At 42.0% G+C, this 288358-nt stretch overlaps 2 protein-coding genes and 1 long non-coding RNA gene across 58 annotated transcripts; 2 read left to right on the top strand and 1 right to left on the bottom strand.

The window, feature by feature from the left end:
• The first annotated feature begins 14272 nt into the window (after positions 1 to 14272).
• ZNF438 (zinc finger protein 438) lies at positions 14273 to 53969 on the top strand. 8 transcript variants are annotated; one of them, XM_085538843.1, is made up of 7 exons: positions 14435 to 14547; positions 16543 to 16596; positions 37184 to 37240; positions 41841 to 41932; positions 44876 to 46046; positions 48600 to 50457; positions 52015 to 53969. In XM_085538843.1, exons 5-7 carry the CDS (start codon positions 46043 to 46045, stop codon positions 52625 to 52627), a joined length of 2475 nt encoding a protein of 824 aa, XP_085394969.1. In that variant the 5' UTR covers positions 14435 to 14547; positions 16543 to 16596; positions 37184 to 37240; positions 41841 to 41932; positions 44876 to 46042; the 3' UTR covers positions 52628 to 53969. The 8 variants fall into 8 exon arrangements, with proteins under 8 accessions (XP_032298941.2, XP_085394969.1, XP_085394972.1 ...); XM_085538845.1 differs by having other exon boundaries at positions 14518 to 14984; XM_085538846.1 differs by lacking the exon at positions 41841 to 41932 and having other exon boundaries at positions 44876 to 45402.
• A 39440-nt stretch (positions 53970 to 93409) lies between these two features.
• SVIL (supervillin) lies at positions 93410 to 222241 on the bottom strand. 49 transcript variants are annotated; one of them, XM_085538805.1, is made up of 41 exons: positions 222104 to 222241; positions 196162 to 196230; positions 159138 to 159204; positions 153599 to 153690; positions 148191 to 148248; positions 147914 to 148065; positions 146898 to 147582; positions 142397 to 142480; positions 139956 to 140831; positions 139458 to 139628; positions 138762 to 138796; positions 137641 to 137702; positions 137119 to 137258; positions 136254 to 136349; positions 134790 to 135039; positions 133381 to 133404; positions 131861 to 132347; positions 130235 to 130454; positions 125127 to 125256; positions 121996 to 122073; positions 116371 to 116518; positions 114495 to 114584; positions 114320 to 114406; positions 113513 to 113690; positions 113008 to 113180; positions 111635 to 111790; positions 108861 to 108997; positions 108227 to 108374; positions 107969 to 108114; positions 107000 to 107175; positions 106757 to 106901; positions 106139 to 106415; positions 104306 to 104457; positions 102981 to 103086; positions 102000 to 102207; positions 101215 to 101348; positions 100408 to 100563; positions 99862 to 100005; positions 95767 to 95888; positions 94816 to 94971; positions 93410 to 94697 (listed from the first exon to the last, which is right to left on the bottom strand). In XM_085538805.1, the coding sequence occupies exons 5-41, from the start codon at positions 148196 to 148198 to the stop codon at positions 94611 to 94613; spliced, it is 6624 nt and encodes a 2207-aa protein (XP_085394931.1). In that variant the 5' UTR covers positions 148199 to 148248; positions 153599 to 153690; positions 159138 to 159204; positions 196162 to 196230; positions 222104 to 222241; the 3' UTR covers positions 93410 to 94610. The 49 variants fall into 49 exon arrangements, 48 of the variants coding, with proteins under 48 accessions (XP_085394931.1, XP_085394930.1, XP_085394936.1 ...); XM_085538804.1 differs by having other exon boundaries at positions 221778 to 222106; XM_085538810.1 differs by lacking the exon at positions 148191 to 148248.
• A 52228-nt stretch (positions 222242 to 274469) lies between these two features.
• LOC107308885 (uncharacterized) lies at positions 274470 to 278836 on the top strand. The gene is made up of 2 exons (XR_001552973.2): positions 274470 to 275037; positions 278368 to 278836. It is a non-coding gene; the product is annotated as an uncharacterized LOC107308885 (long non-coding RNA).
• The last annotated feature ends 9522 nt before the right edge of the window (positions 278837 to 288358 follow it).

Genomic DNA, 288358 nt, shown 5'->3' with positions numbered 1-288358 from the left:
CTGAAACCATAGAGCCCTATAGGTTTGGAGAAGCACAGCTTGGACAGCCAGCACTTGCCCTGCCTTACAGGGACAGCCAAGTAATTCAATTTTTACCCATCTTGTTTACTGTGCTTACTTAAATGTGCTGGGAATGGCCTTGTGGTCACCTATCTGCATTATATCTAATGTTTCTCCCACATGTGCTATTTCTGTTGAACAGAATTAATTGCTTGCATGGAGGTAAAGACCAACAGTTCTAGCTCTTGACACTCAGAACTTCTGGTCAAGTTTTTCTACTGTTTTTCTCAGGTAAAAATACCTCCTATTACCTTAGAACCCTCACCACCATGATGATCACTTTCTGTATTTTCCTATGAAGTACAGCAGGTAACAAACAGAGCCCAAACAGCCATCTGCAGAAATAGTGTCTCCCGAAGGCAGTGCAAAACGTGCACAAACGTTCTGTTTTCCCAAGGACACCTGCCAGAATCATGCCGGTGCATCAAGTGTAGGAAAATATTTGGCACCAGCCATGTCTGCAAAGATTTCTCTTCTTGTAGGTAGTGGAAAATGCTCCTTTCAAAATCTATTTATTCCATTTTTTGTTCTCTCTATGTAAGTGAACCACTCTGACTTTGCCTGCTGTGTCCAACAAGCACAGCCACGCTGGAAGGGCTCCTTGGATCCCTTAGAGCACTTACCCAGTCCCTCCAAGCTCCTGCCTTGAGGTGTGAACTTGCCTTACTGCTGTGCCACACTCTCTTTGGTCTGTCTCGTGCTTCTGAGAGTCTCCTTCTTCCCCATAGGACATTCTCGACCTCTTCTTCAGTTTTTTAAGTGCTTGGGCTTTCTAACAAATGCATCTTCTTAATGGCACTGGGATGTTTCAAACCTGGTGGTGGGTGTTTTCACTGGTGTACCCACAAATTGTGCTGAGGTGGCAGCATGATAGAATACCAAATAAGCTTTCGCTTGCTCATGCAAGATTAGAGGGACTGAGACACACTGCCCTGCATTCATGGGTACATGTGTGTGCTCTGAGATACAGAACATGGAGAAGTCACAGTCTGTGAAGATAAAAAAAGTGCATGAGGGGTTTGACTGCAGGAGTTGTGATGCATGACCTAAGGAACATCTGAGGCTTTTTGTGTGCAAAATGCAGAATCAGCTGAAGAACAGGATTTTGTATTAATGAGGGATGTTTACCAGGTATTCACTGGTGAAAGAATGCTGCAGAATGGTGCCCGTCCAGTGAGTGCTTGGAATTACTGGTAGTGCCTTTATAGAAGTGGGTAAGGAAGCAGAAAACAGGCTTTTCAAAGTTGATGCTAAGCAGTAAAGAATTATGAGAGTGTGAAAGTGAAAGACAGCATGTGTTGGAGTCACCTTGGAGTCAAAGGTATGTGATCTCTGGGAAGGAAATGAAGGAAACAGGGAATGGTAATGGCCTAGAAGTGTGGAGACTTCAATAAACTCCTGGATTTCTGGTAGCTAAGTGAACATAAGCATCAAAGACAGCTGTAAATGCCTCACAGAAATATTTCTAAGTACAGCAGTGTACATCATTTCATATCACAGGAACTGCGGAACATGTAAGAAGAGATCAAACTGAGTAAGCTGTGACCATTTATAATATAAGCTCAAAGGAAGTAAAATGAAACTGTGTCAGATTACTTGGGACACTGACGAAAAGTAGCCTGGTCATGTTGGGCCATAATTTATGTGTTATCTTTTCTTACTCTGTTTTTCTGGGATCCACAATAAGATGCAAAGAATGGGAATGACGAAGCTAGTAAGTTCAAGAGCAGTGATGGTGAATGCAAGGAACATAACAGTTTCTGCTTAAAAATGGACAAGAGCTACAAAGCCAAGAAGGCTTAACTGGATCATTTCGCATCAGTTCTCGTTCAAATGATTGCTCTAACCAACCTTCCAGCGCAATTTTGGCTAAGGATTGTGCGGTGTGTCTTCAGCTTAGAAGAGAAAATAGCCTAAGGAAGTCTTGGACAGGTTAGGTGCTTTCAGACCAGTTGCACCTGCTTCATAAACTTCACCTGTGGTTTCAACTGTAACAGGATGGCACAAAACTTGGTTAGAGAACCGTATCCAAAAATCCGTCACTTACTCTCTGTTACAGCATAGGTATATTTTTGGAAGGATTCCATGGGGATCTGTTCTCACTCACTTTCTCGTTGATCTCTATCCCAGGGACCTGAGTATTTAAAATTTGAGGATGACATGCAACTGGGGGAACTACAGATGGGCTGCACAGCCAGCTTGCTATTCACAGTGTTCTTAAAGGAACGTTTTGAAGAAAGGGTCTGAGAAAAGGCAGAAAGAAAAAGAACAGGGATAAGGCAAAGCACACTTGGGCAGGTGTGATCACCTGGGTCAATACTGGTTGTGGGTGCTGTCAGCTCCTCAAAAAGGAGTCTGCAGGGATAGTGGATCACAAGCTGAGAGAGGCTCAATACTGGCATGCCGTTTCAAAAAGGCAAATTCAACACCGAGCTATGTAAGCAGGAGTATGACTTAGTATTGGATGATTTTATCTTGCTCTCCTCAGCACTGCTGGGGCATCAGCTGGAGCATCATACCGAGTTTTACCAATGGCCTTCAGAAAGCATATAAAATAGCTCAGAGCAATCCAGAGGAGGCCTACAGAAATGATTAGTGGTGTGAAGCACAACCTGGAAGGAAAACCTGAGAAAAATGTGCTTGCACAGCCTAAATAAACAGAGAGAAGATAGAGTGAAAAGGAACGTGATAACTTCTCAAACATGTGAAAGACCACATTAAAGTTTAAATGAATTTAAATATTAGGCAAAACATCCCACTGGTAAAAATAGAGGCAAGCTAGATTCAATTGGTAGAAGATGGGGAAATCACAGTATTTCCATCACTGGGTGATGTGAGGAACAGATGAGACCAAAAAAAAAAAAGAACCCACCTGTCAAAATTCACCAATAAATTGCTCTTCCTAAGTGTGGGTAGAAAGGTGGGCTCCGCAATCTCTTGGTTGTGTTCTCAGCCACATATTCAGTCGTATGGAACTTACAAATCGATCACATCCTCCCTTTGGGTGGAACTCATTACTAAGAGGCCCAAAGCATATCACTTCTTTCTGTTACTTGTGTTAGAATTCATGGTGGTATTCCTCCATCCTCCTTGGAATCCGTGGCTGTTCCATTTGCATTTTATAGTCTCGGATTTTGGATGACAAAATTTTCCACTGATGCTTCACAAAAATCTCCTTGGCTGTTAATGCTTCTATTGCCCTTTTTATCCCTGCTGTGCACACTTCCTTGACTCTTGCAGACTCCTACACAATGATGTAATCTTTTGGTCTTGCACCTCACTCCGTAGATCAGCATTAATTTCCTTATGTTGTCTGCACAGAACACAGCTCCGTGTGCAGTCTTGAGGGGCACTACTTCTTCATACCGGTCCTGACTACGTAAATTCTTTTACACGGTCAAACGCATTCCATCTGTAGTAAATAAAATTAGAAAGGATCAAGTGGATCACAGTTTCTGTTCTTATTAGAGAAATGCTATAGTTCCTACAGGACTGGCTTAAGATTAGATTAATGTTAAGTACATTCAAAATTTTAAGACGACAGGTGCTTGCCCTTTGAAATATAAAGAAGAGAGTGATTAGAAGAATGAAGGGTGGAGGCAGGAGCGCAGGGCCTGAAAGTAAACTCATGCTGCAGTGGTAGATTGTGTTCCCTGTAACATTTTCCCTGGAGTAAATTGCAGGGAACGAATGAGAATCAGGAGAAATGGCGGCTGAGGCCAGTTCCTTCTGCTTTCCTTAACCCCACTCTTCTCAGCGATTCGTTTTTAGAGACTCAGACTTATGCTCAATTTCCCTAGCAGCTGAGTTCATATGTACTTGATTACTTACACAGGAGACAATTTAACCATGAAAACCTCATACGTGAGGGATTAGCTGAGGGCAAAGTAGGGCTCTTAAACTCTTAATGTAAGTATAGTCATGACAGCACAGTTTGATTAAATTGAAACATTTAACTTACAAAAGTATGGATTTAATTCTAATAATTTTAAAGGTGTCAAAAAAGAAGGGGTGCTCATTTCACTCTGTGCACACAAGTGTGTATATGTGCCTCCCAGAGGGAAAAAATGAACAGACCATGCAGGGGAGAAAAATAAACTATCACGTTTCCTGTACATCATTCATCTTCTGGTACTTACTTACAATTGTTACGGACACATCTGCATGATTTCTACATATCCTGTTGCACCTCACAGACAGGAATGAGATTAGTGAATCAGAGTTTTATTTGAAAGGCAGAAAGCACTGTTCATCTGTCCTGAGATAAAATATGCTTATAAAAGTGTTACAAGTTCTTTCTTCTGTTTTCTGCAGATGTAAAAAAAAACTTATAATGTCATGCAAAGTGTTTTTCAAGATACGACTGCCATCATCTTCATACTGGTGCAGTTTCTGACTTCATGCTTAATGTTTATGTTTACCATCAGTCATGCAATTCCAGTTGACATATGATTTGATTTTTCCGCTACATAAACCAATTGTACATTGGTGTAGTTCCAGTAACAGGGGCTACTCACACCATAACAAGAGCACCCAGCCCTTATTTGTTTTCTTTAGGTTCCTTTCCTAAAGTCCTGGGGCCAGATTCTCAGGTGGTTCCATTTTTCTCTGGGGTCTTCAGTCCAGTTCTGCTGATGCTCTGCTGTTGCCAAACTCACCTTTCATCTTTACAAGCCAACTTTTAAATGAGCCATTCGATATTTCTGTTTTACTGAAACCTTTCCTCTGGGTTGAATGCTTTGAGATCTCTTTCTGCCCTCATGGGTATCCAAGTGATTTGCTAAAATAATTTGTGCAAAATTATGAGCCTGACTTTAAAGATTGATGCCTAAAAATAACCACCTCAAAATCAATAGCCAGCTTGAAGAAACCTGGTTTGTACATTTTATGTGCTGTGATAAATGAGTGTTGCGCTGTATTAAGTTTATAGTGAGAGTGACTCAGGTGGATGGCATGAAGTGCTTCATTCACCAGCTACAAATTTGTTCTCTTTTGCCTTGTAGAGAGGGTAAAAGCAAACATGATTTCTGACCAGTGCACAGCAAACAGCCCCACAGGTGTGTGTGGAGATGGATAAAGTGTGTGACTGTCACCATTGTACAATTGCTCACAATTTAAGAGTCAGCCAGCAGCAGGAACAGGAAGAGAGAAGGTCATGGGAGGACAGTGTTCATGGCCAGTGTCAGGTTTCAGAGTGGGGTCCATAGGGGAGAAAATGAAAAACATTTGGACGTAATTAAGGCACTAATCTGGAAAAATGAGGAACAGTTGAAACCTGCAGAGCTGGGACACTGTACAAACTTCTCTCCTTGGTTGCAAAGCAGCCTTGCAGTAGCTTCTGCTACCGAGAATAGGAAAGAAAGACTGGAAGAAACTATGGTTCCCAGCTCAACCCTAAGGCACTGTCATTTGTGGTGCAGTAGCATCAATAAAGGCAGAGAAAGGAATACAATAGGAAAGAGGTCTGGGAGAAAATGGCACGCATTGCTCAAAGCTTTGCTTCTCTAAGGATAGCGCATTCACATCTGAAAATGTGTATTTCTCCTAGAAGTGGCTTTCCAGTTGTCATCTTCGATTTTCTGCTAGAAAGTTCGCCTTGTGCTTATAAAGAGCACGTAAATAGCAGGTAGGATTTGAGTTATATAAAATAACATTGTGGAGAATATGCTCATACATTTGCTGATCTTTATCTGCTGCTTCACTTCACTCCCACCACCAAAACTAACTAAATACATAAATAAAAAACAAAGGAGGGTGAGGATAAATGCACAAAACAAGGCAAAGGAAGGCAGGATGCTGGAGTCCCCTCTACCTTTTGCAGAGTTTATGTACAGTAAAGCTCCAAGCAGCTAAGGGCATGGGTATCCAGCTTAGTTCCAGTGCTCTGCGTTTTGTCACTAGGATGCATAACAACAGAGCTGAAGAACAAAATTAGGGCACTTAGTTACTCTCAGTGGCCTGCCCATGCTTTGGAAGGCACACTAGAAAAGCCATAGTTCTGGGCATCCCAGACAGGCAGACGCTGAAGATGGCCAACTTCAAAGGGTATCTTCAACCACCGTGAACTGGCAGAGTTACCTCTGAGTAAAGCAGTGCTGCTCAGCATGACAGTGTCATAAATCTCCCTGTTAGAAGCCGTATGCACATGTACGAAGTTACTGAACAAACCAGGATTATAGAGAGATGAGGGTCAGAATGGATACTGTATATCCTGTTATCTACTAAGAAAAAGAAGTATGTAATAACTTGATATTATTAAATTTAAAAAAATGAAATATAGCTTAATATTTGATAGAAAGATGTGCTATTCATTAAGTAGATCTAAATGTTCATGGGTTTCACATGAAAGTCACTTTAAAATTTCATTTTGTGGTAATTCTTTCTAAAAATGGCAGTGGCATTCAGCAAGAACTACGGCTGTTGCTTTGAAGGAGTCTGTGTCTGCGGTGGTATGAAAATAAAATCCCACATCAAAGAGTACAGTACGAGTTAGCCCTGACCCACAGACAAGGATATTTATGCAAGGATGTGTGTGCAGTTTTCTCTAAGCTATGCCTTGCTGTTTTGTTCTTCTGACTTACAAATACTTTTTCTGTTCTTGTTTTCCCCTTGCTGGTCATAGTCCATAGCAGAAAAATGCACAGGTGTACCAAGAGCCCCAGACCTGCAGTTTGAGGGATGCTCTTGTGGTTCACCAGAAGCTGGTAGGGCTTATTCTGGTGTCGTCTGAACCAGATTTATGCTGATGGAACACCTTTGGGTGAAATCCAGGTCTTTTGGAACTCAGTGGCAAAGCCTGACTCCAAGGACAGCCAAATGAAATCAGCTTAAAGAGAAAGCCTTGGAAATACCTTTGTTATTTATGCATTTGACTCAAGCCAAGTGATCTAACTGTTGATGAATTCCAGTAACTAAGTCCCAACCGATGCCATTAAAGTAAACTGAGTTAATCTTGTTTAACATACGTGGGACGGAGATCAGAATTTGTCCTAAATAATTTTTCTCATTTCTTTAAGTGGAAAACATGGAACTAAGGGTCCATTTGCAGCTGGATAAGGATTTAAAGACAAGAGAAGATGCAGGGAGAAAGGAGGAATGACAGTAATTTCTCTGAAGCGCTCTGCCTGCCTGGGAGCAGCTGCTGCTGCCACTGCTGCCACCAGCCTGCATGACTACAAAGGCATCCAGATCTTTCTTTCCAGCAGAAACGTTACCTTGCTCACCTAGAATATCACAGCAGGTTTTTAACTCATTCTTGGCTCTTGAATGGACTGGTGACATTTTGGTCCTCATAAGTTGTACCAGTGTGAGAGGGCCACGTGGGAACCCCTTATTTTATCCTCTTCTACTGCCTGAGGTCGGCTGAGCCACAGGTGCTGGGCAGCAGCCATCAGGGCTCTGCCATGCATGGGCATGGGCTGCTGCGGAGATGCTGGGAGCTGCTTGGCTCAGTCCTGCCCTGGTAAGTGGTGTGTTTAATTCCATCTAGGTGTCACTGAACACGGACATCTAGAAGGCACTGTCGGAGCAAATGAAGCAGAAAAGGTGCTCCCCAAAATCAGTGGAGACAAATACCTCCCCCCTGCTTTCTGAAGAGATGCCAGTTCCTCCTGTGTATGCACCTGGATGAGCAGCACCATTCAAAAGAACATCTCAATCTCCCATGGCACCGAGCCCAGAAACTGACCTGCCAGCCTCAGCCTGGTTAAGTGCTAGCAGGCAGCGAGGCCTCCTGAAGGGAGAGAGGAGACGTGCTGTGGACAAGTCTCACATGGTTGCTCTGGAGCTGCATCCCTCTGACCTCTGAGAAAGAGTTCTGGAAAGTGTCCTCTGTCTGACAACCTGCTGTGAACACCAGGCACCTGCGTCCTGCTCCATGCCTGTCCCAGCAGCCTTGAGTCCATGGGCAGGTTTCCTATCATGTGCAGTGATTCCTGAAGACTTTGCCTTCCTGCCCCTTCTTCATCAAACACATGTCCTCAAAAGCCCTATGAACCTACACTGCCAAGTCCACGTGTCTGCACTCCTGCCACTGCCTGTACACTGATGGACATGATTGTGGCCCCCAGCAGCATCCCCTGCAGTGCCTGTCAGTAGATTCCACCACAAAACTGGCAGAACTGTTAGGTGCCTTAAGAAACACGGGAGTTGCTGGTTTTAAGTCTGGTCGCTGAATGACTTCAGTTTCTGGTCGACATCCTAGAATTAACTGTTAGAATGAAGCGTTACAGAATAGCTTCATAGAATACTGAGGGATTTATTGAAATAGAGCAGTGGAGACCCCACTGTGTGTGATTGACTTCAGGGGAAAAAAAGGTGGTATAGGTGCACTTCCATTTGACATAGTGAAATCCTTACACGTTTAATGAATGAATAAAGTAGCCCCATGTAACAACCCCAAGCAGACATTTCCAGGGATTCCCCATCAGTGTCCCCCTGGTGTACCCACTCTTTCCATATTTCCTATCCACTGGCTGTAGCAAGGACTTTCAGTTTTGCATACTTTGCTTTCCAGCCTGTTCCAGTTAGGAGCGTCCCTACAATAACTTTCTTTCTTTCTCTCTTCTGTGGAGATGAACTTTTATGTTAAAAATCAAAACAACCCTTCTCTCATATTCTGGTTTTGTGCTGTGTGTATTCTGGCATCTCAAATTTTACCACTGCAAACCCAGAAGTGATCCCTCTGCACAAAGGAGTTCTGCTGCTGAGTGTGTCCACAAGTGTAACCAATGTAAGAGAACCAAACAAACTGGCAGCCCATGTAGTGCTGCTGGGGAGACTGCTTTCCATTTCAATCACATTGCTCACCTGAAGTTACTTTCCTAAGCTTCCTTTCCTCACTAACCAAAAGGAGGCTTCTGTAAAGCTCCCTGTTGAAATACAGACTGCTAACGCTGAAATACATCAACTTTTAGATCTGCTCAGTATTCCACTGCTGTTCATTTTTCTTACTCCTTATTCTTCTACCAGGAAATTTAGCTATAGTGACAGCTTTTTTATAATAAGTTATGTGCCATTGGGTTTAGACTAACATCTATCTTTAGCCTTACTCTATCTTTAGCTTTACTCCATGAACTGAACTTCTAGCTAGATCGTTTGCACCAAGCAAAATCCCCACTCACTCACTTCTCTCCCTCCCCCCAATGAGGTGGGACACAGGGGTAGATTACAGGTAATGCCTCAGTTCAGAAATGATACTTGTGGCCTGCAGACAGTGGGTCCTGCCAGCAACTCTGATACATCCCTTGTATAGCACCCAGGGTCTGCTCCACTCCTCTGCTGCAATTTATACTGAAGACATCACCAGCTTTCTCAGGGCCAGGCATCTCCTTCCTTCTTTCTTACATCTGCTAAGAAATTCAGTCAGAATATTATATCTCCCCTCATTTGTGTTCTTGTTACCATGCAGATTGTAACTGGTAGGAATTCCCTAGGATATCCTGCATCCTCTTGGTGACATATTTTGCCCTTAACCCAAGTGACAAATTACCACAGTGGTTTCATTTCTTTCCTTTCAGGACACAGATGTCTTGGCACAGGATTCTTACTGAAGAATCCCAGTTCGGAATTACTGTCTTTTCCTTCCTCTCACTGCTACACTCCTCGTGGTCAAGAGCTGGACAGTCACAGGCCCTACTGGCTTCTTTTCTTAATGTGCCAGAACGGTCCTGAGTGTGATGGAGGTGGGAAAGTGCACAGGAAACCAAGGTCTGTGGATTCTGCTCCTGCTGGACGCTCTTTTCCTGCCTCGTGGTATCCTTTTAAGAACACATTATTGTTGATTTTAAAACTAGAATCACGTCTTGGCAGAACTTCGATACTGGAGATCGCAATCTACTATATGAGTATTAGATTATTTTTACATGTGCCTTCTGAAATGTAGCATTGGACTAATTAATAAATAAAACGTAAACATTTGCTTAACTAAGTACAGCTCAGATTTTTTCTTGACGGACCTTACTCAATATGATTGTAATGCACCAGTATTTATATATATGATACATACGAAGGATAAAATGATAGCAAATGTGTTAAGTACGTAAAATGTTCCGATAATGAACTAGGAATATTATTAAGCTTCTTCACCATTGATTAAAAACTAAACCAGTTGGTTTTGCACGTATGTACAACATTAACCTTGAAAAGGGCTACTATAAAGAATAAAATAAATTTTGAATGCTTTCAAACTACAGATTTTAGGAGGGTTCAGAAGACAGACTTCTGTTTAATTGTATTTCTGGGCTGCTGCCAGGCTGTCACTGTTCCCTAGAGCTGAATCTGTGGACATCAGAGCTCCTCATTCTTCATCAGAGCTGCATCTATAGACATTAAAGATACGGAGTCCTTACACACCTTAAGCCGGGAGAGACAGGGGACTAGCTTCTAATTACAGCTTGTACCCACTTAAGGTTATTTAAGCTTAATGCACAGGCCTTGATGTAGATGAAAATCAGCTCCTCAGTCGCTTCAAATGAACTCACAAAAAAAGTTACAATTCTGTTTAACTTCCTCTTCTCACCAAAATCTCAGTAAAAAAGGAGTCTTTTCATAACCACCAAGGCTCTGTGTGTTTTATCTGAAGTCTGCTGTATAAAAAGGTGATTGATTTTTTCACATTAAGGACAAAATAGCAGGAGGTCTGTGACTCACTAACTGTTAAACACGTCCCTGCCCACAACAGAGAAGCTCTCTATTCAAATAGAAATAGGATTCTTGTATTTTAACTACTTGCAGGGCTCAGTTATTTTGGATTTGTATGAAATTAAAAGCCTGAAATCCTTTCCCCATGAATCTTCAAGTCAGATTTTTTCCCAAGGCCACGGGTCACTTCGTTGTGTCCAGAAGTTTACTCCAAACTCTGCTGGTGATGTCCGACATGACGATGTTTCGGTGCATAGTACTTCATAGTGACCAAAGCTGGTTCCCATGTTGTTTTGCATTCAGCTGGGGAGTATAGAATATATCTTCCCCAGGCTTTACTCCATGTTATTGTTTTCCAGAAATACATTTGATGATGATCTTTGATTTCTTCTCTTTGTAGGCTGTAGATGTATTCATGGAAACAACAAAACAAAACTGCCATGTAGAAGCAATGATGTGAAAGATGTTACTAATTAAATGAGGAATGACATATGTGACTCTAACAGAAACTTTTGGTAATATACCTGGCCACTGTGGGACAGAACGTCATGCTCCACGTGCCAGGAATGACAGTGTGATGCCATATGTACTTGAGAATTGATGGTAAGTCAGTTCTCTAGCTCAGCGACCTCGCTTCACTGGGAGCTGTACAAATGCTGCAGGCAACCAAGTAAATGGAGATGAATTTCTAACTCTCCTGTGTAGTAAGGCACACTGAGCCAAGGGATGTAGAAATGCAGAACTGCCAGTAATGCTAAAAGACAACAGCAATAAACATCACTATGCAAATAAGCAGGTTGCACTAAAACTAAGGCCTTGTGTTTGATTCCATGGAAACCACAACAGATACAAAGAGCACAGTAACACTACTTGATAGAGCAAATTCTCAGCTATAAAGCACTACTTTTCAATGCAGTCACCACCACTGTTACGCATATCCACCAGCAAAGAACAGTGCATGTCATCCTGGTAAGTATCTATACTTACTTTGTGGGTTCCATATAGAGAAAGCGCTTGAAAGATTTCTTTAAAATGAAATAAATTACATGTAGGAATACTTCAAGAGGGATTCATTTAAGAGGTATTTTAAATTTCTTGATGTTAAAATGAAAAGAAATACTCTCTGCAAGAACCTGCTCCAGCCGCTGCTTCTCTCCCTGAGCTGTGTCTTCAGCCCAAGCAGTTCATTTTTATGACTTGATGAGGTTTCTCTTCATCATCAATGTGACGGTTTTACGAACTAACACAGAATTCTAAGCAAAAATAATTTAATATTTCTCTAACTACAGAATTATCCACCGGCATTTGTAGAAAAAATATTTATGAAGTATTATTTACTGGATGGCAATTACAAGGCCATTTTCTATGGAAAAAAAAGGCCATAGTTGAGAGGTGTTTTCAGTCTTCCAGTTTTTGTCCCTCATTTCAGGCTTCATTAACAAGTGGTACAAGCAATGTTTTACAAAATACTGCTTGTCCCCTAGGACGCACAGCAGCAGCAGCTGGGCTGGCTGACCAGCTTGCACATTTTTCAAGTATTCTTTTAGCTGCTTTTTAGGAACAACAAGTTTTATAAGCCTTTTGTTAATTGTAATTTGTTCTGCCCTTCTGGAAGCTGTCTTCCAAACGAGCACAAAACATTGCTACTGCTGAATCATTCGTTTCTATCCTTTCCATTTATCTTGTATCTATTTGCAGTTTCCATTTTTCTCCTCTTTATTCTGCTTGCTAAGGCCTGCTTTCCCCACATATCTATTATTTCATTTTTTCTGTCCTACCATTTTTGCTGTTTTTATTTAGTCCATGTACTTATATGTGACTCCTAGTTTGCCATTTCCAAGCAGTGCTGCTTTTTCTCATTTCTTCCCATTGCTGTGGTTCCTTGCAGAGCCTTTTCATTCTGCGGCTGTAGCAAAAAAACCCAAACCAAACTAAAAAACCAAAAAACCAGAAAACCAAAACCAAAACTACAACAAAATCACCCAAAACCTTTAAAAGAAAAAGTGATGCTGAGAGAAGTGAGTTTACTCCTTCCTGCTCACAGGTTTTCTCTCAGTCATTCAGGTTTCCTTGGCTTCTCATTAAGAAAAACAAGAAAAGAGACAAGAACGATGTGTTCTTGGCTTGTCACAGTATTTTATTACCTTGCAGGATAGAGATCAACTTGTTGGGAATGAAATGAACATTTCAGAGCAAGCAGTTTGTGGGTTTTTTTAAACAATTTTTACTTAGCATCATCACTTGAACCTTTCACGTTGCTGAAATCTATTGCTGTCTTGGAAAAATCAGTAATTCTAAGCTGGTACAAAACCAGTTCAAAGACAGATTCTTCTTACTTTACAGTTTCTTAGAAGCTCTTGAAAGTGTCACCTCAAAAGAATAATAAGAAGTACTTAAAATACGTACTTACTCTCTACTATGGATATGAATTCTGGCCTTACTCATATTACAACACAAAAAGTAGCTTGAATGAATATTAGAGGTTGTGAAATCACAGCCTGAGAAGTTAGGAAATGCCAACCAATATTATTTTGACACTTATGCATTATGATACAGTTTTCAGTTATGTTCTGAATGTGTTTTAAGAGAATACATAAGCAAGAAAAGGTTCAGTGAGTCAGTAATTGCCAAGTGCTTACTTCTTTTTTATTGTGGGGACTGTGTGCAAGACTGTTATGCTTCTTATCCCTAAATTTGATGCTTCCTCCTTCTACCTGCTCCTGCAAATCCATCTTATTCCCCTTAAGCAGACTGAAGTCCATGCTGTGTGTAATGTCTGGATCTGTGTTCAGTCCCAGTCTCACTGTGCACTCAGTTTTAAGGTTAGATCAGAATGACTAGCTGAAACCTCCATGTAGCCATCCCGTTGCACTGGGGGTATATGACTGCTGAAGAGGTGGGATTTGTCAATTTGAGCTAGCAGCCTTAGGCTCCTCTTATAGTCAGAGAGAAACAGAAACTTACAGGACATCGCTGATCCACTTGAGGCTTCAGGAGAGAAACTGCAGCTGAATGTATTGGCCTTTGTAGTTGTGTTGATATATGGCAAAAGTATTACTACACAAACACCTTGATTTTATTCTGAAAATATACCACTGCTAAATGCAAGAAAAGTACGTGAGCTTATGTACACCTATTTTTAATCCGTTTCATTATTCTCTACTAATGCTCTTCTAAGTAGTGCAAGTTTACACCGTACATTACTTTCTCATATGTAGAGGGGCTCTTCCACACAAAATACCATCTTCAGCAAGAGCTGCCAGGAAGTCTTTTTCCCAGTATTCTGTTTTAAAACTCGACGTTCCACATTAAAATTCATTACCAGTGCTACGAAGTTTCTATAGCTTATCACAAAGTGTGGTTTGAGGAAAACTAATATACTCTATTAGAAGGAACTGATCGTTTCTGTGAATAGCGAATAGCCTACAGTGGAAGTTTATATTGTCTGAGTGATATCCTCATCAGTTATCTTCTTTCACCAGACAAAGATAAACTCGCTGTAGTATTTCATGGTGTATTTAAATGAAAACTAATAGCTGCTAAAGGCACAAACACATTAGCGCATCAGAACGAATATTTGGTGTCTCTTCAGGTGGCAGGTAAATACATCAACAACCATCGTGCGGTAATTATGTCTCATTTGTGGTTCAAAATCTCAGCGCATACACTGAGTTTGTATGTCATAGGCTTTGTAATTGTGTTCTGTGAGCACAGCCACCACAACAAACACCAGCAGGGCGGCGCACAGCAACCAGCCGCCACAGGCCGAAGCCGCCCCGCGTTCCCGCCACGGCCGCCATTACGCCTGCGCCGGGCGGGCCGTGACGTCACGCCGTGTCGGTGAAGGTAAGTTCCCTTCCCCCGCGCGGTGGGAACCGCGGGACGGGGCGGGTGGAGGCGGGGCTGGGGCCGCTCCGTGTCCCGGCTTCAGGAGCCGGCGGTGCCGGGCGGTTCTGCGGCTGGACAAGGAGCCGGGCGGGGCGGAGGGTTGCGGCGGGGCTGGTGCTTTGGCCGGGCCGGGCTTGGAGCTGCGGCGCGGAAGTGCTGCGCGGGGTGAGATCCCGTGAGCACCGTGCCCGGATCCAGGCCTGGCCGTCGTATCAAACCGTGCCGCCTCCTCCGGGCTGTGCTGCCATCACTAACTCATCCCACGCTCCTTCCGGACCCCGGCAGCGCCCGGCCTTGGAAATGTGGAAATAGATGCGATCGGGGCGGAGGGCTTGTACACGAATGGGGCTGAGGCCTGTCACCTCCACAGCTCCTCGGGGCTTCGTGTTAACGAGGTAATGACCGTATCCCAAGCACTGAGCGATCCTGCGTGCCTAGCGTTGGAAGAGCAAAGAAGGAAGTGCGTGAAGGCTGCCTAGAAGTGTTGTGGGAGGGCTGTAATGCTGCCTTCGGTGAGGCAGATGTGAAAGAAGCGTGAGGAAGGCTGGAGGCTGGCTGCACTTTGTCCTGCTCCATGGTCACGTTTGCTGGAAGGCTGTCCAGTTCTCAGTGCCTGAGCTGGCATCTGTGGGATACACCTTGCCTTCTATTGGCAGTCTTCTCCCCATCAAGTCAGGAGCCAAGCAAAAAGCTGCAGTCCTTTCCTCACTGTAACTCTTTGAAAGGGTTGACAATGGCAGGACACGGGGAAATGGTTTTAAGTTGAAAGAGGGAAGATTTAGGTTGGATGTTAGGGGGAAGTTCTTCACTAGGAGAGTGGTTAGGCCCTGGAACAGGCTGCCCAAGGAGGTTGTGGATGCCCCGTCCTTGGAGGTGTTCAAGACCAGGTTGGACGGGGCCCTGGGCAACCTGATCTAGTAAATGTGTATGTTTGGTGGCCCTGCCAGGCAGGGGGGTTGGAACTACATGATCCTTGAGGTCCCTTCCAACCTGGGTCATTCTATGATCTGTGTGATCTCTTGGGAGCTGTGTTAGGAGCTCAAGTCTCAGTCAGCAGCCTCATAACTGCCGTGCAGCTCACCTGGCTTAGTGTAGAAGTTACAGTCACGGATTTGCTTACACTGATAGATTCGTAACTTGATATGAGCATTGGTATAAGTACTACGTAATAAAATCACAGAGATGGCTAAAGTAGGGTAAATATACAACTCCCCTGGATCACAGGGTTAGCTGAGCGCAGCTTGGTTTGCCAGTCAGAAGCCAAGATACTCAGTTGCTTTTTTGTTTCATTTTAATCTAATTTCACCATATCTACTTATTTTTAGTAGTAGTTCTGGTGGAGTTTCCTATTTTTCTTCCAGTCTGTGAGAATATTGGAACTAGCAATGGCAGTGACAGCATATGATGAGATTTTTGACATTGCCACATATGACTTTGGGTATGGTTAGTAAATGTCATATGTATGTGCTTTTAATGTGCACGTTCAGTGATGTGGCTTAGTGTTTGAAGCGTTTGTGAGAAAATGGTGATAGTTTTGTGTTTGAACCAGTGTTTGAACCTGGTGAGATAGATATCGTCAGGTCAAAGGAAAATGATCAAATAGTGAAAACATTTCTTGTGAAGGAAACTTGCTGGCAGTGTTATTACAGTTACAGGAACTTAGAGTTTTAAAAGGAAATGGTCACATCATGAAGGTGCTTACCTACAGTTATCTCAGCAATGTCAATTCAAGCATTTATTACTGTATCTTGTAACCTAAATTATGGGAAATGTTTGATAAACCTCAAAGGACTTGGGGTTGTGTGGCCCCTACTGAGAACAAACACATTTTAGGAGGAGTCTTGTCTATTTACTGCTTTCTTAAACATGTACCTTTGTTTGTAATTTAATATGATGTCCTGACCTTTGCAAAATACATTTGTTGAGATATTGGGTCTTTCTTCTTTAAAACAGGAATGAAGATGAATGAAATACTTCATTGGTTGTAGCAGGATCAGGATGTGCAAGGTGGGTACTCTGAAAGAATACAGTAAGTATCCTTGCAGAATATTGGAATATTTGGCTCAGTATTTAAGTGTAAATTGATGGTGTTCTGTGAGGTAGCGTTTTAATTTCACAGGCAGAACCAATTTCCAATGATAGATTTCTCTAGCTTACCTCCTTTTGGCTCTGGTAAGCTGCAGTGTCTCTTGCTGGCTTGGTGAAAAGGTTCTTTATTCTCCAAATACCACTTTAAGGAATATGTTGTCTCTTGTTTGGTCTGCATTACCACTGATCTTCATGAAAGCACACGAATAACAGGGTGGAATTCGTCTTGCATCTTATTTGGTGTTTGCTCATTTTAATGCGTTTTTGACTTACCATAGTACAGTACTTGCATGTATTGGTTTGTCCTTAATAAGCTGATTAACTGAGTGTGGGAGATGTTCTACAGTCTATTTTAAAGGATTATTTTCCTGGGTATTTATAGCATAAAGTTAAACATTTTAGGAAATGTTATCACAGTTTGTGGAGCTGGACAGTGAGCTCAGACAGTGTTTGATTCAAGTAGATGCAAGAGATGTGGGGGGAAAAAAAGCACCATGCCTGACACGTTTACCTTCCAGTATCAATAAACTTGGTTTGGGTTACCAGGTAGCTTCAGAGTTCATGGAGTTTTACCTGTTTGATTGAATTGGGCAGGTTAGTCAGAGAAATCTTGCTATACTCAGTATATCACATCAAGTCAGACATTATTGATAACTGAAGATCAAAATATCTGTAGGAATTATTTTAAATGCCTTCTTTTTTTATTTAAAAAAAAAAAAAAGGCAGAAACCAAAGTGAGCTCTGCATTCTCTGGATAATTTGTGTTTGAGAACATCCAAACATCTGGAACACATATTGGTGATGTGAGTAAAAGAATTCAGTTTGTCCCTAGTTTGATTACAGGAGAAAAGGTGGTTGCATCTCACTGTTCAGTGTGTGGCTGTCTCTGCATCAGGTCACAGTGCAGCGGAATCCCCTTTAGGTACCATGGCTTGTTCTCTCAGGAGCGTCCACTGACTGCTTTGATCTTCTCATCAATGGGGACACTGAGAACTTGTAGGCAGTAACATTGAGCCCTTGTCAATTTGAACCACATCAAGAGAGAAGACTGGCATGGTGACAAGTCCAGGGAGTTATATTTGCTTTTGTTTTCTATCAGACTCAAATGCAAACCTAAATGTATGAAAGAATCAAAATCAGCGTTCAGCAGGAAAAGACTACAGAATCAGCTCCTGCTCATTCCCACTGAACTGTTCTTTTTGTTCCATTACTGTTGTTTTCATCCCATTTAATGGAGGCTGCAGTTTTTGCTTTTGAGTGTAGTTAGCAACAGACTGACTGAAACTTACTGCATTTGGCTCTAGAGCAGCAAAGAGCAAATGTCAGGGAGGTGCTGTGACAGCAATAAAAGGGTTCAGAAGGCACGTGGGAATTTGGGGGGAGGTGACGGGGAAATTTTCCTCTTATTTTCCCCTGCTAGTATCTATATTGTAACATTAGAGTTGGTATTCAGTTCAAAACTTACTGTACTGCAAGGGATGGTGCGTTGACACGGGTGTGCTTTCCCACAGCTCAAATAGTGGAGAGTTTATTTATAAAGCAAAATGTACCTCTGAAATTATAATTGATACTGTAATTATGGAGAACTTGCCTTAAAGAGAAGCCTTAGTGGCCTGTGGGACGTTTTCCTGGCTTTGAACAGTCAAGATTTATACTGCAGCATTTTCTCTGTATGAGTCTTAAACAGGAAACTCCCCCCATCAAGACAGAAAAACTTCAGTAATTAAGAGGTACTGTGATGGGGATAAGCCTAAAATAATGGTCAGCTTGAAATGTTCTGTATGGTAGGAACATCTAAATGGTAAGCTTTGCTTTACTTCTTGGAGGTCATCCCTTTTTCTAAAGTATTTGTTCAGAAGCCAGCAGTGCCCAGTGCCAGCCCTTCCATAAACCAACGTGTGCCAGATGTGTGTGGGATCCTGGGGAAGGTGGTTGCATTGGTTTCTCTATTGCACTTTGGTCATGAGCAGAATGCTTCAAAAGCTGCATGGCTTTTTTTTTCTCTTGTTTCAAAAGACTGGCAATATTTTACCTTGGCCTTGGTAAAGAGGCCGGTTCTGAATGTGCTTTGTGTTAATTTGGTACCTGGTGGAACGATTGATTGTCTATCTCAGTTATCTTTGTTTTTTTTTTCTCTGCTTATTGTCTGCCTGTGCTTCAATAGCACCTATTGCCACTGTGCAGTCTAGAGATGATGAGAACACAACTGCGGTCTAATTTGCAGTGATTTTGATCACAGGTTGCTATGTTTGAGAGTTGTGCCAACTCTCCCTTGCCGTGCATGTATAATGATGTACTTAATGCTTAGTGGAGCCTGAGGGATTTGTTCTCCTGTAGTGAAAAAGTGTCATTTATTTGTACAGTAATCTGGAGAGGAGGATAGCAATAAATCTGCAGATATTTCTTGAGATGTTCCTCCTTTATCTTGTGTTTTATAAAGCCATGCTGCCTCCTGCTTTGGGTGTTTGTGGTCTAGTGGTGATTGTAGCAGCCCTTATCATTTTCAGAAGAGATGGGATTGGAAGTAGAGGAATGTATCATTGCATACAATCACAACATACAGAATAAGTCTTGTTTTTTAAAGCAATTATTATAGCAGAATGAGTTGCCAGAAGCATCGTATCTGTAAGATATGTAGTATACTTGCTCTGTTCTCCTCAGGGCTAATAAGATCATGACTGGAGTATGCTGTTCAGATTTAGGAACGAGTCTTGCCATATTTTCTGCTGATGAGCAGAGTAGATATACTGCTGTAAGAAAACAGGGCAAACCAGCTTGACTTTTAGCTGCAGCATTTTGAATGGAAGCTGGGTACAGTTTTTCTTCTGACTTGTGAGGGTGCTGTGCCAAGACCAGAGCTGCAGTTTGATGTCAGAGTTCTGCAGAGCAAGTTGCCCTAATTCTCTGCCTGCAAAGTGTTGCATCTCTTGGGTGTCTCCAGAAGCTTGTTGTGGAATTCCCACTGAGTTTAGAGCAATCTGGGCTCTATCCAGAGCAGATGACTTGTGTTTTGGAAAACAATTCAGTATTTTTGCACTGCAGATAAATAGACAAGGGAAAACTTAGGTATTAAAATCTGTAATACAAAACAACTATATTTTCTTTTGTTTCCAACAAAATGGCAGTAATGAGTTGAAGAACTAAGTTTGACTTCAGCAATGACTATTTGGCCTTAGTTTAGTTCCTCACTGCCCCATTTGTATGGCCATTATTAGACATTTTCATGTGTTTTTTGTATTTTGCTTTTGTATATTTTATGTTCCATAAGCTTTATTTCCTTAGTGGTTCCACTGAATGAGTGACTGCACATAGGTGTTGGTCTTGTAGTAGTTCACTTTGCGTGCAGAGCCAGTGGTGACCATGGATTATCTTAGAAGTGAAAACAAGGAAAAGGAAACAGAATGTAAATCATGTAGAGTAGTTGAGAAAAGAAAGACTTGTAATAACTGAGTCATCATACACAAGGTGTGATGATGGTGGTAGCGCTGTTCTGATCTGTAACTTCAATGATAACCAAGGAAGCATGTGGCGCTTAAGTGATTTATTGTTTAAATTCCTTTTTTGGGGAGATCACTTGTACAACTCCTATGGGCATACAAGTGTTCCCTCCGTACAGGAACTTATTTTTGTATAATGTCATGAGGATACATCCACTGTAATTTTTAATCAACAAATTCATACAAGCACTGATACTTGGCTGCTTTATTGCATCTCTTGTCAGGGTTATTTGCTAATACTTTACAGTATTATCTATCAATAAATATAAGGTAGTACAGTTTTCTTTAGTGTGAGCTTAAAAAAATAGAATCTCTTAAGGTGGAATTTTTTGTGAGTCTATGAAGAATACGTATGTGTGATCATACTCACTTTCCATCATGGCTTGGAGGCTTTGGAACTGGATTGAGCTACTGCCAGACTACTCAAGTTCTCTCTGCGTCTCTAGAGAATAAAGACCTTTACAATCAAGTGCATAGGACAGCTAGAAGCCATCCCGCTGAGCTATAGGATTTACTTCAGGTTTTGGGAGACTCATTTTTGTGAAGTAGATAACTGAGAGAGCTGGTATTCTTGCTTGGATAACGCACTGTTTGTTTTGGAAGCAAGTTTCCTATGACTAAATAAGAACAAGATGTGTGACCACCTTCCAGGGAGGAGACTGTTTGGTCAGCATCAGATTAAAAGGAAAAATGTAGAAGAGGCAATTGCCCATTTTTACATAGTGTTTGAAATGTTTTCATTTTTCTTCTGAGCTTTAATTATACGGTATGTGAATGGCAACAAGAAAGGCCAGAGGTTTTCTTCTGTTCTTGGAAGTACGGCTTTATCACATCGTTGGGAATTTATAGCCTAGTAATATGCAGTGATTTTTCCATTCCTGCGTTTTACAATTGGTTTTGTAGAGCCGCAGAGTTTGGCAGCAGAGAATTCATTTTTTCATGATTTTTTTTTTTTTTTTTTTTTTGGCATGAAAGGGTTACTGTTCACGTTTCCTGTGTAATTCCTTCTGATCTTGCTGGGCTGTAATTACTTTCTTGATGTTAAACATTCCCAGGCTCCTATAACCTTCTAGCCTGTGTGCACTGGCCAAGTTTGTCCCAGGTGATCGTGTGGGCGAACCTCCTGTTTTTAAGGATAAAAATCTCTGCTTCCTGTGTAAGATAGGCCACATACTCGTTCTTTGCTGTGCAAACCCAGGAGAAATCTTTTTAAAAAAAATAAGGTATCACATCAGCCTCACAGATTTAGCAGCTCAATACGTGACAGGCAAAGTGTGTGGGTTTAGAATTTGCTGAATCTTGAACGATTTCTAGTTCACATTAAAGATTCTTCTCTTAATTCATTTAGAAAATAGGTTGGGATATAAGAAAGATCTTGACTGTAGCGTCTCACTTCTGACTGTGTAACTGCCAAATGGTTTTAAGGTGGTTTAAATGTAGAACTACTTAGTCGAGCTTCCAGGATTTCTTTTTCCTTTTCATTTGAATTCTTTGCTGTAGTTGTTTATCTTGCCAAAAAAAAAAATGAGGCTGCTCCTTGATTCTCTCCTCAACGTATAGTTCAGTCATCTCGTGTTTGTTCTAATTTTCAATTTGGTATGTAAGCAGTAAGTAAAGTATTATTTTCCTTTTTAATATAAGTATGTGCATAGAGCAGAAAACTGTTGGCTTCAGTGGTGTGGGAACTGCAGTGTTCTGTTCTGCAAGGCATTGAATTCCTCTAGGTGCTGCATTTAAACTATTCTTCAGCTCTTGTTTGGAGCAACCACCTGTAAGAATGCCTGTGAGATCTGCTCTCCGTGACCTTTATGCCACTTTCTCACAGCATCCAGAAAGATGTGGGGTGGTGATAGTGACAGTGGCTGTCTGAAGTGTGGTGGATGCATAACTGTGTGTCAGCTCAGTGGGGCACAAATTAATAAACGTAATAAGTAGCAACGTTTCTTAGCTTCTCATATGTTTGTATTGTATAAGTTAGGCCAGGGGGTGTACCTGTTAACTGTGCTGATTTGCTAATGAAGGATGAGTGTATTTTAATGAGAACATCTTTTTATCAGGAGATGTTGAAGTTAATGGTGGAATTATAACTGGGATGCAGTAGGTGTCTGGCCCAGTTCTTAAGTGCATTCTTTGTCATGTAATTGATAACATGGCTGCCAGGTATGTGTGTATTTGCTGTTGAATTTGGAGGTTTTTACCAACAGAGCCTAGAATAAAGCATGAACACACTAGAAAAGGAGATGAAGGTGGGAGGGAAAATCCACAAGAATAGAAAAACTAATCAAGAAACCAAAGAGCACTAAATGAATGTGACTGAACAGACAGGAGGTACTGCTGGTGTCTTGAAATTAAACAGTTTGTCAGTTAGTTATCATTACCTTCAAGTGAATTCCATGTGCCTGAGGTTTCGTATGGAACTCCATCTACACGTAGGGCTTACCTAATGCATCAGGTTGGTGTTGTATTCTGAGCTTCCTGTGCAACAAGCACAGCTGGGAAGTGCTTTTGGTTAAAGCTCTTTCCAAACAGCTTCCTTTTGACTTTATATTAGGGAAACACTGACGAACTCAGAGTTAGTTGAAAATATGTGCAACTGTACTGAAGTCATCCATCCTAGGTGATGTTTGTAGCTGTGATGCAGGGAAGAACTGGACCTAAGATTAATGTATTCAGTATGGAGAAAAGGGTGATTGGTTTTAGCAAGCTAACATGAAATTAGGGAATAATCAGAATTAGATGAGTTTCTTGAGCTTTCAGACTATTTACTCAACTGTACTTTTATATTCAGAGTTCTACAAGTTCTCTCCTTGAGGAGACATGTAAATTACTGTTATGACAAGATGCATAAATATTCCCAGGGTTTGATAGTCATTAATCCGTTTAACTTATCTAAGGCACAATTAAGTGGCTCAGTTTGAAGCCAGCTATAAAAAGTAACATGTAAACAAATGTAACACACATCGAGTGTAGTGGTGTGTGTTTTTATAGACCTGCAGACATTTGGGTTTTAGATGCAGTGGTTCCTCGCTTTCCATGTTCACGAACTGAAGTTCAGTTGTGGAGTGCTGCTCAACTAGATCTTTGAGGGCAGGTTTTTTGTTGTTTATTTGAGCGACTTAATACTTTATCATGTATGCTCCAAGTACTGCTAAATTATTAATTAGCATTCTGATAGGGGTATGTTATTTACCACTGGGGCATAAAACAAATAATAGACTTTTTTTTTTTGTTTTCTGGGATTTGCCCTAGTTCAGAAGCAGCTCTATATCCACCAATGGGAAAATCTCAATGCGTACTGCTTGTGATGGAATAAAATCAGAACAAAACTGCCTTTCAGGGTCTCTTTTATAGATAATGTTTTTGCTGAGCTACCTACATGAGTTTGGCATCATGGACTGCAAATTAGGTTGTGCATTTCAGACTGCATTCTATGCTTCTTCCTTGGTTCACTATATTTACACACATCTGTACATATTTATATGTAAATACATTAACACTAGTATTCTTATGTGACTTGACTATAATCATTGTTCTTAAATATAAGCATGCACAAGGTCTTTTTGCAGAGCTCTGCCATAATGTATTATTTACATACCACGTTTTAATTCCACCTATCTGCTTACTGCATTTATTCAGTAATGCTTCCTGACACACTGCAGTTATTTGTGCTGTTCTTTATTTTAATGTACACATACTGAATTAATCACTGTATTTTCTCTCAAAACATTCAGGCCTTTTATGTAATACTTACTATAAAATATTGACAATGTAATGTTGGTTGGAGTATTGTAAAATTGGGCAGTGTGGGTATAGTTCATTGTGGTACGTCTTGCCCTGCATCTTTTCCTGGTAGAAAATAAGAGTTTTATGAATCAAAGTTTAGAAGAAAGAAGTACTCTCCTGTCTGACTGTATTACCTGAAAGAGAAAATATTTGACCTGAAAAGCTTGAAACAAATTTGAGTTTGTCAGAACGTATGCAAGGAAGAAGAGAAGAACAGACCAGCATGTCAGACTGCGGTTAGTTCTTGAGACAACAAACTCTGCAGTTATACTGCCCAGCTGGAATCTCATGGTGTGAGTGCGATTTTATGGAGAGGAAAAACAACAGAAATAAACAACAAAACAAAAAAATCCCCACCAGCTGCCATCTTTCATTTAAAAAATGAAATGGGCATGATTTCTGTATAAACTCTTTTAAAATAAGATAATACACTGACAGAACCAACTGTGCTTTAAAGACCTGGCACTGAAAATAGTAATTTTTCAATCAGATGAGAATGTTTCCTACTCTCATAAGTTGGTTAGTGGAGTATTGTCATATTCACAATAGGCACAAAATCCTGTGTGGTTTTCTTTTGAGATGGACACAAATATACATGGGTACTGGTGATACGCTTCCCACTTCTAATATTTAACAGTTCCAAGGTTTCAAGATTCACAAAACATGAATTCAGTGTGTATTCTCACAGAGTTTTGCTAAACAGAAAATGTGGAGGCACTGATTGGAGGCAAAACAAACTTGTCTGCAATTTATTCATATTTGCAATACTGTAATAAGATTCCAGATAGCTGTTATTTCTGACCATGTAAAGGAAGCACACAAATATATTGATAGCTGATTTGCAGCTATTATTGACTAGTGAAATATTTTCTATTCCTTGTAGATAAATATAGGAATAAGATGCCTGGTAGGCTCAGCTAATACTAAGTGTTACTGCACAGTTGACCGCATTTAGATGCTGCTGTCTTAGCTGAAAAAGAGAAGTGGTTTAAGCATAAGGATAGACCTGTAGGTATTTTGTTCTGTGCCAAGGGAGAATGAAGAGTCATAAAATTTTTAACATTTGGGATGAAATAACCACAGAAGCGCTGTCTGTATTTTAAGGCTTTCTAATTGTATGCTTTTAGATGACCAATTTTGAAAATAAAAATATTTTACAATTTGAAAGGGGTTAGGGAACAGAAATACATTATATCTTCCATGTAGATAGACTTCTATTTTTGCCGTGTGGTCTGATGCTTTAAGTAGTTTTATGCTTTCTATGTTATCTATCAGAATATATATTCTCTAGATTTGTTACTTACTGGTGGCTTCTTTTAAAAAATCCTGTCTAAAGCTCTGCATTTCAGGAACTTAAAGTTCATTTTTCCATCTGTATAAAATGAATTTGGTTTCCATTCTGTGGATTTTCATCATTTTTACATCCAGCAAATGTTACAGCTACTGCAGTGAACAGTGGTGCAAATACTTACAAATTATATATCTATGAAGCCTGAAATACTGAATAAATGAGTTACCTATTCATCTGTGGTCAATGGTAATGCGTATTTTTTTTAGGTTAATCAAAGGAATGTGGTTTTTAGTGGAACTCTTTGTCAGTGCTTTTGCACATTTCTTTTTTTTTTTTTTAAAGTTATTTAAGTCCAGACTTATGGCACGATCACTGACATTTACATGCTATGGATCATGAGGCCTGCATACAATAAAACATGCAGTAAGTAAACTGGCGTATCCAAAAGTCTTGTAGAAGAAAAGTAGAAAATGTCTTTCACAGTTCATCCATTTACTTTCACAGTTAGTACCTTATTAATTTCTTTTTTATATCCCCTACCCCTTCAAAAAACAAAAAATGATGTTTCTTAGGATCATACAATGGCATAGGTTGGAAGGGACCTTTAAAGGCTATTAGTTCTACCCTCCTGCTGTGGACAGAGTTGCCACCCTGTCCAAATCAGGCTGCTTAGGGTCCCTCTGACCTGGCCTTGAACATATGCAGGGATGGGACATCACAATAGTTCTGAGCAACTTATTCTGGTCCCTCACCACACTCTGAGTAAAAAATTCCTTTCTGACACCTAATCTAAACCTCCCTTTTCTTAGCTTAAAGCTATACCCCATTTTCTTGTTGCTAGCAGACCATGTAAAAAGTCAGTCTCCATCTTGTTATAAGCAACTTTTAAGTAATGGAAGGCTGCTGTAAGGTCTCCCTGGAGCCTTCTCCAGGCTGAGCAAGCCCAGCTCCCTATGCCTTTATTTGTAGGAGAGTGCTCCAGCCCTCTGAGCACCTTAACCCTCTTCTGGATTCTGCAGCTCTGTGTATTTGGGCTGGATAAATGAATATTTGATGGAACAAAATAAAGTTGGCACGTAAAAAATACCAAATGTTCAGCACAGATTTTAAGTTATTTCGCTATCAGTGAAAGGTCAGTAAACTTTGTAGAAAGTGAAATTGGTATGTAAGATTTTCTGCTTTGCTGCAAGGGAGACTGTTTGTTTATTCTTTTTTTACAGCAATAAATTCAATAATATTCTTTCCATATTAAAAATCCTTTCTAAATCTTTGCGATACTGTGTATGTTGTCCAGACTTATGTATTTCTGGTACTTACTGCAGGAAAAACAAAATGATAAATGAAACCAAATTGTAGATTCCTAAGTAAAATGGTAGTGGACCCAAGTAATTTGTGTTTTAAAACATTTTTAATGAGCATTTACTTCAGAACCTTTATGAACCCTTAGCCTGATGGTCCAGCCAGTTTTCCATGCATCTGCTTCCTGATATGTTCCTTTCCATTTTGGCTGAGGGGATACTATGGGACACCATCTCAAAAGCATTTCTGTAGCCAGGATGAGCAGTGCCCTCTGCTCTCACTTAGTTCTTTCTGTGACGGGATGATTTACCCTTGAGAAATCTGTGTTGACTGTTCCCAGCCTCTTCCTTGTCACTCACATGGCTGAAAATGGCTCTAAGGAGGGTTTACTCTGTGAACTTGCTGAGGACCAAGACTGGCCTGCAGTTCCCCAGCCTCTTTCTTGCTCATCTTGGAGACAAATATGCTGTGTGCCAGTTTTTACTCTTTGTGAGTGTCCCTTAATGCTATGCTATTATTTCTAAATGTTAGAGAGCATCCTTGCAGTGATATTTTTCTGCTCCCCTAGCACTCTTGGACACATCCTTTATAATCCTATGGTTTTGTTCATGTCCAGTTGTCTGTAGTATTCTCTTACTGAACTGCATCTTTCTCTGTTGTTGGTAACTTTATGTTAATCCCTCAGTCTTTCCTATGCTTTTTGTCACTAGGTCCCTTTTTCCCTTACACATTAGTTGTGCTATGCATCAGAATCGTATTTTGTACAGCCTTTCTTCTGTTGGTGGTATTGTTATAGGAGCTGCTTTTTCCCCCTTGTGATACTGTGGAAGGTGAGCATTGCCTTTCCTAACTCTATTTGTGCATCTTACACAGTGTCTCAAATAATTTAAACTGTACTGAAATTTAGAGGCATTCAATATGACTACTGAGGTTTGCTTTTGGCAATAAAATGGGAGTTAGTCCCACTAGCCAAAAATATATTTACTTCTTTCTGCTGAGCCAATTGAACTTCAGTTTCTGAATTTCAAGGATTGAAATGATTTAAGCACTATGGGTGTCCCATAAATAGTTTTCTGAGGATGGTTGAAAATCTACTGTTTGTCAGACCACAAAAGCCTGGTTGCTTTAAAATCTTGGTCATGCTTAATTGTTTTTACTCTTGAAGTACTAATTTAGTTTGGTCTTGCTTAGATTGAGATCAAACTAGTAAATTAGGAATACAGATATCCTTAGGAACAGAATGCAAAGCTGGAGGCCCAGGGAGAAAGAAGAATGTTCCCAGGGTTAGCATAGTCTGAGCACCACAGCTGGTTGTTGGATGTTATCCAGGAATAATTTTGACTCGTTTATTTCACATATTTTTCTCCATGAACATGTTTGGGGGACACTTCATTAAGTGTATCTAATAGTCTTTGAAGCTCTGTGTATTTAAGCTTTTCTTTTTTGAAAGAGCTAACAGGGTAGTGGATACAAAAATGGAAAAATAATATTAGCAAGGATTATCTACTCAATAAAAAGCACACAGTAGAATTGAATGAAGGCAGTGGAATAGGACAGGTTAGAACTCAATTTATTCTTTACGTGTTTATCTGCATGAAGACTTTCTTTAATAAGGTATGTTTTATTGGTAACATTGTGCAGACATACAATAACTAATCCTACAGAAGATATCATCTAAGTAAATCATAGAATTTGGGTATACAATTTGTCTGCAGATCTTGTCCTGTATACTGTGTGGCCAATGGCTCTCCATTCTGAGCAATAGACACTATTTAGTATTGCTTCTGGTTGCTAACCAATCAAGCAGTATCTTCAAATGTAGACAAGCCTGTGGAATATTTGGGTCTGTCTATGATTGGTATTAGGAAATGTATTTATACCATGTTGACTGAAACAAAAATAATAATACTGTTTCATGATCTGCTTGTTCTTAAAAGAAATAAAGTCTCAGTCCCTTTGGCCCAGCGGTTGATGTCAGTTGCATCATCCTGCTTAGAGCTCACAACCGGGGAATCAGGGCGTTCCATGCAGAAGAACTCAAAGTAATGTGTCCTTTCCTGAAGGAAGAGATGAATGTGACTGTAAGAGCAAAAAGTGTAGACTGAACAGTGGAACCTCTCTGTTAGGATTGAATATAACAGTTTGGGTGTGCAACAGCAGGGAGGGAGTATGCTGCTGCCTGTGCATGTTCTGAGCACACAGCTGCACAATTGCTTCTCTTGGTGCAATCTTTGCAAGGGCTCTGTGGCTGAAGTCCGATTATTCAGCTGTCGAAGTTAATCGAAATTAATTTTGCAATAAAATTTTTGAATACATTGGTTGTATGTTTAGAATTCTTTTCGTCTAAATGAGAAACAAATGATTGTTCATTAACATGTAAGGTGCTACACTGGAGTTGGTTGGGAGGGAGCTAAGTTGCTTCTTAACAGCCTTTGTGGTACTGTGTTTTAAGTTTGTGAGCAAAACAAAGCTGATAACAGCCATGCTCTTTTTGCTAAGTTCCAAATCTCAGTGTTAAGGAGTTCAGTCCCACTTCCTGGTTTATCATGTTTGCAGAACATAGGCTATTATTCTCAAGTAAATAGTGTTGTAAACAATCAAGATAATCAAGAAAACACAACTAAAACCCAGAAAAAAGGCCCTTAGCAATGAAACACTGACAGTCTGGGTTAGCAGTGCTGTAGACATAGTTTGGGGGCAGGATCAGTGTAGCGCAAAAGCAGTGAGAGCAGTCCTTAATACAATGTATGATACGGTTTAGTTTTTGCATCAGGAGGCCTTAGAATCTGTTGTACTTTGATCATAGACATAAAAGCGTATGATAGAGGTAAGTTCTTTTTTAGAATCTTGCACAACCAAACATCTTAAAAGAGATTAGTTGGTAGGCAGTTAGGATTTTAACATACTGGGAGTATATATCACCTTGGCCAAGCTAGTCTGTTAATTGATCAGCCACTTCCAAGTTGGCCATCTCACTTTCTCACTTTTGCCATGTACTGGTTTGCTCCTTTTATTTTTTGCTTTCCAGCTCTTGAATGTTTATTTTGTTTAAGTCTGCAAATAAGACTCTTTGAAGTTACTTATTAAAAATGTACTGTATTTTCTGTGTGGTGGATATAGCTGCACAAATGTGAATGTGTTTATTGGGTAGAGATTGCATCTTTCTGTAGTTATCTGGTTGACTTTCTAAGAAATTTCTTAGCGGAAATCTTACAGAAACAACTGTAAATGATGCTCGCTTTACATCACGTGGCAAGATTTAGTACTATTCAGCTTTGGAGCTGTAAAGACAAAACCGGTACTGTTATTTGAGTCAGATTTACAAAGACAATTCTCCTTGCAAAGTTTGGAGTGGTTTTTTGATTGCTGAATTTTTATCAGGTGTTGGTTATCTGTCTTCTAATGTGAGTGCTAATGACATCTCCAGACTTCATTAAAATAAGAAAAGTCCTGTACAAAATCCTTCCTGAATGGCACAAGAGGTTGTGTCTTTTTTTAGTCTCCCCTGAGGGAATCAGTATCCAAGTAACCTAAAATACTGTAATGCAAATAGAAGTAGTGATTAGGGATTGATTGTTTCTCATTTAGTTTTCATGTAATTTCAAGGCCAGCTATGATTCTGTAAGATTTCGGTGCCATATTTCAGGCTTCATTTGGTGACCTTGTGCAGGTGAATATATTCTTGCCTTAATCGTTAAACTTGTAATAGAATTTTATGGCTGTGTTATATGAGATATTCAAATACATTTTGAGTATGTGTAAGTTCTGAAGTATTGAGTATATCTAAAATATGTTAAGACCTCCATATTAAGGAAACAGAACACTTGATCTTTGCACAGCGCTGCAGTCTTGGTTGGTTATTTCTGTGGTCTAAACTGATAATAAGTTCCTAAAAGTGAATTTTCGCCAGAAAAATGTCACTAAACTACCAGTAATAGCTTATTCCTCAGCTTATTCCTCAAGTTGAAGAAGATGGAGAAAAGGAAGTAGTATGCAAGGAATGTTTTCTTCATCTTTCCTTTAGTAATCTTTAATTATTTCTGTTAGTAACTTTGTCAAACATGTAAGCCTCCTTCTACTCTTTGAAATAACCTGTTTGTCTTTCATGTAAGAATAAACTGGAAAAAAATAAAGGTACATGGTACTCTGTTAGAAAGTATCTTTTCTCACTGCCAGTCATGAAGAATTTGACTTCTTGACTGGCTACTGGTATAGCATGAAATGCAAGAATATCTGTACAGCTATTTCTGAAGTGTGGTGAAAGCACTGGAAAAGGAATTGCTGGAAAACTCTGTCATACAAATGCAGACTCAGTGTTACTGTAATTTTCAGATTATCCATTTGGACAAGTAGTAAACGTAATTTGATTTTTGAAGGGCATTTGTTGAATTGGATGTTTTCAAAACTCATCTGGATAAAGCCTTAAATTCAGGGCAGGTTGAACCTGCCTTGAGCAGGGAAATTGGGCTGGAAGACCTGCCAGGATCCCTGCAGGCCTTAATGTCTATATGAGTACTTGTGTACACAATTATGGTCGTTTTTCTAATGTTGAGTAGGCTGTGCTATAAGTGCAGTGCAGCCACTGTCTAGTATGTGTGATATTGTTTATCTGAAAGGAAAGCTGATACAGACAAATGAATATGTAGTACAAAACTAAATTCTATGTTCTGTGCTTGTATGGCCGAAACAGTTATTAATTATGAACACCAATAAAGTAAAAAAAAGTCTCAATTTAATCAGTCATTACAAACTGCGTTGTAGCTGAGAAGCTTAATGATTCATATTGCTAACAGAACATTAAGATCTATAGGTTCTGTCTCATGGTCCTGCATTACTGAGAACTGCAGCAGAACATATTAGTGACTGTGACCAAACCAATAAATTAGTGCTTAGTTTGGGGCTAGGATAGCACAGGAGAAAACACAACAAGGATGAACTGTGCAGTTTGAACTGAAAAATGAGTTCAGAAGTTCTCATTGCCAAGTAAGAATACTAGATGTCTCTGTTTCATGATTTTTAAAAATTAGAGGTCTATGGGGACAGGAAAAGGGAAAACAGCCATAAACTGGAGCATAGGAAGTTGTGCACCAGTATGCAGAGGAAATTCTTCACAGTCAGGGTGACAGAGCACTGGAACGGGCTGCTCAGGGGCATTGTGGATTCTCCTTCTATGGAGATATTCAAGACCTGCCTGCATGCCTACCTATGCAGCCTGCTGTAGGGAGCCTGGTTTACATGGGGATTGGACTCGATCTCTGGAAGTCCCTTCCAATGCCTAAATTCTGTGATTCTGTGAACCTGTAGAAATGTGGGGAAAATATTTTTGGTGTTCTAATTGTCTGCTGATAGTCGTAATAACAGTTTTTCTGTTCTTAGTTCTTTTTAGTTTTTGAAATGGTGGTGTTTTTACAAATGACAAATAGATAAGTTTACAGTCATAAAAGAAACTGTTCAACTACAGTTTATTCTGTGCACATACATTTGATAAAATGGTGAGTCGATATTTCTCCTTCTTCATTCAGTTAATATTGCTCCCATGCATACTTTTGAGAAACTTTTATATAGTTCTTTTCGAGACCTTGAGCTTACTTTCTTGGTATTGGTTACCATTGTGAAATATGAGTTTCTCTGACTTCTTAAGCTGTCTTCATCAGTAGAAAATTTTTGAGATATCTTCGTTTCTGATTATGTATGTTTTGTTTTTATTTGTGTAAATGAAGAAATTGGTTTCAAGAGATAATATCTCCTGAAGAAAAGCAATCACCTTCAGTTGCTTTCTCTTTTAAGCCAAAAGATGCAGTCAGAAGCTGAACTTGTGCTACGGTGTTTTCTAAGTAAGCTTTCATTATCAACATGATATTACTGGAAATATCATAGAACCTGTTATGTAGGCACAGTTCCACTCTGACAGATGGGCGTAGTGTAGCTATGCCAGAGAACCATTACATAGATCACATAGCAGAGTATGAAGCAAAGAATTTTTGTCCAGGATTGCCACTGAGACATTCAGTGAGCTTGAAGTTCAGGAAATGTACTCTGGCTGGTCCATCACATAGGATGACCAAACATATAAAAATAGCCTGGGTTTTAAGTTCTGATGGGTTTTTACTGGGAGGAAAAAAAAGAGAAGAGACCAATTGCAGCGAGGCTTCTGTTTCTTTTTTTGGCTGTCTGCTGATGTCACCAAATGGTCTCAGCCAAAAGAATTCTGCTGCAGGCACACGTTTCTCCCTGATTAATTACCTAGGTATGGGGACATTAGCAGTATGTAATCTGCCTTGTAAGAAAGTTGTTGTTTTAGTCTGTGTATATCTCTTTGGATACATAGTTGTAGGATAAGGAGCTAGTGATGTAGGGCAATGTACTGGTGTGAAAATAGGATTAAAATAGAAAATTTTCAGCAATAATAAATAAAGCTTCTGACTGAAGATTTGGATAGTGAAAGCACTGCAGGATTTTGGCAGATACTGATACTTGAACAAATGCCTTTGTGTGTTGCACTAGTCGGTCTTTATTTATGTCATTGTCATTTCCTCAGGATTATTACACAGTTTCAGTGTTCTAATCCTTTGTTTCAAGTCTAATCAGCCTTTAAATACATAGATTTTGCTAACTTTCCTGGAAGCTATTGCTAATCTGTACTTTTTTTGGGAGCTTGGTTTCTAAAAAGTTTCAAAATGTTAGGAATAGTGATGGTGTGGGACACAGTATGAGAAAGAACAGCTGTGAAAAATGAAGTGAATAAAATGGCTTTTTAAACATTAATTGATATTTCATGGGCTTCTGTTAGGAGGACATTTTCTTAATTGTGCTAAGTACTTCATTTTTTTCTTTTTGGCTAAATATTTTCCATCTGAAATGAAAGTACGTAATACTATTTAACTAATGCTTTATTGAATGCTTGTTCTAAATTAGAATTTGAAATTAAGCTTAATATGAAATTATAAAATCTGATATAATGCTTTCTTTTAGTACCTGAACTAATATTCACTGCATTAGATGGTATAGTCATCATGAAGAAGCTTTGTTTTTCTAACAAATGTACCAAAAATAGATTCACTTAGGGTCATAGTGGTTTAGTTTAATACTATTAAGATAGTAAGTACTGTAATTACTTTCAGATAGTTCACCTTTCCCAGAGGATGAAATTTTTAGTTTTGATGCTTCTTAAAGCATGAGAATAACAGTAAAATTAATGTCATAACCTTTACAGCCTATTTATCATTTTCTGTGTACTATCCTGAAGCATTTTGTCTAACATCTAAAGTAAACATCCTGGTATGAACAAGCATCAAATTAGGTTAATTGAGTTCACCTCATATTCAGAGCCAACGTGTCTGTCAGGACACCAGTTGAAGAGATTTGTTTAAGAGAATTTACCATGTAGCTTTAAGACTCTTTTTTGTTTTATTTGATTTTTTTTTTTTTTTTTAATTTTTTTCAATTTGGTACTTATCTTTTCATTCTGTTGTAACATAAGGAGTAGTGTAAACATGATAGAGCTTTTTTTGCAGCATTAAGCTGAATTTGACTTTTTAATTCTATCCAACTTTAACTCCACTTGTTTGAAATTCTCCGATCCACTAACAGCAGATTTCAAGGGACTACTCTGTGGTCTGGAGTACTGCATTTTGAGTGTCTTTTTTAACTGTCCTCTCTTAGCATTACAAGATGAACGAAATAGATTTTAAGATTCTATAGAAATGTACAAGTTTTGTCATTTGGTTGAATGACATAAATTTGATTATATTGGTCCATATTCAATGTCATCTTTAGAATCATAGAATCACCAAGGTTGGAAAAGACCCACAGGATCACCCAGTCCAACCACCCACCTATCACCAATAGTTCTCACAAAACCATGTACCTCTACACAACGTCCAAACATTCCTTGAACACCTCCAGGGTCGGTGACTCCACCACCTCCCTGCACCAGTGTTTTGTGTTCGTAAAGACCTGGTATTGGAAGCGTAGGAGTGCTATAAAGTCCATTAATAATAAGAAAGTCTCCAAGAATGTTTTCCACTTCAGTAGTCATTAAAAATTAAAACCAATGGGACATCATAATGTGGCCAACATAACATCTGTCCTGGACATAGGAGTGTGAATTATGTACAAACTGCAGTTAATAATTTTATTTCTAAGATTGGATCTTTCTGAACCTGATGATGTTTTTAGAAGGAAGTAAACACAATGAGTGTTTCATTTGCGCAAATGAAATAAAGACAGAAATGTGGTGAGGGTAAGTTACAGGTAGACGTGTAGATGTTCTATCCTCAAATCCTGTGCATCTATTCAGAATTTCAGAACTTTCTGAACAGACAGCAGCATACATGTTAGGACACCCATCAAATGCGAGTAGCTATTGAGTAGCTGTTAGGCATTTTACAGAGTGGCTGAAAAATGTCACGAATTTTCAGTGAGCAAGGACCATTAATCATTGTGTTTATACAAAAATGCCAGCAGGGCCAGTTCTCAGGGCAGCACCAGGCAGTGATCAAAAGGCAGCATTGCTGTTGATGGAAAACGTGGATATAGTAAACGTGTAAAATCCCTTCTGGTCCCTGGAAGCTGCGGGTCGGGCTGGATGTTGGTTAAGCACCACGGACAGGGCCCTGCCGGCCGGCGTTGTGCTGCTGCTCGTCTTTTGGAGCTCTGTGTCAGTCAGTGGATGGTACCTCTCCAAAGGCTCCAAAATGAGCATCGGGAGGATCTGTGTGACTCCTTTCTTGTTCTTTAACGTGCTGGTTGTGTTCAGCCAAACCAAACTTTCATGCGCCCATTCCAAATGCTGGACCATTTAATGGCAAAGGAAATCTAAGTAGATAACAGCATAATTTTATGTTGTAATTGTGCAATATCTTACATACTTTACTGTTAAATCACGCTGGAAGGAAACAGCCAGTGGCCATGTAGCCACTTCGTGATTTATGTTGAACACTGCATTGAAAATAGTGGTAAGAACTGATGTCAAGCTCAGGAGAGGTGGCAGTGTAATGTTTGCTTCACAAACACATGCTGATGTTTCTCATTGTAACACCCGTGGAAGATTCTGCTTATCAATCAGTTATAGAGAATCCATGCAGTCCAATATTTGAAAGGAAACAGATGTTTAAGCCTAAATTGTCTGTGTGTCTTCAGAATACATTGTCCCATTGGAAATCATGACATACTTTCTTTCTTTGAGATTATCAGGTATTTTGAATTACAAGAAACCTAATTTAGTTGTAGACAGAACTGAAAAATGAATGCATATAAATGATTCACTGAAACATTTGATTTAAAACTCAGGTATGGTTTGCACAAAGTACAAGCATGCTAGGATATATTGTGAAATAATTTTGGAAAACTGTTGCCAGTTTCGTGTTCTTACCAGATCCAGCCTTTTTCAACAGGTGAAAAATATATTTACTTTTTCAGGGACCTTTTTAGTTTTGCTTTTAGTGTGGTGTTTTTTGAATGAACCAGAAGGTTAAAATTTAAAAATGTATTGTCGTTTTCGCTGTGTAATGGTAGTGAGCTATTTAGTTTTGAGAGTGAAGTGTTGGGTAAAAGAGTTATAATGGGCATGTGAATGCAGTCTCAGTTCGTGTATTGACTGAAGTGTGCTTTGAAAATAAAATTGAAGGCTGAATAGATACAGAACTGCTGAATACACTGGTTCTGAGTTTACTTTTGTTCACTTTGATAAATTAAAAGATTAGTGTGGAAAAGATGGTCATTGTTTGTGACCTCTGTACTTCAGCAAAAGCTGCTAATACCCAGAAATTACTACAATTTGTATAAAGTTTCAGTGTTGAGTCTGCAAGGTGAACATTTAGCACAGTAGGGCTTGAAATAACGTGTGAAAACATTTTCATTTTACACAATACTAACAGTAACTAAAAATTTGTCAAGGGATCTTCATGGAAAAAAGAACAGTCGCAGAAAACATGTATGCTCAGTTAACATCATCAAATTACTTTTCAGAGTTATGCAATTGATTCGTGTTTTTCTTCGCTGTTTTCTTTCATTATGCTATGGAAGATTTGCATGTAGTACAACACTGGTATGATGTCAGACATGTCAGTGGATGAGTCAGTGATTAAGTGAACTAAATTATCATTGCAAAGATTGGCCTTTGAGGCCAAGTTCAAAACAGCTTTGCTAGGACATATAAGGAGACTTTTGATTTTGTATTGATCCCAGATTGTACACTTTATCTCAGAATCAGAGTTACTGACTTGTTTTGTGAGGACTAAATTGAGTTATCAGAAAAATTATGATAGCATAAAACCTAGCTGTTAGATTTCATAAAGTTTTGCGTAGTAGTAACTTGTTTACTTCTTTTTACATTGCTTTAAAAATAGTTTGAGGACTCAGCATGAGCACAAGGTTTTCTTTAATTTGAACATTAAAAAGTATATAGAAAAGCACATTAAATGAAATTTTAAGAAATGAATGTACAGAAAGATAAGAAACCTCTTTTCAAGTAATTGCTCCCTCTATATTCAGACTTGAACTAAAAAATATTTTCCTGCAAAATGTGGGAATATTATTCAGAGTCTGTTCATACAACTATACACTACTAGTAACTTCCTTTAGCTTTTTAAAGAAGGTATCAGAACTACTAAGCATCTGTATTTCTTCTTTCCAGGAACGTTGTCATATCTATTAGTGGGCATAATGCAGAATCCTTTAACTTTTTCTGCAGGTACAGTATAATTTCTATACATTTTTTTTTCTTTGAGAAAATAGATATTTGTGATTCAAAATGTGGATTAAATAGTATCCTCATTAACCAAAGCTTAAATAGTAGGCATAACTCGTGCCCTAATTTTTCATTAGTATTTATTTATAATTAATATTTATTATTATTTTTAAATAATAACACCTGGCACATTAAATGACTGTGGAAGATTGTTTTCTTTTTAGGACGTGGCTAATTAATGTTACAAAAACTTTAACATTGTTTGAATTAGATGAGTTAAATATTCAGGGTTTATTACAGTTTTTATCATTATATATTTGGAATTCATTGTTATGTTTGATTCCTGTCTAACCGGGGCTCTGATCTATGTACAAGTTACTCTACAAGTCTAATGCCAACAAGAAAATGTGCATTTTCTAAACGCAGACTTATTTTTAGATTTGCCTTTTCTCCAGCCTTTCTGTCCTTATTAATATTTCTTATGTTCAACTACGTTTCTTCTCTTTTGTCTCTTCAAAATCATCTTTTGATGTAGCTTTTCAGTGGACTGTCTTGAATTTTTGTCTTCATTTTTAGTGAGGATATTTGCACCACAGCTGTATATTCGCAAGTCTCTAAATGTTCACCCGTAACTTATTTCCTTGTTGTTCTGTGTTGTGATACTCGTGTTTAAGTTTTTAGTGGTAGTTCTTAAATGTGAGTGAATGTTTGATGGATATGACATAAAGCCTAATGGACCCTGCTGAATCATTTTATGCTGTCAGTTCATTTTCCATTGTTAGTACTTATGTTAATTAAGAAAAGCAATCTGTATTGCTTGTCTGGAAGTACTGAGCTTTTGCTGTCATATAAGTTTATAGTTTACCTGATAATTTTGAAGAAGCTATTCCAAGAGGACATCGTGTGAATTGGTCTTTGTTGATGTAGTTCTGTCTAATGGAGTGGTTCTTTCAAGGCAGGTAGTACATACCATTGTATAAAGACATCCACCGTGCAATGTGCACTACATCCATGTACTTGAGAGTGAAATACCTGAAATTCCCTTAATTTAAAGAAGATGAATTAAGGGTATTTGACCATCATGTAGTTAAAATGCTATCTTTAACAAAGTTATTTCTGGATAACTGAAGGGGGAGTGTAGACTGTGAAGCTATTTGCAAACTCAAAAAAAAGTTGCTGTTTTTTTTGTTTGTTTGTTTGTTTGTTTTAAGAAAAAGCCCATTGCAGTTTGTATCCCGTTACCAACTTTTATGCAGAGTGAATTATAAGGGCAGTGCTCATGATGGAGCTCATAACCAGATCTTGACCAAGAGCTGTATCAGTGTGAAATCCTGATGCTCTACAAATGTACTGAGCTCAGTATATTTTTGGTATTCTGTGTTGCTCTTTTTTGTCCTTATACCATGTGCAACCTTTGATTCTTGAAATGTTATGGCCCTTTGAAAATATCAAAGTTATTAACAATTTATTATGATTTATGTGCGACTGTAGCATCAGTACATCTCTTACAAATAAAAGGTTTGGAAAGGAATGGGGTTGGAAGTAGAACATATCCATCAGCAATGCTCAGTATGGTATTTTTGTCAGCTTTTCTGTACTGTCAACAGGTTTGTTATTTTTCAGCTGAGTATGGAAGTAATGGTGATTGCAAGTTCTTTGAGTGACAGTGTAAACTGCTCACTGCTGCCATTTGTCAGGTAGTAGCAGGAGTTCAGTAATTTGGAGTATGCTCCTTCTGCACTTATTCACATTAAAATATTATATAAGAAAGGTGATTTTTTTACATATACAGTGGTGTACATGGTGTACAGGTGCACTTCACTGAGCAATGAGAAATAGTTAGCTTCAGAGATTTCAAAATTCCAATGAAAATTATTAAATCGTAATAAAAATATTTTACTCTGTCACTCACATCCATGTAAATATTTGCCTTTGAACAAATGCTGTTTGTTTTGTTTTGTTTTATAGTGCTTGATAATGACACAAAATAACTTTGAACCTTACAGAGTTAAAATCCCCTTGGATGAGTCGCTCTTTCAGATTTATGAAGTGTTTTTGTTAAATGTCTCTAATGTGTAATAACTGTGTATATTGTACAATTGTTATGTAAAATATAAGACTATCATGCTTTTTCTAGGAACTTGTTTAATACTTTCTCATCTTTTAGAAATATTCATTAGAAAAGTGTGCTTGTAGGCTGATATGCTTTTACTCCTTAGTATGTTTGTTTTAATAAACATCAACATATAACTTTAAAAAAATGTATAGTTTAATACAATAGTTTAATACCAATGTTAATATAGTCATTTGGTGCTAGGAGATCTCAGACTTCAATTAACCATGTAAATGTGTTCCGTAGCATCAGCCCTCACTTTGCTGGAACCCCTGCTGCCTTTATATCATTAACATAAATGCAGGTGCAAATAGCATTTATGCACTGTGATAGAAAGCAGTTGGAGACATTTCACTGTGGGACACGACACTTTCAGATTGTGTACATCTGTTCAAATAATGTATCCAAGCCAGTGACATGAATGCAAGGATAAAAACATCTGCCCCTGAGACCATTTGCCATACGGCAGATGCTTACATCTTTATTTATGCAGATGGTTTGTGTGATGAGCTGAGAAATGATGAAAGCAGGAAAGTTTGACAAAGATTTCAGGGCATTGCTTGGGATGGGAAAATATGTCGGCAACAGAACTTAATTTTCAGATGTCTATAAAAAACACTGTTATAGTTACTGATGTTTTTAGTAACGTAGACATATTTGAGATATTAACAACATTTAAAAATTCTCTAAACTGTTTTCTAAATCAGTTTTGTGCAAAAATTGTACTGCAGTTAGAGAATATAAAAGCTTAATGGGAAAGCTTAGCAGATAATAATTTGCTTAATTGCTTTTAACAGGAAGGCTCAACAGCTTTGCTTCAAGATTTTCACATTTTCAAGTTAATTCAAAATACTGAGTTGAGTGAAAGGTTTGCACTAAGAGTATTTTGCAATAGTAATGTAACCTTGGGAAGTGCGTAAAGACTGTATCTTAAGTTTTTGTGTCATTAAAGGTTTTTCAGCAGATGCTCTACTTACTGTTACAAGAAAAATTAGGTTTGTAGGCTAGCCTTTCCATATTTTGAAAATTACTGTAAATTATTTGGCACTTGTTGCTTATCTAAGCTGAGTTGACACTGAATAAATAAAAAGCAAAACAACAATGGCTTAGACCTCAGTGCTTAGGCCGGGGAGCCCAACCCTGGTGTGGATGGATGGGGCTTTGTGCTACACCCGACTCCCTCTGCTGGACTTGCATGACCAGGACCTGCATTGTCTACAGGAGCAGTTGCCTCTCTCAACACAGCGAGTGCTCCAGCTAAACATAAATTTAGTATTAAATTTAATGGTATTTTTGCACGTAGCAAATGAAGGATGTCATCTCTGGACTACATTCTTGCTAATTGTGTTCCTGTTTTAATTCCATTTTATGTTGGTATTCCCTTACAAACATTGGCTAATACATTGTCATTTATCAGCAGCATATTTAATCTTAATTCCTTTACAGTACATCCAGTGCAGTCTTTTGAAAATGAGTGCTGCCTTAGTTAACACAGTAGCTAGCATGGGCAAGTGTAGAACTGAAGATAGTGGGAATTATGCTTGGGGTTGGGGACAGCATTTAGAATACAGATAGCTGTATTCTGGCATAGCAGCAATAACTGTCTGTTCTGAAAACAAATATTTTAGCCAGGCTCTTTCTGTAGATGTTCACTTTCATTTGTTCTATGGGGGCTGTTTCCTTTCAAAAATATCCAGTGTATTTGGAATATTGTGCAGATCCTATGATCTTCATTTTTGTTTTAATTCTTACTGGAACTGATTTCAGGTAGCAGTGTTTTGCGTGTCTCAGACAAAGCTATGTAATTGTCTGTGATAAAAGGAGATGGGGGAATAGTATAAAAAGCATTCCAGAGCAAAAGCCATAGAGATTCCTCATTCATAGAACCATAGAATGAATCATAGTATCATAGAATGGTCTGGGTTGGAAAGGACTATGATGATCATTTAATTTCAACCCCGCTGCCACGGGCAGGGCCACAAGCCACTAGACCAGGCTGTCCAAAGCCTATAATTGGATTAGATATTAATGAAAAGAAATTAACTATTTACAAAATCCATTGAAAAATACTCTTCAAAAATCCATCTAAGTTAAACAGTGTGTTCTATATTCCAGTCTCTTTAGAGAAGAGAAATATAAAAGCTGTTCATATGAGAAGACTCCGAACAAGTCAGGCTCTGTCTAACCATCTTCTGATCCTTTGCTCATCTTCAGTGAGGGAACACTTGTTCAGTGCAAAAATCACCAGATACTTCTAATGTCTAAAGTGATACAAATTTGCTCTACGGAGAATCTGTAAGACAAAGCAGTGAATTAGTCTATTTTCTCTTACAGAGGTCCCTGTTCAGATAGAAGTGCTCTGACTTTAACATGAAATGGGTACCCTATAAAACTATTAACAGTCTGACTATTTTGGTGCTTTGTTTGTGCATCAGCATTGTTTGGAGAGGAAATGTTTGGGGTGTTATGGTCTTAATTTCCTCACCTTAGTAATTGTAGAAGTTTTCCATCCCAGAGAGGGATGGAAGAAAACAAATTCCCAGTGAGGTGAAGATTGATTCTTTTCTCAGCTTATTTGAAAGGTGAGTAAGAATCTAGTTGGAAAGTATTTTATGACTTATTCATAAAATAGTTCTACTTGACCTTTTGTGCTGCTTAGTTTCTGAAGAATTCTACCTTCATTTTTGTAGCAGACTCCGTCATTATTGTCTCCTGCACTTAAGAAAAAAAGAGTCTATTAATTACCACTTACATTAGGTCTATCAGGATTTTGTCCAGGTTGATGTGATCTTGATTGTGCTATTAAAAAGGATTTTATGCTCACATCAACTTCTCAGTGAATGAATTAGTGCTTAGCCTGTATGTTTTTGAAACTCACTTAAAGAAATTTAAACTGGCAGTTTTTCCAGAAAATAAATTTGAAAAATCCACTTGGTCTTTTCTTTTGAAACTAATGTTTGTTCCCACCTCCAAGAGTTCCTAATTCTTATTCACAATGCCACTGAAGATTTATGAATTTATAACCAGTGCTTACATCACCTCCCTTTATCTTTTATGAACAATTAGTTCCTCCAGGTGGTTGCAGCACTGAAGCCTTGCTTTGTAAATCTCTGGGGATGGGATTCTCTGTTGAGTGAAATGACTGGGCAAAAAGGAACAACTGGAACTGCAGTGCTATGAGAATCATTTCTTTTTTTATCAACTGAGCTGTGTCAGAGCAGCATGGTTTCTAGAAAGTATACACTTTACTTTTTACATGCTTGATCTGGTATAGAGATGTATAGAAGCTGGAATGTGCTCTTTTATCATGTATGCATGTAACTGCATCTCTCAGAAGTGTTCTGTTCTTAAACAGAGAAGAACCAGTGTTCTCATATTTGTAAAGATAAAAAGTGGTTTCAGAGGCCACGCAACCCTTAGATTTATTTGCATAAACATTATTCCTAAATTCTATTACTGTGCTAGACAGAAAAAATGTGTGTGATTTCTTCAGCTGTGAATAATAATATTAATTATTGTAGATGCTTTATGTGTAGCTCTTCTTGTGACAGATTTTGTTTCTTGATATGAAAACATTGTAGTCTGTTTAAAGCCTTAATATGAAGTGAGTAGTTGGTAATTCGAAAGATAGTGCATTCAGAAGAAAAAAAAGAACTTTTTTAAAGTTTTCAAACACAGCTGTAAGAAGCTAAGAAGAATCTTTTGGAAACTATTTAAAGAATACAGGATGTGTCCTGCTGTTCAGTGCATTTCTTGAAATGTGCTTTAATCCTGATCCCATAAAATAGTAAACTTGAAGAGTTTAAAGCAGAGGAGGTCTCTAATGGTAAAATGCTTTGTGAACAACTGTCAAATTATATTGATATTAAAATCATTATTAATTAAATATAGCTTTAAAGAGATCAAATTTCCCTTTGTAGTAATTTAACAGGCTGTTTTGATATTGTTCCTCCAATGGTATTACAGAGTATTTGTGCAAATGTTCCGTGGTTTTCCAATCTTGCAATAGAGTACTTTGTTATAAAGTTTGATTTCCCAATCTATTTTAAATTGCACAAAAAGATTCCAATGTAAACATAATTATCAAGCATTGAAAGGTGAGGATTGCAAGATATGAGATTATCCTTGAAGTTTAAATGCTTCTCCACTCCAAATTACACGTCATAGTAATGTTCCTTTCTCATTAAGTGTACTCATAATTCCTTTTTGCCCACCTGACTCTGTCCTAGACACTTTCCAAATCTCATTTCTAACTTTCTTGTCATTTTTTCTGCTTGCCCTCTGTATATTCTAGTTTCTCTTTCATGCTGTGTGAGCCCAGCAATTAAGAGCTAAGGAGAGTGAGGCTGTTTCTTTGTTTCCAATATTGATGTTTGAAACTGAAATCATACTTCTTGGAAAAACCCACCTCAGCCTGAAGCACAAGTACATTCAGTAGAACATACATTGGGTAAAGTTAGGTTCTCAAAGTGTCTCTTCAATGTATGCCAAGAGCTTACAACTTTGACCAAATTGGGGAAGCTTTTCAGGAATACAAGAAATTCTTGTGTCAAATGTCAAGGTCTTCCTCTACTAATTTAATAGATTTTTATAAAAAAAAATTTAAAAAATGCAAACACCTGGGGATGGCTGACATTTTCTGTTTATTTTTTAAAATTATCTGAGGCAAGTAGCTAGCATGGAACATTCCACTTAAACAAATTGTATTTGGCAAAGAGAAATGACTGGACACTGTTTCTTATAGTATGTGGTATTGGACACTCCTGACTTGTACACTTTATTACCAGCTTCACATCTTACAGTTGTGCAGTAAAAGTAGTTTTGAACAGAAAAGGCCAAATTCTGTTTACTAGAATGGCTTCCATTCTGTTAGTTTGTGTAAGATAATGGGAAGTGTCAATTGGCATAGATCTTAACCATCTGTATATAAAAAACCTCTGTAAAGTTATGGAAACTTCATTTTTTTTAGCTTTCGGTTTTAGTACCATTGTCTCTCTACCATGATGCTCAAGCTAAAGATTTACTCCTTTATTGAACTGTTGCCTTGTATTTGGCATAAAATATACTGGATTTTACAACATTTGTGAAGATAGGTAAATGGCAGAGACCAAGAAGCAGTAGCTTTCTTAATGCATTAACTGAAAGATAATGTTTTATGTATTTTTTGGTGCTGGCCTCTATTTGTAACTGACAGGAGCACTTATGCAGGTGGTGTTTTTTTGCATGCTAACCCTGCAGAGAAACACAGTGTTCAACACAGTATGCTGGGTCAGCAAAAACAAGAAACTTGTGCTGGAAAGACATTATCCACAGATATTTGGTGTGTATGGGGATCTGGCAAAATTGGTGATATTTCTTATAGCTTTGACTGAAGTAAGCCTAGTGTTGTGTGTTAGAAAGTTGTTACGCATTTTCTTTCCCAAAGAACTCAGTAGTCTTCTTGAGTTTTGCAGAGGACTGCAGAATAAATGCATGTTAAAGTATCATTAGTCTTTTTTTTATCTATATTTTGCCTTTTCTTTCAGAACTGAGTGGTCCTTCATCTGTGTTCTATTCTGCCATTTGTCCAGTCATACACAAGTTAAGTATATGCCTGCACAAGCAAGGAAGGCTTACAAGAGTTATTTTTAAAAAGAAAAAAGGCATTAATATTCAGTAACTTCAGGAATTCTGAGTTTTCTGTTGTTGTTGTTGTTTTAATTTAATTTAATTCTATTTATTTATTTATTTATTTTAATATTTGAAGGAGATTTGGTGGGAAATATAATTTCTTCTGGTGCTTTCAGTGATGCCTGAGTTCACCAGTATTGCATGCTACATGTGTATGGTGAGAACAAATAGAAAGACATGTTGTATGTCTGTAGAAGGCGAAAAAGATTGGAATAAACTAAATATGAATGACTTGTGAAGGAAAGGGAGCCATGAATGAGTGGCAGCCCAGTGGAAGATACTCTTTCCTCCAGAGGACTCTTCTCAACCTGTCTCTAGTAGAAGTTTGATGCATTGTTGATTTTTATTGGTGTATCACTGGCCAGTCCTATACAATTTTAAGGTAATTTAGAAGCAGGGAAAGCTTATGACATCCTGCAAGTATCAGAGTGATTTGATACTCACATGTGTGGTAACCATTAATCTTTCAACAGAGACTTTTAAAGCAAATGGATTGAATTGCATTTGACTTAACCTTGTACTTAATTATTTAAAAGTGTCTACCTATCACTCCAACTGCACGCCCATTTGTAAGACTGAATACACATCGGTTAAAATTGAGCTGCACATCATTCAGATATTGCACCCAATGCGTTCATTTGTTTCCTTCATTTCTAAGGAAATAGTTTTGGAGAAGGTATAAAAGCTGCTGCCTTGCAATGACAGACCTGTAGACTATGACTTGTAAAAGGATTGTGTTCTAAAACAAGGGCCATCCTTAAGAATGCCATCACAGGGCCTCTCATAACTGCCAATTCCCCTTCTAAGATGCCAGACTTCTTTTGCTCAGCTCACAGCTGGCTAGTCCTTGCCAAAAAAAAGTCCTTCGAACAGGTGGAAGTACTTTGGAAGATGGAGTGGAACAGAAGTGGAATGACCCTGAAAGATTCATATTAAGTATCCAGGTGGCATTCTGAAATGGTGACAGCCAGAACGCATTGAAGTTATTTGACTTCTTCAGTGTCGCGGTGGCAAAGACGTGAATGTGTATGTCCAAAGGTTATTGTTGACACTTTTAGCAAAGTATAAATGAAAAAAAAACCGTTTTGATCATTGATAATACTTGGATGCTCTAGATGGGCTCAGTAGAACCTCCAGATTGTGGATTGACAGGGTCCTTTTTGCTGATCCAAAACACTGAATTGTCTTCCCATTAGTGTTCCCAATCCACAATGCAGTCTTAACTGAGCCTGATAGATCAGCAGAGAGCTACTCTGCATCTAGCCCATCTCTATATTTAGGCACTGGCTAAGCTGCTTAACTGCAGCAGCTGTGTGGAATGAAAAGAAAATACAGAGCTGAGTATCCTTTGCATTCCAGAGGCATGGCAATGAATATTTCTGCACTAAAAGGTCTAATGTAAACTTGGCAAAACAAAACAAAAACAACTTGTACTCAAGGCTGCTACCAAACATGGTTTGCCTGGAAAAAGTATTCATGAGAAAATTACACTAAATGGAAAAGGTACATTTGTATAAAGATCCCTTCTGAAGCAGTTGTATCAATACTTCAGCATTAAATGAGCTGGAGAAGAAGAATGTTGATCTAAGTGGACCTTGTTTCAAACAGCATTTTGTGGTTAACTTTTATGAGAATCTTGGCCTCTTGAATGGTACTTTCTTTGAAATAATGTGAAAATAATGTAGACAGTCATTCTTTGAGTAAAAATGATTTTACATCTTGATTGCAATAGGCAAATCAGTGTTTTTTGAGAAGCATGTACTTCTTTTTATACCCAGCATAATGTGTTATTACTGCAAGCATTTGCTTCTAACCACGAATTGAACACTCTTGATGCTTCAGCTGCCAGTAGATTCACTGAACTGGGGGATGGATGTACAAGAAGATGTATGATAGACTTGGATTTTGATGCTTTAGACGGCAGTAAAGGATCAAAGGACTATGTTCTGTATAGTTGCTCTATAAACATGCTGTAGGTCGAAGGCTTTGAGGAAGCATCAGCCCTACTGTGTATGATCTGTACATTTTCTGTGTGATTGAGCAGTGAATCTAGCGTGTCCTGAAGGCAGTGGATTTATTGCACATGTGCCTACCATGTGTGTGCACGTGCATCTGTCCAGGAGTCTGGGTCATGAAATGCGATAGCTCTGTAACTTCCAGTGCATGTTGCAAAGTGTGTAAAGTCTGGAAAGAACATCCAGTATTAAAATAAACTCACTGGAGTTTCTAGTGTTGGTAGTCACTCACAGTTACCTCTTTAAGTCCGTAACAGTCTGTAACAATGTATAAACACATTCATAATACAAGGTCTAAAAAGGCATAGATACTCCTCTGTGGAATTACCTCATTGCCACTGCAATATTTTAGTGTTCCAGCATTTATTTTTGTATATTTTATTTGTATGTTATTCTTTTCTTAAACCTATTCTTTCTTATGTCCATTGTTGCCTTTTCAAAATAGTTTTTATGTTACCTTATGATTGAATTTTCAGCGATTGAGATTGCTGGGTTATTGTTTCCTTTGTTGTTTGACAAAATCTGTTCCAGTTTCTGTGAACTAGAAGCATCGTTAATTGAATTTACTTGAGAGTGGGTAATGAGGTTGTTATATGAAATGGTAGCAGTGCAATTTAGCTTTATATCAAGCCTTTTTTTATGGAGCATGTGAAAGACCAATATATATCTCTGCAGCTGAATGTGGCTTATATTTTATACATTGTATGTTTTTCACTTTTTAAATTTTCGTTTTCCTTAATTATCCTTAATTATCCTTCTTTTCTCCCTTAAAAACATTTATGACATTTACCAACACAAGTAGAAACAGCAAAGAACTGGAGTATAACTCAGGCAAAATGCATATTTAAGAAAATAATGGAATAACTTACTTCAGCAATACTGTTGATGATACTTCAACAATACAGTGGATGAACAATGTGTGTGATTGGGTTTTTAGCAGCAGTTCTTCCTAAGTCCTCTTTGATTTCTTTTTTTTCCACACATTTGCATGTTTTATTGCAGCTGGCTTTTTGACAGCTTCATTAGGTAAGCTTTAGCCTGTAACCAGTAAAACCCACAAAATCCAAATGCTATGAGAATTTTGAAAGATAGCATGGTACCAAATAAAAGGTATAATCAAGCACGTTCTCAGTAAGCTTCTACACTGTGAAAAGTTTAAATACAATCCATGTCCTGTCAGTTCTTCCAAAAGAATAGAGACCACACTAGTGCAGCTTTTCCAGGTCAGAAGAGGCTTACGCACATACATGTCCTGAAGTGTCATGTTGCTTATATTCTCTAATGAAACATACATTTAAAATTAGGATATTAAATGACCTTCTTCTTGTTCTTTTTCTGTTTTTGTTTTGCATATGCATATGTGCGTTGTTTCAGAGGGTGTTTTTGTTTTGTCTGAGACTTTTGCAGTTCTAAACTTCACTTAGTGCTTATTTAAATAACTAATATTTTTAATAAGCTTGTGTGTAATAGTATCCTTTGCAAGCAGTTTTATTTCTGCTACAGTAATTTTAAAAAAAGAAATACAATACAGTTTACTATTGTCTGTGTTATTTTATTATTACAGATAAACACAAATCTCCTACGGACATAATACAAAGTTTTCAGAAGAAAAGTCAGTTTAGGACCATTGCTCCAAAAATGGTGCCAAAAGTTGTAACATCTGGAATGGTTTCTTGTCTTCAGTCATCTTTGCCTGAACAACATACACCAATTTCAGCAGCTGGTTCTAAACCACTGGTGGTACCAGCTCAAAACTATGCTGTCATGCAGGTTGCTGGTCATGAGGGCACATTTTCTCTTTTGGCCTTGCCGTACGTCACCCCTGCTGTGATTCAGCCAAGCCAGCAAACAAAGATGGCCCATTCTGAAAACTTAAAGTTGCCTATCCCTCGGTACCAATCTGTAAGAAACAAATTGCTTAGTGACAATAAAACAAGCCAAGCCTCTGTTTTGAATACACAGAACAAGGTACCTACCAAAGGACAGATCTCGTTGCAGACTTCCCCCATGACTGCCTTAGCTGAAGACTCTCCAAAAACTCATTCTAGCTCAGACTCATCTGAGCCAGTGACATTAACAGACCATAATTCATCTGAAATGATGGTTGCTACATTACAAAGTAAAAACACTTGTGTGGAATCTGGATCTCCGTCAGTGAACAAAACAAAAACTGCTATCAGTAATGTTTCTGGACCATCTATAGTTAAAGAGTCTTCAAGCAAGCCAGAAAATTCAAGTAATCCTGTGAAATTTAGCCTGGACTCTGTGAAAGCAGCATCTGCAACTGCAGAAGAATCATTCATTATGTCAGAGAATCTAAAGGAAAAACCCACAAATTCTGCAAATTCTGTTTCCGTCCTATCACCAGCAGTTTTTGGCAGTACAGTACAGATGACTCCACCAGCACCAACAGGAAAACTTCCTATTTTGCCTTACTCAAGAATGAAAAATTCAGTGTTTTGTAAATCACGAAGTACTAATGCAAAGGATATGTCTGATATTTCACTAAGACCTGAATGTGAAAAGATGCCAGCTTTGGCAGAAACCTTTCATGCCCCTGCTAAAGCATCTGATAAACTATTATCTGTATCTTTGACTCAAGAGCCCAAACAAACCATTCGCGAAAATACTTTCTCTCCATCCAGTAAAGTGGATGTTGACAGCCTTAAAAAGTTGAATGGTACACCCTCTACAAGGAGAGTCAGGAAGAGAAGAGTCCAAGATGATTTATTGGCTTTTCAGGCCAAGCGAAAGAAATGCATCGTTAATAAATTTCGAGAAGTAAGAGAGAGGGTGAAAGCTGATCTTCAGCCACCTGAAGACAAAAAAGCAGAGGCAGTGAAAAAATACCGTAATATTAGACCCAAACCAGTGGTTGTGCAGGCTGTTGCACCGCTGACTTCTACAGTGCTGGTAGAGGCAAAGTCTCCTGACCATTTAGACAAAGGTGATTTTTTAAACAGTTCACATGCCAGTAAATATTCAGGTTACAAGCATAATGATACCACATCAGCTACATCAATTGATTCGGGTAGAAATGCGTACTCAGCTGTACCCAAGCCATGGCATAGATGCCATGTATGTAACCATAACTTCCAGTTCAAACACCATCTTCAGGACCATATGAATGCACACACAAACAAACGGCCCTACACTTGTCGAATCTGCCGGAAGGCCTACATTCATTCTGGAAGCCTGAGCACGCATATGAAACTTCATCACAATGAAGGCAAACCCAAAAAGTTTGTGTGTTGTGAATTCTGTGCTAAGATTTTTGGCCATGCAAAAGTATACTTTGGTCACCTAAGGGAAGTGCACAGGGTTGTTATTAGCACAGAGCCCTCAGGTAGTGAGCAACAGATGCAAGATGCTTTGAGGAACAGGGACACAAATATAAAAGAGGCAGAAGAAGCAACGGAAAGGTGAGTGTTTTCAGTGCTTAAATGCTAAGGAAAACGGAATTTCATATTATCAATGGAAATTGGTAAACATCACCATTATGAAAATTGTTGATTTTTCTTGGCATGTATTTTCTCTGAAGTAAGACTGGTAATGATTTTAATAATTTTTTTTTTTCCTGTGGAATCTAGTCAATGCATTAAGTTACCTCGTATGTTTTAGTTGATTTATGGAATATAAATTATTACTGACACTGGAACGTCCAAAGTAATTTTGCATGTATTCTAGGAATACCCTACTGCCAGTGGAGGAATTTTGTTCAGTTGAGAGCTTCTGACTAACATTTTTTCTTAATCTTTTGAATCTCTGTATCGTATCCACTTTGTGTATTTTTCCCCAGAAGATAAATGAACCAACTGCAATAAGTGAAAAGCAATTCATATTTCGGTATTAGCTTGTAGTTTGTTTGCACTATTAAATATCATTATCTCATTTCCTTCTCTGGAGTGCTGTGAGCTAATCTGTCTTGTGTGCTGATTACCTCTGCTTTTGCTTTTCCAAGTAAGAAAAGTTAGTATGTACCATGTTAAGATGGATAGAACATTTTTTTATTTCCACTTTATGAGTTTGAGGAGAATTTACTTGGCACAATAAAATCATTAGCTTTTTTGTTAACTCCACTGTGCATTTACTTTTAAGTGTACCTTATTAAGCCCAGTGCTTTATCCTGATGCCTCAGCACTGCAATGTCTGTGTATAGATTTGTGTAGTTCCACTTCCTGGGGTAAAACTTAGAGAATTTTTAAGGTACTGAGACTTAAGACGTACCAGTGCTTTTCAGTCAACCATTAGTAGTCATCATACAATACATCATTTAGTAAATCCATTTTGTTAGGTAATCTGTCAAAAAATGTATTGATAAATGCATATTAATAAATGACAATCTGGTCCTTTTCCTAGACATTGCAAAAAGGATTCTGTTGTGTTTCTTTTGATCCGCTTAACTTAAGCCAGTGGCATGTTAACTCATACATATATCTGTTCTAAATTAGTGGAAGGGGCTGTCCAGTTGTAAATTACCTTTTAAAACTATTTTAATGCTCTTACAAACTTTTAGAAAAAGAGTAAGATTTGAAGTTCCACTGCTTCCAGCTCAGAGTGAGAGTTGGGACCTGTAGTTTTGGCTTCACATCAGTCAGGTGCACACACAACAGTTTCTGTTAGTAAGCAGCTTCTGGAAATGCTCATTTTCACTTTTCTAGCACGGAGCTAGAACGGTTTGAATGGATATCATCAAATCAAGAACTTAAAAAAATGTTATTCACCTTTTATTAAAAGGTTAGTGGCATTAGAAGATTATTTTTACTTTGCTATTATGTGGCAATCAGCCTTATTGTTACTTTATTGTGTTCTTTAGCTACTCCTAATAATCTGGATACTGTTTTAACAGTGTGTGTTCTTATTTAAAAGAGTTTCATAGATGTCACCTTGGAACTTGTGTGGACAGAAACTATCATCTCTTTAGTGCATGGCTGCTTCTGAAATAGTTTCTATTCCTTTTTTTTTTTTTTTTTTAACAGGGGAAATAGATGCGATTTCGAAGACCTATTCCATAATACAGGAGAAGTTAAATTGCAGATCAGATGTGGTCAGTGTCACTTCATTGCGCAATCTTTTGGTGAAATGAAATTTCACTTGTTATGCTCTCATGGAGAAGAGATCCAGGGAAGAGTAAAGGAAGGAGCTCTGCAAGGAAATAGAGGAGCTAGGGGAGAACTGATCAAACATGCAGCTCACTTCTGGAAACAGCGCAATGAAAGAAGACATTTGGCAAAATGCAGTGACAATGAGGAGGAGTTTTGTACTTATCCAAAACTGAAAAGACAAATATACATTCACCATCAAAGTAATGCTGATGCGTTAACTAAAAGTGAAATGACTCATTCAGGAAGCAGTGAAGCAGCCAAGGGGATGCAAAATGCAGGTTGTGGTACACCAAGCAAAAAGATTGAATTTTGGTCTAATGCTGGATATAACTGCATTTTATGCAAGCAGGTATTTGGAAGAAAAGAGGATCTTTGTAATCATTGGCAAAGTCATCATAACTGTGAAGACTCTTCTATTTTATGGACAATTTTTAGTTTCTTCTCAAAACACGGAATTTTTGAACTTTCTAGTGTTGGTGAAAATTGAGGTTCAGTTCTACAGTTGCTGTGTTGATGAACTGACTTGAGATGCATTGCTTCAGAGGTTTGCTTAGTGTGGTGACTTTTTAGTTATCAGTTACAATCTTTGCTCACCTTTGTTTTGCTAAATAGAACTTGTATTAATCCATTATCTTTCCAGATGGTTAAATGCAGGCTTGTTATGAAATACTGTACTTAGTATTCATGTGTGAGGAATTTGCAGCAGCAAAAACTCAATGCTAATGGTTAAAATGAAGAAGATGCTCAAGTTCCATTGCACCCTACACACAGAAATAAGTGAGTTTATATGAAGTAATCCCAGTCGTGAATGAAATGGCAAACCAGACTGAAAGTGTGATTTCAGGCCTGACTGTGCTTCTGCATTTTATGCTAAAACTGTTTCTGTACAGCTCAGTAAGTCATTCTGAAGGTATACGCACACAACCTGCACTCTAGAGCATAGTTATCTATAAAAGCCTTTTACATCTTGTTTTCTGAATTTCAGTCTTTTTGGACACCGAGTTTCATAGCTGTTATGTTCAGTCGTTGTAATAGCAGGGATCTTTGGACTTTAAAATGAAAAATCTACAGGTTTCCTTTTTTTCCTTTTTTTTTTTTTCTCCTGTGGCCCTTTGGATTAAAAACAGGAGTTACTACCTGTGGAGATGGAACCCTCAAAGCTTGACTGTTGTATAAAAGGGAAAAAAAAAAAAAAAAGAGAAAAAAAGGTTGTTTTAAAAATAGTAATTTGAGTTTGTTACTGCAGGGAAATACGCCATTCTGCAGTAGGTCACTTGCTTCACTGTGAACATCAAGCACTTTCCATGTTCCTCCACTACTGCTGTGAACACATCTAGCACTCTGCCCTTGACACTCTCGGTGTATCTCTTTTATTCCTGTGTAGTTGTGCAGACATAGCTGCAAAGGAAAATTTTTCCTTTGTTTCTGAGTCTATGATGCAGGTAATGAGGGTTTTTTCACTTGTATTTCCACATCTACTGTACAGATAGATCCAGAGGCCCTTTCCAGCCATTCTGCATGGTGCTGTGAAGTCACTATATCACTTCAACAAAAATAGGCGCATCAGAAGGCAAACTGAAAAGTACACCAATACTGTTTCTAAACTGCTACTCCATTCATTTCTTCTTGTGGTCAGACTGTAATTGAGGGATTGCAGTGATGAAAGAATCATTCCTAAAATGCCCTGTGTGGCCTCTCACTGTTTTGCAAAAAAACTGTAGTGAAGAGATCTAAAAAACGTTGGGGATTTCAAGGGGAATTCCAGAAGCTGTTGGAATATTTTGTGTATGTGTTTTGTTTTTAAACAGTAAAGGCAGCTTTACGAGCCAGTGGTTTTGAATGTCGTTTCTTGTACGGTGTTTTGCCTGGTGTTGGACTGTGAGACTGAAGCTGAGGAAAAAAAAGAAAAGGCCTCGTTGAAGTGCAGGGTTGCTTGGTGAGGTAGAAGAGTCCCTGTGGATTTTTGCAACTTCTTTCTTACAGTCTGTCCCTCTGAGTACACAACTGGTTTGTTCATTGCTTTAGGATAATACATTGTATGCTGAACTACGGTAAGAACACAGCTCTTATGCTTGTGCAAAACACATGTTTTAATGTATATGATGTCCTGATTATAGCTGAAAGTGCACTGAAACAAGAGCAGTGCTGACACTGAGTTCCCCCTGCACAGGAACAGCACAAACGATGTCTGGGTAGTCCTTCCAAAATACTTTCCAAAAGTACGTTTAAAAATGATGCATCAGAGCCAGTTTGAGGGGTTTGGTGCTATTTTTTTTTTAACCAAGAAGAGTCAACCTCTCATTTCCTTAAAGCAGGGACTTGCTGTGCTGCTGGGGGAGGTTTGGGACACAGGAGCCGGTTGATTATTTTTTTATTTAACTGGGAATTCTCAAGTACAGTCCTTCACTTTCATTATATTCTTGAACTTCTTTTCCTGTCTGTAGTCCAGGCCAAATGGGTAAACAGGACTCAGCTTTCAGCAATTTAAAGCCTAAAAACATGTTTTAAAGCACAGTTCTAAGCTGCTTCTCGGTGTTCTCATAAATGTTTAAAATTAGAAGCCTTTTTTCCTGAGCCTGAAAGCATTCTTACATTTCAGGCTATTAGGATTATGGTAGATCATGAAAGGTTGGGATTTTTGAAAATACATCTGTATTTAATGCAAAGCTATTCTTTGTTTTAGAAACGTGTTTGTTTTGAATTTGTGCTCAGTTTGATAGCATTTGGAAGTATGAAACGAGCGGTACTTACAGTACCATTAGGTAGTGCGTGTTTGCTGTTCAACAGAATGGTTGTCACGAGTGCAGTCTGTTGTTTACCTTCAAGTCGGACAAGCTAACATCTGGTTTTGCACATAAATTACAGTTTTAAATTGTTAAAACGAATGGTATTGCTTTTGTCGCTGTAGATTTTTTTCCCCTCTGATTTTTCATTAAATCTCTGTTTCAGCTTCACTCTTAAACTTGAAAGCGGTTCCTCATATGGAAAATTGTTCCTTCATCATCACACCATAAATAATCGAAGCTGGATGGGTTCCTCTGCTTCTCTGGCTTGCCGAGTATTGCCCTTCTCCAGCTGCAGAGCTACAGTTTCCTATGGCTAACTTGACATAGTTGCTGGCAGTAAATTTTTACTTCATTTATTTATTAGAATTCAGATGTCTGCTGTTTTGCTCCATCAGAGTTTCTGTCATACCTCGTTAGATACTTATTTTATCTTCTATTCACTGAGCTCCTTAGAGTCAGTGTCATAAGAAGGATGAACAGGTATTTAGGAGAGCAGATTTCAACCCTAACTTTGTGCAGCTGATGCTGACGTTTGAGAATCGCCAGCTTATCTAGGCTCAGCCATGTAGTATATTATATTTCTACAACGCACACACCTACATACACATCTGTTTTTGAAAGAAATGTATACTTCAAATTCAGCTCATGTCGGTTATTATTACCAAACCTGTTCAATGTAGGTTTGCCATTATTATGCGTAAAGATTAACACACTATTAACTACAGTAGGTTGACTTGTCAAGTTCCTTATGGCTCTAAGAACGAAAATCTCTTCATGCTGAGTCTGACACAGAAAATAATCTGGTCTCGTGGAGAAAATTCTGATAGCTTAGAAAGAATGGCAAAGTTTGTCCTCATTTGATCGTGTGCTTTTAGAGCTGATCTGTCACCGGTTACGATTTCTTCCACTTTTTCTTAAAGTGTCCTAATTTGCCTTTGCTATTTAGACTGAGGAGGACCCAAGCAGGAAGATGTGTTGATTTCCTCTCCCACTGCAGGCAGACACATCTGTGGATCGATGTGACCTGTCCGGGTGACCTTGCCGTGCAGGCCCGGTGCAGGGCAACACGAAGATCTGGCTTCAGTGCGTGACTTTGTGGCTGACCTTTCTACAGTTCCAAAGTAAAAATTGTGACTTTCAGTGGAAAAAACAGCACAGCTTCCAGACAGGATTGAATTTCTCATTCCTCACTGGCAAACCTTTAAGAAATTATAAAAATGACGGTAACGTAGCTCTACATTTGTGCTTGGTTTGACGCTTTTATTTATGCAGCAGTACTATCAGCATTCCAAAACTTGATAGGTCCGGGGCTGTCAAGAACAAAGGAAGATTTCTCTGCTTTTTTCACATTTTATTAACTTTTCCTAATGTAACCATTAGGAATGATGAGATGAATTATGATTTCTGCTGCTGACAAAAGCATATGCGTTATTCTTCAGTTATTGTGCAGTTTAATCTAGGATAACAGATTAAGTCAGTGACAAGAACATTGTTTCAGAAAGAGATGTGTAAACAAACTGTCCATTGTGGGTTTCCCTGCACGCTGTTGTGGGTGAAATCTGTGGATGACAGACCTGGTGGATGCCAACAGTTTCCTTCTATCCAGAGTTATTAAGATTAGCCAAAGGAAGTCAGAATTAAAAGAAATCCTTGCTGTCTCTGACTTGAATTTGGTTCGCTATTCCTGCTGTGCTGGGACATATCGTGGCCCAAGACATGATATTCAGGCATTTCCTAAGGCACTTGCAGCATGTAGTGTAGTTCAGTATAAGTAAGGAGAAGCAGTGTGCAGAGCAGAGAGTGATGGTGGAGAGCAACACAACCCATTGAATGCAGGATGTGTGACTGGCCCTTGGTGGCCTGTGTGCATGGAAGTTTCTGCCGTAGCCTTCCTCTGAACTTCTCCCTTTGATGCCTGTAGTTATGTGATTCTAGAGTCTGCTGTTGCTTGAGCCTGTAGCATCCCTGGCTTCCTGGACCATAAGGTCATCCAAACAGCAGAGCTGACTGCAAATGCCTCTCCTTTTGGGGCCGCAGTTACAGTCTTGCAGCCAGGTGTGCTCCATCCTGGCTGCTAGACCAGGCCCATCACCTGCCAGTTTACCAGGGAAAGCGTCTTTCAACTGTATTCCAAGAAAGTGAGATCTAATGCTGCATCCTGCAAAGTGGGATCGTGACTCGCTCAGTTTCCTGCAGATGCATGACTGACAGGTAGCAGTAGGAGAAAAAAGCTAACTGTAGCTGTAAGAAACAGAAGCAGTTAAATATCCTTTGAGGGTTTTAAGTGCCATTGGAAAAAGACAGGATGTCCCATCGCTAACACAGAAGTGCCTCACACATGTGTGATAACGTAAAGCAGCAATGCTGAGACACTGACTGATCTTTTTGCCCCTTTTTCCTTTCCTCTCTCCCTTTCTCCTCTTCCTTTTCTCTTCTCCAGAACCATTCTGGCTGAACAGAGTTTTGAAATGACTCAATGAAGTCAAATGGTGCCATATATGATGTCTGTGCTGTGGCCGCAGCAGCTGCGCATGGCTTGGCAAGCTGGGGATGTGTGGGGCTGAGGCAAGGCCCGGCAGCCCCATTGCAGCAACCCTGGCCTGCTTGGCGTCTTGGCAAGGAGTTCTGTCAGCGGCACCGCTGGCCCATCCCCAGCGGTAGGGCTGCCAGCGTTAATGAGGTGTCAGTGTGGGAGCTGGTATTCTAAGCACTGCTACAAGCAATTTTGTGACATTTGTAAAGAAAGAACCGAACTCGGGATAAAAAATCCCCCCAAGACCAAATAAAGTGATGGTTTCAGCTGGTGATGCTTCAGTAGTGAGAACATGTTTTGGCACGAAACCGCATCCTTTCTGTTGTTGTAGAGCCTGGCCAAGGCCTTTGTGTACCTGCACAAAGGGCTGCTACTCAGTGCGCTCCATGCTTTCTGGGTCTTTGGGCTCTTTGCCTTTCATTCACAGTGAATATACTGCTTTTTTCTACAGTTGATTTAGGATGAAAATAAAGCATTTTATTTCCTGTATGCTAAGTAATTTTGTGCAGCTCCGGGTTTAATCTGACTTCTGCACATATACCCAATCAAGGAGATCAATATACCTTCCTACAGCTAGAAGCAATAAATGACACGGCGAGGAAGGAAAGCAATAAATATCCCTTTGACCATACCTTTGAAGCAAAGGAATCGCTTTTCAGTGGAAGTTTAATTTCTTCATGTTTTTAGTTAAAAGCTTTTATTAATTTTAACTGAAGTAAATATGTTACGCCTTGCTTTTCAAATCAATCCTTTTACAGCTCGGAGTCCTTGGAGCTTGAATCCTCTCCAGCCGTATTCTGCTATCTGCCAATTCCTTGCTAAGTGCAAACCTGACACAGCTGCCAATAAATCCACCTTCATGCCATTTAAAGTCATCTGCTGTATTTCTGTGGAGCTAATCAAAGTTTGTGAGAAGACATTTTTTGAAGGGGATGGAATTCTGGTCATTTCAATTAAGTAAGTTAATTAAAGTTAATAGCAGTTAACTATGAAAGAGAGGAGTGGTGCAGTTTGAACGCTCACTTATTTTTATTCCCCGTTGCTGGAGGAGTTCACCAGGGCAGAACAGGTTTTGGTCCTGCTGTTTGTGGTGCTCTCCCCACCTGATTGCAGGGAGCCCCAGCTCTGAGCTGACTGCATACCTGCAAACGCAAAGCACTGCTTTATTTTTACCTGGTGAGACAGCTGGCCTGATAAATGGGTGGGATGCCAGCACTGCAGCAGGCAGCAATGATGTCTGCATGGGTTCATAGTCCACAGTTTCAGAAGCAGAATTTCCAATCCTTTACACGATGCATGAGACACCAAACACAAACTTACAAAGAATTAAGTCTGTGGAACAATGTTTTGGACTCTGTAGAGCCCTGCTGTACACTACGTGCTCCAATTATTTCTCATTTATTAAGAGCGCTAGCAGTATGATTATTATACTACCAATACATTTATGGCTGATCTGATGCCTGAAATACGCCGTGGCCATCTGGGTTCTTCCAGGAAATTGGATTAATTACTGAATTATTTGAACTTCATATAAAAAAACGTGCTGCTCTTGCTGGTTAGCAGTCCACATAGAGTTTAAACAATATTTCTGAGAGTGATTTATTGGTAGAGCGGAAAAGCCTGGTGCTGAATCCATCCACTGGGATTTGCTTACATTAGGAAGCAGTGCAGGTGGCAGCCTGTTTCAGCACTGAATGGATTTTCCCCTTTTCTGTCTGATAAATGAAGTGCTTATATAAGGTGAAGGATTGGAAAAGCAAGCGATGCAGAGCCCCTGGGAAGCCATGCGGGCATGAGGCTGGGGTTGCTGGCCTTGCTGGGGGCTGTGGGGCCTGCCTGGGGCCTGCTGGGGCTGTCAGGGGCCGCTCAGCCAGCAGCACGGGGATGTGGCTTGGGGAGAGCTGCTGAAGCTGATGAATAGCATCACAGAATCATAGAGCAGTTTGTGTTGGAAGGGACTTTTAAGGTCATCACGTTCCAATCCCGCTGAAGTGCTCACCTGCACAGGAGGATGGTTTGACACTGAACTCTTTTTGTCTGTCACTTGATAACAAATGATTCCCATAGCTTTATTGTTGTCGACTTCCTGTAAGCTCTGAGCTTCAGTCTTGTGTTTTCATTGTGAGCATAACGGGTAGGATCTGGTTTTGAATTAGTTCTCAACAAATTGTTCTGAACCCTTATTGTACATGAGACCACTCCTTTTCATTACTGCTAATATACACAATGTTTCTCCCAAATATTTAATTTGGTGTCATTTAACGACCAACATTTGATGGCTCTTACTGTCAAATACTGTACGTAAATTCCTCACGGCATCACATTTATAAATTGTTTCAGAGCCTGATTATATCAGCCCCTTTAAAAAGGATCCAGGCTCACTAGCGGTGTTTCCTGCAATGCACATCTCTAGAGAAAACTGAGATTGGACTTTTACAGCCATGAGCAATTAGGCTCAGCCCTTTCATCCTCTCCACAGCATTTAGATGAGTCCCATTTTTCAGGCACAGCTCAAGCAGCCTGTCAGGTGTCTGGGCTGTGTGCCCCCGGGCACCGCGCTCCCACTGTCAGCCGTGAGAAATAGTGCCCCTTGTGCAGCCGTGTCCGAGGAAAGCACGGTGATGGATCCGCAAGTTGGGGTTAAGGGGAGAAAGTGCAGTAGTGTTTACTCTGCACTGAGTGAGGTTTTGTTCTAGTAGATACATCTGCTGTAATATGGGGAGCTGTCCTGATGTTCGTAGTGATGTAGTTACGAGGATTCACCCTTACTTAAAAGAAAAATGAGGTTCTGCCCTTGGTCCATCTTCTGGGTGTGCCTACAGCGAGGCAGAGGTTTTGAAAAGAAAAAAGGAAAATAAAGTGAGCTGCAGGTACAGCATAGCAAAAAGTAGCTCAAAAAAAAATGGGCAGGAAATCTCTGACAAATGCAGGCAGTCTGATGTGAACATTTCCAGGTAACGTTCCTGATAGATCAGGCTTCCTGCTCAGCAGCTCCGATGACAGTATTTGTTTTCAGTGTTCCTCTCCGACCTCATACGAGAGTGGTGCGTTCACGTGGAGCAGAGATGCTGCAACTTCCATCACCTTTAAGCCTATGAAGCAAGTGAGTTTTCAGTTTACAGCGTCAGAAGCCTTAAAAAACCAAGCCATTATAACAAAGCCTCTTGCCATTCACCTTTTCACCTTTCTGGTTTCCTGCCCCTCATTATATTGGCGTTAGATGTAATTCACATCAGTATCAGTTCAGCCCAGCCATCCAGCAGTCTCACTGTCTGCAGGCAAACCGTGTCGATGTCCTAATAAACCTCTAAATGCATCCAAATCCTTCTAAAGGCTTTCAGACAACACAGCAAATAGCGCTTAGCTCGCTGTCAAATTGAAGTGATTACTTTATTTCTAAGTGCCGGGCTTCTGAGAACTAAAGCAGTGTGGTAAATGCAGCCACCTTCCTTTTTCTCTGGTGAGAAGCGAGAGTTTGTTTGAATTGCAGAGCAAGTGTGTCTCATCTCATTAACTACGAGAAAATTACACATGTAACAGGAAAAGTCCCGTTCCTTGTGCAGATTGCAGTGATCCCAACAACGGGTCAAGAAATCCCTTTGGAGTTCAGTCAGTGAATGTTCTTCCTGGTGGGTTACCCTGCAGCCACAGGTGGAAGAGTGAAGTTCTGTCAGGAAGCCTAAGCTGAGATAAGGGAATCAAGGAGTAGATTGATTTACTCAGAAGGAAGGCAGCTGCTGTGTACAATAACATTCAAACTGGAATAAATTGGTCTGGACTGACCAAACAAATTGCAGCTTGCAGAAAGCACCAAATTAGGGCAATAAATGCTGGAGAGGAGTTGAAAAAGTTCAGAAGTATCTTTTGAGCTGGTTATTTTAGAAGGATGAAGGCACATAAAGATAACCGAAAAGGGATGTAAATGTGTTTATATCCAGCAAAGTCACTGCAGGGGATTAAATGTAAAGACCGTTAGGTTCCTTGCTCTGTGTTAAATCCACTGGGCAGCTTTCCTTGTCCTCCTGTTTGCTCTTTTACACATGGGAGCATCCCATGTGAGCAGCATCACTGCACAGGCACGAAGCACAGCGCCCCGAGCCCAGTGTCTGCCTGGGTGGGCAGAAAGCAGAACATTCCTGTATTGTAATATTATTTATTGTAGCCTTTACAACATCAAATCTCAGCTAGTCTTTGCCAAGGGCAGCAGTGTATCAGTCCAAGTAGAATTTAGGAAGGTCTGGCCATGGGTGCCCAAAGCAGCTTCTTCCTCACAAACTGCAAAGGCAATTAGTTTGCTGTAGATTTTTCTCCCTCGTACACAGTCTCCTCCTGTAGCGTTGGTGGTTGGTTGATGTTTTATAGATGGTCTGGGAAAAGTAATTAAGCAGGTCTGGAAGTATTTTCAGGGATTTCAAAGAGAAAGACTGAAATACTCTTGGAAAAAAATGGCCTTGAAAACTTTAATAGTAGCTTGATTTTCTTATGTGCCATGGCAAATAGCGTTCTTTGTTGCCTTTCCACCCACATCCCCCTCCTGTCTGGGTGCAAGAATCCTTTCCAGCAATTAAAACAAATCAGAAATGAAAAATGACAAACCAGGTGAGGCTGAGCGACTGACATGGGCCATTTCCCCATTTCCCATCCCTGCTGTGTTCATGGGCATGATGTTCGAACCAGGGCAGCTGTTTGCAATCCCCAGCAGCATCACAGCAAGAAAGAAGTGACTTGTCATTGGGAACACAGTACTTTTTATCCCACATAAAATGCTTTGCTGGAGAAATCTGATACAACTTTTATGTTAAAATAATCAATGTACTTTTTGGTTTGCTGCACTTTGATACCTGAATCTTGAGAGTCTTTGCTTCAGCTGCTGAGAATGTGGGGAGCCAACAGCCCTTGGGCCCCTGCAGAGCAAAGGGGAGGAGATCCAGAGCTGAAGGCAGCACAGGTTGCTCATACTTAATGCACTGTGCAAAAAGTCCTTTATCCTGCTAAATGATGATAGTAACTTAACTTGAGTGTAGGTAACTCCTGGGAGTGTGTGCAGGACGTCATGTCTTTAATTGTCTTTGGACTTCAGAAATGTTTCCAAGTGTTAGTTCAGTACTGAGGATGCTATAAAATGCTACAAGTGCTGAGGTTGCTTTTACCCTTTTTGTTCCTGCCTTGCACTGAGTTCCTCAGTCCATTTGATTTCATTCACCTCATTCACTTCTTCCTTGAAGACTGCCATTAGAAACTGAAATCCTGGCTTGAATACTCACTTTCTTGATCTCTTCTTTCAGTCTAAAATAAAATCTTAAGGAGGTGGCATCAGTGTTACCCGTTATAGATGTCAGCCAAGACAGTGCAGCTGAATCCCCTGGTGTTTCTGCACACAGCCAGCCCAGCACCAGGTGGGTGCAGAGATCCCATGGCAGGCAGAGAAACCGCACTGCAGAAGGAAAACATTAAGCACTGTGAAACAGTCATGAGAGCCCCTGCAGAATTTATGGCCTCTTGGGGGCCCATGAGAGGTTTACGAGGCCGGAAGGTTTCTGGGGAACACTTTTGTGTGGGATTTTGCAGGTGGCTCCCTGAGATCACACATCTCCTCTCACTGTAACTTCTGGAGCCGGTGCCAAAAAAGAGCTGCAGCCATCCCACCAGGCTGTGTGTGCTCCTCCTCGGCTGTGCCTTGACTTTCTGAACTGCTGGACTCATCTTCTGGGGAAACGTGCAGGATTTTGCACAGCCATGCTCATGTTTGCATCGCTGAGAGGAGTGGCAGGCTGCATTTCTTCTCTTCCTGGCATCAGAAACAATAACCGGTCAAGTTCAACACTTGAATGCTCTCATGCTCATCAACCACAATGTCTTCATTTGCACACCCAACCTGACAATCTGCCTGGGATGGGTTTTTCCCTCAGAAAATGACACAGGGTGTCTATGTGCCCACCTCCTGGCCAGCACGGCCCCACAGGACATGTCTGCCTCCTGCCCATGGGCACCACTCCGGGTGTGGGGACCTTCTCCTACAGCTTTGGCCAGAAAGGGAAAACAAGGGAGAGGCAGAAACTCCAAATTCCCCACTGGGCACTTGAGTCTTGAGTGAGGATGGTGTCTCACCCAAGCTTTTCTTTATACAAGTGGTGCAAATATCATGGGAAGATTACTGCTACGGGTGGGTGGGGGTCGTACAAAGTGGATTTCAGACAGAACACAGTGGCTGATAATTCAGTTTTATGAGCTGCAAAACTGAGCAATTGAAACTCAAAGAGCTGTGTGGTAATTGCAGGCATAACCTGCTCACCAGATAAACATGTTATCCTCTCACAGAGAGCTTGCTCTGGCTGCGTTTTAAGGGACATACCTGAATGTAGTTATTCCTCCTGGGTTGTTCTCTCCCATAGGGCTGGCAGCTGGAGAGCATGCTTTCTGATCATATTTTGCCCTTATTTTTAATTCATTTTCCCTGCCTTAAAGTATCCATCAGCCACTGCAGCCCGTTGTTTCAGACAGCTGCTAGGGCCCGGCTGATGGAGTTCATTGATTTCTGACCCCGATCTTGCAAGCCTTATTTCAGATGTGCTGCCTGCTGGCTGCATAGCGGCACACTGTGGACAGGGGATGGCAGCCCCATGCCCGCCGCCCCCAGCATCCCCACACTCCTTGCACATGAATTGGGTTCTCGCTGAGAAGCCTGGAAACCTGATCCAGATGCCCACATCTGGTTTCACCTGTGTTTACAGACGGCCTGGAAGCAATAACTCCAGGAGGTATAAACGCTGCCTTTCATCGTAATCAGATGTTAACGGGGGAAAAGCCCCGTTGCTCTCGGCGGTCCCTATTAACGCCATGGCAGCAGCTGGGGGGGCTGCTGGCTGGGTGTCAGCAATGCTCACCGCACACGCAGTCCCGTGCCCAGCTCCAGCCTAGGGGCTGCTGCAAAGCAAACATCTGCACGCCATTGCTTTGGATTGTTTATAACGCTTTGGTGCTCCATTTTATTTTTAAGAGTCTGGTGATCTTCTCAAGCAAAGCATTTTGGAAATGTATCTCGCTCCTGGTTTATGTATTTCAGTGAAGCTGTGAGGGTCACAGAGCAGGCTGCTCACTGATGCAGAACCAACCTGGCCCTTCTTTGATGCAAAATGAAAATCACATCTTTGCTTTTGAATGCAGGCTGCAATTTCTGGTTATGCGGCATGGGATTAGAGGAGCAAAGCCAGCCGGTGCCCTCTTCTGCACGGCTCCCTGGCTGTTTGCTTTTATGTAGCGGAAAGCCCATGCGGAAGTACAGGCACCATGAAGATAACAGGGAATAGAGAGGCAATGTGCTTTCTGCTGGGCACCCTTATCTGCAGCGATGGTGCTGGATTTTCAGCTAAGAGCGACTGTGAAGGATAATTACCATCATGTGTTACCTGAGATTACAGGGTTGCTTTCCAGCTAATGACACCAGGAGAACCAAGCAGTTGTTAATATTTAATCAGACTCTTGGCTTAACAATTGGATAAATGAGGTGTGTAATTACACAATTATAGAAGACATTTCAGATAGGAACTGTGCTGTTATTAATAGTGAAGGTGAAAGCTGGTGTACATACACTGTTCAGACCCATCGAGCGTGTCATTAAAAGCCATCTTCAGCAGGAGAGTCTGACAGTATGTCCTATGAGATGGTAAACAAAGGTTTCAGCTGCTTTTGAGATAAAAATTCTTGCTCAACCAAGAGCTTTCCATGTCAGAAGAATACCCGAGCAGATGTGTAGTTGATGTGGCAAGCTGTTAGCAGGGACAGCTAGGGAACGTATAAATACGTACACAGAGCGTACCTCCCATTTGTCCCTGTGCTGTGTGCATCATTTCTCAGCAGTCGGGATTATTTTCCCAAGGTTATTCATTTTATGTTATCTAGGAAACAGGGAGGTACTTTGTAAATCAGTGCAGTACTTACCTGCCCAGGTGGAACTTCACTTTGAAATAGATGTTTATCTCATAAGGCACACAAGGTTTGTGTGCTTGATCACAAAATATTGGGCAGAATTAACCAGATGGAGGTGCTATCAGAAATAATAATTTAATAGCAATAATCTGTTCTTTTAATCCTGTACTTTGTCCCTATACCTTAAAAAAATACTTCTTTCCATGTGATTTTGATGTGCAGAGATTGCAGCAGTGGCAGTTTGTGTCGTGCCACAGTGAGCTGCAGCTCTTGCAAGAGTCACTTTGTGGGATACTGCGGAGTTAGCATCAAGCCAGAGAAGGAGTTGACCAGCATGACTGCAGTGTAATGAAATGATTCTGAATAATGCAACAAATTGGACCTCAGAAGAGCTTTGCACAGTGCCATGAGGCGGCATTCTGGTGTTAGCGTGGTGTTTACATGAGTGGCTGTAAAGCCAAGCAGAGGTCGTTAGCAGATGCTGAGGGCAGTGGTGTTTCAGTCCCTTCCCCACTTAGCACTCCTGGGAGTCTGAAGGGACCGAAATCTGGGCACACAGATGTTGAGTTTCTTGGGGTCTGTTTCTAAGAGTGATTTCATACCACCACTTTTAGAGTGTGCTTCGAGATGAGGGGAAGAGGCGTCCTGTCCAAGTGACATTAGCATGTTTCTCCTGGAGATATCTCTATTAAGGAATGGTGTGATCAGCAGAGTGGCTCACATTGCCCAGCCACATTGGTTCTGTGCCAGCAAAGCTGTCAGATCCTCCCGGCATGTGCTGAACATGGGCTCATCTTGAGCAATTTGTACGTGGTGTCGAGTTCACGCTGTGAAAAGAGTAGAACCTTTTAATTATAGTGATGCTGAGCCAACAGAGATAATTAGGAAAACAAGCTCTCAGCCCCAATGAGCTTCAGATTTACCTATATGACACAGTGGCTTGGGAATAATGAAGTAAGCAGCATGCCAGGCTTTCTGATCGCGCCCAACACACCTGTGTCAGCCATTCCTCCAAGGACTGGGAGCCCAAGGAATGAAGTGTCTCCTGGCAGCACTTAAGCAGGCAGCAGAGCAGCTGCTGTGTGCTGGTGGGTGTGCGGTGGGGTCAGAAGAGAGCAGCTCTTGGGTCCTGCCTGCAGGGAGCAGAGGCACGGCGACCTGCCCTGTCCTGCCACGGATTACAGCCTACTCCGACGCACTACTTTAAAAGATGGTTTCATTATCTCTAAAGCTTTTTATTGCATCACATCCCGTTAGTCAAGATAAAATCTGTGCCCAGTGCAACTCCAGCAGTTCCGATAAAAGTCTTTTCTGTTGGCATCAGGGGAACAACCATGACTGCCAGAACTTTCCTAGCTACAGCAAGATCTATCTGTTAATTAATGTGTGCGTGACACTTCAAAAAGGGAAAATGCTGTGTGTGCATGTCCTTTCCTCATGCCAAAATGGCTGGCATTTAAAATTTTGAAGCCCTCGTACTTGGCCTGTGAGTTCCTGACCTGCTTTATCTATAAAACTGAAAATAAAACAGGAGGATATTGAATCCTGGTGTCTAAAGAACTCTTCTTCTACGTGTTCCCTCTCACAGCGGTTCGGATAACTGCACAGTCAGTGACCATACAGCTTTCATGGGATGAACGCATAAAACATGGATTTAATTAAAATGCTAAAATACGTAGAATGCTTCAGAGATTCTGCTTTGTAGATCTCTGCAGATAGGGCACATCAGTGCCTGGTTTCACACATTGCATCAGTCTGTTTCTGCCCATCTCCAGGTGCCATGGAGGCCCTTTGGCTCCATGCATACCCTGGTGAGGCTGACCTTTTTCTGAGGGCCAAATGGTGATAAACACAACGTCGCAGACGTTTGAAGTGGTGCACACACAGAGACATGCACAGAAGCAGTTCCTGAAGGAAAACAAAGCACTGTTCTCTTGAAGCTCAGGACTGACTCCGGCTTTCTGCTCAGCTGACACCTCTGTTTTCTCTAGCTGTTATTTCCAGTGGCAGCTCTTGTGGGTTTCATAAAACCCGTTTGTTTTTCTGCTTTTCTCTTTGAAGGAAGTTGGTGTCACCCAGACTTCGCACAGCTCTCAGCTGGATGCACGCGTTGGCCGTACCATTTGGTTACCATTGAGCTCAATGTGTTTGCTTGTATTTCACAGCCTTTGATAAGAGCGAGAGGCCAGCAGCTCATCCTCTCCCTGCGCACCCCAGATGTGCTCTCCCAGGACTGTCCTTCCATCAGCTTCTTCCACTGGGGTACAGACCCCAGGTATGGAGGGGATGGGTGTTTCCAGTCTCCTGGGCAGCTCCGTGGAGCTGTTTGCCATTACTTTGCATGGGGATCTCTGATCTGAAGTTCTTTCTGTAGGGAATATTTCTTTGTGTGCCTTCCCAGGAGATCATCACAGAGGGTGGCCCTCAGGTCAGGCTTTTGTGGTGGCAGCCTGCATCATCACGGTGATGCTGCTATGGGCGCTCCGGGGCATGGGTGGGATGGAACAAAGCTGGCTGCACCCCACGTGGCAGCTTTCAAGAGGCTTATTCAACTTTCTTTGGTGGGAACATGTTGCTTTGGTGCTTCATATTCTGGTCAATAGGTGTGTTAAGTCAAATGCAGGCAGTTATGTGCAGAGAACATGCATGGCTGTGAGTGCCCAGGGATGGTGAAGACAAGTGAAATGAGGCAGCACAGGGCTCTGCAGGCAACTCAGCGACCTGCTTATGTGGAATATGATTTCTGTTTGTAGAAGAATGGATGGATGTTACACAACGTTTACCTAATACTCCAGCTGTGGAAAACAAACCACATCTGGCACATGAAATAACAATGAAATTATCTGAAAGCTGTGCTGCTCTTAAAAGCAGCTACAAGTACATGTCCAAATAACTTGCTGGAAGAGAATACATCCAATTTCTCAGATGTTAATGTATAAGCATAGAAGAAGGAAAAAAAAATAAGCCAAAAGAAATATTGCACATCAGGGAGTTGAAATAAAGAAGAAGTTCACTTCCACCATACTTCCGTGGTCTTGCAAGGCATAAATTACACAAACAGCACTTAAAAACAGGAATGTGAGACTCTAAGAGCAGAATTAAAGGCTCTGTTCGTGTTTCAGCCATGCAGCAAGTGTGTGGCAGAAGTTGGAGGCCAACAGAGGAAAAATGCTGCAGCCTGGGTGCACCCCAACTGCACAAAGCCCTTCCTCCAGTGGGATGGTGCTTCATTTAAGTGTTTGTATCCACCAAACAACAATCATGCATCAGTCAATACCGCACACAGTTCCTAGATGAACGCAAGGCCAAATGCTAATTAAAGGCCTTGCTGACTGCCTCAGTGAGGGGGTGTTTCAGGTGGGTCTGGGGGCTTAAAATTAAGAACTAAATTAATTAAACAAATTCCTGTGATAACAGGCCTGTTTTAACAGTTTTTGCTGTGGGAGCAAAGGGCACAGAGCCTGAGCCAGGAGGGCTGGGGTGGGCAAGGCTCATCCCTGGGGTGCCAGCAACAGGCCTGTGGCAACAGGCCTTGTGGCCCACCCTGTAACAAGACGTGCTGCCACATCCCACAGGTGCTGACAGGGCTTTAAAGGGTTCCTTCGCATACACACTTCCAATTATGTGTTTATTAATAGAAAAGCTATAAAGATCTGGGAGCTCCAACACCACAAAGCGAGGGAAGGTGGTTACAAAACACCCTGCTTCACGTCATTGGCAGCTGCAGGTTCATTTCTGTGGCTGGGTGACAGATGAGAGGAATTTATACTTCTCTCCTCACCCCCCTGGAAGATGTATCCTATAGAATGAGAACAGACGTGCTGAATTATTGAGAACCATCCTCTCTGCATATGAAAATGGTATGGTGTCATGTTAAATACACTGTATTAAGAGGTCAATTAGAGACCTATTTTGAGTTAATGGACTTAGTTCTTTTTTATTTTACATTTTAAATGCTATATTTCAAGTTGTACTAGAGAAGGAAAGAACAGAAAATAGAGGAGATCAGCGAAGGGCAATTAATTACTGCCTACAGAATGCCTGAGAGCACTGCGGGCGCCGGGCAGGCATGATGGGGCCAGGGATCAGCTGACAGCAGCCTGCAATTCCTATCTGCTCTCCTCCCCTGTGTGTGAGTGGGAAATGTTGGGTTCGTAGTTCATCCTCTATGTCTGAAAAGACCTTAAAGCAAGGAACAGTACTTCTGGGGGCTGGCTCCCAGCCATAGCCTTAATTTCACCGTGTCTTACAGCACTTTCTTTAAATCCCATTTGGTTCAGTGGAAGCCCCAGTGTGTCTATTGCAGGCATCACACTGACCTCAGTGAAGCCCTGTTGTGGTTCAGCCCCCAGCAGGCAGCCCAGCTCCTCTGAGTTCACCCTGCCTGCTCACCTTCCAGATTTCCAAACTGCTCCAGACCAAGGATTTCTCTTATTCTAGTAGTTTGCTCTCTGCAGGCCCTATTATCAACACCTAACAAAGAAAAACATTGAAATTCAAGCAATTGCAACACTCGTACAACGGCAATTTGGAAAGTACTTTGGGCATAAGATTAATCATCGTGCAATTCCAGCTGGATGTGCTGTATAACTGGGCTCTGTCTACAGCTGCTGGGGCGGGAGGTGGATGTCAGAGCGAGCATCTGGGGCTCTGAATCTCTGCACCCATGAATCCCATGAGTGCTCTCCTGCACCAGAACGATGCCCAGAGCAAACCACCCCTCCCAATGGGAGATGCAGGTCGCTTGTTTTCCTGTAACCCAGGCCACAGCTCCACTCATTTCCTGGCACGTTCTGTCTCTTGATTGTATCCCACTGATTTTCCTTTACAAACAACATGAGAAAAGCTGGGAAAGCTGTGGAAAACAGAAATAAGAAATAGGTCATGCTAGAAATTCTGAAACCTCAGCAAAGCTCTTGTTTAAAGTGATTAATTCAGTGACCTCTGACTGCAAGGCAGACCTTCAATTTGCCAGTAGAGGATAAAGGAGTCAAGATGTGAACGAGTAAAGCGGGGATGAAGGGTGAGTTAATCCAGTAACTGTGAAAGAACACTGGAAATAAAAATACTGCACAATATATCCTCCTTCTCTTTAGCCCTATTGAATGCGGTTTATTTCTGGATATGCCAGAATATCAGGAACATTTATATTCTTTTTGATCCACACAGTTTGATCTGGGTCCTTCCAGGAGAGCAGACTGAGACTTAATGCTATTAAGTAGCACAGTCTGCTTTTATTTACTTTTTAGAAAGGGAATAAAATAAAATATTTGCAAAATATTACAGAGTTAATAGTAAACGAGGCATTCGAGCAGCTTGTAACATTGCTATACCTATTTGCTGAGGGTTCTCACCCTGAAATACACACTTCTATGATGCACGGAGACAAACCTGTGAGTGACATTACACTCTTTTTACCGAGTTCTCTGTAAAACTCTCATGCAAAATATAATCTCTCATCTATAGTTATAAGCCGTTAAGCTGCTTACACTCTTTTTACTCTAAATTCACCTTTCAACTAGTTAGTCTCCAACAAGTCAAACCAAACTTGCACTTCGGAGTTCCCTATTAATTTCCAGTTAACACCATTTAAAAAGGAGCACTGAAAGCAACAGTGAAATTAATCATCACGGTAATGTACAGGTTTTTATTGCAGGACAATAAAGCAGATACCTAATCTGTAGTATCCTTAGTACCACAGGTCTGATGATGCCATTTTCTCCCAAGTTGAAATTAAGACATGAGGTAAATCAATTTTTAAAATGCCTCCATTCGTCATTACTAATGGCAGGGAAACTCCTCTGTACACTGAATACCTGTTTATTCGAGTAGCACTTCAAAATGAAAGAAAGAGAACCTTGGAGTATTGTAAAACATCAGATCGGTCCATTATTTAGCCAAGGTTCAAGCACTAAAGGTTCACCAGAGCAATTTTCCACGTTCTTGTGTGTTTCAAGTTCCATTATACAGCAAAATATCAGGCTTTTGATGATTATTTGATTTTACTGCAAGGAATAAAGGAAGAAGTGAAGATAAAATGTATAATAAATGTATCTTCACAACATCGTAAGTGTTTTATGATTCAACAAATAGCATCGGTCCAATCCTTTCCTCAAAGAGAAAAATATTCATTTAAAGTGTGTGTTAACTCCTGCTTATGAAGTGCAGCATTTTCTGTATCACTATCAAAAAGGAGTCTAGAGAAAACCAATAATTCTGCTGAGGTCTGCTCTGCAAAGCGACCGTTTGAGTTGCCTTTGATTAAATCATTATCTTCTTTCTGCTACTTTATTCCCCCTGGAGACGCAAGAAGTCATTAGTAGCAGAGATCAAGTTGTTGAGAGTTCAAGAAACAAAAAAGGGAGATTATATATGTTCAGCAGCCTGCTCATAGATTGGAAACCTAAGTAATTTTTTAGATAGAAATCATTACCAAGATGAGCGATGCTATTCTTACCGTTATTCTGCCTTCTTATTCTTGACTTCTTAATTTCTCACTGAGAGGTTAAAAATCAGCTGAAGAACTGGAAGGAAGGTAATTAATATTATAGTAAAGGATGAGGTAAACCATTGGCTTTTGACAAGTATGGTGTGATAAAACTGTAACTGCCTATAATGAATATTTACTGTTGTTATTTACTGTGCGTGCTGAAGTGTGTACTGATCTACAGGGAAATACAAAGATAAAACCTACCAGACAGGAACATTATGTAACAAAATAAATTGTAACCAAACCGATGACAGCAAGGAGGGTCAGTGTGCCTTCTTCTCAAGGAAGAGCCCTACAGCTTCTTGGAGAGCAAAAGTTTCTTGTCTTGTGCTATTTAAGCCCATTGCTGACTCAGTATTTTTTCTGCTAGTCATGGAAAACTGATCACACTTCAGTACTACTGTGCTGTAATTGCAAGGAGTGGCCAGCAGGGACAGGGAGGTGACTGTCCCCCTCTACTCAGCTCTTGTGGGGCCCCAACTGTAGTACTGTGTCCAGGCCTGGGGCACCCAGCACAGGAAGGATGTTGAGCTCTTGGAGAGGGTCCAGAGGAGAATGGCCACTAAGATGATCAGAGGGCTGGAGCATCACTCCTATGGAGCATGGTTGAGGGAACTGGGATTGTTTAGCTTAGGGAAGAGAAGGTGCTGGGGAAACCTCATTGTGGCCTTCCAGTACTTGAAGGGAGCATATAAACAGGAGGGAGAACAGCTGTTTACATGGGTTACTAGTGATAGGACAACAGGGAATGGTTTTAAACTGAGACAAGAAAGATTTAGTTTGCATATTAGGAGGAAGTTTTTCATACAGTGCGTGGTGACACACTGGAACAGGTTGCCCAAGGAGGCTGTGGGTGCCCCATCCCTGGAGGCATTCATTGTCAGGCTGGATGTGGCTCTGGGCAGCCTGGTCTGGTAGTTGGCGACACAGGAGGGATGTTGAAACTTGATTATCATTGTGGTCCTTTTCAACCCAGGCTGTTCTATGATTCTACGATTCTATGATCCTCCAAAGACAGTAGCACTGATTACATCAAACATGCCAGCAATGCAAGTAGCAGCAAAACACTGAGACTATCAATCATGACAGAAACTCAGCAGCAGGTAATATTTATGATGTCAAGCCTATAATATAAAGCTGTTAATGAAAACAGAAGATTGAAAGAATTCTCATTTATTGGGCCAGAAACATGAAGATTTTAATGAGAGCATCTTCCCATTGAATGGCTTCTGGGAGATGCTCCAGTAACACAAGGCTCTCAGCAGCTCGTGTTCTCTCACAAGTTGACCCCTCTACAACTCTAAATTGAATTTTGAACAGTTTAGGTTTGGGGGAAAAAACTTTAAACACTGTGGTCATGAGGCTGCTGATCTTCAAATATTTGCTTTATCTCCTTAATATCACATATAAGAGGTAAAAATTGTCCACAAAGTGCTTAAAATGTGTAGTATTCAGGACAAGCAGTCATGTCCCTGCCTTAAAATCTCTTCCCTTCTTCTCTCAGCCCTGAGCAAATATCCAAGCAGCTGGAAGGCAACTGGGCTTTCCCAAGCAGAAGGTTGACTCCATGCCTTCCTAGCACTGGAGAGTCTCACTCCTCACACAGCCCTGCTGCTCCTCAGCTTGTTGGGGCTGGAGCTGATGTTGTAGCCCAGGCACAGAGGTTTGCTGCCCCAGGGAGCCGAGCTGCCTGCAGGAAGGTCTTGGTACTAAGAAGCAATGATTTTCAAAGATAAAATATACAGTCCATGCCAACACCATTACACTGATTTAAAATGAGAGGAGCTGTGCTTGGCCTCTCCTGCACATTAGTGGGATGAGGAATTGTCTGAAGCCATGGGCCCTGAGTCCAGAGACAAGGAGGAAAGCAGGCCCGCTGCAGCAGCAGGATTCTTCCCCTCTGCTTTGCTGTATCAGTGCTGTATCTCTCAGCCTTGCCTGTGATAGTGTCATGTCTGCCATTGCATGGGTTCCTTGTCCTTTTCCTTAGCCTTGTAGAAGTAACAGAAGTCACTGGAGGCCACAATACCTGAATGTTCATCTTCTTTGAAACCTGTCCATTTGCTTGTGCCTCCAGAAAGACAACAGGTGTGAGGATCAAGGCCCGTCACACCTATCACTTTTCCCTGACAGGCCCTCTTTTCAAAGCCCCATGTGCCTCCTAGTGCAGACAGCACATGAGCCACACCTCACGTGCCCACCTTGGTGTTCCTCCTCTCCTAAGGTAGGTGTGCCTTGTGCTTCCAACCCCCAGTCCCCAGCTCACACCTGACATATTTCTCTGTGACTGCTTTCCTACCTGGAGAAGTGCAATGGTTAAACCATGGTATCTTTTGGGTGTTGGCTGTAACTGTACTGGAAATGTGATGGTAACCTTCTAAACATATGCAACACCATTAATAAATACTCACAGCACTGTATGACTTATAGGAGTCAGTACTATTGCCCACGTTTAACAGCTACAAAGGTCAAAGAAGGGGAAGCTGCAAAGATTTGTGCCAAGCACACAGAGAAACACGTAGCTGGGATTAGACTGTAGGAATTCCTTTTTTACTAGCATTATTATTAACTGTTGGACTCAGCCCTGCTCTCCAACGTGCCTTTTACGTGCTCTATAAACACACAAATTTTCCAGCTGATCATCCAATAATTTGTCCTCCAACATTAGCACGGGGCACAAGTCAGGCCAGCGTGACTTGGGGACTGAGGTGGCCTGAATCCTCTTTGTCAGCGGTATTTACAAAACTCACTTCGGTTTCGAGGCACACACCTAGCAACTGCAAAATCAGAGTATGGCCATGGCAAGAGAGAAGCGTTTGACCTTTCGCCATCACAACTTCTTCTATTTTAGTTATATTATAGCTCAATTTGTTTTTTCAAACTCTCTTTATGCTAATATGAAATGGAATTCAAGCTGAAATAGTTACCATCTGCCTGAAAGAGGACAGGAAAACGTGGTTATAAAAGAATGTCTTAAGTGCGGAGCAAAATACGGCCCTGCTAATGGTAACGTTTCTGTCATTAGCATTAAAGATTAAAGGCTGTAATGTACAGGAAAATATACGGCATGGCTTATCACATTTTTAATAAAGGGTTCAGTGTTATAGCAGGCAAGTGCTGAGAAGAAAAATGGGCCTCTTGGATTTTATTTGCTCCCTTGGGAAACTCCCCTATCATGACTGTAGCCTGTAGGATCAGCCAAATGAACACCAGGCAATAAGTCAGCAGTCCCCAAAAGGTTAACAGAGCTTCTTCCTAATGTTACAGCAATGATTAAAAAAATTAGCTCGCATTAACCTTTCCCCTTTCAGTGGATGGTTCAAATCTAGTGTGGGTTGGTAGTGACTGAAAGTGGTTACTAAATTTAATGTTTTTTTGGTGGCTCACACAGTGTGAGTGGGGGGTCTCATGCTGCCTCCCAGGAGATGTGTATCTGCCCAATTAAAACCCCAAATTGGTGCTAATTGGAAACTTTGCTGGCAGTTCCAATGCAGAGCCCTGTGTGGGCACAGGCACTGAACCAGCTGCTGAGGGCACAGCTGCAAGGCAGGCTGCCCTTAGACATGGCTTGCGGCTTCCCCACAAGCTTTTCAATTGTTAAGGAATGTGGATTTGCCCAGCGTTGTTCCTGAGCCTTCCCAGGATGCCTATCCCAGTGCTGGCACCTTTGCCTTCTTCCTCTCCTGCCCCTCAGGGGTGCCCCCCAGCTCTTTGGTACTAGAAAAAGATCTGAGGCTGTGCATAGCTTTTGCTTCTGGGGTGAGAGAGCAAGCGAGCAGCACGCAGGGCTGTTTCCCTCTTGGGTAAATAGTTCTTGTGGAACCAACCTAAGTAAGGTGATTAGTGGTATGGATTTTTCCCATCTACGTTATTAGAATAAATTCAGTTAGCACATACAATCCCAGTCTCTGGTGGTACATAAATTTAATGCAACACTCAACTCCCCTTCAGTATTTTTGGTGGATACTTGAGTTTTTCTTGGCACAGAGAGAAGTGGCAGGTGGAATGATCTGAGACTTTTTTCCATCAAAGTGAGATTAGGGTTTTTTGGGTCCCTTTTTCTGTAAAAGCCTTGGTGTAATTCTCTTACAGGCTACCGAGAGCTGAGAATGCCATTTCTTTACTAATTTATATGTTTGGTTTAAAGCCGCGCACTGATCTCAGCAGAGTTTCTGTATTTTAAGTGTCCTGCTAAGAATTTTTAACCAAAGGGTTTATGCAGAACAAGGGCAGGCTTTGCTGGGATTTCTTTATTTCTGTGTTATGCTATCAGAGGCGATCCTCTCTCTTACCTCTGATAACTTCTCAGCAAGAGAAAGAGGGACACCCAGGCTGGCTGGAGGCGACAGAACCCACCAGCAGCTGCTCAGGACAGCGCTGGCTGTCTGCAGCCCGGCGGTGTTACAGTTAAAGCCCCTCACTGCGTGTGAGGCAGTCTGCTTGGGAAGGAGAAATAGGAGAAGGAGAAACGGGATCTGCAACGAGCTGTCTTCTCCAGGAACACGCTAAATAGAATTCACCTGGCAAAGACAATCGCAGCACGCATGCAGCTTTCTTGGCAGGTGCAGAGAAGGCCTTTGACATGATTTAATGGTATTTTAAAAGGCAAGCACTCGAAACAAATGGGAGTGTGCTGGGATGAATTAGATGGATTAAGATTCAATGCGATAACCCAACCACCTCAGGAATAACTAATGACCTACACTAACAGAAATGTCTGCTGGGTAGGGAACGGGCAAAGCGGCTCACTTTAATGATTCTGCTGGCACCGAAGCCTCTCATTTGGGATGTTCAGCAAGAGCAGCTTATAAAAAGTATTGGCTGAAGTCTTTGATTTGTGCAAATTGGGTTCCTTTGGCATCAACATGTAGCCCCCTGCCCCATCGGAAATCTGCCAGTTCTGTAATCAAGGCCAAAATCAATGCCAGCCCACACGCACATGGCTGAAATACGTTTGTCTGTATCATCTTAGTAAGAGTAGGCTTGCCTAGAACTTAGCATCCACAGCATTAGGGATTGCCCTAAATGTTGTACGTGTGAAGAAGTGACGGCAATGCTTAAAGCATCCAAAGGGGCACTGAGGTGCTCAGGTGTCAGTTGGACACACAGCAAGAGCCATGTGCACGGGGTGGGTGTTGTCTCAATCCTCGGATGTTTGGAATGAGAAATGAATGACTGTGTACCCAAGAACTGTCCTTAATGTGAGTGATTCACTGCAACCTCTTTTCAGTCTGATAATTATTCACTGCATTGGTTCAAGGGGAAATTTATAGTTATTTTGGCTGAACAAACTGAAAAAAATATTCCTAGCATATAAATTAGCAAATTGTCTAAGGGCATTGCAATTACTTTGTTGAACTGAAGTCTGTATTTCTTAGCAGTGCTGGGCTGATTTAGTGTCCTGGGGTGCACAGAAATGAGCACAATGTGCCAGTCACCAGAATGAAAGTCCCCTTTCTAAAGCTTATGGGAGAAGGACACTGGGAGAAGCATCTATAAATCTCAGCCTGGCCACTGGCTGATGGTCATCATGGCCATCAGGAAGATGGTCAGAGCCACAGAGAGCCAGGCTGAAAGGAGGGTGTTCCTGGTGGTAGGATCACCACAGCCATGCAGTTGCAGGGGCTCTTCATCAAGAGACCTACTGAAAAACTGGAGACAGCCTGGATTGTTAGAAATAAATTTGCAAATGACAGTAGCATGGCTGCTCTAAGACTGAATACATAAGACTGGATATATAAGGTTGGATCTATAAAGAACAGATTTTTCTACAATAAGGGTAGTGAGGCACTGGCACAGAGTGCCCAGAGAGGTGGTGGTTGTCCCGTGCCTGGAAACATTCAAAGTCAGGCTGGATGGGGCTGTGAGCACCTGATCCTGTGTAGGTGTCCCTGTTCATTGCAGGGGGGCTGGACCAGATGGCCTTCAAAGGTCTCTTCCAGCTCAAATGGTTCCGTGATTCTTTGAAATCTGTCCCACAGCCTCCACTGATAGCAGTGGGCAGCAGCACTTGCAAAGAAGCAAGAGTACATTCAAAACTCAGGTGGGATGGAGTCAGCTCAGGCTCAGTTGCTCTCCTTTCCTACATTTTTACTATGTTCTCTACCAGCATGGGCTCATATGGCATTGTATGATGCTGGCTTCTTATTGCAGACATAGGTACTGAGCAGCGCAGAGCTGCAGAGCCACCAAGGTTTTGGTGTGGGAAAACACATGTGTGTGCAGCTGTGGGTGTATGTGGGCAGCTAATTGCAAGCTGTGACAGTATAGGGCATATGCAGTTCAACACAGCTGAAGGCTCAGAGCCTGACCTTCGCAAAGCCACATAAAAACATTTCCCTGTACCAACCTCAGCCCCAGTTCCAGCTGCTCACCCCAGCAGCACTGCTCTGGGTGCGGGAGATGCCCATGTGCTGTGTGGGGCTGGGTGACAGCGCACACCGTCAGCCATCAGCCCCCTTCATATCTCCCAGGTACGTCAGAGAGCAGCAACCTGTCATCAGGCTGGAGTGCAGTTGTAGCGATATCTGATCTGGGAATTTCTTCCAAAGCTTTCCTTTTCCATGATGGTTTTCATTTCCTGTAATTTAGAGCTGGAAGCCTTTATGGAATATCACATGGTTTTAGTTTACACAGGAAATCAGCTGCAGTTGTGGGAAGATACTGACTTCAGGTTTTTAGGTTTTGTTGGGTTTTGTTGTTGTTGTTTTAAGAAAGGAAGATTGCTTCACAGCAAAACATTGCGGAGTTTTACCTCTGTTGTTTGAAGCCTGAGCTCTGCAAAGTGATCTATGATTATATAGGAACAAGCAGTTTATTTCTGTTACCCAGTAATCGCTTAACATGAATGCAGCAATAAATGCCTCTGTTTTTTACAGTGAGGAGATAAACCATGAGCAGGACAAGCTGTGAGGAGACAAGGGGAGGGGATGCCGGGCAGCTGCAGACAATCTCACAGAGCAGGAAGTATCAAGTAGTGTGCGTGAGGAGCCGAGACGACCAAATCAGATTAAAGTGGGAAAAGGTGGTTACCCCTTTTGACTCACAGTCTGCCCTTTTAATCTCTCTGTGTGACTGCTGGGGATGGGCTGTGGCAGGAATAAAGCCCAGCAATGTGTGTGCCTTGAAAACCTTCTTCCCCTGGTGGGGTGAGGGCTGCTTCTCCTGACAGTATGAGCTCCTTTCTGCTTTGGGTTGGAGTGCAAGGCCTTTGGGGGGGACTAAGCTGTAGAACTGTGCTCCCACTGCTTGTCCACAAACTGCTCACCTAAGCTGGCTGCACACTAACAGGCTGTGTGGGGTGGCAGCCAAAAAGCAGTAATGAAAGCTCGTCCCTACCCAAAGGCTCCCTGCCTGCCCTGGGGTCTCTTTGGTACCAGAGGAGGGGGAGATGGCAGGCTGCAGTGAGAGAGATGGAGCAAACAGTGTCTAATGAACCGTGCTGGAAACGCTGTCAAAAGCAAAGAGCTGGGTCTGCAGGGCCGCAGAGCAGGGGAGTGCTGGCTGCTCGCTTTCTGCACACAGAGGTACATTATGATTTTAAATGAATCCAGAGCAGCTGAGGCATTTTTGGACTAAACGCCAACATAACCATGACCATCTTAATCATCCCCTTGTAAAATGAGCAGCCATAAGCGTGAAATCAGCCCATACGTTTTATGGAATATCTGTTGTAGGCTGGACAAGTACTTGGACTGAGGTTTATTTTCTCAGGACTTCAACTCCTGAAATATAAACCTTGTAACCTTTCTCTTAGTAAAACCAGAACATAGAGAGAGGAGGGGGCACTCCCCAAGTGCACACCCCGGTGTGCAGCCTCACGCGGCGCCGCGCTTCACAAGGGCCAGTGCTGTAATGGATGCTATAAACACTGATTGCTTTACAGTTCTGTGTATCGGTCCCGGACTTGTTGGGGATGGAGGTTTAAACAAAGGTGTGATGGCTTATAATATTTGTTAGTGAGATATCAAAATATTTATGCACTGGGTATTCCTTCGTTGCGCTATTCAAAAGCCTGAGGTTAATCAAAGGGAGCCTGTTCCTCATCTTACAGTTCTGTCCCAAGATGCCTGATTCCTGATCCCAGAAAGCAGGGTCACATTTCTGGTTGTTTCTCAGCTAATTGATTCAATATTAGTGGCAGCGCTGGGCTATTTTAGGATTTCTCAGGGCTGGAGAGTCCCTCTCTGGCCATACTTCTGCATGGCTTTTAACCATCTGTGCCACAGCCGGCCAAGGGGCTCTCAGCGCTACTTGTGTGCATCATTACACAAACCCATGAGTCTTTGCAGGTTGCATTTTATGTTGTACCACATCCTGTAATATATCACCTTGTCACTGGCTTATATGTCACAAATGCCTCCAGCTACCTAAACAGAATGCTAGAGGCACGGGAGTTTGTAATGGCCATGGAGCACTCCTTGCCCTCATGGTCTCACCTTGGCCTTTCCCACTTGCTTCTCTTTCATCACGTTCCAATCCAATCCCTGAAAAGTTTCTGATGATGTATCTGAAGACATTCCTCTGCAGGAGGAATATTTGGGTGGGACAGTGTCTTCTTCCTGGTTTTGGCTCATGAGCCAGAGGACTCCCCGCTTCTCCCACTTCCCTGTCCAGCTTCTGGAGCATGTGAAACTCTGCTTCCAGCCGTGTGAGGCCACAGCCAGTAGGGGTACTGAACTGGGATGGAGTTTTCCAGCCATCTCCTCAATCTGGTTGCTGGGAGAAGCAGGGTCTTTCCCCTGTGTGAGAGATGGCAGATATGGCCATCAGAAGCAGACTGTGCCACCACAGGAAGATACCGTGCAGCACAGTGAGGAGGTGCTGAGTCCCCAAAGCAGCGCTCACTGTCCCTCGCTCCTGGGGACTCCCACCCAGACACATGCAGGGTGTGTTGGAGAACAGGACAAGGATCCTGGAATGAAGACCACTTTCTCTTCTCGATGCTTGATCTCAGTTGTTTTGTCTTGATTTGTCAGAGGGATCACTCCGGGATGCTGCAAACTAAAGCAGCCAAGCAAGAAGCTTCTCACAGCTCTTCAGTGTGGCACAGCAGGAACTTAGCAGCCCCCCATTTTCCCCACCCCTAGGCACCCAGGCAGGACCCCTGCACCCCACATTCTTCTCCAAGCCTCGGCAAAGCGCCCTGTCTTTAAGGAGTCTTTGTGCAGACAGTGTATGTTGGAACACTCTGGGTTTGTGCAGATGTATTTACCAGCCTGAACTAGGTTTTAAACAAATTGACATTTTAATATGCATTTATTCCTGTCACATTAAAAAAACCTGCTGGTATTATGCCAGAATGTGATATATAATGATGTTGTTTAGCGGCAACTCTGTCATTTGGTGTTGTTGACAGTAAAATAAATTAACATAATAAACATAATTTGTTCAAAAACAGCTAAGTAAAAACAGATGGTTACAATATTTTGGCAGGACCCGTTAGCCCAGGTTTACATGTGTGTTTAGACATTAGTTCTGTTTGCAACATATGCTACATATTTTCTCCATCCATTTAATATGCAAATACACACCCTCTTGTACTGCTGTATAAATGGGTCCTCCAAGGAGCAGGTGACAGGGTGGGTGGAAGCAGCAGGGGTGTTTCTCATTCTTCTGAGTTGGGATCAGTTCTCAGCTGCATAAATGGGAAAGTAGTCATAGTACCGCCAGAAACAAACAGGGTAGAAGGTGGAACATAGCAACATAGTTGTGCACTGACACAAGGGCTGTCACTGGCTGCTCGCACCTCCCTGTAATGCACTAATCTGCTGTTTGCCCCGCTGAATGTCCTGTCCCATCCATCAGTAACTCCCTGAGCCCCAGCAGGAGGAGCCCAGGCCCAGCCACTCACCTCTCTTCTCCTTTCTGGGGGCTGATGTGAAAAGAGAGGGAACTTCACTTGAGAAGGGAGCACGGTGGGACTACGTCCTACCTTTTAACCGTGTCTGAGCAGTGATTGGACTGATACAGGCATGTGAATGTCTGGGGATTGTTGCTGGTGCCTAAAGGTTGAACGTCAGACACTTACAAGGTACAGCAGCTCAAAGTAGGCTTTGTGCTGCGAGAGAAACCAAGGGCATCATAACTGGCCATATATTTTACGTAAAACATATACATGTCTGGCATATACATTGCTGGCTCTTAGCACAGCACTGCTTCTGCGGGGGTTTGGGACAGAAGGCAAAGGGACCTGCAGTGCCCTACCAGGAGGAACTAGGACATGACCATTCCACACTGTGCCATCAGCATGAGCCGAGGTTTGCTCAGACGTGGACTAGAGAAGCTCAGTTACAACTGCAAGGTCAGCAGGGAGGGTGGCACGGTGGTGTGAGCTCTTTTCTCTGAGTCAACAGGGCATAGTGCATGTGCACCATGGTGGCCTCATGCTGCCCCTCTGCCCAGCTTGAGAATCTCCAGGTGCCCCATGCCTGGAGGTGCTCAGGGCTGGTTGGATGGGGCCCTGGGCAGCCTGAGCTGCTGGGTGGCAGCCCTGCCTGCAGCAGGAGGTTGGAACTGGCTGATCTTTGACGTCCCATCCAGCCCAAGCCATTTTATGATGCCTCTATGACTCTTCCTCAGCTGCCTTCTACCTGCAGCCCTGCTTGGCCTGCAGGAAGGGCTCAGGAAGGGAGCTGCTCTGCAGGGAAACATGCATTGCATTGCTACAGATGTGTGTGAAACGAGGGAGTACTTCAAAGGTTCCTCAAAATGTCATTGTTCCTTCCTCATGTGGCTCTGTGACATACCAAGTATAAAACGTTATTTGTGAAGCTTCCTTTTAATTGCTGTTTAATGGCTCCTAATATATTTCAAATAGGCATCTGCAAGTTCGTTTTGACATTTATTAGAAGCCATTAGGTACCAATCTAACGGCGATTTTATGACAAATGTCTGACATTGTTAAAAATGTGATGGTTGATAAATTAAAATGTGATGTGCTTTTGAGTGTCAGGAAATTAGGCTGTTTCCAAATGTGACTGTTTTTGATGTTGCAAATTAACTTTTATTTCAACTGATTTATGTCTGCAGGCTCTCAAAGTGAAGAGTGTCAGTGGCTGAGGAGTCAATGATGGTGATGAGGGTAAAGGCAGTCAAACCGACCAGCGCTGGTCCTGATAGCCTGGTCTGAGTGAAGGAAGACAAGTGGAATAACTTACTTTTTAGAGGAATTTCTTGATTTCTTCTACCAGTACTTCAATAAGTACCTTCCCCAGCATTGCTCTTAGCACTTGCTCACTTCTTTAATTGCAGTCTTGTGCAGCGTGACTCATAGTGGACCATCCCCTCCTGGTGCAGTGCAGAGGACAGACATGACACTGGTCCTACACAGGCAGTGTACAGTACAGGTCCAGGGCCAAGGGACTGTGGGGAATATCAGCCTCATTAATCCCAAACATTGGTCTTTAGAAAGCTTTTCATAGCCATCATAGTAGAAGAGATTTTTAGAGAAACAGGCAAATGTTTACAGGAAGTTCCTATAGAGCATGAGGGGAGAGAGCTGTGCAAACTAAGAGTGGGGGCTGGAGGCTGCCAAAGGACCCTCAGTGACAGGGTTCAAGCAGGTCACAAATGTGGTCACCAAAGCAACTCCGTCTCAAGTTGCATGGAAATCCCACAGTCACTAATGTTAACATGTGCAGAAAGCAACGGAGCCAACCATAAGTGTATCTCAGATTTCAAAGTGACTGCAAGACCTGCAGATGTGGGAAAAGATGCTTTCTCACAGAGGGACCCCAGCTTTAAGGACAATAAACTGTTCAGTCCATTGTGTATCCCTGGAAGGAAAACAGGACTTTGTGGAGACAATGGTACAAGCCTAAGTACAGCAGGGTCACCTCAGCCTCCAGAGGTAGTAAAGGAGATGTAGCTGAGGAGAGGATGCCTTTGGGATAGGTGGTGTGTGGGATGAAAGGGCTGAAGCATCCCTGGGCTTTGATGCTGTGGGCTCTGCTGGCTTCCCCCATCTCCAGACATGGAAGCAGACACCCACAGCCCTGAGCTGCTGCTTACCACAGGAACACTGAAGGGCTCTCTAGAAAAAAGCCTGGAAAGCAGGCAATTGCACTCCCCTATCTGTGTTAGGGAGGAACACCCAGATGAGCTGCTCCTTTGAGTATGGACTTTGTGGAGAACTTTCTGTCTCTGCTGCAGTACAGCAGCCCGGCAGGCTGGCAGGACAGGCACAGGCCTGAGTGTGTGACAGTGCTGGAAGCACAGCAGCACCTGGTTGGGCAGAAGGGTCTGCAGCCCATTGAGGTTGGATATATGGATCTAAGGAGCTCGGCCTCATTAACATCCACAGTACATCTCCACTGAGGCCTGTATCCCTGACAGTGAGCCACGTGGCTTTTTATAAACCAAGAATTTTTCTCAAATAAGTTGCTGTTTTATGTTGGTTGCAAGTGTAAACTGGAAAAGACCCGTACTGTAATTACATAGTGTCCAAAGCTCTGATAGAGACTTTTTTTTATAACCCATCTGGGAAGTGCTTTGCTAGGAAACTAAAAAGGTGGTTTTGGTCCCATTAACCTGTTTTCTTGTCTATTTTTCAAGACTTCCCTTTGCATAAATGTTATTTTACGATTGCACAGTGAAGTGCATGGGTTACTTGAGACATGCTGGAACAATAAAGGCTTGAAAAAAAGAACACACTGCATTTCTATCACCACCATGTATCAGGGCCTTCAGAGTTCATGAAGCTGAGCTTTGGTTTCCTTGACTAAGGGCTCGTCTCTGCCAGGATGGCTGTACAGCACACGTGTAGGACACACACGTCTGGCACACTTTCTCCTTGCACCCTGCAACACTTTCACTTGGCAGAGAAGCCCAGCAATATTAAGACGTTGTTGCAGGGCAGCAGAGCAGAGCATGAGCCGATCCCAAGCCCTGAGCCCAGCCCCTTGCAGGCACTTTGCATCCTCACAGCTGCCCCTTGCCTTGTGCAGTGATACTCTGCCCAACAAGATTTGTTTGCACTGCGCTTCTCTGGCCTTTTTTCCTTCTTATTCTCTCTGCCTGACTTTCCAGTGAGGGAGATGTGCTGGCCAGAGCCAAGCACACCATTCCAGGAGAGGAAATGCCATTATACTGGCATCATGAGTGCAAAGGATCCTAGTGTATTTAAAGCAGGAGCCCTTGGTACATCTGGGCTCTGTTCTCAGCCATTATACAAGTCTTCTCTCATTTGCCCTGTTTACTCAGTCTCTGTGCTGCATTCCCTCTCCCTGTAACACCACAGCTGTAGTATTTTTTCTTCACCTTAGTAATGCTGGGGTTGTGAGAGACTTGGATACTTGAATGGAGATGTAATTAAAAGTGTAAGATAGGGTGGATTAATTATATCCCAGGTAACAGCAGCCAAATTCCCCATTCTGCCAGCTTACAAGGAAGAAATGCATGTTTGGGGCATGCTGTGCCATCAGTTCCTGCTGCCTGAGGCTACATTTGGGCTGAAGGTAGAGCGGGGGGCTCAGACAGCCCTGGTCTGTACAAGGCTACGGACAGCCACGGTGCTGCCTCCCTCCTCTCCTGGTGTAGATAGGTATGTGTATGACTACAACATACATGCCAGAGGGGGATGCCTCTCTGTACACATTATGGTGTTAGCTGGGAAAGAAGCAGCCAGGTATCTTTAGCCCCTTAACAACCACACACCTCCTGGTGTCCCAGCTGTGAGCAGAGCCATGTGTGTGCTTTCCCTTGCAGGCTTCCCATTTCCAAGCTCAGTGCCTCTGCTGCCAGCACCAGGCTACTCTGAGCCTTCATTCCAATCCTCTGCACACCCTTTTGCATACCAGTTAGCACACAGCAGGACCCCAACCCACCAGTACTGCCACCAGCAGCAATACTGGCACTGGTAACCAGCCACAGGAGATTGCACCTTCATGCCTATGTGCATTAGTCTGGATTTGATTTTATCCAAGCCTTTATGTGATGATGTGGCCCAACCCCACCGTATGTACACAAATCTATTAATTAAAAAAATAAAAGGAAAAGAAAAAAGAAGATGAGATACTTGAAAGTAGAGCTGGGCTTTGAAAAGGGCTGCTAAACATGTGAGAAGTATGGACTGTCTGCTGGGGATTTTCATATTCAGGTGAAAATTGAAATCCTCTTACAGGAGCTGCTCCATTACAGAGAAATTATAAGCATCCACAGTTAAATAATGAAAAAAACAGCGTTGCTGGTCCTCAGATCGCGAGCTGTCAAGAAAAAAGCCCACAGACCGTGCCAGGTTATGAGCACTGAATCAGAACTGCTGGGGGAGTGAGCAGCTGAGGAGTCCCTCCTGCAGGACCCCAGAGCTCACAGAATGGAGACAAGAGCAGGAGCAGGGCTTGCTCACAGGCTGTGTAGGAGCTGGCTGGGCAGCACAGCCCTTATTTTCTCTGGATAATTTTTTCCTAAGTGAGCAAATGCCTGCTATAGAAATGTCAAACATTTTCCAAGCAAGATTCCAGGTATAGAGCGTTGCTTCACGTATCTGAGAAATCACTTAAGCTGCAAACCTCTCGAGCACACGTGGGTGTTTGGGGTGCGTGTGGCATTATGAAGGTGGAGGTGGCACGGTGGCACACTGGAACCACTGAGTCAGTGCTCAACTGAAAGGAATGATCTGGTGTGTAGGGCGAGAAGGTCTGAGAAGGCAGAATTTGTTACCCTGGCTGGAAGCAGTGCTGCCAGAGACAGAGACAGCTTCATGAGTGTAATTTACAAAGAAATGTTGTAGCACTGTCTTGCAGCTGGCATGAAACAGGAGACTCACACTACCTCTGGGCATCACCGCTGGCAATGGTTTGTGAACCAAATGTCAAGCAATGTCTTGGCAATATAGTGATTCAGCATGGAAGACCGTAACAAATAGTGGGTGGGGTAAAACAGGAACCTTGTAGAATGTGCCAGACCTGCTCAGTAGTGGGGCTGCTCCTATTCAACATATTTATCAGTTATCTTGACAAAGGGATTGAGTGCACCCTCAGTAAGTTTGAAGACAACACCGAGTTGGGAGGGAGTGTTGATCTGCCACAGGGTAGAAAGGCACTACAGAGGGACCTGGATAAACTGGATCGATGGGCCAAGGTAAATTGTATGAGTTTCAATAGGGCCAAGTGTCAGATCCTACATTTTGGTCACAACAACCCCAGGCAACCCTACAAGCTTGGGGAGGAGTGGCTGGAAAGCCACCTGATGGAAAGGGACCTTGGTGTGCTGATGGACAGTCAGCTGAACGAGGGGAAATGGCCTCAAGTTGTGCCAGGGTAAGTTTGGGTTGGATATCAGGAAAATCTTCTTTACAGAAAGGGTTGTTAAGCACTGGAATAGGCTCCCCAGGGAGGTGGTTGAGTCACCATCCCTGGATTTTTCAGGTATTATTTTCAGGTACAGCACCGTTTCTGCACACAGAAACTTGTTATACACGCTAAGAAATAGGTTAGCTAAAGATTGGAAGTACAAGGAGCCCAGCTGCAAGTGGAAAAGCAGAGTTTGTAGTAGATGCTGAGTCCATTCTGTAGGCCAAATACAAATGAGGGAAGGGTTTTTGTCCCTGGGGAGGGACTTCTTATAATGGGCTTGCAGTGACAGGACAAGGGGTTTTAAACTGGAAGAGGGTAGATTTAGACTAGATATCAGAAAGAAATTCTTCAATGGAACAAGTTGCTCGGTGAGGTTGTGAATGGCTACACAGTATGAGGGTATCTTATACTATCAGTACAGTTCTGTAGGATCTTCCTCTCAACAGAGCAGTATATGTGCATTCCACCTCTGCTCCCCTTCATCTCCTCATTTCCCAGCAGGCAATCAGCTGCTGTGGGACAGGAGAAATATTTTGCTGCGATCACCCAGATTTGAGTTTCATTTCCAGGAGGAATGCAGTAGGATGAAACCACCTTGCCACTGCTGAGACACTGCCAGTAGTGCAGGTGATAGCAGATTGCAGCCAGCTGCCCCTGCCATGTCCTCCTGGCTGTACCCAGCAAAGCCCTCCTTCACAGTACAAGCAAAATGCAGGGAGAGTTCCAGGTAATGACAAACATTCTTTTTACACCCGGAACATTTCTGTGTATGCCAAGGGGATTTCCACGCTGCTTTGGGAAACACTGCTATCTCCCAATACCATTCAGAACATTGTGTCCTCACACAAAATACATTTTTCCTGCCAATAAATTCACTCCATTACACCTAATCTTATCCTAAGTGAGCCACCCTTGGTGTTCACCCTTGTGGAGGGCTATCACATCCTCTGCCCTTACTCATCATTTGGACACACTGTTTGTGCAGAACTGCCTTCTCTCACTGAGCCATTCCCTCCCACCTCTGGTCTGTAGTGGTGTTCTCTGAACAATCCCCACTCCACTGCATCACCGTGGGCCAGAGGTGCACAGAAATGCTCACATCAGCACAGGTGCAGCTCTGACACAGCCCTATGCACATCCCCACCTGCGATGTGACACCTCTGCACACACCCCATATCACAGCACCTTGCCTTCTGCACTGCAGCAGGGATGCTCATCGATGTGCCTGCAGCTGGCCGCCTGCTTTCCAGGTTTCCCTGCTCTATAGACTAGCAGCAGTTTGGATTATTTCCCCCCAGATGTATGTACTTCAGTTTTCCCAGGTGCAGTCTTATTTTGTTATTTCCTGCTTGTATTCCCAACCTCTCCAGTTTCCCCCTGTCTGGCTACATCACCCTTCCTTTGCTTTAGCCCATTTGGGCCAAACTAGAGAGAACTGTGAGAGGAGCCCAGATGCACACCCAGAACTGACACCACTTCACAAAGAGTTTACTCAGTCCATGATACCCCACCTCTCCAGGCACACTGACACACTGTGTGTTAACAAACATCCCTCCCCCTTGCATCCCACCATTACCCAAGCAGGAGCTGTCACCCACTGACCCGATTGCTGTGCAGTAAGAAGTTTCCAGGCTTCTCGCAACAGCTTGGATCGTCTCACACCTCCTGCTCTCCAGGAGGTGACTGGCCTTCCCATCTAATCAAAGCAGGCTTTAATTTTTAGTTCTTTCTGTAGAGTTACTCCTGGTTCATGAACATTTTCAGCAGCTGCTCAAGGACTTTCATCATTGCAGCTCTCACTTCCCCGGGGCTTTTTCCCACTCAACAACTGAGGCATCGTGTCTGCTGACACACAGTGCACGTTCTTAATTTCCCCGCCTTGAGCCTTTAGACGAGCGTCTCTTTAGCAGGAAATGGCTTACATTTCACTAGGCTGCAAATGATGCTGGAAACTAAGTCTGACCTAATCTGGGGCAGGTTCCCAGCACCCAGCTGTCTGACAGGCAGGGCCGGCTCCAAGGAGTGTGGTGTGAGCCCAGCCCTGGGGCCTGGTCAATGCACAGAGGAGTCACACACTTGAACCCCCCATGCACTAACCTGGCTCCTCAGCTCTCCCCTTCCTGCTCCCCCAGCATGTGGGGTACAGTGGCCATCAGATGGCCATCATCAGGTGGTCAGGAAGATAACCTGGAAAGCAAAGGCTCCGCACTGGACACTAAAGTGTTAATGGATAAAGGCACATTAGTGCTGTCTCCACCAGTTACTGCTGTCTCCATCAGCTCTGCTTCATCATGAGAGGAGTTGGGGCTGGTGTGCTCTGTGCAGAACTCATTAGTGAAGCATCCTGGGTCCTTCAAGAAGAGAAGGAGGATGCTGAGCTCCTGTACAGCTTTAGATAGAGGTGAGGAGCCCTGATGCAATGGCAGGGGTTTGTGGCAGACCTCACAAAGCCCTGAGAAAACTTGGGTACCTGCAGACCTCAGCAGTGGGATTGCTCTCTCTTCACTCAGACCTCCATAGAGGTGCCATATACACTGAGCTTCTTTACAGTCAGTGGTGAGAGAGAAAAATCATTTGGGTACAATTCACCTGAGTGTCCTGTTTCCTTTTGGATCATTCAGAATCCTAGAATCAAGCAGTGGCAGTGAATGGAGCTCTGCTACAGGCTACCTGCTGGCTGCAGGTCCCTTCCCAGCCTCAGTACAGAGTAATGAGCTGGACTCATATGAAAAGCATCTCTGCCAATCTGAAGGCTGAAAACAGACAAAAGTAAGAGTGGGTAGGCAGTGAAAAGCTGCTTAGAGCTGGTCCTATGCTCTCCCTTAGCTTACCCCTTTCTCTCTGTCTCCTCCTCTGTAGGCAAGAGCAAAAGCTGAGGAGCTATTTCACCTTTCTGAAGTGCTACAGAAAGCGAGGAAGGCAGATTGAATGAAGCAGTTACCCTGGCCTGAGTCTGTGCTTACCTAGTACCAGGATCAGGGGAAACAGCCCAGAGGCATCCACGCTGCTGGGCTGGGAGCCAGCACAAGCCCCTGATGTCAGTGCAGCACACTGCCCAAGCTAACACAGCCTGGGGTATATTAGCTCAGGTGGCAGCAGCCGCATTAGTCTTGCCATCACGGCCATGCTGCCATGTCTATGCAGCACCGGGCCACAACTCACAGTGTAACCAGCCCTCTGTGCAGGGGCAGCTCTGGGCTGATGGTGTTAAGAGCATGTAGCTTACAGCCACTGCTGGCTTCAGGTTAAATACACGAGGCCCACCTCCCTCCCACATCTATTTACACAGTAATAAATCCTATAAGTAAGTCATAGCAAGTGAGAGACAAGAAAGTCCAAGCCTGGGTTTGGTCACCCACTTGGATCTATGTCTGATGACCGAGCAAACAGCAGAGGAGGAAGCGCTTCACTCAGCACCTTCCCCCGCCCGGCCCGGACCCCGCAGCCGAGCGGGGCTGGGCGGGTTGGAGGTGCCACCTGCCGGCGGTCGGGCTCCACGGCAGCGGCCCGCGGGCTGCGCTGCCTCCCGGGCACGTCCCGGGCCTTTAACGACCACTTGCCGTGTGCGTTAGGCGCTGCCCGGGGCTGGCAGTTGTGTGCACAAGAGGCTTCTGGATGAGGTCAAAGCCTGAGGCTGTTTGTGTTCGTTTTCCTTTGGTCAGTGTGCTGAATGGCCCGGGTTTGTTCCCGTGCTGTAGCGCAGCATTGCTCCCTCAGCATCACGGTCTTTTCTGAGCTGGAGAACTTGGGCTGTGGAAACAAGCCCTGTGTGCTGTGTGCTGAGCTACCGGCAGTTAATAAGGACATGAGTAAACAGCCACCGGTTTGCAGAGTAAATATCCAAATGAAAGGGATTAGATACGAGTGCTGCCACGAGGCTGCAGGGCTGGGTGAGCACAACCGCTCAGTGAGTGCGATACGGAGCTGAACAGCTTCGGCTCCAAGTCGATCCACTGGGTATCAGTGAGCTGGGTGGGCAGTGGGGATGTCACAGGCTGCTTCCTGCTCTCTCCCCTTGCTCTCCCAGCAGTGCATTTGTCTAGGACTCGCCCTTGGCTCATGGACACAGTGGTTGCTCCCAAGGACAGGTCCTGGAAGAGAACAGAAGCGTGGGGTTGTTCAGGTGATGCTTGTGGCCCTGGTGTGGGCAGCCAGGCTGGGTAGCCCTCAGGTCCCCTTCCTTGCTAACTGTGAGGAGAGAAAAGAATGCAGATCTGTTCTTGCTACATAAATATTATGTTTTTTAGCAATGGGATGTAAGAAATTCATCCTCAGCCTGGTCCTTGCTGTGGAAATAGGTTCCTACTGCAGACTAACAGGTGGCACAGAGCAGGAAAGTTACAAAGCTTTACATCAGCTGCAGTCCGGGGTCCTGCTGAGAGCAACTGGTCTGTGAGGCAGGGCTGCATGTGAACCTCTGGCTGTAGGGCTGTGCTCCATGAGAACTGCGGCTTTAGGAGCAGGACGGGCCAGCATCTTCACCCCTTGGCTACACAAGATCAGGGGGAGGAGTGTGAAGGTGTAGATATAGAATGGTTTGGCTTCAAGGGACATTATTTACCCATGGCAGCATCTTGGACTCATAGGATCAGCCACACATCTCTTGAAGGGTAAAGATCAGTAGTTCTTTTGCCCCTTCTCTTCTGGCTGAGTACTATGGGCTACAGTTTTTTCCATTTTATTTGCTGATTTTTCATACTAATAAGAAGTCAAATGTCCATCCCATTTCACTGCTAACAAACCCTTACACGTGCAGGAATGTTTGTGTAATCAAATATTTTTAAGTGTCAGGACTGAGGAGTTTTAAACCATAGGAGGGAGATAAGACTGAATCCTGGCTCAAGGCCTGGAAGCTGTGAGCCAGACCGAATGGAAAATGCAGAAGGTCGTGTTCAAGGTATTGCTTTTTTCCAAGCACAGAGTGCCAGGTGCTTGGCCTTTCAACTCACCCTCGACATTGTGCTTTAGGGAGCTTATCTGAAACCAGCGAACAGCATTAAGCAAACAAGCAAACAAACAGACTCCCTTCCTCCCCCCACACTCAGACTAGGCCTATTTCAGCTCTATTTCCTACACAGGGCTGTAAAAACAATTGAAGATGTGAATGGCCTTTTCCAATTTCTAGCCATAAATAGCATCCCTGCAGTGGAGAGGAATGCTAGCAAAAAGTTAAAGTGTAACTCCACCGTCCTGTCCAAGGCCTGACACTGACTTACTTCCCATTGTCAGCTCTGCATTTCAGGAAGGCAATGTTGATAAATAACAGGAATATTAAGGACAGTACAAACGTTTTCATTCTTTCCACACCTTCAAGCTGCTTTTGAAGCTTTGCTATACAAAGTCAGGAACAAAGCACTTCAGGAAGCTGGGTTCTATCCCTGTTCCATAAGGTGCTGTAAGATACCACATCATGTAGGCACTGTGGGGACTCCAAAAGCTGACAACACTGAATGACATTCCTCTGCCTGCAGGTCTCTGTTCCTGCTTGCCTCCTCTTTTAGCTGAGCTTCTAAAGGCTTCAGAGGTGGATGTTGCCCTTCAGCGGCACTTGGAGGGCTGGTAGTGTTTTCAAAAACCAAAAGCAAACGATGGTGCCCTGACAGAGGGAAGAACAAGGTCAATCATGCTATGCAAATCAGCTGTTAGAGAAATCAAAACAGAGGAACCTGGCAGCCCCACAGCACAAGCAGAACATGAATAAACAGAACTTGATTCCTGCTTGATTTTATCATCGGGGAAGGTGAAAGAGGAAAATACATAAGTGCAAAAATACTTAGATAATGCCATGAATACAGCAGTGACTTTGGAAACAAAGCAGATTGAACAATACTCTTGTTGCTATAAAGCCCTGACTGTTCAAGCTAAGTGTGCATCCTGTCCAGAAGACAAGACATAGCTGAGGACGTCTGAGGATCTGACAGACATTTAAATGCTATGAGGGAAGGACCCTGGCTCTGAATATCATTGCTCTCCTTTTATTAGGTTTGTGGTTTTTAGTTCTTGACAGAAGCCTTCATAAAAAAGTCCAACCAGTTCTGACAGTTCACCTGTAATATCTCACAGCAGCTGAACACAACTTGTGTATCTCAAGACTTCCGTCACAGAAATGCCAGGTGCTTGTAAAACATCTCAAACTGTAACGATTTCCCCCCCAGTTACTCTATTCAGTATCGTAAGTAGCCGAATGAAAGTGATTTTGACCCCAGAGCTTATGGAAAGAATGGACACGATGCCATACTCTTTTTCAATTCAAGTTTTACTCCCAATTGCACAAAGATTGAAAAGGTTTTCAGAGGTCGAAATTCATCATAATAATTTTGGTTTCATGTAAAAAACCGCAACCAGAAGGATACAGGAATGGTGTGATGGTTCCAACATGCAGCATGGAAGTGTCATACAACCTAATTTTATCTTATACAATGGTTTTTTGTCTACATTCTCTGCTTCTCCGATGGTAACTGTACAACACCTGCAGATCCGTAAGGTTAAAATCTTTTGGTAAGATACCACGTTATGGAAGAGTCCAATGAATCTGTACAGTTTACAGTACAAAATAATGACAAGTCAGAGCATTGCTAAGAGTTTATTCGGAAGCTTTTACTTTCAGTTCTTATATCACAAAAGACATGTTTAATGTTTACAACAAGTATTAGAAACTGAGATGTTTTTATTTCTACTATTATAAAAGTAACAGAGGAGACCATTCTAAGCCATCTTCAAAATGCAGACCAATCGTTTGGTTTTTTTCTTTTTTTTGTATATAAACTGTACACAAAAAACAAGGCACTATACATTTTTGGATATTAAAGTATAAAGGTTGATTCGCATAGTTTCTCAAGAAATCCATGCTATAAATACAAACGCTTTGTTCAGTTTAGCACCTGAAGCAGCACTGAGAACAATTCATCGCCTATTGCAAAGAGAAACTTTTCAGAATGCGCAGGAGATACATACTGGTGGTATAGCTAATTCAGTACAAGCAACTGCCATCCAGCTACTGTTCTGTAGTTCTGACGTTAAAGTCTTGAAAGTGAATATATATTGCATTGTTAAATACATACTTGTTCTATGTGTTTATATAAATATAAATTCTTTGTAATCCACAAACTAACAAAATAACACTTTACAAAGAGAACTTCTTCAAAAACAAAAATGGCAAGTATTGGAGATAGCCAAAGGACAGCTACGGCAGTAGCTCAAGAAACTACTGTTTAAGTGCATAGGAGAGCTGAGCTTAAACGTTACCTTCAAAGTCAAAACTGAATTCCATTTCCAAAGTGTTCTCTTGGCCTTTCATAATATTACACGCCTCCAGATAGGTAGTCACTAATAACTTCAGATTATTTCTATTTATTTTGTAAATGTGGAGCACAGTTTTGCTAAAGGGTATAGAAAGTGAAAACAGACATCCCTTTGGTGCTCAATCCAATAGATGCAGCTTAAAAAAGTCCTTTTGCCTTCTTCAGATTAACCTGCTTCCAAGATGGCAGCGTGTTGTACTCTTCTCTTGTCATCTCTAATGCAACCTGCGTTGAAAACAAGAGGATACACCACCAGTAAGGCACGTAGCAAAACTGCCAAATGGCCTAACAGCAAGGCTGGACAGATACACACAGAGTACCAGTGTACCCGTTCTCTCCTTACCTCAAAGTCCGCATCTGAAAGATAAATTTCGAGCTTCAGAGGATCAACTCCCTCGGGCAAAGGCCTGGCTAAGAGATCAGCTAAGGGATACACAGTTTTACACAGCTTGGCCAGCACATCTTCTACAAGGATTATCTGATTAGAAACATCAGCATCCTGTGGGGTGAGAAAGAAAACACTTAAGTTTAGGATTGCAGAGCTGGAACCATCAGCTGCTTGTGCCGTTCAGCATGGGATCAACCTGTGCTGCCTGGCCCTCAAAGCACAGAGCTGTACCTGTAGGTCCGCACACTGCCTACCAGCCTTTGCCTACAACTATTTCACAGCCACACGAACGTCTGCACTTTGCAGAAGGAATTTCTGTACTTGAAGAATTTCAGCTTAAGGTCAACTTCTGTGTTTAGCCACAAATCCAGCAGTTTCCTCTATGGATCACTGCAGAAGACTTACAAAGAAGCAAATGTGATTTGCCTTGAGATTGCCCTTCACTGAAGGCTTTCAAAACAGTTGTGCAATTCAGCCATGACATTGCTTCCCAGGTGGGGAAGTTCATGCTGGAGCTCTCTGTGGGGCATGTTGCTCCCCAGCTCCTGCTTGGAGGACTGACCAAGCTGAAGGTTGCTGCCTGTTTCCCAAAGTTGAAACAGTTCTGCTAAATGCTAACAACTGTTTCTATGAGATGATTCAGACAGCACTTCACTCCAGCCCTGTTTTTAACAAAAAACGTTATGAGAAATTACATAAAAAACAACTGGGAATGCCTCAGATAGCCACACTTGCAGTCAAAATCTGGCTATACTGTTGCTTTTTTTTCTGTGTAGACTCTTAAACCACACTTTGATAGGCTCACTCTTGGAGTTTTGGGGCTTGACATCACAAAACAGCAACGTTACTGGCAACACGAGACAATTACTAGCAAAAGGTAACAGCGCACACTGTGAAAGTATTTACCATCTCTGTGATCTCTGCAATGTCCTCCCTGTGCTCCCAACTTGGGAACATATTGGTGAAGGTCAGGGGCTCCAGGCCGGCATGAATGAGATAGGACTTGGGGGGCTTCTTTACATTTTTTCCTAAAAACAGTCAAAACACACAAAAAAGGGAAATTAGAAGAGGGACCACACTTCCTGGTATCATCTGTTAAAAAGAACTACCTTGTAGGTAGGTTTTAAGTAATTTCAGACATTAGGAATACATTTCACCATGATTTCTTTTAAAGATAGTGTGGCATCTTCTAACGTGGGGTTGTTGGGGTTTATTTGTTTGGTGTTCTGACATGTGCTTTTTATTGTACCTGACCACAAAGACTGAAGTGTGTACACTGACAAAAACTTTACAGTTAATTCCTAAGTCAGCGTACATCTTATCTTACAAAACAAAATTAGTGAGAATAGCGTAAGCAGAATGTGATCATCTGAAATCAGCCAAATTCAGGTAAGTAAAACCTCCTCATATGCCCAGCAGAAGTGTCCAGCAGCAGGTAGCACTGAAGCTTGAAGGGCTGTAAGAGTCCTTAACTTGAGATCCTGACGTTTGACACACTCATTTTGTCAGAACAAACTCAAAAGAACAGGATCTGGGAGTTAAAAGAAGTACTGCAATAGCGAGGTGGCAAATTCTGATGATGTTTAAACTCCTATAAAACATGTGGGTGAACGTAGCAATATATATATGGCAATAAACCCTGTCTAGGAGTGATACCATGTAAGAGAAAGGGTTGAAGTCATTACACCAAGAATAGCTGAATAAAGGCCCTGTTGCTTGAATGAATGCATACCACAAAGATTCTAAAAGCACCAATAAACAAAAGATGCCCTTGGAAAGAGGCAGGCAGGCAGTCAGGGCTGGGAGGAGCTATTGTTCTTCACTTTAGTTGGATTAAAACAAATCACGCTAATCAGATTGTTCTTCCAGACAGGAGATGGAAAAGCTGAACATGTTACCAAGTCCAGAATGAGGAGAAACGAACAGAGCAGCGTCACACCACCTCGCTTCTGAAAGCTGTACCTTCCTGCAAAATTTTATATGTAATTCCAGAGCTTCTTTAACAAATCAGGATTTACTCAAGAAAATATAAATCTGCTACAGATGACTTTGCTGAGTCTCCACCATGTGGTCTTCATTTGTGTGGGAAGATCTAGAAGAATGTGGCTACCTCCCCTCTGCTAGGGAGCACCCCACAGCACTGATACAACACCTGTGCTGAATGAAAATGGAGAGCATGGCTGGACATCGTTGTTCCAGTAAGCAACATTACAGGTCTGGCTTAACATCAGGAATTGGGAGCAAGCCGATAGAGAGAGCATGTTGGCATGAAGATGAACAGTAGAGATAAAACCTCTATGGAGCAGTCAAACAAACATATTAGAATGTGAATGCTTTAACTACACAATTTATACAGGAGGTTTATTATCTGAATACTTGATGTTAAGTCCTCTCTTCCACATGTTTGCACTGTGGTTTATTTGTTCACTCTACCATGAATGATTCAACAAGTACTTACAGATTCAACAGGTACTTTAAAACTCTGTGTTTAAAAAAAAAAAAAAAAAAAAAGCCAATTTGCTGTGGTTGTATTGATCCAGCCTCAGTAATTCAGCCAAGAGACAATAGAAGAGCTGCATTTGATGATGGGCCAGTGTAGGAATAACCATCTGGTAAGAATGGTTAGGACTTCCTGTAAGCAGATAAATGATTTCACTGCATGAACTGCTCTGGTCACAAGCTCAGTCAGTCACTGATGGTCAGACCAGTTTTTCTTCTCTCTCCCGGCTGTCTGCAGTTCAGTACTCCAGACTACTGACTTAATGGATGGAACCACAGAAAATATTTTCATGACGTTCCGACAAATTAAATCAAAGTTTATGCACCAGGAGAACTGACAGGTACATTCAAGGGCTATTCAGAGGAGGTAATCAATCTTTTTCATAACATTGTGTGGTTAAACATCGCGAGCCAGGAAAGAGGGGAGCAAGAGGGAAATAGAAGATGAAAGAAATGGAGAAAGAAAAACAGAAGAGTCTTTTCATGCTTCTGATCACTTGACTTATATAACGATCAGAATATTTCCTACATTTTATCTCTTTGTTTTTAATCTCACTCCCTTAATAAGTAATGACACATAAGCCCTACTCAGCCCTGGTAAATTTTGAACTGGTTGACAGAACAGCCCAAGAACAGCAAAGAAGGTCCCATTCTACAGTTCTGTGACCTCAGCTTCAGCACAGAAATAGTACAAGTAGTATCGATCATTAAGGGTAGTAAAGGTGCACTGTACCCATCCAACCAAAGGGGAAAAAGCTCTTATTGCTGCAAAGCTATAGTCAGGGGCTAAAAGGTTAGCACCCAGCAAAAGACCTATGATATGTATGCTGTTCTTCAGACCCACGAGGAGTCACTGAAGAGCTTTTAACTGTGCAAACTGAGATGCAGCAAACTTTACCCCCTTTTCCCATCACCTAACTCAGTGACGTTCAAGAAATCTAGAAAAGTATCCAAACCTCAACATGTGTATCAGATTCCATCTTTTGCTGGGGCCAGAAAACATGATTTTTATTACCACAAGATTACAGCACTGCATAAGGAACACAGCCTGGGGGGATCTTATTTCCATCCCTCTCACTGCCTGCTGAGCAGCTCTGAGCAATTCACTGTATGGGCTCTGTTCCTCTATGCTGACATTCACTTCTGCTGGGAAGTATGAAATGATCTCAGAGGTGCATGTAATTATTCATTCTGACTGGCAAAAAACCCCAACAACCTGGGGGTATGTAGTGGGAGAAGGAAGTGTCTGGCCTCTTTAGGAATTCAGCAGTCCCTACTAAAGACTTTTCCATCTACTGCCTTGACTGCAGCATCTTGTTCCTAAGCACATGCTGTTGTTTGGCAGGGCAGTGACAGGGACACCAGAACATAAACTACACAGAGCAGTAACACAGTCTCATAAAGGTCACATTTCAGTGTCTCTAACACTGGTTTTCAGCTGTGTCCTGCCAGGTGTTACCAGCTCCCCTTAGTGACACCAGGCAACTGAATAGAAACATAGCAATTGCCCTGTTGGGCCTGCAGACTGGGAAGGAGACTGCTTTTATCCTTATAAGGATGGAATTCAACATAGATTTTGCTCTTCAAACATACAACTGCTCATGGGAGAAGATGACAGTTGTCACCAGTCCCATCACAAGTTGTAAAGATTATTTGTTACAGACAAAAATAAATAAATCAGTGTATGAGATAGGCCTTTCCTTGCATGAGGATATAGTTTGCACCAGTTAGTAACGTGGCTAACTGGTTTCAGTGGGAATTTCTCTGAGCTGAACAAACATGGCTGTTGCCATGTCTTCCTCTCCCTCCACCTTTCTTTATTCATCTTCTGTTGGAAGATGCAAGGCCTGTTTCCAGTCTCACATAACCTTAGATGAAAAGAGATGAAAGCACTACAATGTTTCAAAGAAACTCTACTAGTGCAGAAATGAATCTGGCCAGATGACTCTACACGATGATCAATTACAGCTTGAATCACTGCACGCTGAGCAGCAGTAACTCTGCCTTGTAGAAAAGAGTCTAGGAATCTACCGAGCAAGAGCCTCAGCTCTGTGTTCCAGCTTTACTAATAGCCACCTGTTTCCATGTGAGAATTGTTCTTGATCTTCAGTCTTTCCATCTCCCCCAATAAATCAAAACCCGGTTATATCAGCAAAATGTATTTTCATTCAGTCTTTTGACACACATAAGCTTATGAAATCTGAGAGGAACTAGAGAGAAAGCAAGTTAAAGAGGATCTGTTCTCAGAATTCCCTTTTAGAAACCTGATGTCTGAACTATGCTCCCACAATGAGAACACGGGGGAAAAAAAAGGCCTTTTCTCTGAGAAATGGGTCACCAGGGAAATGTGGCAACTTAGCAATAAAGGTATTACTTGGCAAATTATTTGCTATATCTTCACATATATTGATGTTTACCAGGGGAGCACCTGACTGAGCAGCCACTAGCTTGGGACAGAAGAGCAAGGCACACACAGAACAGCCAGGCACAGCCATCTGTTACCTTTGCAGTACTGGAGCACTGTCTCCATGGCGCATTTCCTGTCTGTAGCCCACCTGATTCGAGCTGATCCAGCGATTTTGTTTTCCACAGGCCACCAGCCTTGCCACAAGTACACTTCATGGTGATTGTCAACAAGGAACAGTGCTATGCAGACCAAAAACAAAGCAAACCCGCCATTACCACTCATTAGTTCTTGGAATTCCCTGAACAACATCAGCTTTACATGCTTGTCAGCATCAGAACAGGATCATTTTGAAGCTTTTCAATCCCTTCTGTTATTCATCCAGCTGAACCTCAGCTGAACTGATCTTCTGATATAAACAAGGTATTTTTATAGTAAGCTTCTGGGATACAAATATATTTGATTGATTCTCAACATATTCATCATGGAGAAATTACTCTTATTGCTTAATGCTGTATAAACATCACATACACACATCTTTCTGCTATAAATCAAGTTAGAAGTGATTAGGGTAACTGAATTGCTGCCCAAGGTGTGATACAGTTATCTATTTTTCACTTACAGAAGTATATTAAAGCAGATACCTGGCTGTGGGGCAGTGTAAAGATCCTCTTGCAAGAAGGGCATAGAATTGATGACAGCAGGGTCTCTTGATGGGTAAACGAACTCGGTGGCTGAGAATTCTCCTGAAGAACTACTGAGGCTGAACAGGCGGGGGGTAAAATTAAACTTTCCTGGATCTTGAAAGAATAAAAACAACAACAAAAGATTTTCAGTAGGAAACGATGGAGATGAATATACTAAATAAATGAATAAAATCAATATTTAGAGTGACTGTAAATGCTCTGTTTTTTCAAAAATCAAGAAAGACAAGCCAGATGTCTTGGGGGACTGGCAGCAGCTGTGATGAAATTGAGCTAAAAGGCTGGCTGCCATCAGTTTGAATGTGACCCTGGCTAGTTACTGTCAGCTGTTTCATAACTGGCTGTTTCACAGCTTAAGTGAAACAAGCCCTTCTCAAAGCCTGCTTTCCACTTTGTAAATCAATTCCCCTGCTACCTTTGCTGGCAGTTTGTAAGCAAAGACTGGACAAGAATGTGTGCAGAACAGCTCCCTAATCCCTTCAGAACTGGAGTAAACTGTATTGGTAACACCATTAGCTGTTGCTCCATGCTGCATAAGCAGAGAGGTGCTGCAGGAGGGGGAGAGAAGAAAATGAAACACTTGTTTTCCAGCACTTTCCTTCTAGAAAAGTAATGCTTAACTCGATAGAGGTTGGGATTTTTTTTGTTAGCAACTCATTGAAGAGAACAAGTTCTTCAAAACCTGTACATTAAATCTGACAATATTACAGTAAACTGGAAGTGCAAAATTCAGGAATGCAGGCCTACCTTGCAACATGCAATCATAGGCCTTTCGATCTCGCCTTCCTAATGCATCCCAGAATCCCAAAGGCTCTGACCCTTCATCACATTCATGTATTGTCACCTTGCTGCTGCTGTGCAGCCCTGCTTCCAGTGGACATCTGCAAAATACAAACAGTGAATCCAACTTTTCCCTGCCTCAGTCACCACCACACAAACTTGCTTGCTCAGGTTTTACTAGAACCCCAAACCGCCTTATAGACTCGTACACTGTGTCATCATGATCTTCTGGAAAATGATGACAAAAGTTATCAGTAAACAACACACAGAATTTCAGCAGTCATTCTCATAGCATCACATGCCCAAGGAGGAGGAGAAGATGCTCACGGGAGCTCACTGTTTGAGTTTTGAGTTTGTAAATACTGCTGTCCCTTCCTTGCACGCTTTCTTAAATTCATTTCCAATCAGTTATTCACAAGGCACATCTTCCCCTTGGTTCTAATCCTATCCACTGGGATTTAGTTTGGTACTCAAATATGGAGATTCTCCCTCCACATGGAAAGAGATGTTTTTTTGCAGCTATAATTAGTACAGCAGGAGGAATAAGTGCATTCAACCTGAAGTGATCACAGAACATGTTTTCCCCACTCCAGTGGATCATTTACCTGCCATTCCTCCTCCTCATCAAGCATGCACATACCGCAATTGTACTCAGGACAGCTTTATTTATTTCAATTGTTAAATGAGGCAGACTATTTTAAGTAAATTGGTAATCTGTATAAACATCTCCAAAATGTAGGTCAGACACTCACTGTTCTTTTATTTTATTGGCTGCTGTTCTTCCTACGTCCTTGGTGTGAGATTGTGCTTTGCAGCCATGCCAAAGGTAGATAAGAGCTTTATTTATATTGAGGACAATCATGGATGTCCGGGAACGCAGGCTGCTGCAGTGACATGCTACTTCAAGTAAGTTTCCTTCGTTGGGAACTTCTCCACGCACGCAATATAGTCTCCAGTCACCTGGAACAGGAACAGCACAGCAGTATTAGACAGTCACATGGAATTGAAAATTCAAGACCTCTGCTCTGGAACAGCTGTTTTCACACTAGATGAATTTCACATATTGTGTTCCTCTATTGTTACGGAATAAAAGCATCAGGTTTGGCTAACATTACTTGAGAAACTGCTGCAGAAAAAAGTGCCTTATGAAACCTTGCTATGAGAGAGACTTCAAGAGTCACGTCTGCTCTGTTAAGAGAAGAGCCAAGCTTCTGTTCCTCTTTTCCTCACAGGAACAAAAAGGGAAACAAACTGAGTAGTCTTTCTATTCAGTGTCTCTTTTTCTGTGCACCTTAGGCACAGCAGGTTGCATTCAGAAGTGAACTGGAACAATTCCAAGCTACATCAAGGAATATGCTGTAAAGTGCAATGAATGGGTAACAAAAGCTTAATTTTGCATTAGTCACAGGAGAACTGCTCATAAAAATGCTCTTTTTCCTAGACTATGTAGAAAAGAATATTTTAATGCAAAGAGGCACTTTGCTTAATTAAAAACCAACTAGAACAATTTATGCATGCATCGATACAACGAAGTAGGCTTGTTCTTGGCTGAGAAAATTCACTCTAAGCTCAGGGAAGATATAAACTACATTGACAGCAAAGCAGTCTCATGGTTTCTATTGCATTCATAGCTCTTTTCTACAGAGCATGGTAGTTGAGACTGAACTCAAAGTCCTTCACAATAGGTTAAGAAAAGACTGTGGGGCAGAAACCCACAACGAACAGTAATTTACTTTGTGCATTTTCTTCTTCCTCTTCCCTTCTTCCAGCATGCACAATCATCCCTCCTTGGAAGCACTGCAGGAAGCATGGCGGCTCTTTCCCTTGAAGCACTTGTACCTGGAAATTGGAAAGCATCAGTATCCATTAAAAAAAAGAAAAGAAGCAACTATATAGACTTGGGAGAACTATTGCCTGTGGTTTATTAATAATTATATAGTTACGGCCACCCACAAAGGTGGATTTCCTTGCACTTTGCTGACTACCACTGAAATTACCATATGCATCAACATGCAGTGGGTTAATATGCAGGTCACATATGAAAAAGAAACCTCTATCTGAAATCCAACAATCAAGAGTTTCAAATGATAAAAAAAACCAAACAAACAAACAAAAAAAACCCCTCAAACTTTATATTAGTTTAATTTAATTATTAGTTTAATTTGAATTCTTTACAAGACTGGGCCATCTTGACGGATATTCTTTGAAACTGAGAAATACTGTAGGGACTCAGGTAGGCTTAGAATTTGCTGTAAAACTGGTTTGTGTGACAACATGCACATTCTTTGTTAAGTTCTGATTATGAAACTGAGATAGCGGACTGTTAAATCAGCTCGGTTGCACAGCATCCCACACGCTGGGTCAAGTGGTGTTTGCAAATCTTGTCTTTGAACTCACAGCTTAATAGTCATGTTTACACTGCTGCTCAAGATTTAATTACAGCTTTATCAAGGTACAGAGATTAACTTCAAATCTCCTAATTTTGTGTGCTCTTACCAGCAATGCTGAACTCAGCCTACCAACAAAATCTATCCTCTTTTAAATTAGCTGTATGTACACTTGCTAGAATTTTTGCAAAATAAGGCAATCTCCTCCATAATTACAGTAAACAAATAGAAAATTTCACTTCAGATGTATTTTCATGTTTTAGCCTTGCAGAAAATGCTTCTGACAGAGTTCAACAAAACAGAGCTTCTCCTGTTCCCAGTGCTAAGAATACATTCTGTTATCTGGATACATGGAAAGGGAAGGCACAAATTTCTTTTGCTGTGCTTCACTTATCTCTAAGAGGGAGGAGGAAAGATGCCTTTCCTCAGCCATTCTCAGAAATACAGTCTTTGTAAGTGAGAGTGGGAAATTAAAATCCATAAAGAAAGCTGATGCATCTCTGGAAGCTGGACTAAAGTCAAAAGTAATTTTGAAGGCTAGCTAACTTCACCTGCAAGGTTATCATTACAGAAAGAGAGGAGGCAAAAAAGATCACCCAAGGTTTTTTTCAGTGACTTTGTGGGCTGGCAGCTCTTGCCAGGACTCCTACCTAGATTGGCAGGAAGCTCACCTGTGCTCCTCGCTCCTCATCAAGTTCCACTGTCATCAGTGCCGATGTCCCTTTCTCACTCACTGTGGAGTGCCTTCCTTGCCAAAAGAAATACACGCATTTCTCTTTTCCAACAGCTCTTACTTGTTGCTCTCCTTTTTGTCTGCTTCCAACTGCAAAACAGAAAGCACATGCTGAAGAGAGTACACTGGCTATAGGTTTAAGCAGCACATGGTTTAATCTCATCTGCCAGCTCAGCACTATCCTGGCCAGAACAGGAAAGATGAAACAACCAATTCGAGGAACATCGGGCCACCAAGATAGCATGCTCTTATGCAAAGCTAGTATTGCCTCATTGGGTGGATGTGAGCATAAATGCAGAGATGCTCATGAAAGCCAAAAAGAGAGAGCATATAGAAAGAAGTAGTAGTACCTGGAGCAAAATCACTAACAATCACTTGAGCAAATTAGCATGTGAAATGGTACGTCCCATCAAGTTACCAGAAGAGTGCTTTATGGCTCATATTCCACATTACACACTGTTCTTTGGCAGCAAAAGAGCTGGCTGCTGAGCAATATTGGAAATAGCAACAGTTGAGAAAGCTACAGGCATATAAAAAAAAAATCTTCCCTGGTAAAGGAAAACTACAGAACAAAAGGAACTAAAGAAATATTTTGCAGTCATAAAAGAGACTATTTGGTAAGCTTTTAAAAATGATGTTTAGAGTAACTGAAGTGAACAATAAAACCAGTTATGGAATATTTTACTGGTGAATACTGGATAACAGATAAAATTAATTGAGGATTTTCAAAACCAAGGGCTTTCAACCAGGTTCCTAAAAATGTTCTGTCGAGAATCCAAGTGAAATATTTAAGACAGTGTACTGCTTTTATTTTTTTAAATAGAGAATATTCAAGCTACCAGTCATTTCTAAAGTGTATGGTTTCACTCTTAACTGTGCATTTGATCCATAAAAGTACTGCCTCCTACAGAAAAATGTATTCTTTTTTGGAGTGATGGAATATATTTTCAGCACTATGGATTAAGAGACTGTTTACAGTTCAGTATTAGTGTTATCCACTTCCCCCACAGCTTACAAATTTTTGTATTTTTCTTGGATTCACCAGTATCAGAACTCTATAATCCTGAAAAAGACCTTCCTACATTTTTTGGCTAAAAGCCTGAGGCTGTACAGCTGTTTTACTGCTTTCAATAGCTTTGATACTTTCCTACTCAGAGCAATCGTTTTTTAGATTATATCTATTTTGCTGATCACAGATGCCACTTCTTCCTATTTTAGTGCCAGAAGGGAGAGTTCCAATGAGCACACTGAGCAGATTCTCAACGTTTACCTGCTGCTGTCAGGCACTTTGTCAGAACACAGTCAAAACTGTTTGTTTGAGACTGAAACCCACAGAACAGGGTTTCCAGAAACAGCAAAAAGGACAGTAAGGGTACTGAGTTGGCAAGGATTTTTCCTGTCATTGTTACTGTTCTCCATTATCCAACAAAGGCTTTCCTGGTTGCTAAGCCTACCTCTCTTGTATCCAGATGCCTAGTTAATTTGGTGTTAAGCTGTGGGCACAATTCTGGCTTAATAAGCTGTCTTGTGAATGTGTACAACACCACTGTTGGGTAAAAGCAGAAATGGACAGTATCGCATTTGAGGTATGAAAAGTAACTATTGTTTTTGTGTTGTTTTTTCTTACTGCTTCAAGGACTAGAAAGACTAAATTAGTATTTCTAATCTTTACACATACATCCATTCTATGTCTGGATCTCAGCACTAAGAGGAACTGTTTTATCTGCACTTATCTAAGTTTCAGCAGGATGAAATGGAACTGTTCACTAACCTGTAGTGCTCACCATGTACTTCCACTTCACCACGTATGTGTCTCCCTCATGGAACTGTCCTATGCTTTGTTTAGGCAGCCTACTATAATCAAACTCCAGGATGTGCCAGACATCCACAGACGCAGTGATAATTTCAAACTGCCTCCCATCTTCTCCTTCTACAAGTCCATAGCCCCGGCCAATATTCATTCCATCCAGAACTGTGCCTACAGCAGTTTGGGGCACAGGTACCATTAGCATGACATCATATGGTTTAGTATCAGATTTGGATTCTTCCTGTGACAAAACACAAAACACATTTCTTTGAGCACAGCCTTTCCCCCCTTCCCATACCACACAGCTCTACTTGAATATTTTGACTCCTGCATATTTCAGTACTTTCTATCTTGTCATCACCTGATGCCTTGTCAAAGCCACCTTGTCAGTCTTCACTGACTTGCTCAGCACTAATAAAAAACACTTCTGTGGCTTCACACTACAGGTGGTGATGTTCTGACCCTCGGGTCAAAGCCCGCAAGATAAAGAAAGTGCTCTGCATCCTTAAGAACAAGCTTCCCTGACTTCCATCCCAGCTAGGTCATCTAGTTTGAAATACCTAGCATGCTTATTAAATGCACCTTCTGGTGAAGGGATTCACTAGAATTCTTCTCATTGAGTTTCTTCAGCTCTGTCCAATCAAGGAATTTTTCTTTGAACAGTATGGTCTCATTATGTTCTGTGAGCCTGCCAAACACAGCCCAATCTGGACGTCCTTGTCCCTTTCTGTACAAGGCAATATAAGAAAAAGAATCAAATTTAACACTGAAAGATGGGAAAGAAACCAATGTTTCTGAAGTAAGACTAAACTTGAATTCTGGTACCTGGGTATGAGGGGATTGCATTCTCCTGGGTCCAGAGGATTTATGTCACAATTTGAGTAGTCGAAGGTGCCATTCCACAAGTGTTTTGCCAGCTGGAATGCCACTTTTCTTTGTGCTAAAGTAACTTCCTTTCCATGCCACACATACACTTCACTGCCAAAATCAAATACGAGCACCTGAAAAACAATTAAAAAAAAAACCAAACAAACCCAAAAAATCATTTCAGTAACACACCATCAGGTGAGGTAATGCCCTGATCCAGTTTCCTGGTGCCACAAGCTGACAGTGTGTTTAACTCAAGCTCCTCCAAATATCACAGTACCAACAGTAATAGATATAGCTAGCACTACAATGAAAGTAAGGCCAGGGTGGTGGTATGCACCATGGCAGTTAGAAACTGAGAGTGACTGCAAGTATTGGGGGTGCTATGAGGTATATCTTTACGTGGTAGCTAAGTTGCTAGCAGATCAGAGCGATGTGGCTACGCAAGAACTGACTCTATTCTATGACCAAATGCCATCTGACTACAGCAACTTTTCCTGAGGTTTACACCTCTACTTTTCCTGCAACAGGGGAATGCTGACAGAACATACAGCCTGGGTAACTGGCTCAGAAAACAGGCAGCAACGTCATCACATTCAATAGAATGCATCTTGTCTTTATTTTTGGACATCTGCTCTAATTTGTACTTAGATGAATGCTACCTAAGTGCTGCTTGTTTTGTACTTTATGACTTCAGAGTGAAAGGAACTACTGTTGACAAAAAGATTAACATTTCCTAGAACAGTATTTCACTTTAAAGATACGATCGAATTTTTGAAGACCTGCAGCACACTGTAGACAACAATATATTCAGAAGCTTTTCCCAAACAGAGGAGCCCATTTTCAGCAAACATCTCCATGAGCATTTGCAGTCATATCAGCTGTCTGTTCCTGCACTTACTACAGGAGCAGTAAGTGGCACAATACCTCTTTTGGTTGTAACAAGGTACATTTTGGCATCTTTCCCCAGTAGTCATCTTCAGGAATGAGCTTATCCTCTACAAGACGGTAAATGCAATTAGTTTCTATTATGGCAGCTTCATACATTTCATCCTCTTCAGGTCTTCCAGCAGCTTAAGGAAAGGATTGTCCAAAATAATAATAATTATTTTTTTTGTAGAGAGAACCAGCTCAATTATTTTACTGTGACAAAACATGAGATAATGTAAACATGAGAATGCTTACACTGGTAATTTCCTTGGCCACCAAGGAGTTTCCAGAAGTCTTTGGCTGCATGGGTATGGGTGTTTATTCCTTCTTCTATAGTCTGTATATAAGAAGCTCTACAGCCAAGTTCCCTCTTTGTCTGAATCAAGGTTGCAAGTTCTGAAGCCTAAGAGATTAACAGTTATCTGGACAGGGTTGCATAAGTCTTAGGCATACTTGTGAATATGGCATTCAGAGAGAAGGCAGAAGTAGATATTTGGTTGCAACAAATAAGAGATACACCAAATAAACAGATAGTAGAGAAAAAGTTACAGAAATAAATTCATTCCTTCATTCGCCTTAAAACAAGGCTTGATCTTAACAAGAATAGGAACAAAAAGGACATCCTGCAATTCAGACTATTTTTTGTTTGCGTGCAAATCCATTTCCTGAGGACATCCTCTTCTCTCTCACAGCTTTGCAACCTACACAAGTCTATGTCAGCTTTCATTATTATTCAAACATATTTACAGGAAACTTGCATATCTACCTGTTGCTGACTCTCAGCTGCATACAACTTTACAAGACAAGTGGCACCAAGGCTCAGTTACATCAAAGGTTTATGCTGTGACAGTTCTAAAAATAAACAATAAATAAATGAACTAGTACTAACCTTTGCTTTTTCTATGACATTTGCAAACTCTCCTACCCATAAGAAACAGAGATGTGGAGTTAGTAATAGGAAACAGTCTCCACTGTTCAGTGATGAGGCCCTCGGTTCAACTAATCTTGTTTGAACATGTCTTCTTCCTAAAGATAAACCAAAGCTAATTATATTCCCATGAATACCACCATCGAATGCCAAGATCTAATCATCTTAAATGAAAGACAAACAATCCCAGCACAGTTAGGAAAATACATGGAAAAAGTCTGCTAAATAAGAATAAAAGAATATAATGGTGAAAGTAGAATTTACCCACAGGAAGCAAAATTTGTTGCCTCCTCAACTGATATTTCTATTATTTCCCATTCTTGCTTTAACAACGTTATGTCCCCCTGGAAAGAAATCAATTAAGTAAATGGCAGAGAAACAGCCAAATTCTAGAATCACTTATATGCACTCAGGATGGTGTGGCACAGCCTGTAGTCAGTAAAAAGTTGTAATAGATTTTGCTGAAGTAGCTATTATTTTGAAGAATCAGATACATTACTATGGCATAGAATCATAGAATGGCCTGGGTTGAAAAGGACCACGATGATCATCTCCTTTCAACCCCCTGTTATGTGCGGGGTCACCAACCACCAGCCCAGGCTGCCCAGAGCCACATCCAGCCTGGCCCTGAATGCCTCCAGCAATGGGGCATCCACAACCTCCTTGGGCAACCTGTTCCAGTGCGTCACCTCCTTCTGTATAAAAAATTCCTCCTAATATCTAACCTAAACCTCCCCTGTCTTAGTTTAAAACCATTCCTCCTTGTTCTGTCACTATCAAGCCATGAAAAGTCATTCCCCCTCCTGTTTATATGCTCACTTTGAGTACCGGAAGGCCACAATGAGGTCACCCCAGAGCCTTCTCTTCTCCAAGATAAACAATCCCAGTTACCCCAACCACTCCTCACAGGAGAGGTGTTCCAGCCCTCTGATCATCTTAGTGGCCATTCTCCTCTGGACCCACTCCAAGAGCTCCATGGTCTTCTTTTACTGGGGGCCCCAGACCTGACTGCAGTACTCCAGATGCGGCCTCACAAGACCTGAGAAGAGGGAGACAATCACCTCCTTCTCCCTGCTGGCCACCCCTTTTTTAATGCCACCCAGAACACAATTCGCATTCCGGGCTGAAAGTGCACACTGCTGGCTCATGTTCAGCTTCTCATCCACCAGGACCCCCAAGTCCTTCTCTGCAGGGCTGCTCTCAAGGAGTTCTTCCCCCAGTTTGTATAAATACCTGGGACTGCCCCAGACGAAGTGCAAGACCCTGCACTTGGCCTTGTTGAACCTCATTATAAGTTCACATGGGCCCACTTCTCCAGCCTGTCCAAATCCCTCTGGATGGCTTCCCTTCCTTCCAGTGTATGGACTACACTGCTTAGCTTGGCATCGTCTGCAAACTTGCTGAGGGTGCACTGCATGCCATTGTCTGTGTCACTGACAAAGATGCTGAAGAGCACCAGTCCCAAGACTGACCCCTGGGGAGCACCACTCATGACCGGCCTCCACCCAGACACAGAAACATTGATCACAACCCTTTGGTTGTGACCAGCCAACCAGTTCTTAATCCATCAAACAGTCCATATTTCAAATCCATTCCTCTGCAATGTAGAGAGAAGGATGTGAGAGAGACCATGTCAAAGGCTTTGCAGAAGTCCAGGTAGATGACATCCTTCCCCTGTCCACCAATGCTTTCACTCCATCTTATAAGGCCACCAGACTGGTTAGGCAAGATCTGCTTTTGGTGAAGCCCTGCTGGCCATCTCGAATCACCTTTTCATCTTCTGTGTTCTTTAACATGGTAACAATGAGGATCCATGATCTTCCAGGCACAGAAGTGAGGCTCACTGGCCCGTAGTTTCCCAGCTCTTCCTTACTTCCATTTTTAAGAAAGGGAGAAGTGTTTCCCTTTTTCCAGTCACTGAGGATTTCACCCAACGGCCTTGATTTTTCAAATATGTTGGAGAGTGGCTCAGCAACCACATCAGCCATCTCTCTCAAAACCCTGGGATGCATATCATCTGGCCCCATGGACTTACGTTCATTCACAGAAACACAGAATCACAGGGGTTGGAAGGGATCTCCAGAGATCATCGAGTCTAACCCCCCTGCCAAAGCAGGTTCCCTACACCATGTCACACAGGTCAGCATCCAGGTGGGTCTTGAATATCTCCAGAGAAGGAGACTCCACAACCCCCCTGGGCAGCCTGTTCCAGTGCTCCGTCACCCTCACCGTACAGAAGTTCTTGCTCACATTCGTGCGGAACTTCTTATGCTCCAGTTTCTGCCCGTTTCCCTTTGTCCTGTCTCCACACACTGCTGAAAAGAGTCTGGCCTCACCACTTTGCCCCCCACACCTCAGATATTTATAGACCTGGATCAGGTCTCAGTCTTCTTTTCTCAAGGCTAAACAGACCCAGTTCACTCAGCCTTTCTTCACAGGGGAGATGCTCCAGTCCCTTCACCATCTCTGTGGCCCTCCACTGGACTCTTTCCAAGAGATCCCTGTCTTTTTTGTACTGGGGAGCTCAGAACTGGACACAGTACTTCAGATGAGGCCTTACCAGGGCAGAGTAGAGGGGGAGGATCACCTCCCTTGACCTGCTGGCCATGCTCTTTTTAATGTACTCCATCTTGAACTGTGCACCTCCTAGAAACTAAGCTTTCAGCCATAGTAGCAACTCCCTCCTACTGCAATCAGCTTAATATATACAGACAATAAATACAGCTCTAGCATACCTTTAATTTGCAGCAGCATCAATTTCTTGTATGGCACAGCACTGTTGTTAGAATTTTGCTCTGTTAGGTTAACACTCCGCAGACTAACGTTGCTGAAGTTCTCCTTGCTTGCCAAACCAGCAAGTGCTACTTCTGAGAAATTTGAGTTTGCAGACACTTGTATGTTAAAAAACAAACAAAACAAAACAAACTTGAATAAAACACACACACACAAATGAGGATAAATTATATTCAAATAGCTTCATCTGTTGCATTTAAAAAATGTTTTCCCAAATATTTGCAATTTTCCCCTTCTCAGTTGTAACAGCAAAAACAGGCTGAACTTAGATTAACTGCTACCTTAAAATCTACACGGGTTTACTAGTGCCTAAGTTTTGAGATATCATCACAGACTAAATTGCTTGCATTGGAATTACAAACTTTGGTGGAAAAACCAGCGTTAGTACTACCTGGTGTTTTATGAAGTACTGTGTACATCTTCAATGCCATACACATGATTAATTATGAAAGAGACCCAAGAAGTCAATGCTAATGAACTGAAATTCACTTCAGATTTGTCTCAGCCAGACTGATACAACAGCAATCTGCATTTCAAAGTACTATTCATTTTTTACTGTAATCTTCAAGCCTTAAACGCTTGGCTGCTTTAGCTTATTACTCTACTAAAGACAAAGCAGTTTATGAATTTGTAATTCATGGAAATGCTTCTCAGCAAATGCAATAAAATATTAGTCATACAATTAGTCTTCCATCAGCACAGGCAATACTTAAGAGATGACCTCCCTTTATTCAAACATAATAAAGAAAACTTGTATGCCAAATGTTAGAAGTGGCTTGACTAATCTTTGAGCAAATTTTACAATTTGTCTTGCTGTCAAATCTGGTTATCAGGAGGAAGTAATATCATAAGCAAAACACAAAGCCCTGCTACAGAGCACAGATCGTTTACACATACTAACCCAGCTAGTTCCAGGCTGAAAAAAACCAAAGACCCAAACCTAAAGCTAGTATTCCTGAACATTTATCTACTCTTCCCAGCTCCTTCCAGCCCCTCTAGCATATTGCTAGATTTGCTTTGCTTGATCTCCTGTCCTCACCTGCAAGTACAACTGCTTTACCTCTGCACTAGATGAGTGCTAACAATAAATACACACAGGAAGAGGCTCCAGGTAGCTTTCGCTGAGGAAGGCAAGCAAGCCCTTTTTTTCCAGGCCTCCTAGGTCAATCTATATTCAGTCTTATACATTAAACAATTTGTGGCCTCTTAGAGAATATATACTATTCCTTCAGTTGTGGTTTTTGCTTTTTGATTAATTTTGGTTTTAATTAAATTAGCAAGACAGTGGCTTCCGCAAACCACCTTGTTAGCTTACTTTTTTCTACTTTCATTCGCTTTGACTCCATGAAGGCAACATTCAGTCTCTGCTCAGTGTACTCATGAAGAATATCTTCTCTTGCTGCCAGCATTTTCAGAGGATTTCTGGAGGACTGAACCCTGCGCATAGGCCTCACTGCACGTTTGTGCTCTGCTACAGAGGATGTTAACCTGAAAAAGCAAGCAGTGTTTTAAATTATCAGTTGAATATTGATAAATCAGAATCACAGAATCACAGAATTACCCGGGTTGGAAGGGACCTCAAGGATCATGTAGTTCCAACCCCCCTGAGCTTAATGACAAGAGATTTGTTTGATTTGGGGTGTGACATTTGTAAGGAAACCAGAATTAGTTCACTGATCCAGGCAGAAGGCTGGATTTAGAAAAATGTAGTAGAAACAGACATGCCACGTAGAACAACATCTACAAGGTAACTTAAAGCTGAACATTTTGACCACCCTTCCTATTTCTGCATTCAAAGCAGTGAAAAGAATAATTCTTACTTTGGTGCATAAGGATCAAAGATGGCATCAAAGTCCTCATCAAGGTCCAAAGGCACAGAGGAGGAAGGGAAATCCACATGGCGGTAAAATTTGGAAAATGTTTCATCATCATCCAGCTTCATCACCTCTTTCACAGACTTTCCTGTAACTGTCAGCACTGTCTCTTGCATTCCAGCAACTGTAGGGGAAAAAAAAAAAAAAAGAAAATAAACCAGACCACCCAATAAATAATCACATTAGATTCTAACTTGATAAGAGGTAAATATGGCTTGCTGTGGTTTTGGTTTGATTCTCATTGACTAGTGGAAGTTGAAGGAAACACAGTAGAAGCGCCTCTTGGAAAATAAGTGATAAAAAAGGAGCGTAACTACTACTCATATACAATAATCCCTGTTAAAAAAAATGGTTGGGAAACATGGCCAAATACAAAATTAGGCACTATTAAAAATGAGTTATTTTGGTAGGATGATATGTGTGTTTATGGTCTTTTACAACCTGTCTTGCCTCCAGCCAAATAACTCCTTCACTTCCAAAGACCTACTGGGGCCACAAGTATAAAATCACTCCTTGAGATTATTGGGTATGAAGCAATCATTACACTGTGCTACTGCCTCTGCTGTTAAAATGGGAATACATTTATTTTTTGTATTTGCAAACTTGTTGGTTTGTTGTTGTTTTTTTGTTGTTGCTTTTTGCAGTTGTGATTTATTTTGTATATATATAACACAACAGCATAAGGACTAGAAGTACTTTAAGTGATTCAGTGAAGTTAGAATGAACACACTGCTTTCTTTGGTATCTACTGACCTTTGTTATTCAGCCTTCCCAAGAATGACTCCAGCCTATCGAGCTTCATATCTGATTCCAATTGCATATCAGGTCTAGCTTCAATTTCTAAACAAAACAGAAAGCAAAACTTGTTTAGTGACAGGAAGTTAAAGAAAACAATCCTAAACTTATTTCAGCCATGTTTATTTCTTACCTTCCAAGGGCTTTGTAACTGGAGTGGTAGACTTTTGCCTGTTACCATAAGGGGATGCTACTGGTGTTAGTGCACTTGGAGAAGCCAGGCCTGCATAAGAACAGAGAACGTCAAAAAAACCATCCCATGTCAGCCCACATCTCCTAAAGTGATGACAGGGGTGAGCTACTTAGGGAAAGCAGATGGGCCTTGCCATTTCCTTCAGTCCCTCATCCTACTACAGCCTCCACAACTGCTGTATCAGGGATGTTAGTATTTTTGATTAGCTGGAAAAGCATAGTGTATCAAATAATTCTGCCTGTTAACCATTGCTGCCTAGATTTTCAGTCTAAACACCAAGACAGATTTATTATATAACCCAGTAGCTTCTCCACAAACACTGTTCTCCCCTTCTACCTAGGAGATTCAGTTTCCCAGCAGGTCAGTTTGGAATGCCTTCAGGAAGACATATTTGAGAGGACATAGTTTTTAAGCAGTTCTCCCAGGACTTAATCCACAAGACCACAAGGTCTACTTCATGTGCTAGTCAAGAATCACCTTCCAATGAAGGAATTACAAATTTCAAGCTGTAAGAATCAATTAAAATACAGCATCTGTGCACATGTATATAACAAGGATCTAATTTTGCAGCACCTTCTCATCATCCCTTAAATTAAAAACCCATCATGATAATTTCTTCTTCTAGGCAACAAAAATAGCACACATCTGCATAAAATCTCATTTGGGCTACTTTTATTGATGTCACTATCACAAGAATGCCTTTCTTCTCCACAAGACAGATCACAGCACCTAAAGAGATCCTTTCTGGGTATTTTTCACTTCCCATTAAGGGTGAATGTTATCACCTTCTCTTCCTTTCCAAAGATCTTTATTATTATTTTTTTTTTAAGTAAAATAAAATTTCAGCCAGCAGTCTGTGAGCAACTGAACATGTTTTCTTTGTGACCCTCCAAAATAGGTTATTCTTGAAACACAGACAGCTGGCGATTGTCAAAGCAAAACAATGTAAGCAGCAGCTAAAATGCTCTGCTAATAAATGCAATTCCTAATACAATGTTTGTTTGCCAACAGAATATGGTCTGGATTGCAAATAGAGTTGCTCCCTCTTGCAGTACTGCCTCCACCATGAATTTTGCCATCTTCTTGTCACAGAACAGATTTTAGTGTTCTCTGACTACATGAGATCACTTCAGGCACCTTCTTCTAAAACTATCACCTTCCCAGGCCCACTTCATGAACAGCTGTATTTCTACCGTGGATAACCCTCACATATTTCTTTCCACTTCTGGAGAATGACTGCATCTGGAAACAGCGTCTGGCTGAATTCGAGATCCCAAAAATGTCAACATTGCTCCCATGTCATTTCTACTCCCAGATTCTATGCAAAAATATGTTCACCGGTTTCTTCAGCCAAACACAACACTTAAGTTGTTGTCGACAACAGCAGCCATAAAAATAACACGTTTCCTACAAATTCCCAGTGACCCTTGGAGTGAGGAAGGCGCCAGCAACACCAAGATTTCACAACTTTTCTACAGAAACGGCACCTGGGTTTTTAAACAAGAAGTAAATAAGAAAGGATAATCCAAGTGTGTCCTTTGGATTGCATCAGACTGAAAGATGTAGCACATAAATGTTGAAGTGACTGATGATCAACGGTCAGGCAGATCCCCATTATAACTGGATGGAAGTGAGACATTGCAGAACAAAATGGATCAGTATTGAGAGCTACAAGAAGCTCAAGAGAATGGCTTTACGACAGGATGTTCAGTTGAATACAGTCTTCCTCTTGCTAAACATGGATACAGTTTCTGCTTAGTTTTAGCCTGACTTTATTTTGACTATACAGATAAGCAGTGGCTTGTTTATCACTGACCTTTCTTTACCATTCGACCAGCTACAGTGAACTGTGTGGAGTCATTTGCTGCGCCTTTACCCCTGGACTTCCAGGCTTCTTCTCGAGCTGTGATGAGGTGTTTTCTTTCTTCTATAGTCATTTGACTCTCCTGATTATCTGCTAGCCTCTGTTTTTTCAGGGGGTAGAGAGAAAAAAGATGTTTAAAAATAAGTAAACTGATCAGGCTATAGCAAAGGACTGGGTGTACATTTCCCCTGCCCTCTGTAGAAGCAGGAGGATTAACAAGCTACTGAAGGAAAAGTCACAGATTGAGCTTAGTGACCCTGGACCTGACAAGCCTCACTGTTTTGCTGCTTCGTTACACCAAGAAGAAAAGGTTTCAGTCTATGCATTTTGACCTTTTATTGAAACTACCAGCCAAGGGAAAGGCATCCTCCTAAGCAAACCAAACCATTTACTCTGGATATAATTTTCCAGATCTTGTTCTCTTCAAATGCTACTTGCTACACTGCTGAGATCACAAAATGAACTTTCAACAGATGTTTTCAAGTGTAAATTTGCAGGTGGCACTGGGAATAACAATTAAGAAATGTAACATCAGTTTGTCATTTCTGAATCATTCACTTAAAAGTAACTCAATTTTCCAGGCAGGATTAGCAGTCTTATCACTCCAGAGGCTGCTCATTGGAGGCCCAATGTCAGCTTGCTCCTCACAGTATTTTTCCAATGACTGTGATCATTCCTCCCTCTGCCACCCCCCAAACTTATTTTGTAGAGGTCACCTTTAGCTTTCCTTGCCTTGCTTAAGAGAACAGCACCCAACAGCTTGAGTGACTGAAAGCAGCCAGGAGCACTAAGCATCTTAGTGCCCTCCTAATACAAAGGACTGATGAAGTCACATTGAATTGGAAGGAATTTACATAATCAGCTACAACCAGGTTGGGCTAAAGAAATATTACTTCAATGCAATAAACTTAAAAAGGTAGCAACATTTCAGGATTATTCTGCATGGAAATCAAGTACTAAAGTATTTTTAGTGCATGGGCTGTCAGTACTAGAATTACTTCCAAGCTGTTTGACATTTTTCTTCACAAGTTAACTGAAGAACTGAAAACGGCATGAAAATTAAAAGCCATTGCTTTAGCACAGCACAATTCTAACAACATGGAAGTTTAAATTAAAAAGAATCCAAAAGCTTGTGAATATGAAGTAAGCTCTCTTCTTGGGGTCCAGATGGAAGAAAGGGATATAAACCCAGATTATCTTATTTATTTTCTTTAAATCAACAACACTGAAGAAATCGGTCCAGGGTTACTACTTTGTATAGAACTATATAAGAACTATTCTGACTACAGGAGATGCAGTGAAATAAGATTTTCTTACACCTTTCTGCATGTACTATAAACAACATCTATCAGTCAGAGGAGTAAAGACAAATGCATTGGCTGTACAAGACTCTCCAGTCCTTCCTCTAGACCCATGTAACTTTGCAGCCTTCTGCAGTAATGTTTGCTCCTAATTTATCAAGGAAACACAGTCAGACTATGACTGCAGGTCATGATAACCAGAGTAAAACACAATGAACCTCCAAAACATTCTGCAGAAATGACAAAATGGAAGTCTACTCAAGTATTTCCTCCTCTTCTGTAAAAGCCTCTAAATACTTTCAGTAGAAAAAGTGCAAGCAATCTCTATTTGTTTTCCTGAATCTCTTCCCATTCCAATGCTGGAAGCGCAGCCACCTCTGGGATGAGCAGCTAGTAGAAGAAAATGACAGCAACACACTACCAGAGATCTGGGCAGGAAATTAATATATACCAAATGAAACCACAAGTGAAATTTCATACTCAAAACAAGTACTTTTAACTTAGTGCATATGGATAAATCTTTGATTACTACATGAGGGGAAGCGACGGAGAGGCAAGAAGATTTAATCACACTGATTACTTTATATGCTGGGCTTTTCCTCAACCTCTAACAATAGGAGGCTTAATTTTACATTTCATCTCCAGCGAATACTTAAGTTTCAAAGCATGCAGAGCCAGTGGACATTCGGAAGGCACAAACCCAGAATGCGTTTGCATTAATCACTACACATACAAATTGTAAGGAAGATCATGACCAACTCTGGAGCAATGTCAAAGAACAAAAGAGCACGTAGCTATAACAACATAAACGAACTTTCTTACAATAGATTTCAGGTTATTCCTTTGGGCAAAACATCCTTGGATTTCCTAGAAATTGGACAGGCTGTGTATTATACAGTATTCAGAGTAATTTTGCATCAGGTCTCCCCCTAATGCAAAAAACCCCTATGTTCCTTTATTAATGAACTGAAAACAAATGGTAAGCTGGACAGACAGTCTGCATTCCCTAATCCACGTAACTTGCCATAACAATCGCGGTGAAAAACAAAAGCATACGCGGTGTTTACAAGGATGAACAATTTTCCCTAGCTGGAAAACTAGAATGAGTCAATAGAATTGTCCATAGAAATTTCATAACACACACACAGTAATTAGTAGTAATTTAAAAAGCTTTCACAGTTGCCAAAGGGCAGCATTCCTGGAGAAGTGAGTTGTCTAAACCACATCCTGCCTGGGGGAAAATATTGTGAGAAATATGAAACTTGTCAGTCTTTCAAGTGCAAGTTTTATTTCCAAGCAGGGAAATACATAATTAAATGTAGATATAAAATAAAGATCTCAAATGCATAATTGTGACCTTTTGGTAAAGTAAAGTAAAGAGCCCATTCTAATTTGTACTGAAATTTGTACATCTCTGTTTTCACTGATGTCTTTTCTTTCACAGAAATGACAGAATCATAAAATCAGGTGAAAATACAAAAAGGTCAGAAGAACTAGAATCCAAAACCAAGAAATAACCGGGACAGGAGATGCTCCAAGAATAAGCACTGATATTTCTAATTTAAAAAACAAAATCCAACCAACCAACCAGCTCTGAAAATGGACAATTGCACAGGACTGATAAAACCTCAGATGGGGACAACATTCAGAAGAAGCAGAACTGAAGCACATAAGCACAGGTCACATAAGCTGTGTTTTGTTCCAGACAATCACTGAAAGACTGCTGTAAGACAATCAATAAAGAATCAAAACACAGTCGCATAATTAATGCCATTCCACGTGGCATTATGGAAAACAGGTTTAATCAAAATGGTAAGTTTGATGAGATCAAGTATGATTAAATACGTTAACAGTTACTTCTGATTTCTTTAACATATTTGACTTAATCACAGATGACATTCTGGGCTTATATTTTGGGAGCTATAAAAATGCAGCTCACTATTTAACTGACCGAAAAATATTTCGAAACAGAGAACAGCCACGCAGCGACCTGATCCACCCCAACCCTGACTGAGATTAGTTCATGCAGGTGGAAAAAAACACAGTTCTGCTGAGAACCACCTCAGAATAAAGAGAAGGGAAGGGTGGGTAATCATGAAAAGAATTAATCATGTACATTTTTAAAAGGCTAAGAGCTGGTATAATCTGTCATTACTTGTATAAACGAGAAGCTGAAGAGAGGAGGAAGATGATGATATTGGAATCTTTATAGAAATAGCTCATCCATTTCTAGCATCTACATGTCTACACAGGACGTTGAGAGCCTGGGAAGCTTTTCTTGTCCATTGTTTGCCTAGGCTGGCTAATGATACCACTCTCTTTTAGCAAGGCAACACATTTCTTGAGAGCATGCACTGGCACTCCACTGCACTTGCAACATCAATTTGGGCTAGGGAAGGGATCACATCCAGGCAATGTTCTGTTTTGTATCCTGTAGGAGTCTAATACCAAGAATGGATGCTAAAAATGTATTTTTCAAAGTGAGGATCCACTTAAAACCAGTGTCATGAGATATTTAAAGAGCTATTCCAAAAAGTATCTGCCTTGTAATACAAATAATTTCTCTGGTTTGGGGGCAACTGTTCCTCTTTTAGGGCAGCTGAGATAAACAGCCATTGAAGGACCTCCTCTCTCCCCTGATGACTGCAGGGATATCAGTGTTATTAAGTTAAAAGATAAATTTACCTTCTCAATATATAGAGTGAGTGAACTCTCACAACAGAATGAATTGGTTATCTTACGTCAAACAGTAATAAAACTGTACTAAACCCAGAACTTACAGAAAGGAGCCAACCCCAGTGAGTTTCAGTTGATAACCCCAAACCTACTTTTTATTAAAGAAGTTCAGAGTCAGAGTTTCTCAGAAAGTGGCCTGAAAGTGAACATGGGAATGATACATGTTGGTAGTCAAAATATTTTTACATAGTTACAGTAATCTCTACCATAATCATAATCCTCTGCAGTAGCAGTGAACCACCATCCCATGCATTGACTACCATTATTCATTCTAGTCAGAATGCTTCTGACACGTCCCATGTGTTGTGTTCAGAGGGGAATGGAGAACACAGTGCATTGCTTGTAGTACTACAGCCACACATCTGTGCTGTGAGGCAAGGCAATAAAGCAGAAGTAGGCTTGCAGATCTATCACGATCTATCTTGGTAGATCTATCAAGACTTTCCACTCAGTTCTCCTTGTTTTCTTGTGTTCAGCTTGTTTCTTTGCCCACTCCTGCCTTTATTGTTTTCACCTCTAATTGCATGAAACAAGTCCTGTTTGCTCAAATAGAGATCTGGTATTCTACTTCTGTTCCAAGCTAACTTCATTATGTAGTTCTAACTGAATAAAGCAAGCTGTTTCACATTTCTTGTTATCTATTAATTCTTCCTAAATAAATTCTTCCAATCATTTCTGATGAGTTTGCAAAAGTGTACGCATGATTTGAGGAAGACTTCACAGGAAGTTTTACTGTTTACTGTTGCAGTAGCAGATGTCTATTCCCAAGCAAACACAGTTAACTCTGTTACCACAAGTTGCTCTGGGAATGTGCATCTTAGATCTGAATGTAATTTTCTGTCTTACTTCTCACTTCGTTAATTAATTAGGAAGTTTGTACAGCATTTCACCTTCAATCTCCAAGGATGCCGTTCACCAGAGAGCTTGATTCTTTCAAGCTAGTACTACAGACCTTAAGAAAGAGAGAAAAGCAAGGAGATGGGACAGTCAGAGAATAGAGGCAGTAGTGCCAAGGTAAAAATCCTTCAGACATGGAATAGGAGAAAAAAAGCATTAGAAGAAGTCACCTCTAAACAGAAGCAGCTTGCTCTGCACAGTTAATGAATTAGACTATTTTAGACCTTTACAGTTGTATATGCACATTTCTCACAGAGAAGACAGGGCACGTGGCATTTTATTCTGAAATAATTGCTGTACAGTTGCATGCTGTTCATTTTGTATGTTTTGTGTTGTTTTTTTTCCTGTATTGTAATTAATGCAATAGCACCTCCTTCATTTCATTTCTTATTCATGTAGTCTACCAGATAATGAATTTTTAGAAAACTAGTCGTAAGAGAAACAACAGCAGAATGTGTCAGTAGCAGAAATACTGAAGAAGGGTATGCAGTGCAGTGGTATAATGCTGTGTTACTTTAAAGCAGCCTTTGTTAGGTTGGTTAATCAATTAAGAGGACAGCTAATTCCCTATATTTAAAAGGAACGGTCAGAATGAGTCTAATGGACATTGTTGAGCATTTGAACTGTGCAGACTTTTGCTCACCTGATTAAAAGGTAGAAAAGGATGAAATTTATGGACAGCAGGTATAACAGGAGAGTAAGTAGAAGCATATACAGGTTCCTATGACAAGGACAGAAGCAAAGTGAAGGAATTAGAAAAGAACCGAAGTATCAGAGATTGAAATGGGGGAATGTGCTCCTTTTCCCCCAAGTTCCTGAAGTAAATTAAATCTCAAACTTCTAATTTTCTAGAAGCATCCTCCCTACTGGAAAGCCAGAGATCAAAAAACATTTCCATAATACAACAGCAGGTTTACCAGAGCCAGACCATGCAAGAATTAAACAAGTTAGTAACAACATCACTACAACTCAACACAAAACTAAACAGCAGAGCCAGGAGAGAAAAAATGACCTAGTATGAAAAGCGTATATCTCTGTTCCATGCACCATTAAAATGATAAACCACGTCAACCATGATGGGAATCATTCTACGGCAAGTTTAATCATACCCTGTTAAATAACAAACCGCTTACTTTAAGGACAGAGGAAGGAATACTTAGTGAAACTAAGATACTCAAAAACCATCTGGAGGGAACTGCTAAGCCCATGGCACTTAGCAAAGGTGGGTTCACCATTCCAAGCAAAGCCTACAGAGCTGGTCTTACTCAAAGCTGATTAGGTACAGCTTTACTGTCAATGATTATTCTTTCTTTCAGTAGGCTAAAGCAAATACAGAACAGTGCACAGAATGCAGGCAATCGTAGCTCATTAGAGTGGCCTGAAATGAAGCCTAAACACAAGAGCCTCAGCTTTGATTAGCACTGGGTGCAAGTACTTGGATTCCACATCTGAAAAAGAGAAAACTCTTACCACAGTAGAAGACCAATAGTTTGTCTAAAGGTCACTTTTTAGCTACCTTCCCCTGTAAGATTTTTATACTCCTTATCTGTTCAGTCTGAGCCTTTAACACCAGTACCAAGATGCAATATGATGCAAGATGCCATAAGAATTAAGTGCATTTGAAATATCATTCACTGCTTTAAGGTTACTGCAATACAGCTGGTAATCACATTAATCAGGATCTCCGTTAAAACCAACTGACAACAGAACAGGAATTTTCATTCCAGTAAATCTCACTGTTTTGATACTAAGGAAAGATCGTAAAGTGAGTTAATTTTTCTATACTAGCGCAAAACACAGTCAATTCAATATCTGCACCTTTATCATAAATTCAGCAACAGAAAGCAGTAAGATCCTTAAGTACACTGCAGTCTCAAAGCTCTTCCACAAATAGAGACTTCAGTGGCATTTTGCTTCATGGTCCTCACAGAGCAATAGCACCACACTGAAGAAATATAATATTTCCAGATTTAAGGGCATCTGACAGCGATGCGTTATAACCAGTGTGGTCAGCTTGGACAAAGCTTTACATTATTTGTCATGTATATAATAAATCAGCATCACAAATATCAGTATTGCTGTGTGTCTGATCAGACACACAAAAATTACATAGTCAAGATTATACTGACATTTTGGCAGAACTAAAAATGCTTGGCTTTAGTATCTACGTAGCCGAGAGCTAACATGAACCAACACAGTGGGTGACCTTATGTCACAGAAACTTGCACTGCTAGCACTACCACATCAAAGCTCACAGCCTTCAAGCACTTCATGCTGTCTTATTTGCTTCAAAAGCCTAACTTGTGCTATGCTGAGTGAAGCCGATAGCACAGCTGGGAGGATATGGGTGCTGGAGAGCAAAAAACCGCCAAAGAACAAAGGTTTTGTCTCTGCCTAAATCTTGGCAGCTGCTTAAAGCTTTTTCCCTGCCCCATTGTCTTTAGCTGGAGTACGTCTGTAATCTGACCTCAACAGTTGTCATTATGGAGACTAGGCTGTTAAAAACGTGACCACAGTTTTGCTTTCCTCAGTCAAACTATTTGTGCTTTAGGACTTCTTCTATCTAGCAACTAGTAACCTGTTTTTTCAGCAAGATCGGCTTTCTTGCCTTTCTGTACAGTTAACACACAACCACTGAAGAGCTCAGGCAGAGTTATCCTTAATAATGACAGACCGTAACAACTGCTTGTCACACACTGATGGAACAATGAGACATTTTGTTATTGTTTGCTTACCTATACTACTTAATCAAAACGGTATGTCACAACTAAATAATAAGAACTAAGGAGTGCTGTTCCTTGTGGTAAAACTGCTATTACAAATCTCATCTGTGGAAATATTCCTTCAAAAATTAGAGGCTTTTGGAACAGCTATTTTATCTTAATGACAGTGTCATTTTCAAATATATTAAATGCAGTACAGAAGCAAATCTCTAGTAGTTTGAATCAGGATTCCATTCTTGAAGTAAATCTCTCAGTAATCCTCTTTCTTTTTTTTTTTTTTTTTTTCCTCCCTGTGCTTTGGATCATGTAGCAGAATGCACAGACATTGGGATGAAACTAAGCCCCGAAGCATACCCCTGGGCTCCCATTTAACACCACAGCTGCTAACAGGCAGTCAGGCCATAGGAACAGACTAAATCTAAAACCCATCAAGTATGACATAGATATCTGTCCTCATCAGTAATCTTGTGCTTTACAGATCCACTCCTGATGGCCAACACAACCAAAAAGACATTGCTACAGTGAGCTAATGGTGTGAACTTACCTTTCCTCCACACCTTTCTACCACCTCCTACTCTATTCACTGACAAAGTACTTGCCCAAGAGGTTCTGGCTATCTACAAACAAAAAGATCACTCAAGACAACCAAAGGCTGACTCAGTGACACAGGAACGCTCTGGTATCAGCTCTTCCTTATTGTTTCTATCATTGCACATAATTGCTCAATTAAAAAAAGAAGAAAAAAAAGTGTATATATAGAGACAACACAGCCTTAGCATATTTTGGTGAATGTGGCAGAAAACTTGTAAATATTCCAGAAGCTATTGAGGCCTGCTTACTTATTGCTAGCATGACAGTGAAAAACATACTTGTTTAAAAAGTTCCTACATTGAGAGAATCACTTTTTAAACAAGCCTGACAATGAGAGGAATAGCAGAAGCTAGTAGCTGCTATTAGGCATGCCTGTCTCATGGGATGCATCTTCAAAGCTGAAGCATTTCAAGCAAGATGTTTTTTCCAAACAAGGTTTTCCAAACAGGGATAGAGTTACCTTCTTCAACAGCTGCTCAACTTCTTGCATCTGTGCGCTACGATCAGTGGCAGACACTTTCGCATACTCCTGCTTTTTACTTAGCCTGCTCTTCCAGTCTTCTTCACCACTCTTCTTCAGCAATGCCAACCTAGAAGAAAAACCATGTCAGAAGATCAGCTTTAAATACTACACCTCCCATTTTCCTTATGAGCTACCTCTATTGCCTCAGTAATGACACATTCAAGAAAATCTGAAATTAAGTTTTCTGATTGTAATTATTTACATTTCATACACGTGTACAAAGCTCATAAATGAACAACAAGCCTTTACTGAACGGGTCAAACAAAAAATATCTGACAAAACACAGACATCTAGATTTGAGAAAGGCACTCCAGTTACTTTGTATAGCCAGTGGAAACTGCCAATACAATCAAGAGAGGCCAGGGTACAGTGCAGACCATCCTGAAGCAGACATACAAACAGGTCAGATGAATCACTCCTATCTTTCCTCTTCTTGTCGATAATACACAGAGATTGACTAACTCAGCTATGGATGCTTATGCTATAGATGATCAGAGTTAATGAGATGAATCCTATCACTGGTACTTATTGTATTCATTAAAAAGAGATTTAAAAATTTATTTTCTTTAAAACCCAAGAAAGGAGAGGTGTATTCAGCAGGCAGCCATCGATAAAGTCTCATCAGGCATGTGAACTGATAACTCTGCAATTAGTGGCTGGACTGCAGTTCCAATGACTGAAGTTACAGTCAGACTGCTAGAGAACATCTAGCATCTCCTTGCTCATCTAAGGTATTGCTGCCATAAATCAGTAGTTACAACGCATGAATAACTTGGTGCTATTGTGCTACAGCTGTGAACACTATCTGCAAGATTCAAGTGGTTTAAAGGATGCCTTAAGCTTAAAATGTAGATTACCGCTAATCTCAGGTAAGCAGGATCTTGAAGAAATGCTATTTTCTAGTCCTAATCTTAATCAATATTCTGAATGTAGCACAGAGGGATAATGATCATCCAAGTGGGCAAGCATATATGTTTTGCTGGATTAGAACCTGTTTGTCCATACAAACCTTAGAGTGACAAGCTTTGGGCACAGAATTTAAAAACCTGTATGAATTTTCTAGCTTTCAGAAATCATTCTTAGTATTCCATAAAATGTATATTTGTAATACCAGTTTCAAACAAATGCACTGTTCCACTGAGGCATTTTATTTCAGTTGAATAGTTGGATTATGCTACATAACTTTTTAAAATCTAAAGCATTTCAGCAAGAATTACACCAAGACCCTTAACCCTATTTGCATTTGCATAGATTCTGTAGGTTGGCGACCTATTTCAATCACAGGAGATGGAGATGTACTTTCAGAGATGTGAATACTATAACCGCCAGAGTAAGCATGTGAGGGTTGTCCTGAACCTACAAGGAGGAGGGAGGGGTAGGACTGAATAGGTTTAGGCAGAAGCCAAGTTTCAGGCAGTTGCTTCCTGCAGAAGTCCAGGGAGTGTACCCACACTACTGACCTCTACAAGGACACCCAATTGGTCCTAAGGCAGTCAGCTGAGGAAAACTGAGGATTCAGTAGACAGTAAATCTACAGCATACAATGGCAGTAAGAATGTTAGCATTCAATAAAGCAGTTATTTCCTCTGTTCCTGCCCAGGCAGGCAGTGCTGGCAGGCCTCACTGCCTGGCTGCTTCATACCTCACTGCACGGCATGAATAAGGGTGAAGAGGACTCACAGTAAGGAGCCAAGACCACGGTCATTGCTTCCAGAATGCATACAAGACTTCACTGTCCAGTACTAATCTTCTAGAGTGCATTCACACATGTGTGAAACTGCACAGGAGACCAAGATCATATAGAACTGCCAACACTGTTGATTCAATACTTATGTTCTCTCAGGTCAGCTTTGCTTAGAAATTATCTTCAGCCTAGGCCTACAATCAGTTTGTTTCTAAAAATATCTATTAGCTGCACAGCACAGGAGGAAAGATCTCTCTTCCTGTTTTGTTGTTTTTTAAGCCAACCTCACTGCAATGTTTTTGCCAAGACCTTTGTTCCGAACAGCTTTGCTGATCAGGAAGAGAAAATTTCTGATTCTAACACTGTTTCCGTGTCTAGAGACTGTTCTTTTCTCTTTTGAACAGATTATTCACTCTCATCTTCCACTTCTACACGTAATAAAACAACGCACTCCTAGAGTAAGGCTACATCTGTCTGCCCCAGATGATGAAATCACCCCTTAAAAGAAATTGGTATGCTCAGCATGCCATTGAAAACTTCACTGCTGTGCAAAACCTAAAGCCATGCGTATGTTTTGAACCGTTAAAAGAGCAATAAATTCACAAATTTACTGTATATGTGGACTAGCCTATATAAGAATCTAGCTGTGGTATCCAAACATCAATGAAGACTGAAAATAAAGCCTAGCCTTGGCTTGCCTTAACAAAGACTGAATGAAAGTTGGACATCCACCAGCTACTTATCTGTGGTTTTTAAAAATGGTGATCATGGCATATAGCAGACTTCTACAGAAGAGCAGACCAGGTGGCCTTCTACCAACTTCAGTCTCTGTAAACGTACAGATACAGGCTACATGCAACTGACACCGTGTTCAAAGTCCTATCTCTGAAATCATAATTATCAGTCTTTGACATAATACCGGTAATTTTAAAGACGCCAGGTATTCATGCAACCCACAGGGATAATACTACTTCAGTGAAATAAATCTTTGTGGAAAATCACTTTCATCCAGATGAACAAGCATGCATCCTGCCCAAATATCATTACATCTGTGGAAAAGCTGTTCTTCCATAAGGTGAAGGAATGTCTGACACAGCCAGAAGAACCCCACTGGATAGGAAGATGAGTTTCATAAATTTAAAATAAACAAAACAAAACAAAACAAACCCCCAGCAAATTAAAAAACAACACCTAAAACACACTGTGTAAAAGGTCATTTTTAGCAGAAATGCTCTTTGAGGTTCATAGTGGGCACCAGCTATGGACAAGCAAAAGAAAAAGATACAACCAGTCATTAATATTATTTTATTTATTTTTAATTCTGGATCAGGAAGAAGACTACTGTGCTACTTTGAAAGGCTAAAATATTTTGATACCAGCTCCATCATTTACAGACATTTGCAGAGTCAGAATAAAAAAATTCCTGACAAGAAAACAGGTATTTTATGGTGTCAGTTCTGGGATTGAGTAGACAGCTACAGAGGCTTAACAAAAGCAATTTCAGATTGTGAGTGTGACTGACAGTCTGACAGGAATATCAGTTCCTCATGAGTCCAACTCAACTGAAGCATTAAATTTAGGACCAAAACAGCTGCTAACACTTGGATCTTCCCCCCCCTTCCAATCTTTGTTTCCCCATCATACTCAGGGAAGCAGATCATTTACTACCCAAAAATCAGAAGTTACTGGACTTAAATCTTATCTGAACAGACAGATTACATATTTATAAAAGGATGGGGGGGGGGGGGGGGGGGGGGTAAGAGGGGGAAGACAGCATTAAAATGAACAAAGAAAAACCCAGTAAACTGAAGTTGGTAAATACATAATCATCCAGTCCAACCATCCACCTATCACCAATAGTTCTCACTAGAACATGTCCCTCAACACAACGTCCAAACATTCCTTGAACACCTCCATGGTCAGTAACTCCACCACCTCCCTGGGCAGCCCATTCCAACTGCCTAGCCACTCAGAGAAGTAGTATTTCCTAATGTCCGGACTGAACCTCCCCTGGCACAGCTTGAAGCCATTCCCTCTAGTTCTATCACCAGTTACACAAGAGAAGAGGCCGACCCCCAGCTCACTACAACCTCCCTTCAGGTAGTTACGGAGAGCAATGAGGTTTACCCTGAGTCTTCTCCAGACTGAACAATCCCAGCTCCTTCAGCGGCTCCTCATAAGGCCTGTGCTCCAGATCCCTCACCAGCTTTGTTGCCCTTCTTTTAACATACTCCAGGGCCTTGATGTCTTTCTTGCAGTGAGGGGCCCAAAACTGGACACAGTACTTAAGGTGTGGCCCCACCATGGCTTAGTACAGGGGGACAATCACTGCCCTATTCCTGATAGTAACACTGTTTTTGATGCAAGCCAGCATGCCCTTAGCCTTCTTGGCCACCTGGGCACACTGCTGGCTTACGTTCAGCTGAGCATCAACCAGTACCCCCAGGTCCATTTCCTCTATAGTCTTCCAGACACACTGCTCCAAGCCTGTAGTGCTGCCTGGGGTTGTTGTGGCCAAAGTGCAGGACCCGGCATTTGGTCTTGCTGAACCTCATCCCATTGGCTTCAGCCAAGCTATCCAGCTGGTCCAGATCCCTCTGTAGGGCCATGCTACCTCCAGGCAGATACATGCTCCCAGCCAACTTGGTGTCATCTGCATCTGCATCTTTCATGCTCAAAATTTTAACTAAATTAGAATGGGTTTTGTAAGTGCTACAAGCAGCTATTGTAGCTCTGGCTAGAACTATAAGCACACAGTAATTATTGTTTAATTTCAGATTAGAATGGTCTTAGGTAGGAAAAAGTCTTTCTAAAACTCCCACAAACCTGTGAAGTTCATCATTCTTAAAAATCTCTGAGCAAATCTCAGAAGTCAAAATGGCAACCATGTATTTCTGAAGCGGGAAGAATCACAAGGTTATCTCCGATTTCCTGTACTCAGCTTACTAAGAAGAGACCATTTCCATAGAGCAACAAAGAAACACTCATTTAAAAAAATAGCACATTGTAACTATTCTAACTGAAGAATCTGAGGAAGCACATCGAGTACATCAACATAAACGTAACTGGAATATGTATTTTTACTACTTTCGTTTTCTGATCTTCTTATTGATCATTCACACAGCTTTCAAAATCAGATTATCACGATCTCTCAAACAGTAATTCTCATTCATTGTCTGCCTTACAGGTGTGTCAAGCAGATTAGCTGCATATTTCTACTGTTAGCATTTGACATCTAATAAAGCCCTATAATCACTGTTTAGCTTTCTGAGAAACAGGTTTAAAGCTTCTCTCCTATATCTCTCTAATAACTTTATTTGTGGAGACCATTAAAAAAAAACAAAAAGTGAAATTCAAGTACCTTTCCTTAATTGACATCGTTTTGCTGGAACTATCGAGGCCATCCTCCGCTGTCTGCATTTTGTTGTCTCCAGCAGAAAACATCTCACAGGAATTCTTGTAGAGTTTTCCCTCCAATTGTTCAGACAGCTCCTGTAGCCTACAGGATGCCACAGCCGCAGCCTGTGAAAGCGTCCTCGTTGCTGGCGTGCTGGTGAGTTCAGAAGTAGGCTCAACATGGTCTGCCCGGTCAAAAGAAAAGCACTGAATTACACTTATCACTATTCTCAAACCTTTCTTTTACATTACTGACACTAAAGCAGCAGATCTGCTTTTTGATATTCAAATCACACGCTGTCCTAAGAGAGAAAAAAAATTCTGTCTGAGCTAGCATAGAAAGATTAATTGCTTGGTATTATCTGTTGCACAGACTGGTCCCTTCTGACTGACATTCACATGAAGCTGCAGAGTATCACATTCAGTGCTCAGCTCTGAACTTCATACGGCTGAGGCACAAACTACTGCTCCTGTCACACCAACAGGAGAAAAAAAACAGACCGATGAAAGAGAGGGGAACAAAGATCAGGGCAAAAAAAAGGAAAAATTAATGAAGTTAATATATAGGTAAAGTGTTTTAATGTGAAGGTAGCCTACTAGGAGAATATTTAATAATTTAATAAAGATCTTGTTTTTGAGGCAGATCTTAGGGATGTTTTTTCCTGAGCTGCAACTAAACCACAGGAAAAACTGCCCTGAAAAAAATAAATAAATGTGTGTTATCTTCGGTTTTCTTTTTGAACTTCTGCCAGCACAACAGCCCCTGTTACAGGTCTGCTCCTGTTCTATCCATTCTGTCTCCCCTGGAGTCAGAGAAATTTAATTAGAATGGACACTGATTTGAGGAATACAAGCAGCACCATATCTTCCTCCCTGCATCCGATTGGAAACCTTTTAACTTTAAAATTAATTAACTTCACAGGTCAATGACAAAACTGTTTCTAGCACCACAGAGCACTTTTGACCTGTACCCCAACTTAGTAAAAAAAGAAAATTCCTCTGAGAATTACTTGATTTACATTTTGTCACAACACTGACAGGAAAATAATACCACTGTTTCAAAAACCATCCACAACTAGCTATGTATCTACATAGGCAGTTGATTCAAAAACAGTGGCTCAGAGCAGACTGCACAGTTTGCAGCAGACACTTGACCCAGAGCAGATGGTTCAGTGTGTCCAGGGTTTCAGAGGATGGGGCAAATGCAATGGAGGAAAGAATACATCTTAACTTCAGTATGTACTACCACTTCTTTCAAGGTAAGAAACATCAGTGAAAATGAGCCATCTTTAAGGCCTAAAGAGTTGTAAGAATAACTACGAAAACTGCACTTCTAGAACTTAAAGGCTGAGAAATACATGTGACCTGTTATCTACTGCTTTCACTGGTTTAAATAGCATTAAAAAACAAAAACAAAACAGTCTCAGTAATACTTGAAAAGAAGTTGTAAAACAGAAACACTGCTGTTTGCTGAACTAAACTACACCAACAAGCACATATACTGCACCTCTGTGCAAAGTCTTGCTTTTCATACCACCTTCCAAAACCATTTTGTCTTCAAAGGAGTGGCTTTCTGCGACTTCCCATTTACCTTGCATGATGGTATCAATTTCCTTCCTTTCAGGAGTCTGAAAAAGTGGTTGTGAACTAAACAGTTCCATGCTGCCTTTCCTCAGGAAGCTGTAGGCTGCCTCTTTATGGTAGTCTCCTGTTTTTTCAGGAACAGGATGTATGGTTTCATCCTCAAAGGAGCTGTACTTTCTAATTTCATTAGTTTCATGTGCTAGAAACCTCTTTCCTTCTTCCTCATACTTCTTTGATGCTCTTTTGCTTTCTAGCACTTCCATTGAGGGCTGCCACTGTTCTGACTTCTGTGTGCGTTTCCCTGATGAGTCTGAGCTTTCTGCTGAAGCATGGAATCTCAAATCATCTTTTGTGGCAGCGCTCACACTTCCATCACTACGTGGCTTCGCATGCATGTCTCCAGCAAACAGTGCAGAAAGGGCAGAAGCCATTGCTGAAACTGATGTTGAAACTGAACTTGACAGGGGAGTAAGTTTTCCACTTTCATTTTGCACCTATGAGCAAAAAAAATAACAGAAATAAATTAGGACCAGAGAGCTTCAAAACCATCCATTCCCAAAAAAAACTGTATCACATTAAGTTCCTCAGAGCAGAAGGTGTGCTTCCAGATGAATATACTGCTCTACAAAAAGACAGGATGAGCAATAATGCCCCCATAATTTGGCTGCAAACGGGTGATTCCACCCAGGGTAAAAATGACTGCACATAAACAGCAGCAACGTTAGCAGTAAAGGGTATATGCGTAGCATGCAATATGACATGTCAGAGCTCCATGAAAAGAGCTGTACTGACCTGGTGCTGCACAGCACTGGGAAAATAAATTAGTTCAGGTTCCAGACGCCGGATGACATGCCATGTGCCCAGGCTAATCAACTCTGTGTCTCAGCAGGGCTAATTAGCTTTGGCACAGATCTGCTTTGATACGGTCATGCAGCTTCCAGCTCCAGAGCCAGCACAGCACCAGAGAGAGCATTCTGTGCTGACAGCGGGCACACATTCCTGACACCTTTGCTACTTAAATCACCTTCACAGAGGACTGTTAGTATGAGACTTTCAGATACCAAACATTTGCTGTCCCATACATCTCAGAGAAAAATATTTTAAAAAGTCCAAATTCGCTTTGGTGGCCTCTGCATTAAACAATGAAATTTGCTACACAAACACAACACTTTCTCTGAAGTTTTCCTAGACAATTGAGATGAAAAATTTCCCTGAAATGCAGAGCTTGGCATTTTCTTCTCCAAAGAGGACAAAGGCAGCGAGAGTATTCGTATGCCTTCAAACAGATCAAGAGATGGCTTCTGTTTGATTTATTTGCTGTTTTCTTAAACTTTAGGGCTTGTGGACAGCACTCAAAAGGTGTTGAGAAAAATCACACCATCAGGAGGCAAACAACTGAAAACTTAAAATGCACATGCAAATTCCACACAAAATGTGGACAACACACTCATAAACACATCAGAAAGCAGAGCAAAGACTACTACACTAGCTCAAAAATTCCAACAAAAACATTACAAAAATAGTTACCGGTTTACTCTTTTTCCACTGCATCTATCAGAATCAGAAATTTAGAGGAGATCAGCAAAGAGATTTCAGCTTTAATTACAAGATATTTACATTTGCATTTATGTGTTTTGAAAAAGAAACCTCCAATTGCCTATTCTGTCACTGCATTTATATTTCTTCCTACAAAAGCTACAACTGTCTCTCCAAACTCCAAATGCACAGCATGCTACATGAAGTCCTTTTGTCAACACACTCCCATTGCGCCCTGGTTCAGAGGCCAGCCTGGTTTCTTTTACTAGGTTCAGAAAGAGATGACAGAACATGCTTCCTCTGCATTTCCTTGCCTGAAATCTAAGTTCATCTGTAAAAGCCTGACAAATTGAAGTGATTGTCACTGGCTTCTTTCTTGTCTGCTTCAGCGCAGATCTGTTGATCACATTCCTGGCCCCCAAACACGTTAGTGACACAATCATTAAGGCTTCCAGGCTTTGACAGTAGTTAGCATTAGAAAATGAATGCAAACAGTACTCTGTAATGACTGGAAATATTTATGCCAAACATTTACTACTACTTCAAACCTAAGAAAATTAAGCGTAATGTACAGTTACATACTCATACAGCTTTGCACCAATATGGTTAAAGAATTCTACCTTCTCACAATTCTATTATTATATGGAAAAATGCATAAACATGAATGAGAATATGGAAAGAGAAGTATAGGAACTTTCTCACACTCAGACTGATCCAAATTTGTAGAAGCACAACATGCAGAACTGTTGTCCCTAAGGAATGGATGCTTCTGTTGTGAACATCAGCTCTGAAATACCGGCCACTCTGCTCTCAAACTTCACTAAAAATACATTCATTTCCAGTTTCAACTACACAAAGAATTCTGTAAGGGGAAGCGCAATCCCACTCCACAAATTAAATCACTTCATTTTGACTACAAATTTCAGAAATCTTCTGCTTTGGAGGGGAAGAAAATAAAAACTAGAATCAGTGCCCCCTCCTATAGGAAAACAACAGAGCGGAGCCCTAATCATGGAAATAAATAATGCCTTCAGGAAAGGATTGGAAAGATGCACATCACAGACTTCAATAATGAGATGCGTCAGAGCTTTCAGCCCTTTGGTCAGGAATTTACTTTCAGAAGACATACAGTATTGCACTGGAAAAGACAGATGCTATGCAAGATACAGCGTGCACTCATCAGGAAGATGACATATTCTAAAATTACTAAAAAAAGAAAAGCATATCAATGAACTCAAACATTTTGGAGGATGCTGTTCCGCAGTGTCTGATTTTTGACAAGCTTTTTCCTGTGAATATGTCATGACCCCTGTGCGTAGCTGTGAGCAAAGAAAAGGCCAGCTGTCATGGCATTCTATGTGATGAAAACACAATCGAGAAACAGCTAAGACTGCACTTACCTGCTCAACTTCTCCAAGAGTGACTGGCTGGGTCTGGTAACGAGCATTCATCCTCCTGTGCCTATCTCCTCGACTCCTTGTGGATATAGCCCTGGATACTGGCTGAGACAGTTTGTTAAACAAAGCCATCTTTTCTGCCAAGCTTAATGTGGAAGAATCTGGTTCATCGGATTGATCTTGCCCCATTGCCTCTTTGGCTGCTCTTATCTCCTCTTTAGCTAATATTTTTTGGTGTGCTGATGCCTGTAAGCTGAAGAAACAGAACTAGAAATGAGTTTTAAAGACGCTGTCTCAAAGTTTTAAAATCTTAACCTGAGAGAAGCAGAAGAACTTGCATATGAAGCATAATAGCCAATGTAACGTAGCAGCCTAAGTGATTATGCAGTGGTTCAACATTGGCATGAAGAGTTCCAATTAAACAGCTGAAGATTTAAAGAAATGTTAATTTTTCAATCACAGATTCATTTGGTTATTTTACCACAATTTCTGGGAAGGGAAACGCAAGGTTGAAGACAAGCTTTTGAGATCTATCAATTTATACAGAATACAGATCTATGGAGAGACATTTAAGATGCTGCTGTAGAACAAACATTTGTCCTACATTGTAATTTATGTAAAATTCAGCTACATTAGACATAATTTGTGGAGCGCATTTGATAAAACACATAAAAGATGGATTTAAACTCCAAGTTAGTGCGGCTTTTAGGTTAGCATAAATCGTAATGTCTCTTTCGATTTGAAGGAGAATAGAATTTGTGTTTATTTTTTGTTTGAGTTATATGGGGTGACTCAGTAATAAAGGACAGTTTTGTAATTTACTTCATTAATTTTTAAGATGGTATGACCAATGCTGAAGTCAGACACACTCATTCATAAAAGCTGTAACTGCATTTGTCTCTACAATAACGCTTTCTTCACCTCTAGATAAATTCAGCCACATTTATGGAATTAGTGTATACACTTTCTGTCGTGCTCTTTGCTGAAATGCCCTTGTTCAGAACAGGCAAACAGTATATTCTGCAACGTTACCTATAGGTGGTGCAATTTCTTATCTTTCCTTAAATTTTGCAAGCTAAAAAATATATGTAGAGACAGACAAAGAGGGTAAGTCCTGCTCGTGAAGTCAAGCACCCAGCTTCAGTTTTTCATGTCAGGATGACATTATTGTATAAAAACGTAACAGAGCGAAGAGGCTTCTTGCCAGGTCTGCTCACATGCAATTTCATGTCTTTCACATATAAGAACAGGTGAGTGTGGTTAGAAATGTCCTAAAAACAGATGCTTGACAAAAAAAGCTGCAACGTTTCATCATGCAAACATAAATGAATTTGACAAGTGTTTTAGATACTCTTGAAACGAATATTCACTTGACACATTGAAAAAGGCATTCAAGATTTTAAAGATGCATCTGCTATTGAGGAATCTTGTGCTCCATGTAACATGCATGTTTATCCCCCCCAGTACCTGGTAGGTTGTACTGTGCTCTTAACTACAGTGGGACTAGGTACTCTTGTCACTACTGAGTGGGTATTCACAGAACGTGAAGCATGGGTAGTTTCACTTTAAAGAATTGCCAAGGAAGGAAAATTCACAAGGAGAGAGAAGAAAAAAGCATTAAGAAAAGCAATACATTAAGTGTTAACTACAGAAAAGACCAAAAACAAAACAAAACAGAAAAAAACAAACAGCGATGATTTTTAATTAACAGAGTTACCTGCTATGAACTTTGCAAAACAACATCAGATATTTTGGAGAAACTAAAAGCTTAGAGGAGAAAACAGGCTGTCTCTTGAAGTTGCTGTTACCCATAATGTTATCTTTTAGCAGATTGTTAGATGGATGTCAGTCGCCTTTCTCTTTTTTTTTTTTCCTCCTATTCCCTCCCCCCCCCCCGAATATTTTCCTTCTTTTAGGAAAGCTTCACGATGAGCAGAGCGCAAAAAATGTTTTCAAGACATACACTTGAAATTCCAGACTCTAAAAGGTTTACCCCAATACAAATACATTACATGAGAAATTGTGCAGACTTCCCTCAGTGCAAAATATCCTTTTCATTTGAATTACAAACCAGTGCTATGATTAATCCCTTTTTCCTAATCCACAGCTTCATAAACCTGCGAAATTACACTTCACGCAGTTCATACTTTACTATTCCCTTTATTTCAAAAAGGGAATTTCAATGTAGCTTCCCCTGTGGTTCTCAAGGAAGTTGGCCCTTAAGAAAAAATATTCTTTGTGCTACAAAGTTGTAAACACCACATATATGGAACTTGTTCCCAGATTTAAAAGCAGGAACCAAGGTTAGAGCCAATGCATGCACAAGACTTACGTGGCTGCAATGACCACTTCCTCACTGGTAATTGGCTGCGTGTGTGATCTGTCCTGCAAACGCCGCATTCTTCTCTCCACTGCTGAGCTTCTCGTAGGTGGTTTAGGAATATTCTTCATTTCAAAAGATTTTTCCATTTCCTAAGAGGACAGAATTCAAAACTGTGGAAGAAAAGTTCTAAACACTTCTTTCTTTTCAGCCTTTTTGGATGCAAAGTAAATTGAACTGAATTAGAAGCACAGTAGGCATCACATGGTTAAAATTAACCACACATCTCTTTAAATAACATTCTCAAATAAGGCTTTAAAGCAACAGGTCTGCCGTGTAAGTAGATGGGACAAAGTAAAAAAAAGAGAATTTAAAAAGTTTGTACTTGGACTTGGTTAACTGCATGACACTTTATTAACTTAGCGAACATCAGCATCTTGAATATGAAATGTTTAGCTATGAACTCTGCAACCTTCTGCACCTTGAACATGAAATGTTTACCTCTATTTTCTATTTAGAAGGTTTAATACTTACTCTGAAAAGCAGTCGCTTTGCAGCTACACTCAGTTTGGCTCGGTCATCTAATTTTTCCTCATCTACAGAAAGCAGAAAACAAGCTCACATTAAGTGAAAGTTTTTCTAAGTGATTTCTGAACTCACTCTAAATAGTGTTTAGCTGATGAAAAAATATCTGTAATCAAGAGTTGACTGTACCCCTTTCAGTTGAAGATATATCATGAAGCAAATTGTATAAACTATTACTTGTATTTACCCAGACAGCATCAGAGAAAAATTCTGGACAGGATTTCTTGAGCTTAAGAATTTTCTGCAAGACAGCTCATGTCCTTTCACATTAACTTGAGAAACTCTTATGAATGATCATGTATATTATGGTAGTCTCTGATAACACAGAGACAAAGAAAACACTTAGACTGAGATAGACCATTCTTTTAAGGCTCATTATTCATCCTGCTGCACAGAGCATCTATTTTCTCTCAGTCAGCCAGACATGCTGGTCTTTCTGATTACAACCTTGCTTCCCCATTTTTCAGAGGTTCAGCTTGTATCCTGAGGAGCTGAAATCAGCATCCTCCAGATCCAACAGACAGCATCTCAAAGCTGCAGAGTATCAGCTTTCAAATAGCACAAGGCATTACATCTAAATTTAGCTACTCATGAGATTAGCTTCTTAATTTGCGCCAGACTTGCAGAGAGCAACAAGAGGAAGAGAGGCAAGATGGCAGACAATTATATAATTTAATAACCAGCATCTTCCAACATCCTTAGCTAGAAATACCAATATCATTTTTTCATTATAATAAAGGCTTTTAGTTATGAGACCTCAAATGCTGCTCAAAACAAGTTTGCTTCTTTTTTTTTCCCAGACAGACAAATGTAATTATGTTGAAAAAAATCAAGTCGCTCCATCCTCTACCCCCCATATACACTTAGATATCTACTGACTTTCAAGTTTAAATGAATTTAAAATCAAGACTGCAGCAGACAAGGACCAAGGAAAAGTGGTCCTTCAAATATATCATAGATACTGATGCTTATTTTCAGATGGATTTGTTTTTTGCATCATCAAACACCACTTCAGTAAAGAAAGCACATTCGTTCCCATTTCTTCCTTTGAAAACAGCGTAATGACGTACCGTCAGCAGTTGGTATTTCTGCACACATAATGGACCTGGTGAAAAATAATTGAACAGAAGTAAGTTATCTTGACAGAAGGCATCAAGGATTAGATTCAAACTCCATCCAAAGCAGCAAGACCTCAAAATTCTTAAGAACAGAGGAACCATGCCTATCTTTCAAGTGTCAACAGCTTTCAACAAATTCCACTCATAACATCCTTTAATAAAGCAGAAAGGCAAGCAATCATTTCCAAACTTTAGTAAAGGAAAATTATTCCCTGTTTATCTCGCAGAATATAAAGGTCTAAGATTTGCTGCCAGGTCTATTAACATCAGATACATAGATTTGATTGTTTGGAATCAATGAAACAGAGCAGGATGGACTCCCTAGTGTATATAAAAGCCTTCAATAGTAACAAGCAAAATCATTGATCATCAGACAGAACCAGACAGCTTCAATAGTTCATGACTGACCACCACTTCACGTACAGAGATTTGCAGCAAATTGCTTTCTGCTGGTTTTTATTTTGTAAGAAACTTCACACCAAAGTCAATCGGAACTTCTTCTATAACAAATGCTTGACTTTGTAAAGTGTTTTAAAGAAAATGATAACCTTTTGAAATATTGATGTTAACAAAGGAACAAATTTTCTTGACAAGTTCGTTCACATCTACCTGCACCAGAATGCTATGCAGAGCTACATACATGCCTACCTATCCGTCTCCTTTCGTTCTGCTGACGTTATAGGTTGGGTTTTAAATCGCTCAGAAGTCTTTCTGTTTTCACCAGGAGTGAAATAGCGCCTTGGCCTTCGCGGCCCTCTTTCACGGTCACCACTGGCAGACAAAGCGCTGCCTGACGTTGACATCTCAAACCGAGATTCACTTTTAAACCACATGATAGAAAGTGCATAGAAAAGAAAATAGAAGAGAGAAGTAAAGCATAGATGTAAGCATCTCAACAGTTCACCAGACATCACTCTGCATGCTCCTCCAGTAACATGCATGGATGGACACATTCCAGCTCCCCACACAACTCGCACTAGCAAGCAGAAGCATGGAAGCAGGATTCAAACCATCTCAGCCTCCAGTACACACTGGTGAGAGCTAAGCCGTGTGCTGTAAGTGCCGAACACAACTGATGTTGAGTGTGTGTCATTTTGTCAAAGACGTGCAACTGTCACACAAAAACATGTCTGAAATGTCACCTACAGGTCCGTTTTCTTGTTGGCATGAGCAGTTTCCAGAAAGACATTACGGAGCTGGGCAACAGAGACCTTTGTGTCAACCATGCCGATCTCACCATTTGCTCCGTTTGCTTCCATGCTCTTACTATGAAAAGCTTCTAGCTTAGGAGGCACAGTATAGTCAGACATTGAGCGCGTCAGGACTTTATGCTTGGACACCTTCCAAACAGGGCCCTTTGCCTGAGCCGGCTGTGATACAGACCCGCTCTGTATGTACATGACAGCTTCGCTCCTCTCCATGTTCTCAGGTGTCTTCAGCTGCTGCTCAGGCGCCTGCTTCTTTTTGCACTCCTGCTCCTGCTGAACATCTGAGCTGACCTTTGGCTTGCTTGCAGGTGAGGTGCTCCCTGCACCGGTATCCAGTTCTTCTCCAAAGAGGCCTTCGTGGCTCTTCCCTTGCTTACGAATCTCAGATGGCAAAATTGGTCTTCTGCCTTTGGAAGCCTGCTCACTTTCTGGGGATTCTTCTTCACCAGGCTTTGCTCCATATGCCAGCACCTCTTTCTTTTCACTCTCTGGTACAGTGGCTGCTGCTGATTTCGTTAAGGGGCTGACACTGTCTGAAAGGAGGCGGCTGCCAGTGAAGATGTTTTCTGGTTCTTCTGTTGCCATCAGCTGAGCTGTGTGCGCAACGCCAGCAGGCTGAATATAGCCATGTATTGGTTGGCGGACCGCGCTGACAGGCTGATTGAGAACCCTGTCAAAGGCAGATGTTTCTGTCTGAAGAGGCATGTAGTGGGCTGGCACTGGCTGGGATTTTCTCTGAGATACACTGTCTGTGACAGGTTCAGGGCTTCCACGTGCACTTTCCTCTTTCACCAGTTTCTCTCTAACTTTTACTCTTTAAGAAAGAAAAAGGATTAAAGCCGTGAACAGTAATACCCAACAAGGGAAGGAACACAGACTCCTACTGTGGGTACAGACTGCAGTATCATATTAAAATAAAAAACAAATGGTATTTATAAGGCAACCCCTTCCTACCTCCCAAGTATTAGAAGTGATATTGCTTAAGAACATTCAGGAGATTCACAGGTTCTTAAACATGCACGGCTCCTGAGAAGGAACTGAGCAAGCCCTGAAAATGGCCATCACAGTCCTATTAGGCCACTAGTGTGGCCAAGAGACAAACGCAGTCTCAGACAGACAAAAAAGGGTGATGAAAGCTCATCATATTATCAAAGTGCCTTCAGCCTGAAATTGCAGATTCCACTGGCAGCACTGTATTCAAAGTTTAAAAGGTATCCAAACATTGGGCAGCTTACTTCATATCAAGAGACTGTTGTACAGTGCTAGAGGGGATGGAAACACATGCTGGTTATTCCACCTACACCTTCCAGTGTTGTTAGGCATTCATTTACTTCTCTGCACCATTCAAGACATTTAAAATGTTACAGGTAGCATCACTTCCTATAGTGAAGAAGAAAAATGTTATAAGTGTGAGCCTCAGCGCCCTAGGTGAAACTCTGAGATGGCTACCACTGTTTGGAAGGCTTGTGGGGGATGAAAAGAAAAAAAGAGACAAATATTGGTTTGAAAGCAAGCAATCCAGCTCTAAGTATGTGCAATTCCAGGCTTGCCACCATCAGACTTTAGAATGTTTCTGTTGCTAAGAAAAAAAAAAAATAGTACTACTTAGAAGAAGGGAAAAATATTGAGAGAATAATTCAGGGTATCCAAAGTTATCCAAAACACTCACCTTTCTTGTGGTTATTTTTTTTTTCTCTTCAAGAACTGGTGCACTTGTTAGTGAAACTTCCAGGTTTACTCAAACACAAAGTTTATTCAGTCTGATAAAGTGATTCTTTAAACTATAATGCACATATCAAGCATTTTCCAGAACATCCACAATGATGTTAGTACTGGGTTATAAGAATTATTCTAACTAGGAATGTGGAAGAGTCTTCCTGCAGTGCTTTGCACAGGGGGTGGGGGGCTAAAGTTACGTGTTACTGAGAGGAAGCAGCTGCTTACAGCTCTGATCAAGAGCTTGATGTATTTTTCAATATTACGTTTTTGCTTTTCTTGAACCATCAACTTTGGAATTCAAGGAATTAATTGTAAGGAAGTCTAACATGTATTGGATTGAGGTGGGAAAATCTGTTGAAATGTGGAGTGTAAAATGAGATAAAATAAGTAGTCATAAAAAATAGCAGAAGCTGGTATGATAACAGTTATGGAAGAAGTGAGGGGCATTTGTATTTCTTCAACAGAATATCAATTGTTCGCAAGTCACAATAAAAGCAGATGCTTCAGAAAAGTTTCAACAGCTCTTTATCTGCAAGGAACAACACTTTCTAACTCACTGCTGTTAAGGGAAAATAAAGGGTAGATGTTAAATCATGACAGAGTAAAGGGGAAGAGGGGGAGTTTCACAGTCCACTTGTTAGCCACACAGCTCGGTGATACCTGGAGGGCCAGCTGATAAGAGATGGTGTGTCCCCTTCTGAATCTTTCTGAAGGAACCATTCAGGTTTTGCTTTCCCTGCACTACTACAGAAAACAGAACTTCAGGTAGTTTTGGAGAAGGTTGCAGTGCATGTTCACCCTCAGATCCCACTCTTCCCTCCCCCATCTTCATCTCAAAACCTTTTTTTTTTTTTTAAAAAAAAAAGTGATTACTTTGTTACTGAATATGGTCAAGGAAAAGGAAAGTACAGCAAGGTGACAACCCTTGAAGCAGACTATCACATTTCCACAAATGACTATGTTGCCTTCTGAGTGTTGGTTTTTTTGCAAAGGTAAGTTTGCCAAGTGTACGCTGTTCAGAATTTGAGAAGTGAAAGCCACTGCACAGCTCTATTTCTGCCACTGCAGGTTTGAAGGGAATATGCAAGGATACCTCTACAGTTTGCTGAAATTATTCCTTTAGTGGTAAAAACCTGTCACAGCCTGCACGTTCCAAAGGAAAGTAATATGAGTTTAATGAAATTAGAAACTCAAGCGGCATATTGTACTTCATAAGAAACTCTCTGGAGCAGCAGGAATCCACCACCCTCCCAATGCTCCAATATAGCAGCTTCAGCAGTGCAAACCCTGCGAGCCCTCAGAGCCACCAGGTGAGGGTGTGCTCGGTCACTGCACGACTGGAAACAGAAAGCTCAAGGAGCAGTAAAAGCAACCTGACTTCCTTCTGCTTCTGTGTTGGAGTTAAAGGCATATAAAGACAAAAATCCTTGCAAGCTTAAAAGCCCTACAGGGAACGGTGTTTGCAGGCTTCCCCCCCCCCCACGTTCCCCAAGCACTTGTCCACTTCAATGCACAAGAGATTACATGGGGCTCTCTGGCCACACTGGTGCTTCCTCCCAGAGGGTGACAACACATGCTGCTTTCCATTATGTTCAGCTGGTTCTGAAAGAACTCCTCACCTCACACTACAGTCATTTGAGATTAGAAATCCCACCAAGCTCTAGGTCTTCTGCTTCAATTTTTCTTATCTAGTCATTTAATAAGAACAGTTGGAAAAGGACAAATCAAAGATTGTTCTTAAGATAAATTTACTGGCAGTAAATACACCGGCAAATCTGAGAACTCACCAACAGCTGTCACCTCATCCAAATCTAGCTTAGAACAAAGCCAAACACCAACTGCTGAAATAACTTTTGCATTCTTTTTCCAAATGCTTCTGAATTCCTTGAGGAACTGACCAAAGAGGAGGCATTCATGGGAGCTTTAACAGGAGCTGACCCAGTAGCTGAAATGGCTCTGAAGAAAGTAAACTTCCCTCTTGTCTCCTGGTATGTACTTTGGCTCATTTTATAGTGGGCAGGGCACAAGCAACATTTATTTGTACTTGATCATTCATCCTTTGAAGAGGGCTGTCAGAAGAATACAGGTCATATTTTGAATGTGGAGTTAATCAGCAACTTCAGCAGCAGAACACATACAATGTCAAACAATACCTTCTCAGCACTTTGTTGTCTTCTCAGTGATGGATTATAGGATTGATCATTAATTCACTTAAGACTAAAGGCACAGAGCTTCCATACCTAGTCCAAACTAAGCTGAATTTATTTTCCAGTTTGAACTCAGCAAACTAAAATTTAACAAAACAGTTTAACAACATATATGATGGGAAGTTGCTTTCAGACTGGTAGTGACCTGGAAATTGGGATTTAGGCACTATTTTATTTGAGTAAACCTCTGGAGCTATTCCTATATCAGATTCCACATGAAAATGGATTTTGGTACTTTATTATCTGGTAACAGATAACAACCAACTCTCAAAAAACAGGAGGATCTTTGAGTTGGACCCTGTCTCCAGTTACTGCCAAACACAACCGATCCCATACTGGCATTAAATCTCAGAGAGCCATACAGTTTCTCTTTTATCATAGAAAGAGGTAATGGCCAAAGTGGCAGATTTAAAGTGAAGCAGCTGGATCGTATTGATTTGATATGCCTTCATCCCAGTCAGCCTGAGCACGCGGCTGTTTTGTATACACACACTTGTTAGTTCTGACTTCATTAAGACAGATTTTGGTAAACTATTTTTATGAGAACTGATCCTTGATCTTGAAAAAGCCGAATTTAAAAATGAAAAGAGATTTATAAGAAGGCTGGACTTGTCCACATCAAAAGCTCATCTTTGAACAAGCCCGCATGGAGCTCTCTTCAACAAGAGCTGCCAGAACAACTGGGAGGGCTGCATGTAGCCTGCCTAATCTGGAGCTGAAAGAGAACATTTTCTAGAAAGCCTTTCACTGTCTCATAGGTTTTCCATTACAGAAAAGCAGATTGTGGTTGCTTTAAGAGAATAAAGTTCCTTTTTCACCGCAGCTGACACATTCTTGGCTATGATATGCTATTCTCTTTACTTTTCCAAGGTTGAAAACTTGATCCCTTCCTTCACCTTATAAAGCAAAGAAAATAACTTAGAAAATAAAGGATGAACCTGCCAAATTACTTCCTTCCAATTGCTCAGTATCCTTTCCTATCAGTAATTGGATTAGCCAAGAGATTTATCTCAAATTGACCATCTGCAGCAAAGGGATAATATTTTGTAGCATTTGAGTTGAGACTGCTTCTGAGATTTGTGGAGTTTGGAATAACGTAGTCAGCTCAAAGCTTCAATACAATTCTCCTCTAGATTCTATGGGTGACCTTACGATGATTGCTTTCCTTGCTCCAGTTGCAGAATTGTAAGATTACAACAAACCACAGTAACTTCCCTAGCATGCTGACTACCTTCTGATGGCTTCTTATTTTCTTTTTTTTAAATGACATTATTCCTTTAAAGTCTAGTGTGAATTGGAAGAATCCAGTGATAGTGCATGTACCCACCTATCCATGTGGAAGAAGTTGAGCAGGATTAGAAGTCAAGTGAATAATGAATGGAGATTAAAAAAAAATACCAAAAACCACCGCCCATTCAATAAATCAATAAATAGAACTGAAACAAAAAGTAATTAAACCTGCCTTCCAGCAGTTTTCAGGCAGTGTACATAGGTGGTACAATCAAATCAACCCAACAGGCTGTAAACTTTTGACATTGAAGACTGACTCATCATTCAAACTTCAAGGTACAGTTATGCAAGTTAGTAAGAAAGGCTGTAACCATTTAACCACTTCTGAGTAAGAATCAAGTTTTGTGATTTTGATGGAAAGAATAAAAAAGTCCAATCAAGGTACCTTGTTTCTGAATTCATTGCTTCCATGGTCACAATGGCCAAATTTCAGCTTAAGCAATTCACCAACAGTCAGCAAGGCTCTATGTATTTAGAGTGCAGTTCTCACTCTAATTTCTAACACTTTTAACTGCAGCACTCTAACATAACTTCTGCTAAAAGTTATTATTTTTCATACATGCACCTATCTAGAAATTAAGAAAATAATAGCATTTAAAAATACTTATTCACTTGTTTTCAGTTACCACAATACCTCAATAGTCTGTTTTTAAATTACATTGTGAAACTATGATGTGGAATTTGTGAAAAATACTTTTTATTCCTGTTGGGAAAATCTGGTAATCCTTCTTATACACTACATTTGTCAAATCTGAAGTAATTCAGAACATCAAGAGGGAGGCTGTATTCTCCCAATTCATCATGGAATTTTTACTCCCTCTCTGCCCCATCATACATACCCTTTTACTATCTAAGTTATCAGCTATCACAGTTCAAAAGGGGTTTTACACTTTCACAGCAGGAATACAAATCAACTATCCTCTCAGCTAGCCCAAGACACTTTTCGTTCTTTCACTCTGAGTCCTATTTTTTCTTGGCAGAAGCTGTCAAGAAGCTATTCAAATCTTCACTGATAAACCATTCGTATTTGCTTGGAAACTGCATCCAAACAATTACAGGATATAGAGGGAAAAAGTTAAAGACTTGCTTTAACAGGTAATATTAAAAAGTCAGATTTAAAATCATATCTACTTCTGTTTCTAGTTTGCGTAAATAAAGATATTTAAGAAAATAACAATGATTCCACTCCCCCAGGAGGAGCATAAATTCTGTAAGCACAAAGGTAAACCAAGCGCATACCTAATCTAAGAAACACAGATATCTACACTGTAAAATCACAAACACATCACAATTCAAGAAACCCAACCAATCCAGTCTGCAAGTGGATTGGTAAGGGGACTGAGGGATACAGCGTATCTCCCAAGACAAGCTGGGAGAGCTGAGGATTGTTCAGCCTAGATAAGATCAGAATTTGACAAGACTTTGTAGCTGCCTTCCAGTAACTAAAGGAGGTCTACAGGAAAGCTATAAAAGGGGAGGGGATTTGGATTAGACATTAGGAAGAAATTCTTTACACAGATAAACACTTCACCCAGAAAAAGCTGTAAATAGCCCATCCCTGGAGGTGTTCGAGGCCACTCTGAATGGGGCTGCGGGAAAACTGATCTGGTGGGTGAATAAGTTAAACAAACAAACTGTATGAACAAGCAAAAAATTCCTGTTACCTTTGTCTGATGTTACTGTGCAAGGGCTGATCATTCTGCAAGTGGATTGGTGAGGCTGCCCGCTTTGGTGATGAAAGAGAATCTCGGGGGGTCTGCTTTGGTGATATTGGCACTTCATTACAGGAGGAAGACTCTCGTCCAGAAAGTGTAAGTGAGACAGAACTATCCAATGTTGCTGAATGGTCAGAAGCCTGTCTAATGGCACTGTCATCACCTGCTCTTTTATCATGCTTTTCATTTGAAAACTCTTCTTTAGCTGGAATACCATCTTTTTCACGGCTAGAGTACTCCTTGGATTCAGAAATCGCACTCTTTGACTCCTTCATCTCAGTCCGGGACAAATACAAGGAGCCAGAGTCCTTGTTTTCATCATCATGCCTTTCACTTCTCAATCCCTTTCTTTCCACACTGTCAGGATCTTTCCTTGCCCGGGAATATCTGGATGAGTAGTCAGAATCCAAATCAGTATCAAGAGTTAATCCATACTTTTCTGCCAGCTGGCGCCGTCTCTCTGCCTTGTACCTAGCTATTCTTTCTGCTTTAGACTCTAGTTCATGGGTATCCATGTTTCCTGTAGTGTACAAAGACTCTGTATTTCCTCCTGTGGTTTCTGCACGGTATCTGGATGATCTGGGTTGTTTCTCTACAGAAGAATCTGAAGTTTCCTCCTCTTCATGTGATCTTCCTGTCAAAAGTACAGCACATATGGACAAATCCACCCAAAACTCCACCAACTACCCTGGCCAAATTACTCTGAATGGTGGGTAAACACTTTCCATTTTCTTACAAATCAAAATGTACTACTGACTGCATAGACATACCACAATTTTGCACTACAGACTTCAAAGGTACATAAAAATGATTAATAAGCTTACAGTAATTGTAACTCTCTAAGAGTTTCATATCTAATAATAACAAATTATGTTTATATCAGCAGGTTAAAAAAAAAATCCTGATCACAGCATGTGATGGGGTAGAAAACATGAAGTAATTCAGCAAAGGAATATACTACTTACCTAAGTGATGACTGTATGGATCAGTTGCACGCATATATCTTGGTGTATCTTCTTCTAGTAAACGGTGTGTGACTGACCCCGGGCAGTTCTGTAGAAGCAGAGGTTGCGTATCATTTTCAATTCCCTCTAAGCGTCTAGCTATTCTCTCCTTTCTGGAAAAGATGCAGAACACCTGAAGTCAAACATCCTTGAGGATTTGAAGGGAGAGTTTCTAAGAGGAGGTAACAAAACAAACTGTATGTTTTGTTTTACAGGCCAAAGACTTTTTCTTTTTTACCTTTTCATTTCCAAAAAATCTTGGTTGTTTGGTTCAAACAGTTTTCTTAACTCTGAAACTGAGACAACAAAAGATTATATATACAGTTTATAAGCTACTAAGTTTCAGAAACTCAAAGAAACTTTCTAAAATGCTTCAGAATAAAGAAGGAACAGTCAAAATATTAAAGAGATTTTACATAGTTTTCATCTGGAAACAAACAATTACCTTTTGTTTTCCTAGTTTACTAGCTTGCTCTGTCAAAAGTGCATTAAGCCAACAGATGTAAACACCAAGGAGTTCTCCAAGTGCTTCCAGGCTATGCTAGTTTTTAAGATCCAGTGTAAACTGGGCAAGTTATATTTTCATTAGCTTACATGCTATATTAACTACTTCAAAACCAGGCTGTACATAGTTACTATTTACGCTGTCTACACCATGGTTGGTGACCATGCTTAAAGAGAAAAAGTGCCTTTTATTCCTTAGTTCTCACTGCTGTATGTGGTTCAAGTTTGGAGAAAATCTGTACAAAACACCACATATTCTCACAGTATTCCTGCATGGTTAATCACTTCACTTGTAGTTCTAACTGGACACATTCTCCTGCTCTTGCCCTAAACTGTTTGGTGGTGCTATGTGCTAGCAGACAGCTGTCACAGATCACAAAACAGCAGAGAACCAACAAGAGGCATGATAGATGAAGTAATGCCTATATATACACATATGTGTGCTGTTATCAGCAGTGTTTGCAAACCACACTGGAGCAGTGAGTGCTACACAATCAAGTGTGGTGTCATTTCTTACCACCAAGAAGAGAAGTCATTTGGGCTGTCAATGGACACAGTGGGTTAGAAAGACTGTGGATGTCATAAGTCCCAATCTTAGCCATTGCCTTGGCTAAGACATGGTGCTAAAAGCTTTGTGGATCTATTCTGGGGTAATGTGTCTCTACCCTTCTGATCCTGTCCACAGGAATCAAAAGCTGAAGCAAACTAAAATACTCAGCCTGTTAAATCACTCTGAGATTGCCATCAGAAACACCTGATGACTCAGAAGAATCTAGAAGACACTGCCCTACACCACTGCAGAAGTGACTTCACCAGCTTTATTCATTATTGGACTTCACAGATCTAGATATCTCTAAGTTAAATATTGTTGAAACACCACCCTTTTAAAGGTCAGGTGCACATCCTCGCCCTTTCCTTCTTAACTATTAGAATTGATGAGCAAATCTATGTCAGCATTTCAACTGACGCATACCCCAGATGGTTTCTGTAGTCACTATCAGTGCTTGCACATCACATCACAGCTAGGAAACGATAGATGCTATTAACATTGGCTCTCATATCACGTTTACATGATGAAAAGCCACCAGGTCTCCAGGTAGAAGGCCATTGACCAGTAAGACTGAATACATTCTTGTTATACTACTCAGAAATGCAAATGACTGAGGTATTGAAATAGTGTCTGAGGCTTAAGATGGATGCCTACAAGAATATAATACATAGTGGGGAAAAAATCATCCAGGACACTTTGAAAAAGCCCCAGTCTTACAGAATGCAGACTTCATCTTCAATTTTTTAAAGCAGGTTACATCAAACTGCTTGCCATCATACCATAAAAATCTAAGGTGTTCCACCCTATCTAACAGGGCCAACCCCCTCCCACACCTTGCTTAAGCATCTGCAGCAAAACAGGGAGAAGCCTTCATTGTTGACCAAGTTGACCACACATGGAGAAAGTCTCTGAAAGCCAGCAAGCTCCAGGCAGAGATCTCTACAGACAGGTAAGAACTGCATGCGGCCAATGGAAAACCTGCATCCCAAACCATGATTAAAGGAAGATGTGTTCTTACACCGTGTTTTCATAGGTTTGTTTTTTTTTCCTCTCAATTCATGAGCAATTCCCACACTGCTCTACCCACTCAGTACCGTTCAGTGAACTGTGTTTAAGATCATATCCAGGTGAAACAAGCTATTCCACATTGACACCAAAGGAAATGATTTCTCAAATACTTTGCTTTCCAACTCTACCAAATCTATTTCTACTTAAGTTTGTTCCCCTGGGTATTAGGGTTTTTCTCTTGCACCTGTTGACAATACATACGAGAAATGGTCAAAACAAAAGCCATAATTGTTCTGCTACTTCAGACAGGTAAAAGGCCTCCATCACTCACAGTTAATAAGACCACTTTCCAATCAAATCCTGATCGTTTTCTTTCCCCAGTCACCAATTTATTCAGCCCTTTAAAACATCAGAAAACAGGTCTTTTAGAGTGTTTTAGTCAGGCTCTGAAGCACAGCTTCATATATTAAAATATACAATAAATTTGGAACATCCAAAGAACTCCCAGCAGCATTAGCTCAGCACCCTCCCTATATGCGTTAGCTGAAGTTCCAGAGATTCTACTACCACTCTGCAGTCCTAAAAAGAGCACTGGACTCACAAAGCATTGCTCCAACACCTTCCCAAACAACATGGGACAAAAATAGCATGAGACTGCTCTACACTGCCTTATACTTTTTCCACACTTGAGATTCCAGACATCTATTTCAGCTAGGTTGACCAATACCTGCAGAGTTCTTTTACAAAAATAGTTTCAGTCATACTCTTCTTCAGCAATAGTCTATAAGATGAAAACTATAAAAATAACAAAGTTACACAATAAAATAAAAACAGTAAAGAAAAAGAAGAGAAAATGCAGGAAGTCTTCTATTACCATAATATTTTTTTTTTTTACTAACTAGAATACAGCACTTAAAATTATGAAAATTAGTAGGAAAAATTTCTATCCCAAGGACCTTGGCTGGCCTTTGCATGCTTAGGTGATCACATTTCTCTTTTTTGGTTTGCAGTCTGGATACGCTGGTGCCAATTTCCCATCTGTTCATGAATGTTTTTCCACATAACCAACATAAACAACATCATCTCAAAGGTATCCATGACAAAGTTAAAGAGTAATAACACCTCTTCCTAAAAGATTCAGCAAACAAGACTCTGATTCAGCACATGAGAAAAGACTAAAATTCATTGCACAATAAAAGCTCCTTATCTAAGTTAATTCATGTTAACAGTTCATAAGCACTGTTAGTAAATGTAGTTAAGAAAAAGGAGAAAGAGCAACAGTTCAGGAACTGTCTTGTGCTTCGGGAGGTTCAGCATATGTTCAGGATGCCTCATTTTAGGATGCTGAGCAAGATGCTACGGTAAGATATTCTCTAAGGCAGACAGTTGAGGAGGCATCTTAATTTCGGCAACTAGACATTCTGAGCAGAATTTACCCTCTAAGACCAGGTATCTAGCAAAAGCAATACTGTTCCATGTCTCATCCCAGTGTAGTTTTTAAAAGCATATTTGGAGTTCACATTACAAGAATTTTAAAAAGCAAGCAAACAAAAAGGGCAGCACTTCAAATTTGAGTGAGATTCTTTAGAGGCTTCAGAAATATTTCAGAAAAATCACTTACAAAATATAAACGTTTTTTGCTGGAAGACCTCTTTAATAGTAGCACAGCAGAAACATGTTGGTAAAGTTGAAGGCACATGATAATATTATTCTTAAAATACAGAAGCTGTAAAAATTAAATCTAGTCTTTGGAAAGTCTCCAGAAGAAGGTAGGGATGTATATTTAAAAAGCTTGCACAGAGGTACAGGTATATAAAGCCTGTGTAGAGATGGGTTAAAATTTACCTGCCATGGGCATGATTTCTTAGAAACTGTAAATATTCACTGCAACACAATTTTTCCTCAAAATGCTTAACACAGTAGTGTAGCCAGCCCACCTTCTGCTCATGCTAGCAGGGGCGCACTAATATACTTAATGCTTAATCACAAGCAACAATATGTGAGACTTCAGCTAGACTCTGATCATTAGTTCTGTCCCTACCTGTTGAAAATTAGGTATGTTCCTACCCATTTTCCAACACATGCAAATGTGGGCCAAAGACAACCCCTAGATGGGGAAAATAGCCTCAAGTAACGCAGCCTCAGAATGTAAGAATCAGCTCCAGTACACACCAAATCTGGTGTCTTTATTACAAAAATCAGTTCTTCAGACAAAAGGAGACACATTAGAACAGAAACTAGCTCACTGAGAAGTAACTTGCAGAGATGGTTTCCCAAGGGAAGGCTCTCACAATTAACTTACTGCCCATTTCGGCCAGCGTGCCTGCAAAGCTAAGTATCTGGAGTAATGAGGGACTGTTTATTCACAGTAGTCTGCACTGTATAAGTGCATGTTTTTTATTCTATCATTGTGCCAATGAAATCTCTTTCTAAACATTTGCACTGCAAGAGCAAGCACATCACTTAAACATTATGTTGGAAGAAGAAAGCTGCAGTAAATTACATCAAAGATAAAGCCAGTTAGTCCCATTTTCCTGGAATTAGTGCATGTGGCCTTGTAGACTTTTGTCTGAAAAGGGTAAAATACCACCAGTTTTAAGAGAATACAAACAACATTTTAATCAAAGCTCTGAGCTCTACAACATGCCTGAAACAAAGGAAACATCTTTATGCTAATTACATCAAGCTCTTCATTCAAATGTAATATTTCAACCTAGTTCCTAAAAGACTGTGCCTTCGTCTAACAAACACAGGTGAATTTCAGTCCTGTATCTCAACTGTGTTGAAATATAAAGATAGCACTGAAGTCTTCTTCAGTTGTTCAAGGTAAGATAACAAAACCAAACAAAAAGTATCCCCCAATGCACAAAAAAACCTGCTAGGTCTCTTTGAATACCTCACTCCTTAAAATACTATGGACAAACAGGATATTAGAGTCGTTTTTCTTACTTGAAAAAGACATTAAGCCAGAGCCTCTTGTTCTTGACTAATTTGGCTACAGTGAGATTTACTATCTACTGGAAACAAAATTTCTTATATCAGTCAAGTCATAGAACTAGCCACAGCCCACCTGCTGAACTGCTTAACAGTGATAGAGCCAAGAGCATTGGGAGTACTGCTGTTCTGCTTTGCTACAAAGTGGTATCATCCACTATAAATTATACCTTATGTAGTACACATACTTTAATGTGCAAGATCAAAGTTCTGTGTGTAGTCAGTCATTCACATGAACATGGTAATTCTACTAAGAGTGACTGGAAAGAGCTATAACTATAAGCCAAGTTAATACCTTTCAATTCAGTACTCATCTACTTGCACAAATAAATGTTTCAGAAGTTTTAAATATCAGATACTTTTTAAACTACTCAAAACAAGGTAAGTGAAACTGAGCTTTATGAAGCAGGGACTGAATGTCCTGTAAAAGATCATTGTGATTCATCCCATTTCATCCCATTTTCATACTTCATGGGGAAAAGAAAACTCATTTACAGAACAGCTGTGCCTAAGTGAATTTAACTGCGCTGTGCAGTTTTCATTTCATACTCTATTACCATTTGTGTTCATAATATGTCTCCTTTACCTACCTTTTGGAAGTACTGCTAAGAGGTTAGCATCAATATCCTTTGTACTGTTCGCAAGTTCTTCTTTATCTTCAAGTGAGAACTCCTTCTGAAAACTAAAAGCAACATCTGGCTTACAGAACTGTGACTGTTTTTGCTACAAATCAAATACAGTCAAGATGTAACCAATTTCTGCAAGATAGCCCAACAGAGATACCAAAGAAAATACTTTCCATAAGAATGAAATTAAGAAATAACCCCAATAAACTCCCGAAGCCAAACCTAACATCATTTGAAACTTATTTGGAACTGACTATGACACATTTTTGCATTAAATTGCTTACCGGAGACTGCCTTCAAAACTAGTAATTGCATTTGAAATCTATATAGAATGACTTGCCACAAATACTAAAACATACTTCATCAAAAGCAGTACTGACTGTACTCTCCACCCAGAAGCCTTCTGCATGACCACCTAGTTGTTGTTCCTGCTGTGATCTCTGGATAACACACAGTTCATAATACATTTAATAGTTACAGGTCATTCAGTCACTTCATAACAGCAAAATGCCCAATTAGATGAGAAAGAATCTCTTAAATATGTACATTAAACATACAATTTTTCACTCTGAAATGGAAGTATCATAACTGACTATAGGGACTTTTTCAGAAAAAGTGTTCATCCCTGTGGGATCTATTCTATTAAAAATGGACGGAAACCTGTTGCATTAGAATCATAGAATCATAGAATATCTCAGGTTGGAAAAGACCCTAGATATCATCAAGTCCAACCACGATCCAACCACACTACCATAATTAACAACCCTCTGCTAAATCAAGTACTTGAGCACCACATCCAAATGGTTTTTAAACACATTCAGGGATGTTCACCCAACCACCTCCCTGGGGAGCCTATTCCAGTACTTAGCAACCCTTTCTGTAAAGAAGTTTCTCCTGATATCCAACCTAAACTTACCCCGGTGCAACTTGAGGCCATTTCCCCTCCTCCTGCCACCAGTGAGAAGAGACCAACCCTGCTCTCACTCCAATGACCTTTCAGGTATCTGTAGAGAGTAATAAGGTCTCCCCTCAGCCCTCTCTTCCCCAGTCTAAACAGCCCCAATTCCTTCAGTCACTCCTCATAGAATATATTCTAGTAGGCCTTCACAAGCCTTATTGCTAATCTATTCCAAACAAGCATAAGCTTGTACTGGTCGTAAGATCTTTAGTAAATTATGTAGGTAGGTGTAACAGATGCAAATCCCCACAGTGATCCTGGGACCATCATTTTGCCATAGAATAGACGTGCTGTACAAATTGCTGACATTCTGATAAAACAAATTGCACAGCCTTACCACTGGAAAATCTTTTCTTTGGACAGTTTTTAAATGGCTTTTTGAAGAGCCAAATATCCTTCCACCAAGGGTATTTGGCAAGGAAGAAAAAAGAAACTGTCCTTTTTTGTACTAATTAATCCAAATGAACATTTTTCACTGAAAACACTGAAATATAATGTCTAAATAATATCTTACATGAACTGCAAGAAATATTTGCTTCTTAATCATTTACAAATAATTTTCCTTTGTATGAAGACAGTGTAGGGAAAATTGAACTCTTGAAATGATTATCAGGAATTGTGTGTCATATCCAGGCACCGTGCCACCTGCTGCAAACCGTCTTCACAACTGCACTTAAAGTAATTGTTCAAGGTGCTGCCAAGAGCAGGAATGCTAGTCCACAGAAAAGCAATAGCAAATGGAAGATTAACAGCAGTAAGCTGCTTGTTACAGAAAATCATGCATCCTTACAGGGTGAAAACACTCAGAACTAAAAAAAAAGTAATTCCATAGCAGCCACAAGCAAATGGGTGCGTATGTCATCTGAGATCTGAGACTGGGCAGGGACTCAGCCAATTAATAGCACGTTTCCAATTGCTTAACCCCACACTCAAGCACTCATGGGTTTAATTAGCTTCACAATATGCTGTTTTCTTACAGACAGCTTCTGCAGAAACCCCAGGGTTAAGGGACTCAGTTTCAATTTGAAAGCAGTTCTACTCCTTTTGGCTGAGGTTGGAAACTTCAACTAAATCAAAACCAAAATACATTTTGCCAAAACATTTTTTTTTTTACTTAAGATTTGTCTCAAAGTGATGAGGGACCCAGTTTATGACTTTTGAATATCTGGGGTTTGTTTGATAGCATCTCCAATAGCTTCTGTAATGCTGATATCAGTGCAGTACCCTATGTTTCCAGTAATCTAGGGCTCTCAATGTTCATTTATGCAGCAATATCCTTGTTTAAATTAACTGCACGCTAATATCCCACTGTCCCTGACTCACATATCAATTTCCAAGGGAAAATCCATATAGAATCATGACCAGCACTAGCACATTGGTCATAAAAAGAATGGCATTATTGGATGGCCTGTGGATTTTCAACAAACTTTCAAGTACTGTAAACTAGTTCAGCTGACCTTTGCCCCTTCATCCAAACTGTTTCAAAGACTGTAAAGCTAGAGATCCTTTAATTGTAGCCTAAGCATCCCTTGCTGGGTTTACATGAATTTGTTCTCTCACCAGCACAGTTACATTACTCCTTAACAGAAGTTTCCATGTTTACTCAGTTTTTTCAGTACAGTCTTTTCTAATTTCACTGACCATCATTAAAAAATATTCTCTACCTGTTTCAGATTTAAGTCACCTTTTTTGTATAATGGTGACCGGAACTGGAACATTTTGACTCTAGGCCCAGCTCTGCTAATGTCCTGTAAAAACAGGACTTCTAATGGAGAAAGCATGATTATGTGACCAGCTGGATGAATGAAGTGCCCTACATGTTTGTCTTTTTAGAACCACACTATGTTAATTGCTCAATCCCACAAGAGAAACTAATATGCCAAGGCTTTGATTTCATCAGTTGCAAATGACAGAAAAATTTATTAGCCCCCAGTGTACAACCATGCACTTAGTATTATTACATTACGTCCCTTTTTTCATTCCTTTTCAAGGTCACCCAGTTCCTCCTGCACATGAACTCCTTTCTCCTTTGTACTGAGGGTGGCTTCCAGCCTCCGATCATTGGTAGATTCCATTACAATTCTTGTAATAATCACAAATTTCTTAAGCTTAACCTTGCTGGGCTACGTGACATCATAGGATACCTGCTTCTTGTGTCCCTTCACAGTTTCACCCATGCCCTCATTTACCCTTTCCCTGGAGACAGATGGTCAACATCTATTTATTTATTTTAACCATTAACTGTTTTCATCTAGTGACTATACTATCCACTGAGGAGAATTTTTGCTTCTCCTCTTTGCAGGCAGTTTTGTGACATGCTCTCTCACACTGCTGCAGGTAGAACTGCTTGTTTGAAATATTTACACATTAGAAACAAAATGTTTTCAACCAATTATATTGCTTTTATTTGATCAGAGAATTCAGAGACAGCCTACTGTTCTAAAGATGATGGCCTGTCCAAATAATTGGCTATTTATAGGTACGTATATAAAAATTGTTCTAAAAATGAATGTAGACATATTTAGGACATGTCACAGTATTCGCTAAGAACATTCATTAGGTATCTAAATTGAGTCAGAATGATGTTAAAGCAATTCTAAGTAGTTTTAAAAGTAGCAATTTTAGGAAGTTATTCATTAGGGTTTAAAAAATATAAGCAATTCCACATCAAGACTTCTTTTTTTCCCTCAAGGGAATCTATCTAGATGTTGCCTTGTTTTGTTAGTTTATCCATTAAAGGAGCAGGTGCATCATCAATTTAGTTGCTTGCATAGGGTCAGACAGCCCAATTTAGATTGTCAGATATACTGTGCTTTCAAAATCATCCACTGCCCTTTTTCCTTTCTGTTAAATTTGGTATCACAGAATCACAGTTGTAGGGGGTGGAGGGAACCTCCAAAAATCAAGTCCAGCCCTCCTCAAAGCACACTCCCTATAGCAGGCTGCACAGGTAGATGTCCAGGCAGGTCTCTCCCGAGAAGGAGACTCCACAACCTCCGTGGGCAGCCTGTTGCAGTGCTCCATCGCCCTTACTGTGGAGAAGTTCCTTTGCATATTGGTGCAGAACATCCTATACTCCAGTTTATGGCCATTTCCCCTTATCTTGTCCCTGCAGACCACTGTAAAGTGGTTGGCCATAAAAGGTTGTACCAAAAAAGGAACTCCTCCTCATTTGCTTGCTTGGCATATAGCCTGTGTTTACAGTTCATGTAATAGAATCAACATCATGAGTTCCCACAAGTTCTCTTCATGGAGGATTTACATGTAGTTTGGCCTCAGGTTGCCAAGGAACTCATGCTATACAATTTCCAGGAGTTCATACAATTCCTATAAAACACAGACAGTGTTTCAGAACCTCAGTAGTTTTTCTTTAAAAATGTAGAATTGGCATTAATAAAGCATCTGACAACCTCGGTAGGTACACTGCTCCTGCAGGTTCCAAAGTACAGGCTCCTCCTATACATCAGGGATTCCAGTTTGAAAACTTCACCTGCTGCAGTAGCAGCATATGGTTTCTAAATAGCTGTCCCACTAACCTAGTTACAGGCCCAGAAGCAAGCAGAAGTTTGATCCAAATGCCACTGGTAACACTGCTCTGGCATCTGGATTAAAACTGCAGGACATAATGAGATCTTCTGATTGAAAGACATACGTGAAAATTCACTTGTGTACCTGACAGATGTGGGCTTGGCAATCATTATTCTTCTCTTTCTTTACTTCCACAATTTCTCTGGATTCCTTTATAAAAGATCTGTCCCATGATTGCATCTTCCTCTTATCCCAGATTTCCCCTACCTGCACCCCCTAGGACCATGCATCTCATATACCCGTTCCCTGTTTCTCAACAATACAGCAGGCAACCAGAAATGCTCAAGAAGTATGTACTGATGGGAGGGGGTCCCACAGATGAAGTGGGGAAGGAAACAAAGAGGGAATCGGACCTGCCACATTGCTTACCTAAGCTCTACAACACCTTACCTAGACCAGGCCTTAAGTCTGCGAGCATGAGGAAGCAGTGCCCTGCAAGTAATCAGCCACCTTACCACTCTGTTTGCTTGCAAGATTCCCTTTTATATGTTGACAATGCTGTCTGCATAACTGTACCAGTAATTCCCTTACCTTGACCACCTCAATTTTCAGACAGATCAGTTTTGCGTACTGGCCCACTAGATGCCTGTGCTGTGTCCGTGCCTTTCAGGAAAGTGGGACTTTGAGCAACCTGGTCTAAAGGGAGGTAGCCCTGCCTATCGAAGGGGGGTCAGAACCCTCAACCAACTCAAACCATTCTATGGTTCTATGATTCACTGCAGCAGCACAAGACGTTGCACAGAGTGGGCCTCTTTCCTTAGCAGTACCAGTTGTAAATTTACACCATTATTTAGCAGGTAGTTCTCAATAACTGTTCAGACCAAAGCTTGGTCCTGTGAGAGGACCAAGAATCATTTTTTTCCCAGCAAAAGAACAAATGGAGATTCATGCCGTGACTGAAGAAACAATCATGGAATGAATCAACTTCACCAGGCAAGAAGACAGTCTTGGCCTTACCTTAACGCTCTTTTCCTGTGGAGCAATCGTGAAGGTTTAAATCTAACCGAGTTTCCTTTGTCAAAATCTGTGAAATTAAAAAAAAAAAAATAAGAAGAAGAATGAAAAAAAGAGAAAAAACCAAACCCAACATTAAAAAGAAATGCTCTAATAAACTGGGAACTTATATGAAACTGCTATGTAACTTCCAGCCACACTCCTCTTCCACTAGAAAAAAAGCTGTACAAAGGTCTTTCTTCTAGTCCAAGGAGCATAGGCTGCCATGCCCAACGTGGTGATAAACCAAAGCCTTGCAAAAGTTAAGTACAGACAGTAAAACATATGCCAGTTTCATCAAGTATCGAAGCTTTTGATATTCTAATCCCAGTATTCAGAGTAGCGCTGGAGACTGGGGGTGTCATTTAAACTGCTTGACTTGGTTTCCCTGCTTACAAAATGCACACACAGTAGATACGTTTATAAAGCACTTTGATAATGAAAAATGCAGCAACAGCCTTTATGGCTGCAGCCAGAAAATACTCTAAAAACTGCATAATCACTGCAGAAATCAGATACCCAGCTGAGGGTTTGCTGTAGCAACATTATTACACCATCCATGACAAAAGAATTTCTGAAGGTTGACCACTGTTGGGAAACTCCTATTTTTTTTCTGAGTAACCTTAGGACTTGTTCTGTGTTCCATTCTGATAATAAATATGTCTACATGAGAGCAAAATCGCATGAGATGCAGCCTTAAATTCAAGAAGTACATATGACAAAGCCATTGGTGTCCAAACCTGTCTCTGAACCACAGCAAGCAACAGGCAATCTCCCCCTATCTCCCCACAGATGTAACTTCCTCATTTCTGCACTGAAGAACATCACTGTAAGTCTATAAATGATGACTTGTAGCAAGGGAGGGGAGGGGTGGGCAGTGCACCAAATATCAGCTGCCTCCATTCAGCAGTGAAGATGCTGAGGATGCTATTAGGAGACCTTACAGAACAGAGAGCCAGGAAGCAGAGCAGCCTGGTCTGTTACTGCCTGGTCTGTTACTGCTGCTGAAGAAAACATGAAGCTACTAAAAGTGTATTCCCAGTGAGAAAATGGCTTTAAATCTCCATTTGAATTAAGTCAGCTACCCCAAGACTCAAAATCAGTACACCATTTTTCACCTTATTCTTCAGACAAAAACCTCAAAACAATTCAAAAGCAGCAACAACCCTTTATACTCCAGAATGCAGAACTCAGATTTAAGTACTTCAAGGAAAAGCTAACCAGCCAGGATATTGTATGTTGTTGTATTAGTTAAAAAAACAAGTTGTTTTGCAAGCAAAGATACTCCTGTATTTTAAAATCTAGGTGTGATGATTATTAGTTTTGCAGAAAGGCTTTTTAAAAAGCTTATTATAGCTGACAACATCAGTCTGAATTTAGAAAATGCACATTTTCTTAATGGCTTTCAAAAGTTTTTCTCCTTCCATTGCTCTTCCATGTCCTTCCTTCAGTCACCTTTCCAGATCCACTGATTTCAAAAATAATAATAATAATAAAATAAGTTTAACACTTTATACATAAAGAGGCTTAAAATGTGCTAAAGGGCATTTTTTGGCATTTGCTGCAAGTGACTGTAAATTTCAAGCAATTGTGCTACCAGCATTCCTCAGTGTCAATAAGCAACTTTTTCCTGTTTTTCTTAGTGTTTGCTTTTTTCTCCCCAAGTAAATGGAGAATAAAGCACAGAGATTACACAGAATCAGCTTGCCAGACCAAACAGAGTAGTTTTGGGAACAGCGGTATTAATGGTATATAAATCACTGCATTTTACACACAAACATTAGAAAGAAAATAATAGTGCATACTGTAAGTATCTCTAAAATGGCCAGATTTACATCACTGTGAGAACAGTATGCCACAGCTTAACAAGGCCAGCTCAGCATCAGTTCAGTTAATCAGAACCAGGCATATCTTAAACACACAGTCATTCCAACAGGATAACCACCCATCCTATAGTTTCTGGCACTAAACAGCTGTCGGCCACAGAGCCCTCAAGCAGACCACAGAGAAATGCTCCCTTATCCTGGCCAAAAATAAAGAGGGGACGTGAGAGGGGAAGAAGGCAGCTTTCATTGCTGCAGCAGGAGAGGAGCTGCTCAGATGGACACGAGTTTTTCTGACTCTTGCTCCCTATTAAACACACACAGTAATATTCATATATACCATATTTATAGTGCCCCCAAAACCTATTGAAACTGCTGTAATTTGTAGGGCAAGCTCCTCTCTTCCCCCACACAAATGAACAGAGAACTACGTGCTGTTACACAGTTCTGATATTTGATGAATTTCCTCCTGCTCAAATTAAACCCCCTGTGGGAGGATTAAAGTCCAGCCTAACTTACTGACTGTAATATGGAAGCTTTACAATTAGATCCAAGCACAGACAAAAATGTAAAAATACTTGTGCTTCAAAAGGAAATAAAGAAGCACACAAAATGAACATCAGTCTTGTTTTAATGGTTAATTTAAAGGAACCCTCGTAATACCTGCTACACAGAATGAAAATCATTGCAACATCATTTTGTCCCCTCTTTCACTGAAGAGTAAACATCCACATAACCCTATTAACACAATTTTAAATATTTGTATTTAAAATTGAGGGTATATTTACTGAAGTGTAAATCCAACTTGCTCACAAGTTTAACCATTTGCTCAGTCTTCCCTCTTCCCCCCCCCTCCCCCCAGGTACAAACTACCCTACAAAACCACTGCTCCCAGTTTAATACATAGGAAATTAAAAATGCTGAATTACAAGCAAAATCCAGATGCAAGCTTGCACTGCTGTTTGCTATATTTAAAGGCCCTAAGTCGGTGGCAAGCTAAGCTAATTAGAAGATCCATCTAATCGGATCTTTCAAAAGTGTCCTTTAGGAAATAATGAAACAGCCGAAGTGACTAACTGCATACTGATCACTAAAGTAGCTAATGTAGCTGAAGAGATCCAGTCAAACAATATTTACACATACGACCATACAAGAGATTAAAAGCACACAAACTGCATTTTCCCCTATCTACTTGGAACTCTTACCTTGCTCCTCTGAGTGTTTAACATTTCCCAAATAGCTGGAGATCCAAGGATTTCGGAACATGGTTGTACAAACAAAGGATTCAGCAAAAAGAAACTACAACAGCAGCTAATTCCCGAGCAGCCACAGCCTTAGGCCTGTCTGAGCAATATCATGTAGAGATTTTTTCATAGCACAGGACTGGAGCTGTCAGGCTACCGCGTCCCGGGGAGTACAGTAAATGCATAGCAATAGGCTGCAAGCTGGAGCAGCTCAAGCCAGTAATCAGATTACAAACAGAAATTAGGCACATGAATGCTAAAACAGATTGGGCAACGGTGATTGGAAGATTTATAATATCACCATTTCAAAGATGCAGCCAAATCACACGTTATGTTCCTGCAAAATGAATGCAGACCATCTAAATCCTCATATAAAAAGAAAGAATTCTGCAAGAAGAGGAATAAAGCCTCTCCATCTCTGATCAGGATAAACTGCAGTGCTTGCTGAAGAAAAACTGCATTCAGGCTGCCAAAAAAATGGACTCTGTTAATCATATCATTATGCTAAACGTTTTGCCCAACTATTAGTTGGAACGTTTAAAACAGAAAAGATTTATGGATAACATGTGAGCAAAACTACTGGTGGGGGTGGGGATTTAAGAACAGACACTGCAGCCCAAAATATTTAATCCAAGAGGGGAGTCAGAATCCTTTATGGTTCTTTGTGGAAGTCTGGAGATGTTTGTTCAAAATGGGGCAAGAGCTCTGGCTCAGCCTTCCACAGCTCTACCTGATCATTCCAGCCAACCACCCTGCACATAAATACCTGACTGAGACAGACTCACACACTGAACCCCATCCAACTGGAGGCAGAAGCTGCCTGCTGGCTTCCCTGTCCCAAACACACTTGTTATCTTCAAAAAGATTTCAGCCAGCAGCAGCAAACTCAGTGCAAAGATGAGGTTGTGAGGACACTGAAAAACTCCTAGAGACAGAAGTTCTTAACTTTGCTTACCCGTTTTTATGATATCTGTTATATCAGAACCCTTATCCATGCTTGAAATCTCCACATACCAGCAAAGCCATAAGCACCAATGCTGTGAAAATGACTCCAGAACTACAAGTGAAAAATATAATCTATGAAAAAACTAAGTGTTAACTGGCTCACTGTGAAGCTGTTGTTAACCTCTCTATGTCATCAAAACTACAGCTTTTCATGTTAACAGGTTCTGGTAATGTATATAAGAATATGCACTACATATTGGCATTACTTCCATTTTATTTTTAATTATGTCTCATCTTGAGTGGCTTCAACAGAAACATGAAAAAAGCATGATTATTGGTTGATCTTTCAACTGTATAGAGTTCTCTTGAGCAAGAGTAGTCCAACACTTAGGACATGTCAGCGAAGCCCTCTATTCTCCCAAGTATGCTACTAATGTTAAGGCCTTAAAGTCATGAGGACGTTGAGCCCTAAGACAGTACAGAACGGTCCCTGTTCTGTATGGTAGTGCTGTGATGGTTAGAATTAAATGCAAGAGCTAGTAAGCTTACAAGCAAAGAAAAAAACAGTGTGTGTACCATCAGATAATTTTGGTCAGAGTGTATGTTACATATATTACTGTAAGAGGTGCTATGAGATGTGGTTTAGTAGCTTAACGAGTAGTAATGGTGATAAGAGGACAGTTGGAATAGATGATCTTGTAGGTCTTTTCCAACCTTGTGATTCTATGATTCTAATAGGTAATTATAATTTAATAAATCTCATGGCCATGCTCTTTAGAAGAACTAGATAAGAAGTTAGACTTGACAGCTCAGCCTTAGGGATCCACTGGTATAACTACAATGATAGTAAACGTTTCCTTCTAATTTTTGTGTATGCTTCTCTGAAGGTACCAGAGCAGTCTGTAGCTATTGAAGGAGACCAGCTCAACTCAACCATCACCCCCATGCAGATGCTGCCCCATAAGGCAGAAGAGATGGGTGCATGGTTGCATTTGCAGTGGGAAGGGCAGGCTTCCACACCTCTCTGCTGTATGACATCTCCAGCATTTTGTCCCCAGCACCATTCTGGTGAACAAGGCACAGAAGGTAAAGCATACAGAAGTACAGAAAGATGGGACATCTCCTGACACTGAGCACAGTCTGCAACTACATGGTCACATCAGCTTCCCCTCAAGACAAGGCTGTGTGCCAATGCTGCTACTAATGTTAAGGCCTTAAAGTCACGAGGACCTGGAACCCTAAGATAGTTTACCAAGGCTATGCACTTCACACAGGTCAGCGGAAGCATACAACTGTTTGCTTACTCCTGTCTTTCCATTAGCAAGGGGGTGTCTCCAAGGGTCGCTTGTTGGAAGAGAGATCTCTGTGCTGCCCCTGAATCAGCTTTAGGAGCAGAGAAGACACCTTGGTAAAAACAGCAATTCAGCAGGGTCAAACAGTTGTATGAAGGAAGTCTTGGATTTAGGTTTTTGCTGCCTGACTGGAAACAGTAGGTTTGAGAAGACATCTTCCCCAGAAGAAAAGAAATCCACCTTCAAGTACTTGAGGAAGGAAGGATGAAGAGTCTTTTCTCCTTTAAAGCAGTTCAGTCTCCAAGACCTAGAAGTATGGTAATCCAAACTACCTTATCAAGGCTGTTGCATATCAGTAGTAATGTTCTTGTCCTCCCCTGCCATCATTAATTCCTGAGCTTTTGTAGCTTCCAACATAAGCAAACAGAAAGAGAACAACAGTTCAGCTGTTGGGAAGGGGGGGCAAACCCAGCTGGAAGTAAAGTTTGCAGTCATCTGGGCAAAGAACTGGAGGTTAAGCACGCATACATTTCCAGTCTGAGACCACTCATGAAAGACCAGCTGGCAGTTAAATGCTGTTACGAAGCTTCCCACAGGAAGAAAAGGAAAATATCTTCCTTTTGTCTGGCAAAACTAATCATTGTAATCAAAGTTGGAGTTTAAATGGTTTGCAAAGCTGTTCCCAACTTACAGGGCTGCCAGCCCCAAAGCACTGGAGAGTTATGAATCAGGTCCCAGTAAGAACAAGCCTTTTTATTTCTAAATTTTGATCACGTAGGAATTTATATTTAGATGCATTTCTCTGCAATAAGGAGAACCAGATACTTTGTTGTGACTTGCAGTTATGATAAAAACAAAAATCAAAGAAGCCCATGACAGCTGTTTGAAGAAAGTCTAAAAATAAAAAATCAAGAATGCTGAGGGGAAAAAGCCCAAAAACAAACCACAGCAGTGACTGCAAGGAAACTTTCAGCAAATATGCTGGTTAGGTAAACATGAGAGCGAGCAGCATGGAAAACTGAGATGATCTGTATAAACAAGATGATGAAATAATATTTGCATCTACACTTCATGGGATGAGGTCTAAAGGAGTTCATGAATTTTATTCCACTGTTTTGCTCCTGGATAGGGGGAGAGTGCACTTGGAATAACAAGTCCAAGCAAGCAGGGCTGAGATCTGAGAGGTGGTGGATGATCTCAGGAATGATGGTTAGAACAGAGGGATAAACCAAACCACTTTTTTTCCATCTGACCCTTCCCAGCCTCCAGGTCACACACACACACCTAAGCACACAACATGGTTTTCAGCCTGCAGGTATGTTTTTCTAAAGGTAAGCACCAGCACATAAAGAAAAACATCCCTTGTCTTACCCTTCCCTCCTTTCTGCCATTCTCCAGCAAGTTCTGCCAAGGTTTTTATGAAATAATTTAACCTAAGGCTCAAAACACTTCAAAAATCTAACAGAAGATGACCTACATGGTATAATCACTTAGCAACAAGTTATGGTCTTGATTCATGTTCAAGCATCCTTGCTTGCAAATACAATGTATCCGGGATTGGCAGTGCCAGTGGGTTTTGTCATCTCCACCCAAAGCCCCTGTACACAGACAAGTGAAATTCTTATTTCCTAAATGAAGTCATTTATAAGGACTTAAGCCAGGATAACGTTTCTTCACATGGTACCATCCCTCCAGCAGAAATCAAGTTTAATCCTTTTCACTTTTTGTTTTTGCACTTCCTCAGTGCAATAGTTTTCAAACAATGATTCTCTCAAGATATCCGTTGTTTGGCTACTGACTGCTGCATTTTGGACAAGTCTTCAAATACATGTCAGCATCATATCAACTGTGTGACAATTTAACGTAGGTACCACAGCAAGATCAGAAAAGCTGGTTAGTGAGGGCCATAAAGAGAACTAAGCTTTTTTAACTAAGGCAACAGATGTATTAAAAAATGTGGATCATGTGTTCATTATACGCTATGTGGAGACTACAGCATATATAAATACCTTCAAGGTTTTCCTCTTCAGCAACAGGCTCAGCCTAGACTAGCTCCTGAGAGGATGCTTAAATACCACACACTCTTCTCACTTGTGGTAATCAGACACACCAGAGAGGCATATCCAAACTGAATCAGACCTGGTATCTGTGATCCCAAAGCTCAAAGAGAGCACGTCAAGTGCACACCATTAGGGATGGACTGAGCAAACTGCTGGAAACAAGGGATAAAGGAGGAGCTCCTGTCTCAGCAGGATGTGCAATTTGTATGACCAAGCTGCCCAAGGACTCTGAGGAAGAAGAGTTTTTGCCTAGCAAAATAATGGCTAAGCACCGGAGCCTGATGTACAGCAGCTGCAGTTCAGATTGTAGAGGCGTGGGGTCAGCCTCTGCAAACACCCTATATCAACAACATCAACATCATGCCATAGGCAGCAGCCTCTTGTTTACTAGCGTGGTGGATGACAGCTTTGCTGTTGCAATGACCAAAGGTACAAAAAGGGGACTGTTTGCAGGTCTGCTGTTCTCCTAACAAGTTGTTTAGGACAGTCACTTCCATTTCCCAAAAGTTTCACCAGATTGCAACACAACCAGCACAGGGCTGTCTCCTTGCCTGCAGCAACAAGTGGTCCTGGGCAGTAAAGTGACATTAAAAGCACAGCCATGCTACCCAGATTCCTCCTGGCTGCTCCATCCGCTCGCATTTAACGCCCAAAAAGGGAGCAGAGAGCTGTGCATACCACAAGAAAGAATTTATAACAAAGTTCTTTGGCTCTTCTCGATAGTCATCTAAGGAAGGCATTGATTTTGTTTACCACAGTGATATGACATTTCACAGGCCACTTCATAGTCCTGCATACTTACCTTGAAATATAACTCACTTTTAAGCCTCGGGCAGAAAGCAATCTTGCAGACAAGGAAACTAGATCCAGTTCCCATCCTGTTTATAGCATGTTGCAATGCTTCCCCCAGAAAATTAAATATTCAATAAAACAAACAGAAAATCCCCATATGCTCTATTCTACTGCAGATGGTCAAGGTGACACAGCTCAAGTACAAACTCTGCCACCGAAAATAATGTCAACTCTGCATAGGCACACACACGAGGTTTAATTTGCATCCAGCACTGCTAAGCACAAATTCATGAAGGAAGGAAAGCTGTTTAGCACAGTGATGCTGCAGTTCTGGAGCAACTTCTCTGGAGAACAGCTTTAAATTCAAAGCAGCCAAGACCTTTTCTCTCTATCGCCCTCACATGCTCCCAAGCTCCTACAAAGACCCCAGGTGTGCGCAGTGCTCAGCAGGGTGCTGATCACTAATAGCAGGCAATCAGCGTACAACCCAAAGAGCTTTAGTAGAGCCGCACAGCACCCGGCTGTACTGAATCTGTCTTAGACTAGGGGGATTTCACTGAAGAAATAACACAGTGTTGTGCTTTTTTTAAGCCTTCATCCACAATAAAAGTCAGCTTGTATGAGGAGAATATGCTGAAGCCTAGTCGAAACCTGATCTGTACATATGCTAAAAGTGCCAGCACTCCCACCCTCTTGGGAACAGGACCATCGCTTTAGGCAAAAAAACACAGCCCTCCAATAAAGGGCAGAAACTGCACAAGAAGAGAGCAGAAACAGTTCTGAAGTGACAAAAACAAAACAAAACACCCCTCAGTTCAGGTGTGTTCCTAAAATCACACAGGAAACAGAGCTGCTACTGCACACTTTTACAGAGGAGGCTTTTCTGAGCCATCTCTAGCACGATGCAGCTCCTCCAGGCACAGCACATGGCAGTACTGGGACATGTCTCCCAGGGCCTGGGCTGGATCTGTTCCGGGCTGCATGTTCCTTACCGCCCTGCAGCACATCCTGTCCCCAGACACCATCACCACAGCCTAATAAGGCCAGGCTGAGCTCCCTGCTCCCTTGAGGCCGCCCAGTGCTTACCTTGTAGCTGTCTGCCCACCCCAGCCCTCCACAGCACAGGGTGGGAGAGGCAGCAACCATAGTAAGCCACAAGCAGCATGAGCCCATGGCTGGCTGTGGGGCGGCTTTCTGCACAGCACCATTTAGGATCAGTTGCTGCAGAAATAATGGGGTTTCTCACTACACGGATTGCTCAAAAGTAGGCCAGCAGCACGAGTGCAGCCAGCCACCAGGCAGGTACTTGTCAAGCACAAAAACCAAATGAAGAAGATAAAAGCAAAGCGCAGACACTCATCTGAACGCTACTATTGAATTATTTAACGCTGTTGATCAGTTGTGGTGAGGATTTGCTGCAATTCAAACAGATGGCTTCAAAAGTAATGATCTGCTCTCCCCAAAATAACTACCTAGCAAAAAAATCTGCTTCTGCTGCTTGGTACCTCACTTGTAATGCTGGCTAGCTCCTCCCTCACACCTCTCCCAAGGCAAATTCAAGAGGCTAGATCTGGATATCTCTCCTCTTCCACAGAGCAGAGGCTGTGCAGGAAGCACAGAGCCTGCCCCACGCCTGGCCAGGCCACAGAGCGTGGGTCACCTCCACCCACCACTGCCAGCATCCACTGTCAGCAGGCAGCACTTCAGTGCAGACACAGCTCCACGCCCTGTCTGGCACTGAGCGGTAAAATACAGAGGCCGTTCAAATGCTGTTTGTACCCTGATATTTCTAAAATTGGCATCCAATCTTCTAAGTGCTCTGCTGACTTGAATGAAGCATCACTGGTCAGAGTGCCGCCGAGGCCACAGTCTGGCCATCCCATCAGTACACATCTGCAGGGCACATAGGAGGCAGTGCAGGGGATGCTGCAGGGAACAGAGGATGCTGAAATTTGGAGCTCAGTCCCACAGCTATCACAGCCTGAAGAAACACTGCCCTGTCAGAGCTCAATGCCTACCAAACACTGGATGTATGTAAGAATGCATTTAAGGAACATGCTTCTCACAGCTAGAAAGACCTCCAACACAGTGATTAAAACTGAGCCATGATTATCACCCTGGTGAAAGAAATCAAACTGCGACAGGTATGCCCAGTTCCCACAACAACCAACAGGGTTCATACTGTTAGATCGAAAGTGAGAGCATATTTGGCAACCTGCGCTTTCAATAGTGTGCATTAAGCAGTACAGCTGTGAATCATGCTGGCAGTATGTAAGCTCAGCCATTATCATCTCAGGTTGAAGCCGTGCCCAGATGCACTCACAGACCCTGGCTCAGAACTGCTGATTTTCAGCTAAAATATGCCTCACTAATCCAAAGAAGTGGGGCACATTCAAAAAAGGGTCAGAAATGATTACATGCCAGTAGTCCTAAAAATAAGCTAACTCACTTTGTGTCCAATTTGCTTAGATCAGCAGCACAGTATGTTCTCATTACTATTTAATATTAATAACAAAAGCTGCACAAAAGTAAATAACTCACAGGGAATGAGATGGATTGGTGTGTGTGTGTGCATTCGACAGATCTATCAACAGTCTTACAAAGCACAGCACTGGCCTATGGAAGTCACTCACAGTTAACACAAAACCTACCAGGCTTGCTCCACTTTCTGACAGAAATGGGTTTCGAGACTTCAAGATTTTTCTGGTCTCTCAGAATACACACTAACAAACCCCAGGTACCAGGGGGAACCACTTTTTGATTAAAAAGGAGAATCTCCATCAATTCAGACACATCCAGAAAGCCACTGTGGCACTCAGAGGTGATTATTTGGCACCTGTTAATTTAGGGCCATTTGTACAACAGCACACTAGAAAATGCTTTCAAAAGGCTTTTATGTTTTTGCAGTTTTGATTTCAAACTGAGGTAAAGCAGTAGCTGATGTTCTTCCCTTCTAACATTCCCACTGGCCATCTTTGCTTACAGGCATTAAGAATTTCAAAAATCACACTTCAGGTAGAAATCTGGGGGACAGGTTTGAAATACGGGGGTATCTTCTTCATTGTAAGACAGAAAAGAGAAAAAAAAAAAGGAAAAAAGCACCATTAACATTTTTAACATTTTTGTGACTGCATGGTTATTAACTTAAATGCAAAAGGACACCTGCTGGGCACAGAAGCCACCCCCACTAGGAAGCATGGCTTTTTCATCGCTCAGGACAAAGCACAGCTTTTTGATTCGCTACCTGTTATTGCTAGGAGTGAGAACTCTGTCCTTTCAAGAACAAAGTTGGAAGGCAATTTCAGCAAAATTTATGCATATCAAAGGTTACACTTAAAGAACAGAGTAACGAATGACTCATGCAAGTCTGCTGCTTTAAATCAAGGCTTAATAGGTGTGGTGTTGGTTTTTTCCCCCACAATCCCCCACCAAGCCAGGCCACTTCCTCCAATGATCTTACAAGAGTAAACTCCCACCCCAGGCCACATGAGGGGAAATATATCTGCCATGTAACCAACAGCTATGTGTTGCAGGTACATCTTTGGACTGAAGACAAATGGGAGCTCAGTGTGATATTGGGGAGGTTCTTCCCTTGATTTAAAGATGCTCCAAGATTAAATGCAGAATATCATTGCTTTGTTCAAATGAAACGTAGTGAGCAGAGAAAACTGAGATCCTACAAATGAAGGAATGCAGACAGATATATGGGAAGTTGAGAGGTTCATTATGCTTTCCCCAAAAGACTCCCCAGAACACCTAGAGAACATAAAGTGGACTTCTCTAAGACTGCTCTGCTGCTGCACTGCTCATCCCACACAGAGAAGTTCAGCTGCCCCAGACTGAAAAAGTCTTCCTAGGATTAAAAACTGCCATTCCCAGACACACTCCCCTTTCACTCCTCTAGTTCTTGCCCTTGCCAGTCCCTCTCTTCTGATTTTATTCTTGCTGCTTTCTTTATAGCTCCACCTTCCTCCTGCACCCCCATCCTATTAGTAATCCCACTACATCTGTTTTCATTAGCACCTTCCAAATTATTTCCCCTTCTCCCCCATCTCTTCTCCAGCTCCTACTGCAGAGTCCCCCATCACACCCAGTCCCACCTTCATGGCTCTCTTCACCTCTGCTTCAAACCAGGCCACCTTCTCAAGCAGGGTTTTGCTTTCCTTCTCTAGGTCCAGACCAGTATGCTCAATTCTTACCCTCCCCTTCAGAAGGTGAGATCTGCATGAGGGAAACTGAAGGTATGCTGAGCTACAGCGTTTGAGAGAGCCAAACCAACTTGGAGCATACAGCTTCAGCAGCAGGCTGCAGAGCATGCCAACAACTGCAGGTCATGGTGTGAGAATGCAGATAATCTTAGACACTTGTTTTTTGCAGGTAAATTCCCTTCGTCAGTCAACTTGTTTGTCCCATGAGTAGCTCCAAAGGAATGCTGTGCTGATGGAAGAGAGGCACTAAGCATGTGTAATGGAAAAAGAGACATCCCTTAGAGGGGAGTGAAGAGCCAGCTTGAATAAATTAGAGTTGGAAAGAATGAAGGACTCTCTGGACGTCTTGATGGCCACCAGTTTATTACAGTAATACAGTAATAACCAGTTATAGAAAGAATTCTGTACTGATGAGTCTAGACTAGGTCCTTGTGAAGGCAGACCTACAACATTACTTGTCCCAAAGAGAGGAAAAACATTCTGGAGAAGCAGAACATTATCAGGTAAATCACAAACACACTCAGCACAGTGCTGCTTTGCTTTTGCTGCCCTGGACCAGGTGATGCTGCAAACCTGCACACAGCAGGGCACATCACGTGTGGCTTCAGTTTGCTGCTGAACAAAGTGTTCCAGCAGCTCAGGCAAGGCAGCAGCAAGGTGCAGCTACCATGGGACAGAGCTCAGCATGGGCTGTAAAACCCAGTAGGAAAACAGCAAGTTTGCTGCAGCAAGACTTCTCACCCACATCTGCCCCAAATCAGAGTCCTGGCAGTCTTGGGGAACAATCATAGAATCGTAAAATCACTAAGGTTGGAAAAGAGCTCTAAGATCATCCATTCCAGTTATCCACCTATCACCAATATTTCCCACTAAACCATGTCCCTCTGTATGACATCTAAATGTTTCTTGAACACATCCAGGGACGGTGACTTCACTACCAAATTCTGTTGTTAAAATGCCCATCATCCATCAAACCATCACAGCCACAGCTGACTGTATCCTCTGTTTCCAATCCAAGCACTGCAGCATAGTCTTATACCAACTTTTAACAGAACACGTATGGGGCAGCCACACAAGAAATTCACAGAAACCCACCTTTATTGGTGGTGCCCTGCTCACAAGGCCTGCTGCACAAGGTTGTCTTACTGCATGAGAACAGCCCTCCTTCCCACAGGAGGGAGCTGCCAGGAGCCATTTGGAAACACTATTTCAGCACCAGCAGTACTGGCACAGTTTTCTACTGAATTGATATATCAGGACTCCACACAAAGGATCTGGAGGCTCAAGCAAGATATTTGTTTTCTTCACTGTCTTTCTGTGCCTGGCCTGATTCTTATATGTGCTAATGGAAAAACCGAGTAAGAGAAAGCAGCAGAAAAGCTAGAGAACCCAGCAGTTTCTCCAAATAATTAATTGAAGAATCTGTATCATCCTTCACTTGAACATCCACATCTTGCTTGGACTTCAAGTTCACAAATAGTCAAGTAGACAGAAGAAAAGCTCAGTCAAGGCTACAATTCAAGACACTGACGCTATCTTTTAAGTCTATTGCTTGCCAATGGCTTCAAGTCAAACTACAGTAGTACTTTAAACTCCTATGGAAAGTATGTCTGCATTAAAACTTAGTGCAAGAAATTTAAACATCCTGACAGCGTGTGGCCATGCATGAGATCACTGTGAAAAGCTGCAGCATTTTCTTCGGCTCTTTATATTTTCGTTTCCTGGGAAGTCTGAAACCATAATCAGCAGCTTATAGACCAAGTCTATATTTCAGACAGCACAGACTGGAGAAAGTCCAGGAGTTGCATTAGCTCACAATATGCAGTAAAGTAACACAACCCTATCCAAAAAGATCCAGAGAACTTGAACGCTTTTTGATGTAGGCTGAACAAAACTAGACAACTGCTCTTAGAGAGGACACTATTTAGGGATTTCACTTGGAAAGCATAATTTCATTTTCATAGTCAAATTCACACTTCTATCCCTCGAGAAAAGAAAAAAACATCATATTAAAGACTTTGGCATATGTAAGTTCTCAATTTCTCAGCTAGTCCTATTTTTTAGAGCTTCTTTGATTGTCAAGAATTATCTTTATTTCTTGCAAGTCATCATGAGAAATAGTATGAGAGCATTCACAGTTTCTGATATTTCAAGGTGGGACTTTGTTTCAGCTACAGATGGTAGGAAAACATTCTGTTAGAACAAACACAAAACTTGTGATGGGAAACATCCTATTAACCCATTCTGTCTTCTCATCCTGTAATCGGGAAGCAAAGAGAAACAGAAGGCAGACAGCTTGGTAAGTAACATTGAAAAATGACTTCCAAACATAGAAAGGCAGGGAAGAGAAAGGAGGAGACTGAAGGATGCCAAGGTGAATCAGCACCAGGAATGCCAGAAATCTCCATTGGTGTACACCACTGCCTGTTTGATGTAAAAAGTCAAGCAGCTGTTTCTTTGTGTTAGTGATACACCGGCAGTCACTGTACTTTTTGTTCCAAAGGGTGAAAGTATGTCACTGAGGGCATTCCAGGTTCACTACTTTGTGGCAAGTACCTTAAAAGGAACACCCAGTAACTTGCATTGTCAAATGATGTAACAAAATTTAACCTCTCCTCCCAAAAATAAAACTTACATTTTGTTTTTCTTTCCATACCTGAACTACTCCTGTATAACAACGAATTATTATTTCTATTATCATTATTTGCCTCATTATCTTATACAGTGAGGAAAATAAACTAGTATAGACTCCATGCACGATACTAATATTTTCAAGTTCAAAGCCTGCAGCAGGAATTTGGCTGCGTTTAAGTTATCCTTACTAAGGGGTAGGGTTTGGAAAATACGATAGTGAGAAAGAGAGCTCAGAACCCCTTTTGGGTTCTGTTATGTAAGAACAATAGATAGATATATCTATCACCATCTACTAGTGCTACAAATATAGAATATCACAAGTTGGAAGGGACCCATAAAGATCATCGAGTCCAACTCATGGCTGGATTTGATATTTAAACTGCTCCTATTTTTAATTCCTCTTATTCTGACTTAACAGAGCATGCTGGTTACCTCTGTCATAAATAAAAGCCACTTATATGATGCACAGCCAATCTACAAACAAAGCTCTTATCTTTCTTAGAACTGAGCCATTACACTCTGTTAAGCTCCAATTAGATTATAGTTTTTCCTGTGTCTTCTTCCACATCAAAAGCTTTCTGAATGTGTATTGCTGCTACTCTGTTTTGGTCAAATATTAAAATGATATATTATTTGAAACTTTTAATATTAACTTGTGAACTTGTGGCACAGGGGGCACACTCAGTCTGTCTCTATCCGATGCCTCAAGACCAGACTTTGTGTCCACCTTAGGTTTTCAGAACATTGCTCAATAAGACAGGTTAGAAAAGCAGGCAGAAGCAGTGGTGGAAGGACTTTACTAATAGTCACTGGTATTGAAAAAATTGAGAGCAGGACACAAAACCCTGCTTCCAGTTCCACCCACATGACTGAAGACAATATGGAATCAAAGTGCCATGTGAAAGGGATGCTTTAACATACTTTTAACTTTCACTGTTTCTGAAGAACTGGCGTCAAGGAAGCTCAGACACAGATAAGCTGAACCTACAACATCAATGACCATGGAAGATGATGCTGTTGCTCTTTCAATATATCCTATTTGTTGCTGACCTGTCCCCAGCTTGGAGACTGCTGGCTTGTAACACATAAAGACAAATGCTAGCACAACAACACCCCCTTTCCTAGCATGCAGTTTATCCAAATTAGCTCTTCCGATCTCCTCCACCTAGACAGAGCTCGAGTTGAGGGCCATGGTTGGCTCTGCAACCCCGTCAGCACTGGCAGACTGCAGGCACAGCCCAGCCCTCCTGGCACACAGCCCTGGCTGCAGGAAGGGGAGCAGGCTGCTTCCAGACCCCTCGCCACACCAGTGGCCTCCACCATTTTGAATACTGTAACTGATATGCAAAGTCAGTTTTCATGAGAAGGCTGGCTGTCTTAACTTTAAAATCGACAGCTATAATGAGTTAATTTGTACAGACAGCCCAATAAAAGGAATCGAAAAGTCAGACAAGCAAGTCAGAAGGTACTGACCTCTCCTGTAACATCTTTAATCTGACATTGCTTTGACTATACATTAATCACTTCCAGGTACAGCACCTAAGAAAAAAAATAGTGAAAAGCTTCAAAAAAAAAGCACTGAGAGCTTTGCTCTGCTCTCCTGTGCAGCCCAATACACACTGACAGTGCATCATCAGGTGTGTGCTGAAACCACCACCTTGTTAAAACAGCCTAATTCAAAGCCTAAAAAAGCCTGTTTCCAACTCTGCTAGCAGCTCAAGTAAAGCATCATCCACTCTGCAAAGCCTTGAAATTGTTTCTTCATGTTTTAACTCTGGGTTTTGTTCCGGGTAAGGAAAAAAAAAAAAAAAAGAAAGAAAAAAAAAGGAAAAAACTAAAAAGAATCAACTCCCAGTTTTCCTTAGAGTAGATTTGATCTGATTTCAGAAGTAACTAATTAGGGCTTTTTTAAAAAAGAGAAACAGTGGGTTTTTTCTCTTTACTATTTCACTTTCACTTGCCACTGAGTGCAGGTAGCTTTGTAAGCTAACACCACAGGCTCAGGATGGAAGCCAGCTGACAAAGAATGCCTGAAGCTGCATTTGCCCGATTAAGTTCCTTTAAATAAAGCTGATTCTATTTGTGTGCAAACGAATCTGATCTTGAAATCTCAGTGCTCAAAGAAAAACTATAAAAATAAAACCTCTCAAAGAGAAGTCAGAGAACTGCTTGACACCTAGAACAGCCATGGGCTCACTGGGTAACAGGTTTATAACCCCCCCAGCCTATAAACTCCTGATTTCTTTCCCTGTTTAATCAATTACCTCCTCCTCCTCCCCCTCTGCTGCAGGAACACCATACCAGCAAGCTCCTCTCCAGCACTTCAGCACATATCTGATTGAACAGAATAGTTTTTCATAACTTCTGTTTAACCTTGAAATCTGCTGCTTCTATTTCAGACTGATGAAGTGCTGCTGTGCCTGAAAGCTTGTCTCATTCCCCCCCCCTCCCCCCCCCGTACCAGCTGGTCTAATAAATTACCTATTCCTGTGTGAGCTATGTCCTTAGATCATACAGCAAAAACACTATCATGCCACTTCAAACTTACATTAAACCCTAATTCTAAACCTTCTGACTTAGTTAAAAACAAGTCACCCAAACTACTGCCTGGCATTACAAAGGTACTTGTTCATATTCTCCACTCATCACACAGATGAGGGTATATAGACAAGCAAAGGCTCATTTATTAAATAACTTTCAAAATATTCCTTTCAACAGAAATATTTCCTGTCCAAATTGCTCTAAATATTTAAAACAAACACACTGATTGCAGACTGTAGTTCAGTCTGGGGTGACTGCAAGGCTAATGGTGAGGCTCTTTGCAGCAGAGCACCAGCATATAACCAGTTTGCATGATTTAAATGTAAAACAACTTTCTTGTTTCGTTTGAGAAAGGGAAGGGGGCTGGGGAAGGAAAGTTTTGCTGCAGATATATCATCTCTTTTCAGTCCATGGGGAAAGGCTCTTTTTTTCCCTCAAGGTCCGGCAGCTGGAGGCTCAGCTCCCACTCAGACATGCCTTTATTTGGAAACAATGCCGGAGCTCGCAGGGCCGGGCTTCTTCAGACACGGTGCCCGGAGAGCTCACAACAACTGGGCAAACTGAGTGGCAGCTCTGCTCAGTCAATGCAGCCACATGCTGCTCTAAACATCCCTGCACGCAAACAATGCAGAGTTTATAGTCTGAAAAAACAATTAAACAGAAGCCCCTTGTAATTGCTTATTAATCATTAAGGAAAGAGAAGAATTGCAGTCTCTGCTTGTCGGCAGAGGCCAGTACTCCTTAAAAATCCTATGAGCTTTAAGCTCACACAGCTATACTCTTTAAGATGCTTGTTTCCTGTATCACAGTGCTACCCTCAGTAATGCAACAATATTTGCTCCTGAGAGCAAATAAGAGACACTTAGTCCAGTAAGTGCGCAGCCACATAAGCAGCACTGATTGTAAATGCAAGAGTTGGGCAGCTAAATGAAATGCTGCCAAATGACTGAGAATCGAATCATTAAGGCTGGAAAAGACCACTGAGATCGTCTAATCAGAGCCCACCACCATGCCCACTATGTCCCTCAGTGCCACATCTTCACGGCACCCAAACACCTCCCGGGACAGTGACTCCACCTCCTCCCAGCTCAGCCTGTGCCAATGCAGCACCACTTATCACCACTTTCTGAGAACTTTTTGCTAACATCTGATGTGAGCCTCTCCTACTGCTACTTAAGTCCACTACCTCTCATCCCAGCTTCAAAGTGGGTACCATCAATGTACCAAATTGGAGGAATCAGCTCACATGTTGGCACTGCACTCACCATGTCACTGTAACTTCTGCAAGACGATTCCATGGGATCACATCCCCCCTTCTTTCCCACAGACAGAGAAGAGATACTATTTTTACACACCTGCTGTTTATTTTCATCAAAGTGGGCCAGCCAGAACTGGAACTCAAGGCCAGCCATCTTCCTTACACCATTGTCTGCCATGGGTCGCAGGGACATGGGCAGCAAAGGAGCCCAAGTGACAAGAGGAGACCGTGAGAATTCAAAGCTGTTCAACTGATGCTCACCTGACATCTGAATGTCCTTTCTTCACCCTACTTTCTCTCCTACCAAGGAATGCCATCAGCTAGGAGGCTTATCATCTCTTCAACAATTTTTATTTTTTTGAAAGAAACACAACCGTGTTTCATTCAGGTTCCCCTCAGCCTCCATCTCCTCCCTCTCATATGCTGCCAAGGTCACACACAGGAATCTTTTAAAAATAGATAAATAAAAGTGTTTAAAAGGCACTGAAGCAAAACAGAACTAGGAGATACCTATTTAAATGCACTTTCAACTTTCACAGAAAATGAACTTTTTTTTCCTGAAGTCAGAGCTCTCAGTCTGTTGTCTTCAGCTTGGATTATACCCACGCTGCTCCTGGAGCACTGGCTCAGCATTATTGAGCTGAGGGAAGATTATCCCCTATGACATTGCTGTCTACTTGTGCTGGGTGGGTCACCAGCACCAAGCCGGTCTCCTTGCTTCCCACATTTCTAGACCACGGTGTTCACAGAAACGCCTGCTTGCCATGACAGGCACAGCATCCCAAGAAACCACTTGCATGCATCCCTTGGCAGACATCTGACCTGATGACACCAGGCCCTGTGCCTGTGGGTACTGTTCACCTCAGGAGGGCAACCAAAGAATCTCTTCATCCAGACATGATTCACATCTTCCTAAAAATGCCAGATCCCCATCTGAAAAGCCTAAACACTTCAGCCAAGAAAACCGAGTACAACAGCAACACAACAACGAGCCTGTGGTAGAATGAAGAGGAAATACCTACTTAAAAACTTAATTTGCTAAGGAAAAGCCTGGACTTCAAACAAACAGCTTTTCTTCCCAGGGGACAGCCTTATGCTGATGGTTTGGCACCTGTTCAGTTCCTCCTCCCTGACAGCACAGACACAATCAGCAGTGTTTTGCCTGCCTGCAAGTTACGTTTTTCAAGGCTCACCCAGCAGAGCCTTGAAGTTTGTTTCCCATCATGAAATACATCTTGCAAATGTGTACTTTTATTTTCCCCGATTTCACAAAGAGAGGCCATGCAGTGTCTTGCAAAGTAAAGCAGGAGGAGGAGGACTGGAAGAAAGACCATCTCTGTTACTAACTTTTCAGCATGGGACCAGAGCTGAAGAAGAAGTATGGAAGGATTCATGCTGATTTAGTCATGCAAACTGCAAAGTTACATATGTGGTAAATAATTTCTCCTTGCAGAAGATTCTGAAGGCTGTTGTAACAAAAAGGCAGACATTGCCTCTATAGTCATCCCACAGCGAGGGCTGTAGAAGGCAGAGGTAAGAGGTGATGTTCCTTCTCTCAAAACTGAAGCGAGTCTCAGTAGACACAGTGATTTCCTTTTGCACTCCCCCAGTCTGCAAGCACTCTCATGAGCATTATTTCTCATACAGGATATTTCAAAATTTGAGGCTTCTTGCAACTTTATGGCTATAATGGCATCTCTCTTAGACTCGCTCACTGCTGAAGGGTTTCCTCTTAAGTAAGATTTCAGCTTCAAAACAAGTCAGAACGATTTCCTAAGCCCTCCCAAACATTCCACATCCTATTTAGCATGTTTTTAGATGTCCAGTTGTTCTCAGACTTTTTGCTGGCATTTACGAAGTGCTTCATCTATGTTTACAGTGTTTGCAGCTCCTTGCTCTGGCAGAAGGCAGGGGATGGTCAACTGTTCCAATGCCTTGACCCAAACAAATTACTAGTTTAGTTCAGTTTAGATTGTAGCTTTACAACATATAAAAAATTTAAGTATTATATCTGTTTCTCTTCCTCCTACCAGCTGTAGGTTCTTGTGTCACAGATCTTGATTCAAGAAGCACAATAGCATGTTCTTTCATAGCATTCCCTCTACTTAAGAAAGGATAATTGTATTTCACTTTAGGCAGAATAGTGGCATTAATTTCAGGAGGATCCTAAAATTCAAGATCTGATTACCCTGATTCCAAGTAGTTCAACACTTTTGCTCATCATACCAATGTAGGATCGCATGGGATTTACTTCAGCATTTCTACAGTTTCAACCAATACGATGGGGAAATGCAGTAGGAAAAATAAGAGCACACAGACCATCAACAACAGCTAGAGATCTTTTAAATTGTTTCAGCCGAGCGAGACTAGAACTATGATCTCTGTAGGTCTCTCCAACCCCCAGCAATTCTGAAAGCAAAATAAACTACTGATAACATACAAAACAGAAACGAGGTGTTTTTCACAGCTCTTTCAGGAGGCACAGAATCTCTTAAAGCAATAATCCTTATAAGTGAGTTACTGCAGTATTAGTATCCCCTGTAATAAGTCTAGTGCATGCTCCAGATAAAACACTGCATCTGACAACAAATGGCAATTTTCGAGAGAGCCACTCCATGCTTCCCTGCCCAGCAGGGTACTTCATAGCAAGCAAGCCAGAAATCAAGACCAACTCAGTAACAAAAGACACAATCAGCTGCTGTACTACTTGAAGATGATTTATTTACACAGTAGCTAGATGTAAATACTTCTTCTTTAAAGCAGTAGACCTCTAGCTCAGGGAATATATTAAGAGATTTGGAACCTACATCCAAGGCTGTGGCTCCCTCTGATTGCCATACTGTGTAAAAACTGCTGTGTTCAGCCTACTTAGCCAAGAATTTTACCATCTCTATAATTAACTCTGGAGTCTGACATCATCACCCCCTCAAGGTTCTCTTAAAACTTTAATAACCTGGTTTATGAATATTCATTTGCCAGCATTACACTTCCAGGGATTTATGAAAACCCAATGGCATGTCAGTTCACAAATAGGTTCCATTATTCCTGCTGCTTCCTTTGTGTATTTATTACAAACCAATTTCATGCTGTCAGAAAGTGCATCAAGCCTGCAGTTGGTCCAACCATCGAGGTCATTTCATAGAGATTAACAGGCAAAGCAGATGTTGGAGCGCTCCTGCTAAGGATGACTTTTAATCCCCCACTGGACACGATGCTTCTTCACAGGCCTCATTGGTTCTAGCCTTTAAACCCTGCTCCTCCTTTATCTCCTCCTGTTCCTCTCCTCCCACATTCCACTGCAATGAGAAGCCAGGCACGCAGCAGCCAGTCTTTCAAAGTCTGCTGCTGTGTAAGAGCAGCCATTGACTCCCAAAGTCCAACAAGGGCTTTATGAGTTTGGGAGAGACAGTTACTTTATGCAGTCAGCTTGCTTCAGCAAATGCTTAAAGTCAGATGAAACTGGCATACTGCAAACAGCTAAATAAAGTTTGTGACACATCGTTCCATTACCGAGAGACGTAAACACTTCTTATGTACTGAAATACATCATTCGCTTGATAATTGCTCTTCTTTTTGTTTCCCTCCCTCAGAACTGTGGCAGTGCTGCAGTGTAAAACCATTGGCTTGGACATTATTGCATTTCACAGATGTGTGGCTCAACCATCCCCAGATGCAAAGCTGCTCCTTGTTCTGAGAGATCAGTGAAAGCTCACGGAGCAGGTTTATCAAAAGCTCTTCTGGATTTGAATCATACAACAAATGTTTAGAGCATCATTTTAAAAGGAATGTGGAATTTAAGGCTACTTTAAATATATTTAAGTAAGGTGTATTTTCACTCAATTATTTAGAAGCTTTCTGATAATATTCATGCAAACTGGTAAACAAAACCAGTCAGATTCGTCATTTCTCTCATCTGTTCCTCAGCTGCACTTCTCCTTTGTCAGCAAAAAAGCAGCTTGAGAGTCTCAGAACTACTTTTGCCATTCCCTAGCAAAATGAATTTAAAGAGAACTTTCTGAAGTCCCTGTCAAACCTTACCTTAGAACAGTTTATGCAGTTATGTGGTTTTCCCCTCACTGTTACCACTACAGAACAAGTTCATGAAAGGTTTTGATTTGTCATAAGCAAGCATTCAGAGTTTCTGCTTTGTTTGTGTTTCTGCTCCAAATATTTAAAAAGCAATGGAAAGATCTCTGTTTCAAAGAGTCATTTCCATTAGTACCGTACAGCAAATGTAGTATGTAAAAGTGCCTCCAAATGGAACCTGCAGGCCATTGAAAGCTAGCAAGGGAAAAGAGGGTCAGAAACACAGCTAAAGAATAACTTAAGTAATAAAAGGATATAGTCCTTGGAGGGGAAGGAAGGGGAAATCAGAGACCAGCTACTCAAAGGCAGTTGAGAAGAAAGGTCAGAAAGTCTTGAGGGATGTAATCATGATCTGGTTTTAAAACGGGAAAGGCTAAAATTGCAACTGATACAATGGCCTATTGGCCAGTCCTGAAACTTAGAAGTACCATGAATAAAATGATTTACAGAGCATCACTTGAGATTTTTCTCTTGATGCTTCCTAGCTTCTAGGCCATAGCCTTGGAAGTTGGAACAGAGCTGTAAATTCTTCCCAAAACCTGGTGAAAAGCTCCAAGACTACAGGCAGTCCCTGCACTGGCCAGAGTACAGCAGGCACAGCACCACTGTGATTCAGCTACACTATTTCTGGTTGCTTCTGCAGAGAAACCGGGCTATCTGGCCAAATTTTTGTTTTCATTCTGAGAGCTCTTTGGGGAGGGAATAATTTAAGCTATGTCTGCAGAACACAAAGCCCTGTTGTCAGTCACCAGCAGCTTGTTTGTCCCAACAGGGAACACCGATAGATCCTTTGTGGTGGAGGGGGAAGGGGAACCTTTTGCTTCTAAGAGATCTCCTTGAGAAGTAAAATGTTGTTATCATTGCTTTTAAACAACAGCAACAACAAAAACCAGTTACAATAAAACATTTCAAGAATTCTTGTGTTACATTTTTGCTTTTTTTATGAAATCTTAAAGGAAGAAAAAAAAAACAAACAAGAAGATCGCTCTGCTCTTCCCTTGTTTATTTTTATGGACTTGCAAGCTAAATCCTTAGCCCACAACAAAACCTCATTTGGGTTGCTGTCAGCCCTTAAAGCTGAAAAGCTACACCACTTGGCAGCTGGTTGTAGGAAGGAACTTAAGCTACATGGAAAAAAAAGATAGGCAGGGCAAAGCTGGATGCCCAGGGTTTTTTTGGCATCCAGTTCTCTCATACGACATAGAACTACATTGGCCAGGGTTAGGGTCTTGCGTTATGTAAATACTTCCTGGTGCTTACAGCTTGTCTGCCTTACTGGACCACCCAGACAGTACAGCCTGGTGGCAATAGGAACATACAGCCAACTGCATTGTGCCTTACTGTATTGTACTTATAACCCCAGGGAACTTACAGAAGACTCCTCTGTGTCAGAAGAGCCACGTGCCTGCACAGCATGGTGCAGCAGAGCATCACTGTGCAGGCAGAAGCACTGCCTGTCATGTTCAAGCTTCAGCCTACCAATCTCATAATGTGCAAGGGCCATTCAAAAGTTTTGCTCCTCTGCCAATGGGAATCTTTTGTTCAGCAAAAAAATAAATAAGTAAATAAATAAATTAAAGATTAAAAAGGAAAAAGAAATCTAGGTTTGCAGAAGCAACACAAACACCAGAAAACTACTTTGTGATTGAACCAATCGTTGCATGCTGCAAGAGAGAAGCAATTCAGGAGTGTTAATCAACCTGGAGCCAATTAAACTTGAGCTACCTGTTGCTTTCTTCAGGTTGCACTTCAATAGCCACTGAATAAAGTAAAGTATCCCAAGATGCTGAACACTGTCAGGTACATGATACATGAAGTCATGTCAAGCAACAGCCAGTTACACCTCCTAGGGTGTAATCTAATGATGCAATACTTAGATTAAATCTTAGACTATTATCCCAGCATATCAACTCTGTCTGCTTCCAGCAGAGAGGCAACCCAAAGATCCTGTTTAAACCAGACCATTTATCCAATCAAGACAGTAAAAACAAAAGCATGTGAGAGCTCCTCTTTAAGTAGTTCCCTTGGTTCTCCTTGGAATCATCTCTAGGTTTCAGCCTCAAAGCCTGGTCCCCTATTCTCAGTCACACTCAAACTCTGCTCTCACTTCCCTCTCTCCATCTCCCTCAAGTTTTAAACAGTGACTAAGTGGCCCACTGTGACAGGCTGCTTGCTGAGCTTGGAAGACAAGCCAAAGAAACCAGGCCTACCAGTGCTTGCTCTATCCCTAGTGTCTGCTTAGAGCAATGTGCACAGAGTCACTTTCTTTCCTGGCATTTACTTTCACAGATCCACGCTGTCATGACATACCATTGTCTGCATACAGTCACAAATCACAGACAATTGCAAGTCAGTCATAGAAGTCTATGCAACTACTGGCCCCATGTTTAACTCAGAAATACACATCCATTTAGCGCTTCAGTGCAAACTAGCAACTTCTGTGCTGGCTTCAATAAAGTAGTAAAGCTCCCAGGATATCAAATTTATTTCTCATTGCTGCTTCAAAATGACGCCCTCGCTTTACTAACACTTCATTTAATTAAGTTCAAAGAAATGGGCATAGGTAGCATGTAAGCCTCTGTAATTCAGACAAAAATGTGTTTAAACCTCACATGAAAGGCACAGAGGTGGCTAACTTTAAGCAGAAGAGTGTTCAGACCTTACTCCCCACTATGCTTTTTCAGAGGGGCAAAGCAGAAGCAAGGAGACAGATGGGTGACATGCACACGGAGCTAGAAGGAACAGCAATAGGCTTAGCCCAAGAATCAAACGTAAAATGAGAGAGAAGCTCTTTTTGGCATAAGAATATTAAGGATATAGAGTAAGACTAAGAGTATTAGAACAACAGCACAACACTCACACAGCACTGTGCAGCCAGATGGTGAACTGCAGCAGATGGAGAGAACAGTTCAGGAGCAATATGGGGAGTGGCAACAACCTGGGTGGATTCCTAAAACAGTATTTTAAAGCAAGGCTGCCATTTCCACCATTCTCATTTGCAAATCCAAACCATCAGCTGCCTAAAGCAGTCGGAAAAAAAGCAACCACCTTTTATGCCTAGCCTTAAACATTGGCAGGGACATGACCCAGTAGGTGTGCTTGAATATACCTAACATACGTGGGCAGCAACCAAGGTTGCTTTTATTAACTCAGCTGACAGTAGGAAAGAATGTTGCTGGCTTCACCAAATGGTGTTCAAACTGTCTAGGCATCTCCACAGTAAATCGGGAGACCTGAATTTGAAACTTATGAGCCAGAAATCTGAACCTCCACGGCAAGAGATAGCCCTAAACGTGAGTCTACAAGAATGTGAGCTGCAAGGCAACTCTGGAGCTCCTTTGCTTCAAGCAGGGCAGCTGAGATGAGCACAGAAAGTCTTATTGACTATTTTATGTTTTTCCACAATTAGCAATCACTATCAACTCTCCTAGTTAACGTTTGACACATGACTCGCTCAGAGAACAGAATGTTGGACTGAAGGGTGCTGGGCAACCTGATGCTATGTTTTCACCTTTGACTCAACCATTATGCAGCATTATATCCAGCATATATACATAATCCTAATATCCCAGAACATGATTAACACTGGAAAAACTAAGCCTTTATGACTCTGAGTGCCAGGACGGATTCTTTTTCCTTTGCTCACCTAAATGGGACCTTTACACATAAAGCACTGTGACTTTGTCTAACGACCGATGAGAACAAAAATGCCAACCACTTACATATATGTGAGCTTTCTAAACTTCACAACTATTAAGTTACCGGAATTCTCAGTTGAATGTTTCTCTCTTTATCTGGCATCCAGAATGCTACGCATGAGTTTATGGTCAAAGCTCTTCTACTGACCTCTGAGATACTTCAAAACAACTAATTCTTTGCTGCTGCTTCAAAGAACCTAACTAACCACACTCTCCACATCACCAATATCCTGTTTGTCCTAATACTGCTGTGAGATCTCTGGCTGGACGCCTCACTTGAAATGCAGAGGACAGCAAGTAGCTCAATGAAGACTCAGCTCCTCCTCTACTTCAGCAGGCACCAGCATCACTGGTCTGCCTGGCTCTTCACTGCATCACTTGCATCTGCAGACATAGCCTAAACTGTTTTTGTGGCAAGTGACATCACAAGCATTTTTTACCATCAGTTACCCAACATATTCTTATCTGCTTAAGGCAGATTCCAACTAGGACACACTTTACTCTTTAAAAACTAGAGACCTTCCAGTGCGTCAGTTAACTCTAAACCAGCTAGAAGGGAAAGTAGTAAAAACAGTAAATTCGTAAGGGGAGAAAGTTTTGCCTTCTGTTCCCCTTGACAGCATAGCACTTCCCTCCACAGTGCCAAATGGAGGTTTCTGTGTGGAGAAACAGAAGCCTACATCTTCTGGAAGAAACAGCAGAGCCTCTGACAAGTGAACAATCTCAGGCCACCCTCATCCTGCAAACTGTTTCACAGCTTTGGCTTGTTTGAAGTTGTAATGAAACTACTATGCACAAGAACCAACAAATTGGAGGGCAAAAAAACACTGTAGCAATGGCAATTTAAACTAAATGAGCTCGTGCAGTTTTCACTTATGTCCATGATACGCAAGGCTTCACACATAACAGCATGTCTTGTCAATCCACTGTAAGCAAGGAAAATGACAACGTTGCATACGTTTTATACAAACATACCAAATTCTACACACTACAGAGAGTGGTTTGCATAAACAAAAGTACTAAGACTACAAAAAGCTTTCAAACCACTTCATCAGCATAACTCCAAAAGAAGACAGAAACCTCACTTCAGAGTGTTATGATGTATGCATGGTAACACACATGGCCACACAGGGAACCAACCGTAGGCTCCTCCAGCCTCTGGCAATGTCTTTGTCACCAATGGCTCAGCTCCACCACCTCCAGCTCTGCTTGGACTCACTGTGAAGAAGAAATGAGTAAACCACAGTTTCACTTTTCCTCCCCCTCTCTGGGCTCTACATACGGATTATGTTTATACTGTAATCTCTCTTCTGTGTACAAAAGGCAAAGATGGAACTGCTGGATTAGAGCTCCTTGCCTGCCCCCCACTACCTCCATCCCACTGACACTATCAAATATAAGGAATTTGGCAAAGAGATGTCAAATACAACGCTGTAGTCCTTCAGAATAAGCCCTTAGAGATCTGAAAATCTCCTTCACATTGAAGACTTCTGCCAAGAATGTCATTTAGTAATACAACCAAGATAAAACAGCATTGGAAGAGGTAGAATTAATGCTTAAATTGACTAACTAATCTCCTCTGAGATAGACACCAAGGAAGAAAAGTTTACCTGTTCCAGCAGTTTAAACATCTGCTGCACAAAGAGGAGCTGATATTATTACTTCTCATCAGTTCCTGCACTACACCCTTGGTGCTCTTCAGGCTGAAACCCAAGTTAGAGACTTGTGCTCTTGTGCAGACCCAGGAGTAGCCAACTTTCATGTCTGCTGTCTTTGCAGCCTGCTTTAAGGCTTATAAGGCACTGACACTTTCTAGCACACCTACAGCAGCACAACTTTTGCATGCTAAAATAATGAAGTTACGCCAACTTGCTTCTTAAAAATGCAAGCAGCAAAACAAAACAGTCATCTCTTAAAAAGGGTAATTACTAAAAATACTAATTTAACTGGAAGCAATGTAAATGGTAAATTATATATTTGTTAATCCGAGAGAAAAAATTAACAGATAATCAGAATATTCTTTTTTTTTCCCCATTGCCTCTGCAATCTATAAAACCTACAAATAGAGGTGAGTATTTAAATGGGTATCTGCTAAGGCTCATGTAAGAAAGGTTAACAATATACATCTATTTTTTTCCAAATAAATAATCCTTGCACTAAACTGCTAAAAGTACTTCTCAAACATTTTAACACATTTTATCTTCTGGTGTTCTCTGGGCTAAAACATTTTTATACAGTTCAGAACAAAAATTTTAGAGCCATCTGACAGACAAATGCAGATTCACAATCCAAAGAAAATGGAAGATGGCCCTGAATTGCCAGCTCCTGAAAGGGAAACAGGGGCAGTGAGTAGAGCTATGTCTAAAACTTATTTCCTTGGTAAAGAGAAAATTGTTACATTTCTGAATACCAAAATATAACACCTGGAACACCCTTGAGGTGAGGAACCTCCTCTTCCCCCCAGCCCTCACTGTGCTCCCCGTTAGCAGCTGATCTGCAGCACAAGTGGATAGAAAGGCAGTGCCAGTAACTTTCACCTGTTGTGTCCTAGTAACATTTAAAAATAAGGGAATGGAAAGTTGGAGGAAGCTTTCTTCAGAATACTCCAGGTGTCACTGCACAACAGTTACCTAACGCAACAGGATCCTCTGTGTATACAGAATCTCTCAGACAAGATAGCTACTGAAAAATGTTGTTTTTAAGAGAGTTCTTAGAGTTGCTTGTAGCTGTGCCTAAGGTTAATGCATTAAAACTAAAAAAGATTCACCTCACACACGAACCAACCAGCAATGGGACCTTCCATTCATAGCAGAATGAACTCATCCTCCAAACAAAACCACAAGAATAAAAACACAAAATGCCTTAAGGACGGCTGAATGAGTGGCATGCACAGGCTGGAATAAACCCACTTGCATTTCAGCCTGATGAAGCCTCAGACAACTGGCCCACGCGGCCACACGCACGCTCAGCGAAGGACATACGACTTACTTCAGAATCCCGCAAAAACCCCTTTTGCAAAGGAGGAAAGAAAGAAGGTACAGACGCAGCAGAAGGGGTCAGACTTCTCAAAATACTTACTGATAACTCCTGCAGTGTTCGTGAGCCAAGAATTTCATGATTCTTGTTTTAGAGAAGTTTCTCCCTTCAGCTAAGGTTCCTTTCCAAAGGACTAATGCTCACCGCTAATAAAACGGAAAAGTGACTTCACAAAGTTACCAGATATCAACATGCAAGGCTGGCGAGTACATGTGCAGTCAAGATGATTCAGATAAGTCAGATAAATTTAGAACAACGCTTTCCTAAAAGCACGCGTTCACCAAATGCAGTGCACACGCAGGAGCTATATTCCAAGCGCTGATTCCAAACATCAGAACAAAAAATTTATTAGTGAAAATCTCCTTTTAAGAGTTCGCTGCCATCTGAAGTCCTCGACAATGTTACTCCTCGATCTGCCTTTAGTACTTCCATCCATCACTGGATTTATCCACATAAAAAGCTATAGGCTCTCCAACCTCGGAGGACTAAGCCAAATGCAGTGTGGCAACTTCGCATAGGACCGGCCTTTTATGGTTGGAACAGTAGAGCTTTGATACAGCTAATCTACCATAAATAGCTCTTGAAACTCAGAAGGATCAAATCAGCTGTTGCAACAGTCCCAGCCTGTAGCTGCTTCAAATCCAATTATACTGTCAGCTCTGTCTTGCAGCTTTCCTTTTTATTCCCCCCATCCACAACTTTTAAAGTCCCGCTCCTACAAGAAATTAAATGCTGCAGGGACAAATGTGACAGAATAAAACATGTTTCATAAAAACAGAAACAAACCAGCATGTATTTTTATAGTCCTCTTAAGGAGAAAAGGTTTTGCTGTATTAGAAACATCTTCAGCATTTATTGCCAGTAATTTTTTTAAATCAGCCCCAACTCGTAATGCAAACATACAGTCTGAAGTAAGCAAACAGTACCAAGAACAGTCGGCTCAGCCTTAAAGGTGGGTAAAAATAAGCAGATAAAACTTCATGGCGCCCTATCCATGGCCCAGATTAAGGTACTGAATTGCTTGCATATTTTTATCGTAACTTAAACACAACTGCAAAGCACCAGAAGTCACTGCTAAACCCTTATGTTACAGTGTTTCCTTTCTAGTATTTTGAACCATTTTCCCACCAAGAAGCTCAGGACTATAATTTCAGAACTCTTCAACATCTGGGAGCTTCCAAAATGAGTTCTTGCTAACAATGCAAGTCAAGAGAACCATGAAAAGCACCCCGAGGGCTGCCAGAGCCCTGCGACCCCGAGCACTCGGTGCAGTGGCACTGCACTGAAAGGAGACACCCTTTGGATCCGGGGGAGGGCAGATGAGCAGTGTTATCTTTATGGTTCACTTCACGGTGCAAAGCAGCAGCACACAAGTACGTAAGGATACATAAACAACAGATGTATTTTTAACTGTGTATTATTAACATCTCCTCAGTCTTTCCAAAACAAAGAGTTAAATTACTCCAGTACAGTGCAAGAACTCCAGGACTCCAAAGATGATGATGTACCCTGTGCACAAAGTCTGAATCTGTTATTTGCTGGGAGCTCTTTCAACCTGCACATTGCCTCCTGTAATAGCAGGAGCAACATCTAGCACAGACATTGGTTTTTCTTGCTCAAGGCAGAGAGAAGAGCATTACTAACTCCCAGTGCTCGAATTGCTTTAGGAAGGGCCAGAAATATGGATCCTCTAGAAGCTAATCAAAGTGACCAAATAAAACATAAAAAATAGGTCCATCGTGGAAAATTCTGTACCCCTTTGTCAGCTATATGCTACCTCACTCCTCACTGAGTTTCTGTTTATCGTATTATCTCAATTAAAGGGCTTGGGCTTTGCAAAGTATGCAACATACGTCGAAGACAGGAGTCACTGCCTTCAATACTGTCTGCAGTGACAGTGGATGACGAAGTAACTTCAATTAAGTGTGAGTGGGTTAAATGAAGAGGTTTGTTATTTCCTTCAAACAGTGCATGGAGAGCCCAGCTTTGTCACTTTGAGCAAGTCTCAGAAAAGTCAGAGTTGGATGTGGGCGCAGTTTCCCTTTAGGCCCTAGCAAGTGCCCAAACAAATTAATTCAGACGTACAGGGGACAGAGAGCTTTTCATTAGCATGGACTAAACTGAGCATGTGACAAGTAGATTGAACAGACCTGCAAGATATGCCTGAATAAGTTCATCACTCTGAATGCGGCCTGTAGGACTTGTCACATTGTGCTGCTTCTGCACACTGCTGGAAAAGTAGCTGAACCAATTGCTGACAAAAGTTCGACAGAGCTCTTAGAATGCAGCAAGCATGCTTGCAACTGGTAAGAGAAAGAGCAATCGTCAGCACACTGCCAGAACACAAGTGCTGGCACTTTATGCCCTACCCATAACCATTTAACATCTTAGGACTTTTTTTTGCTGAGGAATTTAAAGGATGCGAGCTATGATATGGAAACACAGCCCCCTCCTCAAGGAGCACAACTGGGATTCCTTGTTTCTTTTAGACATACCACCCTATATCTTACTGCTGGCATTCATCCTCCCTATCACACAGGGTATTATGTTAAAGATTTCACTTCCATGGTAAATTAAAAAATAATAATAAAAATCCTGCATGTGCTCTTTTCACACATATTTCCTGAGCTATAAACATACAAAACAGAACTGATCGTCATGAGAATGCTGCACTTTCTTCCCCTTCCTCCCCAGCACAAGATTTCTGTAAGCACAAAGTAAAACAAGCTACTGACAGCACATTAGTTTGTCTCTAGCTCTTTACAGAAAGTGTAAAATCTGACTTGTATCATACAAAAATGATACTACTCCACAGGCCACAATGAAGACAGATGGAGGAGTGAATAAACACAACTTTGGTACCATGGTCTTGGGGTTATGTGCTTCTGTGACTAACAGTCAAGAAAAACCACACAGTAGAGTGCACACAGCTTAAAGTAGGCACGTCTTTATTTAACATTCAGCTTCCTAATTTACAACTGTCTTTTTTGCAGCTGGGGACAAGAGGGAAAGGCGAGATTTCCCAGAAAAATCAAAGACAAATTTAATAACAAGTGACTTACCAGCATCCATTGTTAGAATCATGACCCCACTTCTGCGTCCCAGGAAGCAGGAAGCCTTACCCATCCAGTGCATGCGAATGACTCAGAAGGACTGCATGGCTTTGTTTCAGCTTATATCTTCCAGCTCATTCACCCCTCCTCCCCAGTGTGGGATAAAAGTGATGCCTGTGCCTGACCACCCCCATTGGCTCAGTTCAGAAGCCACTCATTCAGCACATTCAAATTGCCGTGAGAGCCTAAAATGACCCACTGAGAAATTCTTATTTATCTTTTTTCAACCCAACCCACTTTTTGTTCCTCTGAGAGAACAAGCCATTCATTGTTTCACTATCAGACACATGCCGCAGTTGGCGTGATTGTCACGGGGCCAAACAAGTGCCTGCGCTCTGAACTGGGAGCGGTGGGCAGCAGGGAGGCATCCCCCAGCCCCAGTTCCGTGGCTCTGGCTGGCTGTGGAAATAAGGACATACGTTTTATGCCACAGCCTATGCCCTCCAGGCAGTTTCTCTTCAATGCAAACTACATACACCCGCAGTCTGAGGATCCCTGGTTTGCCAGGGAGGATTTACTCATCCATTTTATTTTTAAATAGGAGGATAGCTGTGTTACCAAAGGTGCACACCCAAACTCTATAGGTTAAACTCTGCAGTAAGGAAAGGGTTTTTTATGTTTGTTTTTTGTGTTTTTTTTGTTTGTTTGATTGTTCGTTTTTTAATCTGTAGGGCTTCTTAAATATAATAGCTGGTATGAGCTCAGCTCTGCCCAAAGAATTTAGAAAGCTGTTACAATCTATCTGTTAACCACCACCCCAGTTAGATAATATAGTCTTAAAAAAAAACAAACCATAACACAACATAAATGCAATTCTATCTGACTAAGAGACATCTCCGTCCTTTGTTAACTTTGATTGTACAATAAGAGAGACTAAAAAACACACACATGGAAGGAGAGAAAGTGGAGGACATTTGTCTCTATGCCACACAATCCTCAAGAACTTACTGTGCAGCTGTGAAAGGCGAGTTCCTGCATCTCACAGTATGAGGTGTTGACAGACACGGTATCTGCACTTAGAGATTCAACAAACACAGTGAATGAAACACTGGTGTTCTTCATCTTTTGATAAGAACTACGTTTTCCAAATAAAGCATGGACATATTAGGCTGCCATTTCATCACGCTGCTCACCACTAGATAACCTCAGATTCATAACTATGATACAACCACAAGTGTATTTTGGAAGTGTTGCTTGTGCTTGTTGAAATAAACACAGCTCCCTCTCCTCCCCTCCTGTTTTTAGAACAGGTATCAGTTGCAAGTCTCACACACTAATGTTTGCAAGGCAGCAGTGAATTTAGAATCCACAGTTCAAAGGAATTAGCAAAAGCACAATAATTGAGTCATCACTTCCCACATTTCTTGACCTTCCCTTGCTCTGCACAGCTCCACACCAACAGTCTGGGGGAAACAAAATACTCCTAAACATGAAGATTTCTGATGTTTTCAGTGGGACACTGCAAGAAAAGTTTTGAAAAGAGACATGGGTAATCCAGATCATAGAAAACAAGCCCTAAACCTTTGCTTCTTGATCTCTATTCACTGAATTTCTCAGGTAGACAGACTGCTCCTCAAAAACATTCTACGGGTTTCTGTTTTCAGAAGGAATGTTTGAGTAGCAAACCAGTGGTTCCATCCAAAGTTCACAGCTCTCAAATTGTTCTTTTGTTGACCATAATCAATAACCAAGGACATGTGGCAACAATCCGTGCCACGTGCAGAGATGCATGCTGAACTTCTGGGAATGGCATAAGGCATAGCTTCCTTTCTTACCTATAATGATTACTTTGAAGAGGGGTGCAGCAGTGTGGAAGATGCTTTTGCACTTTCCACCTACTCCATCATTTTTACTTGGCAAAATTCCTGTTAAAACATCACAATGATCTGGACAAACCAACAACAACAAAAATCTAAAGTTTTGAGTATTGCACTTCTAACACTGCAATCCCAAAGCTGGAGAGAAACTCTATGGAGAAAATAACCAGAGACCAGTTCATACCTAAAAAGTGCAAAGCGAACAGTGAGAGCCCTCACACCTTGCACCTAAACAGGCTAACCCAATGCTAACACAGCCATCTTCAGGCAAAGCAAGCATGAAAATACTCTAATCACAACAGGTACCACACCAAATGCACACATTTCAACAAACCACTCTCAAGAGGATTAGATTTTCTATACGCTCAGTTTTTGCAAGAAGCCCAGTATGACTGTTCTACAGCAGTAAAACACAAAAATTCAGACAAAGTATTCTTAAAAAAAGGGAAAAAGTTTCCCATCAGAAAGAAATTGTGAAATACTGCCTGGTATTATTGCTCAAACAACCTACTTCTGCTTACTTTCAGAAAGCACACAGTTAAGAAATGTGTAGTGAATTTGCTTGCACCAAATATTTTCCGAGGAAGTTTTACACAATTACTTATATTCAGAATTGTCAAGATTTGATTCAGTTTTCATGACCATGCATATCTAATCTTTTGGGAGTCATGGTCAAGTTTCACTTTCCTACTGCAAGTCTTTCCAACTGAGTGTACACACTGTCCTCAGACCTCCTTTATTCCAACCTCTACTCAAACTTCCACTCTTTACAGCATGTTCTCACTGCCTTCAGAAGCTATGGCAAGTTGCAAGAAAAGAGTTCTCCCATAATTTTGGAGTAACATCTAAAACAGCTCCCAAAGTACTTCTGAGAAAAAACAGAGACTATCTGTTGTGAGAGAAATAGTAGGACCACAGCTCTTACTAGCCATTATAGCCAGAATTTTACATCAGTTCTGTTTTAGAAAGCTTAAGAAATCATGAAAGGATTTTCTACCTATTATTTTGCTGATACGAAATAGTGAGATCCTCTTGATCATCTCCAAGAAACTGTGTCTCTCTACTCACAGTAACTATAATTCTCAAAGAGCATTCTAATCCCATGCTGTACACACACAAACACACACACATGCAAAAGGTTCCTTTTGTTCTTCGTTTGTATGGGGAAATGTTTTCCAGTTTTCTCCAGGAAATACAACCACAGCATGTATGAAAGATCTGGCTGGATTAAACACCACTTCAAGCTTTCAAATAACAGAGAGTTGAAGTGTTTTTAGAATGATACGTATCAATAGCTTTATACTTCCAGAGTGTTTTGCAAACAAAAGCCATTTTCTTTGTTGGTTTTTATCTGAGTTTCAAGAACATCTGTCCTCTATGACAGATAGATTAGGCGCTACAAGTGAAGAGCTCATTTCTCTTCAGTAAAGGGGAAATGACAGATGAAGGTGAAGGAGAAAGATTCTCTCACCCCACAGTTTGTTTTCAAACAGTGACAGCACAGGGCAAACCATGGGCCTATTTATAATTTTAGCTTTCAATAAAGAATCATTTGCTCAGTATTGAAAAGCATGGATGACTCTGAAGCATAATGCTGAGCACAACTAAAGGAGGCTGGCAACAAAGTACCCTGTTAGACACTTTCATAGAGCAGATCTTTAATACCTTAACACCATATATCGAAATCACACAGCTGCAGCCTGCTCTGTGATGGCTGGAGAACTTGTACCACACCTTACTCATTACAGAATAATCTATTAAGTTATTTAGATTCAAGAAGACAACATAAAGCCATAAAAATCCACATGGCAGGACCAGATTCAAGCACCTTAGTAGCCAAGACCCAAAATGACTGAATTAATTTGTAAAAGTATCACAAAACTGTAGGGGTTGGATGGGACCTCCAGAGATCAAGTCCAAACCCCCTGCTAAAGCAGATTCCCTACAATATACAACATAAAGGGCAGGCTACAGATCTGCAATTAAAATGTTGGATTTGATATAAATACCATTATAATGGTTCAAATCATTTTAACACACAATTGGAAGAGGGAACGACAGGAGAGATGGAAGAAGGGATCCATCTCAGCTGCCTGCAGCCTATTCATTGAAGTGAAGTTTTGGGAACACCTACTGTCACATTCACACTGAATTACATTTCACCTTAAAGTAGCAGCAGCATTTACTAGGTATTTAGATACCATTTGTCTTTCCTGAAGGTCACAAAGGCTACTCAGGGATCTGAACTGTTACACCACTGCAATTTATTTATGCTATACCTTACACATGTATTAGGAGGCATATGTGGATCCTTCTTTAAGTGTTTGCTACGAACTCTATGAAAAAATTAAAAATTAAAAAACCAATCACCACTACCACCATGAACAAAAAAGACACATTTTTTGGTTCAGATCAACACACTTTTTTCAGCGCAGACTTACCTTAAATCCCAGTCATCCAGGCCTTACTCTCCAGATAGATCTGCATCACCATGACCAAAGCAGCTCCTCCTACAAGAAATAAACACAAACAAGTGTGGGTAAGAACCCCAAATGTACATCCTGGGGTGCAAAAACAACTCTAGAGCTCCTAGGCAGTTGTACAAAAGGCTAAATACAGGAGTGAGAGCAGTTTACCTTGTTGCCTCATTCATTCATATGGGCAAGATCATCAGCACAAGCAAAGGCACTTTTCAAAGTTTATCTGCTGACACACTGCAGCTATGTTCATATGGAAAGAGAGGTTTTGCATGCTTACCAGGAACCCTGAGGAACCTGACCCCTCAGTTCAGGTCTGAGCCTTTAACACAAGACACATCCTTGAACCATCAATTTCTCCAGAAACTGAGCTTTTACTTCACCACCTCACAGAAAGCAGCCTGTGTTACATCCTTCAGTAAGGTCAAGCAGCACTGAAAACAACACAAACATCATCTACCACAAGACTGTTATCCTCACAGTCTTCAATTTTAACATCAACAGATGCGACTGGAACAGCCAGTTCTCCTCCCAGAGCCATGGTGACTGGGATACAGACCTGCAGCCTCTGTCAGAGGAAAGCACAGGCCCAGCCAATGGGCCTGGCCTGCCCGCAGTGCTCACCACAGGGCTTGCCTCCTTGTCCCCACATCTTCAAACACAGCTGCTTGTGTTTGCTCTGATAAATATAAATCATCTCCAGCTCTGCATGTAATGCAAACTGCTATCCTACCCAGTGACTGCTCATGTGGAGATTTGCGTTGATGCAGCATCTGAGTTGGGTTGTTTCAAGCTAGTTGAATTATCCTGGCACTGAACTGTCCTCAAGGATGCCAGTCCTTGAACTCATTTAAAAGCCCACAACAATCAACTGCTCCACACTTGCTACTCTATTTTCTACCACAAAAGTGGCAGTTTCTTCCCAAAAAGAAGAGCCCTCTAACACAAACACCTGACCTCCGTCAGGCAGAACACAGAGTGTTGCCTCCCTTCTTGTAGCAATGGATCAAAAAAGCATATTTTCACTCCTGCGGGGTGAGGCTCAGCTTGTCCACATGTTATTCTTAGCTGGCAAATACACTGCTCAAGTCCTTCACTTTCACAGCCACTTCATTACACTTTCTGTTTTAATCAAATAAAAGGCACAAAATGAAGCCTTGATACTCTGAGCAACCAGAGGAACAACTGCTCGGAGCAGTCAGATCACTGTTCTGCGTCCACCACAGCTGCTGAGCACGTCAGCCACTAATAACAGCATCTAGAGAAGAGGTCAAAGCAAAAATAATTCACTGAAAAGGCAGAAAGACAGACAAGACAGGGATTTTGCTTGAGTTCAGAAAAATTCTCATTTTCGAAAGCAAACAAAAGCCCCAATATAGGCTTCTTCAGAGTCCATAGGAATAGGAAAGGGAGCAATTCAACTTGCTCCAAATGTTATGCAGCTGTTAACATATTTTAATTAACTCCCTTTTCACCATCAACTCACATTTACGCTTTTATTTTGGAATAAAGTACTCCAAAATTCCTTGAATATGGCAAACCACATACTATTCCCACTTCCAACTTTCCAAGGAACACTCATTCACTGAAGTGAATGAATTATAGAGGCTTTCCGTCCTTAAACAGAAAAGCCAAGGATCTGAAGTGCAGCCATAAGTTTGGCCATCTACTTCATGGGTTTCTTGGAAGTCACTGTGAAGTGGGAAGAGACAACATCCATAGTGCACTGAACCTACTGTGTGCTGCCACTGTTCCCATGGCACATTTCCTTCTTTCTTCTGATTTGGAAAATGCTACATTTGTGTACTGAAATGAAACAGAGAAAATCGCAGCACTGCAGTTTTGAAGGTTTGTTACTTCAAAACCTGTCAAAGTCAGTCCTTGCAAAGGGGCCCTAGTATCTGTTGTGTGGGGATCTTGACAAATTTGTTTGTTGGTCGCTTTTTTTGGTTGGTTGTTTTATGGATATTTGCCTATGTCACTATATTCTATTCATTCTTCTTAGAGACAGAAGTCTTACAAGAAGTTTTGGCTCAAATGTATGATGAGACAAACACAAGGCCCAAGAAATACAGAGCAGCTATCAGCGAACATTTGCGATTGCAATTAACGTGTGAGAGCTAGCAATTCAATTTCAACCTTTTAAAGGCTGACCTTGGCTGCAGTTTTTTTGTGCTCTCTTCAGTTTGTCTGAGAAGCGTCTGGCAGGTCATTTGAATCATTTATCTGACAACTCACACATTGTGAGAGCTTAGAACAAAAGCAGGAAAAGGCACTCCAGCTACTAATTTTGCCTTTTTGATGGATTCTGCTTTGTTACATAACAGGTGGCTCCTGGGATCACATAGTATGTTGTAAAAAGGAAGACAAACACCAACATACTATTTGGCTGCTTGATATTATGATTCAGAAAGAGTGGCTGGGGTGTAACTGCTTCCACTCAGCCACAAAGATGCATCATTTTTGACTGAAAAAACAGTCAAACTTCCAATTTTTCTAGACAAAGATTGTCCTGGATGTGGAACATCAGTGCATCACTATCTGCAATGATTTATAACTTGAAAGTCAAACCAGGTAAGACTGTCACTTAGTGTGCAGCAGAGAGAGCTATAGCTGCTTTGTGAGAGTCTGCACCAACTCTGGGTTGTATGCAGAGAGGCTACACAACAGATTAGCTACTTCTTTAAAGAGTCCTGTAGTTCTGCAGTTCTTACACTTGAAAGTGTTCCACTTAAACAAATTAAGGTAAGAAATATCAGTTAACTATCTGAAGCAGAAGTCAGGAACCCCAGTAAGTTGGGATCGCCCCACAAATGTAGCACCCAAATCTCTGACATTCATTTTAAAATGTATGTTTCATGTGTTAAAGTTGCAACTTTTTCTTTTTCAGCAGGTTCTGTATATTTCTTATAAGAAAGAAATAATTCTAGCAAGTTGAAGAAAGGTGACTTGAATCACTACCTATTTTATGAGCCAAACTCCAGTATTAAGTTTTCTATAATAAAAACGTGACTGAAGTGTTATGTCTAGGAAGGAAATGCATACCTGGCATTGGGAAAGTTTTTGCTGGCCAATTTAGTTTGCTTCAATCATCTCTTTCTCTCGGGTATGATTTCTTTGTGCATTCATTCCTCTGTCTGTTTACAGGTATGTAGTGGTGTTTTCTATTTTGCTTTTGAATGCTGGTTAAAAAATCAAGCATTTTTTAAGTAAACATTCAGTTTGCTCCTATCTTCATAAAATTTAGAAGCTCACCAGTGTATGTAGTATGAAAGTGACCTTGTGGGATGATTGTGAGGCCTATCCACAACAACTGTATTTCTGTCATTCTTGCATTGCATTCCAGTCAACAAGACTACAAAAGAGAGCTGTGCCTCAAAATTACTTCATGTGTCATTTCCAAATAGGAAAGGGAGCCAAACATTAAGTAAAGTCATACAGAACACTGTGAGAACAGCTTTCAAGCATTTAGTGCAGCAAGTCAAAAGAGTTTTGGTTACTACATTGAAAATTTCTTCTCATTTTAAGATGCAGAATGAACTGGTATCCGCATAAAGCCTCTGTAATAGCAAGAACAATGCTGTAAGTCACTGCAGCACAAGTTAATGTTTTGCATGCATAAATCATCTCCAGTCAGCAGAATACTCCTTCAGCTAATTTCTCTTCCATTTGACTTAAGATAGCACTGCTGCAGTTTGTCCATCTGTTTCAGTCCCCCAGCCCTATGACTTTTTCAGAAACAATCTGCTTCTGCTCATTCTAGATGTTAAAAAGGATCGCTTTTCTTAAGTACTGAAAACAACCTGCTAAGGAGCCAACCTCTGCAAGTCTCATGGTAGAATCATGCATGACTCTGCTTCCCTCAACATCCTGAAGTGAAACCATCCACCTGAAAGGTTATCACCTGGCACCCTGGAGAGCTACACAAAGCATAGTAGGTGCAGACACAATTCTCTCACCACATCAGTAATAAGTTTATACAGAACGTGAGATGAAGATGACTCCTAAAGCAAGCATTGCATATAGAAATACGTCTGAAACAAAAGTCCTGTTATTGCAACACAGTGTGAATGTTTCACATGCATGCTGGAACAATCGAGTGCATACATTATCCTTACCACATTAAAGCACTTTTATCGATACGTGCCAAATACTCAAGCAAGGAAAATTAAAAGCAGGAAGCTCAAAAAAGCCCTTTTGCCAAGAAAGTCATAAGACATGTTAGCATGAAGTTTTTTTTTCCAAAGTAGCAGGCTACGGTTTCTCTTAGAATCTGGTTTCAAATTTGATGAAATAGGATTCTGCAAGAAACTCTACACCACCTCACAAGCTCCCGTCATACACTGACCTCTAGTGTAACAAAGACTCAAGACATCAGGAGTCTTTGCAAAGCCTTAGAAAATATTTTCATGTTATTTTCCCAATACTCTAAAAGGCATTTCCATGCAATAGAGCATACTTCAGTCAAATGGTCCTGCAAAATCACTCTTCATAGGCAAATAAAGGTAAAAAATAGTTACGAAACTTAAGTTCTTCTATGGATACAAAACTACTGCCACGCTTACATAATGTACTTTGCATCAAAGCTACATACAGGTACTCTGAATCCCAGCTTAATTTAACTTCTAAATACTCTGGATGTGTAGAATGGTTTCGTAAATAGAGCTTTATAAAGCTTAGTTATAAAGGCATCCAAAAGAGAAACAACTGGCTTGGAAAAACTGTACCCGACAGACACAGATCAGCCCAGGATCTGCCCTAGAGCATCAGAGGGCATGCAGAAAGGGGCCTGACTGCAGCCAGCACTCCGAACAAGCAGTCTGCTGGAAGCAGAGGGAATTCCCTCAAACAGGATGCACAAACCCCCAGAACTCCTCACACCCAAGGTAGCAGGCCAGGCAGATGAGATAGGGCGAGCAGCTGCCTGGTTTTGACCACTAGCTTTTGAAAAAGATGTTAAGCTGGTATCTAAAGTGCCAACTCAAAACCTAAAAATCCATTGTTTCCATCCAGCTTTGATGATTAAAAGTTTGCAATTGTTATGAGCTGACTACAGTTTTATTATAAAGTCTACCTAGAAGATGTGGAGGAAATTCTAAGACAGTGTTGCTGAGCACAATTAAAATGGAAGCTCAAATTATTTAGGGCTTTAATATCATTACTTAAGCACCAGTCCAGACTACACTCAGTTTGTCTCAAAGTCCCATAAGAGGAGGGAGTCATTCAGAAACAATTTCTGAGTGAAGTGACATTCCCAAAGTGACCAAGTTATGTGTTTAAACCTAAACATGTAATGCTAAGTGCCACTTCTGAAATGCATGCAAGTCGTGATGAAGACAACTGTTGGCATCTACCACATTTGTGTTCCACACAACATGGAGCTTCTTGCTGCCCCAGCAATGAATTCCGTGTTAACAAATTTGCCAGCTACATCCCAAAGCATCCCAGATTCTGCTTTTTGGACTCGCTGTATCCTGCAGTCTAAATTCTGCGGACCTAAGACATAACACCAAATATACAAATCGTAATGAACCATGGAAGCCTTCATGTAGTTCACTAAACATTCTAGAAGGGATGGGATTCCTGCCTACTGGTCCAGAACTACAGAAAACAAATCTCACCTATAAGAATTGTTTTTCTTTTTTATGCTGTAGCCCTTCTATAGCCAAAAACTCACACCCTATCTGTATGTAGCACCGAGTCAAAATAGCAGCAATCAGGACTTCCAATGATAGTGGTCACTAAGTAAGGTTATTTTATGCTGAATTTCTTATAAGATGATGCTTTAATATGAAAGATACTAGTCTAAGCAACTCAGCCACATTTCACATCTAATTCAAGTGTGCCAATTTGGCCAACTACTTCCTTCACACACGTCACTCAGGGAAGGAACAACATTAAGCTAAGCTACCACTCCTGTTCACCAAATACTTCACCATGACTAGGAAAACACAGTGCTGCTCCTCCCTGTCCAAAGGGGGCACAGCTAACACACTGAGTGCATCCAATAATGCACCGAGAAAAAATTGTGTGGAAAAGTGCAGAATGAATTCTGATGGCTTGGACAACAAACCCCTGCCATTGTATTTGACAGAATGTATTCTTCCAACTATTTTTGTCCCAAATTCTTGTATTTAATTCAATACATGTGGTAGTGGGATTGACTTTTAGAACAGTGGTGTGCATCAGTACACAGATGTTCCACATTTGTCATGTCACACGAACCTTGTGGCTAACACCCAACCATTACAGGCTAAAAATCCTCCTACATAAAAATCCACACATGATGCATTTGTTCCTAGATGAACAATATATTAGATTGCTGAAGACAGGCTTCTCCAACATTACTTTTTTTCTTCTTTTTCTTTTTCTTTTTCTTTTTTTCTTTTTTTTTTTTTAAGCTAGAACAAGATTTCTTTGGCTTCCATAACTAGCATTAAAATATGTACAGAGACCTTAAGTCAAATGGTACCTTGACGAAATCTGATAGAGTTAGAGAAAGTTCTTCAGACTGAACTGACTGCAGTGTTAAGAAGCACATGCATTTACTACATATGTTCATGTCCAGAACTGTTATCTGGCCAGCCATTTTCTAAGGGAAACATAAAAACACAAGACAGTAGCAGACAACTTCATAGCCAGCAAGGAGTTCTAAACTCTTCCTTCAAGTTTCCTAGATTCTTCCTTCCTAAACAAAACCAATTCCAAACCACATTACCTGATTTCTGTCCTCAGACACTTATGTTTAGCGCTGTGATCATCATAAGGAACACAGCTTGTGGGTGGTATCTGTTAAGACACTTTTATCTTCAGGATTAATGAATAAATGTTAAAATGTTTAAAGCCTTTGACACTATGCCCCACAACATCCTTGTGGAGAAGCTGGTTGCCTATTGTTTGGATGCTCCGCTGGGTAAAACACTGGCTGGATGGCTGGGCCCAAAGAGTTGTGGTCAATGGAGTTAAATACAGTTGGTGCCTGGTCATGAGCGGTGTAACCCCAGGCTCAGTACTAGGGCAGCTTCTATTTAGCATCTTTACTAATGATCTTGATGAGGAGATTGAATGTACCCTCAGTAAGTATGCAGACAACACCAAGTTGGGAGGGAGTGTTGATCTGCCTGAGGGTAGAAAGGCACTACAGAGGGACCTGGGAAGACTGGATTGATGGGCCAAGGTAAATTGCATGAGTTTTGATCGGGCCAATTGTTGGGCCCTGCATTTTGGTCACAACAACCCCAAGCAACCCTACAAGCCTGAGGAGGAGTGGCTGGAAAGCTGCATGATGGAAAGGGACCTTGGTGTGCTGATGGACAGTCAGCTGAATATGAGCCAGTAGTGTGCCCAGGTGGCCAAGAGGGCCAATGGCATCTGACTTGTATCAGGAATGGTGTGGTGAGCAGGTCTAGGGAAGTCATCCTGCCCCCGTACTCGGCATTGGTGAGGCCTCACCTCGAGTACTATGTTCAGTTTTGGGCATTTCAGTACAGAAAGGAGATTGAGGTGATGGAGCAGGTCCAAAGAATGGTAACAAGACTTGTGAAGGGCTTGGAGAACATGCCCTATGAGGAGAGAATGAAGGAATTGGGGTTGTTTAGTCAGGAGAAAATGAGGCTTAGAGGAGACCTTATTGCTCTCTTCAAATATCTGAAAGGTGCTTACAACAAGAGCAGGGTTGGTCTCTTCTCACTGGTGACAGGACAAGGAGAAATGGCCTCAAGTTGTGCCACAGTAAGTTTAGGTTGGATATCAGGAAAAACTTCTTTACCAAATGGGTTGATAAGCACTGGAATAGGCTCCCCAGGGAGGTGGCTGAGTCACCATCCCTGGATGTGTTTAAAAACCATTTGGATGTGGTGCTCAGGGACATGAATTACTGGTGGGTTGTTAGTTAGGGTAGTATGATTAGGTTGTGGTTGGACTCAATGATGTTTTGGGTCTTTTCCAACCTGAGCAATTCTATGATACTATGTTTTATTAGGCAACTGATGAAGTGCATGCTGCATGAGTTATAAGCAATTGTATGTGGACCCAATTTTTACCACTCCAACAAACAAACCAGTATCTGTGCTATCTTTGGGTAGCAGCCTTTAAACACAAGTAGGCTGTGTTTGACAGATGGCTGTCCATCCAACAGCCACATTTCCAAGGGAAAGTTACCTGTAATTGACCATGCATTCTTCATCAAACACATACAGCTCACAGAAACCTAAATGACCCTCTCCTACATTTGGATTTTGGCATACACTAGACAACATCTCTTAATTCAAACATCAGTACCTGCAATAAATTCAAGTGGGAAAAAAAAAAAATCTTAAGTCATTTTCTACCAGTTACTGCAAGTGACCAACCAACAGTCCATTATGTCATGGTTTCATTTTCTTACTGGCAGAAGCCTGTGTGACCTTTCAGGAGTCCATAGGGTTGATCAATGGCTCTGCAGAAACCTCAACCTTTGCCAGCTGCCAGATTCCCACTCCCCTTCCTGGCTGCAGGAGCATCCTGTCCCTGCCCCACAAGTTGTTTGGCCCCGCAGTGACTCATTTCAGACCAGTGACCACAAAAATAATTCCACTGCATCCTTGCATGTTAAACACATGGATGACTCAGTTCAGGGTCAGAAATGCAGAGCCAACACACAGAAAAAAATCTGGGACATGGGAGTTTCCCCCTGTATTCCAGCTCCCACTTCATCACCTGAAAGGAGTGCTGGTGAGGACGAATAACTAGAGCTTAAAAGGCACTGAGATTCACATCAACTCTGGAATAAAATTTTAGAGGATATCTCTAAGGAAGGGAATTTCTTAGCAGAATGTCCATCTCAGAGAAACCCATGGTCAATGTCATCCAAAGTCGAAGCAAAGACTTCTTGAAATGAAATAAAGTTTTCATAGGATTTCTTGTTGAGGCAGGAGACTCCAGACCAAGCCTGAAGAACAAGAGAGTTGGAGGGGAGCAGGCACAGGATAGACATTCTCTTCAAGTCTGTATACTCAATATGACCATCATTTCCTGCTGTTTCTTTTTGTATTTGGCTAGGGGACATCACACAGCACATCTACCCAAACAAGTGCACACTTCAGCTTTATCTTGATTAGGTAAGATTTGACCATAAAAAGGGAAAAGGCAAGACAAGCTCATCAGGATGTTCTCTATATAAAATGTCCTCCAAAGGCAGAATGTCAATTCTCCTCCCTCAACAAAAGGAAGAGGTCCAATCCATTCATAAAGCATCCCAAAGGAAAGCTACAATTTCCTATGATCTCCAGTGTGATGCCTGTTCCTCTGCCAGCCGAATAAATAGTGAAAATCCAACTCAATATTTAAAGGTTAGGGTAGACAGAAGCTGAGAAATGTGGCCTTTAGGAAACAGCTATACCAATAAAGAAATTCAGCACATGCATAATGATGAGTTTCTCTCTTAGACGTTCTTTCTATGGCTGCAACGTATCCCCTTACATACACTTCAAACAATTAAGCAGTAGCCATTAACCCATCTGCAGAGCCTTAAGTAGCCTCCAGAGCTTTTAGTTTCCTTGTTTATTTTATGAAATCACAAAACAAATAAACTAGTCTTATTCACGAGCTAAGCTTTGGAAATTTTACTCACTTAGCTGATTCCATTATTATAGTAGAGACTGCCCAGTCCCGTGGGATTTGCTCAGTTCCGTGCTAGCTGCCTCCGGTATTAAAAAGTTCATGGTGCTCACAGTTTATTTATGGACTTTGCTTCTTACGTTTTGAACTTTGAGACAAATACCTTAATCTGAGATCAGAGCAATCTTACTGTATACTCCCTTCTAGCCAAAACAGCCTTGTTAGTTGCAGTCACAAGTACACAGAAGACAACATCCTGAATGTTATTGCCATTCTATTTGCCCTTTTGCATGTATCTGTTCAGAACATATCTTTATTGTATGGCAGGCTATTCAATGAACTAAACAAAACAAAAACAAAACACGTGCAGTTCTTGTTATAAAGGAAAGTTACATGAGTTATGTGTGTTTATCACAACACAACAAACACTTGTGTTGAGATTTTCACATTTTCAGAATGAAGTAGTCTGTCTGTGCTGACAAATTCTGTTTTGAAAACAAGAGCAAATGCCATAAGCAAGAACGCCAGTAACGCTGGAAGAGCCATAGTCTGATTAGTTGCATGTTATGTAGCTGCTGGAGGCAAGAAGCTCCCAGCTGTACTGACAACAGAAGCACCTCCTTGCTCACTCAGCTCCTGGGAAAGCGGGGCTGTGATTCTCAGAACATGATTTCTGTGCTCAGCACCTGGAGCCCTTATCATTCCTGGCAAGCAGTTAGCTCTGCTCTCCTCCCACCGCATGCTGGGGAAGGCATCTATCTGAACCAGAGCAAACCTCCCTGTTGCAGCTCTTGAGAAACTGCAGCTCAGTCGTGCCCTGCACAGGAGCGTGCTCTCTTGTTTCTCCCCAACCTCATGCAAATTCATGATGTACATTCTTAGGGCAGACCATCAGTTTTCTAGTTAGCCAGGAATGGACAAATGAATTTTCTGAAACATATACAGAAGTATGACATAAAAATCGAAGTTCAGTTTAGACTTTAATTGAATTTTATACATGGTCTTGCTTCACTTGAAATGCCTGTGAGGTAGGTTATTTTTAGGCTGGAATCAAGCTTTCAAAAACCTGGATGTACTGCAGAAAAGCCATTCCCTTCCAGCTAGGTCACGCTCTAGGCTAGATGAAGGGCAAGAACCTCAATGAAAACAAAAATTAACTTTTTGCATAATCTCTGAATTTGATCTAAGTTCAAGGGAGTTTCCCTACCTCAAGGCTAAACACAACAGTGCAATGCAAACAGAAGTATTAAAATTAAGTTTCCAGCAAGCCTAGGAATCAACCACTGCTTTCACCCTGAACTATAAGCAAGAGTTTATATGCTATAGAGCACTCACTATATGCATTAGCCAGCCAGCAGACCTGGGACCCAACATACATTACGCAGTTTGATCTCCCCCAGGCACACCTACTCCTTAACCTTCAAGTTGAATTCCTTCCTCATCCTTTCTGTATCAAGTAAATAGACCAAAACAAAACCCAAATGGCAGCTGCATGAACTTTCTCATCCCCAAAGTCCAATTTCAAAGAAGCGAAGCACAGCAACTGCCACATGTTCAGGACAGCACAAGTGTGGGTATCCTGGTGACAAAGAAGTCTGAGGCCTTTACAAAGTGCAAGAGTACAGGTTTCACTGATGTGTTCAATGCCTCCAACAGCTTCGTCCAAAAAACACCTGGCAATCAGAAGTTTCCTTTTATGTTTGTAGATTAACAGCCAGCGATTCAAGTTGCACAGTGGTCCATCTCGACCTCAGTGCCTAACAAAAGCAAACACTGATGGCTATTGACACTTGTGGTAAATTGCAGTGCTCGGCAGTGTGTTTGTGCAAGAACATTTTCAACTTTCACAAATTTCTCACAGAAACCCTGAGACTAGAGCAAGCCTGCAATGAAATAAATGCCACTCTTAGCCAAAAATAAGCAAGCTTAGATTTAAAGGAGGCTTCATGACTTAAAAAGCTCCTCCACAACTGAAATGGGACATCCAAAGTGGTTCCATTGCACTCCCTTTTAGCTCCTTAGGCAGCAACATCAATTATTTAGGACACCTTCTGAAAGGGTTGCAAAACTGAATTATTAAGCTCTTAGACTTGTTGAGTTGCAGCACTTATGAAAAAGATACTTTATCAGCATATTAGCCAATGATTTCTGCCAACCTAATTAGTACTATGGAACAGACTGCCACATAAGCTTATCAGACTGTTTTCCAAGTCTTCCAAATGAATTTTCAGAAGCATTTGTTCAGGCTCAGAGATATCTGCATGTTCTGATTTCATAAGAGCAGCAGTTTTTTCCTTCAGAAGACAAATCTGGTTATGTTGCAGGTTACAGCACTCAAAGAAACCCCACAACTGCAAAACAAACAATACGTAAATAAATAAATTCACATTCAAACCTTTGTTACCACACGGAAACTTTAGTTTGATTTACCTTATTTCTCTTACTCCTAATCAATTTGCAGCTGTATTATCTCCCACACTCTGTGGCACTCAAAGTACCCTGAAGTTTCAGTGTTAATACCCAGCACTGAGTATTGTCATTCCTCTCTCTCTAATGCGGTAATTGCCCAATTTGGGGCAACTGATCAATTTTTTTTTCAAAGTAGCCTGGCAGAGCCTTTTTAGTTTGTCTTGGATTTGATCCTCCTTGGTTCTTACCTATGGAAAAGAAACTTGGGGAAATTCTGCCCCTTCTGGACTCTGAAATGTTGGGGCTGATGGTCTCAAATGCATGTTGGGGAGCAAAGGCTTTTAAATGATTATTCTCCTCACTCCATACAAAACAAACAAACAAACAAACAAGAACACCAAACAACCACCAGTGGAATTGGTGAGTATAGGTGATCCCAAAGAGTACTGCACAAATTAACCTCAGACCCCCACCTACCAGAAAAGGGGAAATTCATGCTTCAGTTACCACAGCCCATCCCAAAAGTCATTCTTTGCTGGATAATACAGGCAGGCAGCTGCAGAGCAGGGCAGGAGATCAGGCAGTGTTGGCTGCAGCCCTCTCAGCACTCCCATTTAGCTGGCAGCAGGAAGGGAGATGCTATTCCCCAGAACACAGCATTTCGACACACACTGCTGCCCCAGCCTGGCACAAGAGAGTTGACTGGAGCATAAATCAGGCCAAAGAGATGTGCTTCTTTTGGCCAGAAGAGAAAATCTTGCAGACACAGCTAAAGGAGAGGCTGAGAGGCTTTAGTGGAAGGCAGGCAGAAGTAGAGGTGCTAGGATGGTTGGCAGCTCCAAGTGCTCAGTCAGCCAGCATGGAAGTGGGAAGTCCAGGAATGTTATTTGAATAAAAAGAGGGAAAGGGAAGGCAGTACAAACCACGTTCTAAGTCTCTGCTATAGAGACTTCTTCCTTAAATTGGGCAGATGGTGTCAATTTCAGGCAGAGAGTAGTAGATTCTCAGCATTAAGATAGACCAAGTTTCCATTAAACTGGTCTGCATGTGATCTATCGCATATCACCCACTACAGAACCAAGAAGGTAGCCCTGATCTTCAGTTACAGTCAGCTATTTTGCAAGACCTGCTCATACAGAAGCCTCAGCACATGCTCCTTTTACATCTCTACAAAGCAGGAATCAAATTTGGGTTTGGCAGAGACAGATCAGCATTTCCTGCCCCAGTTAAACTAGCAATTACTACAGTTCTGCACCAAAGCAGCACCATTCACAGGGTAAGTACAGAAACAGCAGCACTGCCCTGTGTATCTGAATAAAACCAGGAATAAGTAATCCAAAAAGAGAGAATTAAAGCTGTGCTGACCCATAAAACAAAAGCAGCTCCTTAAGAGTACCTGCTTTCCAGGAACTCTTCTAAAGCTACCAAGAAAACACCTAATTCAGAAAGCTTCTCTTCAACAGATGACCATTCCTGGACAGGCTGTTGTGCATCATCCTAAAATGCACAAGGACACCATCCAAGCTCAACAGAACATGAGGCTCCGTCAGTGCTGAGACAATGTGTATCAACTGGACATTGCCTGAGCAGCTTGCAAGGACATCTTCGTAGCTTCAACCTCAGTAGTGAAATGCCATTAGTTATAAATTCAACAAATGTAACGATCCTTTCAGTTTAAAAGCAATGTATTTTTCAAAGAATATTTTGTTTTATAACCTGAAATGACAGCACTCAGTGCAGAATCTATTAAAATGATTCAAAGGAACAAAACAAAATACTGGGGTTTCCATGAATGACCAAGTAACGTTAGGTCTTGTGACTGAAGATGAAAACAAGTTTGCTTTCTTCCCCCTCTATTAATTAGAACACACCAAACAGAATGAATCAAGTAGACGCTGTAATTTAATCTGGAGAAAATATCAAGTCATATTTGTGAGCAAACACTCCTCAGTACGTTTGAGCAGCAGATCTGAGGATAAGGGTTTTTCATGTAATAGTTATTAAATCAAACATGTCAGTGCTGCAGGACATGAGGAACAGCACCTGAACACCTGACGTGCTCCAGGCAGTGCCCAGTTACCAAACCTTACAGCCTCAGGCAGAAGAATCCTGTTAACAATTAACTGGAACATGGACTTTGCCATGGAGGAATAACCTTTGAGTCTAAATCTCAGATTCCACCTAAAATACTTCAATTTATTCTATAGAGAGCAGAAGTTTTGTTAAGATGTGAAAGAAGATGGAGTTTGTGGTCACATAAGAACTGATGGCATGATGAGGTAGTGCCAGAAAGGGGGTGGAATCAGACTTGCTGGGAACGTGTCCAGCCAGGCACTTGTGCTAGGCAGCGCCAGCAAGACCCTCATCTCCCTCTGTGCCAAAGCAAACCCTGAGTTGCAAAGCTAGTAAAAAAGCAGCTATTTGCTCATGATCACAAGCCAAAGCCATCAGGTTGACAGCACATATTACTCCATACTAAATTTATTTAAGTACTCAGTCTGAGTTTCAGAAAGCTTCCCAAACCCTCTAACCTGTAGGTACTGGCCTGAGCATAGCTCTCCTGCATCTCCTTCCTCCCAAGTACTTCTTCCCCATTCTTCTTAATTTACTCCAAGCACAGAAGAGACACACTGTCACCATGAATACTGTAACTCCAAAGCACATCTCCTGCTCTCTTTAAGATGATCACATAGCATCTTTACAGTCTGATGCGCAAGCAAAGGATCTGCAGTTTGGGGAGAAGACAAGTTCTGCTCGCCATACACAGTCCAGCAGAGCCCAACCACACTGCAATAGCTTTTGGTCTTTCCCAGCTAAAGACATAATGCTTTCTTTAAACAAACAACATTTTAAAATAGCTTGGGGAAGGAGCCACAAGCACAAAGAAAAAGAACATCCATTCTAGCATTTTAAGCAAGAAAGAAACACTGCTCAGAGTTCTGTTTGAAAGCTGTTAAGGTGCAAAGGGAAAAAGCATGTTTGTGCTGTAGTTAGATCAAACGCAGCTAACAGGGCAGTTCAAAGAGAGGACAGAGCCACCCCACAATAATCAGTGCAGGCACATGGCTAAGAGCAGGAAGGAAGAGGGATGGGAAGAGCAGGGAGCCGCTAGGCTCATGAAACTTCATCCCCAGAACTGTTATTGCAAAGCCACACACACATATTCCAGTCTCAGAACTGTACTGCGGGTTTCAACGCTCATTAAAATGCCTCCAAAACAATGTTTTCAGAGTAGGGTTTCAATGAGAGAGGGGAAATCATTTCTTTGGATTGCTCTGTAAAGTCTGCCTCTTCCAGAAATGAATGCTGAGGCTCCCTCACTCTCCTGCTATGTTCCATAATACCAGAATTCAGCAGCCAGTGCCAAGCCTGGGAGGAGCCCAGAGCAGCCCCTGTGCAAGGCATGGGAGCAGAAACTCAGGGTGAAGGCTGTGCACAACCTCCCAGCACAGAAAGTTAAGCCTGACCAGAAAGGAAAGGAAATTCAGTCTAGTTTTGCAAATTTTTAATACTAAAAGCTCTGCCAAAGTATTGCCCAGACTACACCAGGTACAGCTACTGGTGGGTTCCTGCTCTCAGAAATCACAGATTTTCCAAGAGTTGTATAACCTCACTGCAGCAGCATAGGTAGAGTATAAAAGCAAGAACTGTTCTGGCTTGGGGAAATCAGACTTTAGACACACCATGACAGATGTCCTGCCGCAAACAGAAGCAATAATATTCCTGTACTTGAGAGCCCAGCTAACATAAAAATAGTAGAAAGCATAAAATAAATAGAGTCATAGAATGGTTTGGGTTGGAAGGGATCTTTAAGATCATCTGGTTCCAACCCCCTACTATAGGAAGGGATGCCTCCACATAGACCAGGTTGCTCACAGCCCCATCCAGCCTGGCCTTGAATGCTTCCAAGGAGGGGGCATTAATGAACATTAACGAAGATGATGTAATAAATCAGTTTCAAACAAGCAGCACACCCTGCAAAGCAAATAAAACAAAAGAAAAAAATCACTACTTATCACCACAGGATTAGTCAATCTGCTGCATCCCTACCCACTGTTCTTTCATTAAAAGAAAGAAAATAAAGGGATGAGTAATTCAAGTTATACCCTTGACAGCGCATGTGAAAGAAACAAAGTAAGGATCCAGCTCTCATCTCAGATAACAGAAAGCTTTACATTAGATCAAGTCTGAAAAATTAATCCTTGGAAATCCAGAAGAAGGATTAAAACAAACAGCAAATAGAACATGAGGACATCGAGATCAGGATATACTTCAAGACGAAAGAAGGAATGCTGAAAACCCAAAAGTGACCCATGGAAAACATAAATATGGAAGCTTGGTATAGCCCCAGGGAATTGATGAAGCCAGTAATTTTTCAAGTGAGCAGAACTCAAAGCTCCCAGCCTGCAGCACACACACACATTGCGCACTGATGGGTTGCACACCACACTGACACTGCACACACGCACTGGCCAAGTGCAGCCAAAGAGTGGGTACATGCACACAAGTGTGTGAGCCCACCTGTAAGCCCACATGCACACACACTGAATGCCCTGACCCAGGAGTGACCGAACCACATGGGCACTTTCTGAGTGCACAGAAGCCCTAACAAAGCAGCTCATCAGACACCAGGCTGTATTTAAGACTGAGATCACGTTCTTTTGCCACAACTGTCATCTCTAGAGACTTGAGGGGGTACAAATAACTGAGGAACACAGACTGTCAGCCTTGCAGGTATCTGACAAGCATCCAAGCCCTAGTAACTCACACAAATGGACACAAGACTACAAACATTTGAGCAAGCAATCTTCTGCTTATCAAAACAGCAGGGTTTCTCATGGCAGCTCTACAGCCCACATCAAAAACACCCGAACATTCTGAACAACCTTAAAACATGAATCTAGTGACTATTTTACAGGAGTTAGAAGTTTTCCACAATAAGAATTTGTGGTTTCCTGTGCAAGAACAGATGCCAATTCATACCAACATGTTCATGGAAAAAGTTTTTTTGGGGCTTCCTTGAAAAACTGAGTTCTGTAACATCACTTGTTTTGTTTCAGACTGGCACAATGGTAAGTTCTTATGCCAGTCTTTGCATAAGAACCATTTCCTGAAGCAGTACTTGCTTCATTGGAAGGATGTTGTCTAATATTACCCCACAAATGTACACATGTATGTTGTTCTAGGAATTTCACAAGTAATCATAATTCCTGAAGGCGGCAGTTAAAGTGTTGCCTCTCCAGACTGAATTTGAAGAGATCTTTAGGCCAGGCTGAAGTTCAACACAAACCACGCAGACCCAGGGCTTACTTCATACACACATCCCTGCCTTTTGGGGTCAGCAGTTTGTTGCCAGCAAGCGTCACCTGGCAGCCCACACAGAGCATGTCCAACCCAACACTGCTCTAAGGATCTCTTCTAAAAGGCTCCTAGGGTCACATGAAACTAAGTGGCAGCTCCCCATGGGAAGTCAGATTAGGTTTCCAAAATAAGGAAGGGAAATTCTCACTTGGAATCTGCCACCTCCTGTCCACACAGACCCCTTCAAGTTGTCTGTGTCCGTGCTGGCCCAGCAGGGCACAATGCACTGTGCATTTCAGACATCATATTTAATACAGAAGTCATAGCCAGGCATTTCCCTTTTAAACCACAAGTTTTAAGAACCTGAAATGCACGCCCAGCAGCCGTTACTTATGCTACAGTTAGCTTTTATTAGCCTAAGTCCTAGGAAGTTGTTTATCTGGGTTCGCTGCCACTTTAAGTTAATTTTATTCAAAGTAACTTTATTTCAAGCTGGAAGAATTAAACTTGCATTCCATACCAAGAATCCATAAAAACAACTTTCCATTCTCCAGGCTTTTGCTTGGAGTAGGAAGCCACAAGAGCTTTGTTGCCAACCCACAAAAACAATACAAAATTGGTATTTGCATGCAAGTTGTAAAGTCAGGCATGCACCAAATATTACAAGAGACAAGATAAACAAGTGTATTTAAAATAACCAAGTCTTTTATCTGCAAGCTCCTGGCCTGTGCAATATGACAGGAAGGAAGAGGGCAGGCACAGCACACCACGTGCTCCGGCCTGCATTGGGGCTCCCCAGTATGGAACACTGGGGAGAGATTCGCCCTAAGCCTAGGTCAGAATGTTTCTGGAGCTCAGATGTATCTTTACTTTATGCCTTGCAAGGATCGGGTTTGGTACAAACTCCTTTGAAGTAGCATTTGTTACAGTATACACTTGAAACCACAAATGACACAATATCCTAACATAATTTAAGCCTAAAGCCAACAGCGTAATGCAACCAGGAACAGACAGCTTGAGTATTCTGGAGTATGGTGGGAGAGGCAGCTACATTTTAGCATGTAACACCTCAGTGCATACTACAAAAGAGAATAAAGCCTCACAGCTGCTCATAAACAAGGTGCAGCATCCAGAACTCAAGTAACTACAACAGGAAACCCTCAAAAAAGGAAAACAGTAAAGCCACATCTGTACTGATAGACATTGCCTCAGCAAATACACTTTCTTTTTATACATATTTCTGTTCACTACTGCAACTTTTGCTGAAGTCAGCTTCCAAACTCTTGAATCTTTCCATAACCATATTTAACAGCTCCATGGTACCATGTGTGTGGCCGATCCGTGGTTACAGTGCAGGCTCAGGAACCACACAGCCCATCAGATAACACACACCTGAGCACACCAGCGTGCTGGACAGCCCACAGCAAGAGCTGCAGTGACCAACCTGGAGAGGAACCAAGCACAGCATCTGTAAATAGCTCTCAGCAAACATCAGCCTGCGGCTTGGGAAAGCAGCTCTGCCTGACACTGCTCTGCTGCTCTTTTTAAATTAATCCATTCTATAGTTTTGTTTTTAGTTCCAGAGAGCAATGGAAGAAGCAGGGCAGCGAGGCAGGCAGAGCAGCACTTACCACTGACTGTGCAAAGGAAATCATTAACAACAGCAAAAGGAAGCAAAGGTTGAAGGGATGAATTCAAGTTGCAGTTCAGGACAGGAATTTCCCTGCTGCTGGAAATGCTGCTCTCCTGTGCAGCCCAAGGTCTCTTCCTCTGCTGAGCCGCAGAGCTGCCAGCTTTCCTGGAGCTGGAAGGCTTGACATGGACAGACATGTCTTTAAATTGGCAGGGAAGCCAATTTAAATCTACAGGAAACTTTAAAATAAATATTTTCCCCTTTAGGGGATGGAGCAAATAAAAGCCAACTTCACAACACTGGCAGAACCTCTCGTTTAAAAGAAACAACAAGAAGCTTTCTCTGATGCTCTTTTTTTATGCATCTCCAGAACTTCCACCAATTTCAATTAGGAACAGTTTTGGAGGCAAGTGAGAAGGGCACATCCTTCTTTATACTCCATGCCCTCGAACACGTTTAATGTCACATCATTCAGCTTCCCATCGCCTTTCAATGAAAATAAGTATTTGTTTTTCTTAAAGCCTTTAATAGGAGCTGTTAAAATTATTCATCAGGTATTGTCTACTTTCACTGCTCAGCTGAGGACAGATACCCCCTTATTTTTATACTTCTCAAATTCCACTCCTCCATGTCCATTCCCTCAAATCACTCCAAAGAGTGGGGGAGGTGTAATAAATTAAACAACAGTACTTTAACAACAAAAAAGTAAGAAGCTCCCTAACCTTCTCTGTGACATACATTTCTCCTCCAGTCCTCAGTCACTCCTACCTGCCCTCACTGGTCTCCATTTTTGAGACATGGCCTCTCTGCCATCCATGCACAACACTTTTAATCCCAGAACATGCATTTTTACTTTTTTTTTCCCCTGCACTAACTACATATTTAAAGCTAATAACCATGACTCTGCCCAGCTGTGTACCTAATAAGATCATTCTAAACTAATGGCCTGTATGTCTGCTCTGATTTCAGAGATACACTGTTCTAATTGTTCAACACAGAGTCTGAAAGAGTAATTTTCCAGAGGATGAGAGCAAATATCCAGCCAAAGACAGTGTGTTAAGAGTTAAGAGTGTCTCCTAAGACACTCACTAGCACTAGGAAGGAAGGGTTTAAAATCTCAAAATCTCAAAATCTTAAAATTTGGAAATAAGAACAGATCCCGAAATATACCACCTTAAATCAAGGCATTTCTTTTTGTGTTTTTGCTTTGTTTTTATCAGGCAATGCTTTACTACCAAGCCAAAGTCATCATCCTATTAAGCACAAATAATATTGAAATCATTTTAAGGCAAGCAGGGCAGCTATGACCAGGTATGATGGGGTAGGGCCAGTGAAAGAAAAACAGGCCAGAGGAAAAACAATACACACACACACACACACATATACATACAGTCACCTGAAAATTTCCTGTCTGAGTAAGAGGGGTTTCAGATCAGTTAAAATGGGTGACTAAGAGCCCAGTGCAGAGGGATTGTTCTGTTCTCTGCAGCAAGAACACACATGTTCCCTTCCAGTCTGCTTCACCATGCAGTGATTCTCACAGCCAGGAAAATGCAAGTTTTCATCCTTAAACTGCAAATCGCATTAAATGTTTTCAAGAAAATGCCTGACCCATCCCCTGGTGGAGCAGTACGGCCCTCCTCGACTGCTTGTGAAACACAACTCAGAGCTGGGAAATGAGAGCCTTGGCTGACAACCATCAGAAGGTGCCTTGTTCAGCTGGAGGCAGGTCAGAGAAGTGGAGGAACAAAAGAGCTGTTGACAAAGTTGTAAGGGGAGCTTCTCTTACACAAGTTACTACCACAGCCTGTGGATTTACAGCAATAGGTAAATAATATCGCATTTCATTCTTGTGCCAAATCTATAGGAAAATAAGGGGGTTTTTATGCAATTGATGCAACAAGTGACCAAAAAAAAAGAGGAAAAAAAAAAAAAAAAGCATTTCCTGGCAACCCTGGTGTTATAAGAACAGCCTGCTTAAGTCCCACATGGCTTAAGTCCATTAGAAGCAGCACAGGGGCTCCCAGCATTTAGCAAGAAGTCCATTTTATCTCTGCTAATACTTAACACCACAGAAGCAAATGTAGCTACAGTTGCCTGTATTAAGCAGCTGGCAAGCCGGGAGATGGAAAAGTTGCAGAACAGCTGGGGAATGCAAGACCCTTTTGAACAGGCTGCTATGTGATCCAAAATAATGGCGGGCGTTTACACACAACACAATGGCAGCAACAGCCAAATGCAGGCCTGGCGGACGCACCACAGCTGCTCCTGCCTTCAGACCAAGCACAGCCAGCAGATACAAAAGAGTTCATATTAGCAAAAATATGGCTTTCATCTTAAAAAGCAGCAGCTTGGTTTCCAAAATAAGCAGCTGGCCTTCCAACTGGGCTAAACCCTATGATATTCTGCACTGGAAGTTACCCTGTAGAACAGCTCTGGATTAGGGTCAGACTGCTGCTACTCTACCACCGGCAGCTACCAAAAATGCAGTATTCAGACCAACAGGCTGCCATGCAACAAGGGCTCTCATTACAGTGCTTTCCAGCTAGCACAAGGAAGACAGCAACACAGAAACAATACAGACACTAAGTACACAGACCTTAGCCATCCAGTGAGCTAGAATGCAGCATTTAACTGATCATGGGCCATTTTGCTGCTTTTTTACACCAGTTTTGTGCATTAGTGTAAAGGTAAGTTGGTATCTGAAGACAAGACATCTCACTGCTTGCACCTAGAGAGATGGCCTTTGTTGTCTGCTGGTTTTGCAATGACTGATTGCAGCTGCAACGAGCGCTGGCTTGTTTTGCAACTGCCATCTAAGTACCACACAGCTTTGTAGGTGGCTGTGCACAAAGGTTGCATCACATCTTCCCAAGTTTTCACATCTCAGAAGCACAGTATCACTGGTCCCATCTTTCTTACTCAAGACAAGCCATGATTAAACGGTGCTAACAACCTGGTTACTGCTTTGTATCATAACTGTACCACTTCCGATTACGCTGGGCACCAAAACACAGTAAAGGAATGTTTCAACCATCAGCATCTTGATTAAAACCAGTACAACTCAAAAGAAACTGGTTTTGAGTGAGAGAAGGAGACAGAAGAGAGGAATCTTTCAATGCTACTTACTCTATACATAACTATTAATGTTAAAATCCAAGTTAAGAGCTATTCAACGTACGGTGGCTAAAACTGGACAAAGACAGCTGTCATAGCAACTGAAACAGATGCAAACACAATATTTGATCTTCATTTTTAAGCGCTACTAATAGTGAACACAGAAAGGATTTAGAAACAGGGGTTGTAAGACTGTCAGTGGTTAACAGGAAGTGTTTGACTTTGCACACCTACCCAACTAAATGTTACATCCACACACTTCAGTCTCAGATTTCTTATACAGGCTTTCTAGCAAAATTCCTCCATTAAATAAGCCATATTTCTAAGACTTTCCCAATAGAATGTGTATGCAATTAAGAAAGAAATAAGCAGAGCCTGGAATCACAAGCTCAGAGAACTTACTTCTTGCAACAAAATACGACTGCACTGCAGCATGGTGCCCTTCCTGGAGGTAAAGCAGTGACAGGCATGCTACCTTACAATCCTACTATTTGTAAAGATAAGAACATAGATTTACTCTTCCAGCTGTACTGGCACTAGGAACAGCAGCTGGCATGCCATGTTGGGAGTCATGCCTTATGTCCTCAAGTCCTGGACAGGCACAAGAAAACCTCAGGAAGTTCAACAGGGCCAAGTGTGAAACCCCGCAGCCAGCTCAGGGTAATTCCAAGCACAAACATAAGCTGGGTGGAAAGCAGGTTGGGAGCAGCCCTTAGGAGAAAGACTTGGGGCTTCTGGTGGATGAAATGCTGGTCATGAGCCAGCAGTGTGTGACTGCAGCCCAGAAGGCCAACTGTATTAAGGGCTGCATCAAAAGCAGCATGACAAGCAGGCAGAGAGAGGTGACTGTTCCTCTGCTCTGCCCTCATGAGTCCCCACCTGAAGTACTGCACCAAGGGTCGCCCACACAGGAAAGATACGGAGCTGTAGGAGCAGGTTTAGATCACAAGGATGCTCAGAGGGCTGCAGCACTTCCCCTACAAGAAAGGCTGGAGGAACAAAGGCTCTGGGGAAACCTCACTGTGGCTGTATGTATAGGGGCACTACAGCAAAGCTGGAGGACTATTTATCAGGGAGTATAGTGATAAAGCAAGGGGTAAAGACTTTAAACTGGAAAGAAGGGAGATTTAGGCTAGGTGCTGTGAGGAAATTCTTCACTGCTGCCCAGAGAAGCTGTAGGTGCCCCATCCCTGGAGGTGTTGAATGCAGAGCTGGATGGGGCCCTGGGCAGCCTGTGCTGGTAGGTGGCAGCCCTGCCCATGGCAGCAGCTTGGATCGAGATGGTCTTTAAAGTCCAGTTCAACCCAAACCATTCTGTAACTCCTCAGAGTAAACAACCTCAGTAGGAGCATTTCAGCCCAATCTATACCAGAAGGTTTTTCCCAGTTTTGACTCAGGCTTGCTGCTCAGATCTATCCAGCTCTGAATGCACTAGCGTCTCTGAAGTCTTGTTCTGAAAATGAAAAAGGATTAACAGAAGCAAGAGCAGGATATTGGAATGAGCTAAGACATCCGTGAAGCTTAGCACAGTTCAGCAAACAGCTGATCGTTAACAGTTACATGTAATGTACTGACAGTCAATACGAGCAAATGAGATGTAAGTGATCTGCACTAGGGTGCACTTGTAGCTGGAAATCACTTTTTTAACCACCCCCCCACTTCTTTGTAGTCGAGTTATACATTAAAAGACCTTCTGGTCTCTTTGTGTACACACGTGTATCAGTAGCAGGACAAGTTTCTCAGTTCTCTTTAACATCTTACACATGGATGCAAATTGAACTCTTTCACAAAGTAACTACAGTTGTTATTTACTAAGGAAGAACTAAGAAAACAATTCGGCTGATAACTTATTCTGGGTTTTATTATAATTACACAGATATTACTTAATAAAAATTATTAGGAGGTACAACTACACCGAAGGTTACTTGCAGTAACAGAGATTTCCCTACCATGTAGATCTCTCGACAGCCATGTCCCAACAGGCTCTAAATCGCTTATACACATACCGAGTACTGTTCAAAGCAGACTTGCTTTCAGCAAGATTAAATACCTGTTCAGTTTGAACTGTCCCGGTGCCAGGACAAACTACAGCTCAACCAGTTCAGACAGCCATCCCACTGGGCACCAATGGCCTCTGCAACTCCCAGCACCCCAAATCTGCTGCTTCTGGGAATCCTGCCAGGAGCTGTGGGATAGCTCTGCGCTGAGGACATTGCAAATTGAATATCTTAGAAGTGTGCTTGTGTTTTCGTGGAGCAAGGCTGCCACGGCTCAGAATATGAGTCAGCACGGCTTACAGCTACAGAACTGAGCAGCGCAGTTAGAAACAGTGCACTTTTGAAGAAGCAGGGGGTGTGAAACGATCCCCCCAGGGGAACAGTCAGGCTGCACCTGGCAGGAGCCAGCACTCACCTAGAGAAAGGAATTTGCTCCAGTACCTCCCTGCTCCAGAGCCCATGATTTTCCCATAGTAATGTCAGAAGTTTCTGCACAGGACGGGCACTTTGCTTCTGCCTGTATCAGGGAGGCTAACCACAGTGCAGCCAGACAGGCATGCACACCCATGATGTGGCTCTGAGCCTTATTTTTTTTGCCTTGCTTAAAGTGGAAGCTGAAATACAGTCTGGATCAAAACAGCAAAGAAAAAAAAAATAAAAGCATCTCGATTAGTTAACACTATAGCATCCAGTGAAGCCCTCGGACAGAAAAGCAGAGCAGAACTGAAGTAAAGCAGTCTGGCCCCATACATCTCACCACACCGGTACCTGTGGCCAGGTGTGTTTTAAGGCCAGCACACCTTCATTTCATCAAGACACGGAACAGCGTGCCCTCCCAGGAGCCCTTCTGGCAGCTGTTGGAGTACACAACCACCGAGCACACCAGAGGAGCACCTCTGTCTCTCAGGGATCCAATGCAGGATGGTTCCTCTGCAAACACAGCTGGAGCCCCTGGCTGCCCCGTGCAGCTGCGGGACGGCACATCTCAGCTCCAGCCATGAGCCAGCTCCCAGGGCACAGCACCCCACACAAAAAGCTACGTACAGCACTGTTGTCACAGACCTTAGCCATGCAAACCTGTTGAGACGTTCCCATTCTGAAGTGGCTTCTGTTTTCATTTTGAACAGAAAAGATTCAGATAACCGCAAGCTGAGAACACTTTTCAGTATGATACAGTTCTCTTGGTTTCTCAGTTAGCACGCGATCCAAGCAGGGCAGCTCACACTCTCAGAGCACACACCAGTTCGGGACTCTGACAGCTCTCGAACACCCCCAAAAGCATCGCAGCGCTTCCCATTCGCTCCCCCAGCTCCGGGCTGCTGCCCCCTGCCAAGCAATAAACCTGAGTGTAGCTGATCTGCGCGACAGCGCTTAAATCTCTCTTAAGAGAGCCATAATCCACCGTCACGTGCAGCATTAAGGAGCATTACGAGTAAAACAGATCCCGAGGTGTCAGTAAGCAGCCGGCTGCCGCGCCGGGCACCGCGCTCACCGCTACCAGCGCGCCCTGCCCAGCGAACACGAACCTCAGCGCCGCGATAAAGGCTGTTCCTTCGGGCCACACGTGCGAGCCGCTGCCGCTTTTCTCCAGCTGAAAGCGGGGACACAACTCCGGGCCGGTCCAACCCCGCAGCACGGCGAGGGGCGAACGGCGCTGACCCCGAGCCGGGAGCCGTCGGGGCGGCAGGTGCGGGGCGGGAGCGGGCTGACAACGGGCTGACAACGGGCTGACAACGGGGCTGCGCGATTCGCCCGGAGGTGGAGAAAGAGACGGGGAAGTTTCCCGCAGCTCAGCGGCGCGCCCCCGGCCCCGGCCGCCCCGCACCGCCCCGCACCACCCGCCGCCGCTCACCTCGGGGCAGCCGCAGCCTCGGGCATCCGCGCCTCCGGCCGGAGCGGGGCGGGACGGGGCGGAGCGGGGGAAGCGGGGCGGCCGTGCGGACCCCGAGGCAGGGGCCGCCGCCTCCTCCTTCCCCTCCTCCTCGGGGGGCGGGGCGGGGAAGCGCCCGTAGCCTCAGCCCCCAGCGGGGAATGGAGAGACTCGAGCTCGGCGGGGAGCGTGAGGAGCAACCGCCGGCAGCGGCCCCACGCGGGACGGGACGGCAGCGGGCGGGATGCGCCTCCACTCGGCCCGACCCGCCCCGCGCCCCTCAAACCGCCCGGCCCCGCTTCCGTGCGCCTCCTGCGGCCGCTGCTCCGCTCCTTAAAGGGGCCGCGCCCGGCCCGGCACAGGGCGCGGGGTGAGGGGCCGCCTGTCACGCGGGACGGCCCTCCCCATCACACCGAGACCCTCGTTGGTGCCTTTCAGATAAACCACGAGTGGTTCTTTGGGCCACCGAGAAAGAGGTCAGGTCCCCACCTCAGCGTGACGGTGGCCATCCCTGACGCAGCCCCCAGCAGTACTGAGGTGAGGGGACGTGGGAATACGTTCACGTTCTCTGATATTAAACAGCCCAGAAGACAGAATCACCTTTGAAGTCCATGGAACCCAATAGAACGGCTGGTTCCTTTCTGCTCCGTGCACAGAAGAAGGGAATCTCCAAGTGCAGAAACATGCTCAGATGAGGCAAACCATAAATCCTTCAAATCAACGCCCCAAATGAGCTCTGCAGAGCCTGCTACAAAATAGTGTGCCCTTGCTGTGCCCTAGGTGAGCTCCAACTGAACGCTGGGGGCTTGAAGCACTGCTGGGCTTTATAGCTCTGTGCAGGCAGATGTTTGTTAATTGCCGGCTAATGATGTGGTGTGGGCACTGCCTTTTGCCCAGTGGTTATGAATTACTTTGTGCAGATACACAAAACCCACATCAAACAGAAAGCACAGGCAGGTCATTCCTGACAGACCGAGGGAGGGAAGGAGTGAGGCTGGCACAGAAAGGAGGACAGAAATAAACCCTACCAAAGATATAGATCCCGGAGTGGACAAAGATCTTCACAGTGTGCTTCCTCCTGCTGCCTTTCAACGCAGCTCCTGTCATCCTGATGGGAACTATCAAACGTGTTCCCTCTCCCTACAGATAAAAAAGGCAGCAGCTTCTCACTGGAACCATCAGTGGATTTTGATCCTGTAAGAAATGCCCTATTAAACGGGCCTGAGAGAGCTGTCTGAGTGGGGGAAAGCGCAATTGGATGTTACATCTGCTTTTGTTGTGATTGACGTGACACCGTCCTGATTTACTATCGAATATCAGAATGGGTTCTGGATGGAACTCTTACAACCCAAACCCGCAGTCCTCTTGCCAAGGACTGTTTTTACTCCAGCTGAGAACCGATTCATCTGGATTTTGCCTTAGGCACAGTCCTTGCCATCTTCTGCCAGAGATTTTTTTCCCCCTGCAGACTTAATCCAGGATCCAGATACACCATTGTTTAGAATTTACATTTAAAAAGGAGTAAAAGATTGATTGGAATTCCAGGGGAGGAGAGGGAGGCATGATGATATATTGGAATCTTTTGTTCCCAGAAGAGCCAGGAAAGAATTAAGATTATTAAAGAAACATAATTTGGGTCAGACCAAGCATCTCAATCCACATCAGTCAAAAAGATGATTTTCCCTACTTTTTTAATGTGTTTGACACAAGCGTGTTTGATTTACGATGGGAGTCAAAACCATCTGTATTTGGGGAACAAGCACATGCTTATTTAAACAATGGGGCTGCCTGGGGGGAGACATAGGGAAGAAATGACATTCTTTTGCAAAGAATTCAGTGTTTTTCACTCCATGAAGTGACTGGCACTGTTTTGAAAAGTGCTCTGCAGAAGACACAGTAGCTCAGGCTATTTTAAAGGAGCCTGACAGTTCACATATATGCAATTGGTGTGATAGTGAACAAGGCTATCACTGATAAAGCTCTGCTAATCTCCACTTTCCTTTGAGAGACCCTGTGAAGAGAATTAGTCTCATTGGCAGCATGTAAGTATTTGCATCTTGAAAACATTTGAAGCCCATTTGTAGTCTGAGTTCCACACTGCACTCGGGATTAGTTCTGATTTCAGCAGGTTTTGTAGCTCCTGGTCCAAACACACCATAGATACTACATGTTATGATCTTTGTCCATTGTCCTGTTGCTGGACGCTGCTGAAAAGAGCCTGACCCCATCCATTTGACTCCCTCCCTTCAGATACGAGGGACTTGTTTTAGCTGAAGATGAGGCTGAAGCAAAAGAACCATTTTCTGAACAAGTCCTCAGCTCTCATCTTGTGCTGAAATAGTTTATTTGAAGTTTCTCAGGGGAAAAGTGCTATCAGGAGGGCTATCAGGATGTCATCTGCAGCGTTAAGTTCTAGTCTGTGCTGGGTGGAGATTCCATTCTGTAACCAGATGCTGCGCTCCATATGGATTGATATGATTAGAAACAGGCTTGGAAATAACATTTAATTTTACCAGCCAGCTTCCCAGAGTTCCGTAAGCCGTGTGAGTGGATGTTGTGCCTTCTGCTTCCTTTAAATCCATAACCTTGAATCCCTGCGCTTAGGGGACCTTCTTGGCAATCTGTGGGACTGATCTCCAAAGCTCAACACAGTCAATATCCCATGACAAAGATGTGCATCACTGTAAAGCCCAGCGTAAACTATGAACATCAACAAAAGGTTCAGAGGGGAGAGAGAAGTATGTCTGTCCCTGCAAGGTTTCCACATACAGAGAAAGCAGAAAGGAACAATCTGCATTTCAGCTGCTTTTCTAAATGAATGCATTCAACAATGTGGCGGGCCGGTAGCTCTCTCTTCCTGTGTAAGGCTATGCCAAACTCCAGTGAGGAAGCCTGGGGTCTTTTAAAAGTAGGTGAGAAAAACTCGAGGGCAAGTGTAGAATTTTAGGATAGAGCCAAAACCTCTGTCCACCCTCAGAAGAGCAGAACGACAGAGCTCTGGCAGCCATTGCAGCCACCACCGATTTATTTACGAGTTCCTGGAGTCAATCCAGTGTAATTATGGGCCTGAACTCCAGATCAGATTCACTTGACATTTGAGAAAGTCTGTGGAAAAACAGTAATAATAAACTGATAATAACCATCCGTCTCTTAAGCAATGAGAAATAAAGGGAAGAGAAAGGTCAGGTGGGGAGAGGGGAAGGCAGCATAATCCCACAAAGATCTCCTGTTTGTCAGGAGATACTCTCGGTGTATAACCCTGTGTATTTTCTAGAAGGAGCTGCAGAGAATGTTGGAGTGAGTCCTGAATCATGTCAGTGCTTTTGCTATTACTGCACTGGAAAAAATGAAAACGGTGGGTGCAGAGGAAGCTGGGATAAGTTGGGACGGCAGTTTCTCTTGGTGGAGCGGATAGTTTGTGGCCCACACAGCATTTATCCAAGCGTGCTCATCGCCTCAATTACGTTACTATGAAACCACTGGCTTTGGAAAAAGATGTTTGAAGGAACTATGCTTCAGCATGTGATTTATTTTCAAATTCATGTACCGAGTAGAAACAGGCTTATTGTACTTTATTGCAAGTCCCTCATTCTGCCACTTCATATCATTGGTATAACAGGGATGAGTATTAGGGTTAAAAATATTTGCATTTAAAACATCTGCAGTCTTATATCAGGATTTATATCCCATTGTTTGATCCTTCCCATCGGAATCAGCCCATATTGTTTTCTATTGAATTGCTGGGAGATGGCTTCACAAAGTGAACTTGCTGGGAGGTTTCCAGAAAAGAATATTTTTCAAGTAAGATAAGTTGATTGATTCTGCTGAACGGAAAAGTCTGCTCTAACAAGAAAGAGGCCTGACATTTAGTTTACAGTTGTCTCAAGTATTTTATTTCAGGTGATGGAATTGAATTGCAAGTTATGAGTGAATGTTTAATGAAGCAAGAAGAGTTACATTTGTGCTACGCCCAAAAAACATTTGGTGAGTTTTCCTTACGTAGGGTTTCAGGGCGTATTAACAACGTATGCAAAGACACAATAGAGCCCATATATGTCAATAGGTTTTATCAGAGGGAGCATTCCAGTTAGTTGCCCTCATCAGACAACAACCAAATGTTGAGCACCCTGGCAATCAACACCAAGCGCAGTAACACTAGACAGTGTCTGAAGGAAAAAGAATCCTGGCTGGATGAATGGGGTTAGTGGCTCAGAACATGTCATCTTCAAGTGACCTGCTTTGCCAAACTCACATAACCTCTCAGGAACACCTCTCCCACAACACGGGAGATGTAGCTCCAATTCTGAAGGAGAAAGAATATTGAATAGGCAACAGCCGCAGCTGTATGCAGAGCAATGAATACACACTTCTTTGAGCTCAGTCTCTGTGAACTGCACACATGGGTTATTCAGCCCATTCTTCCTGATCTGACAATGGTATCAATTTTTTTTTTCTGTTTAGGAATAATTTGTTGAATTGTAGTTCTATGTTATTTAAAGCTTTCGTTTCATTTAGTTTTAATTTTACATTGACTTTTTCTTTAACTTCAATCGACATTTACTTAACACTTCAGGTTACTGTGTTATTTCTATATGCATTAATATTCTACAAATATACATCTCACAGGTCTTGAGGAGGAGACTTAGAAGTCTGGAGCTGTGGTGTGAGGTTAGTAACAAAATCTAATATATGGGAATGCAGTTTTTTTCTTCTTCTTCTAACCTACTATGCATCTGGTTTTCACCAGACAGGCCCTTTTCTTCATCCTGGTATTTCATAGCAGTAGAATGCTGACAGTTGTCTGGGACAGCCTGACCAGAATAGCAGCTCAGCCTGAGCTGCTGGATACCTAGAGATCCCAGACACATTCACCACACGCAGCAGATCAGCCCCACAAAATGAGCAGTACTTACACAGAGTTAGGCCTTTGGAGCATGTGTTGCCCAGATGAACTGCACAACGCAAAGTAAACTCACTTACTGTGTGAAGTCAGACTAACCATAGAATTTATGCACTGTACATGTGATACATTGACATGCTGGGCTCACAGTTATCTTCTATTCTGCATATGCATATGACTTCCACTGGGTATTTCCTGGGCATGAATTGACTGTCCTTTTATTTCCTTGCTTGTGTATATTCCATTAGGAAACTGCTACTTGGAAATAACTAATTTTTGAGGGGGATCAGTTCACGAAATTCTGCAAGACTTTGTTGTAGATGGTCAGCTGTGTTTGCATCCAAACCACTGAACTCAGTGGAATGTTGGAGCACAGAAGTATTGGAGGCGCGCTGAATAAAGCTTTCAACTACTGACAGCATCTGAAGAACATCAGGAAAATGCTGAAAGCCTGGGTAAATATCCATCAGAAACCAGCTGGCATGGCTGTACGGGTTTCAGCACAGGGCCTGTCTGCCGCAGAATTTTCTTCATGTTATTTGGTGTAACAGTCCTCACATGGTGCTCATAGTTATTAAAATAAACAGTGCTTTTAGAATAGCATGCAGGATTTTGAACACCATTCCTCCGTTGGCTTCCAGTGCCATGTAACAGTCTCATGGCAGGAGTAATCAAAATAATTCCATGACAAGAAAAATCACCTAATTTTAACAATCCAGTTTGCTGTTCATAACTATTGCATGACTTGTTGGCACAAATATGGGCAGTAGACGGTGTCTAAAAGGAGCTCAATGTAGGTCTTCCAGAGGTACTGCCTTCCCTGGACAATATCAGACTGCACCCATGTGTACCCTAGAGACCTCAGGAAGAACAGATTATCTTTGCACATTGATACCATCATTTACTCGTCCTGTGACTGAGGCACAATGAAGGCTATCATCTGTAATGTTAATGGCTTTAATATACAGGCTTATGCAAGGCACATAAAATAAATTCCTCAGGCTTCTCCACCTCATCTGCCTATGGAGCCATGGCATGAATCTGTAGTCTGGTTCTGCCTTCTGGAATGACACATGAAAAGGGAGACTCTTCCCTCTTGGAAAGCCGTAGAGGTTCCAGCTCCTTGCATTTGTGTAACTGGGCTAACCCAGTTATCTGTACTTCCGAATTCTGTTCCACAGAAGTATTGTTCTGCGTGGCTGTGTTTGTGTTTGTGACATTGTGAAGGAGCATTCAAATTTTAAACAGCAACATAAATAAAAATAAAACATGAAAGCCAGGTGTTTACCTGAAAACTCCTACAATTAGAACTGCTAATGTTTCAATATGTGCAACATGCGATTGCTTATGTGGGACAGCATGAGAGTGGACTGCCCACTGGGAGCCCTTTTGGCTCTCAGTTTTGCAGAATATCTTGGCTGCAGAGGAAGGATTGCTTTGCACTGCTTCGAAGGAACACGATTTTTATTCTAAATAGTAAATTCTCTGAACAAGTCAGGGGAGCAAGAGTACATGGGAACTTCAAATGAATTTCCTTAACTGTTTCATCTGGAAAAGCTAAGAGGGAAGGAATCAAAGATTAAAAGCTTAATCTTGATATTTTCATGCTAAACACTTTGATTTTGGATTTGGCAGTGGCACATCAGTTTTACATTTATCTTCATTTTGAAGAGTTGTGAAACAGGCAAATAAATCTATGAAACAGAACACCTTGAAAATTCACAACTGTGAAGGTTTTCACATTTCAGGGATCTGTGACCTATGTGGCTCCGTAGGCAGCTGGGCTCTGGCCACTACTCAGAGATCCAGTAATATTCAAAGATTCCAGTGATATTCCAGCATGAAGCCACGTCCTGCCTGGGGCTGGAACTGGTGAGTAATAGAGCCTGACAATGGAAGTGGATGGTCCTGAATGATCTGCTAGCAGTAATGATTTATCCATACAACTCTCGTGCAACTTAAATACGGGCTTCCCCTGAGACCCACAATGACAAATATTTAAAGATATGTGAGAACAACAAACTGTTAAAAGAACCCCTCCTAAGTCTCATAGCTGCCAATATTATGCAAGCTTATGGTATGAATCATATTAGTCTTCCCTGGAAAAGCCTGAGTTTCTTGCAGTCTTCACTAGGATCCTGCAGTGTAATGCTTCATTCATTATTTATATTCTTTTTTCTTCCACTGATGTGTTAGCAACAGGTATGAGAGGATTTAGGAAAAAAAAAGAAAACAGAAACCAGTGAAGTGGAGATATTTCTTACTATCAGTCCATATCAAAGGACACGTAGAATGCAAAACTGGAGCCCCAAGTCTATAGTAGGAGTGAAATACTTGCAGTCTCATCATGTTCACAGCCAGAAAAGCTATATGGAATCTGCCTTCCAAGCCAGCTTGTTCACATCTCATCTGTGTGAAATAAAGATCCCACTTCTGATTTACTTAAAGCAACTTCTCAGAGAAATAGTATAAGGCTATGGAATAGGGAAGCTGTGCTTCAAACGAGCATCACTCTGTACATCTCAGAGCTTTTTCTGCCAGTTTTTAGGGCTACATAAAACTATCACAGCAGGAATTTACTAGGAAGATGCATCTTATGAAGCAAGCATTTGTTTACTACCAAGTGATGCAGTGAGTCATTTGGCAGCCCAGTGGTTTCCTTATTGCATGGCTGTACTGTGAAATTCCACATGAAGAGTATGAACAGCCTCAATGTGTTGCATTATAGAAGTGCTGTCTTTAGTATAAAATGATTTTGCTGTTGCTCTTAGTTGTTCACTGTTTGTCTGCAGTGTTACTTAGTGAGACGAAATTGCAGACATAGCATATGGTATCACCTATATCTCAGGGTACAAAAATGGTGGTTGCGGTGGGGCTGAGATGGAAACTTGGTCTCGGGATACATGGTTTGCATACAAACCACTGCACGTATTTCTGAAGTGATCCAGAATATTACCACTATGCTGTAGGCAGTAAAGCACAAAGTAGAAAGAAGATCTTAAAGGACAAGCTTGCAAATCCGTTTGCAATGTCAATACAATTTCAGACACATTTTCCCCAGCCTCAAAGATATTGTTGCCAAAGATTTGCTACAGATTAAAATCATTGGGAAAACATAAACATCTCAGCTGTGACACTGTGTCAACAAGCAATTTCCATAGTGTTTTGCAAAGATCAGAAATTATTCAGTGATAAAATGCATTATCCTAAACAACAGTGAAAACACTCCAGTCAAGGACACATTCCTCTCTGCCTTATATCTTATTTACTTGTTTCTTTAGGCACCAGTTAAATGTATCAGTGAAGCACTTCAGAATACTTCCTAGCATACAATAGTAACACTTGAAGGTTTTAAGATAAACTTACTGCTCACCGATTTGCCCCAGTTAGGCTTTTCAGATCTGAGAGATGAGCTTAACGTCCAGGACAAGCTGCTGTTGATACAGGCTTGTGGCAAAGGATGCTGGTACATTGAGCTGTATTTTTGCATCTTCTTTTCGACAGCCTAGCAAGTAATAGAATAGCTGGAGGGAAAGGAAAAGAAGGAGTGTAATACAGCATGGCAACAAATCTATCTTTGCTAATACGTTTCAAAGAATGGCTGCTGAAGCTGGGGATGACCAAGGGAGCACTGGGCACTGAGGAGAATCTCTGCAGAGTAGTTGCATTGCTGTGAGCTCCATCATGCTGCTGGAATAGAAAGGAAGAGCCAGATCAGAAGCAGTCACACTGGAGAAGGTTTCTAAAAGCCCAGTGGGCTTCATGTCATGGGAAGGCCACGAGCAGTGAGCTGCCAAACTGTGCATTGAGACCTTTCTGTAAAGTTATGGCTATGTTACTGTACCAGGTAGTGGAAAATCAGTCTCAACAGTTATTCTTCATTAAATGTAAAATGTTTGCATTTTAGCCAATTAAAATATCTCCGTGTGTTCAAATAATCTGTAAATCCATGATTCTGGAACCTGCCCAGAACCAATTTAAAAACTCAGTACCTGTAACACAGGCATCACAAGTCAAAGAAAATTAAAAGTGCCTGACTGTTCTGTAAAATGAGCACAGTTGGGTGAGATTACTTATAGGTCAGCAGGGTTGGCCTTGCTCGAGCAGGCTTAGCTGGCTTTAACTGCGCCCTCTTACCTTAGGGTTGCGTCTTCTACCTTTTCTTCTCTGGTTTTCCAGTGTATCCCTAGTGCTGGGCTGATGCTTTGTAAATATATACTTTCCATTTTGAAAATGCCAGTTCAACAGTGGGAACTGATATCAGTTTGTGTGTTCCAAACTGGAAGCACTCGTTCTTAGTAAAAGAGAATCTGTTTAAAGCTCATTGCAAAGATTTTGGAATTTAATGCTTTCTATTTACGATGCCTCTTCCAGAAAAACTCTTTTAAAAAATAAAAACACTTTAATAAAATGGTGTATTTCTATTGACAAGGCTTTAGGGGAATGTTTCATTATATGGGAATTCACAGATTCTCTGATCTTTTTCCCCCTCCAAACATGGACATATTTCAGAATGTCAGAACTTCCTGTGAAATGGAATGTTCAGTTCTCCCATAGCCCTGACTGCTGAGCCTTTAGAATGAAGAACAGCCATTAATGTTGGTAACCAGCCAACAAACCCAAACTTGCAGGAGAGACAAAAAAGGTTAAGAGCGAGAGAGAGAGGGAGAAGGTAGAAATACCATATGAAGATTTTTGTACTCAGAATGTCCTCAGTAACTCAATCATACATGAGATTGTCTCTCTAACAGAACTTAGATATGGGAGCTTTTAAGCCCTGAACCTCTGGTGCTGTTGTACAAAGGATACATCAGTGGTACGGTATAACCCATTCTTCAAGTCATTTTTTTCATCAAGCTGGAAAAAGATGATAGGCTTTGTTTAAATCTGTAGCAAAAATAATCACTCATAAAATCATGGAATGTGGCTGCAAGCATTTGGGGCCTTTTAAAGCTGCCTCGCTTTGCTCAGCTGTACTACTTCAACTGCTCATTGCTGGCGTACTTAAATCTCCATCTACAGACTTGGAAATCTCAATTCTCCATCTGACTCAAAAGTCTATAATTTGTGTACACAAAGCCTTCTATTTTTTTTTTCAAGAAAATTTATCAAGTGGTTTCTCTGTTTCAGATCTTCTTTCTGAAAATTAGAAGAGGGAATATCTAAAGAGGATATAATATCCTGTGGCATTCAGCTACTCAGTGAGATTGATTCTGCCTAAGAATGGATAATTCACACTCTTGGACCAATTTGCTTTTAATTCCTAAAAATGTTTCCATCAGATCCTGTACATCAATGTAGACAAAGAGAGAGATATGTGGAGAGATAAGCAGACATCAGTAAACACAGCCAGTTAACTTTTGGTAAACTGAGGACCAGAGAAAGAACAGCTAATGATTTGGAAGGAGGTTCTGTGCTACCATTGCTTTTAAAAGAAATAATTTTAAAACAGAACAAAAAAAAAATATTCAGGACTTTGTTTATTACAAAAATGTATGAATTTGGTTGCACAAAGACTGAGTGCACTGTCTACATAAAACACTTCAGTTTGCTGGCTCCTCCTACTCGGATTTACTGGATTATAGCCAAAGAGTTGCAACTGCCAGATTTTTCTCTAACAGAAAACCCATCTGAGCGGAATTTAGTATTGGCAGATGATGTTTGGAGACATGTGTGAAAAATTACGAACCCTTTAAGGGAAGAAGTCACCCAATTAAAAGCGTGCAGAAAATAATCCATCATAAATTCCCATCAAGTCCCTTTTGCTTTCAAGTACCAAAATAATGACTGGACGAGACCCCAGTTGAGTCTAGAGCTGGCTTAACTCTCTATTGTGGATTTAACATTATTTCTGAAAAGAGAAAATTCTGCAATGAGCTTTTTAATGCTATTAGTCTTGTTTTTTAAGTCCTTTCTTTGTGAAATATCTTTGCATCAATAATATTCAGTCCTTCGGCTGTTTGAATGAACTTTCTTAGAGCATTTCAATGTATCTGCACATGCGATGTGTTTGTACTTTCAAGTAGTGTTTTCCCTGTCTGGATGACATATATGTTTTAAATAGGATCTCAAATCAGTGAATTAAAACATCAAACTGTCACATACTGAGTTTCGAGAGGATAATCACTTTCTTAAAATGTACGAAATATTTGTAATCACAGGCATTTGGACAAGATGCTCAGTGATTTTCTAAAAGGCAACATAGTAATAATACTAATTAACAGATCATGTTCTGCAGCCTCTGACCAACCATATTTTCTACTTAAGAGGCTTTTTGTTTTGCTTTGTAAATACTGACTCAACCCCTACCATAATGCCTGTGGCACAGGACCTATAGAACATAAAACATCAAGTTACCTTTTCTGTGTTGAAAAAACTAAAGAACTGCAAAGGAAAAAAAGATCCATGTTGGTTATTTTTTTTCTATATATTCTTCTTCAAAATAATAGCACCACTTCTTTAGAAAAAGTATAAAAAATAATAATTTCCTTATTTCCATAGTTGAACATTTACTTTTCAACATTATGAAACCTTTGAGTGGCATTCATTTTGTCAGCTATAAGAATCACAGTTTCAAATGCATACCCTTGAACAAAATAAATTGACCTCCAGACATGCCTGTTTCTGTACATTGACCATAACTTTGGGGTTAGACAAAATGCTTAACTTACTCTTGGCTACAGATAAGTATTTCCCCAAAAGAAACTCTCCCCAGGCCTGTCTTTTTTGGAGTAGGTTTGAAATTGCTTCACATATTGAGCTCTTAAATATGTGATTACTTGTCAGTTCAAACTTGAGTTACTCCACATATTTGGTTCGGCTTCACTTCTGAAGAATGCCCCAGAGAGAGAAATGATCATATAGCCTTTACTTCTCTACAGAGTTTAAGTTCCTCTATTTTTTCCCATTTTATCTCTTTTATCATAGCTGCGGGGTATGTTACAGAGTCATCCTTTACTCTGCTAATCAAGAAGAATGTGTCTATTATTCTCTACATTTATTTCATAGAAGACATCACTGTTCCAGGGCATATGCAGGCAAACTGTTCACATCACCAGACATCACTGGAAGTCTGAACAGCACACTGAATTTCCAGCCTTGTGGCTTCTATGATTGATTAAACAGACACTCACAACATGTGAAGATAAAATACCCTTATAATAACAATGAAATACATTTTGTATTTTTATACTGACGAAACTACATTTGGAAATAAAAGTATTCAACAGTACTTCTGTTTCTTGTGCAAGTTGTGGTCTACCTATCACCATATGTCTTATTAGACATCTAGTTACAACATTTTTTCATAGAATCAATGCAAAATTCAAGGAAAATCATAAGAAAGGGAAGTCTAGACTTCTGCTCAAAACAGTACTAACTTCAGTAATAGGTCAGGTTGCTCTGGGTTTTGTCCAGTTGAGCTATGAGCACTTGCCAGAATGGTCTCCACAAGTTCTTTGGACGACTTGTTTTGGTGTTTGGCCACCTTCACTGTGAGGATTTTTTTCCTAATCAGAATTTCCTTCTTGTGATTCATTTCTCTTGCATCTTTTGCTGTTGACTTCCCAGAAAGTGTCTCCATTTTCCCAGTAACTACCCAGCAGGTAGTTATGACAGCAGTTAGATGCCCCCTTTTAGTCTTCTCTTCTGCAGGCCAAGTTACAGAGGTAAGTCATGCACTCCAGACCCCCAGCCATTTTAGTGACCCTCTGCTAATGTATAATTTTCCCATTTTCTGCATTTTCTTAGAATTTCTACCTTAAAAAATCCCAAGCCCTTGAAGTTAAAGTAAATCTTTATTTGTATAATTGCTGATAAATTTGCTGTAACTTGATCATCCCAAAAGAGAACTGCTTGAAAAATATAACCAGCCTTTTTAGTCATCTGGACTGTAGAAGGGTGGATTACTCTGTCAAGGCAGCCAAATTTAACAGGGAAAAGAACCAGATTTAGTAACCATATCAAAAGCAGACACTGTCTCAAGAGACATAAGACTCATACTCCATCTAGATATAAACCTAGGCGAGTAGCAAAAACAAGTTCCTAACCCCCTGTTTAAAGGTGGATGAAAAGTGTATTTCTTATCTAAAATTGTTCAAACTCCAAAATTAGTGATGATTATGCATACAGGGTTAAAAATTACACACACGTTTATGGAGCTGTGCTGTAGCAGTGAAATGAGAGCGTCATCAAAACTGATGCGCTGAGCCCCTTCTCAGCATAAAATATTAAGCTAACATAAAGTACAGAAACACAGAATCACACAGAATCAAGCTGTATTGTGCCCAGTCCAGCTTGACCTTGAACGTCTCCAGCGATGGAGCATGACAAAGGGGCATGAAAACTATCACATATACTAGTAGAGAACCTCTAAGATGATCGAGAAGCTGGAAGGCATGACTGGAATTGAGAAGGCAGTTCTTCCTTGACTTCAGTAACACCACTGTAGACTGGCAGATTACTTCTCCATTAACTTCACCTTCATATAACATCCTCTGAGCTCAGCCCTACTTTGATGTTCACGGGATCTGTTTTAAATACCATAGGAGAAACTGGATCTGTACTCCTGGCCCCTGTGTGTGGAAGCCCCAGAGTTAGCATCACATGCAGAACGAAACCAGTTAGGAACTGAAGTGAGGAGTCAGCTGAGAAGGGACACATGTGCCATCCTGAGCGCGAGCTGAGCGCCTGCTGCTGCTGCTGGCCCCTCTGCAAGTAGGTCAGCGGCCTATTTGTGGTGTCCGTATGGCTGCGGGCTGCCAGCAGGGAGTGAGTCAGCTGGGCTGCAGAAACCCAGTACAAGGCAGCAGCCATAGGGAGCCTCTGCTGTTTTCCTTCCCAGAGCACTTCGCCCCCTCCCTGCAGTGTGGAGAAATTTAATCCCACATTCAGGAGAGACAAACGATAAGTGCTGGTTTTGCTGGACAGCTGGGGGCTGGCGGTCTCGGCTGCCTGATGGCTGCTGTTTTGCTTCTGGGACAGTGAGCTGAAAGACTTCCCCTGATCCCAAAAACTCCAGCTATGGTCCGAGGCTGAGGTGGAGCCAATGCCTTTCCTGTAGCAAGGCTGATATATTTTTATCTCATCTTTGTAAGCAACACCACCAACAGCAACACCAGGTGCAGGGGAGAAGTAAACCTCTGCCAGGTATGGAGTTGTTTTTATAGGTAGCAGGTTTTGACCTGCTTGTTGAAGGAACTTGGAACCATTTGTTGTGTCAAGGTGTGGTTTAACCAGACACACGGCCCTCCTGTCCACTGGGTGACCATTGGGAAAGAATCCCTTCATTCCTTTCAGACCAAACACAACTACTGGGGTGATGGACACAAGGAGAAAATCAACAGCCTTTTAACCAACCTGGCTTCTGAATTGGTAATTCTTTCTGTTGTGTCTCAGCTGTGAGATTCTCTCCTCCATGTCAAAGCAGAATTTGTGATCTTTACACATTTTTCCACTATTTCTGGACCTATGCCTAGAAGACAAAGCCAGTGTATAATATAAAGGATCAAGATAAATAGTATTATAATTTAATATATTACAGCAATTAAAATAATATCTATTACTGTATGTTAGAAGATAATGTAGAGGCAAATATATGTAGCTAGCTAGACTGCTGGTGTCCAGAAATTCCTCCCATGTGCACTGTGCAAAGGCAGACCTTTTCTCTTGCTTTGGTGCATGTTCAGTAAGCTTAGTTATAGTATCTGCCCTGCAAGGTATGCATTGTGCTATTAAAGAGCACATGTGCAAAACGTCCATTATATCCCAAATATTTCAGATTTACGTGACCCACAGAGGCAAACAGCGACGTCTCCAGAGACTAACTTATTAGTAAAAGAGCTTCAGAATTTTTCCCACTTGATTCTGTTCGTTGCTTGCTGTTGAGCTTGTAACATTTCCCTCCATAGTCCTGACACTTTGCCTGTTTTGTTTTAAAAAGGAGTTACTGTAGAAGTTTCCAAAGGATAATTATCTGGGGAAATACTTGCATTCTCTGGAAGTCAGCATCATGAAATACCTGTGGATTTACTTCAAAGAGGAGGAAAGTTTAAATTCAGAAACACTGGCACTTTAGCTCATTTCTATTTTTTATCTGCCTATTTTAGATTTGTAGCTGCAGGCAAACCTTAATGTAGGGTAAACTTTGGCTTAAGGAGGCACCATTGTTTGCCATGAGATGAGGGTCAGAAATAAGGTCTGGAAACCATTTGTCAAAAAAAAACTCTTATAAAACTAGGAAGCTATTCATGTGGTTTGTGTTCACACCAAGCCTTGGAAAGCACCATTTATCATGGTGGCAGCCACCAAATAAATCTCATAAAGGGACACTGCTAAACAGTTTCAAAATGAAAATTCTGGGTTGAAGCATCAGACACTCAGCTGAGCCATGTGCAGGGAAGAAGTTGGAACTGTCTCATGGGCGCTGAACAAAGGTGATTGTAGCTAGGAAACCATATGGACTCACGTAAATGAACTTTACTGTGTAAAAGTGATGTGCAGAGAAAAATACCACACGTTGCTTGCCACCTGTTTGGGATGAAAGGATACCTTGAAATCCTAGAGGAGAAAGGGAATCAGATGCAAAGAATACTTCACAAGATGGTTTGCAGTGGATCGTTGTCCCTGGAGAAAGATTGATATGTCTTACTCTACACACACATACGCACATACAAAAAACCCCAAACAGTTGGAATGTATGACTTCCTTGGTACTTTAAAAACATCAGGCAGTTCAGCAGTTAGTTGGTCATGGAAGAAAAATGCCAGCAGCACTTGTGGCTTTGGGACAACAGAAGCTCTGGGGCCTGGAAAGCAAACAGCAAGTTATGAGATGGGCAGTTAATGAAGTGGGTAGAAAGACTTCAGCTCTCTGGGTCTCCCTCCCTCCCTCTCTCTCTATTTTTTCTTCTTCTTTTTTTCCTTCTCTTTTTCTTTTTTTCCCCAATAGACAGTTTTACTGATGCTAGCTTGGCTTCTGGGTTTGGAAAAGCTTGGCTGCTCTGCCCAGAAACAATGAGATTCCTTAATTTTCTGCAAAGGTTTTCACCAAAAGATTCTGCACCAGCTACAATGGTGTTTTGAGCACTATTGAGCACTACAATAGAGCAGCCTGGCTCAGGGCTCTGTGATGGCTGCTTGGAGGAGGCAAGCTGCGCATTTCCCTGGCTGTCCCTTTTCCCAGGCCAGTAAAAGAGCCAACACTGGTTCCTTCTAGCAACTAAGCAATAAAGAAATTTGAAAAGCTGGTGCTTTGTTTTAAGTAAAGAGTTCTTAGCAGAAGTAGTCTTTGTTTTCCTGCTCTGTTCGTGTTGCATGAATTAGCTCAGCTTTTCCTCTTTCTTATCTTTTGCTCCTTTGTTTCTCATCAGTCCACATCTGAGCTAGGATTCTGAGTGCACCATCATGCCCTAATTGCCCCCACTTTCACTCGTATTCCAACAGTCCCTCTTGTCTCCTATTTCAATACTATTTTCCTCCAATGTCCCGAATCCAGGTTCATGTAATATAAGTAAAGCAAATGAGTTAGAAAGAAATTGAGCTAACAAGCCATGCATCTCTCATCACTCCCTTCTTTGATTTGTCTCTGCTGTTATACCCCACAAATGTGACCACTGTTTGTCCTTTTATCTTGCAAGTAATTAAGGCCAGAAACTGCATCTTTGTATGCATTTGTGCAGCACACCATTCAGTGGGGACCTAATTTCTGCTTGGAGCATTATCATAATATTAATTACGATAGTTGAGAGTCTCAGGTGTGCTTTGAGTGCAATTGAACCAGAACAAAAAGCAAGCCTGCAGACTATAAGCAAAACAGATGCTTACTCAGTCCTGATAATGGAGTTTCTCCCTTTTGCCAAACATGGAGTAATAGTTTATATTTTTTTCTTTCTTAGAACAACAAATGAGATGTCCTGTAGGAAAACATGGGTGTTCTAGCCCATGCCAGAGCTGGGCAAAGGGCACAGTAGTGCCCTAGGGACATCCGTATGACCCTTCTGCTACAGCTCAATGAAGGACATCCTCCAAGAACACCCTAACATGACCTCCCGCTTGATCCAGCCCTACTCAAAGCTTTTTTAGGTTTTCTGTGGTGTGCAAGAGGCATCCTGGGCTTCACTCTCCAGCTCTTCTGTATGTACATGCACAGTCCAGGCAGATTCTCTGAAGAGCTTGTAACCCCAACAGGGGTCTTGTGATTCCCTCATATTTGTACTATTAATCTAGGTATGGCTGGAATTCCTGCTGGTTTTAAGAGCCTTACCTCCAAGGCAATTAGGCAGTCTGGCATTAGCTTTTAGACAAATAAATTCTTTCCTCAGAACACATGCATATATTTTGTCAGGAGGTGCCCCTATTTTCTGCTAGGCAGCTATCTCAGGTCTGCACCTTGTTGGCTGAAATGAGTTATGTGATATTTACGTTGGTCATTTGTATCCATGTATATGGCAGAACTGCCCAAGCAGCAAGTGGCAGCTCCCTTTTTGTGCAATGACAGGGAAACATTTTAAGATTTGTCTGATGCTAACAACCACAGGCTTCATTTGGTTTCCAGCTTCAAGACTGAGTCTGTCAAGCTGTCAAGCTGTTTTAACACAGCTGAAAGTATCAAGATAGAGAGCTAAGGCGACAGGAATGCACAAACAGCTATCTGGTTCATTAACTTGCAGACACTTTCTGGAAATCTGGAAATAGGGCTGAGGACTAACCTTGAGTTCAGAAGACCTGGCTTGTTCCCATCTCTTTGCCTCAGCCACAGTACATCAGCCTAGGCAAGAGGTTTCCACTCTGTGCTTTACATCCTACCTGTGTTTTTTCTGTAAATAACCAGGCCTCATTATTCAATCCCCATAAAATTCCTGTAGGGTTAAACATATTTTTCATGGGGAGTCTGTGAAAAGGAGAGGCGAAATGGAAATACCAGCTTCACTCTTAGCAGCCTGATGCAGATGAGTACATCTCCCTAAAGAATGTTACAAGACCACATGACAAATTGAGTCCGAGTCAAGAACGGAAAGACTTCAGTTTGTAGACTGTTTACAGAAGATCAGCTCCCTGTTCTCATTCGTTCATCGCAGCTGAAATTTCTGTGCCTGAGGAACATGGTGGACAGAGACCCAGAGATGGGAGAAAAAGAGATGGCCTTCTTAGCATGGCACAAGATGGCTCTGGCACAAGTTTTGGCCTTGTCTGCATCCCTTTTGGAAAAGGGAGGGAGCTTTGAACAGCCCGAGAGAATATTTCAATATGAAACACGCTGTCACAGAACTGAGCTAGCAGGAGAAACATTTTTACCTTAATCACATTGTATTCTCCACATTTGATGAATGACCCATCATATTTAGTTTCTGCTCAGGCAGTGGTAAATACCAGATGCTTCAGAAAAATGTGTAAGCAGTCTGGTAAGTTTTAGGTTTAGCCTGCCCAAGGCACGTTCCCTCCAAAGCCAGGTAGCTGGCTTATGGCCTGGGCCTTGGAGGCTTATTTCCCCATAGTCGTTCAGAGATACAATGGCACATCGGTTCCATAGGTTACCTAATCACCACACAGAACTATTTGTTATTCCAAAGTACAATTTATTAGAAACAGAACTGGAAGGAATGTTTTGAACTATCTTGGCTTCTAACCTACCCAGATGAACCAGAGCTCTCCAGAGTTATTCTGAGTGTTCTTCAAATAGGATGGTAAAATAATTTGAGGCTTGAGAGGAGTATCAGTTACATACATTCCAGGGGGCATGTGTCTTTTTTCTACCTTCCAAAAGAAAAGGAATAGTTAGAAGAAAATTTGACAGCTCTTCATAATTTTCAGAGTCCCAATCTCTTGATGCTGCAATAGCTATTAGAGGATCGTGTGTGAGGACACCGTAAAGCCTGAAATACCTGCTGCTCACTAGTATAGCTGGGGCACTCTTTCTCATATGCTTGCTCTTGAAGTACAACCATATCACTTCTTGGTTCTTTGTGACATTTGCTATACCTCACCACTGTGGCAAGCTCCCCTTTGTGCTCTATATGTTCACTGTACGTTATTTCATGGACTACACCTTGAGTCACAGTCTGCATGCTATTTTGCTCTCACAAGGTAGTGCGAAGTCAGACTTAGTCAAGTTGGACAAATAACTGATCTAGGACATTAACAGAAATACTCCTCTCCCTTATGTACAGTGCCTTCATGAAAAGATTAATAACTTCACAGGGGACACCAGAATATTTATAATGGTCAGATCAGAAACTAGTTTCAAAAGTGAACTTAAATCCACCCAGGATGGAAGTGCATGTGGAAAAGCAGCGTGTTATCTTAGCGCTGTCAGATCTTCCACCAATAGATCATTTCTTTGAGAGGAGATATTTTTATCACCTACTGATTCACTGGTTGGAGCAGGAGTGGAAAAGACTGCAAATTACAAGCAAGGTGACAGGAATTCACCTGCACTCCACCTTCTGATTAACTGCCTTTGGTTTCTCCTTCATCAAACATTTTGAAGTCTCAACCACCAGATGGGAATTGGGCAGGGTCAGAATGAAGTCTGCACAAAAATGAAAGAGATGCTGACCTGGGGGGCTGATGTCCCCTGTTTAGGTAAGGAAGAGAACAGCTCTTAGTATCACCTTAGGATTTTTTAGTGTTACACAGCCTTTGGGATCTGTAACTCAGGCTGCTTGGGATAATGTTTTTCTTACACCATAACAATCTCCTGGTGCGGCAGAATGACAAAGAGGGCAGAGCACGATGTATGCATTCGTGTTTTCTGGGCCAATTAAACAACCTCTCATTCATTTTAGAAGGAATCTGTTCAAACTTTTGGAGAGCAAATCAATAATTGTATCTCTCCTTTATTCCTTGCACTGAGTACCCACTCCGGTCACACCCAGCAGTGGTAGAGGCAGAGGAAGGAAAGGAACTGCTGGGAAGTGAAGTGATTCCCACCTGTACTGAAGCAAAACAGTCTCATTTTCATGCACTGCTTTCCACAACGAAATTGATGTTGTACTTTACCCAGTGACACCAAAATAGAGATACCATCACTCACCTTGCTCTAGACCAAACTTTGTCTCTTCTCTGAGCTCTCATTAACCCACCCTACCCAGACAGACTTTCAAGCTGTGGGCCCTACAGCCATCTTCTACAAGGCCTGATCCAGATTTCCGGCCTTAGTGCTCCTGCCTTTGGCTTCAGTTCAATCCCCAGCACATTTTGGGTGTCTCTGCCATCCAGCTGTGCACTGCAGATGCTGCTAATTTGTTTCAGTGCTTGCACCAGCAGCTAATTGGAGCTCTGCCCCATTAGCAGCACACCAAGACACCAGCTTCTAGCACCATTTAACTGCAATGAGCTAAGTCCTGAAGAGATGAAGCAAGGCGCTTAGAGTAGAATGCAAAACAGTGGCTGTATTTATACAAACCTACTGGTAGCTTCCATTTGGTATTAGATGAAAGGAGGTGAAAGATATGTTCCTGGGGAATACAAACTGGGAAATATGGGAGGTTGCTGTAGGACTTTCAAAAAAGAGGAGAGGAGAGGAGAGGAGAGGAGAGGAGAGGAGAGGAGAGGAGAGGAGAGGAGAGGAGAGGAGAGGAGAGGAGAGGAGAGGAGAGGAGAGGAGAGGAGAGGAGAGGAGAGGAGAGGAGAGGAGAGGAGAGGAGAGGAGAGGAGAGGAGAGGAGAGGAGAGGAGAGGAGAGGAGAGGACAACAAAAAGTTGTACAGTATCAGTTCTCTCTTAAGTGAGATCTCTTTCAGGTTTGATCCTCGGTCCATCTCCTTTGTCTGTTTTATCCTTCAGCTCTTCATTTCACATCATTTTTCTCCTAGAGCTTATTCCATGTGACTCACAGTGCTGGAATGCCAATAAATATGGCTGTAACCATGTCCCAGTTTGTTGCTGCAGATCATTTTGGCACAAAATTGGCCTGTTCTTATCTTTAGTTGTGCAACTCTTTTAAAAAAAAAATTTAAAAAAGCTTCAGGCTGTGGTCTTTGGGTGCAAAACCAGGAGAGAGATTTCAAAACAAGAGAAATTGTTTGTACTGTTGAAACTGTCTATGGACAGAGACAGGGAGATGTGTTTCCAAGCATCTGAGATGTGCCACTCATACAGATGGGAGGTCCATGCCTCCTTCTCTGAGGGTTTTCCATCTAAGTCAAAGATAATTTTGCTGCTTGTTAATTGTGACGGGATCAGAAGAGGTCTCAAACAGTGACTTAAATTAGTAGCTCTGTTTTCATCATCAATGACACCTGTGTACTTAAATTTGTTGTTCATCAACTGCATATGGAAATGAAAGGTGAGTACTTACCAATGCTCCTCCCTTCCTTCCTTGCTCACTCTCTCTTTCAAATTCTCTCACTTTTAGCACATCTTAAAACTTATTTTTCTTATGATTATTCCTCAAGAATCAGTTGTCATAAAGTCCCTGATCTCAAGAGAAATGATGAGGAGGCCCACGACAATTACCTTTCCTAACAAGGATGTCCATATAGGCTGGGTAATGAGATCCATGTCCCGGAATGCAGTGCAGTAATGTAGGCAACTATTTATAAGCTAGTTCAGAGAGAATTGTGTTTATCTAATATTGAATCATTTGTGTGCAGTCTTACAAATAAACCAGCCTCTTGGATATTATCCTAGTATGAAAAACTCCTACCCACAAATACAAAGCAAGAAACCACAGGCAGTGCAAAACACAGTCAAAACGAGCACTGTGCAGACCCCCTGGAAAATCACTTTGTTTTTGTGTTACATTAAAAAAGCAACAGAGTTATTCAGGGTTCCTTAGGCCTGTCTAATACTGCATCCTTCAAAATGCAGAGGCTGAGCCATGCCCCTGCTCTACCTGGTTGGAAGCACGCAGTGGCATGGGGACACCTTGTTCCCCACCAAACACACCCAGACACAGGGGCTCCCATTCCCACAGATCACTGCTGCTGTTGAGCAAGACTTCTTGCTGAATGAGCCATTATCTCAAAATTGCTTCAGAGCAAGCAAGCCTCTTTGGCTGGAAGCCAGCGTGCTTTCCTCTTCTTGTTGAAGGGTGTTATTTTAGGTGTGAACATCGTTGTTGTTTTTTAATGGCACCACCTTCTTATTTCTAACTGAAGCAGCATGCAGTTCCTTGGCCAGTTTTTGAACCTGGGTCTCTCAACCTGACTATTTTTCTTAACCTCATCTGGTCATCTCACTATGGAGAGGTCTAACGAGTGGCATTCAAAAATGCTTCCCAGACGGGTCCAGTTACACAGCAGCGTTGTTTTCCTACTGCTTTCTGATAGCGGGTGGTCAGCTGCATGGCAAAGCCATCCCAAAATAAAGGAGGATGTGGGCTTTCATTTGTTTGTGTTCTGGGAGAAGAGAATTTCTTCATCCAAGATTTCTATATTGAGTGGTCATTATCTTCAGTGCAGATTGCAAACTCCTTGAGAAGAGCTAGGTAAATAGATTGTACTTGTATTTACAACACATGTTTAGGAGTCATGCATGTATGGATATGATGTTGTAAATAATGTGATGGCAACAGAATTTCTGTCCTGCATAAGGAAAATCTTTCTCTTTTGAACTTACCCTAAAAAATCTGCCCCTAAAGTGAAGCATTCCTTGTGGGTCAGCTTGTTACCAGGCTTGGCTCCAGGAAGAGCAACCACTGTCTGCCTCCTAACTGACAGCAGGAGCCCACAGGGATCTATAATTCACTGACAAGAAACAATTTAATTACCTTAACTGTCGTAACTCACAAATCAATCAGCGCAGAGCCCTGAGATAAGCTCTATTCTGAGTGTACCTGAGCCTTCTGACTCAGGTGCAGTGCCCAGATGACAGCAGGGAGCTGTGATGTGGAGCCAGGCTCCCTGTGCTCAAAGCCCACACTGAGGCTGAAGGCCCATCCTGTGAGGATCAGTGACAGCAGCCTGCTGAAGACCAAGAGCTTTCTTCAGGACCACTTTTGTTTGATCTGTCCAGGGTATGAAATTCCTCCTGGTGCATATCTTGAGTGGCCCTAGAAACGCAGTCCTTCCCACCTGTCATGCAGCATATGGAATCACTGCAACCTACGTTCATCATCAGAGGAATGTTTTCAGGCATCGGGGCATTGATCTGCACTTGGATAATGCAGATGTTCCAAAATCAGCCTAAATGTAACACCAAACATTTAAGAACATGACTTTTTGTTAGTCCTTTTTGCTCCTTCCTTTGTCTGAGATACACAGGTTACTGGGTGTGGTGGTACATTGATGGCAGGACTAGATGATCTCAGCTGCCTTTTCCTACCTTAAAGATTCTGTGATTCCTGGAGCCTCCTGGGGAAAATACCCAGGCCTGATCAAAGGTTCTTAGAGTACACAAGGATCCATTGTTCCAGAACTGCTGCAAATTAGCAGTTAAAATAAAGGATGGAGGTCTTTTTCTTAACCTTGTTTAAAACTGTTTGGGGTAATTATCCAAAATTACATTGATAAAAGTCCCTTAGGGATTGCTATTCTCCTGCGATCCCACCAGGTGCCTGATGCTGTCAGACATCTGATCAGGATGTGATTATGTGTTCAAAGCAGAGTGGAGCTTGACTGCTTCAGCTACTCACTGTAACTCTACTTGTGTGCTTCTGGCAGCTTTAATGAATGTGCTGCCTGTGTTATCCTCTGTAAGATGGTATGGCTTCTTCTGTTATGGATAACAGCACAGAGAGAAGACGTGCAGACTGGGAAGGTTCAGCTCCATGGAGCTCTTATGGCTGTGACCTCTTTGCTGCCCTGGATGTCTTGAGCAATGCAACAGGGAGGGGATGCTCCTTCGGAGCAAAACCTGGGCTGTCACTCAAACTGGCCCTCAGACCTTTGTGTTCCTATTTTGTAGTAAACATGGGTGTTTAAGGATGAGAATTCTGAGGAAGGATAATAACAGCTACTTTGAAAACTAGCTGTAGAAGGAGAAGACAGAAGAAATCTATCTAAAAAATGTCATTTATAAATTTACTGAAATAGAATTTGAAAACAAATCTTATTTTACTCTCCCTCACATTTTGTTACTGCTTCATTACCTTAGGGGAGGTAAATAGTAGCACATAATACTGTTATATTTGTTTCTGAGTTAGTGTGCACAAGACTTCAGTGCTCTAATTTCACTCCTTTAGAAGAAAGTCTCCCAGATTCAGACCTGAAGGCACCCAGAGCACTGCTAGCCTTTATTCATGGTGACAAGCAGTTTCATTCCAATCTTTGATACACTTCCCCACTCATTAATTAAAGTGTTGTTTTACTGTAAAGAATGACTGTATAAAATTGGCATCAGCTTCCTTTGCAGATATATTCCATGTGTGAAATCAGAATCAGCTCTAGTTACTTAGATGGCAAGGATTTATATCATGTGGCCCCTCCCTGTGTTGGCAGTGCAGAGGTTGGGTTGGGTTGGGCTGTCCCATCCCAAGCAGCAGCAGTACCACTCTCCCATTTTAACCTGAGCCTTTTAGCCAAATGAAGGAATTGTGAATTATGTCCTTTAAAAGGAGAAAGGGTGATGAAGAGGGTATTTCTTTTGATATACCTCTGAATTCAGTGAGGATGGGTACCAGTCACAAATCAGAAGAAAATCAGATGAGGGGAGATAGATAGATAGATAGATAGATAGATAGATAGATAGATAGATAGATAGATAGATAGATAGACAGACAGAGAGATAGATAGACAGAGAGATAGATAGGTAGGTAGATAGATAGATAGATAGATAGATAGATAGATAGATAGATAGATAGATAGATAGATAGGTAGGTAGGTAGATAGATAGATAGATAGATAGATAGATAGATAGATAGATAGATAGATAGATAGATAGATAGATAGATAGATAGATAGATAATCCCTTTTCTTACAGCCCTCGCCCAGTCATGTGCCCTTTCTTTCTCATACAGCTTTTTTTGGGGTGTTTTTGCTTTAAGTGCTTCTCTTACATTTTCTCTGCTAGCTCCCCTTGGCTGCCTCTTTCTCAAACACATGAGCCTTTGTAAAAGGATAGGCAGTAAAAGCTCTCCCCCCTTCCATGCCTTGTGTGTACTTTCATCTTTGGCAGTGACACATTCTTGTGTTTGATGTGGAGGTTTCTGTAGGTTTAATTATATGGTTTCTTGTGGAATGTAATAGTTTCTTCAGCTATCAAGCGGTGGTCGCTGTGGCTGGCCAAAGGCAGTATTAAACCTCATTAATACCTGCTCAGTTGGGTTCTGTGCTCATTCATCACTCTGCAATTCCAGGGAAGACAAAGGAGGTCCCTGGAGTGTCAGGATGGAGCACATTGGCACACATGGCCCACCGGGTCTGCAGGTTGTTTGGGGCCAGGAATGGGACACAAGCAGGGGAACCCCAGTTTGTCTTTCAAAACTGAAGTGAATCTTTTTGCTTGACAAATCAGAAAGTGAGTGCTGCTTGAGAAAGAGCTTTTCCAAAGATTTTAGTGTAATGATATTGGATAACTCAGAAGTTTTGACACATTTCCCAGAGAAATCCAACCTGGCACAGTGCAAATTTTGTGAAATTAGAGCAAAGCTGCTGCCTGTGGGAAGGTTTGCTGGGGGCAAGCAGGGTTCCAGGAGGGGAAGGTGGTGAGCTCTTGTGCTGCTGGGCGCCTGCTGTGCCTCTGCCTCATGCTTGCTCAGCGCTGGGTGTTGACCAGAGACTCAAGCTGGTCATACACATTGCAAAGCATCCTCAAACCTTACCTAAAACCAAACCACCAGCAGAAATCACTTGAAAAATACAATAAATTCTGTTTAGAGACTTGAAGACCTGACTATTAGGAACCTGAGTTCAGACCCATATCTGGGTCCCTCCATGTTGTAGAAGAGCATCTAAGGATGTGGCTTCTGCAAGGTCACCTCCTCCCACAGTCCTGGAAGTAGAATAGATGCCCTTGCCTAGAGTAACCTCTGCACACTGAGCCATCAGCATCCATGACGTGGGGCTTAAAGCAGATTGGGCTCTAATGTCATCTGCACTAGTAGTCCCTTCCACATTATGGCAGACTTTACTACTGCAGCTGTGCACTGGCCTCATGGTTTCAATGATTTTTCCATAATACTCTCAATCCCTTTCCTGCTCATTGCTCTGAATGATTGGTTTCTTGCCCTCATATTAAATTATGGTACTTTTTTTTTTTTTTTTTTTTTCCACAGCAAACTGCATTATACTGTATTTCAAGCTGGTATTTACCATCTGGCCCAATCACAGTAACAAGCTGAGCACTTCTGAATAAAAGACATTTTTCCTCAGAATTTATACTGCCTCCAGTGCCTGTACTCTCTGTGGACCCTGAGCTCATAATTATTTCATGGGGTATCCTGCAAATAGATCCAAACAGATGCTGGGACATCCTGCAGAAGTACCTGCAGAAGGTTTAGCCTTTCCAAGGCATGCAGGTAAGACTTGCTGTCTTGTTATTGCTGCCTCCTTGCTTCCTGCCTGAAGTAATTAAAATCTCCTCTCACAGGTGCACTTTTTATCCTGATCCTTGTCTGCTCTTTGATACTGCTTCCAGTTTGATCAGTTTTATAAATCCATTAGCCACGGGCTTCCCCCCAGAGGGCCATTAATTGCTGACTACCTCAGAACCGACGGACCATGACTGTATTTATTTCGATTTCTAAAAGATGTTCAGTCCCACCCTCCAACAATTTGTGACATCTGAGCCTGCTGGAGTCCACAGAACCATAAAAGCCCCAAACCCAAGAGCCCCCCCCACCTCTCCCACTCTCTCTGGCAATTGTGTCTTTTAGTCTTACTACTTTTATTGGTCTCTGTCTGAAATTGAAATGGGTATAAAAAGAATGAACTTCCAGCTCAGTCCTTGGAAACAGTGTGGGGGGAGGGAAGAAAAGAATGTGATGATGCTCAGAAATGACCCTGAGAATTCAGGAAGCATCTCATTATCCCTGGCTGAAATGAGGTTGCTATGAACTGGGGCTTTGGGAGTAAATTAAGAAAGGGTAAAGGTGGCCCCAGGCCAGTGGGATACTGAGAAGGTCAGAGTGGAGTGGGGACCTCAGGCTTTGTCATGAATTTGCATACACAAACCCTATAGCAAGACACCTTATTTTAAAAGGTGATGGCCGAAGCCAGCAGCCCAGAGAATCTGTGTCTGGATCTGGCTGGAGGTTGTTTCCTTATGTTAACAAATGTGCCTTTTCTCCCATACATGGGAATGCAAAACCTTCCAGCCTCACTTCACAGCTCCTTTACCAAAAAGGATACCTCTAAGTCATAACAGCACCTATGTACAGAAACATCTGTGTGAGCCCCAGACTTGGCTGCGTTCTTCTCGTCCTAATTTCTGCTCTGTTCTACACCTCTGGACTGTGATTGCACAGTGGATTTTTAAATGACTTGAAGTGTTATTAAAACAGGGTTTGTAAGGAAAGAAACAGCTTCTGCAGGCTTAGGAATACAGCGTCAGCAAAAGAAAACTATGTCTATCAGCAGCAGAACTGTACGTGCGAAGTGATTTCTTGTAAATATGTTCCTGCCACAAGACAAAGCGCTTCCATTTGGTACATTTGATATACTTCAGCTTTTTTAGGGCTTCTGGGTTCTTGTCCAGTGTTTCTCCTGGCTGGCTTAAAAGGATAAACATACTTATTTAAATATAAAAGCATACTATTGTGGATATTAATAAAACAAATCTAAAATATTATTATATTATTATAATCGTGCATTATAAGATTGCTACGGTATATAATATGATTATAAAATTGGTTGAAGCGTGGGCATGCTTTGAATAACTCTGCCTACTTCTGTCCAAGAACACAGGCCCAGCCTTTCCTCTTCTGCTCTAAAGAATGTACACAGTCAAAAAGTAAGCACAACTTTTCTGCTCATCTGAGTCCCTATACCTGAGCATGAATGACCTGAGGGATAAAGAATGTGGGGGAAGAGCCTGAGTCAAACTGAAGAGTTCAGTTCAAACTCACCTTCAAACTGAAGGTAAGATGCTTTCTAGAGGCTCGGGCAATGCTTTGGGAAGTTTGCAAGGAAGCAGTGGTTTTGTATTAAAGACGATTCTCTTTTGGGCTCAGGAAGATTGATTATTTTGGGGAAAACCACTTACAAAACTAGATGACCCACTCAGCTGTTGTAACTACTTGTCTAAAACAAAGGCCACTCTTCAGTCCCTTTCATGTTGAGTTAGGTTCAGCTTCTGTTATGACAGCTGTGGTTACTTCAAACATGCATTCGTGAGCTCCATGGTCGCATCCTCCTTGCCCATCTTCTCTGAGCCTTCTTCCACTAGAGAGATCCCCTTTCCACCCACAGAAGTCCCCGTGCTGTGAAACAGGCAGAGGTTCCTCATGTTCGGTGGGCAATTAAATCCACATGGAAATCACTCCTGTTGGAAAACAGGCAGTACCCAGAGCTGTGTGTTTGAGAGGCTGGATGAAGCACTGCTCAGCTCGCCAGCTCTGCTTCTGTAAACGGTGTTGTACATGGCATGGCTGAAGTCCCTGCCATCCCAGTAATGGTGCCTAGCATTTCTGTTATGGCTGGTCATCCCTCTGGGGTTTGTAAGCCATTTACCCAGCTAGAGACCATACATGGCTAAGATTTATGCATACTTATTGCCGATGGGCCTATTCGCTAGCTCTGCAGGACTGTGCACGCAATATGGGGCACCCAGAGCTCATTTATCCCAGGACGGGGAGGAGCAGAGAGAAAAAAATGAAGATTAAACAAGTGAGACCATTATTAACAATCGCTTTTTACAGCACTCTTTTGAATGAATACCTTTTTACAACATATTTTTCTCCTAAATGATGTGTTCAGGCAGAGGCCCAGTGTTGTAAAAAGACACATAATTGGCACTCGGACAGGTCTGAGTTATTGCCTGGTTGGTGTAATTTTACACCTGTCACTGCCCATATATTTAGAAGCAGTGAAAACAGCAGGCTCAGGGTCGTTTCCCTGCTGGTTGTGCTCAGGCTAATGTGCTCACTGAGCCCATAGCAGGCCTTTGTGCAGAAACATGCACAGGGAAATGAGGTCTGAGAAACAAGCTGTGTGTGTATCCTCCATGAAAGTGCTCAGGGTTGGGTTGGATGGGGCCCTGGGCATCCTGAGCTGGTGAGTGGCAGCCCTGCCATGACAGGGGGCTGAAAATAGATGACCTTTAAGTTCCCCTTCAACCCAAGTCATTCTATGCTTCTATGAATACTGGGCTCAGGTAGGTTTATGAATGCCCCAAGAGAACCTGATGCTGCTTTCCCTTTGCCTCTCGCCACAATAGTCAAACCAGTGGCTGGAGGTGATGCCACTGTGTACCTTTTCACATTGGGATTGGTACCTTCTACAGGAACATTTGTAGGCAGTGTTGTTTTTATTTTCCTGGGATTTTCTAAGGAGATTCATACAACAGCAACCAGACTGGGTGCATTACTGGGGGGCAACAGTTATTGCAGTGCTGGAAGAACACCGGCCCTTCTGGCTATAGGAGAGACACACCCCTGGTCAATCAGACCTAATGACTCTGATTTAATGTCGTGACATTTGGTACAATGATTTACTTCACATACTTTTTCCTTTCCATTTCTGTGAGTCATTAATACTATTTATTATGATCTCTAGAGGTCCCTTCCAACCCCCACAATTCTGTGATTCTATGATTCACTTTGTATTTTCCAGGGTATTTTTGTTTCTGCAGAGCTGAGAGCAAGTAAATCATCTTGTGAACTGACATTTGTATTTCTTATGTATCCAGAATGCAGATCTCTCAGGGCAGCTGAAGCGGCAGACCCTCATGGCAGCAAAGGCTGGCAGCTGGTCCTTGCAGCCCAGGAACCTCAGTGCTCAATGGGAACAGCTCTGCACATTGCATATGGGTCCCTCCTCTGCTTAAACTCTTTAATTTCCTGTGGCCATAAGCACCATAAAGAAAGGCCTCACTGCCCCAGGCTGGACACCATCACCTTTACGTTAAATTATATTCACACCTGTGATAAATATTAACAACACAGTTCTGGTTTTTAGTTTCTATCTGCAATCTCTGGCCTCGAAAGTCATGAGAGCTGCGTGCCCAACCCACCCGAAATCAAGAGGGAGCCTTTGAAAGGGAGAGGTTTTCCAGAACAAGCTTTCTTATTGTGAAAGGCTGAAACTATTGCTCTCATGTGATTTATAGTGCAAAAGTGTTCAGTCTTGTACAGCACCTGCAGTCCTCAGCAATAATTCAAGAACAGAGCAGCCTGTTGTTGATACAGGGTATCGCTGGAGAATATACAGAATGCCTGTGCATGCTTTTCACACAGTGAAATCACCCTGAATATGCTACTAACGTGTGTAAATATATTTGCTATTGTTGGCATAATCCACAAGCCCCGCATGAACGTGGCTACAGCAGACCCCTCTGGCTGCTCCATCAATTACTGCTCCTTTTCCAGCTGTGACCTGTACCTGCTCACATCTTCCTAGAAACGATGAATGATGAGAGATGGGAATGATTTAATTTATAGCTTCACCATAAATTAAGCCCTGGGTCACAAGTATGTAATCTTTAGCATTGTGAATGAGCTACTAATACAGTGAGGCTCCTTTCAAGACAGAGAGAAACAGTGTTTGCTGCTGAGAGCCTGCAGCACTGTTCCCTGCAGAGCTGGGGCTGAGGACTTCTGTTTCACCTTTGGTCCTGGGCAGCAAGGGGAATCTCTTGTTATCCATCATCTGTATTTCGGCTCCTTCTTTTTATTCCTGTTCTTTGCTGCTAAATGAGGAAATCCATTTCACCCCAGACACAGCCACACCACAGTCCTGGGGCGATGAACCTGATGCAATGCTGGTAGAGGCCAAGGAAGGTTTGGGGTTAGGTCTGTGTTTTCCTAACAATACAGTGTAGTATCTAAGCATCACTAGTAAACACCCCATGCTCTTGTGAGGATTCAGCACTCGAGGCTCTGAGAGATGCCCTGGAGCCAGCCCAGGGCTCAGGCTGCTCATCCTGCTGTGCTCCCCAACCCAGGTCTGCAGGGACATCCTTGAGAGCCAAACCACGGAGCTGGAGGAATGTACACAAGGGAGAAATGGCAAAACAGTAGTGCATTTCAGGACAGCTCCCAACTGAGGCACACTGCAAACATGATCATGACCCAGGCCACTCTGCCAGCACGGGTGGTGGCTGGGACAAGCAGTCAGACTCATTTTTTTCTATCACCAAAAGAAGGCATAGAGCTCTGTGCAGAATAATATTAAGGGTTGATTGATTGCAGATTAAAAGCCCGAGTAGAAGCTTAGTGACGTCAATGGAAAGATTCTCTTAGGCTTGAGCCAGCCCCAAGACACTGTTAGACCGACAGAATGAGATTTTCTTTTTTAAATGCAATTGTTATAATGTAAAAGCTTCTGTTGGATAGGAATATCTCATAGAAACAAAATTAAAAAGAGGCCTCGAACAAAAGAACAGATTTAGCCACCCAAGACTGCTACTTCATCAAGGATTCATGTTTGTGTACTATGATGTTCTACAATCACCTGCTTTGCACTTTGCTTTGTATGGAGGAAAAGCTCAGGTGCCCCAGCAGAGGGTTAATGCTGTGAATTGGGTCGTCACTTCCTCATGTCAGCTAGAAAAGACCTCTCCCATACAGTAAATGAAATGTGTTTTTTCACAAGGTATTTCTATGCCTCTAAGGATCAGTGTGATATTGGGGAGATCTTCACCAGCCCAGAGTGGTTCAGCCTCACTGCTCATAGGAACGTGTCGTGCTTGGCACAGGTGTACAGGTGTCGTTTGCCAGATAGACAGGGCCCTGGCTCCTCTTACCTGTAATGTATATCACCCATAAGAAAAACACTTACAAATATAATCCAACTTTGTATCACAGGTTATTGTCCTCTTTCAAAGCTAAGGAATTTTCATGAAGTGTGTCAACATCTGGTATCGGATCAATTCAAGATTACAATAAAAAGATTATTTATATCCCTGCATTGACATTTATTTATTGTATAGATGATATCATCACACCAGACAGTTGCTTTAACTCAACATTTCCCACTTTTATAGCATTTGTGATCCCGTATATGGCCACAGAACAAATCATTAAAGAGGATTGCGTGAAGGATAATGAGTACCATAATACTTCTAAGCCTCACATATACTCTTTAGCTGGACTCAAATTCTTTTGATCTGCTGAGCAAAGTTGCAAGAAACAGAATACAATGGATGTCGAATGACACATTTGCTTGTAATCTCAGATTTTCCAAGTCCCTCTGGTGTACCTGTGCTCCCCTTTCCCTCACTAATGGACTCTGACACTGAAACAGATGTTGCCCTGTAAATTCTCATACATTATTTCCCAGCAACGCTGCTGCACCAAATTCATTTGCTATGAGGCAAATGCTCAAATACGCTGACCCCTTTGTCAAGTGTCTTCTCTTCCCCTCCCCTCACTGTTTGCCAGATTGTGGTGGACTCTGCCCTGCATCAAGCAACAGTGACACGGGGTCAGCAGTTTTCCCTGTAAGGAGGTGCCCTATTTCTATAATGGCTGCAGATACAGCCCCTGCTGCACTACTCTGTCACTGCACAAGCAAAAAAACAGTGCACCTCCCATCCTGCTGCTGTGGCTGGAGCGTTGTTTTATATGACTTTACAGTTTTGCTTGTAAAACACCTTATTTTGCATCGCTGCAGAAAGCAGCCTTTCTACCAAGGGACCCATTCTAGCCAGTTTTTCTTTCCATGTTCTGAATTTCATGGAAAAGAGAGGTTTGTTTTGTGCTAAGCAGGAAATGGATTGCACTGACTCTGAAATGTTTATACAAGGGGTTTCACGGGCTCGATCTCACACTAATTGACCAAGTCCCCTCCTCAGACTTCCTCCAAGTTTGGCATGAAGAACATTTGCAATTAAGGCAGCCGCTTTGTGGCACAAAACCATTCTCTGCCTCAGAATGGAAGATCCACCCATGGAGTCAGAGGGACGAGTCTGTGGCTGTGTGTGGCTGCACAGACTCAATTGGGGGGCTCTGTTTCTCATTCAGTCTGTCCAAATTTCTGAGAAAAGGCCCAATTTCCAGATCAGAATTGTTTTACCTTTATTTTTTAAAAGGAAACGGGTAACTCCTGTTCTTCTCCCTCATCTTTGTATTTCCCAGGAGGGGAGTAAACTCTTGGAAAGGGCTGATAATAGCAGGACTAGGGGAAATGGTTTTAAGTTGAAGGAGGGAAGATTTAGGTTGGATGTTAGGGGAAAGTTCTTTACTAGAAGGGTGGTTAGGTCCTGGAACAGGCTGCCCAGTGAGGTTGTGGATGCCCCGTCCTTGGAGGTGTTCAAGACCAGGTTGGACAGGGCCCTGGGCAACCTGATCTAGTAAAGGCGTATGTTTGGTGGCCCTGCCAGGCAGGGGGGTTGGAACTACATGATCCTTGAGGTCCCTTCCAACCCGGGTAATTCTGTGATTCTGTGATTCTGTGATCTTTGTATTTCTTTTCATTTTCCTTCTGCTGCTCTCTACATTTTCAGAACTCCCTCGTTTTTACAATGTCTTGAAAACTTTGGGTAACAAAAGGAAACATGAAAAAGTAGGGAAAAGTGCTACCCTGTGGCCACAGCTTTGTTACTTTTGGCAGCAAAGAAGCTCAAAGCAAAACCATCACAAAGTTGAAACACTTGAAAAATCTTCCACAAATTGTGAAAAGTGCAAAACTGTTCATCTCCGATTCCGCAAAATGAAATTTTCTATTGATTTTGGTTACTTTTCATTTCACTCCGGTTTCTTACTGCATTCATCAGGCATTGTAGCTGGTGGGCTTTGAACTGTCCCTCTTGGTGTGGGCTGCAAGAGACAAGTCTAAAGTATCCCCATGGGTTTGGTAGCTGGCTGTGAGCTGGGAGGAGAGACATGGCCATGTGTCTCTCCCTGCCATGGGATGGGCCTTGGTGACCAACTCTGGCGGTTTCCCAGGAAAAAGCTTGAGTTCAGAGGGAATCCTTAGAGGCTGCCTCCTCCCTCCTGACTAGCTCGGAGTTCAAGTCCCTCTGCACCACATTAGGTGGCTTTTGGCAGTGCTGGATTGTTGGTGCCGCCCACTGTTCAGGGACATGCACCTCCTGGAGCCCAGGGCAGTATGTGTGCCTGTTACAAGCATCTCTGGAGGTACAACTGAGGGGCTTTCCTCAGAGGGTCTTCTGGATTCACAGTCATCTGCCTCTAAGCACTGGAAATCCAAGCCCCAAATTCTTCACCTTCCTAAAATTGGTGAGAGCTTTACCTGCCTAAAGGATTGCGATACAAACTGAACCAGCACTTCAGGGTCTGCTGTTCTTGTATCTTTGCATTGTGACTTGGCTGCAGATGACATATTCTCTAGGGATACCTTCAGAGCCCAGCTTTTGCTGTGTTTGGCTGCTGGTTGCTAGCTTTCCAGACTAAGATCATATGTGATTTGGCTTAGGGACACATCACATGCAGCTTTACGTCACAAATGGCAGTTTGCCAATGTAGGTATAATTAACAGACAGGAAAAAAAAATCCAAACAATATCTTCAAGTAGCCTCAAGCCAAGTTGTGGGTAGAATATTAAATAGAAGAGTATGTAGAAAGAAGTAATTCTGTGGCTGGGGAATGGCTCCAGACAACCCGAGGCGAGCTTTGGAGGGCTCATTAGCTTGTGATGCCGAGATCCAAACTTTGGCTTTGTTAGGCTGTTCAAGACCCCGGCGTATTTTTGGGGCTTACACAATTTAGACTCAGCCTGATTGCTCCTGTACCCACTCACCTTGAGAAAAAGAGCAAATGGCAGTTGCTCAATTGAGGCCCCTCAGCGGTAGCTGACACCCCATTGTGCCCTCAGGATTAATAGGGCAGTTGCGCACATAAGATGATCTTTGGGGATCTGGGACATCTGAGTTCATTTATCAACTTTGCTATGGTTTCTATGGAGTCTGGCTTCTCTGTCTTTCAGTCTCTAGTCTGCAAAGTGGGGATAATAACAATTCCATCTCCATGTCTTGTTTTACTGAATGTAATAACTTTAAAGAACAGAGAAACTTCTCATGCAAAATTGGCTGTCAGATCTCTGTGCCACTGAGGACTAAGAAACACCATAAAATTCAACAGGCACTGTGAAAATTGCATATCAATCAGACAAGGCAAAGCAGTGTGGGATTCAGGGCAGGACACGGACAGAATGGAACACCAGGCAATAATAATCATTTAAAAACATAAAAAGTCGCAGCATCGTAGAAAAATAGATGGGAAGAGACCCCCAAAAATCCCCATCCTTTTCTACTTCTCCACTTTTTTTCCATTCACCATGGATATTTGTCTAGCCTGCTCTGAGAGAAGCCCTGTCCTCCTTCCATCGTCATGTTTGACATCTGGTTGCTGCAAAGACTAACACAAAAATGTATGAGAAATTTAAGTGTATTCCCAAGAGCTGCATCCCTGCTGTGCTGCAAACCCAGGCTTCCTTTGGCCTTTTTTGTGTGACAGTATCTGTTGAACAACTTCTTCAAGATGTCTCCTGGCAGCTTCTACTTGATGCACGCTATTATCTTCTGCGCTGTCCCCTTGGGAAGGACCTCTGCATCCAACAGGTCATGCATTCTGTCAGTCATATCAGCTTGCCTAAGAAAGATCCCACCTCTCCATGGAAACTTGCTCTCCTGAACGCTGTAAACCCCCAGCACTCACAAAGGCACAAATGTCACGCACATTTCTGAGATGTTCCTGTCTCACTCCAGGCTTGCCTCTCTCTTTCAGTCTTCATGCTTCCTTCACACAACAAGGTTTTCACTTTCTTTCTGTTTCCCTTTAGTGCTCAGAGCCACTCTTTTAGCCAAGTTATTCTTTGCCTTCTCATCTTCTCCTAACTGACACATTTGTCCATGTGCTCAAACTATCACTTCTTTGAGGAAATGCCAGTTCTTTCCTTAGCTCCTTTCTTCTCTCCCATAGTATCTGTCAAGAGTAGTTTTCTCCATTCATTTATCCTTCAATACTCAGTCCTTGTTGTACGTCTTAGGGGCATACTTTTTCGTGGTTATTTTCATAAACAGAAAGAAAAGATAATCCAGACCCAAGTTAAAAAACATAAATCTTTTGCATGTCTTTATCAGAGATTCCACATAGACTGAGGAGACCTTCAGCCTGAGCCTCAGGAATGAACAAATAAAAAAATCAAATATAAATTCAATAAATAATAGAATGAGCTCTTCAAACCTCCTGGAAAAGCTGAATAAATCCGAGGGACTTCGACACATGTTTATCATAGAACTATTTGTCGGAACATGGTGCGTATCAAAAGAGTAAAATGGACTTGCATTCCTGTACAGACAGATTGTAAGGTGTGAGACGATTTTCCCAGTCAACAAATGTCCTTTGCTTTCAAGGGCTGAATTATTTCCTCACATAAATAAAAGGACAAGCCAATAAGTGAAGGTTATTTCAGTGGAGAAAAGTAACAGCTAATCCCGGAGTTACATTTTTCATCATAGGCTGCATTTTACAGCTTTGAAGTTCCTTCTGTTTCAGACCGAATATTGCAAATTAATCCTAATTGTGAAAAAAAACATAAGATGGTTAAAACATCCTGTGTTAACAAAAATGAAGAAATTGATTGGAATAAGCTTTTGGAAAGAGACTGTTGTTTATAATACAAAGAAAAAGAAGATTATACCCCAAAAGAAAAATGTTCAATGTTAGTAAAATTATATTTCCAATTTCTTTCCTTCCGTTGATTTTTTCTTTTTTTTTTTACTTGAAGGGCCAAAATATCCTCCAGACAGTGAGCTGCAGTCAGCATTCTGAAAGAAGAATCTTTCCATTGGAGGACTTCCAACCAGGTCTCCATTTCCATTCCATGCAGAACATATAATTGATTTTTCCATATAGTTCTAGTCTATTAGATGCATTTAAATCTTTACAATGCTGCCTGTTTGATGTGGGTGACATATTTTATCCACGGTAAATGGTAATTTCTTCTTTCCTGTTTTCTAGGTGGAATTCTGCAGCTACTATCCACAAGCTGAGGTTCAGACTTTGATGCTGGAATTCTTGCTCTTTCACTGTGGCATAACCTACCTGCTGCTTGCAGCTGCACATCTGTTGAGGTGGCAGCATGCACACAAACATCTACTCTGGATGAGAACACCAGGCATAGCAACACAAGAGTCTATGTGGTATCCAATGCATGCCCATCCTCTAGGAACTCTTGGTGACTGCCTACAAAAGGCAAAATCTGGCTATATATTCCAGGTGGAACTCAGCCCCCAGAGCCATACAGCAGAAAGCAAGGCTCTGCAGGGGAATGAGTTGTCGGAGCTCCTGCTGCTGTCAAGGGTGATGTGCTCAGTGCAGCAAAGGATTTTGGAGAGCCTTTGGTGATTACTCATTGTCAAAATGAAGTTAAGGACAATATGGAGGCCTTGGCTTCTTGCTCATCTATAGGAACAAGTGAACTGACACCACATTCAGTTTCTCACTAGATGAACTGTATCTAGGAATTACGGGTCTGCTCTACGGTGAACTTCCCTCCACACCACAATGAAAAATCCCAAATCTTTCTGAGGTTCTAAAAAGGATTTTAAAAAAACACTTCCAGTTCATTGTTGGATATGTTAACCAGCATCAGAGCTGTTCCCATGAAGATACAGATGAGAAGTGAAGACTGAAGAGCTACAGCTGTTTCAAGGTAAGTTTCAGGGAAGTATCAACTTTTCAGTGGGTTATTACTGTTGAAGTTTCCAATCTTTGAAGGCTTGAGGGTCATTACACTTACATCATGCCACCACTTTAGATAGAAAGTATGCTAGATTAAAAGTATCATCAACAAAGGACACTACTGTGCATACTGCATTCTGCGTACTTCAGGAGATGCAGAACAGTGTATTTCTCACTTCTTGTTCTCCCTGGTTCGAGTTTATCTCCCCTGGCAGCAGTGTAATTATTTTACTGTGTTCCAGTGGTGGAATTAAGATGGCAGCATCAAAACACCACACTTTACACATGTACAAATAACTCCTCAGACTGCTTCCACTGTGTCCCCGCAGTTTTAAATGGCACAGGCTGAGCGCGGATCTGATGTTTCTTTAGTCTGGAGATGGACACAGGAAAACTGATATATGATTTGCAGTGTTTGTTAGAAGTTATAGAAGGTTACAAAGATGGCACAAAAAAAAACAACAGGGGAATCTTTCATTGTTGTTTCACTGCAATTGTTGAATTCAAGTGTGAACAATCTTTCCAAGCAGCCTGAGATTTTTCAAGAAATATCAGTGCCAGCTCTACAACCCTTGGCAACAAAAGCCGCACTACTCATCTGCCTGGACCAGCTCCACACTTGGTCTGGGTAGCTGAGCAGTCATTCCAACAGTATCTTCAATACATGTGCTTATCCTATTCCTGAGAGAAGAAGACTTTCCCTGCACACACAACTTGCTGGAGAATTCCCAGACACCCAACTCAGTGACAGTAGTCAGACAGGAGTGACAGGGAATTGCTCTTGCATGACCTTGCACTGGCAAACTCCTTTCTAAGACAATGTTAATGGTAGAAATTATGGAAATAAACCAAAAGACTTAGGGCACATACAGGCTGGAAAAATTAATTAATGTTATTTTCTGATCTCTGGGGTAAAGCTTTGAATGGCTACCTGGCTATTAAGAAGGCTAGCACTTCTTTTTAGAGAATTTGGGATCTGAACACGATAGGATGTTGAAAACTGAGGAAAGCAGAGCCTATAAAAAAATAAATCCATGCCTTACTGTAAAACAACTATTTCCAGAAGAAACTCCTATCCCCAGTTAAAAGATACACAAGGAACAACTCCATTTGTTTAAATAGGAGGAAAACTGGAACGTGGATGCATTGTGCTGAGCGCCATGTCAACCCACAAAGCGTTTGAGGAGTTCTTGCTTTGTACTATCTGGATGTAGTCCCGTGGGACAAATGTCCCTGCTCTGCTGGGTACATGACTGGAGTATATCCATGTTCTGCTGGAAAGAACCCAGTTCACAACCTCCAAAGATCCCCTGTGATCCCACTCAAAGCATTGTATGTGGGGATGTTGCCTTCGAAAGCCTCATTAGCACTGAGGTGCTAATGGAGGCACAGCCAACATATGCTGAAGCTCAGGGGTCTCATTCCATCTCTTCATCTGGCATCACAGAGGCATTCAGGCTGAGGGAGACTCTGACTCCCCACTTTTATAACTTGTCTGGCAACACTTCCACAGCTTCTGACAGTTGCAATACTGATGGCCTAATTCTGCAGCTCTAACAGGAGGGATGGATGATGGCATCCAGATCCATGAAGTCTGGATCTTTTTATCCCTTGAGCCCTAAAAGCAAGCAGTGACACTGCAGCATACAGTTTAAAGTTATTCTGCATTCTACAACCATGTAAGGACTTTCATCATGATGTCTTCCCTCATAGAAATCAAGGGATATCGGCACAGGCCCTGAGCAGAGCCAGCTGCTGGCTTTGCCACACCTCGAGGCCCACCACGTCCTGCTACGTACTCAAGCCATGCAGCTTCAACTAGACAGAATTAGCACTTAAGTGGTGACTGATTAAACAGGGGTTACGGAGTATCTGAGGAGGTTGCCAAAACGCCTCATGATTAATCAAAATCTTAAAAAAATGCAGGGAATTTGAGTGCTGCAGAGTCTCGCTCTGTTTTTCATCTCCCGGGAAGGTAAACAATTTCTGCAGCAGAAATTAATGGGCTTGAGAGACCCTGGCGTCAACAAACCTCTCAGCTTTTCCTGAAGCAAATCCCTGTCCCTTTCCCAGTAACTGGATTTTAACGACTGCCCCCTCTCCTGGAGCATCTTCCTTAGGCTGGTCCCTCAGTCTCTGCTCCCTATGGCCATCACCCACCACCTCTGCACAACACATGGTGGTTGATAGAGAGACTTGGAAATATGGTGCCTCTTGGACAGGGAGAAGGTCTGTCCAGCTGCAGAAATGAGGGTAGCTGAGTCAGGCTGCAACCTGCTGACGGTGCCTGCCTGTTTTCTCCCTGCTTAGTGCTGTCAGACACAGGATGCAAACAGCTGGGAAAGCACTGTAGATGCCAGCAGTCACCATGGTGCCCCACAGCTCGGTGGAATGCCCTGCACTGGGGTGCAGAAAGATGCCAAAAAAGCTCTGATACATGCAGGCTGTGTTTCCTGCTTAGACAAACTGGATAAATAAACACCAAGACAGAATAAAGCATTTTTCTTTTAATCATTTAAGTTTGCACGTCAGTACTTTGAAGTTTAAAACAAACATTGAAGGGAGATCATTTTCTGCATGGCAACACACATGTTGGGAAAAACTGTGAGTCTGTGAGTCAATTACATGCTTATCTGACCAAAGCAATTGACACACACCTGCAAAATGTGGCCTTGGTTGGGTCTGGAGCTGTAGATATCAGAGCTGTCCCAGTACCACAAGGGCTCTGTGTCTTTGTCCTATGGCACATCCCCTCAGCCACTGCTTTTGCAACCATTCTGCTCAGGGAGCCTCCTCTTCCCACAGAAACAGGAAAAAGAAATATAATGAAAGTATATTCTTTGCCGGAGTTTTGCTAATCTGCAGAGGGAGCCAGACAGGAAATTTGTGCATGGGTCCTCACTGACACTGCAAATAATATAAACTCCTTATTTCCTCCACAGCTGGCTGGAAGTTTGGCTTCCTTGACACAATGAGGGGAAATCTAATTTTCTGTTTGTTCTGTTGTTGAAGGTTCTCGTTTTCACAGCCGCTATGTGAATCCCCCCACTTTTTTAAGAGGTTCTTATTTCTCCTGGAGGCTGATGACCTCCCAAAAAACCAAACCTCTGGAGGATGTACATCTGGAGGTAGCTCCCCCTGCCCGAAGCATCCCTGCTCCACCAGCAGCATCCCATGTGGTGGGGACTCAACCTTGGAGTGGCTTTCCCAGAAGTGTCATCTACTTGGAGCCAAGTGGCAGCCCCGCAGCACAGACAAAACCCTCCGCCATGCCCTGCCCTCACTGCCCGCAGCCTGCTGAGCCCATTCATAGACTCACAGAATCACAGAAAGGGACTCTATGAAGGGCCCTGAAATTCTTCAAAGGGCCCTAATGATCATTGAACTCCAACCCACTGTGGTGGGCAGGGCTGTCACCCACCGCATCAGGCTGCACAGGGCACCATCCAGCCTGGTTTTGAGCACTTCCAGGGATAGTGCATTCCTTCCTTCCTTTCAGGACATGACAAGGTCTCGTTACCAAATCACTTCCCACACAGGGGAGCTAGATCCAGCTTTCCTAATTATCACACGGATCCTGTAGACTGTTAACGGCAGCCCACACTAGCATGGAGCCAAGTCCTTAGTGTGCTGTGATAATAACACTCTTTAATAGAATTAGGGGAAGTACATAATCAGAATAAAGCTGCTGTGTGTACACAAAGGAGGCAAGATTAATACACAACCAGTGAGCCAGGGCTAAGTCGATAAAATGGAATTCACTGGGAGCCAAGATAGCAGACAGGTAAACATTAATCTCTGTGTGTGATGTGGAGTATAGAGATCAGATGTTACTTGAAACCCGTGCAGATGCATGGGGTATATGGAGGGCACCACAGCTTCTGTTACCTTACACTCCTCATGCGGAGCAGGAAGAGCTGCATTCTTTGTGATTAACCCAGCTTGAACTTTGAAATGTGACTCCCAAATATTTGCAAGAATACTGCAACTAAGACAAAGGAGAGGGGTTTTAAAGGGCCTGTGGTTCTGCACTGCGCAGCGAGCTTCCTGCAGGGCTTAGGGCAAGTCCCTGCACCTCCTGGGACCTCACTTGCCCATGAATTTCCTCCAAATAGATTTCCTTTGCACGTCTTATTTTCATGGGGAATCAGTATGTAAGTTTCAGAAGGGGGAAAAAAATAAAGAAGGCTAAACAAGAAATGCCAACACCAAAACTGAAGCTGTAGGGGAAGTTTTTCTTATTTCAAAGAAGAGCACAGTTGGTCACAAAACTAGCAAACATTTCTAACTTTGAAAGATGCCTCTGCCTAAATACCTGGGTACTGCTCTGTTACAGATCTCATACCCACAAGTGCCAGTATTTCACCACATTCAATTGCCTGATTGGCCACCTGAAGGTACCAGAAGGCATAATCTTTCCAGGGATCATTGATGGATAGTTGAAACATTTCTTAGGTCAAGAAAGAAAGCTTTGTATTCTGAGTACTTTAATACAGACACTTTGCCCAGCTTTGGCTGGCCATTAAATTAATCCATTTCTTTCCAGAAGCAATCACAAGGGATCCCAATTGATAAGCAGAGTGAGGAGAGCCCCAGGGATCCCATCACCCACGGATGCAGTGTCCCACATATAGAGCAGGAGTGGGGAAGGTCTTAGTTCCTGCAGCCCAGGACACTGCACTTGAATGAGCCCCAGCCAGCACAACCTACTTATTTTACCCTTGTGAAAGTGCTTTAACTTCAGAATAAAATATTGTTTTACCCTCTGCCCTGTTGCTCTGTGTAACTCTAGCATCAGCTTCCAAAACTATCACAAACCTCCTAAACAAACAGATTTTGAGCTCTGCCTCCAAAGCAGGCTGGATAAGGAGCAGTCAAGCTGAATTAGATAAAGGGGCTGATTCATCATCCCTTCCTCTGCCTCCCGGTCCCCCTGGAAGTTTGGGCATTCCCAGCTGTGTCACCTGCATGACAAACAAGGCTGAAGGAGTTGTTTTTGCAATGTGCCAGTGGGCAGACCGCCTCTTTGCAAGGTGAGAGTGAGCTGCCAGCCATCTCCTCAAGGAGCACAGCAGAGCAGGAGGAGAGGGAGGGCATGGAAACTTCCCAGGGGAGGATTGCTGCAGAGACTGAACAGGCTCTGCTCTATCCAAGCACAAGGAAATGTATTAATGTCAGGCCCAAGTGCCCTGCTTTGTCTCATGACAGCACCTTTGCAAACATCTCAAACATTTGTTTCCTTTTGCACAGCCTCACATGCCGCCACCCAGCACCAACAAATAGAAGCTCCATACTTTTTAAGCATAGCCTTATGAGGCAATATTGTTACAATGAGCCGCAGCTCTGTCCTGGCATGGAGATAAAAATGCCGGCAGGGGCAGCAGGCTGAGCATGTGCAGAGAAGCAGCTGAGAGAAGAGGGGCCTGCAGCAATTGCAATGGCTCCCAGGAGCCAGGGGGGAGAATGGGCCATACAGAGAAATTCAGGAGACTTCCTAGGAATGACTTGCTATGGGGCTAGTTAAAGCTGTTTTACGACTCTCTGGATTGGAAAAGAAACAAGCAAGTCCTGTTTTTGTGAGGTACAGTGAGCTGTGTCACTGATGTGATAGCAGAAGGAGTTGCCTCCCTGCAAGATGGCCTGTCCAGTGGGCAGGGGCCTCTCTAAGCTCCATGCAGTGTGGGGCTGGCAGTCTGGGTGTGCAGCTGTTCTGCTCGGTGCCCAGCTCATGGCAGAGGGGTTGAGACACCGACGCCTGCTCTCCTGGAGACCTCCCGCTGCCCCAGGCCTCTCGCGGCTGCAGACTTGGCAGCTGGCATTAGCTGGCTCCACCACGCACATCGTTCTCTAAATATTATGCTTTTCAGGGTGTTGGTTTTAGCTGTTGTAATTGGCAGGTTTCCTTCATTGCCTTTAGGAGCAATGACTTACTGATAGGAGGTAAAAATCTGAGGACATAAGCAGCTTATTCCAGCCACTACTTTGCCTCCTGCGTAACACATGCCACCCTATTACTATCATGCCCCAAAATGGATGATTATTGGTGCACAAGGCAGAATATGTCCGTATTGGCCTTGAAGAATTTTTCCAGAATTAGATTTTCTCTCCTTTCTATATTATTTTTTTTGTTAATGTTCAACAGCTCCTTGATAGGATGAGTTGTGGGGCAGGTCAAGAAGCTCAGATCTTCAAGTGTCCACATTACATTGTCTTCTTAACAGTGCAGGCTGGCATTTGGAAATTCCCTCTGAAATGCCACAGAAGTATCCACTATCTCATCAGAGTTCGGATCCTGTATGCTGCAGGTCTGTAAGGATCTCAATGGATATACTGCCCACTCCTTGCAGAACTTCTGTCTGAGGCTACTTTAAGTTTCTCAGCCACACAAATACCTGGTTGGAAGAAAGAGAGCTGGGAGGTGGTAGGAAGAGATTGAGAGGCATGATATATCTCTTCTTCCTAAACGCTGGCTGTTACCACAGCTTTGTGGCTGATGGCAGAGATGTGTGAGTCCCCTGCCCTATTCTGAGCAAAGCACACGTAAGTGGAAATAAATACATAAATATTCAGCTGAGGCGTCAGGCTCTTACCAAGGCCACCTAGTGAGCTGGCTCACTATTCTGGACAGTCTTTCTGTTCTTCATTTTGGGATGTCTTACACCACAGGGTGCACAGCTCCAAGGGGGAGCAGGACCTACCACTGCTGTGCCAACAGCAGCAGGGGGCTGCCGGCTGCATGCAAAGCTCTGAGTCTCCTCCAGGAACTGCCAGGAAGCTCCTCAGGGTGGGATGTGTAGGGGAGGAAAACTCTTTGACAGGGCTGATTTCTCAACACGGTGAAGGGCTGTATCTTGCCTAAAGCTTGTTGTTGGAACCGATTAATAACTAGTTCTTCTCAAGTATTCCTATTCCTGTTGGAGCAAGTGCAGAAAAATGGGCACTTCTGAAGATGATTCACTCTCTTATCTTCTCAGGAGAGGTGGATGATTCCTTGAATCCTCTCTCTATTTCTTTCCCCGCAGAGGCAGTTTGGACCATCAACACTGGATCTTCATGACCTGGAGCCTCCTGGGAGGCAGAAGGAATCTGGCTCAGAGGGGCTTTGAAGGCTTCAGTCCAGTTTGCCAAAGGCAGGAAGGGCAGCACCCAGCCCTCCTCCCTTAGTTTGTTCTACAGACCCTGGCTTGCCTTCTGGGAGCTCCCACTGTAGCCAAAAACAACAGCACCTCTGGAGTTGAGCCACAAAGACATTCAGCTCCCCTTTTTATGCTGTAGCTGCCTCCTAGGCACCATCTGAGTATCCAGTTGAGATGAGCACTTCTTGTACTGCATGCAATATATACAAGTTACAGGACAATTTCTGTCTCCGGGAACTCAGTCTAAATTAAGACAGGATTGCAGCGAGAGATGTCACGAGAACTGGCAGCAGGGAAGAAGGAGGATGGGAAATAGGAACCTTGCTACAGTCTCATCCTTCTTTTAGCACACTGCCTTTTTGTTTAAAGCAAACTTTCTTGGCTTCTGGAATGATCTCCCAGCACACCTCACGTCCCTTCAGTTTATCTCTGTCCGTATCTGGTGCTTACATTGCATCTCTAGATACGTGCTGCATCAGCTTCACATGTGGTATTAATAAGCAGTGGGTATCTGCACAGGATGGTTGCAAAGAGCATCTGACTGATTGCATTACAGAAGGATGCCTCGAACTGGAGTTGCTTTCCCAGATGAACACAGGACAGATCTGAGAACCTTTTTCTTCATTCCTTCTCATCACATACATATTTTCGTGGCTCACAGTCTGGACAAGCAGAACATCACGATGTCAACCAAGGGAAGATGTAAATCTCTTTAAGTAATTTTTAATGAAAAAAAATATTGAGTTACTCTGAGTGCCATAGTTTCTGGGTGGCTGGTTTTAACTTTAGCAATCCATACTTAAAGGGAAATTTTACAGTCCTAATACATTCCAGATGTTCTCCTATTCCCAGATGAAAGCTCTGTCATCGTTTACTGTTAATATTTTTGTCAGCAGTAGAATTCTATTGTAATACCCCATCTTATTTGACGCACTATTAGTCATGAGAGAAACTTCTTCCAAAAGTAATCCTTGGGTCACTCCGTGAGTGCCTCACTCCATTTAATTAAAAACCATTAACTGTTTGTTGTGTCCAAAACTTGTCTGTATAATGCATGTATACAATGACTTTTTACCTGATGAAAGCCATTTGCCTCAAACAGTTAGACTAAAAAAATATAGTTATATTCTACGGTAACAATACTTGGCTTTGTAACAGCTCTCCGGTGGAACAAAAACAAGAGATTTGCTTTGAAAATAAACCTCCATGAACTTGGATCGACAACAAGGGACATGAAGGTTTACTGCAAAAACAAGAAATGCATTTCATGCTGTTAAGCTTTGATCATATGTTAGTTTCTCACAAGGAGAACAGTATTTAAATGTGGCAATTTTGATCCTTTGTAGTGACCGATGGTCTGATTACAGAGGGAAGGGGAGATGGGGAGAGCACAGCAGAGCCGATTATCAAAGCACAAGTCCACAGGTTGGACCTCTGAGGATTCTCCTTGTTCATTGAAGAGCAAATTGAGTCAAAAAGCTGGCTCTTCACAGCAGTACCTATATAACATTCAGTTAGTAAACAAGTTGGAAGTTGCTGTTATATTTTTCTCACTGATATCTCTGAAGATCAAGCTGGATTTTGAAAAAGGAGCCCTCCTTTGCCTCATCACCTTTCTCTTAGGGCTCTGGAGCTGCTGAGAGGAGATGCAGGGACACATACATATGCTCCAAGTGGGTTGGCCAGCTCTTGGGACAGCTCTTCAGCACCAGCTCCAGGGCTCTGCCTTCTGGAAAATAATAATAATAATAATAATAATAATAATAATAATAATAATAATAATAATAATAATAATAATATCAAGTCTTCTCTGGCTATAGTGGTGGTAGAGACTGGGTTTGCTGCGTCCTAAGGTGATGCATAGGGTTTTGGCACGGGTGAAGCAAACCTTTAATCCTGGGCTGTGTTATCAAATATGAATGTAATGGGCTATGAGTAGCACTAACAGTGACATCTCCAACATGAGACATTCTCATGCTGGATTCTAGGAGGGAAGCATTTTACAGCATGATAAGACTCTGGACAACCATGCTAAAACAAGATAAAAGTGCTCTGTCAAACAAGGCTTGACCACATGGCTCAAATTGGGCTGGAACTCTGCCCTCTGTGTCTTGTGCTTCTAATTTCAGTGCCGGGACACACATGCTACTGTAAAGACCCAGGAATATGAGTAGAAACATAACCCTAGGAGCCAAAATCTTTTCCAAAGCCCTTGTTTGTACTGTCTGAACAAATTTGAGCAAGTACAGATTCCTAAGGAGATGTGAAGGTATGTAATAAAAGCCCTAGGCCTCTTGTCTTTGGGTGCCTCATCTTCCTGTGCAGCCTGTTGGCACCTTAGAGTGTAATCAGAGATTTGTTACCCTTTTCAAAAATCCTCTTTTAAGTTTACAAATAGGCTTAAAGCAAGATTTCAAATGAGAGTTAAAAAGATGTTAGAGAGATAATTATTATCCAGAGGCAGCGTTCAGATTACAGCAATAATGAGATAAAAGTTTCTTAGGTTTCTTCTGTCCTGCATCTGCAGCTGCGGTTGTGTCTTTGGGAGGTGGCTAGAGGAAAAGCATTTTAGCTGAGCTCTTCACTGTATGAAGTTATTCAGAAGAACATAATGGAGTCACAGGAAAAGAATGGAAGAGGGGAATATTCTGTTCTGCAGCTATGGAGTGTGAATAATGAGCCTTCATACCATAGAGGCTTAAAGAGGTCACAGCTCACATGAATGTCACTCAGACACTGCTGCACTGTTTCTGAAACTTCTTTTGTAGAGCAGTACTGTACACTGCTAGTAGTATCGGTGAGCCACACTAACCATGTGTAACCATACTAAGTCATGGAAGGCTACTGGGTGAATTTCAGAACGAAGGCAACAACCCCTACTGAAAGGACTAGGCCTTATACTTACGGCTTCCTTTCAGTTTGGCACCAGCTTTGTCTTTCAGGTGTTGCTGTCCCATGTGAGCTCAGAATCTACTGCATCATCTGCACAGTGATGACTGGCAATGAAGAACAACTGCAATTTCTGGAGGCAACCTGCACAGTTTCCTGATGTTTGTGGTTAAGATGGCCATTGGAAAGCATCATCTCTGGCTACATGGTAATTGCACATCAGTGATTGCTGCTCATATCTGGCACTGAAGCAATTGGTACCACAGCCTCTATGTTTGGTTGGATGCAAGGCACAAATGGGGAACAGTTCTTGCAGGGGCTGTCGAAAGCATGGCATTTCCCTTAGAGACAATGCATTTTGCTCTTAGGCATGCATTTCTTCTACCTTTCAATAAGTAATTCAGGTCTTCTTGTAGTTATAGACAGGTTTTAGTACTTTTTTTTTCCCCTGATCAATTAATAAAACTCACTGTGTGCAGAGCTCCATCTATTTAGATAAGGAAAATGTTCCATCTATTCTTGCATGTGAAGAAGAAAGTACCTGATAAACTTAATGCAATTTAACAGATTCAAGAGTATGACTGAAAGCAGAGCTTAGACTGCTTCCTAGTGCAATTATTCTTAATCATGCACGGCTGGTTCGGTAATTCATTTCAAACCTTCTGTCAACATTTTTTTTTTTCAATGAAAGTGGTTAAATTGATCAATGGAATTTTATTTGCTGAAATCAAAATGCAAAGTCAGGCATTCATTCATTATTAGTGTGGCCAGCAGAAGCAGGGAGGTAATCATCCCCTGTACTCGACACTGATGAGGCTGCACCTCAAGTATTGTGTTCAGTTTTGGGCTCCTCGCTACAAGAAGGACATGGAGTCCCTGGAAATTGTCCAGAGAAGGGCAACGAAACTGGTGAGGGGTCTGGAGCACAAGTCTTATGAGGAGCAGCTGAGGGAGCTGGGATTGTTTAGTCTGGAGAAGAGGAGGTTCAGGGGGAGACCTCATTGCACTCTGCAACTTCCTGAATGGAGGTTGTGATGAGGAGGAGCTTGGCCTCTTCTCCCAGGCAACAAACAGGACCTGAGGAAATGGCCACAAGTTGTACCAGAGGAGGTTTAGACATAAGGAAAAACTTTTTCTCTCAGAGAGTGGTCAGGCACTGGAATGGCTGCACAGGGACATGGTGGAGTCGCTGTGCCTGGCAGTGTTCAAGAGGTGTCTGGATGAGAAGCTACAAGATATGGTTTAGTGGCTTGTGGTAGTACCGGTAATGGGAGGACGTTTGGACAGGATGTTCTTGTAGGTCCTTTCCAACCTTGTGATTCTATGACTTCCCACTGCATACTTCTTGTCTTGCTGCTAGGGAGCACTTCCAGGTAGGGCAGCTTGTGAGTAAATCTTTCCTTACTCGGTCCTTGCTCAGTGACTTGTGCGCCCTATAAATAGCCCAGCAGTGTTGAATAAGGAGCTAGTTTGCCCTTAAGCATGAACTGAGTAGCATGAATAAAGACAGGTGGATTATGGGTTTTGCTACTTTCATAAAGCATGCTTGAAATTAAAGTAAATACATTAAATATAATCCAAAACAAAATCCATGTAGAGTAGAAGTAAGTATTCCCAGATACACAGGACCAGCAGTCAGCTGCTTAAACAGGGTGCATAAATCAGTAAGTGATTGTCATGTGAGGATTAAAATTTGTGATATAAAGCAATTTGATGCATTACAGGAGTTCTTGACTCAGTCTTGTTCAGTTCCAAATTCATTGTTTTGAAATAGCATTTAAAAGTTCCTTTTTCTGAAAGGAAAGATGAGTGCAGCTTGCTATACATTTCAGCATATGCAGTTGCTCAGGACTTGAGTCACAGGGGTTACGTTAAAAAAACTCTGTGCTGGAGAGAACGGATTTTATTTACAGCATGGACCCCTATTAGAAGACTAACATTTCTTCCCCAAGAAGGTCATGGGAAGTTCTTCCCCTAGAGCTCTGTCCAGGAGCCTCTTGTCCAATGGCAGCCGTTTTATTAAAACCTCTGTTTTCTGTCAAGGAAACTTAGCACTTCTTTAACTGTCAGAAATGGCTATACAAGCATGTGCTATAGGCAAGCACAGAGTCTGTGTGCATTTACTAATTACATGCTCTGACTTTGCTGATAACAACAAACTCATTGACTCCTGGAGTTACCATTGCCAGCCCACAGAGCCTTGTGTTCAGCCACAGCTGACCCCATAGAAGTGCTGCAGGAATGGTGTCTTCTCCCATATCAGCACAGAGTCAACAGTCCATCCTGGCAAGTCACTCAGCTGCTCTGTTCTTCCTGCGCTGAAGCTTATGCACATCATCACCGTATCTCAACACATCTCAGCCCTAAGTTCCCTGCTAGAACTATTCTGTGCTCACTTTCTTTTTCACTCTTCCAGAGTATACAATGATTTGAGTTTCATAACAACACACACATGTTATTGTACATTTCAGAGAAGGTGACATTAAAGAAGCACAGTGAGGGCAGAAGATGATGAGTTATTTCCTGCGGGAGTTCATGCAGTGGTTTTGGCACTACGAAATACTGTTGTTCAGAGCTGTTAAATCTTTGGTAACCTTGGGAGTTTATGTAAGTTGATGCCATGTGCGGTGTTCTCTAACCAATGTTTAGCATGCAGTTTGAGTTACTTGGCTGAGATTCTTACGGCAACTCAGTGAGAGAGGGGAGGAAGGCAGGCTGTAAATTTATGGTATACAAAAGCTTCTGAAGTTTCCACTTGAGAAGCCACTGTAGAGCAGTATGGCACAGCAGTCCGTTGACTTTTGCTGCCCTGAGGCACTCTGCTTGTACTTATCCACCTTCTGCAGCTTTTCTATCAGGCCAAAGGCAATCTTCCTTCGATTTTGTACATTACTCATTTTGATGCAGCCTAAGTATCAGCTGAGATGTTAACAAAGTACAAATGTTCACTGCTGCTAGCAGGTTTGACAGACAACTACAGCAGTGGATAGCTGGAAAAAGATGTCCCACAGCTGCGGAAAGATCTCAGATATGGAAGAAGAAAAGGTAATAATGATGGGAGAGATGCTGGACTTCAGCAGGGGTCTGGGGAGAAGGCCCAGTTGGGAGTTTGGTACAGTCATGGGAGAGGCAGGGCTGGACCTGAAGGCACAGAGAAACCGATGGGCAGAGAAAGAGTGGTTAGGCTTAAAGCATGAACAAACCCACAGAGAAAAGAGAAGTAGAAGCAGGAGTGTGTAGGGAGCGCTCAAGCATCTTCCTATAGATGGCCAGGTTCTGGGTACTGCCTTAGTACAGGACAAAGCCATTTGCAAGGACAGATACATGGGTATATACAGCCTGGGCTAGAGTGAGAGTATTTCAGTATCATCACAGAGGCAGACTTGTATTCTTCTTGATATCTCATACGTAAGAGCTATATACTCCCTTTCCTATTACTGAAGATAATGAAAGTTGTTAAGTGCATATGTGCTCCTATGTGGCGGTCTTTGATGGACACGCAGGAAATCGTGAGACAGAGTAAGCAATAGAAGGAGCCAGATGGAGCTGCCTGGTTAGAAAGCAAAATAAAAAGGGCCTAAGAACACCATGGGAAACATGCAAAAGGAAGCAGACAGCCAGGAGGAGCCAGAGGATGCATCTGCTCCTGGATGCAGGGAGCTTGGAGTGCACGTTGGCAGGGCAGGGAAGCTGCAAGGAGAAGTTTCCACAGGCATCAGGGAATGACTTCTGCCCAGCTGCTTGGAAGTTTAAATCTTTCCCATTTCTCTTACAGCTTTACTTTGTTTAGTGCTAGGGTGGTAATGGCTATTGTTGGTTTACAAACCACATTTTGTCCTCATTTCTGAAAGTCTCTTCAGAAAAACACCACACTTCTACTAATTACTGCATGAAAAACGTATTCCAAAGTATGGAAACTATCAAGGATATGTTTTGTTATTTCTACAGTGTCAGGGATTCTCACTTTCCCACCATTTTCCTATCTCACAACAGGATTATTTTAGATGAAAACATTATTTCAGGATATCAGTAAGGAGCATCTGGGATGACGTCTGATTGAAATACCCCAGTTTATTTCTAGAGAAGTTCCTTACATCCCACACTTTATTTTTGCTATTTAACACATTCTCCTTTTATAAAAAGCGAGATGTTCACGTCTTATAGCAACTGTTTGGTTTTCTTTTTCCATAGAAATACTTCCCTGATGCTCCGCATTGTGATTTTTGATTAATGTCATTATCCATGAAGATCTGCAGCTGAACTTATTGTTTTTGTTTCACTTGGCATCTACGTTTGGGAAAGAGCCAAGGGAGGAAGTGACAAATCCATCAGCTTAAGATGGGAAACCCTGTGGTTTCAGAGCTGCTCATATCTCATTAGGAGCTGCTTTTCCCCTTGGCTCACATCCTTTCTTGGGATAGTTTCTTCATTCACATCATTAAAATATACCATCAGAATGTTTACTCATCAAAAACTGACTGGAATAAGCCTAATCTTGCCCACTATGTACACACTACCTTGTTTGCAGAGCACAAAAAACAGCAGTCCTTAATGGGATGTGGAGACTTGAGCATATGTTAAACATAACCTAATAATAACAACTTTACAAAAAGAATGGCTCATTTGTCTAATTGCCACCCTGCTTATATGTTATTTTGCCCGGAAGGTACTAGGTCAATCACAAGTACAACCTTTTATGTATATGCTCATATTTCTGTTACATCTTTCCTCCTTTGCTCCAGGCACAGAGGAAACAAGCAGCAGTCCCTTACTCCATCTCCTTCCCCATGGACAACACTGCATATTTCAGCATCAAAGAAAGGGAAGTTTGCAGTTTGCTTCTCTCAGCAGCAACTCTTGGAGCCTCAAGATGCTTATTAAGGGAGAAAAGCAAATGGGAATAAACGCATTGATTAAGTTGTGCTTAGCACAAACCCTGGATAGTGATTCAGAGTAATAATAAAAACCTTGCAAAACAATATAAATACCAGTGGGATTAAAAAGCCTAACCCTCAAGCAAACAAGTCAGAGCACACAGAAGGAGCGTTGTATCTAACAGCCCCAAGTTGCACAACACCCAACATCTGCTGTCAGAAGCTCTCCGCCCCACTCAGAGAAGCCTCCAGCAAGCAGAGAGCATTTCACCCCCCAAATGGGGTTTAGTGTCTCCATGTACGTCCTCTAACTCCTCCTGCTGCATTGCAACACCAACAGAGAGCCATAGGAATGTGGCTACCTGGAAGAAATGGGAGATGAGGGTGAGGGCTGCAGGGAACCAGAGCCAGGCAGGCAAACCACAGTGCTTACACAGTAAGTAAACATGCTGGCTACTTTGCTCACCTCTCAGCACTTGTCCCTTCTAAACAGTTCTGCAGTATCTGGTGCCCTTACTGTAACAACGCATCGCCCTGGGTGCTGACATTTAATCTGTTTGTCAACAGATCCATTTGCATCTCATTTTGCTGGCACTCTGTGCAAGAGACAGTAAGTGATGAGCATTTCAGTGCGAGTGATGAAAGATGTCATTGCTGGTGCCCTTTTGCGCTGCCCGTGCAGCGCTGAAGCACAGCTGCCATTAGTAACAGGGATTTGAGTGCAATATCTACCTTTACCCAGCAGAGCCAGAAATTTATGATTCTGACCTTTTCTCTCCCGTTTGAGGCTGGGGTGGACTTGGGTCATGTTTGCAAGAAATAACAGAAAATCAAATAGAGTTGATGTGTGTTCAGTGTGGAGTGCTAAAGAGACAGAGCCCCACTTCTCCCTAATAAAAATGGCTCCAATGATTTTAATACTGAGGGCCATAAAGCTCCACAAACTTTACAAAAGCGGTTTGCAGAGTGTTAATTGTTTTAAAGGGTCACAAAAGAGAAGGCAATTAGATTCTGAGAAGGCCTAAATTTAGTATGTAGTTTTTCAAAAGCGTTTCTCAAGGTCTCAAATGTATGTGTTTCAAAGGAAAAGTGCCTCTTGTCAGTTGCTTAAATCCTCAGGTTTAATCCCAGGCAGGGACAGCCTGGGAGATGTAGGAAGCACCACCAGGTGGGAATGGCTTGAACAAGTCACCTGCTGCTTGCGGGTCAGTCAGGGAGCACTCAGATACATCAGCAGCTAAACAGGCAATGTGCGGCACAGGAAGCTGAAAAGATGTTGAGAGTGGTAATCTTTGCCACCCTACTGATGGCCCCAAATGAGCAACTCTTTTACAACATGAGTTTTTGCTTTAGTTAAACCAGCAGAACTGCTGAGTGCTGCGTCCTTAAACAGGCTGTGAAGGGCTTTGACTGAGCTTGAGTTGGTTGCTCTGCAGTATGAGCTTGAGAGTCAGTAGCCCTGTGCTGCTTTTCATTGCTTTGAACACTGGTTTGATTTGGCTTCAGGGTCAGCTGGACTGATGTCTATGCTGAGAAGTCTGGGTGTGTTAATGGACTGGTCATACTTCCGTCTGATTCTGACTTTTAAGTCCAAACTAATGATCAGTGACTTTTCAAACTGTTTTCAAAAGGACCGAGACATCATGTTGAGAAGAGAAGATCTGGAGCAATTCTAGACACTCATGAAACATGGCTCATGACGTTTATGCTGATAATGAAAGATCTGCAGCTATCCTGCAAATCTTTTGTGCTGCTGTTTTTCACTTTATACTTGTAGATGCTCCCCCTGGCTACAGTACCGTATGTTATATTACCACATCTAAGCAAACACACCCTTCCACGATCAACTTTCCCAAACTTTCTGCTAGGATACATAAATTCATCAGTTCCCCAAGATCCCCACTTAGGTTTGAGACTTCTGCCAGCAAATCTAATGTCTTTTTTGCATTCAGGTTGTCTGTTTTGTGCATGTACAAGCTCTCCTCTGTGGTCATAGACTCCAGCAAGAACTGCTGTTTAACGACATCTTTGGAAATATCAAGTCATACATAAGCTATGAAATAGGTTGTTATTGTTATGTGGATATTTATAACACATTTGAGCACTGAGCAGTTAATACAAACATACTTTGATTCCTATTAGCTAAATCCCTTGGTATCCAGCATGCTTCCCTCTGGCTTTTGTCGCCCAGCAGGAGAGACATCAGTGCAGCCAGGGAGAAAGACATAATCTGTGTGATGTGTGTCCTTTCTTGCCACTTTTCATTGTCACGGTGACCTGCCTCTTCTGCAAAACATCATGTCCAGATTTCCTCCTCAATACCACAGGAAGCTGCAGTTACTGACTAGGAGAGGTACGGGGTGGGGGAAACAGAGAGATCAGCAAGTATACCAAGAGAAGGAGGGGTAACTGTTATTCAGTTTATTCCATGTAGGCATTTCCAGCCCTGGTTCTAACCTTGGGAAGACCACTATGAGAGAGCATTATTTCTACTGATGTTCCCTGTCAGACTTTATGGATTATAAGCACATCTGCTGCTCCTTATATAGATACTTTAAACTTGCTCTGTACAACCACGAGACAGAAATGCCAAACATCTACCTCTGACCAGTGCTGCTCGGTGCTGCAGCCCATGCCTTGCCTTGCACATTGCTGTGTCCTTTGTGTCCATGCTCAGCCCTTCCTTCTTCTCAGGAACACAGAGGCAGGGATTCTCTCCTGTCTGGATGCATAGACTCTTCCCCAGGAGGAGATCAGCAGCCTGCTGCTTTGGTTACTACAGGTAGCCTGCACTTTCCCAGGTAGTCTGATTCAACCAGGGAATCACGGAATTTCAAAGCAAAGGTTTCCACAGTGTTGGCTTAATATGGAATGATGGCCTCCCAGGAACAACAAGAAAGCAAAATCTTTCAGGTTTTGTCCCTCTTGGATAAAGCCTGGTGCTGCTGTTCCCATGGCCCCCAGCTGAGTGCTATAGGGCCACAGGTACATGGCATAAGCAAGCCACTGGAGTGGGAAATCCTTACCCAAATGTTCAGTTTTCAGCAAAAATAGGGATAAACTTCAATTAGCTTTTCCCCCTCCCCCCCATTTGAAAAATATTCTGATTTCTGCTTCAGTTTTCTAAGTGGATATCAGCATTTCAAAACTCACCACCGCAGCGGCTGCAGAGCGTTAGTACAAGAACATGACACTGTGCTCAGAAATGCTATCCTTAATGCATGGCTTACCCCACTGAATATTTTATGCTTCTTTTTGTTCAGCTTTCCTGCTTAAGCATTTAGAAAGTGCCCTTTGTTTTTGTCTGGGCGGCATTACTGCAGCAGGATGCTCAATCCTAACAGGCAAGAACGCATCTTTCATGTCAGTCAAGAGTTTTTATTTTTCTGATAGCAACAAATTCACAGAGCTGGAGCATTTCAGACGTGCAGGATCTGCATGTTTGGTGAGCCAGCAGTGAAACAAAACCTACAGGTGACAACTTGTTCTTCTTACAAGAGTTGCCTCTAAAGCAGGAAGCGTTACCTTTGTGCTGCTGATTTCTGCCCCGTTCCACATTGGTGCTGAAGGAAAAGGGGGCACAGTCACACAGCGCTGCCCCGCCAACCTCACCCTGCCAGCAGGCTCTTTTCTCATCACCACATGACTAACATAACCACAAGCTCTTCGAGTGCATGGGAATTCTTCCAGGCAGTAGTCAGAGGGCAGCAGCAACCTTTCTGCAGCAGAGGGTCTTGTGACTTGTTTCCTATTTTTTTCCTTTCAGGACAGTTTGCTGGCATAGGCTGTGCAGCAAGTGAGACCCCAGGTTCGGTGCCATTGGAAAGTGACTGTTACTGAATCCTTGATATCCCCTGAATTTCATGTCATGTGTGACTGTGATGGCCGTGTGCTCTGACCGGAGCCAATTTAACTCCTGCATGTGCTGACGTTGCCTTTCTGGGTCCCAGTCCAGCCAGGCTGGAGCCTGCAAGCCCCAGTGCGGGCTTAACCAGCTCCCTGCTGGGTTCTGTTAGCAGCAGTGAGGCACTGCTGCTCCTCTGTGCCTCTTTACATCTGTTTCTGTGTTTTGGAGGAGCCCTGCCAAGAACACCCCCTTTCCATTGGCTCTCACGTCTGATTTATTTGGAGTCTCTCAGCCCCTCACCCTTGGTGTCGGCCAGATCACTGGAGCAGGAGTCACAAGATTTAAAAAAAAACAACAATAAAATAAAATAAAAGCTGATTAAACAAAACTCCAAAGAAAATCTCCAAGAATTAATGTACAGACTAGATGAGATTGTTTCCCAGAACGGCATCTTTCCAGCTGCAGTGTCCCTATCACTCCAGCCACTGATGGGACAGATTAGGCACTGGATTCCTGCCAGCTGATGCACTGCAGCATTTTTATTGATGGGAAATGTTACAGTTTGGTGGAGCTTGACCATTCCTTTGGATGCTGAACTCTGATTCTGGTGAGTTTGCACTCTGGCGAATAGAAGTGAGCTGCTCAAAATTCACATGACCGTAACAATAACACCGTTGGCCTACAAATGTCACCCACACTTAGTCTGGCTGCACAAGGTCTGGTAGATGGAGAATGCAATTATACTTGAGCATGAGAAGAGACCAAATGAGGAAGATGAGGATGTTTTGCATTATTCAGTTTGAGTGCTATATGGCTGAAAAATGCTATCTGAACCATGACATCAGAGCAGCTAATTAATTGTTATCACTAACACCAGTGACTTGTAAATAAAGGAGTATGCAGCTATCTTCAGGGCTATGAAACGTGGTCTCATACTGGAAGCCCTTCGCTCTGCTTGGCAGTGAGCACCCTGAATATGCTGCCAACCTGTGGGAACTCAGTTCTGCAAACAGCCCTGGATGACGCTCTGAGTACCAGCCCAGGGCTGGTAACTGAAAGCCAAGAGCATCCCTCACTCCACAAAATAAATGTTAGTTGGCCTTACAGATATGGAAGAAAAGGCTCAGAGAGAAGAGATAGAAATGGGATTTAAATTTGGGATAAAAATATGGCTTTAAGACCAAGCTTTGCTTCTTGCAGTAGAAGAGATTGTTTTGTTTGACACAGTTCCTACAGAGGTCAATGAAGGGCAGTTATTTTTTCACAAATCCAAGAGGGTATCAAGTGATGGTTAAAATAGGAGAGCCCCTCAGGAGCTGCATTCCTTCTGCATAGGTGCAAATCTCTGCTTCAGCCAAACTCGTCTCAGCACTGAGAACCTTAGCATGGGTCAGCAGGGAGTGGAGAGGGCAGAGAAGGGCAGGGGAAGGGATGTGCCATACTTGGCCCTGCTGTCAGACCCCTGAAGCCTGGGGCACACCAGGTCTGCAAACTGATTTAGTTCAGGAAACCCAATTGCAGCTCTTGGAGAGCCTAAAGATAGCTCAGTCACAGCGGAGCAGCGATGTGGATTCTGCTGTGTGCAACAAGCAGAGCTCTTCACACCTCAGGTGCCAAGGCATTACCTGAGGAAATGGTCACAAGTTGTATCAGAGGAGGTTATTATTAGACATAAGGAAAAACTTTTTCTCTCAGAGAATGGTCAGGCACTGGAATGGCTGCACAGGGAGGTGGTGGAGTTGCTGTGCCTGGTAGTGTTCAAGAGGTGTCTGGATGAGGAGCTATGAGATATGGTTTAGTGGCTTATGGGAGGACGTTTGGACTGGATGATCTTGTAGGTCCTTTCCAACCTTGTGATTCTATGATTGTATGGGTGGGACAAGCAGAAGAATGCTGTGGCAGAGGGGGGGGGCCTGCAGGCATTGCAGCATATACAGGATGGGGGCTTTGGCCTGCAGGGCCGGCTGGTTTCCATCAGAGTAAAACACAACACTCCAGTGGCAAAAAAGAGTTATCTGCTCAGAAAGCAAATGGTAATTTCATGTTTATAGATAAAAAAACTCACTCTGAAGCAAGATGTGGAGGAAATCTGGTTTTTACTTGTTCAAGCAGCCTTAGCTAAATGTCTTCTATTCCCTCTCCCTTCACTGCTTTGCTAGAAATCCCTTGCATTACTCAAACACAAACACAGCTGTTGCCATAGGAGTCGTCTTGAGCTGGTTAAAAAGTGATTCAAGAGGATCACCCGGTGGCTGAGCGTGCTGCTGCTGGGAGCAGAGCAGCAGACACCGGAGCTGCACTGGGGGCTGGGGTGAGGGGAGAGCCCAGACCTCCAGCTGCAGCCTTCTGTCCCTGGGTGTGCTCACAAAGTGAAACAGAACAGGAAATTATTGTGCTCTGTGACATGGAGAGCCATGTTATAGGGTATTAGGAAGACTGTGATGATGAAATGTTTTTTTTTCCACTTTAGTGGTTAAACCTTTGGGTGTGTTTTCTTAACATCATTCTCATTTTATGCAGTTATATAGGTTGGGATCCTCTCCTCTTGCACCAAGACATAAGTTCTGTGCCTCCCTGGCAGCTCAGGGAAAGGAAGGTGAACCCTGGTATGTCTGCAATGGAAACCACTACCACAATGGAAGCATCCCATGTGCCCCATCACTGTCAATCCCACATCAGAGTCATGAGCAGGAAAGTGGGCACCGACCTGGCCTCGGGGGCAGGGCAGCAAGTGGGAGGAGGAAGGGACAACTATGTGGCCTAACCTCCATCACCATTCAGAAATGGGCTGTAGTTGAGCACTGGCACTGCAATGGGCTTTGCCACCCAGAGACTGCAGTATAAAATAATTCTTCCATTTCCAAGACAAAGGCTAAAAGAAAACAAACACAGTTCAGCTCCCTGTGAACTTTAGCAACCTCTCTCTTAGCCTTTCTGGGATGGCTCCTCCAGCTGCCACTTGCTGCTGCTGCCATTTGGCTCTGCCACTGCAGATTCACCTGTGCCAGCAGAGAGACAAGGGCTGGGAAGCAGCATCCTGCCTGCAGCCAAAGGTGAAACAGAGAAGAAAGAGAGAGGAAGGATGGTAGGAAGACATGGAGGAAGACCTGTGTTTGTTGGGGCATGAGACCTGCAGGAGGCAGGAGGAAAGGCCATCCTCTCCAGCTCCCTGTGGTGATGGCAGCTCTCTCTGAGCTCCAGCTGCAGGGATGAGCTCTGACCCTGACACAGCAGAGTCTGCTGGGACACCTCCAAGGAACAGGATGAAACTCATCCCCTGATTAGCTGTTGGTTAATTAATAATAGTCTGCTGTCTCCTGGGTGAGATGGAGGTCCTACAGGAAGTGTAGTGTCTGTGAAACCAGTGGCTCTGTCACTGTGCAGGATGTACAAGGAGACACAGGAAAGTAGGACAGTCATGGACACTGGCTTTTCCCAGCTCAGCACCTTCATTTGGCAGTATGAATCTTTAGTAAGATGTATTTCTGTGTTATTTTATATTTTGAAACACATCCTGAATTTTAGAACAAACCACTGTCACAAGCCTGAAGCTGAAAGCAAGACAGCTCATGGTGTGTCATGTCTGCACACATGGATCCAATTGTCAGGGGAGCATTAACAAAATAAGCTTCTTCTGCTGTGGCTTGCCAGGGCTCCCAAGGCACCATCTGAGAGATGTATCTGACATCTTCAGTGTTGAGGCTGAGCATTTTGCACATTATTTAGAGCTAAACATGTAGAACATACATACAATATGATTTTCCATTCTAAGTGGCCTTTTCATTGGTGAAATTGTGCCTGGACCCAATGCTTCTAAGAGACACAGTTGTAGCACAGACTGTGAAGAACACAGGAAAGAACAAATCTGGCAAGGAAGTGTAACTATGCAGGATTTTAAGCAGCTTCCATTCACCCAGCAAATGGTGTAATACTAGTCTTAAAGACTCAAGCAGTCTTGGAAGTAAAATTAAACTGTTGACAGAGCAAAGAAAAAGCTCTGTGTGGACTTCCATGATTCTGTGACTTTGCAGACAGGTACACACCACACACCGCCTCGTCAGCTTCATGCTGTGGTTTGAACGGGAGAGAGATGAAACCTCAGCTTGAAAGTTGTGTCCATTCGGTATTTATTTTGCAGTATTGATGTGCTAAGCTGCTTGTGGATGCAGTAAATCAAGGAGGAGCAGAAGACAACTGCCATCCCCTACAGAGTGCAGCTTGCTTCATTTATTGCCCATTTAGATGAGTTCATTTTGCAAACAGATGTGGCATTTTCCTCTCTTACTCAGGGTGACAATGGCAAGAGATGCACTGACAGCTTGGCTTAGAATTGAACTCTGAAACTCAACTCAGTGAAGTCTGGCCTGATGCAGGGGTGCCAGAAGACCTCTAATGTTACTTACTGGGGAAGTGATGTGTCTGAAATGGAAAAGAAAAGAATCTTGATTAGCTGCCATGCCAAATGTGAGGTGCTCTGCATTCCACTGATTTGCAGCAGTAGGCCTGAAGAGGTATGTCTTTCTGAGCCTACAGGGATGCAGCTGGAGCAGCAAAGCAAGCCCATGCCCCTTAGAACAGTCCTGGAGCTCCTTCAGAGCTCAGGAGATGAAAAGCAGGAGATACGTGCTCCGTCACTCACAGTGGTATGCTGCACTATCAGCTTTCAAGAAGCTGATCACAAAAGCAAGCACGGACTTGTACAAAGCTGAAAAGTGCTGGTGCCTTTGTATGTCACTGTCACCCATCCTCACCCATTCCAGCCCCAGCCAGCAGCCTGATTTTTGGATGAGGCTCTGGAAAAGCTGGAGAACATCCAGCTAAAGGGGTTGAGCACCAGGTGCAGCCCTGCTGTGCAGCATGGCCCTTCCCAGGGACACTGGATTTGCAAGGGCTTGGGGCTGAGGTTCTCATAGTGCTCACCATGAACTTTTCTTGACCTGCCCGCAGCTTTGTTCCACTTTGTTTTGCTTCATTTAGCAGTGGCAGCAATCTCTCCAAATGACCACGTTCACAAAGCTCTTTTGTTTTTACTTTTGTGCTCTTTGCACTGTACAACCTTAGCTTTATACAGATGGCAGAAACAAGCAGTTATTCTATGCAGAAAGAAGTATTTATGACTTCTAGAGAAACGATCAACGTGAACATCACATTCCTCCCAAAGGAGGGCTTGAGGGGAAAAAAAAAACCTGAAATAATGAAATGTGATGGTATTAAAATGGCAGAGGGGGTGTGGATGGGAAGGTCCAGTGGCCTCCTGAGTTTTGCTGGGGACTAACACCATTATACAGTAGAGCAGCATTTGGGTGACTGCAGGAAGTCAGGCCACAGCACACACACACACACACACGCACACATGGCCCTGGGCATAGGACATTGCCCCAGCCAGCAGCCACCAGGAAAGCACTGCCTTTCCCAGGAGAAGGAAGAGATCCCACCAGCAAAGGAGAATCTTGTGACAGATGAGCTGCAGCGAATGTTATTTATGTTGAAGTACTAAGATAGGGCTGGGAAACATCGTAGCCAGATTGATTTGGAAGGGCTGAGTTGGATTCATGTGGAGAAGGTTAGCGGGGGACAGTATGTATATAATTTGTAACCTAACCCAGGCTGATGTGACATGGGGACACCAGCTGTCATACCATTATGGATGCATCAAAAACATTTAACGTGATTAAATGAGCCTATTTGGATGAAGTGATGCTGAGGTTGGTTTTTCACAGGACCTTTGCTGACAACGTTTTCTTTATGGACCTTCCTCTGCCAAACAGCCACCCAAACTCAGTGGGGTGCAATTTCTTCTCCATTCTTCCCTGGGAAATAAAGAAAAGCACTGTAACGTAGTGGGAATAATCACACCACTGAGTAGCAAGTCTTCAATGGTGTTTAATCAGTTATTTTGCCCAGAAAAGGAGCTGCATTGTAACTTGTCGAAGGTATGTCCTTTCTTTTCTTTCACAGTGCTAAAGCAGGTTAAAGCACCTGGGAAGCACCGAGGGCAGAAAACAGGCCCAGTCTTTCAACGCACAAGGAGCCGGTGTCCAATGTGTTATTCAAACTACAACACACACAGCACTGACTACCAGTTCTATAATCAAAGCTTTTATCAACCCCAGGAGCTGAGTTATACTTTGAACACCCACTTTTGGGATGGGCATATCTATATACTGGATCCAAATCAACCTGTCCAGTTCAGTGCAATGAAATGCAGATATCAACACCCTGCGCATCAATAGAAGCATCAATTCCTGGCCACTCTTCAGAGAGGCCAACATCTTCAAAGATCACTGCTGCTTTTGCAATACCAGATTTCGAGGCTAATGCTCAGATCTGTGCCACCTGCTTTATAGATTCACAGTAGCACCAGTCATTGCTGCAAAGATGTTACTTTTTAAACAGGTGGATCCTATACAGGCAACCCTGTTGCTAGAATTACTACTCTACTAATCACGTTAGCTGTTACCTTTCAGCATATGCTGATGCCATATTTCTGCAGCCAAGTTATCTATAACACGATGGACAATTTTGTCTGCTTCTAATTTCCTAGTACTAGTGGGGAAAAAAAATCAGATTTAATCAGTAGAACTTGCTGTTACTGTATGGTTTTGTTCTTGGTATTGCCTCCATGATTCAAAAACATTCCCAGAGCTGTTTTAAACCTCTTAATAGAGAGGAGGGAAGTTAAACCCAAATCTCCTGTTTCCATAATTATGAGTGAGTTTCCCATTGCTGGGCATAGGACTGGGACCAGGGAGGACTGCTTGCACAGATGAAACCCAGCAGCACCCCGGTCTCAAAGCCAGTAGACACCCTTGCAATGGGACAACAGGGTGGGGAAGAGGCAGCAGCTGCTGCTTTCCTAGAGCCATTCTGGAAAGCTGTCTATCCGCAGCAGCACCATATCATGTATCCAAAGCAGCTGGCGGTGGAAAGAGAAGGCACAGTGGGTGGAGGAGTCTGGAGGATGCAGCACCCCACAGTGCTGTGACAGTTCTCATCCCAGCCTCAGAGTGTGCTGTCAAAAGGAAATGCTGGGGAATGTTTTGCTTCCATGTGTTGCCTTTCCCATCCTGGAAAGATAAGTCAGAGAGCATGGTGAGTTCATTATGTTCCCTGTTTGTTGATCTAAGCAAGACAGAATGAACTAAGACTGATTTTATTTGGCTGGAAAGGGATGAACAGCAGTTACTATTAAACACCTCTAATTTGAGGCAGAGACATTGGTACTGAAAGTAAATAATGACTTAACATGAGTACTAATATAGTGTTCATGAATAATACACTTTAAATTATTACCCAGATATTGGCTGGCTGGAGTCCTGGCTTTAGCCCATATTTCTTTGGCACTATTTTACCTCGTCACTAACTTAGGGAATTATAGGCACTAGAAATCTAGCTGTGGGGGAATATGGATAGAATGATAGGGTTATCCTCTCCCCATTAACGCACTATTTTTCCCTTCTTCCTGTAGAAGAGGTTAATAGACAAAGTCTGTGACTGAAGGGTAATAGATAAAGTCTGTGACTGAGGTCTATAAAACAGCCCACACGGAACCTGTGGCCTCTCCACATGAGGAGGCTGAGCAGTGTCCCTAGGAGCCCAGCAGATGTGCAGGAGCCATTCTCCTGCCAGGCTGCCAGTTTCTCCAGCAAGTCCCTGCTCCTTCCACAAGCTGGTGAAATGGCCAACATGTGAGTAACTGCACAGTGCATGATGACGTAGACAGAAAATTTGGCCCATCTCCTTTTGATCAATGGATTACCAGATGATTAACCATTTGGAAAACATCTCGTGGCCAGAATTATCCAAGTAATGGATAGAGGAGAAAGATAATGTATGTGATTGTGAAGTGGTGCTGACCCTGGACTCCTCTCCCCTCCCACTGCTGGATGCTCATATTCTGCCTCCATCTCTAACACCCAGCTCACACTGCATGTTTGGACATCCATGAAACCACACCTCTAGCAAGTGCATTAGTAACATGGCATACGGCTGTGAAAACATTACTCTAAATGGAGAGCAGGTGTGGATTTACAGTGCTGGTTTAGCTAGTAATAGCAATCTTGCCTTTAGGGTTAGGCAACTTTTCACCCACTACAGGCTGTGTATGGCACCTGGCTGTGGAAAACACGATGTGATGTGAATGCACAACCCCGCAGTCACTTGTTTGTGTAGCTGTACCTTCAGAAATAAGAGTAGCAGCCAGAGCAGAGCTTGAAAAGAACCCTGCTGCTGGCCAAACAATGCTTTCTAAACACTGTCTCATGTGGGCTTTGTCAATTGTTTTGCTCTGTGTATCTCTACAGTACCCAAATCCACTTCAGCCTGAGTCTGAAGTGTGGTTTATAGCTGAGAACACCACGCAGCTGTACTACAGTAACCATGTGGTTCTTCTGACTAAAGCTGGCTGCAGTTCTAGGGGCTTTTCTCTTGCTTTCTCAGCCACACCCTACCCTTAAACCTTCTCCTGGGGCATGCAGTTAGATCCAAGTCCAAACCAGCAAACTCATTTTTGAGCCCAGATCATTTAGGGTTGGATATATGGACAGTGAGCATACATACTGTCATATTTGGACTCACGAGCAGTGCCAAACATTATTGATATGCTCCCAGCTGGTTTTTAGAAACTAAGCAATCAAGAGAAATATTCATCCTCAAATTCCTAAGCACCAGAAGGCCGTGTAGCATGCACACCCACACACCTCTCCTTTGCCTTATTGCAGAGCACTGCAGCCATTCAGGAGCTTGAACATCTGCAGCCTTTCTACTGCTCCTGGGTATTTATGTAGGTGATGGCTGTGGCTTTGCTCCAGCCAACCCAGCCGAATGTGGGGAACTTTCAATTCTTTCAATTTCTTTTTTACCATCTCTAATAGATCACATAATTAGGTGAAGGAGATGCAGTGATGCACAAAGACCTTTGCACTTTTCCTCAGTGATCTCTCTTTAGCAAGCTAGGTCTCTGTTTTTGTCACTGACCCTGACATCATGTACTCTGCGGTACACAAGACTGCACCAGCTCTACATACACAAACAGCTCAGTGAGGAAGTCCACAGGACCACGTGTCTCCAGGCCATTTGCAATAGCCAAATGCTCCAGCAAGAGAAATGCATTCTTTTAATGTTGCTTTCCTCCATTTCTCCGTCACTAAGGGATCGTCCCTTACTAAATCAACATGACTCAGCCTGCAGCAGGAGCAGACAAGAAAACAGATAAGCATAGACCCTCTAAAAACTGAATGGAAACAAAGAGGTCCTGTGCTATTCTGAGTTTGATGGCATCAAGATGGCTTGAGAGAGCTACTCCAAGAGCTACAAGTGAGGCAGGTAGCAGGAAAATCTCACAGTTTGTGTCAATATGACAAGATGGGTGAAAACCATCTTGGTTGCCACTGGCCCTGCCCTCAGAGCCTGACTCATAACTACCCAGTGGGTCCTTCTAGCCCAGCACAGAGATCAAAAGGAAGGCATGAGGAGAAGCAATTGCTTTGTGCTCTGTGCCCAAGACTCAAGGAAGAGGATAGAAATATCATCTGCAGCCTTTCCCTGCTGGTTGGCCATCTGAGAGTCACTAGATCTGTCCTTATCCTTAAGTGGTCTGCTCAGATTCTGAAGGTGCTCTATCTATTTTTCATAATGCTGAAGGAGAGCATCCTCTGATGGCATCCAGTGCACAAACACAGGGTAAAGATATGATTCAGAGGATTTACAATCTAATTAAAGAGTTTAATTCTTTATACACACTGTAAAACTGAAAATCCAGGGTAGGTCCATGTGAAAACAAAGAAAAACAAATAAATGTGAGCTATTTCACACTGGGATATGCGTATATTTATGTGGAACACTGAACAAATAAATTAGTGGTTTCTTTTCTGATAATGTAAATACTCCTGAGAACACTGGAGATCCCAGT

This window comes from Coturnix japonica, chromosome 2, assembly GCF_054131305.1.
Source record: "Coturnix japonica strain WE chromosome 2, WE-NBRP24, whole genome shotgun sequence".
Classification (NCBI taxonomy): domain Eukaryota; kingdom Metazoa; phylum Chordata; class Aves; order Galliformes; family Phasianidae; genus Coturnix; species Coturnix japonica.
The sequence above is the reverse complement of the archived record's forward strand: the minus strand, read 5'-3'. Positions and strand labels throughout refer to the sequence as shown.

What these genes read in the sequence shown, in the direction of transcription:
- ZNF438 (XM_032443049.2), top strand. Translation starts at nt 37,213, where the DNA reads ATGCAGAATCCTTTAACTTTTTCTGCAG. An exon ending in TCCTTTAACTTTTTCTGCAG is followed by an intron (nt 37,241 to 48,599) that starts GTACAGTATAAT and finishes TTATTATTACAG; the next exon opens with ATAAACACAAATCTCCTACG. An exon ending in GCAGAAGAAGCAACGGAAAG is followed by an intron (nt 50,458 to 52,014) that starts GTGAGTGTTTTC and finishes TTTTTTTAACAG; the next exon opens with GGGAAATAGATGCGATTTCG.
- SVIL (XM_015853181.2), bottom strand. Translation starts at nt 191,925, where the DNA reads ATGCACTGGATGGGTAAGGCTTCCTGCTTCCTGGGACGCAGAAGTGGG. An exon ending in ATGTCATAGAAAAAGCAAAG is followed by an intron (nt 108,375 to 108,860) that starts GTTAGTACTAGT and finishes TTAATCTCTTAG; the next exon opens with GCTTCAGAACTTGCAACCTT. An exon ending in ATGAGGAGCGAGGAGCACAG is followed by an intron (nt 103,087 to 104,305) that starts GTGAGCTTCCTG and finishes TCCAATTTCCAG; the next exon opens with GTACAAGTGCTTCAAGGGAA.